Raw genomic sequence first — 277,440 nt, 5'->3', positions numbered from 1 at the left:
GTTCGTGTTTTGGCAACATGACAGGTCTGTCTGTCCACCGGGATGCCTGAGGATTCCTGCTCGCTGCCTTTTCCCGGCCAGCCTGAGAGATCACTGGAAAGGGAGGATTTCTTGACTCCAGAATCCATCACCGCAGACCCGTTTCACTCAGGCCTAGAGATCTGCTCTTTGGACAAGCCTGCTTGGATCATGGGGATCACCAATGGATCATATGAATCATCACTAGATCATCCATGATGTCATACCCGTCTCACGGAGGGGGGGGCTCAGGATGAATCTCCTGCCACGTGACTGGGGGAGTCTGGGGGCTGACGGGGGTCAGACAGGGCTGCTGTTTTGCTCTCCTTACTATTTCAGCTCAGGTTTTACTGAAATGGGTGGATTCATTGAGGAAACGGGGCTACGTTGCAAAGAGGCCAATGTGTGTACTTTGTTACCACCCAGTGAGTTGTGTTGCAAAGGCCATTGGCAGAAAGGCTCCTGTTGTATCACCTGCGGCTACATGCCGGAGTCTGGGTGTTTTGTGGAAATGTGTCTCTATAAATGCACTTATCCCCGTGCATTTATAATGGCAAGACATTAAATCCCATGAGATGTGCAAACTGGCTTCTCTTGGAAGCACCACTCTGCAGCCCTGCCTGATGCACGCTTACTTAGGAGTAACCCCTACACCGTTCCATCTGATGCACACTTACTCAGAAGTAAGTCCCCATAGTAACCTTTGGCTGGACTTGACCATCCAGGGGTCCTTTACCTTGGGTAACAGGGGCCAGGAGGGGCCAGCCCCAGCCCCTGCTGGCTGGTCACATCTTCCACGCCAAGAAACTGGGCAGAGCCTTTAGGAGCCTCTGGCTGAACCTGCTGCTCTTCTCCCTGGCACCGCCATCTCCACGCAGGTGCCCCCTAGGCAGATGGGCCTGCAGTTCCCCTCAGTGCCAGCCAGCACGATGCCTGCACTCAGAACACCTGGAGGGCACTGGCTGAAGTCTGGGAGCCCTCGGTGCCAATGCGCAGCTGCTTTGCTTTTCCTTAGCCTGGCGGACATCAGCACAGCACCCTACAGGGGGGTGGTCTCTTGTTCAGATGCCCTCCCTGGGGAAGAGTCGTTGGCCACAGGAAAGTGTGCCAGGAGGGGCCATTGAGAGGTCAGTCTGGCACAGCCAGTGGGGAGAGTGCCTTCCTTGGGTGGGGTGGGGGGAGCTTGGATGGCCCCCTGCCTGTGATGCTTAGCTGAGATTCCTGCTATGCTGGGGGGTTCAACTAGATGACTCAGGAGGGCCCTCCCTACTATACAGTTCGAAGCCCCCGCACTGCCCCCTCCACACCACCCAGATGGGACTCTCTTGTCCAACCCCACAAGGCCATTCCTCTGTCTGGACGGGGAGGGGGAGATCAGGTTCGCCAGCACTGCAGCCCCTAACTTTCAAGCTGGGGCAGAGATGCAGATGCTCCAGGGTCTGGGCTGGCCACAGGCCCCCATGGGCGTGGATGTTGAGCCTTTCTTTGGGAGGGGGGGTGTTACAGAAAAATCTAGGTGCGAGGCTGCTCAGTCCCCCAGCTCGTCGGGCTGACCCTGCGGCTCCCTGCGGAATAAAGGGAGGAGTCCAGCCAACTGGAGCAAATAAAGAGAGATTGCAAGGAGAGAGATTGCAAGGAGCTCCAAAGGGACTTCTCCAAACGGGCTGAATGGGCCGAAAATACAGTTCATTGTCAATGAGATTAAAGTGATGCATGTTGGGACAAAAAAAACCCTACACCCATTAATATCATGTACAGGCTCATGGGTCTGAACTGGATTTCTCTGTGTGCTCTGGGGGACCTGGGGAGAGGGGAGCTGGTCAAAGCAGGAGGGGGAGTCTTCCTGGATGCTTCAGCAGCCGGCCTCCTCTGGGTCTCCTGGCCCCCTCCTCTCCTCCTCTGAGTCTGAACTGCTTTCTGCCCCAGCCTCTTCCTGCTCACCAAACCCTGTTTCCTCCTCAGCTTGCAACACCTCCCCTCCCGGTCTGCTCCCTTTCCTCCCTCTTTCTGCTCACTGCCATCCCCCCACCAGTCCCCAGGATCTAAGCCTTCTTCCCTTGTAGGTCCCCCAACTGGTGCCTCCCCCCCCCTGCACCCAGCGGTTCCATGACAGAAAAAGCAGAAACAACAGTAAAATCAGTATGATAGCAGTATGAACTGTGGGCCTCTAGTAGGAAAACTCCCTAGCAGCATGACTGAATAAAAACTTCTGGGACTATGGAAAAATACTACCTTCCCCAAACCCCAGAATAAGCAGGAGCTCTGGGGTTGCCCCATGGGGTTCAAGAGTGAAGATGGGCCCATCAGGAGACTTCCCTGGTCCCTGCAGCCCCTCCGTTCCCCTCTTGCAATTAGGCTTGGGGGGAAATCACCCATTAACTTACAGTATTATCAGTTTTCTTCAGAATGCTTAGGAGGCAGGGATGAAGTTTGGGTGAAGAAGCAGTGCTTGGAGATCATGGGGTGGGGGGATGACAGAGTTTGGTTCAAAAACCGTCTTGCATGCTTGAGTAGAGCAACTCCAGGGCATGGGCCAAGTAGCAGCAGGGTAGGGGCCACGTGCAGAGCAAGTCCCACACTGAGGTCAAAAACACACACAGAGGCAGCAGGACTTCTTCAGTAATAGTTTACTGAGCTTTCAAAGCATACAGTTCTCACTGGGTCCCCAGTGAGGCACAAAACGTAGCTCCTGAGAGCAAATCCAGTTTCAGCAGTAAAATAAATACAGCATGCAGGATATCCAAGTCAGGCACACAAACCGGCAAAAGGGAGCAAGGGAGGAAAGAGGCTTGGAAGGACACAGGGCAATGGATGTGCGACTTTCGCTTCCTGTCGTCTGGGAGTGAAGTCAGCAACTCGAAATCTGTAGGGGCTTCACAAAGAAAAGCTTTCTGCCGGGTGCTTCCATGCAAATGAGCATCCCAGAAATCCAGATTCACCAACTCCCCCTCACTATCAAAAGGTACCTTACATCTAAAATTATACTCACTAGAGTGAGACGTTACCTTCATTATTTCATTACTATACAGTTTTACATATAAAGAGCAGAACCTCAAATACATGACATGCTTTTAAGATGGATTTCCTGCTGAGTTCATTGCTGTGAACAAAAGAGTGGACTCTGAAAGGAACACTTTCCTCACTCCATACATCTAAATGGGTTCTCCCCTCTGAGTCCTTAGATGTTCCTTAAACACTCCATTATACCTAAAGCACTTTCTGCAATCTTTCCCTTTAAACAGCTTCTCCTCTTTGAGGGTTGATGGGTTTGTAGGGTGTCAACTGTTTAAGTTCTTCCTGTCTATGAGTCTGTTGATGTAGGACTTCCACTAGGACTGAACCTCTGTCTACTTGACATTTAAAGAGTTTCTCTCATGTGGGAGTTTGTTGATGTAAATCAAGGGTTCCACTCGGACTGAAGCTCCTTCCAAACTCCATAGATTTAAATGGTTTCTCCCCTGTGTGAGTCCGATGATGTCTTCTAAGGCTTGCATTGAAACTGAAGCTCTTTGTATTGATGGAAGAGATTCATAAAGACCAAGCGGGCTTTCTCCCGGGAAGACACTTGTCTGATAATTTGAGGAACATAATTGATATTTTGGAAAAACTAGAAGTGAATATAAACACTAAAGCAGTTCTGATATTTGTGGATGCGGAGAAAGCTTTTGACAACATCTCTTGGAGTTTCATGAAGAAGAACCTACAGGGGATGGGGGTAGGCCAAGGTTTGAAAATGGTATAGGTGCAATATACTCTGAACAAAAGGCTAAATTAATTGTAAATAATGTGGTGACGGAAGAATTTAAGATAGAAAAAGGGACACGACAGGGGTGCCCAATCTCCCCACTGCTTTTCGTATCGGTCCTGGAGGTTCTGCTGAATATGATTAGAAGGGACCGGTTGGTTAAAGGTATACAGGTCGGAGCCAAACAGTACAAACTGAGAGCATTTGCAGATGACTTAGTATTGACGTTCCAGGAGCCAGAATCTAGTACTAAAAGGGTTTTAGAATTAATTCAAGAATTTGGTCAAGTGGCAGGATTTAAACTGAACAAGCTAAAAACTAAGGTTTTAGAGAAAAATTTAACACCAATTGAAAGAGAGAGGTTTCAGAATGAGACAGGCCTGACTGTGGTTAAGAAAGTGAAATACTTGGGGATTAATATGACAGCCAAAAATGGTAACTTATTTAAAGATAATTATGAAACATGTTGGACAGAAGTGAAAAAAGATTTAGAAATTTTGTCAAATTTGAAGCTTTCACTGTTGCGTCGTATTGCTGTGATAAAAATGAATGTATTGCCTAGAATGTTGTTTTTGTTTCAGACATTGCAAATTGTGGACAAGATGGACTGTTTCAAGAAGTGGCAGAGAGATATCTCTAGATTTGTCTGGCAGGGCAAGAAGCCCAGAATAAAATTTAAGATATTAACTGATGCAAAGGAAAGAGGTGGATTTGCCCTGCCAGACTTTAAACTTTACTATGAATCAGCAGCTTTTTGCTGGTTGAAAGAATGGCTACTTCTTGAAAATACTGACATTTTGGATCCAGAAGGCTTTAACAACGTATTTGGATGGCATGCATATTTATGGTATGATAAGGTCAAAGCACATAAAGCATTCAAAAATCATATTGTCAGGAAAGCATTGTTTAATGTTTGGATAAGATACAAGGATTTATTGGAAAATAAAACCCCAAGGTGGTTGTCACCGATGGAAGCGAAAGCTCTGAAAAGGCAATGGACAATGGTTCTGGGATCGAAACCGGGGAAGGGAGGGTGGCGTTTGGAAATCCAAAGGCTGTTTGATTTTTTTTAATTTTGTGTTGTTATTAGTATGAAAATGGGGAATCCGTGGAAGGGAAACTGGGTTGACCTTAGAAAAAAAATTTTTTAAGTATAAATGATTGATGTATATAAGTTAAAAGTTGATATGTAAACTGAATTAAATATGATAACAAATTAAGGCTAAAAATTTAGGGATAAGAACTTGTTGGATAAATATTTGGACATGGAATACAAGAAGGGGAGGTGAGGGGAAGTTCTGGAAGAAAGTTATTGAAAATTTGGATTATAAAGGGGGAAATTTTCTTTTTTGTTCTTTTTTCTTTTTATCTTTTGTACTACTTGAAACTTTAATAAATATTATTTAAGGGGAAAAAAGAACATTGGCTTCCAGGTGGAAAAATCAAAATTAGAAACAGAACTGTTAGAACCCAAAACTAAGATTTTGTCAAAGATGTATAACTTGCTGTTGAAATGGAATACTCAGGATGAAATGGTGAAATCTGCTATGATTAAATGGGCACAAGATGTTGGACATAATATTATGTTTGCTGACTGGGAACAGTTATGGACCACAGGTATGACGTTTACGGCATGTAATAACCTAAGAGAGAATATTATGAAAATGATTTATAGGTGGTACATGACCCCAGTCAAGCTTGCAAAAATTTATCATTTGCCCGATAATAAATGCTGGAAATGTAAAGAAACTGAAGGTACATTCTTTCACCTTTGGTGGACGTGCCCAAGGATTTATTTATTTTTTAAAGATATTTATTGAAATTTTAAATAATAAAACTAACTTTATAATCAACCAGAAAAAAAGAAAACATTATCACATTCAAACAGAAACAGAAAAATACAGCAAAAAAACATACAAAAAGTAAATAAAAGAAAAACAGAAAAACAGAAAAAAAGAAACATGAAAATCCAATTTTTTACTTATTATTTTTATAACCTTCTTTCCTGACTTCCTCACACCTCCCTTTTCTGTGTTCCCTTTTACACACTCATATTCAGCAGTACCTTACCTTCTTTCAAATCTTATTCTATATTTATACTTTCCAACCTATTATGTCTCCAATTTTCCTTTCCTTGTAAGTCCATTTTTACCTGTTCTTTATAACTTAATCCCTTTGTGCCATTTAGTTTAAATTTGACATAATATTATTCAATTCTTTTTCACCCTTATTCTTTTAAAACATTTTTTACATATTCCTTTCAAATATGTCACTAATGCCATATTATCTTTATAGCCTGAACATCATTTTAACATTCAAACACTTTGCAATGTTTTTGCAGGTAGTCTTTAAATTTCTTCCAGTCCTCTTCCACTAACTCTTCTCCCAGGTCTCGGATTCTGCCAGTCATTTCTGCCAATTCCATGTAGTCTATCACTTGCATCTGCCATTCTTCCAGAGTGGGTAAATCTTGTGTCTTCCAGTACTTTGCGATGAGTATTCTTGCTGCTGTTGTTGCATACATAAAAAAAGTTCTGTCCTTCTTTGGCACCAATCGGCCGACAATGCCCAAAAGGAAGGCCTCTGGTTTCTTAAGAAAGGTATATTTAAATACCTTTTTCAGTTCATTGTAGATCATTTCCCAGAAAGCCTTGACCTTTGGGCAGTGGCGTAGCGTGGGTTGTCAGCACCCGGGGCAAGGCAAGTAATTTGCGCCCCCTAACCCGTGGATTTAGGTAGGGGCAGAGAGCTGCAAGTGCGAGCGCACCTCCCCCCAGATGTTGCGCCCAGTGCGGCCGGCTCCCCCTGCACCCACGCTACGCCACTGTGTGGAGTCACTACTGAGAAGGCCCATTGATACGTGTGTGTGAACAGACACCACAGTGATGCATTTGAGGCGCCACCAAGTTGCATTTGAGGCACCACAAAAGTGTGCCTTACTGGGGTTTTTTGGTTTTTTTGTGGTGTTAGAGCTATGATGGCACATTCAAGATGTACCATAAGTAAGCAACTGTCTTGATGCTGCCATCATTGAGTGAGGACGTGGCTGCCCCAGCTTTTTTCCACAGAACCACAGAATTGTAGAATTGGAAAGGACCGTGAGGGTCAGCTAGTTTAAAGCCTTGCAATGCAGGAATATTTTGCCCAATGTGGGGCTCAAACCCACCACCCAACATTGCCCAGCACATCGTCTTTCCACCACCATTCTCCTTACCCAAACCTTTTTTGCATCCAACATAAAACAGGAATTTTAAATGAACTTCAGTATGATTAATTTGGAAATACTGTAAGTCTGAAGGTGAGAGTATGTCATCATCTTCAGGGGCTGAATCAGGGGCTGAATCTAGCCCCTTCCTTATACCACCGCATGCCACATTTTAAGGTTCAGTGTTGAGACATTTTTGTTTCACATTCCACTCTGAGAATTTTCTCCAAATGGAATTTGAAATCTATGTTTCCAGAAACAGCCACAAAATGCAAAGTGCTGAAAGATTCAAAAGCCTCGCCTATAATTCAGTATCCACCTGGGGTTCCTTCTTAGCATACAGACCCTGTGCATGGTATAAAAATAATAATAACCAGATGACGCTGAAACAATTTCACCTTTGACAGTGGCTTGCTGCATCAACAGGGAAAGAAACACACACACACACACACTCCACTCTAGTATCAGCAGGACTGTCAAGGAGCTGAATTAGTAACACAAGATTTGCCAAAGCTACAGCTCAGGCATTTGCTTCAAAGAAGCCTCTGGTCGGGCAGCGCCAGCAGGAGGAAGGCGGCCAGCAGCTCGGTGTGGCTCAGGCACTGCACCACGGCGTTCAGGAAGCACGTGTTGCCGTGGTTCTTCAGCCCCTGCGCGCCCGGCATGAGCGGCCGAGGGTCCCCGGGAACGGCCGCCGGCAGGGGACTCTACGCGCCCCACGACAGCCGGGCGCTGCCGCCGCCGCCGCCACCGGCTTGGCCTCTCTCGCGCTCGGGCCCGGGCGGGCGCTTGAAGCCGCCCTCGTCGTCCTTGGGCTCAGCGCCTTCTCGCCGCCGCGCCTGCTGCTGCTGCTGCCGGGCGCCGCGCAAAGTTTGCAAGAGGCGCCGCACCAGCCTGCTCAGGGCACACACGGCTCCTCGGCATCGCCGCCCGGCCCCGGCGTGGGGGCGCACTCCGCCGGCCACCCCGTCCGGGGGACCGGGCACGCCGGGCCCGGGCTTCTCGCCCGCCTCTTGCTCGCCCATCGGCGCCAGGAGGCTACGGCCACCCGCTCCGCCGCCGCCTGACGGCGCTTGCTGCCTTCTACTCCCCGTTGTTGTCGGCGGCTACCTGCGCGCTCCGAGCCTCTCCGCCCTCCCTCTGCGCTTGCCGGCTGGGCAGGGCAGAGAGGCGGGGAAGGCGAGCGGGCCGGGCTCATGGCCGGGGGCAGGCGGGCATCTTGCTGCGCCCCTCCGCCCAAGGCACGACGCTTTCCCCGCCTCCTCGGGTCGCCGCCCGCGGATCGGCAGAGCCTGGGGAACAGGGGAAGTAAACTCAGCGGAGGGGAGTGGATCGTGCGCGCTGAGTTTGGAGGTTTGGAGGGATCTCGGAGGAGGAGGGAGGACGGGGGGAGCTAGGGGGCAGGGTACGACGCGGCTGGGCCCTCTGGACTCGCGCCCCCCCAGATGTTGCGCCCGGTGCGGCCGGCACCCCTGGCACCCCCCACGCTACGCCACTGCCTTTGGGCACGTCCACCAAAGGTGAAAGAATGTTCCCTCATTTTCTCTACATTTCCAACATTTATTATCAGGCAAATGATATACTTTTGCAAGCTTGACTGGTGTCATGTACCACCTATATATCGGTTTCATAATATTTTCTTTTAAGGCATTACATGCCGTAAATTTCACACCGGTGGTCCATAACTGTTCTCAGTCAGCAACATAATGTTATAACCAATGTCTTGCGCCCACTTAATCATAGCTGATTTGACCGTTTCATCCTGAGTGTTCCATTTTAACAGCAAGTTATACATTCTTGAAAGTACCTTAGTTTTAGGTTCTAACAATTCTGTTTCTAATTTCGATTTTTCCACCTGGAAGCCTATTTTTTTATCCATATAAAAAACCTCTCTAATTTGATAATAATGTAGCCAATCTTGCACTTTATCTTTTAATTTCTCAAAACTCTGCAATCTCAATGTGTCTCCATTTTGTTCTAATATCTCCAAATATTTCGGCCACTTGGCCTCCATATTGAGTCTTTTCAGAGCCTTAGCTTCCATGGGTGATAGCCACCTTGGGGTCTTGTTTTCTAATAAATCTTTATATCTTATCCAGACATTAAACACTGCTTTCCTGACAATATGGTTCTTGAATGCTCTATGAATTTTAACCTTGTCGTACCACAGATATGCATGCCACCCAAACGCATTGTTAAACCCTTCCAAATCCAAAATGTCAGTGTTCTCCAGAAGTAGCCAGTCTTTCAACCAGCAGAATGCTGCTGATTCATAATACAACTTCATGTCAACTTCTCGGTAGTGGCGCCCGTCCTGTGGAACGCCCTCCCATCAGATGTCAAAGCGATAAACAACTACCTGACATTCAGGAGACATCTGAAGGCAGCCCTGTTCAGGGAAGTTTTTAATATGTGACATTTTAGTGTATTTTTTATCTTTGTTGGAAGCCGCCCAGAGTGGCTGGGGAAACTCAGCCAGATGGGCGGGGTACAAATAATTTATTATTATTATTATTATTATTATTATTATTATTATTATTATTATTATTATTATTATTATTATGTCTGGCAGGGCAAACCCCCCTCTTTCTTTAGCATCAGTCAATATTTTAAATTTTATTCTGGGCTTTTTGCCCTGCCAGACAAACTTAGAAATGTCTCTCTGCCACCCCTTGAAACAGTCCATCCTGTCCACAATCTGCAAAGTTTGAAACAAAAACAGCATTTTTGGCAGTACATTCATCTTTATGGCAGCAATTCAACCCAACAAGGAAAGCTTCAATTTTGACCAAATTTCTAAATCTTTTTTAACCTCTGACCAACATTTTTCATAATTATCTTTAAATAAATTCAAATTTTTGGCCGTCATATTAATCCCTAGATATTTCACTTTCTTCACCACATTTAAATCTGTCTCCTTCTGAAACCTTTCTTTTTCCATTGTTGTCAATTTTTTCTCCAAAACCTTCGTTTTTTGCTTGTTTAATTTAAATCCTGCCACCTGACCAAATTCTTGAATCAGTTCTAAAACTCTTTTCGTACTAGATTCTGGCTCCTGTAATGTCAAAACCAGGTCATCTGCAAAGGCCCTGAGTTTATATTGTTTAGCTCCGACCTGGATTCCTTTAATCAACCGGTCCCTCCTAATCATGTTCAAGAGCACCTCCAGGACCGAAATAAATAGCAATGGAGAGATAGGGCAACCCTGTCGTGTTCCTTTTTCAATTTTAAACTCTTCTGACACCACGTTATTAACTATCAATTTTGCTTTTTGTTCTGAATAGATTGCGTCTATACCATTTTCAAACCCCCGTCCCATTCCCTTAAGATTCTTCTTCATAAAATTCCAAGAGATATTGTCAAAGGCCTTCTCCGCATCAATAAAAATCAAAACTGCTCTTGTGTTAGTGTTCGTTTGCAATAACTCCAAAATATCAATAATGTTCCTTGTATTGTCAGACAAATGTCTGCCTGGGAGGAAGCCTGCTTGGTCTTTATGGATCACTTCATTTAACACTCTTTTTAATCTGTTAGCTAAAATATGTGCAAAAATTTTATAATCCACATTTAAAAGGGAAATGGGACGGTAGTTCTTGAGTTGTGTCTTTTCAGCTTCAGATTTTGGTATAAGTGTGATGAAAGCTTCTTTCCATGACTCCGGTGCCTTCTTCCCCTCCATAATCTCGTTGCACACCTCCTTTAATGGTTGAATTAAATAGTCTTACAAAGTCTTATAATACTTGGAGGTTAACCCATCCGGCCCTGGAGACTTGCCCAGTTGCATGTTCTGAATGGCACCTTCAATCTCCTGTTCCGTTATCTTATGGTTCAATATTGTCTTGTTTTCTTGAGATAGTTTTTGTAATCCATTAGTTCTTAAAAATTGGTCTATATCCGTCTCTTTCTGCGGCCCCTGGGTATAAAGTTGTTTGAAGTATCTCTGGAAGCATTTTCTAATCTCCACAGGATTTGGATATTTCTCCCCTCAATCTCAAGATTGGTAACCGTGTTCAACTTCTGTCTTTTTTCAACTGCCATGCTAGCAGTTTTCCACATTTATTAGCTGATTCAAAGGTCTTTTGTCTCATTTATTTGATTTTCCATTCGACTTCCTGATTTATCAATTTCATATATTGTACTTGATATAATTTAATTTCTCTCAGAATCTCCTGTGACTTTGGTTTCAATCTTAATTTTTTCTCTCCTTTTATTTTCTCAAAAATTCTGTCTTTTTTCTCATTTTGGGTTCTCTTTTTTATTGCATTCTGTTGTATCAGAAACCCCCTCATCACCGCTTTACTTGCACCCCAGATTATTCTTTTTTCCACTGTGGTTTTCAAGTTTACTTCAAAGTAGTCCCACAGGTTCTTTTGGGCCTTCTTGACAATCTCTTGGTCTCTTAATAAGGTGTCATTCATCTTCCATCTGAAGGAGCCAGTTAAATTTAATCTCATTTCCATCTTGACTGCATTATGGTCGGAGCAGGTTTTTGGGCAGATTTCCACCTTTCTAGTCTTGGGAGCCAATCCTCTAGTTATCCATATTTGGTCTGTTCTTGTCCGTGTCATTTTGGCTTCAGAGAAGAATGTCCCTTCTCTTCCTAAGGGGTTTTTTGTTCTCCAAATGTCAATCAGATCCATGTTGTCAGTTAGTTCAAAAAAAGTTTTTGGTAGCCTGCCCTCTTTTGTTATGCTTTGACTTTGCGCTTTGTCCATATTCGTAGATACCACCCCATTCATGTCACCCATCATAATGATGTTATTATAGTCCACATAATCCAGCATTGTCTCATGCAACTTCTTGTAAAATTCCGACTTCCCCTCATTTGGTGCATAAATTCCCAAAATCAAAAGAATTTCTCCTTGTATTTGAATTTCAATTGCCAAAATTCTTCCTTGCTCATCTTTAAAAAGAAATTTTGGTGATAGGCTTTCTTTTGCATAGATAGCAACTCCTCTCTTCTTCACTCTATCAGATGAAATAAATTCTTGACCCAGTCTCTTATTGATTAAAACTTTCCTATGGAGCCTAATCACATGTGTTTCCTGTAGGCAAATTAAGTCTAATTGTTCCTTTTTTAATAAATGAAAAATCTTCTTCCTTTTCTCAGGGGAATTAAAACCATGAATGTTCCAACTTAGTAGTTGCAGAGACATGTTGAGATAGTTCTATTCTCCCTTTGGCGGTGGTATCACTTTCTCAGGCTCATCAGAACCCAAAGGTGTAGGTATAAAACTTAGTGGTCCAGATCCTGAGGCTCTTGATTCTCCTTCAGTCCCTTTCTGAAGGTCTTCTCCGTAGTCAAAACAAAAAAAATTCCTTCCAGTAGCACCTTAAAGACCAACTAAGTTAGTTCTTGGTATGAGCTTTCGTGTGCATGCACACTTCTTCAGATACACTGAAACAGAAGTTGCCAGATCCTTCTATATAGTGAGAAGGTGGGGAGGGGTATTACTCAGAAGGGTGGTGGGAATGGGTGATTGGCAGATAGCTGTGATGAGCCTGTTGACGACTCTAAACGACTGCAATAGGTCTTACAGGAAAAAGCAAGGGGTGAGAAGGTGAAAAATGGCTTTGTCATGTATAGTGAGATAAGAATCCAATGTCTCTGTTCAGACCAGGTCTCTCCATGGTTTTAAGTTTGGTAATGAGTTGCAATTCAGCAGCTTCTCTTTCCAGTCTATTTCTGAAATTCCTTTGTAGTAAAACAGCTACTTTGAGATCTTGTATAGAATGTCCTGGGAGATTGAAGTGTTCTCCTACAGGTTTCTCTGTCTTGTGATTCTTGATGTCAGATTTATGTCCGTTTATTCTTTGGCGTAAGGTTTGGCCTGTTTGTCCAATATAGAGAGCTGAAGGACACTGTTGGCATTTGATGGCATATACAATGTTAGACGATGAGCAATTAAATAGTCCTGAGACGGTATGTGTGATGTTGTTGGGGCCAGTAATGGTGTTGTCCGGGTGTATGTGGCAGCAAAGTTGGCATCTGGGTTTATTGCAGGCTCTGGTGCCAGTGTCCGTGTTAAGTCTGGTTGTAGTATTATTGTGGGTTAGGAGTTGTTTAAGATTGGGTGGCTGTCTGTAGGCAATGAAAGGTCTTCCTCCCAGAGCTTGAGAAAGAGAACTGTCATTGTCCAGGAGAGGTTGTAGATCTCTGATGATGTGTTGTACTGTTTTAACTTGGGAGCTGTATGTGATGACTAGAGGTGTTCTGTTATTTTCTTTTTTGGGTCTGTCTTGCAGCAAGTTCTCTCTGGGTATCAGTCTGGCTCTGTTGATCTGTTGTCTAACTTCATCTGCTGGGTATTTTAGTTCTAAAAAGGTTTGCTGTAGATCTCTTAGGTGAGAGTCTCTGTCTGTAGAATTGGAACAGATACGGCTGTAACGTAGTGCCTGGCTATATACAATGGACTGTTTGGTATGTTTGGGATGGTAGCTAGAGGCATGTAGATATGTTTGTCGGTCAGTTGGTTTACGGTATAAGGTGGTGTCTATGCGCCCATCCTGTATTTTTATAGTAGTGTCAAAAAAATGTATTTCTTGCATAGATTGATTCATTGTTAGGTTGATTGTGGGGTGAAATCATTGAATTTCTGGTGGAAGGTGTCCAGGGTCTGTTGACCATGTGTCCAGATGATAAAAATATCATCAATGTATCGCAGGTACAAGAGAGGTTTGAGTGGGTAGGAGTTTAGGAAACATTGTTCTAAATCTGCCATGAAGATGTTGGAATACTGTGGGGCCATGCGGGTGCCCATTGCTGTGCCGCTGATCTGAAGGAACAGGTCATCACCGAATTTGAAGTTGTTGTGGGTAAGGACAAATTGGCAGAGTTTGGTGGCAAAGTCCGCTGTGGTTTTATCTGAAATGGTGTTCTGAAATGGTGGGAACACACTACAGCACGTCTTGTGGTCTGTTAAGTCTTATAGAGTGAAAAATACGGTTATATGGTTTGTCTTTTGTGTGAGGCTGTTGACATAAATCAAGGGTTCCACTCTGACTGAAGCTCCTTCTACAGTCCATACCCTTAAATGGTTTCTCCCGTGTGTGAGTCCGTTGATGTGTTCTAAGGCTTCCATTTTCACTAAAGCTCTTTCCACACTCAATACATTTAAATGGTTTCTCCCCTGTGAGAGTCGTTGATGATTTCTAAGGCTTCCACTATAACTAAAGCTCTTTCCACACTCAATAAATTTACCGTATTTTTCGCCCTATAGGACACATTTTTCCCCTCCAAAAATGAAGGGGAAATGTGCGTGCGTCCTATGGGGCGAATGCAGGCTTTCGCTGAAGCCTGGAGAGCGAGATGCATCTGTGTGCACCGACCCCTCTCGCTCTCCAGGCTTCAGGAAGCTATCCGCAAGCCTCGCGCGCCCAGCGGCAGCTCCCACCGGGTTCGCAAGGCTTGCAGGCGGCAGCCTGCAGCCCGAATCATGGGGCACGCTGCAGAGCCCGCCCCGTGCTTCGGGCAGATGTCCACAAGCCTTGCGCACCAGGTTCACAAGGCTTGCAGGCAGCAGCCTGTTCTGGGGGCTGGGGTCGGGGGAAGCCAGCCAGGAAAAAAATATTTTTTCTTTATTTCCCCCCCTCCCCCAAAAAAAACTAGGTGCGTCCTATGGGGCGAAAAATACGGTATCTGGTTTCTCCCCTGTGTGAGTCCGTTGATGTGTTCTAAGGCATCCTCTGTTACTAAAGCTCTTTCCACACTCCATACATTGAAATGGTTTCTCCCCTGTGTGAGTCCGTTGATGATTTCTAAGGTCTCCACTCTGACTGAAGCTCTTTCCACACTCCATGCATTTAAATGGTTTCTCCCCTGTGTGAGTCCGTTGATGATTTCTAAGGTCTCCACTCTGACTGAAGCTCTTTCCACACTCCATGCATTTAAATGGTTTCTCCCCTGTGTGAGTCCGTTGATGTGTTCTAAGATCTCCACTCTGACTGAATTCCTTTCCACACTCGATACATTTATATGGTTTCTCCCCTGTGTGAGTCCGTTGATGATTTCTAAGGTCTCCACTCTGACTGAAGCTCTTTCCACATTCCATGCATTTAAATGGTTTCTCCCCTGTGTGAGTCCGTTGATGTCTTCTAAGACATCCACTATCACTGAAGCTCTTTCCGCACTCTATACATTTATATGGTTTCTCCCCTGTGTGAGTCCATTGATGGTTCCTAAGCTTTCCATTTTCACTAAAGCTCTTTCCACACTCGATACATTTAAATGGTTTCTCCCCTGTGTGAGTCCGTTGATGTGATCTAAGGTTTCCACTTTTACTAAAGCTCTTTCCACACTCTATGCATTCAAATGGTTTCTCCCCGGTGTGAGTCCGTTCATGTCTTCTAAGGCTTCCACTATTATTAAAGTTCTTTCCACACTCCATGCATTTAAATGGTTTCTCCCCTGTGTGAGTCCGTTGATGTCTTCTAAGATCTCCACTCCGACTGAAGCTATTTCCACACTCCAGACATTTATATGGTTTCTCCCCTGTGTGAGTCCGTTGATGTGATCTAAGTTGTGCACTCTGACTGAATTCCTTTCCACACTCCATGCATTTAAATGGTTTCTCCCCTGTGTGAGTCCGTTGATGTGTTCTAAGGCTTCCAATATCACTAAAGCTCTTTCCACACTCCATGCATTCAAATGGTTTCTCCCCTGTGTGAGTCCGTTGATGTGTTCTAAGATCTCCACTCCGACTGAAGCTATTTCCACACTCCAGACATTTATATGGTTTCGCCCCTGTGTGAGTCTGTTGATGATTTCTAAGGTTTCCACTCTGACTGAAGCTCTTTCCACACTCCATGCATTTAAATGGTTTCTCCCCTGTGTGAGTCAGTTGATGTGTTCTAAGGGTTCCACTCCGACTGAAGCTCTTTCCACACGCGATACATTTAAATGGTTTCTCCCCTGTGTGAGTCCATTGATGTGTTCTAAGGTTTCCACTTTTACTAAAGCTCTTTCCACACTCGATACATTTAAATGGTTTCTCCCCTGTGTGAGTCTGTTGATGTGTTCTAAGGTTTCCACTCAGACTGAAGCTCTTTCCACGCTCCATACATTTATATGGTTTCTCCCCTGTGTGAGTCCATTGATGTTTCCTAAGGCTTCCATTTTCACTAAAGCTCTTTCCACACTCGATACATTTAAATGGTTTCTCCCCTGTGTGAGTCCGTTGATGTCTTCTAAGCTTTCCATTTTCACTAAAGCTCTTTCCACACTCGATACATTTAAATGGTTTCTCCCCTGTGTGAGTCCATTGATGTGATCTAAGGCTTCCACGATCACTAAAACTCTTTCCACACTCCAGACATTTATATGGTTTCTCCCCTGTGTGAGTCCATTGATGGTTCCTAAGGCTTCCACGATCACTAAAACTCTTTCCACACTCCAGACATTTATATGGTTTCTCCCCTGTGTGAGTCCATTGATGGTTCCTAAGGCTTCCATTTTCACTAAAGCTCTTTCCACACTCGATACATTTAAATGGTTTCTCCCCTGTGTGAGTCCGTTGATGTTTTCTAAGGTTTCCACTCCGACTGAAGCTCTTTCCACACTCCAGACATTTATATGGTTTCTCCCCTGTGTGAGTCCGTTGATGGTTCCTAAGAACTCCACTCTGACTGAATTCCTTTCCACACTCCATGCATTTAAATGGTTTCTCCCCTGTGTGAGTCCGTTGATGTCTTCTAAGGCTTCCACGATCAGTAAAACTCTTTCCACACTCCAGACATTTATATGGTTTCTCCCCTGTGTGAGTCCGTTGATGTATATTGAGGTGTCCACTCCGATTGAAGCTCTTTCCACACTCCAGACATTTATATGGTTTCTCCACTGTGTGAGTCCGTTGATGGTTCCTAAGGCTTCCATTTTCACTAAAGCTCTTTCCACACTCCATGCATTCAAATGGTTTCTCCCCTGTGTGAGTCTGTTGATGATTTCTAAGGTTTCCACTCCGACTGAAGCTCTTTCCACACTCGATACATTTATATGGTTTCTCCCCTGTGTGAGTCCATTGATGTGATCTAAGTTGTGCACTCTGACTGAAGCTCTTTCCACACTCCATGCATTTAAACGGTTTCTCCCCTGTGTGAGTCCGTTGATATCTTCTAAGGCTTCCACTATTATTAATGTTCTTTCCACACACCATACATTCATATGGTTTTCCCCCTGTGTGAGTCCCTTTGTGCAATTTAAGGTTTCCACTCTGACTGAAATTCTTCCCACACTCCCTGCACTTAAAACGTTTTCTCTCTGTGTGAGTCCGCTGGTGTGTTCTAAGTTTTGAGTTGAAAGAGAAGCTCTTTCCGCACTACATACCTTTGAATGGCTTCTTTCCTTTTTGTGTTCGTTGATGTGAACTATGTGTGCTCATTCAGTGATGCATATTCCACATTTCACACATTTTAATGGCTATTCCTAATGAAACGAAAGGTGCCCTGTCCCCCGCAATTCTGTCTTCTCCATCACCTTTTTCAGAGTGGGCAGAAAGCAAATCCTGTTTGGGTTTCAAGGAAGAGAACAAAGGGAAAGAGAACACATCAACCGCCATTAGCACCTTCTCTTATTTCAACATCTCTTACATTCTCCCATGTCCTACCTATGTTCCCAATTTTTAGGAAATTAAAATGGTATGATGTCAAATGGTAGTAATGCATCAGGAACCTTTCAAGATCCTCAATCATCTTTAATAACACAGCATGATCTTGGAATACTGTTGTCCTCTGGGACTGCCTTTCAAATCAAGTGGTTGCCCCGTTTACACCTCTAGATCTTCATGAATCACCTGCACAGTCCCACTGACCTCAGGAGGTCCATATGGATTATTTTGGGAGACCCAGGCCTACATCTCTTCCAGGGACTGTGGTCTGGGTCAGTCAGAGAACTAGTGACAAGGCTTGGTGCTTGGGGTCAGCTGAATGGGTGCTCAGGGAAGCTCCTGTTCTTGGAGATGGACCTCCGTCTACATGCCTCAAATTGCATGGAGAGAGCAGAAGAAGCAGAAGGAAAGCAGATGGCACATGGGAATCCCAGACGGAAACACCCACCCCAAAGGTTCTTTATAATGATGATGTGCTGCCTGATCCTGTGCTTGTCTTCTGACAGAGGACTATCCTAATCTGAAAGGCAGGATATTCAAGGCAAGGAGATAACTGTTCTTCATGGTAGGTAGACATATTGGTCTGACACAGTTGAAGTAAAAAAGTAAAAAAATAGTCCAGTTGCACCTTAGGTTCTAGATATAAGCTTTTGTGTGCATTCACAGTTCTTCATATAGTGGGAGATGGTAGTAGGAGTACCCTTCTGAGAAAAACCCCACCCCACCCTCCCACGATATACAAGGGTCTGGTGACATCTGTGTCAGTGTATCTGAAGAATTGTGCATGCACACAAAAGCTTATACCTAGAACAATCTTAGTTGGTCTCTAAGGTGCTACTGGACTATTTTTAAATGTTTTATTTCAACTGCGTCAGACCAACACGGCTACCTACCTGAATCTAGATCTCATGGGGTGTTGGGGATAAGTAGTTCCTTTGGTGGGGAACATGTCCTGCAGCTTCTGGGGTCATTTTTCCACCCTTGGTGCCCACCCTGCACTCAGCTCTCACCTGTGGCTTCCAGAAGCTGTCAGCATGCAACAGGGGTTCAAGCAAAGGCTTCTACCAGCCGGCTAAACCAGGTGAGGAAAGCTGATGGGTCTCAAATCGTTGATGGGCTGGGTGGGGAATTCTGCTGCACCTGAAGTCAAGCCCTGGTGGATGGAGTGGAGGAGAACAACCGTGAATCCCACAGTCCTGAAGGCAGATTCTGCCCGTGCGGAAGAGGAAAGAGAAGGGCAGGTGGGGCACGTCCACCTGGAGGCTTGTTATCTAGTCCCAGGATTACTCTGACTTTGAATTATATATAAATTGCAGTATTGAAATGCGCCTGCTCCCACTTCATATTCTGATATTACTCTACTCTGCTTGTCTGTTTCTTACTTGAGTGATGTTTTGGTTTGCTAAGTCAGGGTTTTACTGTGAGTTACATTTTTGCTATTTTTTGGGTCCTGTCATGCTTATCTGTCTTCAGTAATAAATTTCTCAGCTGATTTTTTTTTCTGCCTCTGAGTGTTTTCTCCTACTCTGCTACCTATACATCAATCATTATGGAGGAGCAAGATCTGCAACCTAAAGCCCTCCTCAGCATCGGCCCTGTGGACCTGAAGGAGCATCTTCACCCCCATCGTTCAGTCCGGACAGGGAGGTCCGCCTCCGAGAGTCTTCTGCTGGTTCCCTTGCAGTTAGAAGTGAAGTTCCAGGGAACCAGGCAGAGGGCTTCCTGCCCCATGGAATGCCCTCCCTTCAGAGGGCTAGGAAACAGGCAACTATCTGACATTTAGAAGACAGCTGTATCAGGAGGCTTTTAATTTTTGGATGTTTTACTGTCTTGTATATGTACTGTAGGGACGCGGGTAGCGTTGTGGGTTAAACCCCAGAACTTAGGACTTGCTGATCAGAAGGTCGGCGGTTCAAATCCCTGCGACAGGGTGAGCTCCCGTTGCTTGGTCCCTGCTCCTGCCAACCTAGCAGTTCGAAAGCACATCAAAGAGCAAGTAGATAAATAGGTACTGCTCTGGCGGGAAGGTAAACGGCGTTTCCGTGCTCTGCTCTGATTCGCCAGAAGCGCTTAGTTCTGCTGGCCACACGACCCGGAAGCTGTACGCCGGCTCCCTCGGCCAATAAAGCGAGATGAGTGCCGCAACCCCAGAGTTTCCCGCAACTGGACCTTCCGGTCAGGGGTCCCTTTACCTTTACCTATATGTACTGTAAGCTGCCCAGAGTGGCTTGGGGAAGATACTAATAGTATAACATCTAGAGTGGTGCCTCGGGTTACAGGCGCTTCAGGTTACAGACTCTGCTAACCCAGAAATAGTACCTTGGGTTAAGAACTTTGCTTCAGGATGAGAACAGAAATCCTGCTCTGGTGTGTAGGGATATTGCGGAGTGGACAGTGGGGTCCGGAGGGAGACACTTTCCACCAGCAGGCAGCCACAATCTGCCTGCACGCGTGACCTTGGGGTGCAGGGCAACCCCCCCCGACAAGCCACAGCTGTCTGTACATCATTCCACCTCTGCCTGACCTTTTGCGATCTCAGCAGTTTGCGGTGTCCTGTCTGTAACCCTTTTCCATGAGACGTTTGTCTCCATTCATCATACATTGAGCAAGGGGGAAATGACGCTGTGGAACAGGTGCCAAAATAACTTTGTACCTGATACGGAAGGAACGGGGGGGTACCCATCCTTCCCCACCGCTCCCTGAAGGGGTTCGAGGCCGGTTGGGCACTGCAGGGGCCCCCGCACCATTGCATAGGCACCACACTGTACCCCTGCCTTGTAAATAAAAGGCTCTCTTTCCTGTCTTCACGCGGGCGGAATAATGTGTGTTGTCTGTTCCTTCTGTCTTTGACAGACTACCTTTCTTAAGTGTGCATAGTTTAAACTGCAAGCTTGCTTCAAAATTTTAAATCTAAGGAAGCTATGCTGGACCTTATCAGTCCTAAATAATACAAAATGAGAATGAGGGGTGCAAATGTTTACCCCACCTCTTGCTTTGCCGCAACTTTTGAGATTGTGAGTCTACAGTCTATTTTGGAATGTGAAGTTAACCTAATGTTTCTGCTGCAAAAGCCTAGTTGAGCACAATTGCTCTCAAGCTAAAATGCAGTATTTCATTAAGCATATGACTGACAATATGGTGTTCCTTCTAAGAAATATCTGAGTCCAGTTTTAACTTTGATTTGGTTGGACATAAGAGTTGGACAGAAGAGTTATTGTAAGGCTCCTGATATCAGTCTCTATAAGATTTCCTAGCCTCTTTTCTTAGAAAATGCCCCCCCCCTTGTTTCATTCTGTCTCTTTCAGGTTTTTTCTTCTTCTTTTCTTCTCCTTCTTACTTCTGTGCCAGGTAAATTTACTCCCGAGTAAGCTTCCTTTAAAGGAAACTGCAATGGGGGGGGGCATAGATTAGTCTTACTATCCCTCTGCAAGTTCAGGAAAAATTGTTCCCTTTGTATTCCTTTTAAATCAAATCTATGGCTGTTTTAATTATTTGTGAGTGGTTATATCAATTGAATTAACTTTGCTTTATAAAAGATCCTCTCCCTATCTTAGGAAAAAAACTGTTCGCTTCAATCTTCCTTTAAATATCATTTCACTAGGAACTTGCATTCTTTAGTCTAAGGAAGTAAACTCTCACTCAAACTAGCTTCAAGATCTGCAAAAAGGGTTCTGTATAAAGCTGGGTACTTTATTTTCCTCTTCCATAGTACATGATAGGAGCATTGATTGTGCTCTCTTCCCCAGTAGTGCCTGTGTACATAAGTATGTGTGTGTCTCTTTGGTAGTACAAATCTTGCTGTGAAATCTTGCTGTGAACCCTTTATTTTGGAGGGTTGGACTAGATGACCCCAGGGTCCCATTCAACTCTCCCAATTTGTGGCTGTGTGGAAGGACATGTGTCTGCAAGTATTGCAGGGTAATTCTTAAATTCTGGTGTGGTGATGGAGTTGAAATTCAGCCTAGCTTTGCTCTTTAGTTTTAAAAAGGTGAGAGGTGAAGCTGTGATGTTTTGAAGCACAACTGGTAGTACCAAGCATTTGAGTGATTACAGTGTTTATCATTTTGTTTATCATTTTGTCTACTATTTGAAAATCAGACAAATACATATGGGCCTTGACCAATCCTGTAAATAAAGGGGCAGGAAAATTTTTGTCTGCAAATGGTAAGGCCGAAAAACTTAGAATGTTAAAAAAATAAAAATTAAAAAATTTAAAAATCCTATGAATTCTGACTCTCTGGCCATTTTTTTCCCCATCTATAAGGGCGCGGCATTGTTCCACGAATGGCCAGAGGGATATTAGCCCTTTCCTGTACATAAAGGAAGCAGTCGCTTTGCTTGGGCTGAAATTGCTAGCTTTTGTTGGTGAATACTTCAATTGCTGAGTTTCTCTCTTTTGTTTTAAATCTAACCCTCTTTTAAAATCTACTCCTTACCCTTCCCTTATTCAAATTCTAATTTTGCCAAAAGATGCAACATTTCAATAGTATAAAAGGTTTGCTGAGACATGAACTCCACACATGCACAGAGACTAGATCAGCAAAAAAAAAAAAAAAAGGATAGGAAAAGAAATGAGAGAGAGAGAGAGAGAGAGAGAGGAAGGAGGGGGAACTGGGGGGGGGGAGGAGGTTTATGTAAAACTTGGAGCCATTGAGAGAAATCACCCTTAATGTGTCCCAAGTTTGAAATCTTAACATGCCAAATTCTTTTCACAGGTAAATATCAAAGAATTCCACCCCTCAATGGGATTTAAATCACAGACTTTGTTTGTGTGCATTTTAGGAACAGCATTTCCTGACAGGCTTCTCACATGAAATAATTTTCCCTTTTAACAGGATATGTGAACCCCGATAACAAAGTGTTTGAAAGAGCTAGGGTGCCACAAGTAATTTTATTCGTCCGTGTTGTTCCCTCTTTTGCTGCCCACCCACCTCCTTTTCCATTAGAGCCTATTCCCACTCACAGGGCACCCCTACATTCACCGAGATTTAGGGTGCGGAGAAAAGATTTGCAAGTTCTTGCAGAACTTTAATGCAAATCTATCTCCGAATGGGGGACTGATACGGAAGGAACAGGGGGGGGGGTACCCATCCTTCCCCACCGCTCCCTGAAGGGGTTCGAGGCCGGTTGGGCACTGCAGGGGCCCCCGCACCATTGCATAGGCACCACACTGTACCCCTGCCTTGTAAATAAAAGGCTCTCTTTCCTGTCTTCACGCGGGCGGAATAAGCCCCATCTTTCCTATGCCTTTCTCCCGCCCTATTCCTAACGTGAGTGTATCCATTCTTGCTACAATGTGTCCATTTTGTTTCCGCTTTTGATCACCAATACGGAATAGGTCAGAAAGCATAGAAAACCTTTGGAAATTGGTATAAAATCAACCATAACTCCGATTTCCTAGCTCTTGGTGTCATTCAACTCAGCTCCCTTTGGACTCCATGATGGCACCCCGACCTCCATAATCCCTGAAGCGGTAGGGCACGTACACAGGAACTTCCTAATCCTGTCAGATCGTTTCGCCTAACCCTTCCTCCGGGCAATACCAGGTGGCAGACGATGCATATCTCTGGCCCTTTGTCCTGCCACCACCGGTACTTGATAAATGTTTATCTATGTGTATCTCTCGCTCTACATATTTCCCCCTCCCTTATCTCAAATGTTAATTAGTGTAACCCCACCTTTTTCTGAGATATTCATGACGTGTGTAATATATTCATGATGTAATCCATGAAACCCAACCTTCCCATAATGTATTCATGACGTTTCGTGCACTGTATGCTGGGACTTGGAGGGAACTTTTAAAAGTTTATGTCGCCCCATTCTCGGGGTTCAATCTCGCCTTGAACCTGTTGCGCAATAAACTTGGATCTTCTGCAGTTTGCTCCTGTCCGGCTGAGCTCATTTTCTTCCGCAGGGACCCGCGGACTTACTTAGTCCGACGAGCTGGGTGGCAGAATAGCCCTGCACCTAGATTTTTCCGTAACAGATGGCGCCCGAACAGGGACTTGCGGTTCTCCCGAGCTGCTGACTGGGGGCCCCGAAATCTTCAGCCGGCTCCGGGCCATTTTGCCTGGGAAGATCCTTTTGGACCCCCAGCCATCTCCCGGGCGGTAATCGAAAGCCCTAGGAGTTCAGCCGGGGAGCAAAGAGGGATCCAGCCGGCTTATTCATCGATCCCGGGATCATCATAGAAGACACGTGAGTATAAGGAAAAGGAAAATCCAGTGCACTGGTGGGAAGGGGGTGGAAGTCTCCTGGCAACTGAATTCTCTGCCCTCCTCTCTATCGCTCCTTCTCGCCTGTCTCTTGGTCCAATTGGTGAGAGAGACCGTGGACTGCTGCTCGACCCAAAAGGGGGGTTCTGAGCTCTATCTCTTTCTCCTCTCAAACCCTCCAGTCAGCCGCACCAATTGAGAGTCCAAAAGTAAGACGGAGAGACCCGGCTTGGAAAGACAGCCGACTCTCCGCAACGGGCATCTCAGTTGAAAGCAAGGGGTTGGAGTTCTCTTTCCGAACTTCCCGAGCGCCCTTACGGAGGGGGCAGGAAGGGGTCTGGCTTTCTGTCCCAATCCCAGCCGCACTGGTCGGAGCCACGTAACATGTGTATCGTGCGTGAGCCCGCTTCCAAAAGCAAGGGGGATTTTCCGTTCAAAATTCTATCCAGGGATCACCTGATCTGGCACCGCATGACACGGGCGTCCAGTAGGGCCCCTTTTCCTGAGATTGTGACTATAGATAGGAGGTTGCCAGGAGGGATAGCCCATGAGGAATTGGGCAGGATTTGGCAGAGTGGAAAGGAACCCCAGGATTTGGAATAGGAAATAAGGAAAGGAATAGAGGAAACTAGATAGATAGAGCTCGCTAAAACCCATTAGGAAGTTGCCAAGCAACAAGAGATAGGAAACCCTAAATAAACCCCTGTACAAGTTACCCAAATCCAAATCAACCCCTCTCTTCCTCCCTTCTCTATCCCCCCCCCAAAAAGCAACAACAACGCATGCATATATAAAGGGGTACCCAGTCAACTAAGCATTGTGAGCCCTGCCAGTTTGGTTAACTGGTTGTGTTTGAAGAGGCAAGGAGGCTCATAAAACCATGTGGGACCTTCCTACTAATTTCACTTAATGAAGCCAAAGGAAGCGGCCCAACTCCTTGCAATAACCAACTAAAGGATGAGAATATATATGTTTACATGTTGTCTGTTATGTGTGTTGTCTGTTAATACATATATGTAGAATATGTATGTTGTCTGTTATGTGTGTTGTCTGTTCCTTCTGTCTTTGACAGACTACCTTTCTTAAGTGTGCATAGTTTAAACTGCAAGCTTGCTTCAAAATTTTAAATCTAAGGAAGCTATGCTGGACCTTATCAGTCCTAAATAATACAAAATGAGAATGAGGGGTGCAAATGTTTACCCCACCTCTTGCTTTGCCGCAACTTTTGAGATTTGGTTGGACATAAGAGTTGGACAGAAGAGTTATTGTAAGGTTATTGTAGTTATTTTGGAATTCGTACTGCTATATCAGCTCACAAAATCTTATGGGTGGAGAAAATCACAGGGTTGCTGTAAAATATAATCCCACCCACTTCTCATTTATATACAGTCTGTAAATTTGGGGAGGTCACACACCTCACCTGTGCTAATACTGGCAGTCTTTGGCCTGCACAGGCACACCCGGTGTGTAGAGCCTCCAGCCCCAGGCACTGTCTATCATGAAAATGGGTCCTTTGACTGGGAAGATTCATGCAGTCGCTGTCATCGGATGATGATGGGTTGTATCTCAGCTTGTCAGTCACTCTGACATTGGCTACAAAGAATGAGAGGAACAGAAATGCTTTTGAGGTGCAATTTCCATTTCATGGACTCTGCACCCCTGTTTCTGAGGACAGGTGTACATTATCCTCATCCTCAGTGGAAAAGACAATAAAGATGGAAGCCTGAGAGAGAGGAAAAGGTTTCTGGCTGCTTCCTGGGTGGGATTGCGGAAACAGAGAACGGCTTCTGAGAAGGCCTCCCCCCTCCCCTCTTCTTCTCGGGATCTCCTCTCCTCTCCAGGGGACCAGTGGTTGGACTGGGCAGAATCGCTGTGTCTGGACAGGGCAGGGGCTTATGGGGTGGGAAGAGGATGGAGATTGCAGGAAAATAGGGGTGGGGGGACAGGACCCCCACTTTCCAGGGATCCCTCTCTGGTCGCCTTGAAGGGGGCATTCCTGGGCGGGAGGGAGAAGCCAAGGCGGCCCCTCCGGAGATTCCCCAAGGAAGGCACGATAGAGACCCCCCCCCAAGAGTGGTCTTCCTATCTCCCCCCCCTGCCAATGCTGCCCTTCCTCCCCCCCCAAGTCCTTGACCCCCTCCCTCTCTCCCGGAGTCTCCCCTGCATCCGGAGGCTTCCTTGGCACCACTCCCCCCACGTCCTGCGCCCCCATCTCTCCAGCCGGAGGGGCCCCCCAAGACGAGCCAGGAAGGGACAGGGGGGGTCTCTATCCCTCGTGCCCGTTAACCCTTTCGTGGCCCACCTCTCTCTAGGAGCCCCTAGCGCTCCGGTTATTCCCAGCGGGCGCCACGATGGAGACTTCTCCCCAAAGACTGGTCTTCCTATCTCCCCCCCCCCCGCTGCCCTTCTCTGACCCAGGGATGCTCCCCTCCCCCCCCATTCCTCGACCCCCTCCCTCTCTCCCGGAGTCTCCCCTGCACCCAAAGGCCCCCTTGGCTCGGGTCACCCCTCGCCCTGCGCGCCACACCTCTCCATTCCCGCCCCCCCCGACAGGAGCAAGGGAGGGACAGGGGGGTCTCTATCCAGGCGCCTCCCGCACCCCTTAACCCTTTCCTGACCCGTTTCTCCGCGCCCCAGGGAGTCCTCGTGGGTGGGCGCCCCATCTCCGCCCCTTCGCAGCACGCGTGCCGGGATCCAGGCCCCACGGAAGGCGCTTGGGGAGCTGGAGGGGTCTCTGGGTCCTTTTCTCCCCTCTCCCCCCCCCGGACCCCTTTACCTCTTTGTCCTGTCGCCGGAAATCACCCCCCCCTTCAGTAACACGTACTGCACAAGCACCACACTCACATGTACACGTGTCCCCCTTTCTGACTTAAGAGGTGCCCCTTTTAGAGAGCCACCTCTTGAAAGCCTTCCGTAAATAAGGAAGCGCTGGTTTGACAGCTCTCTCTTTCAGCGCTCCACGCTGTCCTATCTTTATCGAGAGTAGACCGGACGACTGAACTCTAGGTCAACCAGCAACCGCGTTAACCAATCAGCGTTACCGAACAGCGCCCCTTGTGGCGGCCACGCTGGTACTGCAGGCTGCAAGCGTCTGCTCCCTCGCCTTTTGACAGCTCCCAATTGATTGTTTCCGAGTTCACTGAACCGTGACTGATCTAATCAAAATGTTGCAAGTTGTTTCCGAAAGGGAAAGTGCTTTGAACTTCAGTGACTGTGTTCTTCATAAATTCACCAAAAATCAGCCGTACTATGGATTTTCACCGGACCACTTTTATTACGCTGCATATTACAAGGACTATCAAAGGGGGGCGGACTGGGGTTGGCCGGCCATAATCCCTAAACCGTGCAGTCACGTACCAAGCTGCCCTTCTCCGGATGGCGGGGCAGCCTTGATGGCCCTCGGGAGGGCCCAGACGGTATGCCATCAGAAACACAATAAACTGCTTATGGGAGTGTATTCCACCCGACTCTGAATAAGGGACTCTGGCCGGATCCCCCTCAGGGGGTAGGAAGACTTCGCCCTTTCCTTTGTTCCTGTAAATGACTTGTGAGGAGGGGGCAGAGGAGGTCACTGCCAGGTGACAGGCTGCTCAGATTACCTAGGAAACTCCTCCTCGACTCCTCCTGTTCATTAATAAAATCATGATGTAGATATGATGTAATTCTGTGGGTGTAGTCAAGGGGATTAGTGGTTAATAAAAGTTAGGGTCTTCCATTGTTCGGGGCTTCCATCTTGCTTCACTTCGTGGACGGTGGGAGCCCTGTCGCGACAGTCTTTTCCAATAAAGACCAGGCCTACAGGCTGCTGTTTTGCTCTGACTTGCTCTGGTTGGTGTCTTCGTTTGTCCAAGGGAGCCCTCGGATTTTTCCTGTAACAGTTTTTGGCGACCACGAAGGGACTCTTGGTTCTCCTGTAAAGGTGAGAGGGGAGATAGAGGGGATCAGGCGCCACTGGGCAACCTTAGCCCAGGGATCCTTTTCCTCTCCCTGCCTCCTCTTTGCGGGCGGTAATCAACCGTCACCAAAGACCTAACCAGAGAGAGCAAAGGCGAGGTAAAGCCGGCTAAAGGGAAAGGATCCCGGGATCGACGGGGGACAACAACGGACGTGAGTATAATTGTGAAGTAAATACATTGGGAGGGGGGTGGAAGTAACGTCTCCACAACAGCCAGACTTTTCTCCTTTATTTCCAACGTTATTCTTATAAATCGCTCTCCCTTTCTTTCTCCGTTTTCCCCTCGGAGCGTGGCCAGGAAAACGTGGTGCTTGCTGTATTTCTGACGTCCTTTCTCGGAGTCGGCCAAAGGCGTCCTCTACAATCTCTCCTTTTCTCTCCCCGTTTTCCCTTCGGAGCGTGGCCAGGAAAACGTGGTGCTTGCTGTATTTCTGACGTCCTTTCTCGGAGTCGGCCAAAGGCGTCCTCTACAAAAACTCTCTCCTTTTCTCCCCCGTTCATCCTCTCGGAGTGTGGCCAGGAGAACGTGGTGCTTATTGCTTCTCTGACGTCCCTTTTCGGAGTCGTCCAAGGGCGTCCTTACCAACTTCCCTCTGCTTTCCCTGTTTACGCAAATGAAGCCGCCCCTCCTGCTCGGCGACCTTTGTTAGGGATGACCCGAGTACGTGAGAACGCAAGGTCATTTGTTTTCCTTTCACCACTTTGTTTTCTCGGGTCCTGATCTGGCACTGCACTGCGCAGGCGTTCAGTAAGGAGTCCGAACTTAGTCCGAAGACTAGACAGGAGGCTGTTGTGGAAGATAGAGGGGAGGTTCACTATTGGGGCCCCACACTAGGGTTAGTGTCAAACTGTGCTGTGGTTAAGGTTCCGGGCAGAGACCCGTGGTTAAGGTTCCGGGCAGAGACCCGTGGTTAAGGTTCCGGGCAGAGACCCGTGGTTAAGGTTCCGGGCAGAGACCCGTGGTTAAGGTTCCGGGCAGAGACCCGTGGTTTAGTTTCCGGGCAGAGACCCGTGGTTTAGTTTCCGGGCAGAGACCCGTGGTTTAGTTTCCGGGCAGGGACCCGTGGTTTAGGTTTAAGAATACTAGTAGGTAGGGATTGTGTTAGGTCAAGGATACTCAGAATACTGAAAGACTCTTTCTTTTACCCCTTTTTTTTCTTCCTTCCCTTTACCCTCGTCCCTTGTGTGTGTACTCTTGTTCTTCTCCGTCTTTAGTGTACTTCGTTAGTGAGAGCATTAGTCTAAGAGGAAAAAGAGGATGGGGGCCCAGACTTCCAAGCATTCAGATTGGACTCCTCCCGGCGACAAGGCTTCCGCGGAGCCTTTCCGCCTCAGGGAGGACTCTGACACCCCTCTTCAATTTGTCCTTCTGAATTGGAAAGAACTGAAAGGGAGGAAGGGACTCTCAAAGTCCCAGCTAAGGGACCTTTGCAACACCTCGTGGGTCGCCTTTACCCACCACCTGGAGCCAGCTTCCAGATGGCCACCCCATGGTTCTTTCAATCTCCAAAAGATGCAAGCACTTAAATCTTACCTGGCTGACGAGAGGCCCCGACAACTATATTACCTAAACACCTTTGCCGAAGCCCGCGAGTTATTTCAACGGCAGCAAGCCCAGGTAGTCCGACAAATGGCTGTTTTAAAAGCGAATGGACCCCCCCCCCATATGATGAGATCCGGGCCCAAGAGGAACAGTTGGATAGGACTCTCGTCCCCTTCTATTACCCCGAGCCTCAAGCACCCCGACGACCGGGACCCGGAGCAGGAGAGAGAGCCGGAGCGGGAGGGGGGGGGCGCGGGACCTAGGGAAGACAGAATAAGCCCGCCAGCCACAGCCCCCTCCCAGAGCGCATCGAACCCACTGCCACTCGATTCTTCCTCAACCGCATCTAACCCAGGGGGAGACCAAGTAGACTTGGACCTCGGGCCCTTACTCAATGGGCAGCTTCTAACCGAAGGAAGAGAGGGACCTGTCTCCAGTAGAACTAGAACTAGGGATAATCTGCAAAATGGGGAAATAGAGGGCGCCTTTCCACTGCGCGCCTTGCCTATACCCCCCGCCAGGGCAGGAGATCCTCCCCGCATGGTTTTCACTCACCAGCCCTTCCTCACTTCAGACCTGATGAACTGGTCCGATAAGATGCCCTCCCTACGGGACGACCCGGACAAATGCCACCGCCAGGTAGCCACCATCTTCTCCACCCACAACCCCACGTGGGCGGACGTCCATATGCTACTTGGAGCCCTTTTTAATGAGGCAGAGAAGAGGGAGATACTAGTAAAAGCCGGGGAGGCCCTCGCTCGAGAAGGTTACCAACCAAATCGTCCCGCCACGATGACCCCACTGACCGCTCAAACGTTACTTAACGACCCTGACTGGGACTATAATACTGATAATGGCATATGGGGTTTAAAGATTTTCAAGAAGGCCATCCTAGATGGCATCAAAGCTGCAGGACAGCGAACTGTAAATTGGACCAAGGTCCAGGCAGTCCTTCAAGGACCTGATGAGCATCCCTCTGACTATTACTCACGGCTAGTCTCCGCTATTAAGACCTGGGGTGGAATAGACCCGGAAAGCCCACAACATGAAGTAATAGTCAAAGGATTTTTCAAAGACCAAGCCACGGCAGACATTCGAAAGGCATTAAATTCACACCTCGGGTACGATGGGAAAACCATAAATGAGATCCTTTCCATCGCAAAGTCTGTCTTTAACTCGAGAGATGAAAGGAAGAAGAAAGACCAAAAACCCGATCCATTTAAGATATTAGCTTATGCAGCCGGAGTTCCTACTTTCAAAGAAAGGTTTAAATCAGGCGGACCGGAACTACCGGACGACCGTATCTGCTTTCACTGTGAAGGAGTCGGCCACATAAAAAGATACTGCCCCCTTTTGACAGGAGCCAAAAGGTCTGAAAATAGGGGTTCAAAGCCGTATAGAACAGAGTACAAGGAAACTGCTTTCCCTAAAGAAAGGGAACCTACCCATCCTTATGAGTCAAACCGATCCCCAGCTCAAATGCAGCCTCACGCGGGACCTCCGCAACCACGGCCCCGAAACCCACCTTACGATGCCTCCAACCCCTTTAGACCAGGAAACCGTCCAGCAAACCCAACCCACGAAATGGTGATGGAAGAATATCAGGAACATTGACAATTAAAAGCAGATCCCGCCTCCTTCCCCTTTCTTTGCCCAGTCCTACATCTGTCCTCATCTGACCCTATATGCACTATGCAAGTTGATGGACAGCTCTACGACTGTCTCCTAGACACTGGGGCCACTTACTCCACCCTTACCAATAGCCATCTGACCCCAGGGGAGGAAACCAAGACTGTAATGGGACTTGACGGAATTCCCCGCAATTGCCCCCTTTCCAAACCAGCAAAGGTCTCTGTAGGACCCCTATCCGTTAAACATACCTTCCTATTAACTTCCAGTCCAGTCAACCTTCTGGGGAGGGATCTGCTTTGTAAGCTGAATGCTACTATCCAATGCGGCCAAGAAGGAATTTATTTACACATGCCAAACGACTCTTTATTCAACTTCCAAGGGATCCTTCAAGAGGCTAATAACAAGTCTATTGATCTTCCTCCTGAACTTCTCAATAGTGTTCCCCCTTGGCTATGGGGAACTGAATCGACCTCTGTTGGACTCCTAAAGTCTGCAACCCCAGTAAAAGTTAACTATAGAAAGGACCTACCCTTTCCCTGTACGAAACAATATCCCCTACCTCCCGATGCGGTCGAGGGACTCACTCCAATGATTGAAGAGTTTCTAAAAATGGGAGTTCTAGTTCCCTGTGCCTCACCCTGCAATACCCCCTTACTTCCAGTCAAGAAGCCAAATACCAATCCAGTGAAATGGCGCTTAGTACAGGACCTCCGATTAGTCAATTCCTTCGTCATCCCTAGACACACAGTGGTAGCGAACCCCCACCACCTTTTGAGCACCATCCCGGAGGGAACTGTAGTTTACTCCGTCATAGACCTGTGTTCTGCTTTCTTTAGTATCCCTGTGGATCCAGAAAGCCAGTTTCTTTTTGCCTTTACCTGGCAAACCGGCCAATTAACGTGGACTCGGTTGCCCCAGGGATACGTAGAGTCCCCTGCAATTTTCTCTTCCATCTTACACCAAGACCTTCTTGATGTGAACCTCCCGGGGGGCTCCACCCTCAGGCTCTACGTAGATGACATCCTGCTCTGTGGGAGGGATTTGGAATCCTGCAAATCGGACACTATAACTCTCTTGACGATACTAGCTCATAAGGGGCACAAGGTGTCCCCAAAGAAAATACAGTACTGCCAAAAGGAGGTGAAATATCTTGGGCACATTCTTGGAGAAGGTACCCGTGCCCTCACCACAGATAGGATCGAGGCCATAACAAGACTACCCCTTCCCAAGACCAAAAGGCAGCTTAGGGGCTTCATTGGAATGAGTGGATTTTGCAGAGCATGGATACCCCGTTATGGAGAATTCACCCGCCCCCTCACTGAGATGACACATGATAGCGCCCCAGACCAACTAAAATGGACCGCTGAAGGGCTTGAAGCTTTCGAAGCCATCAAACGCGAACTGAGGTCCTCGCCCGCCCTCGGACTTCCTGACTATAGGCTACCCTTCTCTCTGTTCGTCCACGAAAATAAAGGGGTAGCCTCTGGTGTCCTTACCCAACCCTTCCAGGGAAGGAACAGACCCGTTGCATATTACAGCCTCCAGCTAGACACAACTGTGCTGGGGAACGTGGGCTGCCTTAGAGCAGTGGCAGCTGCAGCACTACTCCTAGAGAAGGCTCAAGAAACTGTTTTAGGACATGAACTGACCGTAAACGTGCCCCATGCCGTGGCCACTCTACTTAGCTTACAAGGTTGCCAACGGTTCACGATACAAAGGTTGAATAGGTATGAAGCCATCCTCTTAAGCCCGTCAAATGTCACCATAAAAAGGGTAAATTCCCTCAATCCGGCTACTCTTTTGCACCTTCCCGACGATGGCACGCCACATCATGATTGTTCACAAGTAGTCCGCCATACCGAAAGACCGCGGGAGGACCTTGACTACCTACCCCTGACTAGTCCTGATCTTATACTGTACACAGACGGGAGCTCGAAAATGGTGGGAGGTGAACGAAGAAGCGGATATGCAGTGGTTAGTGACACTGACACCCTGGAAGCACGCCCAATACATGCCAAATACAGTGCCCAAGCGGCCGAACTCATCGCTTTAATCCGGGCATGTGAACTGGCAGCAGGAAAGAGGGTCACCATTTACACAGACTCCAAATACTGTTTCGGTCTAGTTCACGCTACCGGACAAATCTGGTTGCAGAGGGGTTTTCTCACCGCAGCAGGCACCAAAATCGCCCATGCACCCCTAGTACAACGCCTTATGAATGCAATACATCTTCCCGAGGAAATAGCAGTGGTCCACTGTAAAGCCCACACCAAGGGAAAAGACCCAGTATCCGTGGGGAACCGCTGTGCTGACCACATGGCGCAGGAGGCAGCCCTCCAACCGCCGTCCCCTGAAAACGAATTCCAGGGCCCCCAAGTTCCGTCTGACGTAGACTTTGACCTAATGTACAAAACGGCCACCCCCGAGGAGAAGAAAGGGTGGGAAGAACATGGAGCCGTTCTGAAGGACGGCATCTGGTACCTCCCCGACAAGAGACTCATAATGCCTAGACTATGGGTGCCCAAGCACGTGAGAGTCCTACATCAGTTCACCCACTGGGGGAGGGACAAGCTTATAGACTCAGTTCAACGCTGCTGGTATGCCCCAGGACTAGCCCTTGCCGCAAAGACAGCAGTCAAAAACTGCCACACCTGCCAAACCTTTAATCCAAAGCATACCGCCAGATGTCCGCCAGGGGCTCGACCGTGGGCTTTTGTTCCTTTCGAGAGTCTTCAAGTTGACTTTATAGATCTGCCCCCTTGCCAGGGCTACAAGCATGCCCTCGTCATCATTGATCAGTTGACCGGATGGGTGGAATGCCTCCCAGCTCGGCGGGCTAATGCCCAAATGGTCGCAAAAGCCCTACTACAAGACATCATACCACGTTTTGGGGTCCCACGGCACCTAGACAGTGACAGGGGCTCCCACTTCACCTCTGAGATAGTACAGCAAGTCGCCAGAGCCCTAGGGATAAAATGGAAACTACACACTCCGTACCATCCCCCATCGTCAGGCCAAGTTGAGAGAATGAATCAACAGTTAAAATCACAGCTAGGAAAACTCTGTAAAGACTCTGGAATCAAGTGGATCAATGCTCTCCCCTTGGTCTTACATAATCTCAGAGCATGCCCCCGAGGGAACCTGAATCTGTCCCCCTATGAATTGCTCTTTGGGAGACCCTCCCCCGTATATAACACCCAGTTCCCAACGTCTGGGTTAGAAGTAGGTGAGTCAGAATTAACACAATACGTGATACAGCTCCAGAGACAACTCATTCGCCTCCACAGATATGCTGCCTCAAGCCAAAACATTCCCCTAGATGAAAACATTCACTCGTACCAACCGGGGGACTGGATACTAGCTAAAACCTATCACAAGGTACCCCTACAGCCCACCTGGGAGGGCCCCTACCAAGTACTCTTAACCACTCCAACTTCTGTTAAGGTAGCGGAAAAGACAGCCTGGTTGCATCACACCCGCTGCAAGCCGGCCTCGCCACCCGAACCCACTCCGGACGGGACACCCTACCACATCCCAGGCCGACCAGCAGACGACGACGACACCCCTGAGGAGGCCCAACAGACCGGACCAGATCGGGGCACGAATCGAGCCCAACAGACCGGACCAGATCGGGGCACGAATCGAGCCCAACAGACCGGACCAGATCGGGGCACGAATCGAGCCCAACAGACCGGACCAGATCGGGGCACGAATCGAGCCCAACAGACCGGACCAGATCGGGGCGCGAATCGAGCCCAAAAGACCGGACCTGACACGCCCCACGCATCTGCACGTTGGACTTCTGAGATCGTCACAACAACCGACCAGGACGACCAACCCCCAATACGCCTCAAACTTCGCAAAACATACCCAGCTTGACAGCTCCGCAGTTTGACAGCTCGCAGTTTGACAGCTCCGCCGTTTGACAGCTCCGCAGTTTGACAGCTCGCAGTTTGACAGCTCGCAGTTTGACAGCTCGCAGTTTGACAGCTCCGCCGTTTGACAGCTCGCAGTTTGACAGCTCGCAGTTTGACAGCTCCGCCGTTTGACAGCTCCGCCGTTTGACAGCTCTACTGTTTGACAGCTCCACATCTGAGCCCCTCATCTTGACAACCGCGCTTCACACCACCCCAAAAGATGACAACTACTATACCCACCTTACTTCTCTACTCCATCACCATAACCTCCGCCTTTTCTATACACCCCATAACAACACACGAGTCTTGCCCTGGATTACAAATGGAATACAAATATCTGGACTTTGGAATCGTTGACATGGTAAAAAGGGGAACACCAGACCGCCTAGGGGATTTTGACTTCTGCTTGCCCGAATCCCGTGTTCTCCTTCGACATGCCATACTACCGATCCTCCACACCCACCAAACTTGGGAACTGTTTATTCGCTCGCCCACCTACAACCCCCTCGGCAGACTCACTCTTACCAAGGACGGACCCTGGAATCGAGCCCACTGCCACAATGGGTCCTACGTACTTTTCTCTGATGGCACACCCGAACAGGCTCTAAACTGGACACTTATAGACAATGGAGGCGGTGACTCAGTTTATACAGACCGAAATCACCCCACGGACCACCTAATTTATGGGTTTTACTGCCAACGGGTGGACACTACTCCACGCAAAACCATCCTACAAGGAGTTTGCCTGCGAAGGTACTGCTGCGTCTGGGACATCGGACTTGCCTCCGATTGGGACGGGAAAGCGTACCTCGAGGGCTGGCATCACTCCGTTACACCACCAACAGAATGGGACACTACTGGACCCCAAAGGTGCGGGGGCCTCACCACAAACCTCACCTACCTGCTCCGCCAAGACCCCCTTCACCCCCCGGGCACCGCACCTCGACAAAGGGGGGAACTGTCGATATCCGAGGACTCCCAAAATAATGACTTTTTGTCCACTTGGCATTCCAACACCTACGTGAAACTGATCTCCCAAATTGCAAAGCAGACAACCACCTCAGAGTGTTGGATCTGCGCCAACGCCCCCTCGCACCTCCACAGTGGCATACCCTTTCTGGGAGTACCCCTCACCCTACAACAACATCTCTCCGCTAACGTGCAATCCTGGAACCTGACCGCAGTGAATCTGACTCACCAGTACATCTACCTAACTGGACCCACAACAGGCGACCTCTGCCGGAAATTCAGCGGGAACGACAAGGTCATAGGCGAGAGTACCTGTAAGTACACCATTGATATTTCTTTGAGCGGGAAGATTACCCTATGGCACCGAGGCAACCCCTTCACCCAGCCCAGCCTCACGTCTGCATGGAAACGCGTCATGACCCTACCCGACTCCTGGACACCCTCCCCTGTCTCCCAGTGTTTTTTCCGTACTTTCCTCACTGGGCGCATAGACTCATGCCTACAGGGTTTGTTTTGGGTTTGTGGCCACCGCGGCTATGTATGGGCCAGCCCCCACTCCCGCGGCACCTGTTATCTCGGTCTGATTTTACCTGGAGTCCGGGTCACCCAAAGTCTACCCTCTGGAAGGAGACGCAATAAAAGGACAAAGGACTTATCACAACTCTCCGACGTAGCAGCGAATAGTGAAACGTATGGCCGGGCTCTTTTCCCCGCGTATGGAGCCGGCTCCAACCACGTAGACATCCTTAAACTAACGGACATCCTGTTAAATTTCATGGAGGAGTCCAATGCGGCTACCCAGGCTATCCTCACAGAGTTAACGGAGGTCAGGCAGACTTCAATTCAGAACCGCCTTGCTTTGGACTACGTTCTCGCCTCGACCGGAGGCGTTTGTGCCCTCGTCGGAACCGAGTGCTGCACGCACGTGTCCGACCAAACCCTCAACATTACCGGACACCTTAACAACATCCACAAACTAGCGGACGGACTCAAAGACATCCAACATGAAGGACTCTCGGACATCCAGTTGTGGAACTGGCTGCCTGGGTCTGGCTGGCTAAAACAACTCCTAGGAAACGGACTTCTGATCCTCGTTACTGTAATCATCTGCATTGCTGTCTTCTGCTGTGCGGTCCACTGTTTCCCAATGTGTTGTCAAACTTGCGACTCTTGTTTTCCGACCCTTCGCCCGAGACCGGCCACCATCTACAGACCACCGGCATCAGGGACCCAACCGAATTCCGTGGAGATGGGACCCCTAGAGGACTTCCAGACTCTAAACCCTAGGTATGACTTTTACTAGCTTGTGCGGAGAAAAGGATTGCGCGGTCTCCCTACCTTCGCAATCTTATCTCCGAAGGGGGGAACTGTCGCCGGAAATCACCCCCCCCCTTCAGTAACACGTACTGCACAAGCACCACACTCACATGTACACGTGTCCCCCTTTCTGACTTAAGAGGTGCCCCTTTTAGAGAGCCACCTCTTGAAAGCCTTCCGTAAATAAGGAAGCGCTGGTTTGACAGCTCTCTCTTTCAGCGCTCCACGCTGTCCTATCTTTATCGAGAGTAGACCGGACGACTGAACTCTAGGTCAACCAGCAACCGCGTTAACCAATCAGCGTTACTGAACAGCGCCCCTTGTGGCGGCCACGCTGGTACTGCAGGCTGCAAGCGTCTGCTCCCTCGCCTTTTGACAGCTCCCAATTGATTGTTTCCGAGTTCACTGAACCGTGACTGATCTAATCAAAATGTTGCAAGTTGTTTCCGAAAGGGAAAGTGCTTTGAACTTCAGTGACTGTGTTCTTCATAAATTCACCAAAAATCAGCCGTACTATGGATTTTCACCGGACCACTTTTATTACGCTGCATATTACAAGGACTATCAAAGGGGGGCGGACTGGGGTTGGCCGGCCATAATCCCTAAACCGTGCAGTCACGTACCAAGCTGCCCTTCTCCGGATGGCGGGGCAGCCTTGATGGCCCTCGGGAGGGCCCAGACGGTATGCCATCAGAAACACAATAAACTGCTTATGGGAGTGTATTCCACCCGACTCTGAATAAGGGACTCTGGCCGGATCCCCCTCAGGGGGTAGGAAGACTTCGCCCTTTCCTTTGTTCCTGTAAATGACTTGTGAGGAGGGGGCAGAGGAGGTCACTGCCAGGTGACAGGCTGCTCAGATTACCTAGGAAACTCCTCCTCGACTCCTCCTGTTCATTAATAAAATCATGATGTAGATATGATGTAATTCTGTGGGTGTAGTCAAGGGGATTAGTGGTTAATAAAAGTTAGGGTCTTCCATTGTTCGGGGCTTCCATCTTGCTTCACTTCGTGGACGGTGGGAGCCCTGTCGCGACAGTCTTTTCCAATAAAGACCAGGCCTACAGGCTGCTGTTTTGCTCTGACTTGCTCTGGTTGGTGTCTTCGTTTGTCCAAGGGAGCCCTCGGATTTTTCCTGTAACAGTCCTCGCTCCGATTCTCATTTCCTTTCCTGCAACATCCACGTTGGGCGGGGATCCTCCTCTTCCCGTCCTCCCCCCCCCCCCCAGATACGCCGCAGAGCAGCAATCCGGAGTGGACGCTCCACTTGCGGGAGAAGCAGGCAGGTTGGGAGGGGGGCTCCCCCCTCATTTCCGGAGCGAAGCAGGATTGGAGGAGGAGGAGGAGGAGGAGGAGGAGCAATGTATTAGGGGTGTGATTTGGGATTGTGTGGGCGGGATGAGAGAAGGATGTGCCGGGAGGGGAGGGAAAGTGTGGAGCGGGTGGGGGGGGAGGAGGAGAGGAAATCCCCCCCCCCCGGTCTTCCTTCTGGGATCAGGAGAGGGGGGAGGGGCTGATCCCGACAATCCAACAGCGAAGTCACAAAATGAGTTCTGCATGGAAATCAGATCAGACTCCGAGTTCGTGTTTTGGCAACATGACAGGTCTGTCCGTCGGGATGCCTGAGGATTCCTGCTCGCTGCCTTTTCCCGGCCAGCCTGAGAGATCACTGGAAAGGGAGGATTTCTTGACTCCAGAATCCATCACCGCAGACCCGTTTCATCCAGGCCTAGAGATCTGCTCTTTGGACAAGTCTGTTTGGATCATGTGGATCATCAATGGATCATATCGATCATCCAGGATGCCGTACCCATCTCAGGGGGGGGGGGGCTCAGGATGACTCTCCTGCCACGTGACTGGGGGAGTCTGGGGGCTGACGGGGGTCAGATAGGGCTGCTGTTTTGCTCTCCTTACTATTTCAGCTCAGGTTTTACTGCAGTGGGTGGATTCATTGAGGAAACGGGGCTACGTTGCAAAGAGGCCAATGTGTGTATTTTGTTACCACCCAGTGAGTTGTGTTGCAAAGGCCATTTGCAGAAAGGCTCCTATTGTATCACCTGCGGCTACATGCTGGAGTTTGGGTGTTTTGTGGAAATGTGTCTCTATAAATGCACTTATCCCCGTGCATTTATAAAGACATTAAATCCCATGAGATGTGCAAACTGGCTGCTTTTGGAAGCACCACTCTGCAGCCCGGCCTGATGCATGCTTACTTAGGAGTAACCCCTACGCGGTTCAAAGGGATTTGCCGTTCCATCTGATGCACGCTTACTCAGAAGTAAGTCCCCATAGTCGCCTTTGGCTGGGCTTGACCAGGGGTCCTTTACCTTGGGTAACAGGGGCCAGGAGGGGCCAGCCCCAGCCCCTGCTGGCTGGTCACATCTTCCACGCCAAGAAACTGGGCAGAGCCTTTAGGAGCCTCTGGCTGAACCCGCGGCTCTTCTCCCTGGCACCGCCATCTCCACGCAGGTGCCCCCTAGGCAGATGGGCCTGCAGTTCCCCTCAGTGCCAGCCAGCACGATGCCTGCACTCAGAACACCTGGAGGGCACTGGCTGAAGTCTGGGAGCCATCGGTGCCAATGCGCAGCTGCTTTGCTTTTCCTTAGCCTGGCGGACATCAACACAGCACCCTACAGCGGGGGGTCTCTTGTTCAGATGCCCTCCCTGGGGAAGAGTCGTTGGCCACAGGAAAGTGTGCCAGGAGGGGCCATTGAGAGGGCAGTACAGCACAGCCAGTGGGGAGAGTGCCTTCCTTGGGTGGGGTGGGGGGAGCTTGGATGGCCCCCTGCCTGTGATGCTTAGCTGAGATTCCTGCTATGCTGGGGGTTCAACTAGATGACTCAGGAGGGCCCTCCCTACTTTACAGTTAGAAGCCCCCGCACTGCCCACTCCACACCACCCAGATGGGACTCTCTTGTCCAACCCCACAAGGCCATTCCTCTGTCTGGACGGGGAGGGGGAGATAAGGTTCGCCAGCACTGCAGCCCCTAACTTTCAAGCTGGGGCAGAGATGCAGATGCTCCAGGGTCTGGGCTGGCCACAGGCCCCCATGGGCGTTGATGTTGAGCCTTTCCTTGGGATGGGGGGGGGGGTGTTATAGAAAAATCTAGGTGCGAGGCTGCTCAGTCCCCCAGCTCGTCGGGCTGACCCTGCGGGTCCCTGTGGAATAAAGGGAGGAGTCCAGCCAACTGGAGCAAATAAAGAGGGATTGCAAGGAGAGAGATTGCAAGGAGCTCCAAAGGGACTTCTCCAAATGGGGTGAATGGGCCGAAAATACGGTTCATTGTCAATGAGATTAAAGTGATGCATGTTGGGACAAAAAAACCCTACGCCCATTAATATCATGTACAGGCTCATGGGTCTGAATTGGATTTCTCTGTGTGCTCTGGGAGACCAGGGGGGAGGGGAGCTGGTCACAGCAGGAGGGGGAGTCTCCCTGGATGCTTCAGCAGCCGGCCTCCTCTGGGTCTCCTGGCCCCCTCCTCTCCTCCCTCTGAGTCTGAACTGCTCTCTGCCCCAGCCTCTTCCTGCTCACCAAACCCTGTTTCCTCCTCAGCTTGCAACACCTCCCCTCCCGTTCTGCTCCCTTTCCTCCCTCTTTCTGCTCACTGCCATCCCCCCACCAGTCCCCAGGATCTAAGCCTTCTTCCCTTGTAGGTCCCCCAACTGGTGCCTCCCCCCCTGCACCCAGCTGTTCCATGACAGCAAAAGCAGAAACAACAGTAAAATCAGTATGATAGCAATATGCACTGTGGGCCTCTGGTAGGAAAACTCCCTAGCAGCATGACTGAATAAAAACTTCTGGGACTATGGAAAAATACTACCTTCCCCAAACCCCAGAATAAGGAGGAGCTCTGGGGTTGCCCCATGGGGTTCAAGAGTGAAGATGGGCCCATCAGGAGACTTCCCTGGTCCCTGCAGCCCCTCCGTTCCCCTCTTGCAATTCGGCTTGGGGGGAAATCTCCCATTCAATTTCAGTATTTCAAGTTTTCTTCAGAATGCTTAGGAGGCAGGGATGAAGTTTGGGTGAAGAAGCAGTGCTTGGAGATCATGGGGTGGGGGGATGACAGAGTTTGGTGCAAAAACCGTCTTGCATGCTTGAGTAGAGCAACTCCAGGGCATGAGCCAAGTAGCAGCAGGGTAGGGGCCACGTGCAGAGCAAGTCCCACACTGAGGTCAAAAACACACACAGAGGCAGCAGGACTTCTTCAGGAATAGTTTACTGAGCTTTCAAAGCATACAGTTCTCACTGGGTCCCCAGTGAGGCACAAAACGTAGCTCCTTAGAGCAAATCCAGTTTCAGCAATAGAAAAATACAGCACACAGGATATCCAAGTCAGGCACACAAACCGGCAGAAGGGAGCAAGGGAGGAAAGGGGCTGGAAGGACACAGGGCAATGGAGGTGTGTCTTTCGCTTCCTGTCGTCTGGGAGTGAAGTCAGCAACTCAGCATCTGCAGGGGCTTCAGGAAGAAAAGCTTTCTGCCAGCTGCCTCCAGGCAAATTAGCATCCCAGAAATCCAGTGGTGAAGGAAGAATTTAAGATAGAAAAAGGGACACGACAGGGGTGCCCAATCTCCCCACTGCTTTTCATATCGGTCCTGGAGGTTCTGCTGAATATGATTAGAAGGGACCGGTTGGTTAAAGGTATACAGGTCGGAGCCAAACAGTACAAACTGAGAGCATTTGCAGATGATTGACGTTACAGGAGCCAGAATCTAGTACTAAAAGGGTTTTAGAATTAATTCAAGAATTTGGTCAAGTGGCAGGATTTAAACTGAACAAGCTAAAAACTAAGGTTTTAGAGAAAAATTTAACACCAATTGAAAGAGAGAGGTTTCAGAATGAGACAGGCCTGACTGTGGTTAAGAAAGTGAAATACTTGGGGATTAATATGACAGCCAAAAATGGTAACTTATTTAAAGATAATTATGAAACATGTTGGACAGAAGTGAAAAAAGATTTAGAAATTTTGTCAAATTTGAAGCTTTCACTGTTGCGTCGTATTGCTGTGATAAAAATGAATGTATTGCCTAGAATGTTGTTTTTGTTTCAGACATTGCAAATTGTGGACAAGATGGACTGTTTCAAGAAGTGGCAGAGAGATATCTCTAGATTTGTCTGGCAGGGCAAGAAGCCCAGAATAAAATTTAAGATATTAACTGATGCAAAGGAAAGAGGTGGATTTGCCCTGCCAGGCTTTAAACTTTACTATGAATCAGCAGCTTTTTGCTGGTTGAAAGAATGGCTACTTCTTGAAAATACTGACATTTTGGATCTAGAAGGCTTTAACAACGTATTTGGATGGCATGCATATTTATGGTATGATAAGGTCAAAGCACATAAAGCATTCAAAAATCATATTGTCAGGACAGCATTGTTTAATGTTTGGATAAGATACAAGGATTTATTGGAAAATAAAACCCCAAGGTGGTTGTCACCGATGGAAGCGAAAGCTCTGAAAAGGCAATGGACAATGGTTCTGGGATCGAAACCGGGGAAGGGAGGGTGGCGTTTGGAAATCCAAAGGCTGTTTGATTTTTTTTAATTTTGTGTTGTTATTAGTATGAAAATGGGGAATCCGTGGAAGGGAAACTGGGTTGACCTTAGAAAAAAAAATTTTTAAGTATAAATGATTGATGTATATAAGTTAAAAGTTGATATGTAAACTGAATTAAATATGATAACAAATTAAGGCTAAAAATTTAGGGATAAGAACTTGTTGGATAAATATTTGGACATGGAATACAAGAAGGGGAGGTGAGGGGAAGTTCTGGAAGAAAGTTATTGAAAATTTGGATTATAAAGGGGGAAATTTTCTTTTTTGTTCTTTTTTCTTTTTATCTTTTGTACTACTTGAAACTTTAATAAATATTATTTAAGGGGAAAAAAGAACATTGGCTTCCAGGTGGAAAAATCAAAATTAGAAACAGAACTGTTAGAACCCAAAACTAAGATTTTGTCAAAGATGTATAACTTGCTGTTGAAATGGAATACTCAGGATGAAATGGTGAAATCTGCTATGATTAAATGGGCACAAGATGTTGGACATAATATTATGTTTGCTGACTGGGAACAGTTATGGACCACAGGTATGACGTTTACGGCATGTAATAACCTAAGAGAGAATATTATGAAAATGATTTATAGGTGGTACATGACCCCAGTCAAGCTTGCAAAAATTTATCATTTGCCCGATAATAAATGCTGGAAATGTAAAGAAACTGAAGGTACATTCTTTCACCTTTGGTGGACGTGCCCAAGGATTTATTTATTTTTTAAAGATATTTATTGAAATTTTAAATAATAAAACTAACTTTATAATCAACCAGAAAAAAAGAAAACATTATCACATTCAAACAGAAACAGAAAAATACAGCAAAAAAACATACAAAAAGTAAATAAAAGAAAAACAGAAAAACAGAAAAAAAGAAACATGAAAATCCAATTTTTTACTTATTATTTTTATAACCTTCTTTCCTGACTTCCTCACACCTCCCTTTTCTGTGTTCCCTTTTACACACTCATATTCAGCAGTACCTTACCTTCTTTCAAATCTTATTCTATATTTATACTTTCCAACCTATTATGTCTCCAATTTTCCTTTCCTTGTAAGTCCATTTTTACCTGTTCTTTATAACTTAATCCCTTTGTGCCATTTAGTTTAAATTTGACATAATATTATTCAATTCTTTTTCACCCTTATTCTTTTAAAACATTTTTTACATATTCCTTTCAAATATGTCACTAATGCCATATTATCTTTATAGCCTGAACATCATTTTAACATTCAAACACTTTGCAATGTTTTTGCAGGTAGTCTTTAAATTTCTTCCAGTCCTCTTCCACTAACTCTTCTCCCAGGTCTCGGATTCTGCCAGTCATTTCTGCCAATTCCATGTAGTCTATCACTTGCATCTGCCATTCTTCCAGAGTGGGTAAATCTTGTGTCTTCCAGTACTTTGCGATGAGTATTCTTGCTGCTGTTGTTGCATACATAAAAAAAGTTCTGTCCTTCTTTGGCACCAATCGGCCGACAATGCCCAAAAGGAAGGCCTCTGGTTTCTTAAGAAAGGTATATTTAAATACCTTTTTCAGTTCATTGTAGATCATTTCCCAGAAAGCCTTGACCTTTGGGCAGTGGCGTAGCGTGGGTTGTCAGCACCCGGGGCAAGGCAAGTAATTTGCGCCCCCTAACCCGTGGATTTAGGTAGGGGCAGAGAGCTGCAAGTGCGAGCGCACCTCCCCCCAGATGTTGCGCCCAGTGCGGCCGGCTCCCCCTGTACCCACGCTACGCCACTGTGTGGAGTCACTACTGAGAAGGCCCATTGATACGTGTGTGTGAACAGACACCACAGTGATGCATTTGAGGCGCCACCAAGTTGCATTTGAGGCACCACAAAAGTGTGCCTTACTGGGGTTTTTTGGTTTTTTTGTGGTGTTAGAGCTATGATGGCACATTCAAGATGTACCATAAGTAAGCAACTGTCTTGATGCTGCCATCATTGAGTGAGGACGTGGCTGCCCCAGCTTTTTTCCACAGAACCACAGAATTGTAGAATTGGAAAGGACCGTGAGGGTCAGCTAGTCTAAAGCCTTGCAATGCAGGAATATTTTGCCCAATGTGGGGCTCAAACCCACCACCCAACATTGCCCAGCACATCGTCTTTCCACCACCATTCTCCTTACCCAAACCTTTTTTGCATCCAACATAAAACAGGAATTTTAAATGAACTTCAGTATGATTAATTTGGAAATACTGTAAGTCTGAAGGTGAGAGTATGTCATCATCTTCAGGGGCTGAATCAGGGGCTGAATCTAGCCCCTTCCTTATACCACCGCATGCCACATTTTAAGGTTCAGTGTTGAGACATTTTTGTTTCACATTCCACTCTGAGAATTTTCTCCAAATGGAATTTGAAATCTGTGTTTCCAGAAACAGCCACAAAATGCAAAGTGCTGAAAGATTCAAAAGCCTCGCCTATAATTCAGTATCCACCTGGGGTTCCTTCTTAGCATACAGACCCTGTGCATGGTATAAAAATAATAATAACCAGATGACGCTGAAACAATTTCACCTTTGACAGTGGCTTGCTGCATCAACAGGGAAAGAAACACACACACACACACACACTCCACTCTAGTATCAGCAGGACTGTCAAGGAGCTGAATTAGTAACACAAGATTTGCCAAAGCTACAGCTCAGGCATTTGCTTCAAAGAAGCCTCTGGTCGGGCAGCGCCAGCAGGAGGAAGGCGGCCAGCAGCTCGGTGTGGCTCAGGCACTGCACCACGGCGTTCAGGAAGCACGTGTTGCCGTGGTTCTTCAGCCCCTGCGCGCCCGGCGTGAGCGGCCGAGGGTCCCCGGGAACGGCCGCCGGCAGGGGACTCTACGCGCCCCACGACAGCCGGGCGCTGCCGCCGCCGCCGCCACCGGCTTGGCCTCTCTCGCGCTCGGGCCCGGGCGGGCGCTTGAAGCCGCCCTCGTCGTCCTTGGGCTCAGCGCCTTCTCGCCGCCGCGCCTGCTGCTGCTGCTGCCGGGCGCCGCGCAAAGTTTGCAAGAGGCGCCGCACCAGCCTGCTCAGGGCACACACGGCTCCTCGGCATCGCCGCCCGGCCCCGGCGTGGGGGCGCTCTCCGCCGGCCACCCCGTCCGGGGGACCGGGCACGCCGGGCCCGGGCTTCTCGCCCGCCTCTTGCTCGTCCATCGGCGCCAGGAGGCTACGGCCACCCGCTCCGCTGCCGCCTGACGGCGCTTGCTGCCTTCTACTCCCCGTTGTTGTCGGCGGCTACCTGCGCGCTCCGAGCCTCTCCGCCCTCCCTCTGCGCTTGCCGGCTGGGCAGGGCAGAGAGGCGGGGAAGGCGAGCGGGCCGGGCTCATGGCCGGGGGCAGGCGGGCATCTTGCTGCGCCCCTCCGCCCAAGGCACGACGCTTTCCCCGCCTCCTCGGGTCGCCGCCCGCGGATCGGCAGAGCCTGGGGAACAGGGGAAGTAAACTCAGCGGAGGGGAGTGGATCGTGCGCGCTGAGTTTGGAGGTTTGGAGGGATCTCGGAGGAGGAGGGAGGACGGGGGGAGCTAGGGGGCAGGGTACGACGCGGCTGGGCCCTCTGGACTCGCGCCCCCCCCAGATGTTGCGCCCGGTGCGGCCGGCACCCCTGGCACCCCCCACGCTACGCCACTGCCTTTGGGCACGTCCACCAAAGGTGAAAGAATGTTCCCTCATTTTCTCTACATTTCCAACATTTATTATCAGGCAAATGATATACTTTTGCAAGCTTGACTGGTGTCATGTACCACCTATATATCATTTTCATAATATTTTCTTTTAAGGCATTACATGCCGTAAATTTCACACCGGTGGTCCATAACTGTTCCCAGTCAGCAACATAATGTTATAACCAATATCTTGCGCCCACTTAATCATAGCTGATTTGACCGTTTCATCCTGAGTGTTCCATTTTAACAGCAAGTTATACATTCTTGAAAGTACCTTAGTTTTAGGTTCTAACAATTCTGTTTCTAATTTCGATTTTTCCACCTGGAAGCCTATTTTTTTATCCATATTAAAAACCTCTCTAATTTGATAATAATGTAGCCAATCTTGCACTTTATCTTTTAATTTCTCAAAACTCTGCAATCTCAATGTGTCTCCATTTTGTTCTAATATCTCCAAATATTTCGGCCACTTGGCCTCCATATTGAATCTTTTCAGAGCCTTAGCTTCCATGGGTGATAGCCACCTTGGGGTCTTGTTTTCTAATAAATCTTTATATCTTATCCAGACATTAAACACTGCTTTCCTGACAATATGGTTCTTGAATGCTCTATGAATTTTAACCTTGTCGTACCACAGATATGCATGCCACCCAAACGCATTGTTAAACCCTTCCAAATCCAAAATGTCAGTGTTCTCCAGAAGTAGCCAGTCTTTCAACCAGCAGAATGCTGCTGATTCATAATACAACTTCATGTCAACTTCTCGGTAGTGGCGCCCGTCCTGTGGAACGCCCTCCCATCAGATGTCAAAGCGATAAACAACTACCTGACATTCAGGAGACATCTGAAGGCAGCCCTGTTCAGGGAAGTTTTTAATATGTGACATTTTAGTGTATTTTTTATCTTTGTTGGAAGCCGCCCAGAGTGGCTGGGGAAACCCAGCCAGATGGGCGGGGTACAAATAATATATTATTATTATTATTATTATTATTATTATTATTATTATTATTATTATTATTATTATGTCTGGCAGGGCAAACCCCCCTCTTTCTTTAGCATCAGTCAATATTTTAAATTTTATTCTGGGCTTTTTGCCCTGCCAGACAAACTTAGAAATGTCTCTCTGCCACCCCTTGAAACAGTCCATCCTGTCCACAATCTGCAAAGTTTGAAACAAAAACAGCATTTTTGGCAGTACATTCATCTTTATGGCAGCAATTCAACCCAACAAGGAAAGCTTCAATTTTGACCAAATTTCTAAATCTTTTTAACCTCTGACCAACATTTTTCATAATTATCTTTAAATAAATTCAAATTTTTGGCCGTCATATTAATCCCTAGATATTTCACTTTCTTCACCACATTTAAATCTGTCTCCTTCTGAAACCTTTCTTTTTCCATTGTTGTCAATTTTTTCTCCAAAACCTTCGTTTTTTGCTTGTTTAATTTAAATCCTGCCACCTGACCAAATTCTTGAATCAGTTCTAAAACTCTTTTCGTACTAGATTCTGCCTCCTGTAATGTCAAAACCAGGTCATCTGCAAAGGCCCTGAGTTTATATTGTTTAGCTCCGACCTGGATTCCTTTAATCAACCGGTCCCTCCTAATCATGTTCAAGAGCACCTCCAGGACCGAAATAAATAGCAATGGAGAGATAGGGCAACCCTGTCGTGTTCCTTTTTCAATTTTAAACTCTTCTGACACCACGTTATTAACTATCAATTTTGCTTTTTGTTCTGAATAGATTGCGTCTATACCATTTTCAAACCCCCGTCCCACTCCCATTCCCTTAAGATTTTTCTTCATAAAATTCCAAGAGATATTGTCAAAGGCCTTCTCCGCATCAATAAAAATCAAAACTGCTCTTGTGTTAGTGTTTGTTTGCAATAACTCCAAAATATCAATAATGTTCCTTGTATTGTCAGACAAATGTCTGCCTGGGAGGAAGCCTGCCTGGTCTTTATGGATCACTTCATTTAACACTCTTTTTAATCTGTTAGCTAAAATATCTGCAAAAATTTTATAATCCACATTTAAAAGGGAAATGGGACGGTAGTTCTTGAGTTGTGTCTTTTCAGCTTCAGATTTTGGTATAAGTGTGATGAAAGCTTCTTTCCATCACTCCGGTGCCTTCTTCCCCTCCATAATCTCGTTGCACACCTCCTTTAATGGTTGAATTAAATAGTCTTTCAAAGTCTTATAATACTTGGAGGTTAACCCATCCGGCCCTGGAGACTTGCCCAGTTGCATGTTCTGAATGGCACCTTCAATCTCCTGTTCCGTTATCTTATGGTTCAATATTGTCTTGTTTTCTGGAGATAGTTTTTGTAATCCATTAGTTCTTAAAAATTGGTCTATATCCGTCTCTTTCTGCGGCCCCTGGGTATAAAGTTGTTTGAAGTATCTCTGGAAGCATTTTCTAATCTCCACAGGATTTGGATATTTCTCCCCTCAATCTCAAGATTGGTAACCGTGTTCAACTTCTGTCTTTTTTTCAACTGCCATGCTAGCAGTTTTCCACATTTATTAGCCGATTCAAAGGTCTTTTGTCTCATTTGTTTGATTTTCCATTCGACTTCCTGATTTATCAATTTCATATATTGTACTTGATATAATTTAATTTCTCTCAGAATCTCCTGTGACTTTGGTTTCAATCTTAATTTTTTCTCTCCTTCTTTTATTTTCTCAAATATTCTGTCTTTTTTCTCATTTTGGGTTCTCTTTTTTATTGCATTCTGTTGTATCAGAAACCCCCTCATCACCGCTTTACTTGCATCCCAGATTATTCTTTTTTCCACTGTGGTTTTCAAGTTTACTTCAAAGTAGTCCCACACGTTCTTTTGGGCCTTCTTGACAATCTCTTGGTCTCTTAATAAGGTGTCATTCATCTTCCATCTGAAGGAGCCAGTTAAATTTAATCTCATTTCCATCTTTACTGCATTATGGTCGGAGCAGGTTTTGATGGGTTTGGAACTTAACAGGTTAAGTTGTTCCCATGATTCCTCACATTCTGACGTCAGCTTTAGAAGCTGGGAGGAGCTGGGAGGAGTTTCTGTTCTGTTCCTCCCGGTCTTTGAGGGAGAAGGATGCAGTTTGTCATGGCTGCGGTGAGCCCAGGAGATCCCTGGGGAATGTCGGAATAAAGAACTGAAATGGAAGTGTGCCGGGCGGCCATAAAGAGCTAATTGAGGATCGCAAATCAATTAGCGGGGGTCACGGTAATCAATCATTCCACAGGTTATGGGTGCTTAATCACCGATTGTAAAACTGTCACTGGAGGTCTGCCAAAAAAGCTTTGAAGTCTGCGGTTTATAGCAGAGAAGTACGACAGGAGGTGCTGAGTTTTTGCCTGGTGTTAAGAGGCAAAGGAGTAGCTGCGGAGCTGAGAAAAAAGACGCAAAGGCTGCCTGTGCTGTGTTGCTGAGTGCTGGGACCAGCTGGAGCTCTGGAGCTGAGAGCTGAGGGCAGCAGGAAATCATTTCTCCACGGAGAAGGGAGAGCCAGAGAAGCTGAAACTGATTGTAAGTAAGCTTGGGCCCCTTGGGAGAACGGAAGAAGATGGCAGACTGCCAGGTCTTGGAGGACATTCCATGCTCACTTTAAGAAGTTGGGCAACCTGGCTGCTGATCTGAAGCCTATTGTTCTGGGTGCCAGGACGCCAGAGGCCGCTTGCCTAACGCTCCAGGGAGCTTGTGAGGCTGGAGGCGAAAGCAAGGGCTGGGAGATGGCTGCTTCAGAGCAAGGAAGGCAAGATGGCGCTGACCACCTTCGTGAGAGCCGGTGCACAGCTGGGAAGGGCTGTGGGGCCCCAGAGGGGGGGCGAAGGGACTATTTCCACTGCTGCGTGTGCTGTGAAGCTTCAGCAGGAGGCCAGAGCCCTGGAGAAGTACAACAAAAGCCTAGAAATGGCTGGAGCCCCTGTCCCTGATGCTTTAGCCTCAAGGAGTGCTGGTGAGCAGGTCGGGGGGGGGCGGACAATTCCAAAGGCACGTTTGAAAGTTTTCCACTGTACGTGCTGGAATGAAGTGGCGGTTCAAAGGGGGCGGAGCTGGCAAGGAGTGCTTTTCCGGAAGAAGGCCAGCTGGGAGGAGCCCCGAGCAGTGTTTCTCCACTGGAGTTCGTCGATGCTACGTGTGCAATGCAACGGGACACTTGCGACGCTGCTGCCCATGGAGAGCGGAGACAGCTGGGCAGGAAGTTTGCCAAGGTCAACCAGCTGGGTTTCCAAGGCAACCAGTCTGGGAGAGGAGGCCAGCGTGGGAACGCAAGGGAAGGACGTGTCTCAGACGCTGGGGGTTGTTTTCTTATCACTGCTTCTATGGCAACTGTGAAGAACAACTCCAGCCAGGACACGGTGATGCGCTGGGTGTTGGATGCTACTATTGGTCAGCACCTGATAAGCAACCCTACTGGCGGGCTGCGGAACTGCAGGGCTGTTTCAACTGGAACAACTGTGATGTTAGCAGACGGAATGAGAAAATCAGTCCCTAGGGTGCAGGGCATGCAAAGGTGCAAAGGTACATGGTTTACCCGGGTTTGGGAGGGTAGCCAAAGAAGCTTTTGAGCTTGTTCACACAGATCTGTCAGGACCCATGAGGTGTGAGAGTCTGGGTGGAGCCAAGTGTGTGCTATCGTTGACAGATGACTACAGCCAAGTTGGCTGGTGTTTCTCTCTCAAATCACAGGGGGAGGCGGCGCAACTGATCAAGGATTGGGTTGCGGAGGTGGAACTAAGGTTTTCCACCTGGGTGCAAGGGTTCAAGAGCGACCGAGGGTCACAGTTTACTGGGTCTGCTCTGGAGGAGTTTTTCAAGGAAAAGGAAATACGTCACCAGGTGACGGGTGCAAAGTCTTCTCAAGGGAGAAGGGAGGCAGAGGCTGAACCCGGTGATGGGGATCAGGTCCAGGATCAGGGTTCAGAACCCGGTGATGGGGACCAAGTCCAGGGTCAGGGTTCAGGCCAGGTTTGGGCATCTCCAAGGGTTGTGAAAGGAGTGTCCAGGTGTGAGGCTTCATCTCCGGTTAGCGTAATGGAGAAAGCTCACAAACAGGTTGTCAAATCAGAGGGGGAAGAGTCTGACAGAGAAGACACAACTGCTGGCCCAAATGGGTCAGTAGGGTATCAGGTCACAGGTGCGTGGAAAAGTGTCGCACAGTGTGATTCTGGGAGTGTTGAAGGGGTTCAACAGGTGCCTGGGAAAGATGCCGGGAAGTGGCACAAGGCAAAGGTAAAGGTGTTGAACTCAAAAAGGTCTTGTCAGAATTTTTGGCAAGAGGGGGTGATGGGTTTGGAACTTAACAGGTTAAGTTGTTCCCATGATGCCTCACATTCTGACGTCAGCTTTAGAAGCTGGGAGGAGCTGGGAGGAGTTTCTGTTCTGTTCCTCCCGGTCTTTGAGGGAGAAGGATGCAGTTTGTCATGGCTGCGGTGAGCCCAGGAGATCCCTGGGGAATGTCGGAATAAAGAACTGAAATGGACAAACCTGGACTCTGTGTGTGTTTGCCTGGAAGCTAGTGAAGCTACGTGACAGTTTTTCACCGCTGTGTTATCTCTGCTACGGCGTGACTGGAGCTGCTGAGAGCGTGCGCAGGGGAAGTGTGCCGGGCGGCCATAAAGAGCTAATTGAGGATCGCAAATCAATTAGCGGGGGTCACGGTAATCAATCATTCCACAGGTTTTTGGGCAGATTTCCACCTTTCTAGTCTTGGGAGCCAATCCTCTAGTTATCCATATTTGGTCTGTTCTTGTCCGTGTCATTTTGGCTTCAGAGAAGAATGTCCCTTCTCTTCCTAAGGGGTTTTTTGTTCTCCAAATGTCAATCAGATCCATGTTGTCAGTTAGTTCAAAAAAAGTTTTGGGTAGCCTGCCCTCTTTTGTTATGCTTTGACTTTGCGCTTTATCCATATTCGTAGATACCACCCCATTCATGTCACCCATCATAATGATGTTATTATAGTCCACATAATCCAGCATTGTCTCATGCAACTTCTTGCAAAATTCCGACTTCCCCTCATTTGGTGCATAAATTCCCAAAATCAAAAATTTTTCTCCTTGTATTTGAATTTCAATTGCCAAAATTCTTCCTTGCTCATCTTTAAAAAGAAATTTTGGTGATAGGCTTTCTCTTGCATAGATAGCAACTCCTCTCTTCTTCACTCTATCAGATGAAATAAATTCTTGACCCAGTCTCTTATTGATTAAAACTTTCCTATGGAGCCTAATCACATGTGTTTCCTGTAGGCAAATTAAGTCTAATTGTTCCTTTTTTAATAAATGAAAAATCTTCTTCCTTTTCTCAGGGGAATTAAAACCATGAATGTTCCAACTTAGTAGTTGCAGAGACATGTTGAGATAGTTCTATTCTCCCTTTGGCGGTGGTATCACTTTCTCAGGCTCATCAGAACCCAAAGGTGTAGGTATAAAACTTAGTGGTCCAGATCCTGAGGCTCTTGATTCTCCTTCAGTCCCTTTCTGAAGGTCTTCTCCGTAGTCAAAACAAAAAAAAATTCCTTCCAGTAGCACCTTAAAGACCAACTAAGTTAGTTCTTGGTATGAGCTTTCGTGTGCATGCACACTTCTTCAGATACACTGAAACAGAAGTTGCCAGATCCTTCTATATAGTGAGAAGGTGGGGAGGGGTATTACTCAGAAGGGTGGTGGGAATGGGTGATTGGCAGATAGCTGTGATGAGCCTGTTGACGACTCTAAACGACTGCAATAGGTCTTACAGGAAAAAGCAAGGGGTGAGAAGGTGAAAAATGGCTTTGTCATGTATAGTGAGATAAGAATCCAATGTCTCTGTTCAGACCAGGTCTCTCCATGGTTTTAAGTTTGGTAATGAGTTGCAATTCAGCAGCTTCTCTTTCCAGTCTATTTCTGAAATTCCTTTGTAGTAAAACAGCTACTTTGAGATCTTGTATAGAATGTCCTGGGAGATTGAAGTGTTCTCCTACAGGTTTCTCTGTCTTGTGATTCTTGATGTCAGATTTATGTCCGTTTATTCTTTGGCGTAAGGTTTGGCCTGTTTGTCCAATATAGAGAGCTGAAGGACACTGTTGGCATTTGATGGCATATACAATGTTAGACGATGAGCAATTAAATAGTCCTGAGACGGTATGTGTGATGTTGTTGGGGCCAGTAATGGTGTTGTCCGGGTGTATGTGGCAGCAAAGTTGGCATCTGGGTTTATTGCAGGCTCTGGTGCCAGTGTCCGTGTTAAGTCTGGTTGTAGTATTATTGTGGGTTAGGAGTTGTTTAAGATTGGGTGGCTGTCTGTAGGCAATGAAAGGTCTTCCTCCCAGAGCTTGAGAAAGAGAACTGTCATTGTCCAGGAGAGGTTGTAGATCTCTGATGATGCGTTGTACTGTTTTAACTTGGGAGCTGTATGTGATGACTAGAGGTGTTCTGTTATTTTCTTTTTTGGGTCTGTCTTGCAGCAAGTTCTCTCTGGGTCTGGCTCTGTTGATCTGTTGTCTAACTTCATCTGCTGGGTATTTTAGTTCAAAAAAGGTTTGCTGTAGATCTCTTAGGTGAGAGTCTCTGTCTGTAGAATTGGAACAGATACGGCTGTAACGTAGTGCCTGGCTATATACAATGGACTGTTTGGTATGTTTGGGATGGTAGCTAGAGGCATGTAGATATGTTTGTCGGTCAGTTGGTTTACGGTATAAGGTGGTGTCTATGCGCCCATCCTGTATTTTTATAGTAGTGTCAAAAAAATGTATTTCTTGCATAGATTGATTCATTGTTAGGTTGATTGTGGGGTGAAATCATTGAATTTCTGGTGGAAGGTGTCCAGGGTCTGTTGACCATGTGTCCAGATGATAAAAATATCATCAATGTATCGCAGGTACAAGAGAGGTTTGAGTGGGTAGGAGTTTAGGAAACATTGTTCTAAATCTGCCATGAAGATGTTGGAATACTGTGGGGCCATGCAGGTGCCCATTGCTGTGCCGCTGATCTGAAGGAACAGGTCATCACCGAATTTGAAGTTGTTGTGGGTAAGGACAAATTGGCAGAGTTTGGTGGCAAAGTCCGCTGTGGTTTTATCTGAAATGGTGTTCTGAAATGGTGGGAACACACTACAGCACTGTGGTCCTCTGGTGGGAAAACTCCTGAGAAGCATGACTGAATCAAAAATTCTGGGACTATGGAAAAATACTATCTTCCTCAAACCCCAGAATGAGCAGGAGCTCTGGGGTTGCCCCATGGGTTTCATGAGCGAAGATGGGGCCCCCAGGAGACTTCTCTGATACCTGCAGCCCCTCCTTCCCCCTCTTGAAATTAGGCTGGGGGGGAAAATCCCGCATTCAATTTCAGTATTTCAAGTTTTCTTCAGAACGCGCAGGGCAGGAGGCAGCGAAAAAGTTCTGGTGAAGAAGCAGTGCTGGGAGATCATGCGGTGGCAGAATGAGAGAGTATGGTGCAAAAACCAAAGGTACTTTCATCTAAAATTATACTCACCATTGTGAGATGTTGCCTGATTTCATTATTATAGTTTTACATATAAACACCAGTTACAGATAGGTAGCCGTGTTGGTCTGCCATAGTCAAAACAAAAAAAAAATCCTTCCAGTAGCACCTTAAAGACCAACTAGGTTAGTTCTTGGTATGACCTTTCGTGTGCATGCACACTTCTTCTTCAGAAGAAGTGTATCTGAAGAAGTGTGCATGCACACGAAAGCTCATACCAAGAACTAACCTAGTTGGTCTTTAAGGTGCTACTGGAAGGAATTTTTTATATATAAACACTAGAACTTCACATATACCTCATGCTTGTAGGAATGATTTCCTGCTGAGTTCATTGCTCAGAGTGGACTCTGAGAGGAAGACGTCCCACACTCCATACATCTAAATGGGTTCTCCCATGTGAGAGTCCCTAGATGTTCCTTAAATAAAGGTAAAGGTAAAGGGACCCCTGACCATTAGGTCCAGTCAAAGACGACTCTGGGGTTGCGGTGCTCATCTCACTTTATTGGCCGAGGGAGCCGGGCTACAGTTTCTGGGTCATGTGGCCAGCAGGACTAAGCCGCTTCTGGCGAACCAGAGCAGCGCATAGAAGCGCCGTTTACCTTCCCATCAGAGCGGTACCTATTTATCTACTTGCAATTTGACATGATTTCAAACTGCTAGGTCAGCAGGAACAGTGACCGAGCAACGGGAGCTCACCACGTTGTGGGGATTCGAACCACCGACCTTCTGATCGGCAAGTCCTAGGCTCTGTGGTTTAACCCACAGTGCCACCCGTGTCCCTGTTCCTTAAATACTCCATTATAAAGAAAGCACTTTTTGCAGTCTTTTCATTTAAACTGCTTCTCTTCTGAGTTTGTTGATGGTCTGAAGGGTTTCAACTCTTAAAGTTCTTCCTGTCCATAAGTCTGTTGAATTTGAACTTCCACTAAGAGTACTTTCCTGATTTTACCGTATTTTTTGCTCTATAAGACTCACTTTTTCCCTCCTAAAAAGTAAGGGGAAATGTGTGTGCGTCTTATGGAGCGAATGCAGGCTGTGCAGCTATCCCAGAAGCCAGAACAGCAAGAGGGATTGCTACTTTTGCTGCGCAGCAATCCCTCTTGCTTCTGGGATGCAGAATATTTTTTTTCTTGTTTTCGTCCTCCAAAAACTAGGTACGTCTTGTGGTCTGTTAAGTCTTATAGAGTGAAAAATACGGTTATATGGTTTGTCTTTTGTGTGAGGCTGTTGACATAAATCAAGGGTTCCACTCTGACTGAAGCTCCTTCTACAGTCCATACCCTTAAATGGTTTCTCCCGCGTGTGAGTCCGTTGATGTGTTCTAAGGCTTCCATTTTCACTAAAGCTCTTTCCACACTCAATACATTTAAATGGTTTCTCCCCTGTGTGAGTCGTTGATGATTTCTAAGGCTTCCACTATAACTAAAGCTCTTTCCACACTCAATAAATTTACCGTATTTTTCGCCCTATAGGACACATTTTTCCCCTCCAAAAATGAAGGGGAAATGTGCGTGCGTCCTATGGGGCGAATGCAGGCTTTCGCTGAAGCCTGGAGAGCGAGATGCATCTGTGTGCACCGACCCCTCTCGCTCTCCAGGCTTCAGGAAGCTATCCGCAAGCCTCGCGCGCCCAGCGGCAGCTCCCACCGGGTTCGCAAGGCTTGCAGGCGGCAGCCTGCAGCCCGAATCATGGGGCACGCTGCAGAGCCCGCCCCGTGCTTCGGGCAGATGTCCACAAGCCTTGCGCACCAGGTTCGCAAGGCTTGCAGGCAGCAGCCTGTTCTGGGGGCTGGGGTCGGGGGAAGCCAGCCAGGAAAAAAATATTTTTTCTTTATTTCCCCCCCCCCAAAAAAAAACTAGGTGCGTCCTATGGGGCGAAAAATACGGTATCTGGTTTCTCCCCTGTGTGAGTCCGTTGATGTGTTCTAAGGCATCCTCTGTTACTAAAGCTCTTTCCACACTCCATGCATTTAAATGGTTTCTCCCCTGTGTGAGTCCGTTGATGTCTTCTAAGACATCCACTATCACTGAAGCTCTTTCCGCACTCTATACATTTATATGGTTTCTCCCCTGTGTGAGTCCATTGATGGTTCCTAAGCTTTCCATTTTCACTAAAGCTCTTTCCACACTCGATACATTTAAATGGTTTCTCCCCTGTGTGAGTCCGTTGATGATTTCTAAGGTTTCCACTCTGACTGAAGCTCTTTCCACACTCCATGCATTTAAATGGTTTCTCCCCTGTGTGAGTCCGTTGATGCGATCTAAGGCTTCCACGATCACTAAAACTCTTTCCACACTCCAGACATTTATATGGTTTCTCCCCTGTGTGAGTCCGTTGATGGTTCCTAAGATCTCCACTCTGACTGAATTCCTTTCCACACTCCATGCATTTAAATGGTTTCTCCCCTGTGTGAGTCCGTTGATGTCTTCTAAGATCTCCACTCTGACTGAATTCCTTTCCACACTCCATGCATTTAAATGGTTTCTCCCCTGTGTGAGTCCGTTGATGTGTTCTAAGGCTTCCAATATCACTAAAGCTCTTTCCACACTCGATACATTTAAATGGTTTCTCCCCTGTGTGAGTCCGTTGATGTGTTCTAAGGCATCCTCTGTTACTAAAGCTCTTTCCACACTCGATACATTTAAATGTTTTCTCCCCTGTGTGAGTCTGTTGATGTGTTCTAAGATCTCCACTCCGACTGAAGCTCTTTCCACACTCCATGCATTCAAATGGTTTCTCCCCTGTGTGAGTCCGTTGATGTGTTCTAAGATCTCCACTCCGACTGAAGCTCTTTCCACACTCCATGCATTCAAATGGTTTCTCCCCTGTGTGAGTCTGTTGATGTGTTCTAAGGTTTCCACTCAGACTGAAGCTCTTTCCACACTCCATACATTTATATGGTTTCTCCCCTGTGTGAGTCCATTGATGTTTCCTAAGGCTTCCATTTTCACTAAAGCTCTTTCCACACTCGATACATTTAAATGGTTTCTCCCCTGTGTGAGTCCGTTGATGATTTCTAAGCTTCCCATTTACACTAAAGCTCTTTCCACACTCCATGCATTCAAATGGTTTCTCCCCTGTGTGAGTCTGTTGATGATTTCTAAGGTTTCCACTCCGACTGAAGCTCTTTCCACACTCGATACATTTAAATGGTTTCTCCCCTGTGTGAGTCCGTTGATGTGTTCTAAGGCATCCTCTGTTACTAAAGCTCTTTCCACACTCGATACATTTAAATGGTTTCTCCCCTGTGTGAGTCCGTTGATGTGTTCTAAGGCATCCTCTGTTACTAAAGCTCTTTCCACACTCCAGACATTTATATGGTTTCTCCCCTGTGTGAGTCCATTGATGGTTCCTAAGGTCTCCACTCTGACTGAAGCTCTTTCCACACTCCATGCATTTAAATGGTTTCTCCCCTGTGTGAGTCCGTTGATGTGTTCTAAGGGTTCCACTCCGACTGAAGCTCTTTCCACACGCGATACATTTAAATGGTTTCTCCCCTGTGTGAGTCCGTTGATGTAGTCTAAGTTCTCCACTCTGACTGAATTCCTTTCCACACTCCATGCATTTAAATGGTTTCTCCCCTGTGTGAGTCCGTTGATGTCTTCTAAGAGCTCCACTCTGACTGAATTCCTTTCCACACTCCATGCATTTAAATGGTTTCTCGCCTGTGTGAGTCCATTGATGTGATCTAAGGCTTCCACGATCACTAAAACTCTTTCCACACTCCATACATTTATATGGTTTCTCCCCTGTGTGAGTCCGTTGATGTATATTGAACTGTCCACTCTGACTGAAGCTCTTTCCACACTCCAGACATTTATATGGTTTCTCCCCTGTGTGAGTCCGTTGATGGTTCCTAAGGCTTCCATTTTCACTAAAGCTCTTTCCACACTCCATGCATTTAAATGGTTTCTCCCCTGTGTGAGTCCGTTGATGTTTTCTAAGGCTTCCAATATCACTAAAGCTCTTTCCACACTCGATACATTTATATGGTTTCTCCCCTGTGTGAGTCCATTGATGTGATCTAAGTTGTGCACTCTGACTGAAGCTCTTTCCACACTCCATGCATTTAAACGGTTTCTCCTCTGTGTGAGTCCGTTGATATCTTCTAAGGCTTCCACTATTATTAATGTTCTTTCCACACACCATACATTCATATGGTTTTCCCCCTGTGTGAGTCCCTTTGTGCAATTTAAGGTTTCCACTCTGACTGAAATTCTTCCCACACTCCCTGCACTTAAAACGTTTTCTCTCTGTGTGAGTCCGCTGGTGTGTTCTAAGTTTTGAGTTGAAAGAGAAGCTCTTTCCGCACTACATACCTTTGAATGGCTTCTTTCCTTTTTGTGTTCGTTGATGTGAACTATGTGTGCTCATTCAGTGATGCATATTCCACATTTCACACATTTTAATGGCTATTCCTAATGAAACGAAAGGTGCCCTGTCCCCCGCAATTCTGTCTTCTCCATCACCCTTTTCAGAGTGGACAGAAAGCAAATCCTGTTTGGGTTTCAAGGAAGAGAACAAAGGGAAAGAGAACACATCAACCGCCATTAGCACCTTCTCTTATTTCAACATCTCTTACATTCTCCCATGTGCTACCCATGTTCCCAATTTTTAGGAAATGAAAATGGTATGATGTCAAATGGTAGTAATGCATCAGGAACCTTTCAAGATCCTCAATCATCTTTAATAACACAGCATGATCTTGGAATACTGTTGTCCTGTGGGACTGCCTTTCAAATCAAGTGGTTGCCCCGTTTACACCTCTAGATGTTCATGAATCACCTGCACAGTCCCACTGACCTCAGGAGGTCCATATGGATTATTTTGGGAGACCCAGGCCTACATCTCTTCCAGGGACTGTGGTCTGGGTCAGTCAGAGAACTAGTGACAAGGCTTGGTGCTTGGGGGTCAGCTGAATGGGTGTTCAGGGACACTCCTGCTCTTGGAGATGGACCTCCATCTACATGCCTCACATTGCATGGAGAGAGCAGGAGAAGCAGAAGGAAAGCAGATGGCACATGGGAATCCCAGACGGAAACACCCACCCCAAAGGTTCTTTATAATGATGATGTGCTGCCTGATCCTGTGCTTGTCTTCTGACAGAGGACTATCCTAATCTGAAAGGCAGGATATTCAAGGCAAGGAGATAACTGTTCTTCATGGTAGGTAGACATATTGGTCTGACACAGTTGAAGTAAAAAAGTAAAAAAATAGTCCAGTTGCACCTTAGGTTCTAGATATAAGCTTTTGTGTGCATTCACAGTTCTTCATATAGTGGGAGATGGTAGTAGGAGTACCCTTCTGAGAAAAACCCCACCCCACCCTCCCACGATATACAAGGGTCTGGTGACATCTGTGTCAGTGTATCTGAAGAATTGTGCATGCACACAAAAGCTTATACCTAGAACAATCTTAGTTGGTCTCTAAGGTGCTACTGGACTATTTTTAAATGTTTTATTTCAACTGTGTCAGACCAACACGGCTACCTACCTGAATCTAGATCTCATGGGGTGTTGGGGATAAGTAGTTCCTTTGGTGGGGAACATGTCCTGCACCTCCTGGGGTCATTTTTCCACCCTTGGTGCCCACCCTGCACTCAGCTCTCACCTGTGGCTTCCAGAAGCTGTCAGCATGCAACAGGGGTTCAAGCAAAGGCTTCTACCAGCCGGCTAAACCAGGTGGGGAAAGCTGATGGGTCTCAAATCGTTGATGGGCTGGGTGGGGAATTCTGCTGCACCTGAAGTCAAGCCCTGGTGGATGGAGTGGAGGAGAACAACCGTGAATCCCACAGTCCTGAAGGCAGATTCTGCCCGTGCGGAAGAGGAAAGAGAAGGGCAGGTGGGGCACGTCCACCTGGAGGCTTGTTATCTAGTCCCAGGATTACTCTGACTTTGAATTATATATAAATTGCAGTATTGAAATGTGCCTGCTCCCACTTCATAGTCTGATATTACTCTACTCTGCTTGTCTGTTTCTTACTTGAGTGCTGTTTTGGTTTGCTAAGTCAGGGTTTTACTGTGAGTTACATTTTTGCTATTTTTTGGGTCCTGTCATGCTTATCTGTCTTCAGTAATAAATTTCTCAGCTGATTTTTTTTTCTGCCTCTGAGTGTTTTCTCCTACTCTGCTACCTATACATCAATCATTATGGAGGAGCAAGATCTGCAACCTAAAGCCCTCCTCAGCCTCGGCCCTGTGAACCTGACGGAGCATCTTTACCCCAATCGTTCAGTCCGGACAGGGAGGTCCGCCTCCGAGAGTCTTCTGCTGGTTCCCTTGCAGTTAGAAGTGAAGTTCCAGGGAACCAGGCAGAGGGCTTCCTGCCCCATGGAATGCCCTCCCTTCAGAGGGCTAGGAAACAGGCAACTATCTGACATTTAGAAGACAGCTGTATCAGGAGGCTTTTAATTTTTGGATGTTTTACTGTCTTGTATATGTACTGTAGGGACGCGGGTAGCGTTGTGGGTTAAACCCCAGAACTTAGGACTTGCTGATCAGAAGGTCGGCGGTTCAAATCCCTGCGACAGGGTGAGCTCCCGTTGCTTGGTCCCTGCTCCTGCCAACCTAGCAGTTCGAAAGCACATCAAAGAGCAAGTAGATAAATAGGTACCGGTCTGGCGGGAAGGTAAACGGCGTTTCCGTGCTCTGCTCTGATTCGCCAGAAGCGCTTAGTTCTGCTGGCCACACGACCCGGAAGCTGTACGCCGGCTCCCTCGGCCAATAAAGCGAGATGAGTGCCGCAACCCCAGAGTTTCCCGCAACTGGACCTTCCGGTCAGGGGTCCCTTTACCTTTACCTATATGTACTGTAAGCTGCCCAGAGTGGCTTGGGGAAGATACTAATAGTATAACATCTAGAGTGGTGCCTCGGGTTACAGGCGCTTCAGGTTACAGACTCTGCTAACACAGAAATAGTACCTTGGGTTAAGAACTTTGCTTCAGGATGAGAACAGAAATCCTGCTCTGGTGTGTAGGGATATTGCGGAGTGGACAGTGGGGTCCGGAGGGAGACACTTTCCACCAGCAGGCAGCCACAATCTGCCTGCACGCGTGACCTTGGGGTGCAGGGCACCCCCCCCCCGACAAGCCACAGCTGTCTGTACATCGTTCCACCTCTGCCTGACCTTTTGCGATCTCAGCAGTTTGCGGTGTCCTGTCTGTAACCCTTTTCCATGAGACGTTTTTCTCCATTCATCATACATTGAGCAAGGGGGAAATGACGCTGTGGAACAGGTGCCAAAATAACTTTGTACCACCCCACGATTTTGGGACGGAAGATGTAAAGGTCACAGCCCAAAAATGTATTTGCCTGGCTTGCATACTTGTGTCAATAAAAGGAGGCTCCACAGGAATGGCAGCAGCTCGCTTCAGCCCACCTGTGCCCAGCTCACATGATGATCAACACCTGTCTTGGGCAGCAGGAGGCCCCATTAGCTAAAGTGGTGCTTCAGGTTAAGAACAGTTTCAGATTAAGAACAGAGCTGCAGAACGAATTCAGTTCTTAACCCGAGGTACCAGTGTACTATTATTATCATCTTGTGATTTTTTGTAGTTATTTTGGAATTCGTACTGCAATATTAGCTTAAGAAATGTTATGGGTGGAGAAAATCACAGGGTTGCCGTAAACTATAATCCCACCCACAAACTCTCATTCACACACAGTCTGTAAATTTGGGAATGACACACACCTCACCTGTACTAATACTGGCAGTCTTTGGCCTGCACAGGCACACCCGGTGTGTAGAGCCTCCAGCCCCAGGCACTGTCTATCAAGAAAAGGGGTCCTTTGACTGTGAAGATTCATGCAGTCACTGTCATCGGATGATGATGGGTTGTATCTCAGCTTGTCAGTCACTCTGACATTGGCTACAAAGAATGAGAGGAACAGAAATGCTTTTGAGGTGCAACTTCTGTATCAATCCTGAGAGCCATTCCATGGACTCTGCACCCCTGTTTCTGATGACAGGTGTACATTATCCTCATCCTCAGTGGAAAAGACAATAAAGATGGCAGCCTGAGAGAGAGGAAAAGGTTTCTGGCTGCTTCCTGGGTGGGATTGTGGAAACCAAGAGCTGCTTCTGAGAAGACCTCTCCCCTCCCCTCTTCCTCGCGGGATTTCCTCTCCTCTCCAGGGGACCAGTGGTTGGACTGGGCAGAATCGCTGTGTCTGGACAGGGCAGGGGCTTATGGGGTGGGAAGAGGATGGAGATTGCAGGAAAATAGGGGTGGGGGGACAGAACCCCCACTTTCCAGGGATCCCTCTCTGGTCGCCTTGAAGGGGGGGCATTCCTGGGCGGGAGGGAGAAGCCAAGGCGGCCCCTCCGGAGATTCCCCAAGGAAGGCACGATGGAGACCCCCCCAAGAGTGGTCTTCCTATCTCCCCCCCTGCCAATGCTGCCTTCCCTCCTCCCCCCACTTCCTCGACCCCCTCCCTCTCTCCCGGAGTCTCCCCTGCATCCGGAGGCTTCCTTGGCACCACTCCCCCCACGTCCTGCGCCCCCATCTCTCCAGCCGGAGGGGCCCCCCAAGACGAGCCGGGGAGGGACAGGGGGGTCTCTATCCCTCGTGCCCGTTAACCCTTTCGTGGCCCACCTCTCTCTGCGCGGAGCCCCTAGCGCTCCGGTTATTCCCAGCGGGCGCCACGATGGAGAACTCCCCCCCCCCCGCTGCCCTTCTCTGACCCAGGGATGCTCCCCTCCCCCCCCCCATTCCTCGACCCCCTCCCTCTCTCCCGGAGTCTCCCCTGCACCCAAAGGCCCCCTTGGCTCGGGTCACCCCTCGCCCTGCGCGCCACACCTCTCCATTCCCGGCCCCCCCGACAGGAGCAAGGGAGGGACAGGGGGGTCTCTATCCCGGCGCCTCCCGCACCCCTTAACCCTTTCCTGACCCGTTTCTCCGCGCCCCAGGGAGTCCTCGTGGGTGGGCGCCCCATCTCCGCCCCTTCGCAGCACGCGTGCCGGGATCCAGGCCCCACGGAAGGCGCTTTGGGGGAGCTGGCGGGGGTCTCTGGGTCCTTACCCCCTCCCTCTCCGCCCCCCGCGACCCCTTTACCTCTTTCTCCTCGCTCCGATTCTCATTTCTTTCCTGCAACATCCACGTTGGGCGGGGATCCTCCTCTTCCCGTCCTCCTCCCCCCCCCCCCCCAGATACGCCGCAGAGCAGCAATCCGGAGTGGACGCTCCACTTGCGGGAGAAGCAGGCAGGTTGGGAGGGGGGCTCCCCCCTCATTTCCGGAGCGAAGCAGGATTGGAGGAGGAGGAGGAGGAGGAGGAGGAGGAGGAGCAGCAATGTATTGGGGGTGTGATTTGGGATTGTGTGGGCGGGATGAGAGAAGGATGTGCCGGGAGGGGAGGGAAAGTGTTGAGCGGGTGGGGGGGGGGGGAGGAGAGGAAATCCCCCCCCCCCCGTCTTCCTTCTGGGGATCAGGAGAGGGGGGAGGGGCTGATCCCGACAATCCAACAGCGAAGTCACAAAATGAATTTAAATCAGATCAGACTCCGAGTTCGTGTTTTGGCAACATGACAGGTCTGTCCGTCGGGATGCCTGAGAATTCCTGCTCGCTGCCTTTTCCTGGCCAGCCTGAGAGATCACTGGAAAGGGAGGATTTCTTGACTCCAGAATCCATCATCGCAGACCCCTTTCATTCAGGCCTAGAGATCTGTTCTTTGGACCAGTCTGCTTGGATCATGTGGATCATCAATGGTTCATATGGATCATCCATGATGTCATACCCATCTCACGGAAGGGGGGGGGGCTCAGGATGAATCTCCTGCCACGTGACTGGGGGAGTCTGGGGGCTGACGGGGGTCAGACAGGGCTGCTGTTTTGCTCTCCTTACTATTTCAGCTCAGGTTTTACTGAAATGGGTGGATTCATTGAGGAAACGGGGCTACGTTGCAAAGAGGCCAATGTGTGTACTTTGTTACCACCCAGTGAGTTGTGTTGCAAAGGCCATTGGCAGAAAGGCTCCTATTGTGTCACCTGCGGCTACATGCTGGAGTTTGGGTGTTTTGTGGAAATGTGTCTCTATAAATGCACTTATCCCCTTGCGTTTATAAAGACATTAAATCCCATGAGATGTGCAAACTGGCTGCTTTTGGAAGCACCACTCTGCAGCCCTGCCTGATGCACGCTTACTTAGGAGTAACCCCTACGCCGTTCCATCTGATGCACACTTACTCAGAAGTAAGTCCCCATAGTCGCCTTTGGCTGGACTTGACCATCCAGGGGTCCTTTACCTTGGGTAACAGGGGCCAGGAGGGGCCAGCCCCAGCCCCTGCTGGCTGGTCACATCTTCCACGCCAAGAAACTGGGCAGAGCCTTTAGGAGCCTCTGGCTGAACCTGCTGCTCTTCTCCCTGGCACCGCCATCTCCACGCAGGTGCCCCCTAGGCAGATGGGCCTGCAGTTCCCCTCAGTGCCAGCCAGCACGATGCCTGCACTCAGAAAACCTGGAGGGCACCGGCTGAAGTCTGGGAGCCCTCAGTGCCAATGCGCAGCTGCTTTGCTTTTACTCAGCCTGGCAGACATCAACACAGCACCCTACAGGGGGGTGGTCTCTTCTTCAGATGCCCTCCCTGGGGAAGAGTTGTTGGCCACAGGAAAGTGTGCCAGGAGGGGCCATTGAGAGGGCAGTACAGCACAGCCAGTGGGGAGAGTGCCTTCCTTGGGTGGGGTGGGGGGAGCTTGGATGGCCCCCTGCCTGTGATGCTTAGCTGAGATTACTACTATGCTGGGGGTTCAACTAGATGACTCAGGAGGGCCCTCCCTACTTTACAGTTAGAAGCCCCCGCACTGCCCCCTCCACACCACCCAGATGGGACTCTCTTGTCCAACCCCACAAGGCCATTCCTCTGTCTGGACGGGGAGGGGGAGATAAGGTTTGCCAGAACTGCAGCCCCTTACTTCCCCTCCTCACGTTTCAAGCTGGGGCAGAGATGCAGAAGCTCCAGGGTCTGGGCTGGCCACAGGCCCCCATGGGCGTGGATGTTGAGCCTTTCTTTGGGAGGGGGGGTGTTACAGAAAAATCTAGGTGCGAGGCTGCTCAGTCCCCCAGCTCGTCGGGCTGAGCCTGCGGGTCCCTGTGCAATAAAGGGAGGAGTCCAGCCAACCGGAGCAAATAAAGAGAGATTGCAAGGAGAGAGATTGCAAGGAGCTATAAAGGGACTTCTCCAAACGGGGTGAATGGGCCGAAAATACGGTTCATTGTCAATGAGATTAAAGTGATGCATGTTGGGACAAAAAAACCCTACGCCCATTAATATAATGTTACGGCTAAATCTGGGTGCAGGGCTATTCTGCCACCCAGCTCGTCGGACTAAGTAAGTCCGCGGGTCCCTGCGGAAGAAAATGAGCTCAGCCGGACAGGAGCAAACTGCAGAAGATCCAAGTTTATTGCGCAACAGGTTCAAGGCGAGATTGAACAGCGAAAAAGGGGTGACATGAACTTTTGAAACTCCCTCCATGTCCCAGAATACAGTGCAAAATACATCCCAGTTACATCATGAATACATTAAGGAAAGGTTGGGTTACACAGATTACATCATGCATACATTAAGGAGAGGTTGGGTTACACCGGATTAACATATGGAGGAGGGAGGGGGGAATATGCAGAGAGCTGGAGATATGGAGGAGGGAGGGGGGAATATGCAGAGCTGGAGATATGCGCAGATAAGCGCTTCCTGAGAAGACAATGGTCCATGTATGCGTAGTCTGTCACCTGGCATTGCCCGGAGGAAAGGTTTGGCAGAGTGATTTTGACAGGATTAGGGTCTTGACACCTTGAGGCATTATGGAGGACAGGGGAGGGGTGATGGAGTCCTAGAGAAATTGAGCAAATATTTGTAGTGAAGAAGACATGCCCCCCCCTTTCCGTAACATTCCCCCATTCGGAGATAGATTTGCATTAAAGTTCTGCAAGAACTTGCAAATCTTTTCTCCGCACCCTAAATCTCGGTGAATGTGGGGGTGCCCTGTGAGTGGGAATAGGCTCTAATGGAAAAGGAGGTGGGTGGGCAGCAAAAGAGGGAGCAACACGGACGAATAAAATTACTTGTGGCACCCTAGCTCTTTCAAACACTTTCAATAGTGGTGTATGCTTTACATTTAGCAGGAAGGTCCACTACTGACTGAAAAAAAAATGCAGTTTGCTTTTTTAGCCCCACCGTTTTTGTGTTTTCAGGTGCCAAGCTAGCTCTTCTGTGGTCTCACACCGGCATAGTGGTACAGTAACACATCCTGCTGAATCCCCTCAGGGCTTTCATTTAACCATGTCGCCTGGCACCCACCATAGCTGGCACAGGCTTGGGCACATCATGAGAGATATGTCTTCGCCTTGGTCTTTCTATGGGGTTTTTTCATTATTGCAGGCTCTGGTCTCACACTCATGGAAAGTTGTCCGCTCGCTCGTAAAGGACCAAGAGCTAGTTGCAGCCTGGATACACGTGCCCAATTCCAGTAGAGTCCAGTTTGAATTTATCTTGCCCCGTGGTTCTCAACTTTTCAAAACCAATATGTTAAAACCAAAGCCATTCCTAAGGGGGCATTTGTCCAAATGAGTCAATTTAACTCTATAAGGGACCATTCTTGCTACATCAAGGCATATACACGTTTCTTGTTATCAATAATAATATTACGTATGGTAGTCGTGTCCTCAAATAAATAATTAAAATTTGGGACATGATCTACACCCAATTTCATCTGGCATCCTAATCAAACATCTCAAATAATAATAAGGAGTGTTGCTTCAAATCTATCTGATAAAATATGGTTCCGATAATAATACTTGGTTGTGGTAGATTAATTTCGCAGCTATACGGGAAAACCAAGATTAATAAGTAAATAAATGCAGAACAATTGCTACTGGAAGACAGTACTGAATCTGCAAGAGATGCAGAGAAATCATAGAAAAGATTTTAAATAGTTTTCTGGAACAGAAAGAAAGAAATAGTAAAATCTGGGAACTTCATATATAGGAAAACATTGAATGCATAAATAAATAGGTAGGGAAGGTTGGCAATCTTCAGAGTGCCAGGTGGGACAAGGAAATATGATCATCAGTTGACTTAATCTAAGTATAGTCTGCTCTATTGGAAAGCATTGTAATATATGGGAGTCCTCCATGAAGACTTGGGGTGTAAGCCATATCCTTCTGCTGTTCATAGTTATGTATGTTACATTACACAGAAATTTTTCCTTTGTGGAGATAACACATAATCAGACACACTTCAACATTCCTACATAATAACACATAATACACAAAACAAACTAATTAAATATCAGTTGCATATTGACACAATTGTGATCTTTTACGCATGTATCTTTTGAATCCCTGGAGCACCGAGGCTTGAGGTTCAAGTGAAAAAATGTCCTCGCTATTCAACTCCTCCCCGTCAGTCTATATCCTTTGAAAGAGATAGCTGTGGGCACTCTGGCGTCTGTTGTGCAGGTCTTGTGATCGCGAAGAACCGAGCTGAGGGAGGGGTTGTTGCCGCTTTTCATCATTGCACATCTGTATCAGTGATATCCTGTAAGGGGGCAGGGTTTTGGGGACTTAAAACACGGTTAGTCTAGAAAGAGAACTGTAAAAAATACAAAGGTTAAAAAAATAAAATAAAAAAATAAAAGGAAAGGAAAAAATTAGATTACCAGCCAGATGAAACCAGGCTTGACACAAAGACATCAGACTTAGAAAGGAATTATTATTAAATAATACAAAGATAGAAGTCACTAATATAACAAGGATTCAGGCTTGTTTCACGGAATAGAAAGAAAGTCGCTGTGGGAGGAAAAAAGGGACAAACACTTTGTTATCGGGGTTCACATATCCTGTTAAAAGGGAAAATTATTTCATGTGAGAAGCCTGTCAGGAAATGCTGTTCCTAAAATGCACACAAACAAAGTCTGTGATTTAAATCCCATTGAGGGGGGAATGCTTTGATATTTACCTGTGAAAAGAATTTGGCATGTTAAGATTTGAAACTTGGCAACCGCTTGACTTTTGATGGTCCAGTACTTAACCTTTTTTTTTTTGTAGCCCCTGGAGCAAGACACATTAATGGTTCCAAGTTTTTACATAAGGAAATTTGGATAAGTTTTCTCCCTGCAGTACACACCCTCCAAACCTCCTTCCTCTCTCTCTCTCTCTCTCTCTCTCTCTCTTTTTTTTTGACTGATCTAGCCTTTTTTTTTTTTTGACTGATCTAGCCTCTGTGCGTGTGCAGAGTTCATGTCTCAGCGAACCTTTTATACTATTGAAATGTTGCATCCTTTGGCTAAATTACTATTTGAATAAAGGAAATGAAGGGTAGGGAATAGATTTTAAAATAGGGTTAGATTTTAAACAAAACAAGAAATTCAGCAATTCAAGTATTTTTCTTTTCTTTTCTCTTCTTTAAGGGATCATGTTCTTGCAGCTCAAGCAAAGGGAAGTCTGATTTTTAAATAGTAGACAAAATGATAAACACTGTAATCACTCAAATGCTTGATATTACCAGTTGTGCTTCAAAACATCACAGCTTCACCTCTCACCTTTTAAAACTAAAGAGCAAAGCTAGGCTGAATTTCAACTCCATCACCACACCAGAATTTAAGAATTACCCTCCAAGCCACAAATTGGGAGAGTTGAATGGGACCCTGGGGTCATCTAGTCCAACCCTCCAAAATATAGGGTTCACAGCAAGATTTCACAGCAAGATTTGTACTACCAAAGAGACACACACATACTTATGTACACAGGCACTACTGGGGAAGAGAGCACAATCAATGCTCCTATCATGTACTAAGGAAGAGGAAAATAAAGTACCCAGCTTTATACAGAACCCGTTTTGCAGATCTTGAAGCTAGTTTGAGTGAGAGTTTACTTCCTTAGACTAAAGAATGGAAGTTCCTAGTGAAATGATATTTAAAGGAGGATTGAAATGATATTTAAAGGAAGATTGAAGAAGAAGAAGAAGAAGAGTTTGGATTTGATATCCCGCCTTTCACTCCCTTTCAGGAGTCTCAAAGCGGCTAACATTCTCCTTTCCCTTCCTCCCCCACAACAAACACTCTGTGAGGTGAGTGGGGCTGAGAGACTTCAAGGAAGTGTGACTGGCCCAAGGTCACCCAGCAGCTGCAAGTGGAGGAGTGGAGACACGAACCCGGTTCACCAGATTAGGAGACTACCGCTCTTAACCACTACACCACACTGGCTCTCAACTGTTGAAGCGAACAGTTTTCTTTTTCTAAGATAGGGAGAGGATCCTTTGATAAAGCAAAGTTAATTCAATTGATATAGCCCCTCACAAATAATTAAAACAGCCATAGATTTGATTTAAAAGGAATACAAAGGGAACAATTTTTCCTGAACTTGCAGAGGAATAGTAAGAAGGAAAAGAGAAGAAGAAAAAAAACCTGAAAGACATTGGACTGATAAGGTCCCGCATGGCTTCCTTAGATTTGAAATTTCGAAGCAAGCTTGCAGTTTAAACTATGCACACTGATACGGACCGGAAGGGGGGGTACCTCTTTCCCCCCTCTCCCTTGGACAACCGAGGCGATGACCTCGTGGGTACCCACGATACACCCATCCAGTCCCCTCACCGTTGCACAAGCACCACACTTCTCCCACAACCCCCTTTCTTCTTCCTTTCACGAGCGAAATAAGCTCATATATATATATATTCCCCTATCTCTCCCTATGCCTATTTGCGCTCTATACTTAGAACGAGTGGACCGGGTGTCCCTGTATCCCCGCTTATTCCTATGCCTGCACTTTAGCCAATCACAGCCATGCATTCATCCTGCAGAGGCTAGCTCAGGGAGCTACTGCACGCCTCATTACCCTCCTGACAAGCTGCTGACGGCCCCCCACTGCGAGAACAATGGATCCAAAACCAGAGACCTCGTAAAACTGTCAAAATCCTGTTACAATGTATCCATTCTTGCAACAATATATCCGTTCTGTTTCTGATCTTGATCAACGGTACAGAATGGGTCGGAAAGCATAGAAACCTTTGGAAATTGATATAAAATCAACCATAACTCCGATTTCCTAGCTCTTGGTGTCATTCAACTCAGCTCCCTTTGGACTCCATGATGCTACCCCGACCTCCATAATACCTGAAGCGGCAGGGCACGTACACAGGAACTTCCTAATCCTGTCAGATCGTTTCGCCTAACCCTTCCTCCGGGCAATATTAGGTGGCAGACGATGCATATCTCTGGCCCATTGTCTTGCCACCACCGGTATTCAATAAATGTTTACCCATGTATATCTCTCACTCTGCATATTCCCCCCTCCCTTATCTCGAATGTTAATTAGTGTAACCCCACCTTTCCTCTGAGATATTCATGACGTGTGTAATATATTCATGATGTAATCCATGAAACCCAACCTTCCCAAAATGTATTCATGACGTTTCGTGCACTGTATTCTGGGACTTGGAGGGAACTTTTAAAAGTCTATGTCGCCCCATTCTCGGGGTTCAATCTCGTCTTGAACCTGTTGCGCAATAAACTCGGATCTTCGTACTTTGCTCCTGCGTCCGGCTGAGCTTCCTTTCCTCCGCAAAGACCCACGGACTCTGTCCGATTGGCTGGGTGGCAGGGTAAATACGCACCCAGATTTCCGTAACAGTTTGGCGCCCCACGTGGGGCTTTCAGCGGTTCTCCCGAGTTGCTGACCGGGGGCCCCGAGATCTTCAGCCGGCTCCGGGCCACTTTGCCTGGGAAGACCCTTTTGGACCTCCGGCCATCTTCCGGGCGGTAATCGAAAGCCCCAGGAGTTCAGCCGGGGAGCAAAAGGGATCCAGCCGGCTTGTTCATCGATCCCGGGATCGGATCAACAGAGAAGACTCGTGAGTATAGGAAAGAAACCCAGTGCACTGGTGGGCAAGGGGGTGGAATTCTCCTGGCAACCGAATTCTCTGCCCTCCTCTCTATCGCTTCTTCTCACCTTTCTCTTGGTCTGGTTAGTGAGAGAGACCGTGGACCGCTGCTCGACCCGAATGGGGGTTCTGAGCTCTATCCCTTTCTCTAAACTCTCCAGCCAGCCGCACCAATTGGGAGCCCGAAGGGTAAGACAGAGAGACCCGACTTGAAAGATAGCCGACTCTCCGCAACGGGCATCCCAGTTGAAAGCAAGGGGTTGGAGCTCTTTTTCCGATCTTCCCGAGCGTCCTTTCTAGGGGGCAGGAAGTGGTCTTGCTTTCTATCCTAATCCCAGCCGCACCGGTCGGGCTACGTACCCCGTGTATCGTAAGCCCGCTTCCGAAAGCAAGGGGGATTTTCGACCCGAAATTCTATCCAGGGACCACCCGATCTGGCACCGCACGGCGCGGGCGTTCAGTAGGGCCCCTTTTCCTGAGAGTGATCGATAGGTAGGAGGTTGCCAGGGGGGGAATAGCCAATGAGGAATTGGGCGGGACCGGCAGAGTGGGAAAAGGGACCCCAGGTAAATGGTTAAGAAAAAGAAGGAAGGAAATACCGGATAGCTAGAGCTCTTTAAAACCTCCCTAGGAAGTTGCCAAGCGACTAAAGACCTTTCCTTTTTACAAGTCCTTTGTCGAACAGCCCTAGACCCACAAATCCTTATCGACCCCCTCCTCTCTCTCCTCTTTCCTATCTAGACACGCGTGAAATATACTATGGGTACCCAGGCTTCCAAACACGAGCGGACTCACTCTGGGAGGAAGGCTTCCAGGAAGCCATCCCGTTCCCAGAAGGATCCCGACTCTCCTCTCCAATTCGTCATCACGTATTGGAAGTCGATTCCTGGCCACAAATTGTTATCTAAGGAGAAATTAGAGGACCTCTGCTCCGAAACCTGGCCCGCCAGTACTGCCTCCGCCAAACCCGAACTGCGGTGGCCACCGGGGGGTTCGTTTAATGAAGAACGCTTGAACCACTTAAGGAAAGCCTTGATGGAAGAAAAACCCCGCCAGTTGGAATACCTGGCCACCTTTGAGGCAGTAAGGAGAATGCTCCAATCCCCAAAGGGAACAACTTCTTATCAACTACCTATATTAAATCCCGGGCGACAGCCAATGCCCCCCCCTTACGAAGATGACGACGTACAACAGACCCTGGTCCCCTTTTACTATCAAGGACCGCCGCCGCGAGCCCCGACACCCAGCGACAGCAACTCTAGTAGTGGAGAGGAAACGGGGGAAGATGAGGCACAAGGCACTGAGAATAGAAGGGTCACACGACTACAAGCAAAAAGGGACAAGGGGGACACCAAACACGTTAAACACCCCGGGCAAGCTAGAACTAAAATCCCCTCCTCTACGCTCCACAACACCATTGAGGACTCTACCCAAATCGGGAATAAACCCGCCTCCACGGAACCTCATGGCTCCGCAACGGGGACCCTGGGCTACGACAAAGAGGCCCCAGGGACTTCTGACCAAGTGAGCTCCACCGTGAGTTCTACTGTGGTCCAGATGCCCTTAAGGGCCCTGCCCATTCCTCCTCTCGTACCTGATGGGCCCCCGCGGATGGTTTACACGCATCAACCCTTCTATACCTCAGACCTGGTAACTTGGTCAAATCAGATGCCCTCACTGAGGGACGACCCGGACAAATGCCACCGCCAGGTCAGCGCTATCTTCTCCACTCACAATCCCACCTGGCCAGATGTCCACGTCCTTCTGAATGCTCTCTTCAACGAGGCGGAGAAAGCGGACATTCTAGCTAAAGCCGGGGAAGCCATAGAACTACCCGACTACCAAAGGGGACGGCCTCAGGGATTGGAGGCGCTCACAGCACAATGCCTCAGAGTAGAACCAGCATGGGATTATAACACCACCAACGGGATTTGGTGCTTAAACCTATTTAAGAAGGCAATTTTGGACGGAGTAAAGGCTGCCGGACAACGCACCGTTAATTGGACCAAAGTCCAGTCGGTCATGCAGGGGCCAAACGAACACCCGTCCGACTATTACACTAGATTGGTCTCTGCCATTAAAACATGGGGAGGAATAGACCCCGAAAACCCACAGCATGAAGTAATCGTTAAAGGGTTCTTTAAGGATCAGGCTTGCCCAGATATTAGAAAAGCCCTGAATCTCCAAATTGGATACGATGGAAAGAGCGTAAGTGAAATCTTCTCCATCGCGAAATCTGTTTACAACTCTCGGGATGAAAGAAAGAAAAAGGAAACAAAACCCGAGGTTGAACAAATATTAGCCTTAAGTATGGAAACTGCCTATGGTCCTAATCGAGGCAGGGGACTCCCTCGAGGAAAGGGGATCCGGGGAGGAGGACCCCCAAATCCCTATAGGCAATGGGGACCGGGGACGGGAGGATGCTACTACTGCCAGGAAGAGGGACACATAAAAAGATTCTGCCCCTACCTAAATACGCCATCCTACGGGGGACAGGAGCCCAAGCCTTTCCCTGTTCGGACCACCCACTCTCCTTTCTCCCCGCAAGCCAACGTAACTCCAGGCTACCGCAACCACAACCCAGCGGCTTATACCCCACCAACGGCCTCGAACCCGATACCTCAAATCCGGCCCCAACCGGGACCCCGGACCCAAATGCCAGCCATAGACCAGCCTGCCCACCCTTGGGCGAATGCTACTGCTCCTCCCTTACACCCTCCAAACCAACCACCGCCCGACGACCACGACACTTATTGACAATTAAAAGGGGATCCCAGTCAGACCCAAACCATCTGCCCTGTCCTTGCGTTGTCGCCTGAGGACCCAGTCTGCACTATTGAGGTTGACGGCCACCCCTATCAATGTTTACTGGACACAGGGGCTACTTATTCGACCCTAACCGACAGCCACCTGGAACCAGGGACAGTGACCAAGAAAGTAATGGGACTGGATGGGATACCCCACACTTGCCCACTCTCGCGGCCGGCCAAGGTCACCCTCGGACCATTACTAGCGGAACACACTTTCCTTCTAACTAGCAGCCCCGTTAATCTTTTAGAAAGGGATCTCCTCTGCAAACTTAACGCCACCATAAAATGTTCCTCGGATGGTATCTACCTACATATGCCAGGGGACTCCATCCCCACGTTCCAAGGTATCGTTGAAGAAGCTAAATCGGACCGGCAGTTCCCCGAAATTCCCTTGGATCTGGAGAACGAATTGCCCCCCTCCCTATGGGGCACCGAATCAACCTCAGTCGGGCTCTTACTCTCCGCTACCCCGGTTAAAATCACCTACCGAACTGACCTACCCTTCCCATGCACCAAGCAATACCCTCTGCCCAAAGAAGCCGTAGACGGCCTAACACCCATGATTGAAGACTTCCTCGAAAAGGGGATCCTAGTTTCCTGCGCTTCACCATGTAATACCCCAGTTCTCCCGGTCAAGAAGCCCGCTAAGGAGGGAGCACCTATACGGTACCGATTCGTGCAGGACTTGAGATTAGTGAACCAATTCGTAATACCACGACACCCGGTAGTGGGTAACCCGAACTCCCTCCTAAACGCAATTCCGGCAGGGACGACCTGGTACTCCGCTGCGGATCTGTGCTCAGCCTTCTTTAGCATACCCCTGGATCTGACGAGCCAATTCCTTTTTGCATTTACTTGGGGACCCGGCCAACTAACCTGGACAAGACTGCCCCAAGGCTATGTTGAGTCACCCGCAATTTTCTCAGCCGTATTACATCAGGACTTAGAGGACATCCACCTACCAGCCAGCTCCGTTTTGCTTCTCTACGTGGATGATATTTTATTATGCTCCACCAGTGAAGAGGCGTGTAAGATAGATACTAAACACCTTCTAGCAGAGTTAGCAAAGAAAGGACATAAAGTGTCCCCAAAGAAACTCCAATACTGTAAACAGGAGGTCAAGTATTTGGGGCACATCTTGGGAGTAGGGACCCGGAGCCTGGCAACTGACAGGATCGAAGCAATCACTAAAATCCCTCTCCCAAAAACAAAACGACAGCTACGCGGCTTCCTGGGCATGGCCGGCTTCTGCCGAGCATGGATCGCTGGTTACAGCGAAATAACAAAGCCCTTAACTGTCATGACGCGTCAAGACCACCCAGACACCCTGGTCTGGGAGGAAGAAGCTTACAGTTCCTTTGAACGATTAAAACGAGAACTCAGGTCCGCTCCTGCCCTAGGGTTACCCGACTACCGGATTCCCTTTAATTTGTTCATCCACGAACAAATGGGGGTAGCCTCCGGTGTCCTAACCCAACCCTTCCGAGATCAAGAGAGACCAGTAGCGTACTACAGCCTGCAACTTGACAACACTGCTAAAGGGGCTGTCAGTTGCCTGAGAGCCATTGCAGCCGCTGCTGTCCTCCTCGAGAAAGCCCAAGAAACAGTTCTCGGCCACGAAATCACCCTTCACGTTCCCCACTCAGTCTCAACCCTCCTAACCCTGAAAGGATGCCACCATTTCTCAAACTCCCGCCTCAACCGGTATGAAGCCCTCCTACTAACCCCAACAAATGTCACCATTAAACGCGTCAACTCACTAAACCCAGCTACCCTGCTACCCCTTCCTGACGATGGCACCCCAAATCATGACTGTACCACTATAGTCAGGCAAGCCGAAAAGCCCCGGGAAGACTTAGATCATCTTCCCCTGGAGAACCCAGACTTGATACTATATACTGATGGCAGCTCCAAAGTAATCGACGGGGTTAGAAAAACTGGGTATGCAGTGGTCTCTGACTTCGAAGTACTGGAATCAAACCTGATCAACTCCCAGTACAGTGCCCAAGCCGCCGAGTTAATTGCGCTAGTGCGTGCCTGCGAGATTGGTGAAGGAAAGCGGATAACCATCTATACGGACAGCAAATACTGTTTCGGCCTGGTGCACACAACCGGCCAAATTTGGCTCCAGAGGGGCTTCCTTACAGCCGCCGGGTCTCAAATCTCGCACGCCGCCCTAGTTGAGCGACTTCTCACAGCGATCCATCTACCCGCCGCCATAGCCGTTGTCCACTGCAAAGTCCATACCAAAGGCAGGGACTCAGTCTCTAAAGGAAACAGACGAGCCGATAAAGCCGCACAGACGGCTGCCCTACGCATCCCCAACAACGAATCCGAATTCCAAGCCTTGCAACTACCAGCAGAATTAGACCTTACAGAAATGTACAAATCTGCCCCAGGAGATGAAAAGGCTATGTGGGAATCGATAGGTGCCACCCAACAGCAGGGCATCTGGGTCCTCCCCGATGGAAGAACCGTCCTTCCAAAGGCCTGGACTCCAAAACTAGTGAGAATTATCCATCAGCGTACACACTGGGGCAAAGGGAGATTAATGGAACATGTCATCAGATCTTGGTATGCACCAGGGATAGCCGCCGCAGCGGCGGCAGCATCAAAAAATTGCATTACCTGTCACCGCTTCAATCCCAAACGGGAACCCAGGAGACCACCAGGAGCTAGACCCTGGGCCTTTGTCCCCTTTGAGAACTTGCAACTTGATTTTATAGATCTACCCCAATGCCAAGGCTTTAAACATGCTCTGATTGTAGTGGACCAATTTTCCTCGTGGGTGGAGGGATTCCCTTGCCGGACAGCTACCGCATCTGTAGTTGCTAGGGCCCTCCTACAGGACATTATTCCCCGCTACGGCATACCCCGTCGCTTAGACAGTGACAGGGGAACTCACTTCACCGCCGAAATAGTGCAACTAGTAGCCAAGGCCCTCCGAATTAAATGGGACCTCCACACACCATACCATCCGCAATCTTCTGGCCAAGTAGAACGTATGAACCAGGAGATAAAGACGCAGTTAGGAAAACTTTGCAAGCTCACGGGTCTAAAGTGGGTTAATGCACTGCCACTAGTTCTCCACAATATACGCTGTGCCCCAACCGAACGCCTCAAGCTCTCTCCATTTGAACTTTTGTTTGGGAGACCTCCTCCCGTCTACCATACCCAATTCCCACTCTCAGAGCTTGAACTGGGAGAAGCAGAACTTACTAATTATGTTATCCAGCTCCAGACACACCTGCAACGTCTCCACCACTACGCGGCCATCGAGGGACAGAACCTTCCCATCGACGTCCATGCTCACTCCTTCCGCCCTGGTGACTGGATCCTCGTCAAGGTTTACCAGAAGGAACCCCTCCAACCCGCGTGGGAAGGTCCCTACCAAATACTCCTGACATCGCCAACTGCCGTGAAAATAGGTGAGAAGAATTCTTGGTTACACCACACTAGGTGCAAGTCCTCCCCTCCTCCCCAGGAGACCGAAGAAAATAACGGCGAGGACTTCACCTTTTCAACTCCACCCGCTCTACCGACCTCATACGTTGACGACGACGAACAACAGACCGGACCAGCAGATCGGGGCCAAGGTCGGGCTCAACAGACCGGACCAGCAGATCGGGGCCAAGGTCGGGCTCAACAGACCGGACCAGCAGATCGGGGCCAAGGTCGGGCTCAACAGACCGGACCTGCGGATCGGGGCCAAGGTCGGGCCCAACAGACCGGACTAGACACCGCGACATCCAACTGGACGTCTGAGATCATCCCAGACACAAACGACATCAAGCTACGTCTCAAACGCGTTGACAGCTCCGTTGACAGCTCCATCTGACAGCTCCATCTGACAGCTCCATTGACAGCTCCATCTGACAGCTCCGTTGACAGCTCCATCTGACAGCTCCATCTGACAGCTCCGTTGACAGCTCCATCTGACAGCTCCATCTGACAGCTCCATTGACAGCTCCATCTGACAGCTCCACCTGACAGCTCCATCTGACAGCTGCGTTGGCAGCTCACCCTGACAGTTCGTCTGACACCTACGCCTGACAACTTCGACTTCACCGCTACGCTCCTTCATTTGGCAACTTGCGCTCCCCTTACACACTTCCAAGCTATGGGCTTTGTCCACACTGCCTTCCTTCTCGCCACCCTACCCTGGGCCCTGTCCACTTCATCGGATCACTGCACAGGATTACAAACGGACTATCATTTTTTGGACTACCACGAGGTCGAGACGGGTAGGTCTAACCCTGATCGAATGGGGGACTTCGACTTCTGCCTTCCTGAGTCCCGGACCTTACTGCGCCATTCCCTAGTACCCCAACTCGCCGAAAACGAATATTGGGAACTTTTCATCTGAAACAAGGATTTACGCCGCATCGGCTCTGCGGCTCTCACTCTTGACCACTCCTCTTACCGGCTGACCTGCAGAAATGGGACTTATCTTCTTTACGAGAGTGGAGCGGTCTCGCAAACCCCAAACTGGACCGAAGTCGAGATAGGAGGGGCCACTCACGCTTATACGGACTCAAACCACCCCTCTGGAAACTTGATTTTCGGGTTCCAGTGCCTCCGCTCCACCCCAGAAACCCGGAAGCCCCAACTCCAAGGACTCTGCCTGCGACGGTTCTGCTGCTTATGGTACTTAGGGGTCACTTATGAGTGGAAAGGAGCTGAATATCTCGAAGGGTGGTGTCAGAGACTGCCTCCCGGTCCCAGCTCACAGAGGACCAACGCTAGCCAGCAGAACTGTACAAAAGTCTTTATTGAAGTTTAGTTTCCATTTTCAAGCCCTAGCGTGCGTCTCTACGTCTAGACCCTAGACCAGCGAAGCCTCGTCTGAGTCTCCGCCCCCTGTACACCAGTTTAAGACTCTAGCCTTACTCCACCTTCTTCGTTTCTCCTTCCGCCTCTGGGTCCTACTACCCCCCGGGGTGCCTTCCTTCCTGGACGCTTCGGAGGCGGACCCCTCGGACTCTTCCCCCTCTCTTCGGCGGGCTTTGGGACCTGGCTCCCTATCCGGGCTGCTCATTGCGCCACCCTCTCGCACATTTGAACTTGGCGCGCGCGCGCTGCCTCTGACCTTCCTTTTGACCGTTTCCTCGCTCTCTGATGCAGGCGTGGCTAACCCTGACTCATGTCCTTCCGCTGACGGAAAGCTGCCTGCTGCCGATGCTCGGGACTCCTCCCCCTTACTGCTCTCCGGTGGGGAAGCTGGTCCCGATTTCCAACTGCTGCTTTCTGAGTCCCCTCTGGCCCCTCCTTCCTGTGGTGTTCCCTCTGGCAACCCCCTAGCTCTGACCATGGGAGCCCCTTTCTGTGAATCCTCTGATTCGCTGGAGAGACTTAGAGACCTCGGACGGCTATCATCGCTGACCTCTCCCTCGGATTCCTCTCCCTCGGTCTCTAATTCCTCCCTTTCCTGTCCCTCTGCTCCTGAACCCCTGACATCCATCCCCCCCTCGAAGCCCCCCCTTCCCCCCTCCCCTCCTTCCGGTGTGGGTACTGGGTGCTCCGTCGTAGCGGGGGTGCGTGCAGGATACAGTTCATCCCCCATGTACTCGTCGACGTCGCTCTCCTCTGCTTCCATGTCTCTGCCTTCGTGTTCGAACCCCACGTCTTCCCCCAACACGTCTATGTCCGTCTTGCCTCCGTTCCCCTCTGCGGGTGATGCCTGCCAAGGACCCCCCAGCCACTTCCTGCGCCACCGCTCCTCTGGTCGATCGTCCCACCAATACGAGCGGTCTGAGGCAGACCCCGGTGGCGAACCCTCCGGGGAGCTTGTGACTGGTGCCTGTTCCTCGTCCAATGCGAACCCCTGGAATGTGCTGGCTGAAAGTGTGGGTGTGAAGAGCCAGTCGTCGAAATACTCGGCTGGCATGGGCCTGTGTGGGAAGAGGGCATGAAACTCCTCTTTGAGCAGAGGCTCCTCCAAAGCATAGTCCGGTACCCAGCTGTTGGCACTGGCCGGGGTACCCTCTTTGGCTAGGAGATATTCTACTCCCTCTTCCCCCCATCTCGAGTCTAAAATCTCTGTGACCTCGTTGATGTGCCCCCTTCTTGGCGAACCCCCCTTTCTGGGCCCTTCTCTGAGCGGGTCTGGTGCTGTGTCTGGCTCCTGAAATCTATGAGGTGCTTTGTAGGGCGTGAGCACCGATCTATGGAACACCGGATGCATTCTGGAACCTTCCGGAAGAGCCAACCGGAAGGCCACTGGATTGACCTGTGCCTGGACTTGGTAAGGTCCTAGCTGCTTATGCCCTAGCTTCTTCTTCGCTAACGATCTGGTCGGCACTGCTTGCGCTGCTAACCAGACCCAGTCTCCCACCTGTATGTCTTCCCCAACTCTTCTGTGTCTGTCGGCCTGCACTTTGTATGCGTGCTTTGCTAGTTCTAACTGCCTCCTAAGCTGTTCGTGAACCTCCTGCAACTCCGACGCTAAGGCTTCCGCTGCCTGTGGCTCCCCCTCCCCCACTCTCTCTAAACCCGGGAAGGTTCTGGGATGCCTCCCGTTGTTGGCGAAGAACGGCGTCACCCCCGTCGACACGTGCTTCGTATTGTTGTAAGCGAACTCGGCGAGTGGCAGGTAGTCCACCCATGTCGTGGGCTGCTGATTGGCGTAGCATCTCAGGTACTGCTGCATGGTGGCGTTGACCCTCTCCGCTTGTCCGTTGGTCTGTGGGTGTCTCGCCGACGCTAAATTGACTTTGACGTTCAGAATGCCCATCAGCTTCTGCCAGAAGTTCGAGGTGAACTGTCGCCCCCGGTCGGACAGGATAGACCGTGGTAGACCGTGGACTTTGAACACGTGGTCTATGAACAGTTTGGCGGTCTGCTCTGCCGTGGCTACCTTCGCACACGGAATGAAGTGTGCCATTTTGGTAAACATGTCCACCACCACTAGCACTGCTGTCTTTCCCCTCGAACTGGGCAGATCCGTGACGAAGTCCAGGGCCACCCTCTCCCACGGTTCAGACGGTGTCTGCAGCGGTTCCAGCAGTCCCGCCGGCGGTTTGTGAACTGACTTGGCCCTTTGGCAGGTGTCACATCTCGAGACGTAATCTGCTACTTCCCCCCGCATCTTGGGCCACCAAAAGTCTCTGGCTACTAGTTCGACAGTCTTTTCTTTGCCAAAGTGCCCGGCGGTGGGAGCGTCGTGTAGCTGCTGCAGTACCCTTGCGCGGAGGTCGTCTCCCGGCACGTAGAGTGCTCCCTTGTGGAGGAGCAACCCATCGCGTATCTGGAACTCGTCGGCCTTCGCTGTGCCCCTGTGCACCTCCTCCATCTTGGCCTGTGCGAAGGGGTCTTCCCGCAGCGCGCGACGTACGGCGTCCAGGTCCACGGTTGCTGGCGCGCATGCCCACGCTTCCGGTGCGAAAATGTGCTTGGCCGCCGACGGTGCCGCCTCCTCAAGGTATTGCGGCTTTCTGGACAATGCATCCGCCATCACATTGTTGTCACCTGGAATGTACTCTATCTTGAAGTCGAAGTCCGCGAAGAACTCTGCCCATCTAATGTGTCTCTGGTTGAGGAACCTCGCCGTGCGCCAGTACTCCAGATTCTTGTGGTCCGTGTGGACCTGCACTGTGTGTCTGGCTCCGATAAGGAAGTGCCGCCATGCCTTGAACGCTGCATGGATGGCTAGCAACTCCCTGTCCCAGATGGTATAATTCTGCTCCGACTTGCTGAGCTTCCTCGAGTAGAAGGCGCACGGCCTCCAGTCCCCCTGCTGGTCTTGTTGCAACAGGACGGCTCCCACGGCTCTGTCTGAGGCGTCTGTCTCCACCCTCATGGGTCTGCTGGGATTCACATGCAGCAGCTGCTCTTCGGACGCGAAGAGGCGCTTGAGTTTCTGAAAGGACTGCTCCGCTTGCTCCGTCCAGATGAATTTCTTCTTCTTGGAGCTGAGCGTGTCGGTGATGGCCGCTGTCTGCATGGCAAATCCCTTGATGAACTTGCGGTAAAAGTTGGCAAAGCCGACAAACCGCTGGACTTCCTTCCGATTGCGTGGGCTTTTCCAGTCTAAAACTGCGCGAACCTTGGCGCTGTCCATGGCGAGCCCCTTGTCCGACAACTTGTAGCCCAGGAAATCCACCTCCGTCATGTCGAACTGGCACTTCTCCAGCTTGGCGTACAGCCTGTGCTCCTTCAGTCTCTGCAGAACTTCCCTGACATCCCTCTCGTGCGCCTCTCGCGATTCTGAAAAAATCAGGATGTCGTCCAGGAAGCATACACACTTCTTGTAAAGGAGTCCCGCCAGCACATGATGCATAAAGGCTTGAAAACAGTGAGAGCCATTTTGTAATCCGAAGGGCATAACTCTGTATTCGTAGGTGCCCAGTGGCGTGAACATGGCCGTCTTTCACTCGTCGCCTTCGCGCATGCGAATCAGGTTGTACGCCCCTCGTAGATCCAACTTGGTGAAAACGCGTCCTTTCCTCACCGTCGCGAGCAGGTCGTCTATCTTGGGCATGGGGAAGGCTGAGGGCTTGGTTTTCGAGTTTAAAATTCGATAGTCCACCACCAGCCTCTTTTGGGGCGTGTCCCGCTTCTTCACAAAGAATACTGGACTGCCTCCCACAGCTTTTGACTCCCGGATGAACCCGCGCTTCAAATTGTGATCTATGAACTCCCTGAGTTCCTGCAGTTCATCCTCAGACATGGAATACAGTTTCCCAGTTGGCAGCGTCGCCCCCGGCAGGAGGTCAATCTTGCAGTCATAGGGTCTGTGAGGAGGTAGCTTGTCCGCCTCCTTCTCGCAGAATACCTCCAAAAACTCCGCATACTTGAGGGGTACTGCTTGCAGCGTGCCCAACTGTAACTGCGGGTCTTCCTCTTCCCCTTCTGGGCTAGGTATAATGCAATGTTCCGCACAGTAGGAGGAGCCAAAAGTCAGTTGGCGCTGGTACCAAGCCAATGCTGGGCTGTGCCTGTGCAGCCAACTCATGCCTAATACTACAGGCGTGTCCGACAGTTGGGTGACATTGAAGCTGATGACTTCCCGGTGATTCCCAATTTGCATCACCATCGGCGGCGTCTGCTGTACCACCTGCCCCCCCAGCAGTTCCCTGCCATCCACCGTGACAACCTTCAGGGGCAGCGTGGCTGGCAGTAGCGCTATGTTGTGTTGTTGAATGAACTCCAGTCCTATAAAGTCTGCATTACTGCCAGAGTCAATCGTAATAGGCACTTCTAAGGTGAGTCCATTGGGCAGCTGGAGCGATGCGGTGAGCTGCACCACTGGTTTGGGCGGGAGGGGGTCTGTGGGCTGCAAAATCTCTGGGGACTTCTTCACTGACTCGTCTGGCTGGGCCCCAGTGCCTCCGTTTCCAGCCAGACTCCGTCGTTTCCCTGCTGTGGTTCTCTCTGCTGAGTTGTTTCCATTACTGTCACTGAAGCTGCAGTGTGCTTGTGGAGCCTCTGGGGACACTCTTTCGCCATGTGCTGTCCACTATCACATATATAGCACTTCCTGTTCCCTCTAGGCAGCTTCGGTTTGACTGCTCCCGGTGTTAAGGCTCTGGTAGCTGAGTGAGCCCTAGCACCGCCAATTTCCATCGGCTCTTCGCCCCCTCCCTGTGGAGGCGTGGACTGCGCACGCGCTGCATCCCTGGGCAAGAGGGGGGGCCCTCTCGCTGGTGTGCGTCCCCAACGCCCTTCTTCTTTGCTCCATGGGCGTTCTTCCTGCCTCACCCCAATCGTTAGCGCTCTTTCAACCACTTGCTGAGTGGTTTTGGGTCTCTCTCCCCGTGCCATCTCATCCTTGATCTGTGGGCTCAATCCCTCCCAAAAAAGGTCTCTAACTGGCGGAGAATCCTTATCCCAATTCAGCGCGTTGACCAATGCAAAAAACCGGGAATGATACTGCCTTACACTTGCTTTCCCCTGTCGTAGCCCATGTATGTCCTTCCGGGCAATGTCAATGTCTATGTTTGATAAGAAACAGGAATCCATTGCCTTAATGAATGCATTTGCGCTTTGGAGCGCTGGATCCTTATCCCTCCACAGATTGCGCAGCCATGCTTTCGCGTCCCCATGCAAATGGGACAAGATAAACCCCACTTTCTCTTGCTCATCTCTAAAGTCTTTATCCAGCAGCTGCAGCGCAAACAGCACGTCTGCTCGGAAATTGGGGTACTGCTGTAAATTCCCATCAAAATGAGATACAATGCTGCCTCCTCTCTTCCCCAACCCAATCCCCTCGGATCTGGGTCCCGGTAGCCCCTGCTTCACAAGCCCTTCCAACCTGGCTTGAAGATCTTTGCAGGCAGCCGCCGCTTCTTCTTCTCTCTTCCTGGATGCGATTATTTCAGCGCTGAGTTGTGTCACCGCTTCTTGCAGGGAAGCTATTTGCTGTTCTGTAGTCATCTCGCCTGACTTTTGTGAGCTCGCAAGGCACCAGTCTTCTTCCCTCCCTGCCTCGCTCCCGTAGCGATGCTTGAGGCGAAGAAAACCGATGAAATGTGAGACGAGGCTTACTGTCAGAGACTGCCTCCCGGTCCCAGCTCACAGAGGACCAACGCTAGCCAGCAGAACTGTACAAAAGTCTTTATTGAAGTTTAGTTTCCATTTTCAAGCCCTAGCGTGCGTCTCTACGTCTAGACCCTAGACCAGCGAAGCCTCGTCTGAGTCTCCGCCCCCTGTACAGCAGTTTAAGACTCTAGCCTTACTCCACCTTCTTCGTTTCTCCTTCCGCCTCTGGGTCCTACTACCCCCCGGGGTGCCTTCCTTCCTGGACGCCTCGGAGGCGGACCCCTCGGACTCTTCCCCCTCTCTTCGGCGGGCTTTGGGACCTGGCTCCCTATCCGGGCTGCTCATTGCGCCACCCTCTTGCACATTTGAACTTGGCGCGCGCGTGCTGCCTCTGACCTTCCTTTTGACCGTTTCCTCGCTCTCTGATGCAGGCGTGGCTAACCCTGACTCATGTCCTTCCGCTGACGGAAAGCTGCCTGCTGCCGATGCTCGGGACTCCTCCCCCTTACTGCTCTCCGGTGGGGAAGCTGGTCCCGATTTCCAACTGCTGCTTTCTGAGTCCCCTCTGGCCCCTCCTTCCTGTGGTGTTCCCTCTGGCAACCCCCTAGCTCTGACCACGGGAGCCCCTTTCTGTGAATCCTCTGATTCGCTGAAGAGACTTAGAGACCTCGGACGGCTATCATCGCTGACCTCTCCCTCGGATTCCTCTCCCTCGGTCTCTAATTCCTCCCTTTCCTGTCCCTCTGCTCCTGAACCCCTGACAGGTGGCACCATCCTATACACCCCTCGCGCTCCCCCTCATGGGACCACGTCGGACCCCTGCGATGCGGCGGTATCGCCAGGGATAGGCGACTACTGAACACCACCGATCCCCTCCATCCGGTCGGCACGGCACCCCGACAATTCTGCACTGACTCTGCACTCCCGGGAGAAGACCTCCTGTCATCCTGGGAACAAAACTCCTACATTAAGCTTCTCAGCCAGGTGGCAAAGGAGGCACCCTACCCGGACTGCTGGATTTGTGCTCACGCACCCAGCCATCTCCAACAGAGCCTTCCACTGGTCCCAGTGCCGGTGACCCTAGAACAGTTCCGTTCTGGAAACGTCACCTCCTGGAACTTGACCGCACTCAACTTGACACACCAATACCTCTACCTCACCGGCCCTACAAAGGGACCCCTTTGCCGCAGCTTCTCAGGGGAAGGAACCTTCATCGGGTCCAGTACATGCACCAACACTCTGGAGATCCTACCAACTGGACTGGTCACTGTCTCCAACACAAGGGACTCCCGGACTTTTCCTAACCTTACTGTTGCCTGGGCCACTGCCGTCGGACACCCCTTCGACTGGAAGCCACAACCCACAGACACCATGCTGCTGCAAACCTTTGCCTCAGGCAGAATGGAGTCTTACCTTTGCGGCCTATTCTGGGTGTGTGGACACCGCGCTTATACATGGGTGAGCCCACACATGTCCGGATCCTGCTTCATTGGCTACATTGTTCCCGGAATTAGAATAATCCCACACCTACCCCCTGGAAGACAACGGAACAAAAGGGAGCAAAGGGAACTGTCAGACCTGTCAGACGTTGCCGCGAATGGAGAGACCGTAGGCCGAGCACTCTTCCCTGCCTACGGTGCTGGATCAAACCACGTAGATATTCTCCGACTCACCGACATCCTCCTTAAATTTATGCAAGAGGCAACCCAGATCACAGATTCCCTCATGTCCGAACTATCCGAGGTAAGACAGTTGAGCCTACAGACGAGGATTGCGACCGACTTCCTCTTGTCCAGTCAAGGAGGCACCTGTGCCTTAATAGGCACAGAGTGTTGCACATATGTGACTGACCAGACTTTAAATATAACCGGACATTTAAACAACATTCACGAGTTAGCAGGGAGGCTACACAATATCCAGCATGAGGGGCTATCCGATGTGGACTTGTGGGGATGGTTACCCAAGCTAGGATGGCTCCGACAGTTATTGAAAGTCATGCTGCTCCTCGTCTTGACCGCTGTTTTTTGTGTCTCTATCTTATGTTGTACCGTGCACTGTATTAGCCCCTGCTGTTCCCTCCTCCGTCAGTCTACTTCTTCTACCTCATTCTCTCTTCGAGCCTATTCCCGTTCCCAACACACCCCTACCTTTCCAGACTACGTACAGATGAGGCATCTGGGGGAAGGGGAATACGAGATCACTTAAATTTAGCGTTTCTGTGGTGCGGAGAAAAGATTTGCAAGTTCCTACAGAACTTTAATGCAAATCTATCTCCGAATGGGGGACTGATACGGACCGGAAGGGGGGGGTACCTCTTTCCCCCCTCTCCCTTGGACAACCGAGGCGATGACCTCGTGGGTACCCACGATACACCCATCCAGTCCCCTCACCGTTGCACAAGCACCACACTTCTCCCACAACCCCCTTTCTTCTTCCTTTCACGAGCGAAATAAGCTCATATATATATATATATTCCCCTATCTCTCCCTATGCCTATTTGCGCTCTATACTTAGAACGAGTAGACCGGGTGTCCCTGTATCCCCGCTTATTCCTATGCCTGCGCTTTAGCCAATCACAGCCATGCATTCATCCTGCAGAGGCTAGCTCAGGGAGCTACTGCACGCCTCATTACCCTCCTGACAAGCTGCTGACGGCCCCCCACTGCGAGAACAATGGATCCAAAACCAGAGACCTCGTAAAACTGTCAAAATCCTGTTACAATGTATCCATTCTTGCAACAATATATCCGTTCTGTTTCCGATCTTGGTCAATGGTACGGAATGGGTCAGAAAGCATAGAAATCTTTGGAAATTGATATAAAATCAACCGTAACTCCGATTTCTTTGCTCTTGGTGTCATTCAACTCAGCTCCCTTTGGACTCCATGATGTGACCCCTACCTCCATAATCCCCGAAGCGACAGGACACGTACACAGGAACTTCTTAATCCTGTCAGATCGCTTCGCCTAACCCTTCCTCCGGGCAATATTAGGTGGCAGACGATGCATATCTCTGGCCCATTGTCTTGCCACCACCGGTATTCAATAAATGTTTACCCATGTATATCTCTCACTCTGCATATTCCCCCCTCCCTTATCTCGAATGTTAATTAGTGTAACCCCACCTTTCCTCTGAGATATTCATGACGTGTGTAATATATTCATGATGTAATCCATGAAACCCAACCTTCCTAAAATGTATTCATGACGTTTCGTGCACTGTATTCTGGGACTTGGAGGGAACTTTTAAAAGTCTATGTCGCCCCATTCTCGGGGTTCAATCTCGTCTTGAACCTGTTGCGCAATAAACTCGGACCTTCGTACTTTGCTCCTGCGTCCGGCTGAGCTTCCTTTCCTCCGCAAAGACCCACGGACTCTGTCCGATTGGCTGGGTGGCAGGGTAAATACGCACCCAGATTTCCGTAACAACACTTAAGAAAGGTAGTCTGTCAAAGACAGAAGGAACAGACAACACACATAACAGACAACATGTAAACATACATATTCTACATATATGTATTAACAGACAACACACATAACAGACAACATGTAAACATATATATTCTCATCCTTTAGTTGGTTATTGCATGGAGTTGGGCCGCTTCCTTTGGCTTCATCAAGTGAAATTAGTAGGAAGGTCCCACATGGTTTTATGAAACTCCTTGCCTCTTCAAACACACCACCAGTTAATCAAACTGGCAGGGCTCACAACGCTTGGTTGACGGGGTACCCCTTTATATATGCATGCTTTGCTGTTGTTGCTTTTTGTTTGTTTGTTTGTTTGTTTTATCCTAAGGGGGAACGAGAAGGGTTGATTAGGATCTGGGTAACTTGTAGTGCAGGGATATATAGTAAAGAAAGAGAAGGGGTCTCTAGTTGCTTGGCAACTTCCTTAGTGGGTTTTTAGAGAGCTCTAGCTATCCGGTTCCTTGTGTTCCTTTTCCTATTTCCTTAGTCAATAACCTGGGGTCCTTTCCACTCTGCCGATCCCGCCCAATTCCTCATGGGCTATCCCTCCTGGCAACCTCCTATCTATCGTCAAAATCTCAGGAAAAAGGGGCCCTACTGGACGCCCGTGCCGTGCGGTGCCAGATCGGGTGATCCCTGGATAGAACTTCGAACTGAAAATCCCCCTTGCTTTTGGAAGCGGGCTCACGCACGATACACGTGTTACGTGGCTCCGACCAGTGCGGCTGGGATTGGGATAGAAAGCAAGACCACTTCCTGCCCCCTCCGTAGGGGCGCTCGGGAAGTTCGGAAGAAGAACTCCAACCCCTTGCTTTCAACTGAGATGTCCGTTGCGGAGAGTCGGCTGTCTTTTCAAGCCGGGTCTCTCCGTCTTACTTTCGGGCTCCCAATTGGTGCGGCTGGCTGGAGGGTGTTAGAGAAAGAGATAGTGCTCAGAACCCCCCTTTCGGGTTGAGCAGCGGTCCATGGTCTCTCTCACCACTTGGACCAAGAGACAGGCGAGAAGGAGCGATAGAGAGGAGGGCATAGAATTCGGTTGCCAGGAGACTTCCACCCCCTTCCCACCAGTGCACTGGATTTTTTTCCTTTTCCTTATACTCACGCGTCTTCTGTGATGATCCCGGGATCGATGAATAAGCCGGCTGGATCCCTCTTTGCTCCCCGGCTGAACTCTTAGGGCTTTCGATTACCGCCCGGGAGATGGCTGGGGGTCCAAAAGGATCTTCCCAGGCAAAATGGCCCGGAGCCGGCTGAAGATTTCGGGGCCCCCAGTCAGCAGCTCGGGAGAACCGCAAGCCCCACGTTGGGGCGCCAACTGTTACGGCTAAATCTGGGTGCAGGGCTATTCTGCCACCCAGCTCGTCGGACTAAGTAAGTCCGCGGGTCCCTGCGGAAGAAAATGAGCTCAGCCGGACAGGAGCAAACTGCAGAAGATCCAAGTTTATTGCGCAACAGGTTCAAGGCGAGATTGAACAGCGAAAAAGGGGTGACATGAACTTTTGAAACTTCCCTCCATGTCCCAGAATACAGTGCAAAATACATCCCAGTTACATCATGAATACATTAAGGAAAGGTTGGGTTACACAGATTACATCATGCATACATTAAGGAGAGGTTGGGTTACACCGGATTAACATATGGAGGAGGGAGGGGGGAATATGTAGAGAGCTGGAGATATGGAGGAGGGAGGGGGGAATATGCAGAGCTGGAGATATGCGCAGATAAGCGCTTCCTGAGAAGACAATGGTCCATGTATGCGTAGTCTGTCACCTGGCATTGCCCGGAGGAAAGGTTTGGCAGAGTGATTTTGACAGGATTAGGGTCTTGACACCTTGAGGCATTATGGAGGACAGGGGAGGGGTGATGGAGTCCTAGAGAAATTGAGCAAATATTTGTAGTGAAGAAGACATGCCCCCCCCTTTCCGTAACAATAATGTACAGGCTCATGGGTCTGAACTGGATTTCTCTGTGTGCTCTGGGAAGACCAGGGGAGAGGGGAGCTGGTCACAGCAGGAGGGAGAGTCTCCATGGATGCTTCAGCAGCCGGCCTCCTCTGGGTCTCCTGGCCCCCTCCTCTCCTCCTCTGAGTCTGAACTGCTTTCTGCCCCAGCCTCTTCGTGCTCACCAAACCCTGTTTCCTCCTCAGCTTGCAACACCTCCCCTCCCGGTCTGCTCCCTTTCCTCCCTCTTTCTGCTCAATGCCATCCCACCACAAGTCCCCAGGATCTAAGCCTTCTTCCCTTGTAGGTCCCCCAACTGGTGCCTCCCCCCCCCCTGCACCCAGCTGTTCCATGACAGAAAAAGCAGAAACAACAGTAAAATCAGTATGAGAGCAGTATGAACTGTGGGCCTCTGGTAGGAAAACTCCCTAGCAGCATGACTGAATAAAAACTTCTGGGACTATGGGAAAGTACTATCTTCCCCAAACCCCAGAATAAGGAGGAGCTCTGGGGTTGCCCCATGGGGTTCAAGAGTGAAGATGGGCCCATCAGGAGACTTCCCTGGTCCCTGCAGCCCCTCCGTTCCCCTCTTGCAATTCGGCTTGGGGGGAAATCTCCCATTCAATTTCAGTATTTCAAGTTTTCTTCAGAATGCTTAGGAGGCAGGGATGAAGTTTGGGTGAAGAAGCAGTGCTTGGAGATCATGTGGTGGTGGGGGGATGACAGAGTTTGGTGCAAAAACCGTCTTGCATGCTTGAGTAGAGCAACTCCAGGGCATGAGCCAAGTAGCAGCAGGGTAGGGGCCACGTGCAGAGCAAGTCCCACACTGAGGTCAAAAACACACACAGAGGCAGCAGGACTTCTTCAGTAATAGTTTACTGAGCTTTCAAAGCATACAGTTCTCACTGGGTCCCCAGTGAGGCACAAAACGTAGCTCCTGAGAGCAAATCCAGTTTCAGCAATATTAAAATACAGCACACAGGATATCCAAGTCAGGCACACAAACCGGCAGAAGGGAGCAAGGGAGGAAAGAGGCTTGGAAGGACACAGGGCAATGGATGTGCGACTTTCGCTTCCTGTCGTCTGGGAGGGAAGTCAGGAACTCGGCATCTGCAGGGGCTTCACGAAGAAAAGCTTTCTGCCAGCTGCTTCCATGCAAATGAGCATCCCAGAAATCCAGATTCACCAACTCCCCCTCACTATCAAAAGGTACCTTACATCTAAAATTATACTCACTAGAGTGAGACGTTACCTTCATTATTTCATTACTATACAGTTTTACATATAAAGAGCAGAACCTCAAATACATGACATGCTTTTAAGATGGATTTCCGGCTGAGTTCATTGCTGTGAACAAAAGAGTGGACTCTGAAAGGAACACTTTCCTCACTCCATACATCTAAATGGGTTCTCCCCTCTGAGTCCTTAGATGTTCCTTAAACACTCCATTATACCTAAAGCACTTTCTGCAATCTTTCCCTTTAAACAGCTTCTCCTCTTTGAGGGTTGATGGGTTTGTAGGGTGTCAACTGTTAAAGTTCTTCCTGTCTATGAGTCTGTTGATGTAGGACTTCCACTAGGACTGAACCTCTGTCTACTTGACATTTATATGGTTTCTCTCATGTGGGAGTTTGTTGATGTAAATCAAGGGTTCCACTCGGACTGAAGCTCCTTCCAAACTCCATACATTTAAATGGTTTCTTCCCTGTGTGTCTGCTGAGGTTTTCTAAGATTTCCCCTTTGACTGAAGCTTTTTCCGCACTTCATGCATTTAAATGGTTTCTCCCCTGTGTGAGTCCGATGATGTCTTCTAAGGCTTGCATTGAAACTGAAGCTCTTTGTATTGATGGAAGAGATTCATAAAGACCAAGCGGGCTTTCTCCCGGGAAGACACTTGTCTGATAATTTGAGGAACATAATTGATATTTTGGAAAAACTAGAAGTGAATATAAACACTAAAGCAGTTCTGATATTTGTGGATGCGGAGAAAGCTTTTGACAACATCTCTTGGAGTTTCATGAAGAAGAACCTACAGGGGATGGGGGTAGGCCCAGGTTTTGAAAATGGTATAGGTGCAATATACTCTGAACAAAAGGCTAAATTAATTGTAAATAATGTGGTGATGGAAGAATTTAAGATAGAAAAAGGGACACGACGGGGCGCCCAATCTCCCCACTGCTTTTCATATCGGTCCTGGAGGTTCTGCTGAATATGATTAGAAGGGACAGGTTGGTTAAAGGTATACAGGTCGGAGCCAAACAGTACAAACTGAGAGCATTTGCAGATGACTTAGTATTGACGTTCCAGGAGCCAGAATCTAGTACTAAAAGGGTTTTAGAATTAATTCAAGAATTTGGTCAAGTGGCAGGATTTAAACTGAACAAGCTAAAAACTAAGGTTTTAGAGAAAAATTGAACACCGATTGAAAGAGAGAGGTTTCAGAATGAGACAGGCCTGACTGTGGTTAAGAAAGTGAAATACTTGGGGATTAATATGACAGCCAAAAATGGGAACTTATTTAAAGATAATTATGAAACATGTTGGACAGAAGTGAAAAAAGATTTAGAAATTTGGTCAAATTTGAAGCTTTCACTGTTGCGTCGTATTGCTGTGATAAAAATGAATGTATTGCCTAGAATGTTGTTTTTGTTTCAGACATTGCAAACTGTGGACAAGAGGGACTGTTTCAAGAAGTGGCAGAGAGATATCTCTAGATTTGTCTGGCAGGGCAAAAAGCCCAGAATAAAATTTAAGATATTAACTGATGCAAAGGAAAGAGGTGGATTTGCCCTGCCAGACTTTAAACTTTACTATGAATCAGCAGCTTTTTGCTGGTTGAAAGAATGGCTACTTCTTGAAAATACAGAAATTTTGGATCCAGAAGGCTTTAACAACGTATTTGGATGGCATGCATATTTATGGTATGATAAGGTCAAAGCACATAAAGCATTCAAAAATCATATTGTCAGGAGAGCATTGTTTAATGTCTGGATAAGATACAAGGATTTATTGGAAAATAAAACCCCAAGGTGGTTGTCACCGATGGAAGCGAAAGCTCTGAAAAGGCTCAATATGGAGGCCAAATGGCCGAAATATTGGGAAATTTTGTTTTTTTTTTTTTTTTTTATAAATTTTTTATTGCGTTTCTTTCCATAGTTTTATAGGTTGCAAACAAATAACATAATTGCAAGAAACAAATTTTCCCTTTTTTTTAACAACAAAAACAAACAAAAACAACTTGGACTTCCCCACCCCTTCCGATTCTGCGTTCTTTAAATTAACAATGTCAGCATTTTGTTACCTTATTTCATGCCTTATTGTAACTTTCAAATGTTATGTACCCAGATTCGATATATTGTATCTCAGTTTCAATACCTTTAAAATAAACATAACATGTTCGATTCAAATTGTCTCCTTTTCTCTTTTGTCACTTATTTTACAATTTACTTAATCATGGTTGCTAAAGCATAACTTTTCCTAATCATGCACTATCTTAAGATTCATACAGCTTGTAGTATTTTTGCAAATAGTCTTTAAATTTTTTCCAGTCCTCCTCAATTGTTTCTTTATCCAGATCTCGGATTCTGCCGGTCAGTTCAGCTATCTCCATGTAGTCCATCAACTGCTTCTGCCATTCCTCCAGCGTGGGCAAATCTTGTGTCTTCCAGCTCTTAGCAATGAGTATTCTTGCTGCTGTGCTGGCATACATAAACAAGGTTCTGTCTTTCTTTGGCATTTTCTGGTCCACCATGCCCAGCAGGAAGGCCTCTGGTTTCTTGGGAAAGGTATACCTAAATACCTTTTTTAATTCATTATAAATCATTTCCCAGAAGGTCTTCACTTTTGGGCAGGTCCACCAGAGATGGAAGAAAGTCCCCTCTGCTTCCTTACACTTCCAACATTTATTGTCAGACAGGTGATGTATCTTAGCTAACTTGACTGGGGTCATGTACCACCGGTATATCATTTTCATAATGTTTTCCTTCAAGGCACTACATGCCGTGAATTTCATTCCGGTGTTCCATAACCTCTCCCAGTCTTCAAACATAATATTATGTCCAACATCCTGTGCCCATTTTATCATAGCAGATTTAACTAACTCGTCCTGTGTGTTCCACATAAGCAGCAAGTTATACATTCTAGATAGAATCTTGGTCTTTGGTTCTAACAATTCTGTCTCTAGTTTCGATTTCTCCTCCTGGAAACCAACTTTTTTATCCATTTTAAAAACCTCTTGCATTTGAGCATAATGTAACCAATCTCGCACCTTGTTTTTTAGTTTATCCTGGCTCTGCAACTTCCAACTGTCTCCAATTTTTTCAATTAATTCCCAATATTTCGGCCAGTAGGCCTCCATATTGGGTCTTTTTTGAGCCTTGGCCTCCACCGGTGACAGCCACCTCGGTGTTTTACTCTCTAATAAGTCTTTGTATTTCGTCCAGACTGCAAAAATTGCTTTTCTGACAATATGGCTTTTAAACAATTTGTGAACTTTAACCTTGTCATACCATAGGTATGCGTGCCAACCAAAAGCATTATCAAAACCTTCCAGATCTAGGACATCGGTGTTTTCTAGCAAAAACCAATCTTTCAACCAACAGAAGGCTGCAGCTTCATAATACAACCTCAAATCCGGCAGGGCAAACCCCCCTCTTTCTTTTGAGTCTGTTAATATTTTATACTTTATTCGGGGCTTTTTGCCCTGCCAGACAAACCTAGATATATCCTTCTGCCATTTTCCAAAACACTCCACTCTGTCCACGATCTGTAGGGTTTGAAACAAAAATAACATTTTTGGCAACACATTCATTTTTATTGCTGCAATCCTTCCCAACAAGGAAAGTTTCAATCTTGACCAAATTTCTAGATCCTTCTTAACTTCCGACCAACATTTTTCATAGTTGTCCTTAAATAAATTCAAATTTTTGGAAGACAAATAGATCCCTAGGTACTTCACTTTTTTAACCACATTCAGTTCTGTTTCTCTCTGAAACCCCTCTGTTTCTGTAAGTGTCAAATTCTTGGTCAAAACCTTGGTTTTTTGTTTGTTCAACTTAAATCCCGCCACCCGACCAAACTCAGATATAAGTTCAAGAGCTCTTTTTGTACTGGATTCTGGCTCCTGCAGTGTCAAAACTAGATCATCTGCAAAAGCTTTCAATTTATATTGTTTCACTCCGACCTCTATCCCTTGTACCAACCGGTCCTTCCTTATCATATTCAATAGCACCTCCAGGACTGAAATGAATAAAAGAGGGGATAGAGGGCACCCTTGTCGTGTCCCTTTTTCAATTTTAAACTCCTCCGTCACCACATTGTTCACTATTAATTTAGCCTTTTGCTCTGAATAAATTGCTCGTAACCCATTTTCAAACCCCCGTCCCACTCCCATTCCCTTAAGATTTTTCTTCATAAAATTCCAAGAGATATTGGGAAATTTTGGAACAAGAAGGAGATAGACTGAAATTGCAGTGTTTTGAGAAATTAAAAAACAAAGTGCGAGACTGGCTTCATTATTATCAGATAATGGAGGCATATAATTTGGATAAGAAAATTGGCTTCCAGGTGGTAAAATCAAAATTAGAAACAGAACTGTTAGAACCCAAAACTAAGATTTTGTCAAAGATGTATAACTTGCTGTTGAAATGGAATACTCAGGATGAAACGGTGAAATCTGCTATGATTAAATGGGCACAAGATGTTGGACATAATATTATGTTTGCTGACTGGGAACAGTTATGGACCACAGGTATGAAGTTTACGGCATGTAATGCCCTAAGAGAGAATATTATGAAAATGATATACAGGTGGTACATGACCCCAGTCAAGCTTGCAAAAATTTATCATTTGCCCAATAATAAATGCTGGAAATGTAAAGAAACTGAAGGTATATTCTTTCACCTTTGGTGGACGTGCCCAAGGATTAAGGCCTTCTGGGAAATGATATATAATGAGCCAGTTGATGTCTTCTAAGGCTTGCATTGAAACGGAAGCTCTTTCCACATTCCATGCATTAAATGGATTCTCCCCTTTGTGAGTCTGCTGGTGTAATTTAAGGTCTCCTTTTTGACTGAAGCTCTTCCCGCATGCCATACATTCATATGGTTTTCCCCTGCCTGTGTGAGTCCGTTGATGATATCTAAGGACTCCACTATGACTGAAGCTCTTTCCACACTCCATGAATTTATATGGTTTCTCCCCTGTGTGAATCCGTTGATGTTTTCTAAGGTTTCCACTATCACTAAAGCTGTTTCCGCACTCCCTACATTTAAAAAGTTTCTCCCCTGTATGAGTCCGTTGATGATTTCTAAGGTGCCCACTCTGACTGTAGCTCTTTCCACACTCCATACATTTATATGGTTTTTCACCCGTGTGAGTCCGTTGATGTATTCTAAGTCTATCACTCTGACTGAAGCTCTTTCCACACTCCATACATTGAAATGGTTTCTCCCCTGTGTGAGTCTGGTGATGTTTATTGAGGTGTCCACTCTGACTGAAGCTCTTTCCACACTCCATACATTTAAATGGTTTCTCCCCTGTGTGAGTCTGGTGATGTTTTTTGAGGTGTCCACTCCGACTGAAGCTCTTTCCACACTCCATACATTGAAATGGTTTTTCACCCGTGTGAGTCCGTTGATGTGAACTTAAGTGTCCACTCCGACAGAAGCTTTTTCCACACTCCATACATTGAAATGGTTTCTCCCCTGTGTGAATCCGCTGATGTTTTCTAAGGTCTCCACTCTGACTGAAGCTCTTTCTGCACTCTATACATTTATATGGTTTCTCCCCTGTGTGAATCCGTTGATGTTTTCTAAGGTCTCCACTATCACTAAAGCTCTTTCCGCACTCTATACATTTATATGGTTTCTCCCCTGTGTGAATCCGTTGATGTTTCCTAAGGTCTCCACTATCACTAAAGCTCTTTCCGCACTCTATACATTTATATGGTTTCTCCCCTGTGTGAATCCGTTGATGTTTTCTAAGGTCTCCACTATCACTAAAGCTCTTTCCGCACTCTATACATTTATATGGTTTCTCCCCTGTGTGAGTCCGTTGATGCATATTGCACTGCCCACTGTGAATGAAGCTCTTTCCACACTCCATACATTTATACGGTTTTTCACCAGTGTGACTTCGCTGGTGTAATTTAACTTCTGCATTCTGCCTGAAGCTCTTCCCACACTCCATGCATTTAAAAGTTTTTTCACCCGTGTGTATCCGTAGGTGTGAACTTAACTGTCCACTCTGACAGAAGCTTTTTCCACACTCCATACATTGAAATGGTTTCTCCCCTGTGTGAGTCCGTTGATGATTTCTAAGGTCTCTACTATCACTAAAGTTCTTTCCGCACTCTATACATTTATATGGTTTCTCCCCTGTGTGAGTCCATAGATGTGAACTTAAGTGTCCACTCTGACGGAAGCTTTTCCCGCACTCCATGCATTTAAATGGTTTTTCCCCTGTGTGAGTCCGGTGATGTATATTGGGGAATCCTCTCTGACTGAAGTTCTTCCACACTCCCTGCATTGTAATCCTTTCTTGTCCATGTAAATCTGCTGATGTGTTCTAAGTTTTCCACTATCAGTGAAACTTTTCCCATACTCCATACCTTTAAATGGTTTCTCCTCTCAGAGTCATTGATGTGAGCTATGTGTCCTCATTCAATGAAGCATATCCCACATTTCACACATTTTAATTTCTATTCCTCATGAAACGAAAGGTGCCCCATTCCTTGGAATTCTGAATGTTTTCTCCATCACCTTCTTCAGAGTGGGAGGAAAGGAAATCCTGTTTGGGTTACAAGAAAGAGAACAAAGGGAAAGAGAACACATCAAGCGCCATTAGCACCTTCTCTTATTTCAACATCTCCTACATTCCCCCACCTCCTACCCATGTTCCCAAATTTTTGGAAATGAAAAAGCAATGTCATCAAATGATAGTAATCCATCACCACCTTTCATAATCCTCAATCATCGTTAATAAAGCAGCATGATCTTGGAATACAGCCTTTTCAAATCAATTGTTTCCTCACAGGAAAGGCAGCTGCTCTCTGTCCATGAACAGGCCCTCTCTTTCTCTGGTCCATCGTTCCTTTGGACATTCCCCATCCTCTACATCATAATCCTGCATCCACCTCTAGATCTTTATGAATCACCTGCACAGTCTCATTGGCCACAAGAGGTCCATGTGGACCATTTTGGGAGGCCCAGGTCTACATCTTCTCCAGGGACTGTGGTCTGGGTCAGTCAGAGAACTAGTGACAAGGCTTGGTGCTTGGGGCCAGCTGAATGGGTGCTCAGGGAAGCTCCTGTTCTTGGAGATGGACCTCCATCTACATGACTCACATTGCATGGAGAGAGCAGGAGAAGCAGAAGAAAAGCAGCTGGCACATCAGAATCCCAGACCCCCACTGTTCCTTATAATAATGATGGGCTGCCTGATCTCGAGCCCATCCTAAAGTGACACTGAAAAAGCTGCATATTAAAGGCAAATGGATAACTGTACTAGTGAAAACTTCAACCTTGAATATGTAGTGTTGAATTATTGATGGCCTGAAGTTGTGTTATTTCTAGAGACATGAATTCATTCCGCTTCTGTCTCAAACATAGCTATTATATGATGTCATGAGGTGTCATGGGAGCGGAAGTACCTTTGGTGGTCCCCACCCTGCACTCAGCTCTCACCTGTGCCTTACAGAAGCTGTCAGGATGAATCAGGGGCCACAATCCCAGGAATGGCTTCAACTGGCTGGCAAAACCAGGTGAGGATAGCTGATGGGTCTCAACCCTTGGGGGGCTGGGGAATTCTGCTGCACCTGAAGTCAAGCCCTGGTGGATGGAGAGGATGAGAAGAACAGTGAATCCCACAGTCTAGAAGGCAGATTCTGCCCATCCTGCAGTGGAAAGTGAAGGGCAGATGGGGCACGTCAAACCGGGAAGGAAGCCCATCTAGAAGGAAAACTCTGGTCCTAAACCTTCACTGCCTCGTGAGTTGTCTTCAGGAGAAGAAAAGGCTATGGAGGTAAACCCACACAAATCCGGAGTGGAGTCTCTAAGACGGTTGGATGGTGTCCTGCACACCTTCTTCATTCAACTCCTGCAGCCAAGCTGAGGCCAAAAGTACTGCTCTGCTTTCCTTGGTCCTTTTTCCTTGGTCTCAGCCGGGCTGAGAAGGGGGTCTTCTTGTCTAGGCAGCCCAGGACCCCCAAACCCACTGCCCAGGCTGGCAGTGCTACAAACACAGCAGTTTCAAGTGGGGAGATGGGCTCAGAGCTGTGAATCAAAGTCTCTCCGATGTGGAACAAGGGAAACAGAAACACAATTTACATTATAAAGGTAAAGGTAAAGAGACCCCTGACCATTAGGTCCACTCGTGACCAACTCTGGGGTTGCGGCGCTCATCTCGCTTTATTGGCCGAGGGAGCCGGCGTACAGCTTCCGGGTCATGTGGCCAGCATGACTGAGCCGCTTCTGGCGAACCAGAGCCGCGCATGGAAACGCCCCTTACCTTCCCGCCGGAGTGGTGCCTATTTATCTACCTGCACTTTGATGTGCTTTCGAACTGCTAGGTTGGCAGGAGCAGGGAACGAGCAATGGGAGCTCACCGCATCACGGGGATTCGAACCGCCGACCTTCTGATTGGCAAATCCTACGCTCTGTGGTTTAACCCACAGCGCCACCTGGATCCCATATTTACATCATACGGCACTGTAAAAGTATTCAATATTTGTTTTTCGAAGAAAAGACCACAATGTATCATGTGGGCCCTTGAAAGCTAATGAAAGTCTTGTGGCTGGAGCTTTTGGGGGTGCAGGACCAGGAAAGCTCCTGCCACCATGATCTTTCCAATGGGGATTCAGGCCTCATCATGGGACTGAAATTGCCCTGGTTGTGCTGGTTGATGATCTCCAACGGGCCAGAGGCTGAGGGGGAAGCTCTTTCCTGGTTCTCTCAGCGGCCTTGAAGACCTTTGGCCATGGTGTCCTTCTGGACCCTCTAGGGGAGCTGGGGGCCCTGCCATGCAGTGGTTCCCCTCCTTCCTCCTGGGCCATGTCCAGAAAGTGGTGTTCAGACCCCTGGATGCTTACTTGTGGGGTGCCTCAGGACTCCATTCTCTCCCCCATGCTTTTTACTATCTATATGCAGCCACTGGGAGAGATCATCAGGGGGTTTGGGCTGGGTGTTCACCAGTATGTGGATGATGCCCAGCTCTTCCTTTCTTGGAACTAGTGAAGATGGTGAATGCCCTGTGTGGCTGTCTGTAGGTGGTTGGAGGATGGATGGCGGGTAACACATTGAGGTTGAATCCTGACAAGTCAGAAATACTGTCCCTGGGGGAGGGTGGGGGCACTCCTGGTCCAGATGGGGTAACTGTGCCCCTGAAGGACCAGGTGTGCAGCCTGGGGGTCACCGCCTTCTGGGATCCATTTGTGAACAGAATGTGTGAGTCAACTCTTTTTATACTTTTATAGAAGACTGTGTCGTGTCTTATCTTTTTATGACGGAGTAAAGTGGAAATTACCAAGGAATCTTATTTTAGAGGCTTTAGCGAGCCTGAGCAAATGCATCCGCTGTAAGTTTAAAAGGGGGAATGTTACTCTGCTAAATTGTACAACTTGTTAACACAAGTTGGAAAGGATATAATCAAACAAAATATCCTCTCCTGCATTCCTGAACATTCCCAGTGTCATGGTTGCATTTCTCAGGCATAGAAAAGTACGGATCTAAGTACAGCGATAATTCCTAACCTATCGGTTCAAGAAGATTCTGGTAGTTTTACTCTGTATGATTCAAAGCTGGTGTTTTTTCTAGATCATGGGGAGGCAAACTAAGGCCTGGGGGTATAAATGTGATGATGATGATGATGATGATGATGATGATGATGATCTTGTGGGGGTTTTTAAAGTTATTTTGGAATTCGTACTGCTATATCAGCTCACAAAATCTTATGGGTGGAGAAAATCACAGGGTTGCTGTAAAATATAATCCCACCCACTTCTCATTTATATACAGTCTGTAAATTTGGGGAGGTCACACACCTCACCTGCTAATACTGGCAGTCTTTGGCCTGCACAGGCCCACCCGGTGTGTAGAGCCTCCAGCCACAGGCACTGTCTATCAAGAAAAGGGGTCCTTTGACTGGGAAGACAGACAGACTCTTGCTGAAATCTTACAGAGAGCACAAAGTGCAACTGGCTACTACGTCACATGTCAGAATGACTCCACAGTTAGCAGTTAAGCCTGAATAAATTGAGTAGACCCAAATGACTGTGCAATCCCTGCACTTCCCAGCCTGCTTGGCTGCTTCTGCTCTCATGTGTCTTTGTCACGTGACAAAAGATTCATGCAGTCGCTGTCATCGGATGCTGATGGATTGTATCTCAGCTTGTCAGTCACTCTGACATTGGCTACAAAGAATAAGAGGAACAGAAATGCTTTTGAGGTGCAGCTTCCGTATCAATCCTGAGAGCCATTCCATGGACTCTGCATCCCTGTTTCTGATGACAGGTGTACATTATCCTCATCCTCAAGAAAGGACAATTAAAGATGGAAGCCTGAGAGAGAGGAAAAGGCTTGTGGCTGCTTCCTGGGTGGGACTGCGGAAACCAAGAGCTGCTTCTGAGAAGGCCTCTCCCCTCCCCTCTTGTCACGGCTAACAATTGGCCGCTGTTTCTTTAATGCTTAAAAAGCTGCGGGTTGTATATATAGAGTGAGAAATGTTAGTTTGGTGTTGGGTTGGTTGGTTGGTGAAAGCTGGCAGTGTTGATGTGTGTACAGTTGGTCAGTCGCTTTTGCAGAAAGACTTTTGAGAAGACAGTGGTACCTCGGGTTAAGTACTTAATTTGTTCCGGAGTTCCATTCGTAACCTGAAACTGTTCTTAACCTGAAGCACCACTTTAGCTAATGGGGCCTCCTGCTGCCGCTGCACCACCACCACAATATTACTGTTTTCGTCCTGAAGCAAAGTTCTTAACCTGAGGTATTATTTCTCAGTTATCAGAGTCTGTAACCTGAAGCGTCTGTAACCCGAGGTACCACTGTAAAAGCAGAAAGTACTCTGCCAGGATGCTCTTCTCGTGGACTCTTTTATGCTGACAAGGGCCCAAGGACCAGGCTGAGGCGACACAGGGAGGCCAGAACCTTCTCTTTTCTTTTTACAAATACTGACATCTCTTCCTCTGGATCTCCTCTCCTCTCCAGGGGACCAATGGTTGGACTGGGCAGAATCGCTGTGTCTGGACAGGGCAGGGGCTTATGGGGCAGGAAGAGGATGGAGATTGCAGGAAGGAAGGGGTGGGGGGACAGGACCCCCACTTTCCAGGGATCCCTCCCTGGTCGCCTTGAAGGGGGGGGTCGATTACTGGGCGGGAGAGAGAGGCCAAGGCTGTTCCACCAGAGATCCCCCGCAGCTGCCACAATGGAGACGCGATATCTCCCCCCCCCGCCGCCAATGCTGCCCTTCCCTGCCCCATGGATGCTCCTCTCCCTCCCCCCCTTGACCCCCTCCCTCTCTCCCGGAGTCTCCCCTGCATCCAGAGGCTCCCTTGGCTCTGCTCACCCCACACCCTGAGCCCCCATCTCTCCAGCCGGAGGCGCCCCCCCCAAGAGAAGATGGGAGGGACAGGGTGGTCTCTATCCAGGCGTCTCTCGCGCCGCTTAACCCTTTCATGGGCCGCTTTTCTCCGCGCAGAGCCAGGGGAGACGGGTGAGGGGTCCGCCCTGCGAGGAAGGCCCCCTGGGGGCGCCTGGGGGAGCTGGCGGGGGTCTCTGGGTCCTTTCCCCCCCTCTCCGCCCCCCCGCGACCCCTTTACCTCTTTGTCCTCGCTCCCGATTCTCCTTTCCTGCAACATCCACGGGGGGGGGGGTCCCCTGTGATACGGAAGGAGCAAGGGGGGGTACCCATCCTTCCCCACCGCTTCCTGAAGGGGTCCGAGGCGATGGCCCCTGCAGTGCCCAGCCGGCCTCGAACCCTCAGCCCCCGCACCGTTGTATAGGCACCACACTGTTCCCCTGCCTTGTAAATAAAAGGCTCTCTTTCCTGTCTTCATGCGGGCAGAATAAGCCCCATCTTTCCTATGCCTTTCTCTCGCCCTATTCCTAACGTGAGTCGACCGTATCATATTGTATCCCCCATTCATAAAACGAGCCGCGCTTTAGCCAATCACAGCCGTGCATTCGTCCTGCAGGAGCTAGCTCAGGGAGCTCTTGCACGCCTCATTTAACCTCCTGACAAGCTACTGACGGCCCCCCACGGCGAGAAGAATGGATCCGAAACCCCGGACCTCGTAAAACTGTCAAATTCTGGATACAATGTATCCATTCTATTTCCGCTCTTGATCAACAGTACGGAATAGGTTGGAAATCATCGGAACCTTTGGAAATTAATATAAAATCAGCCGTAACTCCGATTTCCTCGCTCTCGGTGCCATTCAACTCAGTTCCCCCCCGGACTCCATGATGTTACCCCTACTTCCATAATCCCCGAAACGGCAGGTCACGTACACAGGAACTTCCTAATCCTGTCAGATCGTTTCGCCTGACCTTTCCTCCGGGCAATATTAGGTGGCAGACGATGCATATCTCTGGCCCTTTGTCTTACCACCACCGGTACTTGATAAATGTTTATCTATGTATATCACTCGCTCTGCATATTTCCCCCTCCCTTATCTTAAATGTTAATTAATGTAACCCCACCTTTCCCTAATATATTCATGACGTGTGAAATATATTCATGATGTAACCTGTGAAACCCAACCTTCCCATAATGTATTCGTGACGTTTCGTGCACTGTATTCTGGGACTTGGAGGGAACTTTTAAAAGTTTATGTCGCCCCATTCTCGGGGTTCAATCTCGTCTTGAACCTGTTGTGCAATAAACTTGGATCTTCTGCAGTTTGCTCCTGTCTGGCTGAGCTCATTTTCTTCCGCAGGGACCCGCGGACTTACTTAGTCCGACGAGCTGGGTGGCAGAATAGCCCTGCACCCAGATTTTCCGTAACACCTGCATCCTCCCTCCCCTTTCCAAAAGCGCCCCCCCTCCCAGCTATGGGGCAGAGCAGCAATCCGGAGTGGAAGCTCCACTTCCGGGAGAAGCAGAAAGGTTGGGAGGGGGGCTCCCCGCCCCACATTTCTGGAGCAGAAACCGGATTGGAGGAGGAGGAGGGGGAGGAGCAATGTATTGGGGGTGTGATTTGGGATTGTGTGGGCGGGATGAGAGAAGGATGTGCCGGGAGGGGAGGAAAAGTATTGAGCGGGTGGGGGGGAGGAGGAGTAGAACCCCCCCCCCCGGTCTTCCTTCTGGGGATCAGGAGAGGGGGGAGGGGCTGATCCCGACAATCCAACAGCGAAGTCACAAAATGAGTTCTGCATGGAAATCAGATCAGACTCCAAGTTCGTGTTTTGGCAACATGACAGGTCTGTCTGTCCGTCGGGATGCCTGAGGATTCCTGCTCGCTGCCTTTTCCTGGCCAGCCTGAGAGATCACTGGAAAGGGAGGATTTCTTGACTCCAGAATCCAGCATCGCAGACCCCTTTCATTCAGGCCTAGAGATCTGCTCTTTGGACAAGTCTGTTTGGATCATGTGGATCACCAATTGATCATATGAATCATCACTGGATCATCCATGATGTTATACTCGTCTCACGGAGGGGGGGGGCCTCAGGATGAATCTCCTGCCACGTGACTGGGGGAGTCTGGGGGCTGACGGGGGTCAGACAGGGCTGCTGTTTTGCTCTTCTTACTATTTCAGCTCAGGTTTTACTGAAATGGGTGGATTCATTGAGGAAACGGGGCTACGTTGCAAAGAGGCCAATGTGTCTACTTTCTTACCACCCAGTGAGTTGTGTTGCAAAGGCCATTTGCAGAAAGGCTCCTATTGTACCACCTGCGACTACATGCTGGAGTTTGGGTGTTTTGTGGAAATGTGTCTCTATAAATGCACTTATCCCCGTGCATTTATAAAGACATTAAATCCCATGAGATGTGCAAACTGGCTGCTTTTGGAAGCACCACTCTGCAGCCCTGCCTGATGCACGCTTACTTAGGAGTAACCCCTACGCGGTTCAAAGGGATTTGCCGTTCCATCTGATGCACGCTTACTCAGAAGTAAGTCCCCATAGTCGCCTTTGGCTGGACTTGACCAGGGGTCCTTTACCTTGGGTAACAAGGGCCAGGAGGGGCCAGCCCCAGCCCCTGCTGGCTGGTCACATCTTCCACGCCAAGAAACTGGGCAGAGCCTTTAGGAGCCTCTGGCTGAACCCGCTGCTCTTCTCCCTGGCACCGCCATCTCCACGCAGCTGCCCCCTAGGCAGATTGGCCTGCAGTTCCCCTCAGTGCCAGCCAGCACGATGCCTGCACTCAGGAAACCTGGAGGGCACTGGCTGAAGTCTGGGAGCCCTCGGTGCCAATGCGCAGCTGCTTTGCTTTTCCTTAGCCTGGCGGACATCAACACAGCACCCTACAGGGGGGTGGTCTCTTCTTCAGATGCCCTCCCTGGGGAAGAGTCGTTGGCCACAGGAAAGTGGATTGCAAGGAGAGATTGGCCACAGGAAAGTGGATTGCAAGGAGCTCCAAAGGGACTTCTCCAAACGGGGTGAATGGGCCGAAAATACAGTTCATTGTCAATGAGATTAAAGTGATGCATGTTGGGGGGAAAAAACCCTACGCCCATTAATATAATGTACAGGCTCATGGGTCTGAACTGGATTTCTCTGTGTGCTCTGGGCCACCTCATGAGAAGAGAAGACTCCCTGGAAAAGACCCTGATGTTGGGAAAGATGGAGGGCACAAGGAGAAGGGGACGACAGAGAATGAGATGGTTGGATGGTGTTCTTGAGGCTAGCGGCATGTCCATGGGGTCACGAAGAGTCGGATACAACTAAACGACAAGTGTGCTCTGGGAGACCTGGGGAGAGGGGAGCTGGTCACAGCAGGAGGGGGAGTCTTCCTGGATGCTTCAGCAGCCGGCCTCCTCTGGGTCTCCTGGCCCCCTCCTCTCCTCCTCTGAGTCTGAACTGCTTTCTGCCCCAGCCTCTTCCTGCTCACCAAACCCTGTTTCCTCCTCAGCTTGCAACACCTCCCCTCCCGGTCTGCTCCCTTTCCTCCCTCTTTCTGCTCACTGCCATCCCCCCACCAGTCCCCAGGATCTAAGCCTTCTCCCCTTGTAGGTCCCCCAACTGGTGCCTTCCCCCCCCCCTGCACCCAGCTGTTCCATGACAGCAAAAGCAGAAACAACAGTAAAATCAGTATGATAGCAGTATGAACTGTGGGCCTCTGGTAGGAAAACTCTCTTGCAGCATGTCTGAATAAAAACTTCTGGGACTATGGAAAAATACTACCTTCCCCAAACCCCAGAATAAGGAGGAGCTCTGGGGTTGCCCCATGGGGTTCAAGAGTGAAGATGGGCCCATCAGGAGACTTCCCTGGTCCCTGCAGCCCCTCCTTTCCCCTCTTGCAATTAGGCTTGGGGGGAAATCACCCATTAACTTACAGTATTATCAGTTTTCTTCAGAATGCTTAGGAGGCAGGGATGAAGTTTGGGTGAAGAAGCAGTGCTTGGAGATCATGCGGTGGGGGGGGGGATGACAGAGTTTGGTTCAAAAACCGTCTTGCATGCTTGAGTAGAGCAACTCCAGGGCATGAGCCAAGTAGCAGCAGGGTAGGGGCCACGTGCAGAGCAAGTCCCACACTGAGGTCAAAAACACACACAGAGGCAGCAGGACTTCTTCAGTAATAGTTTACTGAGCTTTCAAAGCATACAGTTCTCACTGGGTCCCCAGTGAGGCACAAAACGTAGCTCCTGAGAGCAAATCCAGTTTCAGCAATAGAAAAATAGAGCACACAGGATATCTACCGTATTTTCCCCTCTATAACACACAGATTTTTTCTCCTAAAAAGGAAGGGGAAATGTCTGTGCGTGTTATTGATTGTGTGGTCCCTGGAGCCGAAAAATCAGGCAAAAATCAAATCGCGCTTCACGGAGAAGGGAAACCTGAAAAGAGGAAGCGGCTGCTTTCCTGCATTCTGCCTCAGGGTCTTACTGCCCACCCTCCTCTGTTTCCTTGCTGTGTTTGCTCAAACGGAACAAAGAGCAGGGAAAGCCCCTCCCCTCCAGGCAAGCAGAGGGGAAAGCAGAGTGTCGTTCCTTCTAATTCCTCTCTGTGCTCCGGTGCTGCTGGGGGAGAGGGAGAGAGAGAGGGGGAGAGAGAGGGGGGGCGGGAGAGAGAGAGAGAGAGAGAGAGAGAGAGAGAGAGAGAGAGATGGCTGGCTTGGGTGGGGAGAAACTTTTGCCTTTCTTTCCTCCCTCCCGTTAAATCCCTCTCCTGCATTCTTAGCCAGCTGCTTCCCTGCACACCCCTCTCATGTCCCTTCTTTGTTTTTCCTTCGCTTGTAACGTGGTTACAAAGCATGGATCCATATGGATCCTCAGGATCTTTGCATTGGGTCACCCCAAATTCACCATCAGATCACATAGCATGTCCATGGCTACAGCCTGCACCAAAAAAATCACGCACCCACTGTTGCCTGGGGCTGCAATGGTGCAAAAAATATGGTTACAAAGCATGGATCCATATGGATCCTCAGGATCTTTGCATTGGGTCACCCCAAATTCACCATCAGATCACATAGCATGTCCATGGCTACAGCCTGCACCAAAAAAATCACGCACCCACTGTTGCCTGGGGCTGCAATGGTGCAAAAAATGTGGTTACAAAGCATGGATCCACAGGAATTCTCAGGATCTTTGCATTGGGTCACCCCAAATTCGCCATCAGATCACATGTTTGTAGCCACAGCATGAAGCACAAAAATGATACATCCACTGTTTCATTCAGAATGTTTTTTCCCTTGTTTTCCTCCTCTAAAAACGATGTGCGTGTTATGGTCAGGTGCGTGTTATAGAGTGAAAAATACGGTAAGTCAGGCACACAAACCGGCAGAAGGGGAAGACACAAGATTTACCCACCCTGGAAGAATGGCAGGTGAAGGTGATGGACTATATGGAATTGGCGGAAATGACTGGCAGAATCCGGGACCAGGGAGAAGAGTCGGTGGAAGAAGATTGGAAGAAATTTAAAGATTATTTACAGAAATACTGTAAAATTAATGAATGTTAGAATGATGTCAGAATGAAATTAAGTGATTCTAGCAGCAATGTTATAAAGGTGTATGTAAAAATGGATTGTTAATAGGTGAGAATCCAAAGCTATAATATATTAAGTTAAAGGATTAAGATAAAAACAAAGAGGGAAAGGAATTGCTGAATTAACCAATTAAACTGGAATACAAAGAAGGGAGGTGAGAGGAGGTCAGGGAAGCAAGGAAATGAAATGTAAGGTACGGAAAGATTGATTTGTTTTTATGTGTTTTTTTATTTTTTCCCTGTATTTTGTATTTTTTCTCTTTTTTATTCTTTCTCTTGTTTCCTTTCTTTTTATCTATGTAATCATTTGTTTCTGAAACTTCAATAAATATTATTTTTTTAAAAAAAACCCGGCAGAAGGGAGCAAGGGAGGAAAGAGGATGGAAGGACACAGGGCAATGGAGGTGTGTCTTTCGCTTCCTGTCGTCTGGGAGGGAAGTCAGCAACTCGGAATCTGCAGGGGCTTCACGAAGAAAAGCTTTCTGCCGGCTGCTTCCAGGCAAATGAGCATCCCAGAAAAACACACTGTGACCTGTGGGGTGTTGCCATATCAATTGTTTTTGAAAAGTTACCACAATGTGGTCTAGAAACCGGTATAGGATGAGATTAATAGATCGCCCAGCCCTAATCCTCATTCACCACCAGAAATCCAGATTCACCAACTCCACCTCACTTTCAAAAGGTACCTTACATCTAAAATTATACTCACTATTGTGAGACGTTACCTTCATTATTTCATTACTATACAGTTTTACATATAAACAGCAGAACCTCAAATACATGACATGCTTTTAAAATGGATTTCCTGCTGAGTTGAGTTCATTGCTGTGAAGAAAAGAGTGGACTCTGAAAGGAACACGTTCCTCACTCCATACATCTAAATGGGTTCTCCCCTCTGAGTCCTTAGATGTTCCTTCAACACTCCATTATAACTAAAGCACTTTCTGCAATCTTTCCCTTTAAACAGCTTCTCCTCTTTGAGGGTTGATGGGTTTGTAGGGTGTCAACTGTTAAAGTTCTTCCTGTCCATGAGTCTGTGGATGTAGGATTCCACTAGGACTGAAATTCTGTCTTTTTGACATTTATAGGGTTTCTCTCATGTGGGAGTTTGTTGATGTAAATCAAGGGTTCCACTCGGACTGAAGCTCCTTCCAAACTCCATACATTTAAATGGTTTCCTCCCTGTGTGTCCGTTGATGTTTTCTAAGGTTTCCAATCTGAATGAAGCTCTTTCCACAGTCCACACATTTATATGGTTTCTCCCCTGTGTAAATCCATTGATGTGTTTTAAGGTCTCCATTCTGACTGAAGCTCTTTCCGCACTCAATGCATTTAAATGGTTTTCCCCCGTTTGTGAGCCAGTTGATGTTTTCTAAGGTTTGCATTGAAAATGAAGCTCTTTCCACATTCCATGCATTTATATGGTTTTTCACCCGTGTGAGTCCGTTGATGTATTCTAAGTACATCACTCCGACTGAAGCTCTTTCCACACTCCCTGCATTTATATGGTTTCTCCCCTGTGTGAGTCTGGTGATGTTTATTGAGGTGTCCACTCTGACTGAAGCTCTTTCCACACTCCATAGATTTATATGGTTTCTCCCCTGTGTGAGTCTGGTGATGTTTATTGAGGTGTCCACTCCAACTGAAGCTCTTTCCACACTCCATACATTTATATGGTTTTTCACCAGTGTGACTTCGCTGGTGTAATTTAAGTTCTTCATTCCGCCTGAAGCTCTTCCCACACTCCATGCATTTAAAAGGTTTTTCACCCGTGTGAATCCGTAGGTGTGAACTTAACTGTCCACTCTGACAGAAGCTTTTTCCACACTCCATGCATTTAAATGGTTTCTCCCCTTTGTGAGTCTGTTGATGTTTCCTAAGTTGTCCACTATCACTAAAGCTCTTTCCGCACTCTATACATTTATATGGTTTCTCCCCTGTGTGAGTCCGTTGATGTTTCCTAAGGTGTCCACTATCACTAAAGCTCTTTTCGCACTCTATACATTTATATGATTTCTCCCCTGTGTGAATCCGTTGATGTATTCTAAGGTCTCCACTCTGACTGAAGCTCTTTCCGCACTCTTTACATTTATATGGTTTCTCCCCTGTGTGAATCCGTTGATGTATTCTAAGGTATCCACTCTGACTGAAGCTCTTTCCGCACTCTATACATTTATATGGTTTCTCCCCTGTGTGAATCCGTTGATGTCTTCTAAGACATCCACTATCACTAAAGCTCTTTCCGCACTCTATACATTTATACGGTTTCTCCCCTGTGTGAGTCCGTTGATGTTTCCTAAGGTGTCCACTATCACTAAAGCTCTTTCCGCACTCTATACATTTATATGGTTTCTCCCCTGTGTGAATCCGTTGATGTATTCTAAGGTGTCCACTATCACTAAAGCTCTTTTCGCACTCTATACATTTATATGGTTTCTCCCCTGTGTGAATCCGTTGATGTATTCTAAGGTCTCCACTATCACTAAAGCTCTTTCCGCACTCTATACATTTATACGGTTTCTCCCCTGTGTGAGTCCGTTGATGTTTCCTAAGGTGTCCACTATCACTAAAGCTCTTTCCGCACTCTATACATTTATATGGTTTCTCCCCTGTGTGAGTCCGTTGATGCATATTGAGGTGCCCACTCTGAATGAAGCTCTTTCCACACTCCATACATTTATATGGTTTTTCACCAGTGTGACTTCGCTGGTGTAATTTAAGTTCTCCATTCTGCCTGAAGCTCTTCCCACACTCCATGCATTTAAAAGGTTTGTCACCTGTGTGAATACGTAGATGTGAACTTAAGTGTCCACTCTGACGGAAGCTTTTCCCGCACTCCATGCATTTAAATGGTTTTTCCCCTGTGTAGTCCGCTGGTGTATATTGAGGAATCCTCTCTGACTGAAGTTCTTCCACACTCCCTGCATTGTAATCCTTTCTTGTCCATGTAAATCCGCTGATGTGTTCTAAGTTTTCCACTATCAGTGAAACTTTTCCCACACTCCATACCTTTAAATGGTTTCTCCTCTCGGAGTCATTGATGTGAGCTATGTGTCCTCATTCAATGAAGCATATCCCACATTTCACACATTTTAATTTCTATTCCTCATGAAACGAAAGGTGCCCCATTCCTTGGAATTCTGAATGTCTTCTCCATCACCTTCTTCAGAGTGCGAGGAAAGGAAATCCTGTTTGGGTTTCAAGGAAGAGAACATTAGCCCCTTCTCTTATTTTAACATCTCCTACATTCTCCCATGTCCTACCCATGTTCCCAATATTTTGGAAATGAAAATGATAGGTCAGCTGAATGGGTGCTCAGGGAAGCTCCTGTTCTTGGAGATGGACCTCCATCTACATGCCTCACATTGCATGGAGAGAGCAGGAGAAGCAGAAGGAAAGCAGCTGGCACATCGGAATCCCAGACCCCCACTGTTCCTTATAATAATGATGGGCTGCCTGATCTCGAGCCCATCCTAAAGTGACACTGAAAAAGCTGCATATTAAAGGCAAATGGATAACTGTACTAGTGAAAACTTCAACCTTGAATATGTAGTGTTGAATTATTGATGGCCTGAAGTTGTGTTATTTCTAGAGACAGGAATTCATTCCGGTTCTGTCTCAAATATAGCTATTACCGTATTTTTCGCTCTATAGGACGCACTTTTTCCCCTTCAAAAATGAAGGGGAAATGTGTGTGCGTCCTATGGAGCGAAGAAGCCATAGCCCCGTGACCCTCTCCTGGCTGGAGAGGTGGCGCGCGGCTATGGCAGGAGCCTCTTTAGCCGCACACCACTTCTCCAGCCGGGAGAGGGTCGTGGGGGGCTTCTTTAGCTAATCAAGCCCCCCGAGACCCTCTCCCGGCTGGAGAGATGACGGGCAGTTTTGGCAGGAGCCTCTATAGCCGCGCGTCACCTCTCCAGCCGGGAGAGCGCGCACGCGGCTAAAACAGCCCCCCCCCCCCGAGACCCTCTCCCAGCTGGAGAGGTGACGCGCGACTATGGCAGGAGCCTCTATAGCTGCGTGTCACCTCTCCAGCCAGGAGAGCGCGCCCGCGGCTAAACAAGCCCCCCGGGACCCTCTCCCGGCTGGAGAGGTGACGCGCGACTACGGCAGGAGCCTCTCCGCGTGTCAACTATCCAGCCTGGAGAGCGCGGGGGGCTATGGCAGGAGCCTCTCCGCTGCACGCCTTTTCCCGCTCCCCGACCTGCTCTTTGGGGCTGGTGGTGGGCTTCCCCCTGCCAGGCCCAAAGAGCAGGTTGAAAGGAACCTGAAGACTGGAGAGCGAGAGGGGTCAGTGCGCACCGACCCCTCTCGCTCTCCAGGCTTCCAAGATAGCCACCTGAAGGCCACCGAACGCACCTTAAACGGCACCTTGTTTTAGAGGGGGAAAACAAGAGGGGGAAAATTCTCCCCCTCTCTGCGCAGCGCCTCCTGCCGCTTCGCTGAAGGGGTGCTGGGCAGAGAGGGGGAGAATTTTTTTCCCTTGTTTCCCCCCCCCCTAAAACAAGGTGCGTCCTATTGTCCGGTGCGTCCTATAGAGCGAAAAATACGGTATATGATGTCATGAGGTGTCATGGGAGCAGTAGTACCTTTGGTGGTCCCCACCCTCAACTCAGCTCTCACCTGTCCCTTCCAGAAGCTGTCAGGATGAATCAGGGGCCACAATCCCAGGAATGGCTTCAACCGGCTGGCAAAACCAGGTGAGGATAGCTGATGGGTCTCAAATCCTTGGGGGGCTGGGGAATTCTGCTGCACCTGAAGTCAAGCCCTGGTGGATGGAGAGGATGAGAAGAACAGTGAATCCCACAGTCTAGAAGGCAGATTCTGCCCATCCTGCAGAGGAAAGTGAAGGGCAGGTGGGATCGTCAACCGGGGAAGGGAGCCCATTGAGAAGGAAAGCTCTGGTGCTAAACCTTCACTGCCTCGTGAGTTATGTTCAGGAGAAGAAAAGGCTATGGAGGGAAACCCACACAAATCCGGAGTGGAGTCTCTAAGACGGTTGGATGGTGTCCTGCACACCTTCTTCATTCAACTCCTGCAGCCAAGCTGGTGCCTAACGTACTGCTCTGCTTTCCTTGGGACCATATCAGCCGGGCTGAGAAGGGGGTCTGGTTGGCTAGGCAGCCCAGGACCCCCAAACCCCCTGCCCAGGCTGGCAGTGCTACAAACACAGCAGTTTCAAGTGGGGAGATGGGCTCAGAGCTGTGTATCAAAGTCTCTCCGATGTGGAACAAGGGAAACAGAAACAAAATTTACATCATAAAGGTAAAGGTAAAGGGACCACTGACTATTAGGGAGCCAGCGGCATACAGCTTCCGGGTCATGTGGCCAGCATGACTGAGCCGCTTCTGGCGAACCAGAGCAGCGCATGGAAACACCATTTACCTTCCCGCCGGAGTGGTACCTATTTATCTACCTGCACTTTGATGTGCTTTCGAACTGCTAGGTTGGCAGGAGCAGGGAACGAGCAATGGGAGCTCACCGCATCACGGGGATTCGAACCGCCGACCTTCTGATTGGCAAGTCCTACGCTCTGTGGTTTAACCCACAGCGCCACCCGGATCCCATATTTACATCATACGGCACTGTAAAAGTATTCAAAATATTTGTTTTTCGAAGAAAAGACCACAATGTATCATGTGGCCCCTTCAAAGCTAATGAAAGTCTTGTGGCTGGAGCTTTTGGGGGTGCAGGACCAGGAAAGCTCCTGCCGCCATGATCCTTCCAATTCGGATTCAGGCCTCATCGTGGGACTGAAATTGCCCTGGTTGTGCTGGTTGATGATCTCCAACGGGCCAGAGGCTGAGGGGGAAACTGTTTCCTGGTTCTGCTGGATCTCTCAGCGGCCTTGAAGACCTTTGGCCATGGTGTCCTTCTGGACCCTCTAGGGGAGCTGGGGGCCCTGCCATGCAGTGGTTCCCCTCCTTCCTCCTGGGCCATGTCCAGAAAGTGGTGTTCAGACCCCTGGATGCTTACTTGTGGGGTGCCTCAGGACTCCATTCTCTCCCCCATGCTTTTTACTATCTATATGCAGCCACTGGGAGAGATCATCAGGGGGGTTGGGCTGGGTGTTCACCAGTATGTGGATGATGCCCAGCTCTTCCTTTCTTTTAAATGGGAACTAGTGAAGATGGTGAATGCCCTGTGTGTCTGTTTGGAGGTGGTTGGAGGATGGATGGTGGCTAACACATTGAGGTTGAATCCTGACAAGACAGAAATACTGTCCCTGGGGGAGGGTGGGGGCACTCCTGGTCCAGATGGGGTAACTGTGCCCCTGAAGGACCAGGTGTGCAGCCTGGGGGTCACCGCCTTCTGGGATCCATTTGTGAACAGAATGTGTGAGTCAACTCTTTTTATACTTTTATAGAAGACTGTGTCGTGTCTTATCTTTTTATGACGGAGTAAAGTGGAAATTACCAAGGAATCTTATTTTAGAGGCTTTAGCGAGCCTGAGCAAATGCATCCGCTGTAAGTTTAAAAGGGGGAATGTTACTCTGCTAAATTGTACAACTTGTTAACACAAGTTGGAAAGGATATAATCAAACAAAATATCCTCTCCTGCATTCCTGAACATTCCCAGTGTCATGGTTGCATTTCTCAGGCATAGAAAAGTACGGATCTAAGTACAGCGATAATTCCTAACCTATCGGTTCAAGAAGGTTCTGGTAGTTTTACTCTGTATGATTCAAAGCTGGTGTTTTTTCTAGATCATGGGGAGGCAAACTAAGGCCTGGGGGTATAAATGTGATGATGATGATGATGATGATGATGATGATGATGATCTTGTGGGGGTTTTTAAAGTTATTTTGGAATTCGTACTGCTATATCAGCTCACAAAATCTTATGGGTGGAGAAAATCACAGGGTTGCTGTAAAATATAATCCCACCCACTTCTCATTTATATACAGTCTGTAAATTTGGGGAGGTCACACACCTCACCTGCTAATACTGGCAGTCTTTGGCCTGCACAGGCCCACCCGGTGTGTAGAGCCTCCAGCCACAGGCACTGTCTATCAAGAAAAGGGGTCCTTTGACTGGGAAGACAGACAGAGTCTTGCTGAAATCTTACAGAGAGCACAAAGTGCAACTGGCTACTACGTCACATGTCAGAATGACTCCACAGTTAGCAGTTAAGCCTGAATAAATTGAGTAGACCCAAATGACTGTGCAGTCCCTGCACTTCCCAGCCTGCTTGGCTGCTTCTGCTCTCATGTGTCTTTGTCACGTGACAAAAGATTCATGCAGTCGCTGTCATCGGATGCTGATGGATTGTATCTCAGCTTGTCAGTCACTCTGACATTGCCTACAAAGAATAAGAGGAACAGAAATGCTTTCGAGGTGCAGCTTCTCTATCAGCCCTGAGAGCCGTTCCATGGACTCTGCACCCCTGTTTCTGAGGACAGGTGTACATTATCCTCATCCTCAAGAAAGGACAATTAAAGATGGAAGCCTGAGAGAGAGGAAAAGGCTTGTGGCTGCTTCCTGGGTGGGACTGCGGAAACCAAGAGCCGCTTCTGAGAAGGCCTCTCCCCTCCCCTCTTGTCACGGCTAACAATTGGCCGCTGTTTCTTTACTGCTTAAAAAGCTGCGGGTTGTATATATAGAGTGAGAAATGTTAGTTTGGTGTTGGGTTGGTTGGTTGGTGAAAGCTGGCAGTGTTGATGTGTGTACAGTTGGTCAGTCGCTTTTGCAGAAAGACTTTTGAGAAGACAGTGGTACCTCGGGTTAAGTACTTAATTTGTTCCGGAATTCCATTCGTAACCTGAAACTGTTCTTAACCTGAAGCACCACTTTAGCTAATGGGGCCTCCTGCTGCCGCTGCACCACCACCACAATATTACTGTTTTCGTCCTGAAGCAAAGTTCTTAACCTGAGGTATTATTTCTCAGTTATCAGAGTCTGTAACCTGAAGCGTCTGTAACCCGAGGTACCACTGTAAAAGCAGAAAGTACTCTGCCAGGATGCTCTTCTCGTGGACTCTTTTATGCTGACAAGGGTCCAAGGACCAGGCTGAGGCGACCAAGGGAGGCCAGAACCTTCTCTTTTCTTTTCACAAATACTGACATCTCTTCCTCTGGACTTCCTCTCCTCTCCAGGGGACCAGTGGTTGGACTGGGCAGAATCGCTGTGTCTGGACAGGGCAGGGGATTATGGGGCAGGAAGAGGATGGAGATTGCAGGAAGGAAGGGGTGGGGGGACAGGACCCCCACTTTCCAGGGATCCCTCCCTGGTCGCCTTGAAGGGGGGGGGTCGATTACTGGGCGGGAGAGAGAGGCCAAGGCTGTTCCACCAGAGATCCCCCGCAGCTGCCACAATGGAGACGCGATATCTCCCCCCCCCCGCCGCCAATGCTGCCCTTCCCTGCCCCATGGATGCTCCTCTCCCTCCCCCCCTTGACCCCCTCCCTCTCTCCTGGAGTCTCCCCTGCATCCAGAGGCTCCCTTGGCTCTGCTCACCCCACACCCTGCGCCCCCATCTCTCCAGCCGGAGGCGCCCCCCCCAGAGAAGATGGGAGGGACAGGGGGGTCTCTATCCAGGCGTCTCTCGCGCCGCTTAACCCTTTCATGGGCCGCTTTTCTCCGCGCAGAGCCAGGGGAGACGGGTGAGGGGTCCGCCCTGCGAGGAAAGCCCCCTGGGGGCGCTTGGGGGAGCTGGCGGGGGTCTCTGGGTCCTTTCCCCCCTCTCCGCCCCCCCCCCGCGACCCCTTTACCTCTTTCTCCTCGCTCCCGATTCTCCTTTCCTGCAACATCCACGAGGGGGGTCCCCTGCCTCCTCCCTCCCCTTTCCGAAAGCGCCCCCCTCCCAGCTTTGGGGCAGAGCAGCAATCCGGAGTGGAAGCTCCACTTCCGGGAGAAGCAGAAAGGTTGGGGGGGGGCTCCCCGCCCCACATTTCTGGAGCAGAAACCGGATTGGAGGAGGAGGAGGGGGAGGAGGAGCAATGTATTGGGGGTGTGATTTGGGATTGTGTGGACGGGATGAGAGAGGGATGTGCCGAGAGGGGAGGAAAAGTGTGGAGCGGGTGGGGGGGGGAGGAGAGGAAATTCCCCCCCCTCCCGTCTTCCTTCTGGGGATCAGGAGAGGGGGGAGGGGCTGATCCCGACAATCCAACAGCGAAGTCACAAAATGAGTTTAAATCAGATCAGACTCCGAGTTCGTGTTTTGGCAACATGACAGGTCTGTCTGTCCGTCGGGATGCCTGAGGATTCCTGCTCGCTGCCTTTTCCTGGCCAGCCTGAGAGATCACTGGAAAGGGTGGATTTCTTGACTCCAGAATCCATCACCGCAGACCCGTTTCACTCAGGCCTAGAGATCTGCTCTTTGGACCAGTCTGCTTGGATCATGGGGATCACCAATGGATCATATGGATCATCCATGATGTCATAGCCATCTCACGGAGGGGGGGGGGCTCAGGATGAATCTCCTGCCACGTGACTGGGGGAGTCTGGGGGCTGACGGGGGTCAGACAGGGCTGCTGTTTTGCTCTCCTTACTATTTCAGCTCTGGTTTTACTGAAATGGGTGGATTCATTGAGGAAACGGGGCTACGTTGCAAAGAGGCCAATGTGTCTACTTTGTTACCACCCAGTGAGTTGTGTTGCAAAGGCCATTTGCAGAAAGGCTCCTATTGTACCACCTGCGGCTACATGCTGGAGTTTGGGTGTTTTGTGGAAATGTGTCTCTATAAATGCACTTATCCCCGTGCATTTATAATGGCAAGACATTAAATCCCATGAGATGTGCAAACTGGCTGCTTTTGGAAGCACCACTCTGCAGCCCTGCCTGTTGCACGCTTACTTAGGAGTAACCCCTACGCGGTTCAAAGGGATTTGCCGTTCCATCTGATGCACGCTTACTCAGAAGTAAGTCCCCATAGTCGCCTTTGGCTGGACTTGACCAGGGGTCCTTTACCTTGGGTAACAGGGGCCAGGAGGGGCCAGCCCCAGCCCCTGCTGGCTGGTCACATCTTCCACGCCAAGAAACTGGGCAGAGCCTTTAGGAGCCTCTGGCTGAACCTGCTGCTCTTCTCCCTGGCACCGCCATCTCCACGCAGGTGCCCCCTAGGCAGATGGGCCTGCAGTTCCCCTCAGTACCAGCCAGCACGATGCCTGCACTCAGAAAACCTGGAGGGCACTGGCTGAAGTCTGGGAGCCCTCAGTGCCAATGCGCAGCTGCTTTGCTTTTCCTTAGCCTGGCGGACATCAACACAGCACCCTACAGGGGGGTGGTCTCTTCTTCAGATGCCCTCCCTGGGGAAGAGTCGTTGGCCACAGGAAAGTGTGCCAGGAGGGGCCATTGAGAGGGCAGTACAGCACAGCCAGTGGGGAGAGTGCCTTCCTTGGGTGGGGTGGGGGGAGCTTGGATGGCCCCCTGCCTGTGATGCTTAGCTGAGATTCCTGCTATGCTGGGGGTTCAACTAGATGACTCAGGAGGGCCCTCCCTACTTTACAGTTGGAAGCCCCCACACTGCCCACTCCACACCACCCAGATGGGACTCTCTTGTCCAACCCCACAAGGCCATTCCTCTGTCTGGACGGGGAGGGGGAGATAAGGTTCGCCAGAACTGCAGCCCCTAACTTTCAAGCTGGGGCAGAGATGCAGATGCTCCAGGGTCTGGGCTGGCCACAGGCCCCCATGGGCGTGGATGTTGAGCCTTTCTTTGGGAGGGGGGGTGTTACAGAAAAATCTAGGTGCGTGCGAGGCTGCTCAGTCCCCCAGCTTGTCGGGCTGGCCCTGCGGCTCCCTGCGGAATAAAGGAAGGAGTCCAGCCAACCGGAGCAAATAAAGAGGGATTGCAAGGAGCTCCAAAGGGACTTCTCCAAATGGGGTGAATGGGCCGAAAATACGGTTCATTGTCAATGATATTAAAGTGATGCATGTTGGGACAAAAAAACCCTACGCCCATTAATATCATGTACAGGCTCATGGGTCTGAACTGGATTTCTCTGTGTGCTCTGGGAGACCAGGGGAGAGGGGAGCTGGTCACAGCAGGAGGGGGAGTCTCCCTGGATGCTTCAGCAGCCGGCCTCCTCTGGGTCTCCTGGACCCCTCCTCTCCCCTCTCTGAGCCTAAACTGCTCTCTGCCCCAGCCTCTTCCTGCTCACCAAACCCTGTTTCCTCCTCAGCTTGCAACACCTCCCCTCCCGGTCTGCTCCCTTTCCTCCCTCTTTCTGCTCACTGCCATCCCCCCACCAGTCCCCAGGATCTAAGCCTTCTTCCCTTGTAGGTCCCCCAACTGGTGCCCCCCCCTGCACCCAGCGGTTCCATGACAGCAAAAGCAGAAACAACAGTAAAATCAGTATGATAGCAGTATGAACTGTGGGCCTCTGGTAGGAAAACTCTCTAGCAGCATGACTGAATAAAAACTTCTGGGACTATGGAAAAATACTACCTTCCCCAAACCCCAGAATAAGGAGGAGCTCTGGGGTTGCCCCATGGGGTTCATGAGTGAAGATGGGCCCCCCAGGAGACTTCCCTGGTCCCTGCAGCCCCTCCGTTCCCCTCTTGCAATTAGGCTTGGGGGGAAATCACCCATTAACTTACAGTATTATCAGTTTTCTTCAGAATGCTTAGGAGGCAGGGATGAAGTTTGGGTGAAGAATCAGTGCTTGGAGATCATGCGGTGGGGGGGGGTGACAGAGTTTGGTGCAAAAACCGTCTTGCATGCTTGAGTAGAGCAACTCCAGGGCATGAGCCAAGTAGCAGCAGGGTAGGGGCCACGTGCAGAGCAAGTCCCACACTGAGGTCAAAAACACACACAGAGGCAGCAGGACTTCTTCAGTAATAGTTTACTGAGCTTTCAAAGCATACAGTTCTCACTGGGTCCCCAGTGAGGCACAAAACTTAGCTCCTGAGAGCAAATCCAGTTTCAGCAGTAAAATCATACAGCACACAAGATATCTAAGTCAGGCACACAAACCGGCAGAAGGGAGCAAGGGAGGAAAGAGGCTGGAAGGACACAGGGCAATGGATGTGTGTCTTTCACTTCCTGTCGTCTGGGAGGGAAGTCAGCAACTCGAAATCTGCAGGGGCTTCACGAAGAAAAGCTTTCTGCTGGCAGGTTCCAGGCAAATGAGAATCCCAGAAACACACACTGGGATTCTTGGTGTGTTGCCATATCCATTGTTTTTGGAAGGTTATCACAATGTAGTCTAGAAACCAGTATAGGATGAGATCAATATATCGCCCAGCCCTAATCCTCATTCACCACCAGAAATCCAGATTCACCCTCTCCCCCTCACTATCAAAAGGTACCTTACATCTAAAATTATAATCACTATTGTGAGATGTTACCTTCATTATTTCATTACTATGTTGTTGTTTAGTCGTTTATTCGTGTCCGACTCTTCGTGACCCAAGGGACCAGAGCATACCAGGCACTCCTGTCTTCCACGGCCTCCCGCAGTTTGGTCAAACTCATGCTGGTAGCTTCAAGAACACTGTCCCACCATCTTGTCCTCTGTCGTCCCCTTCTCCTTGTGCCCTCCATCTTTCCCATCAGGGTCTTTTTCAGGGAGTCTTCTCTTCTCATGAGGTGGCCAAAGTATTGGAGCCTCAGCTTCACGATCTGTCCTTCCAGTGAGCACTCAGGGCTGATTTCCTTCAGAATGGATACGTTTGATCTTCTTGCAGTCCATGGGACTCTCAAGAGTCTCCTCCAGCACCATAATTCAAAAGCATCAATTCTTCGGCGATCAGCCTTCTTTATGGTCCAGCTCTCACTTCCATACATCACTACTGGGAAAACCATGGCTTTAACTATACGGACCTTTGTTGGTAAGGTGATGTCTCTGCTTTTTAAGATGCTGTCTAGGTTTGCCATCGCCTTTCTCCCAAGGAGCAGGTGTCTTTTAATTTTGTGACTGCTGTCACCATCTGCAGTGATCATGGAGCCCAAGAAAGTAAAATCTCTCACTGCCTCCATTTCTTCCCCTTCTATTTGCCAGGTGATGGGACCAGTGGCCATGATCTTCGTTTTTTTGATGTTGAGCTTCAGACCATATTTTGCGCTCTCCTCTTTCACCCTCATTAAAAGGTTCTTTATAGAATCATAGAAGAATCATAGAATCAAAGAGTTGGAATAGACCACAAGGGCCATCGAGTCCAACCCCCTGCCAAGCAGGGGTTAATTCCTCCTCACTTTCTGCCATCAAGGTTGTGTCATCTGCATATCTGAGGTTGTTGATATTTCTTCCGGTGATCTTAATTCCGGCTTGGGATTCAACCAGCCCAGCCTTTCGCGTGATGAATTCTGCATATAAGTTAAATAAGCAGGGAGACAATATACAGCCTTGCCGTACTCCTTTCCCAATTTTGAACCAATCAGTTGTTCCATATCCAGTTCTAACTGTAGCTTCTTGTCCCACATAGAGATTTCTCAGGAGACAGATGCACTCCCATTTCTTTAAGAACTTGCCATAGTTTGCTGTGGTCAACATAGTCAAAGGCTTTTGCATAGTCAATGAAGCAGAAGTAGATGTCTTTCTGGAACTCTCTAGCTTTCTCCATAATCCAGCGCATGTTTGCAATTTGGTCTCTGGTTCCTCTGCCCCTTCAAAATCCAGCTTGCACTTCTGGGAGTTCTCGGTCCACATACTGCTTGAGCCTTCCTTGTAGAATTTTAAGCATAACCTTGCTAGCGTGTGAAATGAGTGCAATTGTGCGGTAGTTGGAGCATTCTTTGGCACTGCCCTTCTTTGGGATTGGGATGTAGACTGATCTTCTCCAATCTTCTGGCCACTGCTGAGTTTTCCAAATTTGCTGGCATATTGAGTGTAGCACCTTAACAGCAGCATCTTTTAAAATTTTAAATAGTTCAGCTGGAATACCATCACTTCCACTGGCCTTGTTATTAGCAGTGCTTTCTAAGGCCCATTTGACTTCACTTTCCAGGATGTCTGGCTCAAGGTCAGCAACCACACTACCTGGGGTATACGAGACACCCATTTCTTTCTGGTATAGTTCCTCTGTGTATTCTTGCCACCTCTTCTTGATGTCTTCTGCTTCTGTTAGGTCCTTTCCACTTTTGTCCTTTATTATGGAAATCTTTGTACGAAATGTTCCTTTCATATCTCCAATTTTCTTGAACAGATCTCTGGCTCTTCCCATTCTGTTGTTTTCCTCTATTTGTTTGCATTGCTCGTTTAGGAAGGCCTTTTTGTCGACGGCCGACACGTTGACTACTTCTTTCTTTACCTTGGAAAAGGCGGACTTCCGGTTTGGGATCGCAAGCAGCAGGGAGCGCGGAAAAGCCGCTGTGAGCTTTTCCGAACTTCACGGGGGCTTGGGGGCGACGCAAAGGCACTGCGACCCCAGAAAAGCTCAAGGTGGGCGTCCTTGAGGGATAAGCTACCAAGCAGCGTCGGCAGAGTCCCGAAGTTTTCAGGGCTTTTTCAAGAAGGGCTTGAAGACGACGGGACTGAGAAACGCGAATGGTAAGCCCTGCGGACCTCGTGAAGTGATGCCTCTAGCTCCTACTGATTAAAGCGACAAATCTCCGTAACTCCAGAGCCGAATCCCCTACGTCTGCGGAATATAGGAGCATAACAATTAAACTAAATAACTCCAAAGGGGATTCGGGAGGTAAAAGAACTAAATAAGGAACCCGACCTGTCTCTCGGGGCAAAATGGTGCAGGACATTCAGTCGCAAGAGCGAGAGAGGAAATGAGTAATTGCCTGCTGTAGAGCGGAGAAAGGAGAAAGACCTCGGTAACTATTTTTTTTCTCTTTTGAAAACGAGGCAAAGGAAAACTGAATAATAGAAGGGATTTTATTGACTTTTAGAGACTTTGTATCTTCTTTTGGGGGGGGAAAGACCTTCCACAACAAAGAAGGAAACAAAGTAAGAAACGGAACGGAGGGAATATGAAAGTAACTTCCTAGAAGCTAAAAGTAGCAATGATGGAGTATTAAGGGGAAGAGAACAAAGAGGAAGAAACTTCATAATATAATATAGAAGCCCTCAATTGAGCTATAACCATCAACTATTCAACTATTCGGCTCCTCTTCCCTGTCTTTCTTCCTTTTTGAATGAAGGTGGAAAAAGATACATCTACAGAGTGCTTTATACCGAAAGAAGCTTTAAGAATTATTGGACTGGAATGAAGCCGTACTCTCACTTTAAGGGAAGCTTCTAGAATACTAACCATTCCTTTCTCTTCTCTTGAATTAAGAAATGGAAAATTAAACTAAGATATGGACTGAACTTAGAAGGACACCCTGGAATTGTAGAAGGACAATTTGAATTTATAAGGACAACTTGGAACTGGTTTTCGATATTTACTTAGTTGTTTAAAGTTGCTGATTTTCAGGATTGGGACTTGAGTACATTGCGACCCTGAAGGACAATTCTAATTGGTAGTTTACTAAAGGAGGTGGGAGTAATTAGACTCTCTCTCCTCACGCGTTTAACCACACCTAAGACTGGATTGAGCCAACAAGTGGCGGAAGAACAAAGAACTTAAGAGGTTAAGTATAATGCCTCTTTTATGTGGAAGTGGTGATTATAGTGGAATATAATAAACTATATATTAGAGTTGGGGCCTAATTTGGCCCAACTAATATTACTTAGTAGGATAATCACGTCCACTTATACCTAGTGAGTACCTATCTCTGAACTACAACGGTTTAATTTTGGCTTACTTCCTTGGAGAGACATTAAGATTGAACTAAGTTGATTGAGTTAACTAAGCTAATTACTCTGCTGTTTGTTGGCTATACCATTTGTTAAGATTTATTTTACCATTCGTCAAGATCTATTTTATAGGTCCTATGCCTGGATTGAACATCGTTTGATAATAATGTTTGATATCATCAAACTGTTTGATAAGTGAGGTGACTTAGAATTTAGAATATAGAATTTGACTTGCAACGGAAAATAAGAAGCAGGGCAAAATAACCTGGCTGAACAAGTGAAAATAATTAAGATAAGGCCCAGATTGTGCGCCCCCTAGGGGAGAGGAAAATATAGTGAAAGTCCTAATTTACTATTATAGAAAGACATAATGTCAGGGAAAGACGGGAAAAAAATAGGTGGAACACCTTCAGAAAGGAAAGTTTCCCGACAGGAAGAGATTAAAGATCTAGACATTTTATGGTTGAAAATAAAAGAAAAATTTAAACAAAGGGAAATACATATGGAGAGAAAGTTGGAAGAGATAACTCAATCAATAGATAAAAAAATAGAAGGAGTTGTAGGAGAATTGACAAATAAAATCAAAGATCTCTCAGTGCGGTCGAAAACCTTGGAAGAAGCAAATAAAAGAATGCAGAAAGAAATGAAAGACCATAGGAAAGAGACAGATAGGATAAAAGATGAGATAGGTGAAATGAATAGAAATCAAGACCAAGTCATGGACAATATAGCGATGATTGAAATGAAACAAAAACAGCTAAATCTCAAGTTTAGAGGAGTGGGGGAAGAAATAAATGAAAACATTAAAGAAAAGATGATAATAGAAATTGCGAAATGGCTAAATTTGAAAGAAGAAGAGGTTGCATACACGGTGGACAATGCCTTTAGAATAAAAACAAAGAACAAACAACTAAGAACAAAGAAGGTCACAGGAGATTGTTTAGTTATATTTAATTCGATAGAGATGAGAAATGTGATATTAAAAACCAGTTACCAGAAAAGACTAATTATTGATGGTAAGCCAATTATCATATTTAAAGAAATTCCAACTAGATTTTTACACAAGAGGGAAAGTTACAGACAGTTGGCAAGTACACTAAAAAAGAATAACATACAATACAGGTGGGAGTTCCCTGAAGGGATCTCCTTTTATTATAAGGACAAAAGATTTAGGATTGCCGAGACCCAAGAAATGAGAAAGTTCTTGCGTAGATATGAAAAAGAGCTAGGGAAAGTAGAAGAAAGATATGAAAGTGCAGAAGAGAAAAGAAAGAAAAACGATCCAGAGAAAAGGAAGGAGGACAGGGTCAGAGAAGAGGAGGTAGTTGAAGAAGAAGAAGAAGAGTTAGTAGAGGAAGAGGAAGAAGAAGAGGGGGAAGGGTACGAAGAAAATAAAACTACTCAAAATTAAACCTCTAATTGTTGATAAACGGGATTGGCAAACACAATGAATCTGAAAGTTTTATCGTGGAATGTAAATGGTTTGAACGAAAAATCCAAAAGGAATAAAATAGTAAATGTATTGAAAAGAAGGGACCTAGATCTAATTTGTTTACAGGAGACACACATAACTAAAAAACACAAACATATTTTGGTACAAAACAAACTAGGGGTTGAATTCACGAATTGCACAAACGAAAAGAAAAAAGGGGTAGTGATATATGTGAAAGAAAAATGGGAACCCAAATTGATTTGTAAGGATGAGGAAGGAAGGAAGGAATACAAATTAACTTCCAGGGAGAAAAACTTAATGTGATAAATGTATACGCCCCGAATTCGAACAAACTGGAATTCTTTAGGAAATTAGAACAAATATTATTAGAATTAGAATGCAATAAGATGATATTACTAGGGGATCTTAATGGGGTAAGGAAACCAGAATTAGACAGACACTCAGATGGGAAGAAAATAAACCAAGGAAAACTGCCAAGCTCATTTAACAAACTAGAGGAATGTTTGGACTTAATAGACATATGGAGACACAAACATGCTCTAGAGAAACAATTCACTTATTTTTCGGAGCCACATAAGAGCTGGGGCAGAATTGATCAAATCTGGATATCAAGGGAACTTTCAGTGAGAACTTTAAAATGCGAAATTCAACCCAGAATACTCTCAGATCACAATTCAATAGTTCTGGTAATAAAAGGCAAGTCACAGGGCGGGTTTAGGTGGAGATTGAATGAATACTTACTGGATAATGATGAAGTAGTGGAGAAAGCTAAATCCGCTTTAAAAGACTATTTTGACCTAAATCTCAATACTGAAATAGGTATAGATATGGTGTGGGATGCCTGCAAGGCGGTGTTAAGAGGGTTCTTTATCCAACAAAACAGCTATAGGAGGAAGGTAAGAGAACAAAAGAAAGAGGAAATCGTAACACAGATTGGAGAGTGTGAAAAAAAATTGATAAGAAATCCAAAAGATGAAGAAAACACACAAAAAATAAAAATGTTACAATCTCAGTACTCATTGCTGACAAACCAAGAAATTGAATGGAAGATCAGATTAATGAAACAAAAATATTTTGAGTCAGCTAATAAAACGGGCAAACTATTGGCTTGGCAACTCCGAAAAAGGCAAAAACAAAATGTGATAAACAAAATAAAGATAGGGGAGCAGCTGATAGAAGACCCAAAAGAAATAAAGGAAAACTTCCTCAAATTCTATGAGAACCTATATAAAAAAGAGAAGGAAGATATAACTCAAATAGAAAAATACTTGGAAAACTATAGTGGGAGAAATATAATGGAGGATGAAAGAACCCGATTAAACAAACCCATCAGAATAGAGGAGATCCAATGTGCAATAAGGAAAATGAAAATAGGGAAAGCCCCAGGGCCTGACGGATTGTCGGCTAAATATTATAAAGTATTAGAAAGTCAATTAACACCAGTGCTAGGGGATGTCATGAATAACATCTTAAGAGGAGGAAAGGCTCCCGAAACATGGAAAGAGGCCCACATTACAATGATCCCTAAACCAGACACGGATAAATTGAACATCAAAAATTACAGGCCAATATCACTTTTAAACAATGATTATAAAATATTTGCGGAGGTGATGGCAAATAGGCTTAAAAAATGTCTAGTAAACATAATACACGAAGATCAGGCAGGATTTCTTCCAAATAGGTTCCTAAAAGACAACATAAGACACACGGTTAACATTATTGAATATCTGGAGAGCAAAAATGAGATACCCGCGGCATTAATTTTTATAGACGCCGAAAAGGCATTTGACAACGTCTCGTGGAGGTTCCTATTGAAAAGTATGGAGAGAATAGGGATAAAAGGTGAGTTCATGGATGGAATAAAAGCAATATATACAAACCAATCTGCAAAACTGATTATAAATAATAATTTGACAAATTCTTTTAGGATTGAGAAAGGAACAAGACAGGGATGTCCCCTGTCACCACTCTTATTTATCATGGCCTTAGAGGTAATTCTAAATAAAATAAGAGCAACACCAGAGATCCGAGGGATCAAAATAGGAACAAAAGAATTTAAATTAAAAGCATATGCGGACGACCTAATGCTCTCCTTAGAAAACCCGCAAAGAAGTGTTGGGACAGCGTTGGAAATGCTAGAGAAATTTGGTGAGGTATCTGGCTTTAAACTAAATAAAATAAAGACAAAAATGTTGACTAAGAACATAAGAAAAGAAGAAAACGAAAAACTGGAAATAGAATATGGAATTAGGGTTGCAAAAAAAATAAGATATTTGGGAATTTGGCTAACCGCAAAAAATATAAATCTGATCCAAGACAATTATCTCGTAACATGGAAGGAAATCAAGAAAGACCTAGAAACGTGGAATAGAGTGAAGCTTTCGTGGAGGGGAAGAATGGCAGCGATAAAAATGAACCTACTCCCGAGAATGTTATTTTTATTTCAAAATATTCCTGTAATTAGAGGTACTAAATTATTTAAGGAGTGGCAAAGAACCATCTCAAAATTTATATGGCAGGGCAAAAGACCTAGAATTAACTTTAAAATTCTCACAGACAAGAAAGAGAGGGGAGGTTTTTCAGTACCCAACCTAAAACTTTATTATGAAGCTGCCAGTCTTTGCTGGATTAGGGACTGGATCATCTTAAAAAATACTGATTTGTTGGACCTGGAAGGGTTCGACAATCGGTTCGGTTGGCACTCTTATTTATGGCAAAATAAAGAAAGAATACATAAAGGATTCTCAAACCATATTATTAGGGGGCCTCTTTTGGAAGTTTGGGAGAGAAATAAAAAACTTTTAGAAGGGAAAACACCTTGGTGGCTATCCCCATTGGAAATACTAACAATAAAAAAGATCAATATGGAGGGAGAAAGGCTAACATACGAGGACTTATTGACAAGATCGGAAAGTGGATGGAAAATGAAAACGTTCGAAGAACTGAAACACAAATTATCCGGCTGGTTACAATTCCATCAAATAAATGCGATATGGACAGCCGATAAGAAACTAGGAATGAATGAGAAGAAATCTAGGTTTCAGATAGAGATAATTGAGGGCAAAAATAAATTATTATCCAAAATGTATGACATATTACTGGAATGGGACACCAAAGATGAGGAAATTAAAGGGGTAATGACAAGATGGGCAATGGACCTGGAGTACAACATAGAGTACGATAAATGGTTTAAACTATGGACTAGTGGAATGAAGTTCACCGCATGTGTAACACTCAGGGAGAATTTAGAAAAGATGATGTACAGGTGGTACATCACGCCAGCAAAGTTGGGGAAAATGTATAAAACAGGGAATAAGAACTGCTGGAAGTGTAAGACCAAAGAAGGTAATTTCTTCCACATGTGGTGGACTTGTGACGAAATGAAGAAATATTGGGAACTTATTTATAATGAATTGAAAAAGATATTCAAATATACATTCCCTAAAAGACCGGAAGCATTCCTACTAGGAATAGTCGGGGACGAAATCAAAAAAGAGGATAAAGTACTATTCCAGTACGCCATGGCCGCCGCCAGACTGTTAATTGCCCAGAATTGGAAAAATCAAAATACCCCGTCAATTGGAGATTGGCAAACCAAATTATTCGAATTTGTTAGCCTAGCAAAAATGACACAAAAAATCAGAAACCAAAAGAATACAAAGTTTATGAAAGATTGGAATAAATTTATGATATATATAGAAGGAAACCACAGAAGTTTAAAAACTATAGCCGGTTTGATTTAAATCTCGCGATGAGTAAACCATTTACAAACATAAGCTGCAAGAGAGATAAATTATAGATATTAAGAAACCTGAAAGCAGGAGGGATGGAGGTCAGTAGGGGGATAAAAAGATGAAAAACTGTTTAAAAAAATAGAGAAACAAAGATGGAGACAAATAACTGAAACGGAAATTGTTTATTCTGTTTGTAATTCCTTTGTTTATTCTCTTTTGGTGGTAACGATTGACTTGGGGTGGGGTTTTGTGATTGTATGTCTTATGTGTGTGAAATATAATAAAAAGAATTTTTTTTAAAAAAAGGAAGGCCTTCTTGTCTCTCCTTGCTATTCTTTGGAAATCTGCATTCAATTTCCTGTATCTTTCACTATCTCCCTCGCATTTTGCTTGCCTTCTCTCCCCCGCTATTTGTAAGGCCTCACTGGACAGCCACTTTGCTTTCTTGCATTTCCTTTTCATTGGGATGGTTTTAGTTGCTGCCTCTTGTATAATGTTACGAGCCTCCACCCATAGTTCTTCAGGCACTCTGTCCATTACTATACACTTTTACATATAAACAGCAGAACCTCAAATACACAACATGCTTTTAAGATGGATTTTCTGCTGAGTTCATTGCTGTGAAGAAGAGTAAACTCTGAAAGGAACATGTTCCTCACTCCATACATCTAAATGGGTTCTCCCCTCTGAGTCCTTAGATGTTCCTTAAACACTTCATTATAACTAAAGCACTTTCTGCAATCTTTCCCTTTAATCAGCTTCTCCTCTTTGAGGGTTGATGGGTTTGTAGGGTGTCAACTGTTAAATTTCTTCCTGTCCATGAGTCTGTTGATGTAGGACTTCCACTAGGACTGAGCCTCAAAATACTTTCCTGACGTTTATACGGTTTGTCTCTTGTGGGAGTTTGATGATGTAAATCAAGGGTTCCACTCGGACTGAAGCTCCTTCCGAACTCCATACATTTAAATGGTTTCTTCCCTGTGTGTCTGCTGAGGTTTTCTAAGATTTCCACTTTGACTGAAGCTTTTTCCGCACTTCATGCATTTAAATGGTTTCTCCCCTGTGTGAGTCCGTTGATGTATATTGAGGTGTCCACTCTTACTGAAGGTCTTTCCACACTCCATACATTTATATGGTTTCTCCCCTGTGTGAATCCGTTGATGTGTTTTAAGGTCTCCATTCTGACTGAAGCTCTTTCCGCACTCAGTGCATTAAAATGGATTCTTCCCTGTGTGAGTCTGCTGGTGTAATTTAAGGTCTCCTTTTTGACTGAAGCTCTTCCCGCATGCCATACATTCATATGGTTTTCCCCTGCCTGTGTGAGTCCGTTGATGTGATCTAAGGCCTGAATCGTAACTGAAGCTCTTTCCACATTCCATACATTTATATGGTTTCTCCCCTGTGTGAGTCCGTTGATGTGTTCTAAGGTATCCATTTCGACTGAAGCTCTTTCCGCACTCAATGCATTTAAATGGTTTTTCCCCTGTGTGAGTCCGTTGATGTATTCTAAGTGTTCCAATCTGATGGAAGCTCTTTCCACACTCCATACATCCATATGGTTTCTCCCCTGTGTGAGTCTGTTGATGTGATCTAAGGCCTGCATCGAAACTGAAGCTCTTTCCACATTCCATACATTTATATGGTTTCTCCCCTGTGTGAATCCGTTGATGTTTTTTAAGGTCTGCATTCTGACTGAAGCTCTTTCCACATTCCATACATTTAAATGGTTTTTCCCCTGTGTGAGTCCGTTGATGTATTCTAAGGGCTCCATTTTCACTAAAGCTCTTTCCGCACTCTATACATTTATATGGTTTCTCCCCTGTGTGAGTCCGTTGATGCATATTGCGGTGTCCACTCTGACTGAAGCTCTTTCCACACTCCATACATTTATATGGTTTTTCACCAGTGTGAGTTCGCTGGTGTAATTTAAGGTCTGCATTCTGACTGAAGCTCTTCCCACACTCCCTGCATTCATATGGTTTCTCCCCTGTGTGAGTCTGGTGATGTTTACTGAGGTGTCCACTCTTACTGAAGCTCTTTCCACACTCCATACATTTATATGGTTTTTCACCCGTGTGAGTCCGTAGGTGTGAACTTAAATGTCCACTCCGACTGAAGCTTTTTCCACATTCCATGCATTTAAAAGGTTTTTCACCCGTGTGAGTCCGTAGATGTGCACTTATGTGTCCACTCTGACGGAAGCTTTTTCCGCACTCCATGCATTTAAATGGTTTTTCCCCTGTGTGAGTCCGCAGGTGTATATTGAGGAGTCCTCTCTGACTGAAGTTCTTCCCACACTCCCTGCATTGGAATCCTTTCTTGTCCATGTGAGTCCGCTGATGTGTTCTAAGTTTTCGACTATCAGTGAAATGTTTCCCACTCTCCATACCTTTAAATGGCTTCTCCTCTCGGAGTCATTGATGTGAGCTATGTGTCCTCATTCAATGAAGCATATTCCACATTTCACACATTTTAATTTCTATTCCTAATGAAATGAAAGGTGCCCCATCCCCTGGATTTCTGAATGTTTTCTCCATCACCTTCTTCAGAGTGGGAGGAAAGGAAATCCTGTTTGGGTTTCAAGGAAGAGAACAAAGGGAAAGAGAACACATCAAGCTCCATTAGTCCCTTCTCTTATATCAACATCTCCTACATTCTCCACTGTCCTACCCATGTTCCCAATTTTTTGGAAATGAAAATACAATGTCATCAAATGATAGTAATGCACCACCACCTTTCATAATCCTCAAACATTGTTAATAGCACAGCATGATCTTGGAATACAGCCTTTTCAAATCAATTGTTTCCTCACAGGAAAGGCAGCTGCTCTCTGTCCGTGAACAGGCCCTCTCTTTCTCTGGTCCATCGTTCCTTTGGACATTCCCCATCCTCTGCATCATAATCCTGCATCCACCTCTAGATCTTCCTGAATCACCTGCACAGTCCCATTGGCCTCAAGAGGTCCATGTGGGCCATTATGTGAGGCCCAGGTCTATGTCTTTTCCAGGGACTGTGGTCTGGGTCAGTCAGAGAACTACTGACAAGGCTTGGTGCTTGGGGTCAGCTGAATGGGTGCTCAGGGAAGCTCCTGTTCTTGGAGATGGACCTCCATCTACATGCCTTGCATTGCATGGAGAGAGCAGGAGAAGCAGAAGGAAAGCAGCTGGCAAATGGGAATCCCAGACGGAAACACCCACCCCCATTGCCCCTTATCATAATGATGTGCTGCCTGATCTCGTGCCTGTCTTCTGACTATCTTAAAGTGACACTGAAAAAGCTGCATTTTAAAGGCAAATGGATAACTGTACTAGTGAAAACTTCAACCTTGAATATGTAGTGTTCATTTATTGATGGCCTGAAGTTGTGTTATTTCTAGAGACATGAATTTATTCCTGTTCTGTCTCAAATATAGCTATTATCTGATGTCATGGGGTGTTATGGGAGCGGTAGTACCTTTGGTGGTCCCCACCCTGCACTCAGCTCTCACCTGTGCCTTCCAGAAGCTGTCAGGATGAATCAGGGGCCACAATCCCAGGAATGGCTTCAACCGGCCGGCAAAACGAGGTGAGGATAGCTGATAGGTCTCAAATCCTTGGGGGGCTGGGGAATTCTGCTGCACCTGAAGTCAAGCCCTGGTGGATGGAGAGGAGGAGAAGAACAGTGAATCCTACAGTCCAGAAGGCAGATTCTGCCCATCCTGTAGAGGAAAATGAAGGGCCTATGGGATCGTCAACTGGGGAAGGGAGCCCATCGAGAAGGAAAACTCTGGTCCTAAACCTTCACTGCCTCGTGAGTTATGTTCAGGAGAAGAAAAGGATCTGGAGGAAAACCTACACAAATCCAGAGTGGAGTCTCTAAGACAGTTGGATGGTGTCCTGCACACCTTCTTCATTCAACTCCTGCAGCCAAGCTGGTGCCAAACAGGCTTCAGGAGAGCCGCAGCGCCAGCCCCACAAGGTCGGGGGACAGCGGGGAGGGGGAACGCCGCCATCCCGCTGTCTCCCAATGTGGTTTGGAGGCTGACGGCGGGGAGACGCGTGCTTCTCCCCGCCGCCAGCCCCGCAAGCTCCGGGCACAGTGGGGAGGTGCAGCTTGTCTTCCCGCTGTCCCCGGACCTGGTCTGCAGGCGGGCGACGGGGAGAATAACACTTCTCACTGCTGCCTGTCCCGCAAGCGCCTGGGGGGGGAAATAATTTTTTTTCTTTATTCCCCCCCCAAAAAAACTTGTTGCATCCTATGGGGCGAAAAGTACGGTATTCAAAATATTTGTTTTTCGAAGAAAAGACCACAGTGTATCAGGTGGGCCCTTGAAAGCTAATAAACGTATTGTGGCTGGAAGTTTTGGGGGTGCAGGACCAGGAAAGCTTCTGCCACCATGATCTTTCCAATTGGGATTCAGGCCTCATCATGGGACTGAAATTGCCCTGGTTGTGCTGGTTGATGATCTCCAACGGGCCAGAGGCTGAGGGGGAAGCTCTTTCCTGGTTCTCTCAGCGGCTTTGGAGACCTTTGGCCATGGTGTCCTTCTGGACAATCTTGGGAAGCTGGGGGCCCTGTTATGCAGTGGTTCCCCTCCTTCTGTTGGGATTCGCAGGATGTTGAGTAAGTCTGCAGGCTTCAAGAGGCTGATGCAATACTCTGTGAAGTGCTGGGTCAGAGTGACTCAGCAGGGATGTGATTGGCTATCCCCTGTTTTAAAAGGAAAGCCTGTTCAACAGTAAGTTGTGGTGGTTGTGCTGAGGTGTGGTGCTGCTGTGGTGGAGAGTATTCGTTTGCCAAAAGGAGCAGGTACTCTGTATGGACTGCTCTTGTAAATACTTGTATATAGCTCACATTAAAAAGACTGCACTGAAAAGAAACCTGGGACTCTGAGCGTTTCGCTAAAAAGCGCCGCGAGGAATTCGCGACACCTTCCTCCTGGGCCATGTCCAGAAAGTGGTGTTCAGACCCCTGGATGCTTACTTGTGGGGTGCCTCAGGGCTCCATCCTCTCCCCCATGCTTTTTACTATCTATATGCAGCCACTGGGAGAGATCATCAGGGGGTTTGGGCTGGGTGTTCACCAGTATGTGGATGATGCCCAGCTCTTCCTCTCTTTTAAATTGGAACTAGTGAAGATGGTGAATGCCCTGTGTGGCTGTCTGTAGGTGGTTGGAGGATGGATGGCGGGTAACACATTGAGGCTGAATCCTGACAAGACAGAAATACTGTCCCTGGGGGAGGGTGGGGGCACTCCTGGTCCAGATGGGGTAACTGTGCCCCTGAAGGACCAGGTGTGCAGCCTGGGGGTCATTCTGGACTCCCAGCTGTCCATGGAGGCGCAGATCAATTCTGTGTCCAGGGCAGCTGTCTGGCAGCTCCATCTGGTACACAGGATGAGACCCAACTAGCCTGCAGACTGTCTGGCCAGAGTGGTGCGTGCTCTGGTTATCTCCTGCTTGGAGTACTGCCAGCTGCTCTACATGGGGCTACCTTTGAAGGTGACTCTGAAACTGCTACTAATCCAGAATGGGGGAGCTAGACTAGTTACTGGGAGCAGCCACTGAGACCACATAACACTATTTCTAAAGTATCTTCCCTGGCTCCCAGCACATTTCCGAGCACAATTCAAACTGTTGGTGCTGACTTTTAAAATGTCTGTGGGATGTGAAACACAAGAGCAGTCAAGTACAACATCCCTAGAGTGGAAATAAAAGGGGATGTCCTGACCAGCCAGTCGGAACTTCCGGTTTCTCCTAGGCTGGGACAGACTTCTTCTGCATGTGACTAGAAGTGGGTGAGACCTCACCTGCCGAGGTAACAAAAGAGCAGGACTGGTCAGGCATCTCTCTCTGACTACATTCGTCGAAGAAGCAACATCTGCTTAGCCTAAGATGCTCATTTGGGCTGTCTCCTTATGGGATAGTTTCAAGGTGTATGTAACTTTTGTAACCTAAGTCCGCCTTCTGGGATCCATTTGTGAACAGAATGTGTGAGTAAACTCTTTTTATACTTTTATAGAAGACTGTGTCGTGTCTTATCTTTTTATGAGGGACTAAAGGGGAAATTACGAAGGAAACTTATTTTAGAGGCTTTAGCGAGCCTGAGCAAATGCATCCGCTGTAAGTTTAAAAGGGGGAATGTTACTCTGCTAAATTGTACAACTTGTTAGCACAAGTTGGAAAGGATATAATCAAACAATATATCCTCTCCTGCATCCCTGAACATTCCCAGTGTCATGGCTGCATTTCTCAGGCATAGAAAAGTACAGACCTAATGTATAGTGATAATTCCTAACCTATCGGTTCAAGAAGGTTCTGGTAGTTTTACTCTATGATTCAAAGCTGGTATTTTCTCTAGATCATGGGGAGGCAAACTAAGGCCTGGGGGTATAAATACGACGACGACGATGATGATGATCTTGTGGGTTTTTTAAAAGTTATTTTGGAGCTCGTATTAATATATCAGCTCATAAAATGTTATGGGTGGAGAAAATCACAGGGTTGCCATAAACTAAAATCCCACCCAGGAAATCTCATTCATATACATTCTGTAAATTTGGGAAGGTCACAAACCTCACCTGTGCTAATACTGGCAGTCTTTGGCCTGCACAGGCAAACCCTGTGTGTAGAGCCTCCAGCCACAGGCACTGTCTATCATGAAAATGGGTCCTTTGACTGGGATGATTCATGCAGTCGCTGTCATCGGATGATGATGGGTTGTATCTCAGCTCGTCAGTCACTCTGACATTGGCTACAAAGAATAAGAGGAACAGAAATGCTTTTGAGGTGCAACTTCCATATCAACCCTGAGAGCCATTTCATGGACTCTGCACCCGTTTCTGATGGCAGGTGTACATTATCGTCATCCTCAGTGAACCAGGCAGTGGAAAAGACAATAAAGATGGAAGCCTGAGAGAGAGGAAAAGGTTTCTGGCTGCTTCCTGGGTGGGATTGCGGAAACCAAGAGCTGCTTCTGAGAAGGCCTCCCCCCTCCCCTCTTCTTCTCGGGATTTCCTCTCCTCTCCAGGGGACCAGAGGTTGGACTGGGCAGAAGCGCTGTGGCTGGACAGGGCAGGGGCTTATGGGGTGGGAAGAGGATGGAGCTTACAGGAAGGAAGGGTGGGGGGACAGGACCCCCCCACTTTCCAGGGATCCCTCTGGTTGCCTTGAAGTGGGGGGGTCAATTCCCGGGCGGGAGGGAGAAGCCAAGGCGGTCCTACCAGAGATCCCCCGCGGCTGCCACGATGGAGACGCCCCCCCCATAGACTGTCCTTCCTATCTCTCCCCCCGCCCATGCTGCCCTTCCCTGCCCCAGGGATGCTCCCCTCCCTCCCCCCACTTCCTTGACCCCCTCCCTCTCTCCTGAGTCTACCCTGCATCCAGAGGCTCCCTTGGCTCTGCTCACCCCACACCCTGCGCCCCCATCTCTCCAGCCGGAGTCGCCCCCCCCCCAAGAGAAGCAGGGGAGGGGCAGGGGCGTCTCTATTCCTCCTGCCCGTTAACCCGTTCGTGGCCCACCTCTCTCTGCACGGAGCCCCCAGCGCTCCGGGGATGCCTGCGCGGGAGACACGGGGCGATGGGGTCCTCATGGGGACTCCCTGGGTGGGGATCCCATGCCCGCCCCCGCCAAGGCGCCTAAGGGGCCGAGAAAAGCCCCCTTCGCATCACTGCCGACGGGGCCCACGAAAGGCGCTTTGGGGAGCTGTCAGGGGTCTCTGGGTACTTTTCTCCCCTCTCCTCTCCCCCCCCCCCCCGCGACCCCTTTACCTCCATCGGGATTTTCATTTACTTTCCTGCAACATCCACGGGGCGGGGGAGGCGTTTCAGGCGTCTAGGGAGGTCGTATGATGGTTTATCTCCTTGACATCTGGTGGGAGGGCGTTCCACAGGGCAGTCACGACAACCGAGAAGTAAGCTCACTTCTCGCAATGAGGGACCTGCCAGAAGGCCCTCGAAGCTGGACCTCAGTGTCCGGGCTGTGCGATAGACGTGGAGTGTCCGGGCTGCGCGATAGCCCTTCTACTGGGCTGAGACCATTTGGGGCTGTCAAGGTCAGCGGACCGGGAGCCAGGGAAGATTTCTTAGGACCCGTGTTCAGGGGCCAGCTGTTAGGGGGCCAAAACTGAATGTATCCCTTGCCGGAAGTAATCCATAAACCTCTCCTCCTCCGCCTTCTCGGGATGCCATTGGTGCGCGATGCTCCGGCTCTCGAGAGAGGGAGAGGCGTGAGTTGGGTGCGCTCGGCTTGCCAAGGGTTAAACGGAAACGAGCTAGATTCCTAGACAGGAAAGTAAGACGGGGGGGGGGGGCAGGGTCCTCCAGAGCGAAAGCCCAATCCCCCCCTTTCCTGCAAGACGTCGGGCGTGCGGGGGTCCCCTTGGTTCGGCTCTGCAGAGGCTGCCTGGGGGCGCCTGCTGGGATCCGGTGAGTCTCCTCTCTCCCAGGATAGGGCCCATGGGGAGAGCGGGGGTCCCAGCGCTGCATGGCGAGAGGGGGGCAAGTCAGGGCGCGGAGGGTCGCAGGAGGGCGGCAGCTCTGCTCTTCCTTTGCATGAATGCGCTGCTGACTCCTTGGGTCCAGGAGTGGGGAAATGCATGCAGAGAAACCCCATTCGGATGTATGGATCAGTCCCCTTGTATAACAGAGGTTGTCCGCAGATGGAAACAATCGGACATGAAATATACCCTGGTCCCTAAAATCTCACCTGTGAAAGAAGAAGGAAGGAAGGCAGAGAAGAGAAAGCGCTTCCTCTTGCAGGGCAGAATAAAACCTGTGGAACTCCCTCCCACAAGAGGCAGGGAGGCCACCAATCAAGGTGGCGTTAAAAGAGGAGGCCAATCCGTGGAGGAGGAGAGGGCGATGGGGGGCTTCTCTGCTCTGTCTCCCTCATAGGAGGCAGAGAAAGTGGCTCTGGTGCTCCAGTCCTGCTGGTGGGCTTCCCACGAGGGGCCCCTGGATTCAAGAGGGGCCCCTCTGGCCTGATCCTGCAGGGCTCATTTTCTCCTCCAGTGCTCAGTTCCTCCAGATGCAAGTTTGCCCTCTGAGATTGCTGGGGGTGGACTAGATGATCCTTGGGGTGCCATCCACCTCTACAGTTCCATGAAAGCACCACTGGAGGTCTCACAAGCCAAGGCATTGAGAGCAGGAGAGGTCCTGCTGGAAAGGAAACAACCAGTGCAACTGTTTTAAAAGAGGAATCCAATGTGTTTGTTGTGGGGGGACTCAGTGGGGAGGGGCAGACCCCTGGATGCCACCTTGATCTCCTTGGACAAGGAGGTGGGAGAGAAATGCCATTCATAAAGAGAGGCAGCCCAGCCAATCATCTGGCTGCTGTGTTTTGGACCAGTTCCTGAGTCGCCTTCAAGGCAGTTCCACACAGAGAGCGTTGCAACCATCCCATCTGATACAGAGCAGGAAGGACCAGGGCCATGTCCTCTCTGTCCCAAAACGTCTGTGGGGTGGGGAAGTAGCCCGAGCTGGACATGGGCACCTGAGCAGAAGATCCTGGGTGAGGAGGACACTCTCCGCTCAGAGGCTCAGAGCCAGCAGTTCAGGCAGTTCTGCTACCAGGAGGCCAAAGGACCTCGAGAGGTTTGCAGCCGACTCCACCACCTTTACCATCAATGGCTGAAGCCAGAAAGGCACACAAAAGCTGAGATGCTGGACCTGGTGATCTTGGAGCAGTTCCTGGCTGTCCTTCCCCCGGAGATGGAGAGCTGGGTGAGGGACTGTGGAGCAGAGACCAGTTCCCAGGCGGTGGCCCTGGCCGAAGGTTTCCTCCTGAGTCAGGCAGAGGAGAGGAAGCAGGCAGAGCAGCAGGTGAGAGAGACTTTCCTCTGGATACTCCAAAGGGGCTCCGAACGTGAGTGAGGGTATCTGAAAACTCTCCATCCTTTTTTGGAAAGCAGCCATTGAATGTTATCAGATTGCCCTTCAGTTTTTGCCTCTGTCATTCCTTTTCTAACTCTTCTTCATATTCTCTGTTTTGAATCTTCGTTGCTATTTTAGAGACAGGATCTGTTTGCAGAAATGGGCCCAGATTCCTCTGAGACCAAAAGGACTCCGCTGGACACCAGAGAGAGGCTGCTGGGTAAGGAAGGAGTCCGTTCTCCATTTGGTCCCTTTCTGTGGATATCAAAACAAATCCATGGGTTCTTTTCCTCTCTTTTTTTTTTTTTTGGGGGGGGGGAGACACTTGGGGCCAGGAGCACCAAGGAGGGAGATGTATTTTTTAACCCAACTAAATTATGAAATGGGTCCAAATGTCCAGATGCACTCAGAAGGTGAGACTTTTTGGAGAGCAGCTGCACTCCTGGCTTCCCACTTACTTCTGTCTCTTGCAGGTGACCAGATGATGCCAGCAAGACCTCCTCTTCCATCTATTCCTGGTGGTGAAGGAGAAGCAACGGCTGTGGAAGCAGCTCAGGTAGAGGGAGGGAGCCCTGTGGGGAAGGGGGCTGAGGGGTGGGGCAGCCAGGGTGCCTCTGGCCCCCGAGGAATGTCTCTCCTCCTCTTGGCTTCTGTCCAAGCTTCTCTGAAGGCATCTTTGTCAAGGGCAGCCTAGACAGAAGCCAAGAGGCTGGGAATGCCATTCGAGAAGCTTAATGGGCTGAGCATAAGGAACAGTATATACCCAAAGTATCAAATGTGGTGACAGTAATAATAATACAACAAAACACCACCACGAACTGGCTTATAAGTATAAAACCAAATTTACTAGAATAATAGCTACAATAGAGATAGACTTGTAACCATTCAAACATCAAACATGCTAAGGTGCCACGTGCAAAACAAAGCCTGGAGATACTGTAAACATGGAGTGGATAAATGCACAACTGTATCTTAAGAAGATACATGTGCAATAAACGTTATACAGACTGGATGGATGAACCGTTCAACAAGTAGTGTAAGTCCAATCGCAGAACGGCAACCCCATGACGCCACGACGGCAAGGGTAGCACACCGGAGAATCTGAAAAAGTTTTTCAAAGATGTTTTTCAAAGGTTGAACTGGACGAGATGTTCTTCAATGGGTCTTGAGTTGGAAACCCAAAGCCGTGTGCATGGATCAGTTACGGGAAGGCAAATCAAAGCCACTGCCCTGGTGAGAATAACGCAAGTGGGCAAAAGGAGACCTGTTGTTCTCCAGATATATTACAGGTTTTGCCACACGCTTCACCAGTCCGAAAAGCCAGTCGTACAAAACGGTTTGCTCAGGATAAAGAAGGTATTCTCGGGCACTTAACGAAACAGCAACTAAAGAGCCAGTGTGGTGTAGTGGTTAAGAGCGGTAGTCTCATAATCTGGGGAACCGGGTTCGCGTCTCCGCTCCTCCACCTGCAGCTGCTGGGTGACCTTGGGCCAGTCACACTTCTCTGAAGTCTCTCAGCCCCACTCACCTCACAGAGTGTTTGTTGTGGGGGAGGAAGGGAAAGGAGAATGTTAGCCACTTTGAGACTCCTTAAAGGGAGTGAAAGGCGGGATATCAAATCCAAACTCTTCTTCTTCTTCTTCTTCTAAAAAATAAGCTAAACCTCACAATTATGGCAAGTCGTGTGATTAACAAATCAGTGCAGCATTTAGAATCTGTAAGGTAAAGGTAAAGGTACCCCTGCCCGTACGGGCCAGTCTTGCCAGACTCTAGGGTTGTGCGCTCATCTCACTCTATAGGCCGGGAGCCAGCGCTGTCCGCAGACACTTCCGGGTCACGTGGCCAGCGTGACAAGCTGCATCTGGCAAGCCAGCGCACACGGAACACCGTTTACCTTCCCGCTAGTAAGCAGTCCCTATTTATCTACTTGCACCCGAAGGTGCTTTCGAACTGCTAGGTTGGCAGGCGCTGGGACCGAACGATGGGCGCGCACCCCGCCGCGGGGATTCGAACCGCCAACCTTTCGATCGGCAAGCCCTAGGCACTGAGGTTTTACCCACAGCGCCACCCACGTCCCATTAAAAACATTAACAAAATAGCAATTAAAATAGAAGCTAAGCTCATTCACACAGTCTCTGCACCCCCAGGACTCAGAGCCTTTTGCTCTGTTCAGTTCATTAAAGCTCCGGCTGAGTTGCACCCCCTTCCCCTCAGGCCTGGCTGGGAGGCTGCATGCAGAGGCATAGCAACGTCAGGTGGTACCCGGTGCGGAAAATTTCTTGTCACTCCCCCCCCCCCAAAATGATTTATTTATTTATTTATTTGGTTTTACGTTATTTCATATTTTCTTACAAAGGAATGTGGATTCTGGGCCTCTGATAACAAGTAGGCGACTATGGACAGATACTTAAATCTACAGGATGGGTTGTGTTTTGGCTTGTGTTATTTCATTTATATTTATTGTTTGTTTGTTTGTTCAATAAAATTTATTTTTAAAAAACTTGCAAAGTGGTTTACCAAAACAAAAACACACCACAGCAGTAAAATCAAGAAAAATTAACAATTAACTTTAAAAAAATTAAAAATTTTAAAAATTAAAATTAACTTTAAAACATACAAAAGCTAAAATATTAAGATTAAAATTACTTCAGCTTCCTAAGCATCTAGGTATGCTTGCCTAAAGAAGAATGCTTTTAGCAGGTGCCTGAAAAGAGTCTAGCAAAGGCACGTGCTTTGTTGCAATAGGCGGGGAGTTCCAAAGTGCAGGTGCTGTCCCAGTAAACAATGCAGTGCAGATATTATGTGGAACCTGTAGCAGTGCTTGAAACTACTGAAGGGGAGGTTTTATTTATTGTGATTTCACCATGCTCTGTATTATCTACTCAGCTTAGTCTCATTTTCTTCACAAAAGCCGACTTTCCAGGGCCCGGGAAGCCCAGCGGAGGGTAGGGCAGTAGGGCAGTTCATAAATTTTTTTTCTTAAACAAATAAACAAATAAATGCTTACTCCAAAGGTCTTATCTTACTAAACTAGGGATTATATAGCTATATCTGACATTTCATGCATATCAGTTAATATCTTGACCCTGCTCCACTGAATTGAAATTTCAGCCTTCACGACAGAAAAACGGCCAAGTAAACATCTATTTTTGTGGAGGAGGGTCAAGATATTAACTGATATGCATGAAATTTCAGAGATCCCTAGTGTAGTAAGATAAGACCTTTGGAGCAGGCTTTTTTTTAAAAAAAGTTTTTTATGAACCGCCCTAGTAAGGCAGTAATTGGTCCTGAATGGGGTAACTGTGCCCCTGAAGAACCAGGTGCGCAACCTGGGAGTCATTTTGGACTCACAGCTGTCCATGGAGACACAGGTCCATTCTGTGTCCAGGGCAGCTGTTTATCAGCTCCATCTGGTACGCAGGATGAGACCCTCCCTGCTCACAAATTGTCTCTCCAGAGTGGTGCATGCTCTGGTTATCTCCCGCTTGGACTACTGCAATGCACTCTACGTGGGGCTACCTTTGAAGGTGACCCGGAAACTACAACTAATCCAGAATGCGGCAGCTAGACTGGTGACTGGGAGTGACCACCGAGACCATATAACACCGGTCTTGAAGGACCTACATTGGCTCCCAGTACGTTTCCGAGCACAATTCAAAGTGCTGGTGTTGACCTTTAAAGCCCTAAATGGCCTCGGCCCAGTATCCCTGAAGGAGTGTCTCCACCCCCATCATCTGGACACTGAGGTCCAGCGCTGAGGGCCTTCTGGCAGTTCCCTCGCTACAAGAAGCCAAGATACAAGGAACCAAGCAGAGGGCCTTCTCGGTGGTGGCTCCCTCCCTGTGGAATGCCCTCCCATCAGATGTCAAGGAAATAAACAACTATCTGACATTTAGAAGACATCTGTTCCCTGTTTAGGGAAGTTTTGAATGTCTGATGTTTTATTGTGTTTTTAATATTCTGCTGGAAGCTTCCCAAAGTGGCTGGGGAAACCTGGTTATCTCCCGCTTTGACTACTGCAATGCTCTCTATGTGGGGCCACCTTTGAAAGTGACCTGGAAAGTGCAACTAATCCAGAATGCGGCAGCTAGACTGGGGACTGGGAGCAGCCGCCGAGTCCACATGACACCAGTCCTGAGAGATATGCACTGGCTCCCAGTACGCTGCAAAAACACTGTACTGTTTTTAACACTTGATTGGGAGCCACCCAGAGTGGCTGGGGAAACTCAGCCAGATGGGCGGGGTATAAATAAATTATTATTATTATTATTATTATTATTATTATTATTATTATTATTCCAAGCACAATTCAAAGTGTTGGTGCTTTAAAGCCCTAAACGGCCTCAAAGGCCCAGTATACCCGAAGGAGCACCTCCACCCCTATCGTTCAGCCCAGACACTGAGGTCCAGCTCTGAGGACCTTCTGGCAGTTCCCTCCCTGCACAAAGTGAGGTTATAGGGAACCAGGCAGAGGGCCTTCTCCGTAGTGGCACCCGCCCTGTGGAACTCCCTCCCATCAGATGTCAAAGAAACTACCAGACTTTTTGAAGACATCTGAAGGCAGCTCTTTAATGTTTGATGGATTATCGTATTTTAATGTTTTGTTGGAAGCCGCCCAGAGTGGCTGGGGAAGCCCAGCCAGATGGGCGTGGTATAAATAATAAATTAGATTATTATTATTATATTCCTTGATAATTTGTCACCCCCCTCCATGATGGTACCCGGGTTGCCCCCCCCCCCCGCTCCCCCTTTCCTACGCCCCTGGCTGCATGCCTCTGGTTACCAGTTACTGGGAATCTCATTTGTGCAGAGTGGCTGCTTGCAGAACATGGAGGGTGCACTCTTCCCACCTTGGATCAAATCTATGCTGTCATGTGCCATAAGAAAGCTGCAGAGATGGCGCAGGACAGTGCACACCCCGGAAACGATCTCTTTCAGCTTCTGCCTTCTGGAAGAAGGTCCAGGGTTATAAAGACTAGGACTAGCCGCCTGAGAAACAGTTTCTATCCAAATCCAATTCTGGTTCTAAACGCAGTCTCTATAGTATATTGTATTATAAAATGGGGTTTAGGAGTTTTTAGGGGTTTTGGAATGCTTTATGTAGATCTTCCATTTCATTGTTCTGTATGGGACAATGACAATAAAGATATCGTATATCGAGGGTTGTCGCTTGTTCTGCTTCGTGCCGTGACTTGGCGATGAGGAGGAGCGTTGGGGGCTGAGCAGCTGCAGCGCCACCCAAAGCCACACGAGGGCAGCTGCTCACCAAAGCTCTGAACTGGTCTGGAACTGGGGAGACTGCGAAAGGAACTGCTAGGTGAGAAGTTCTGAAACCATCTGTAAAAATTCAGCTAAAGATCACACAGCATGCAGCGAATCACGTTACGGGCAGAAGAACAGGTTGGCTGCTGCCGCCGCGATAGTTGAGTCAGTAGAGCAGGAGACTCTCAATCTCAGGTCCTTGCCGCTCCAGCCTGCTCACACAGGGCCAGATTTCCATTTGATGAGGCCCTCAGATCCTGAAGGTAATGGGGCCCTTGATATGTGCAGCTGTCCTTTGTCAACAACAAACGGTCACTTTTTTTGTGTTGAATGTACCTACAAGACCGCCTCTCCTGGTATGCCCCGTGGAGGACCTTAAGGTCCACAAATGACAACATTTTGGAGGTCCCAAGTCACAAGGTGGTTAAATTGGTCTCAGCTAGGGCCAGGGCCTTTTCAGTAGTGGCCCCGACGTGGTGGAATGTTCTGTCACAGGAGACCAGGGCCCTGCGGGACTTGACATCTTTCCGCAGGGCCTGCAAGACAGAGCTGTTCCGCCTGGCCTTTGGTTTGGACTCAGTCTGACCCTTATGTTTCCCTCCCCTTATGCTTTCCTTGGGCTATTATTAAAACGAGGCTGCTTTTTAAATTGTATTTAAACCTGGTATTTTAAATTGGTTCCCCCCCCATTATGTCTTTATTGTAATTTTACTGGTGTTAGCCACCCTGAGCCTGGCTGTGGCCAGGAAGAGTGGGGTATAAATTATTATTATTATTATTATTATTATTATTATTATTATTATTATTAGTTAATTGATGGACCTAATAGGTATCTAAAGCCATTTGCACATCACAAAATATGTATTTTATCAAAGTAATTGTTGAACTGAAATACAATTACCGTATTTTTCGCCCTATAGGATGCACTTTCCCCCCTCCAAAATGAAGGGGAAATGTGTGTGCGTCCTATGGGGCAAATGCAGACTTTTGCTGAAGCCTGGGGAGCGAGAGGGGTTGGTGCGCACTGACCCCTCTCGCTCTCCAGGCTTCGCGGACCTCTCCGCAAGCAGCGGGAGCCCAGCGCTGGCCTCCCGCTGCTTGCGGAGAGTTGCCTGCATACTGAAGCCTGCCCGCGCTGAGCTCAGCATGTCCAGCCTTCGCGCACCTCTCCGCAAGCAGCGGGAGCCCGGCGCTGGGCTCCCATGGCTTGCAGAGAGCTGCCTGTTTGGGGGCTGGGGTTGGGGGAAGCTCGGGCTTCCCCCGCCCCAGCCCCACGCCTGGGGGGGAAAATATTTTTTTCCCTTTATTTCCCCCCCAAAAAAACTAGGTGCGCCTTATGGGACGGTGCGTCCTATAGGGCGAAAAATACGGTAACAGTTCCCCACCACCACCAAGAGAGTGGGGCCCTAGGCTATAGCTTGTTTAGCTTATATGTAAATCTGGCACTGCGCACACACAAAACAGATCAATATCCTGCCTTTGGACCCCACCCAGGCTCTCCTGGGAGGAAGGCAAAACAGCGCAATCCACCTAAACAAACAGCTGGACATAAGGCCAAGCCAAGCCCAGAGCCAAGTCTACCAAGGGTTAAATAAATAGGGAGGCTGAAAACATGAACGAAATACTGATCAAGAGCTGCCAAATGTTTGCAAAAAGACACGTGCTTTTAACTGGTGCCTAGACATTAACTGTGTAGTAGTCAGCACATGGCAAATTATTATTATTATTATTATTATTATTATTATTATTATTATTATTACTCCAAGGTGCTCCAGGGTCTGGCAGGTGCTCCAGCGGAACAAGACATCTCTGCAGCTACAAGACACCCAGGTCCCCCTCCCCTCCGTCATAACTGCAGGGGCACCAGGTGACCTGGGATCCCTGCGGACAGAGTCATCGAGAACTGGCACTCCTTCCGATATTACTGAATGCCCCCCCCCCTGCCAGTGTTCTTGGCCTGCAAGTGGCAGCAGGGGCTGAGCCCAGATTGCGGCTGCTAAGAGGCTTGGCCTGCCAGCCCTCTGCTGGCTCAGCGCTGGCGCTTCTCTCTAATCCCAGATCGGAGGACGCAGCAGCAGAACAACGGCGGCAGCAGCAGCACTCCTCTGGGCTCAGGCCGTTACTAGGTGCTGGGGCTCAGGGGGAAGGCAGGCGAGGAAGGCAGCGGCAAGGTCTCCGCAGGGGCTTAACTGGAACGGAGAAATGGAAGCAGAGACTGCTGGGTCAGGCCAAAGGGGCCCATTTAGTCCAGCACCTGCTTCTTCACACTGGCCATTATGGGAAACCAGAAATCAGGATTTGAGCGCAAGAGGCCTATCTGAAGGAGTGTCTCCACCCCCATCGTTCTGCCCAGACACTGAGGTCCAGCGCCGAGGGCCTTCTGGCGGTTCCCTCCCTGCGAGAAGCAAAGCTACAGAGAACCAGGCAGAGGGCCTTCTTGGTGGTGGCACCCGCCCTGTGGAACGCCCTCCCACCAGATGTCAAAGAGAACAACAACTACCAGACTTTTAGAAGACATCTGAAGGCAGCCCTGTTTAGGGAAGCTTTTAATGTTTGATGTATTACAGTATTTTAATATTTTTTTGGAAGCTGCCCAGAGTGGCTGGGGAGGCCCAGCCAGATGGGTGGGGTATAAATAATAAAATTATTATTATTATTATTATTATTATTATTATTATTATTATTATGAGAAGTTCTCCCTTCCTGCGGTTTCCAGCAGAGACAAGCCATAAGCATCCTGACTAGTAGCCACGGAAAGCCCTCCGTGATTTTTTCCATCATCTTTTAAAGCCACCCAGGTTGGTGGCTTCAAGTGGAAGGGAGTTCCAGAGTTTAACTCTGTGCTGTGTGAAAAAGTTCTTTGGTTTTATCTATCCCAAATCTTCAATGGATGTGCACGAGTTCTAGTGCTGGAATACTTTTATTGCATTGCCTATCAAATGCTTCCACCGCCAAGTCCTCTCTGCCTCCTCACTCACCTCGCAGGGTTGTCGTGAACGCGAGGACACGCCGGCCAGGGAACCCAGGGGCCTGACCCCGAGCTCCTTGGAGGCCAGGTGGAATAAAAATGTCAGGAATAAAATAAGGAGGTAATTGAAGGGATTACGATTTAATCCTCTCAAGAACGGAAGCTGTGTCCCGTTCATTTGAGAGGCTGCTTTGCGCTGGAAGGAAAGAAACGCCCTCACCTCTTGGCGTTTCATAGCAGTGCCTCATCTGCCTGCACACATGTCAAATGCTCCTCTTCTTCATGGGATGATACTTAGAACCATAAAACTCTAGAGTTGGAAGGGACCCAAGGCAGGAATCGCAGCTGATTTCTTTTTAAATGACAATATATAAGCAGCTTAAAATTTGCAAGTGTGGAACAAAAGTGTTCAGAAGCCCATAGAACATGGGTAGGCAAACTAAGGCCCGGGGGCCAAATCCGGCCCAATCGCCTTCTCAATCTGGCGCGCAGACGGTCCGGGAATCAGCGTGTTTTAACATGAGTAGAATGTCTCCTTTTATTTAAAATGCACCTCTGGGTTATTTGTGGGGCCTGCCTGGTGTTTTTACATGAGTAGAATGTGTCCTTTTATTTAAAATGCACCTCTGGGTTATTAGTGGTGCATAGGAATTTGTTCATTCCCCCCAAAAAATATAGTCTGGCCCCCCACAAGGTCTGAGGGACAGTGGAGTGGCCCCCTGCTGAAAAAGTTTGCTGACCCCTGCCATAGAACATGTTGCAGAAGAATACTGAGAGCAGCAATGCAACTTAGAAACCCTTCGTTATATGCAGTGTGGGCTGCATGCAATACTGAGAAGCACCCAGTTTGCAACAGCCAGGGTGAAAAGAGAGGTCTGAAACACAAAGCAGGTGATGGCTGTCCGTGGAACTGACCGCCACATTGCCAGGGGCAACCGCACAATGGCCAATGACCACTGGGAGCCAATGACGATTCAGGATTAATATATATGCAATGACAACTACCAGAATGCTTGTGGCCCAGAGATGGAAAGACGAAAAAGTCCCAATGGCAAGGAATGGCAAGTTAAACTGATGGACTGTGTTGAGATGGCGAAAATGAGTGGAAAAATAAGAAACCAGGAAGACCAGGTTTTAATAAAGACTGGGAGAAATTAATATCGTACTTGGAAGACCACTGTAAACAGCTGAGCTCTTTAACAGGACTTCAGTAACACTTGTGAGCTAACAGAGACTTAAGGTATACAGTGGTACCTCCGGTTAAGAACTTAATTCATTCCAGAGGTCCGTTCTTAACCTGAAACTGTTCTTAACCTGAAGCACCACTTTAGCTAATGGGGCCTCCTGCTGCTGCCGCGCCGCTGGAGCACGATTTCTGTTCTCATCCTGAAGCAAAGTTCTTAACCCGAGGTAATATTTCTGGGTGAGCGGAGTCTGTAACCTGAAGCATATGTAACCTGAAGCGTATGTAACCCGAGGTACCACTGCAAATGTTAAATGGAATAAACGGAGGGCATAAAATATGCAGCAGGAAATGTTAAATATGGAACCCATGGAAGGGGAGAGGGCGCTCCAAGGATGCAAGGGAGTCTTGTATCTGGGTTTTGTTGTTGTTAATTATATTGGATTGAGAATGTTGGAAGATCGATAAAATTTTGTTTAGAAAAGGAAAGAAACAGAAAGCAGGTGATGGCTGTCCATGGAACTGAGGGCCACATTGCACAATGGGCAATGTCCACTGGGAGCCAGTTACGATTCAGGCTTAATACACAAACTACTAATGGTAAAGGAGACCTGCTTGCGTTTCACAGAATCACAGAAGCACAGAAGCACAGAACTGTAGGGACCCCAGGGGGACATCTAGCTCAACCCCCCTGCAACGCAGGAATCACAACTAAAGCATCCTTGACAGATGGCCACCCAACCTCTGCTTAAAAGCCCCCAAGGAAGGGCAGTCCACCCCCTTCCCTTGTGCCTCCCCCGGCACCCACCATGCAACATAGCTAGGCTGCAACGAAGCCTAAATCCAATTGGCCACAGTTGCTGACACTCATGGTTGCTTGAGTTGAGATTTCTGCATGACAGGGGGTTGGACTAGATGACACTCGGGTTCCCTTCTGATTCTACGATTCATCCTGGGGTTCCACCCTGGCCCTGGCCTGCTGCCTCCAGGGTCTCCCCTCTCTCTGCTATTTCCCCATCTCTCCAAACGTCAGTTTGTAACCAGCCTCTTTCGCTCGGTCTGTGTTACTCTGTGCCACAATGAATACGAACAGCAACAGTAATAATAATTCGCGGAGAGGACCTGGATGGGTTTTCCGTGAGGCTGGCAGGATCCTGCGGCCCCACCTGGGGCTGGCCTTCTGCTTTTTCACCTCTCTTGGGAGACACTTGGCTCAAGGATCCCAAACAACACAGCTCTCCCTGAAGCCGCTCAGTTGAGGCATCAGCTGTCAAGACCCGCCGCCAAATGGGAGGGCTTCGAAAAAGGATTTGGGGAGGAGGAGGAGGAGGGGTTGAGGGCTATGGATGGCTCCGAGCCAGGATGAAGGCAGCCCCGCTTCTGAATACCGCAGGAGAGGAGAGTTGCTCTTGCGCTCGGATCCTGCTTTCGGGTTTCCCATTGGGGCATCTGGTTGGCCCAATGGACAGAACTGGAAAGGCCATGGACCGGATCTTGCGAAAAGGAAGCCCTGGCGCATCTGGGCCTGGGAATAATTGGGTGCCCTCTTCCCACCTTAGATCAAATCTATGCTGCCAGGTGCCATAAGCAAGCGGCAGAGATAGCTATGCAGGATAGTGCGCACCCCGGAAATGATCTCTTTCAGCTTCTGCCTTCTGGAAGAAAGTATAGGGTTATAAAGGCCAGGACTAGCCGTCTGAGAAACAGTTTCTACCCAAATGCAATTCTGGTTCTAAATGCAGCATAAGGGGTCTCTATAGTATTGTATATTTTAGAATGGGGCTTCAGAGTTTTTAGGAGTTTTTGAATGTTTTATGTAGTTTTTATGTAGTTTTATGTAGCTTTTATGTAGTTTTATGTAGTTTTCCAATTTCATTGTTCTGTGTGGGACAATGACAATAAAGATATCGTATATCGTAAAAGCGCACAGCACTTTAAAACCCATGAATTTTTATTTTGCTCAGCTCTGCTGCAACTAACTACTGAGTGCCCTGTTACAGGCACCCCAGACTGGGATGAATTCTGATTGCGTTATGCTATCCCAGAAGATTTGTTTATACTTGGTCACTTTATTCCTGGAGTCACAAAACTGTAGAGTTAGAAGGGACCCGGGGGGGGGTCATCTGGCCCAAGCCCCTGCAATTCAGGATTCACACCCAGACCCACAAATACAGTATATAAAATTTATTTATCACCAGCCCTTTGCCCTAAGGTCCCAGGGTGAGCTATGACATTAAAACACAATATTAAAAATAGTTTGCACCTTCCCGTCCCCAGAGATTCTGAATAACTGAAGGTAAAATAAGCATCGGAGTCTGGATTTAAAACCCAACGGTCAAATCTTACCTCAAAGCTGACAGTAATGTCACAAAAAAACCTGTTGCAGAAGAATAACATAATGGAGATGTGGTGATGAAAGATCACCACATTTCCATTTTTCTTCTTCTTGGGGTTGGGAAATATTGGTCCTCTTGAATGTCTGCTACCATGCAGCTGTTAAATGCACAGGAAACCTCTCAGGGAAATGAGGCTGCAAACTTATTTTTACAATGCTTTGAGGGGCGTACCAAAATATTTCCAAAACACCTGCTTGCGTGGCTCCACGGATGGCATAATCACCTTGGAGGGCCTCTTCTGAAGCTGTGTCTGTCCATCCTTCAGAGGCAAACCAGCTTCCTCTCTGCTTTATATGCCTGGTGGTCTCTTCACTTCATTGTGGATCTGATTATTGGGTTGTTTTTATTTTTATTAAAATGGAAAGCGTAATGCTGGCGGTCCACAAAAGAGGTTTAAAGACTGTCTCAAGGCAAATATTTAAAAATGTAGTGTAAACACAGAGCCAGTGTGGTGTAGCGGTTAAGAGCGGTGGACTCGTAATCTGGTGAACCGGGTTCGCGTCTCCGCTCCTCACATGCAGCTGGGTGACCTTGGTCCAGTCACACTTCTCTGAGGTCTCTCAGCCCCACTCACCTCACAGAGTGTTTGTGGTGGGGGAGGAAGGGAACGGAGAATGTTAGCTGCTTTGAGACTCCTTAAGGGGAGTGATAAAGTGGGATATCAAATCCAAACTCTTCTTCTTCTTCTAAACACCAACATTTGGGAAACACTGGCCTGTGAGCGCTCCAGTTGGAGAAAAGCCTTTACCAAAGGTGTCATGGACTTTGAAGACACTTGAACTCAGAACGCAAGGGAGAAACATGCTAAGAGGAAGGCACGTTTGGCAAATCCACACCATGATCAACTCCCACCAGGAAACCTATGTCCCCACCGTGGAAGGACGTGTGGATTCAGAATTAGCCTCCACAGTCACTTAGGGACTCATTGTTCAAACCTTGTTTATGGAAGACAATCTTACTCGGCTACGAGGGATTGTCTGAGAAGAAGAAGAAGGAGGAGGAGGAGGAGGAGGAGAAGTATTTGATGTTTTGTGATTTTATCTTGTGAACCCCCCTGAGACCTGCGGGCATAGGGCAGTATACAAATTTAATAATTAATAAGTAAGCACTGGGAACAATGCTACCACCACCATTATTATTATTATTATTATTATTATTATTATTATTATTATTATTATACCACCCTTCACAAGATCTCAGGGTGAGCCTTTCTGCCCACCAACCACCAGCCGCTCTCCCAAGCCAGATCTGGTGCTGGCTCATCCTGGTGCTTCTCCAGTCGGCCAAAGCCATTGCCTGGACAGAGGGATTGCCTTGGCAAGCTTTCTGTCTCTTTGCCGGCGCATGACAGGTCACAGCTGGGGAGCCCAGCCGGCTGCAGGCCAAGCAGGGAAAGCAAATATTAGCACTCAGTGACTCCTGGGATGGTCCACGTGGAAGGAGGAAGGTCAGGAGAGGTGCACTCGGATGCTCCTTGGACTTGGCTGTGGTTGTGCCTCCCTCCCTGGGTGCTTTCATGGGCACTAGAAGGGGCTGTCTGCCTGGGCCTGCACCACATGCTGAGGGTCCAGGAGTGTGGAGAGGAAGCTGGCAGAGCCATGGATCTAGAATGCAGGGGATCTAGAATATCGACTTGTAGAGGGTCATCTAGAGGGCTATCCCACAGAGGATGGAACAAGCTTGTTTTCCTCCTGCTCCGGAGGGTTAGGACTCAAACCCGTGGCTTCAAGTTACAAGGAAGCATATTCCGATTAAACATCAGGAAGAACTTTCTGACAGCAAGAGCTGTTTGCCAGTGGAACAGACTCCCACAAGAGGCTGTGGACTCTCCTTCCTTGGAGGTTTTAAAGCAGAGGTTGGATGGCCACCTGTCATGGATGCTTTAGCTGAGATTCCTGCATTTCTGGGGGCTGGACTGGATGACCCTTGGGGTTCCCTTCTTGCGACTGGGGATTGGTGATGCTCGTTGTTGGACGCGAGGGCCCTTTCCCACGCAGCGTGCAATGGCTGGACTTCTTGGCGTGGGTCACTGTGAGCCCGGTGTCCTGAAAGGCCCCTTCGTTGTGGTTCATCATGACCTGGCCGAGAATGTTAGAGGGGTGGGGCGGGCAGAGGCACTGCCACAGAGGTGCCCTCCCTTCCTCCCTCTTTGCCAGCTGGGGACTGGGCTCCATCGGTGGCCTTTGGATCTCTGGCGCAGGCCAAAGGAAACCCAGTGCTGCAGCGTGGGATCAGGACCGGGAAGCCCCTTCCCCCTTAACCCAGGGGCAGGGTGAGCTGCGAGGTGAGTGAAAACCACTCAGGGTATGCTCAGAGGTTCCCTCTCCGTAGTTAACTTTGTGGTGTCCTGTTTAGGTATGGGTTTAGGTGCGACCATCTCGGGGCATTTGTGCACAAATCTGCACAAAATCTTCATGTGGCAAATGGTACAACAACAACCATTTATACCCCACCCGTCTGGCAGGGTTCCCCCAGCCACTCTGGGCGGCTTCCAGCAAAATATTAAAATACAATAATTCATCAAATATCAATACCAGCCACCCTAGAAGCAGTGTGTGTGTGTGTGTGTGTGTGTGCGCGTGTTTGGAGGAAGATGGGTGATGGCAGCATCACAGCAAAACCCAAAAACCGTGCTGGTACATTGCCCACCCAAGCACCTTCCCTGCCCCCCCCCCCAATTCCAGGCTGGGGTCCCCAGCCAAGGAAAGCAGCTGCTCTGCCTGTCCAGACCACCACCCAATTTCTAAAGAGAAAAATGGGCATGTACATGCATAGAATTATAGAATGGTAGAGTTGGAAGGGCACCCCAGGGGTCATCTAGTCCAGCCCCCCTGCAATGCAGGGATCTCAGCTAAAGAGCTACTGCAGATGGTCATCCAAGCTCTGCTTAAAAACCTTCCCTGCCCCCTGGCTGACCCTAAACTCGCCGGGAGAGAACAGGAGAGGGTGCGGGGTTTGGAGGGATCTGGCTGAGCGGGGCGAGGCGGGGTCTCCAGGGTGCCCTGCCTCGGAAGGGCTCCCCAGGGGCGTCCCTCGAGGCCCCCCGGAGAGCGCCTGTGTCCACGGGAGGGCGTCCTCCGCTCCTCGGCGCGCGCGTCTCCGGGCACGGCTGTTGGCACGGAGCCTCGGCCGCTTCTGCCCGGCGGGGGTGGAGGCAGCGCGGGCAGGGCAGCGGCGGCGGCGGCAGAGGACGGGCGCGCAGGAGCCGGGAGCGCCTTGCCGGGGAGAGCCGCCCGCAAGGGCGCCGTCGAGGGCCATCCGCTCCGGGGACGCGGCTCGGACAGTGTCCGGAGCGCCGCAGCGCGCCGTGCGCCCCGTCGAGGCTGCTCGCCATGGACGGGCAGGCGGCGCTGTGCGGCATCGAGGCGGGCGAAGAGGCGTCGGGGGCGCCCCACTACGACTACAGCCGCATCGTGGGGCCGCTGCGCGAGCCCGCGGCACCTGGCCAGAGGACGCGGCGCCCCGGCGTGCCGGCCAACGGCTGCGCCCCCATCTACGCGGGACACGAGACGGCGGCGCAGAGGTACAACGCTCGTCTCCTGCAGGCCGGTTACGAGCCCGAGAGGTGAGCGGCGCCGGATTCGGGGAAGCCCCGGGGTGGGGTTGGGGGGGGGGAGCTAGTCTCTCCTTCCCCACGGCTGGTTTCCAAAGGGTCGCTCCCCACTAACTCGGGTTGACTAACTCCGGAGCCAATCGCGGTGCTTCTGAACTTCGGTTCTTGGCAAAAGGATCGTCTTAGTTTGGCAGACGGAACTCAGACGTGCTGCGCACTTGCTTATTCTGCACCTGGGCGCCAGGTGCGCGTCCACACGCGCGCTCAGCCCGGCTTTACCCCGCGAGGTGGGCTGGGTGCTGAGTGGGGGCGACTGGCCCCGGGTCGCCCTTGGAGAGCACCACCCCCCCCCCCGTCGCTGCGCTTGCCGTGCCAGAAGAGACGCTCCCAGCCTGGGGCTCCTCTGCTCCTCGGAGGCTCCTGACTGGCCCCACAGCCCTTGAGTGGCAGAGGTTAGGCGGGGATCGACTGGTGGACCTCTGGGTGACCCAAAGTAGATCAGCAAGGGTTTCTGACTTCCAGTGGCTCAAAACCATTTGACTGTGCCACAGGGGGTATATTTTTAGGGGCTGCACATTGGTTTTAATTGACGTTCATACTGTAATTTTGAGTTTAGCCATCCTGGGACATCCTGGGGAAGGGATTGTAAGGAACTGAATTAATAACATCAACAATAACAACAACAGTAGCAACAAGCTGGCTCTTCTGCCTCCCTACGTCAGCCAGCTGAAATGAATAAAGTTTGGTGGTGTGTGTTGAAAGGGACCCCCTTAGGTCATCTAGTCCAACCCCCTGCAATGCAGGAGTCTCAACTAGATCATCCATGACAGATGGCCACCCAACCTCCTTAAAAACCTCCAAGGAAGGAGAGCCCACAGCCTCCCGAGGGAGACCGTTCCACTGCCAAACAGCGCTTAGCATTGTAAAGTCTGTTCCATATGTTGAGTCAGAATCTCATTTCCTGTCCTTTGAATCCACCAGTTCAGATCCTTCCCTCTGGAGCAGAAGAAAACAAGTTTGCTCCATCCTGCGGTCTCACCTCTAGACCTTCCCTTCTCCAGGCCCAACCCCAAGTGGGAGCTCCCTTCAGTCCTGACCCTCAAAACAAATCCCTGGCCTTAGAGAGCTTTCAGTGTCTTTGGTTCAAAAAGAAACAGAGTAGATGCTGCTGCCGACCTGGAATCTGCCACTGGCTCCCAAAATGTTCCTGGAATCCTCCTGGAGGTCCCAAGACATTTGCAACACCCCCCCTCCACCACCAAGCCAAGTCAAGAGGTGACCTGGGGGCACCCAGAACCTGGGCAGGATCCTGAGACACCCCCCTGCCTTGCACAGAGGCAGAGCTCAGCCCACCCAGCTCAGTATTTTTGGCATCAGCCTCTCATGGTCCCTAGATGTTGCAGGACTACAAATCCCATCACCCCAGCATGGCCTGTGGTCAGGGGTGCCAGAACATCTGGGGACCCCAAGTTGAGAAAGGCTCCTCTCCACTCACTGTCGACAGCAGCTGTCTAGAATTTCAGGCAGGGGGCCATAACCAGCCCTGCCTGGAGACAGCAGCACTATTAGGCATTGAACCCAGGTCCATCTCAGTGCAAAGGAAAGAGACCCCTGACCTCCAGGGCCCCTGCCCAGTATCCTTGTGATGGCCCCTGGTCCCTGCTTCTCGCTTGCACAGCCAGCCCTGTAGGCTCCAGACGGGCCGGTCTTCGAAGGCTGCCCCATTTCTTGTCCCCTGATTCACCTCGGATACAACTGCAGGGGGAAGTCTTCATTGTGAAATGACCTGGTAAGCAGCTGACCTGTGGCCTGACCCAGCAGAGCCCTTCTTGTGGACTGGCACAAGCACACAGAGCTAGCCCTGCGAGGTAAAGGTAAAGGTGAAGGGAGCCCTGACCATTAGGTCCAGTCGTGGCCAACTCTGGGGTTGCGGCGCTCATCTCGCTTTATTGGCCGAGGGAGCCAGCGTACACTTCCAGGTCATGTGGCCAGCAGGACTAAGCCGCTTCTGGAGAACCAGAGCAGCGCACGGAAACGCCGTTTACCTTCCCGCTGGAGCAGTACCTATAAATCTACTTGCACTTTGACATGCTTTCAAACTGCTAGGTTGGCAGGAGCAGGGACCGAGCAACGGGAGCGCACCCTGTCGTGGGGATTTGAGCCACCGACCTTCTGGTCGGCAAGTCCTAGGCTCTCGCATCCCTAGCGCTGCGAGGTAGGCCACTGTTATTCCCAATGGAAGGTGAGCTGCCCACAGCAGCTACACAGGTGTGTGTGTGTGTGTGTGTGTGTGTCCTGCTGAAACGGGAATCATCATGGAAGGGAAAGCTCTGCATGTGGCGTGGAGTATGTGCTGGTCCCTGTGAGCGCATCTGGGCAATAGTAATAAAAATAAACAATATCGATATCCTGTGTTTTCCCCAGACCAGGAACGAAGGCAGCCTGCACAAATGTGGCCTAGGACCCACATACCTACAGGTCCGCCTCTCCTGGTCTGCCCCGCGGAGGACCTTAATGTCCATAAATGACAACATTTTGGAGGTCCCAAGTCACAAGGCGGTTAGATTGGTCTCAGCTAGTGCCAGGGCCTTTTCAGTAGTGGCCCTGACGTGGTGGAACACTCTGTCACAGGAGACTAGGGCCCTGCGGGACTTGACATCTTTCCGCAGGGCCTGCAAGACGGAACTGTTCCGCCTGGCCTTTGGTTTGGACTCAGTCTGACCCTTATGTTGCCCTCCCCTTATGGTCTTGATCTATGGGCTACTTTAAAATGAGGCTGCATTTTAAATTGCATTCTAACCTGTATTTTAAATTGGTCCCCCCCCCCCATTATGTTTTTACTGTGATTTTATTGGTGTTAGCCGCTCTGAGCCCAACTCTGGCCAGGGAGGGTGGGGTTTAAATAATAATATTAATTATTATTATTATTATTATTATTATTATTATTATTATTAATCAAAACAACACAGATCAAATGGGGAAGACTAAAGTCATAATTTGAAATACAGTGGTATCTCGGTTTATGAACTCAATCCGTTCTGGAAGTCCGTTCTTAAACCAAAACCGTTCTTAAATCGAGGCGCGCTTTGCCTAATGAGGCCTCTTCCTGTCGGTGCCCTTCGACCGCTCGGATTCCGTTTGTAGACCGAGGTAAAGTTCTCAGACTGGGACACTACATCCGGTTTTGTGGAGTTCGTAAACCGAATCGTTCGTAAACAGGACTGTTCTTAATCCGAGGTACCACTATAGATGCAATTAAACTATAATAGGATTCAAACATTAAAAAAACAGGTTGCTGACAGGAGAGAGGCCTTGTCCTGAAGAGGTCAAGAGGGCATTTGAGGGGTAAGGTGACCTCACAGGTAAACTGGTCCCCAGATGGGATGATGCCAAAGAGCAAATCACTGATCCAAACCGTTTACTGAAAGACCAGCTGGTCCACCAGGAGGCTAATAATAATAATAATAATAGTAATAATAATAATAATAATAATAATAATTTATTTATACCCTGCCCTCCCCAGCCAAGGCTGGGCTCAGCGCGGCTAACAAGCAATAATAAAAACAAGTTGAATGAATACAACTAAAAAACAAGATTAAAATACGACATTAAAACATTAAAATGCAGCCTCATCACAGGAGGAGAAAGGAAAAAAGAAAGAGGGGGAGGGAATCAATTGATTCCAAGCCAAAGGCCAGGTAGAACAATTGTGTCTTACAGGCCCTGCGGAAAGAGATCAGATCCTGCAGCGATCGTTCCACCAGGCTGGAGCCATCACTGAAAAGGCCCTGGCTCTGGTTGAGGCTAATCTGACTTCCTGAGGGCCCGGGACCACTAGGGTGTTGCTTAAGGTCCTCCGTGGGGCATACCGGGAGAGGCGGTCCCGTAGGTACGAGGATCCTAGGCCATGGCTTAAGAGAGCGCTGGCATAGATAGTGTGGTGGCACCAAAGGGAGAAGGTGTAGTGACCTGGGCTGCAGGAAGAATCTGAGCCCCTTTCCAGGGGTGAGGATCCCAACAGAAGGCTGGGGGCCCAAGCTCCTCAGCCAGGAACTGGGAGTGACCCCAAGGGGCTGGGGGCTGCCGCTCCGGAGCTGAGGCTCCATGGCGAATCCGAAGGCTGCCTAAGCTGGGTGGGTGACGATTATGATTTAATTTTCCCGCAAGTCTCCATCTGCTCAGCAGAGACCCTGGGTGACCCCGGGGTGGGAGCTCTTTTCGGACGGCTGCTCGGGGGCTAGTTATCTGCCTTTGGCCTAAAGTGTCTGAGCTCTTACGTAATGACTTTTAAAGGCTTAATATGAATTTGGCAGGTGCTCATCTGATCTGCGTAGCATCTGCTGGCGGTGGGGAGGGGGCAGGCGTTGGCCCACGGCCATTTCACCCAGGTCTGGATGGGGTTTTGCTGGAGGCACTTGTGTGCCGAATCAGAGGGGCTGAAAACCTACGCCATAAACTCGTGGAAGGCAGGGAGCCCCCTTGGGTCAAGTCCAGCTGAGCTGCCTGAATGATGGGTGCCCAGGGGCTTTCCAGAGCTCAGGAGGACCCGGAAGCGATGCGTGAGACCCAGCCTGTCCCCATACTGCCACTGCTGCAGAGAGTAGGACTATGAGAAAAGCCTGGCTGCTGGATCCAGCCGGTGGCTCAACACAGTTCTCACAGTAGCCAGTCAGATGTCTCTACTGGGAAACCTGCAATCAGAACCTGAGCAGAGAAGCACTATCCTGCCATTTCCAGCAGCTGTTATTCAGGTGCACTGCTGCCTCTTCAATGCGGAGGCAGAGTGTGGGCATCATGGGGAGGAGCCACCCAGAGACCCTCACCCCCTTGAAAGAGGGGGGCCTCTCTTCCACCTGCCCTGCCTGGTCAAACCTGCTTTGCGGGGTTCCTGAGCCCCACAAAGCACAGAGAATAGCAGGATGGGAGCAGGAGAATCGACTCTGGCAGTCTATAGCGCTCTGAGGTCCTCAGCTATTGTCTGTCGAAAGGTAGCTGAGGAGGAAAGCAGCTCAGCTGGGCTGGCCTTGGGCTTGACCTATCGAGGGCAGACAAGTGGATTGGGCCCCTGTGTGGGACCACAGCTAGCGCTCCAGGGCTTCATGCAGGGGGGTCTGCTCCTAGCCCTGCCATGCAGAACTGAACCTGGGACCTTATGCATACCTATTATTATTATTATTATTATTATTATTATTATTATTATTATTATTATTAAAAGGTAATGGTACCCCTGCCCGTACGGGCCAGTCTTGACAGACTCTGGGGTTGTGCGCCCACTTAAGAGGCCGGGGGCCAGCGCTGTCCGGAGACACTTTCCGGGTCACGTGGCCAGCGTGACATCGCTGCTCTGGCGAGCCAGAGCCGCACTCAGAAACGGCATTTACCTTCCCGCTAGTAAGCAGTCCCTGTTTATCTACTTGCACCTGGAGGTGCTTTCGAACTGCTAGGTTGGCAGGCGCTGGGACCGAACAACGGGAGCGCACCCCACTGCGGGGATTCGAACCGCCGACCATGCGATCGGCAAGTCCTAGGCACTGAGGTTTTACCCACAGCGCCACCCGTGTCTATTATTATTATTATTATTATTATTATTATTATTATTATTATTATTATTCTGCCTTTGACAATGGAAAACTAGGAGGGCGGCCAGGGGATGGAGTCCACCAGCGCCTGCAAGGATTAAGTTATCTATTCTCCATGAGGTCTGGCGACATGCCCAGCCCCAAAAGCATTCTAAGCAAGCATTTCCTTGTCCCTTTTTTTGGCACTTAAGGTGTCGAATGCACAGCGCACTTCAGTAACTTTGTAAAAAGCCCGGAATTTATTTGGAGCCGCGTAAATCGGTCAGGTCCAGTTCCTCAACGTCAGACGCTGCAAAGCTAACAAGGCCTGTTTCTGGGTAGATCAACAGGAGCCTATAGCTGCGTTAAGTGGGGAGGCAGAAAGAGAATATCTACTGCCCAGCGGAAGACTGTGAGGTGCACATGGACTTGCCAACGCACACAAACACACGCTTCTTCTGGCTCTGCTTTCCACACACATTAAGAGAAGCAGGGCAGGGCATTGGCTTCTGCGGACCCCTCCGGAAGCGCTGCCTACCTTTTTCTGGCGCACCCTTGCCCCGCAAAGCTGCTCCTGGCTATTTCTGCCGCAGGATAGAGGAGTGACGTTGGAGACCTTAATCTCCCAGGCAGCAAATGCTGCTAATTGTGTCCTGGCTGCGATGGGATGAGAAGAGCCAGCAGGGAAGAGGCATATCCAGGGCGGCCCCAGTTGCTGCTCCCCCTGGGCAAAGGTGGGGCGCCTCCCTCTTCCCATGCCCCCAGACCTCTGGGCTGCTTGGAGGGCTTCCGTTTCCTGCCCATACTTGGGAAAGTGATCACCAATCCCGGTTACTCCAGGACACAAGAGTCAAGGCTTTTTTTTGGTCTTGCTCCAGAAGGACGTGGCAACGTCCAATTCAGTCCCTTGATCTTGTGAACAAATTTCTCTCTTTTTAAGATACTGCATTGTATTGTATAGCTACATTAGTATATACCGTAAATCTTAGATTTCTAAATACAGCGGTACCTCGGGTTAAGAACTTCATTCATTCCGGAGGTCCGTTCTTAACCTGAAACTGTTCTTAACCTGAAGCACCACTTTAGCTAATGGGGCCTCCTGCTGCCGCCGCGCCCCCGGAGCACGATTTCTGTTCTTATCCTGAAGCTAAGTTCTTAACCTGAAGCACTATTTCTGGGTTTGCAGAGTTTGTAACCTGAAGTGTATGTAACCCGAGGTACCTGTAATTTTACTATATATAGGATAAGACCTATACCAGTTGAAGAACATTTATTGTAAGATTACTTTTTCTTTTCTTTTTCCATGTTCCTTTTTACGTATGCTTTTTCTGTTTTTTTTTCTCTGTATGTTATTTTGCTAATAGTAATAAAAAAAGAATGGGACGCGGGTGGCGCTGTGGATTAAACCACAGAGCCTAGGACTTGCTGATCTGAAGGCTGACGATTCGAATCCCCGCGATGGGGTGAGTTCCCGTTGCTCGGTCCCTGCTCCTGCCAACCTAGCAGTTCAAAAGCATGTTAAAGTGCAAGTAGATAAATAGGTACCACTCCGGCGGGAAGGTAAATGGCGTTTCCGTGCGCTGCTCTGGTTCGCCAGAAGCAGCTTAGTCCTGCTGGCCACATGACCCAGAAGCTGTACGCCGGCTCCCTCGGCTAATAAAGTGAGATGAGCGCCGCAACCCCAGAGTCAGCCATGACTGGACCTAGTGGTCAGGGGTCCCTTTACCTTTACCTTATTGTATAACTACATTAGTATATAAATCTTAGATTTCTAAATAATTTCACTATATATAAGATAAGATCTACTGGTATATCAGTCCAAGAACATTTATTGTAAGATTACTTTTTCTTTTTCCATTTTCCTTTTTCTGTTTGTTTGCTTTTTCTGTATGTACTTTGCTTATAGTAATAAAAAAAGGAATAGGGTGATCCTTGGAGATCAGGGAGCGTCTTGCTTCCCTTCTCCCAATTTGGACCAGACAGCTTCCAATCCCTTCAGATCCCAAGCAATTTACCCCCCAAAGTGGTGTCCCGTCAGGACTTGGGGCCCCACGGAGATCAGGTCAAAGGAGGGAACTAGTGGGATGAGCAGCCAGGTTGCCTCCATAGTAATAGGTCACCAAGAGCTTAGCTGCGGTCCCTGCATTGCAGGGGTTGGACTAGATGACCCCTGGGGCTCCCTCTGCGATTCTGTGAGCTGTCGTGCAAAAGTTTCCAGGGAGAACAGAAGCACCTTGAAGATTTGCCCGCATTTCAGATTTCTTCGCTTTGCATCTGATACCCGTCTCAGAATTTGAACAGTTTGGACTAGATTTGGTCCGGCTTTTGGGTAAGGTGGGTGGGCTCAGAAACTGTCAAATGCCATCAAATGCCGCTCACTGCCTGTCAGTTGTCAGTCAAAAGCAATAATCCCAAACGCCACCTAGTGTTAAATAACAGTGTGTCCACTGCACACACATTTGGCAAATACCGTATTTTTTGCTCCATAAGACGCACCTGACCATAAGACGCACCTAGTTTTTAGAGGAGGAAACAAGAAAAAAAAATATTCTGAATGAAACAGTGGATGTATGATTTTTGTGGTTCATGCTGTGGCCAAAGACATGTGATCTGATGGTGAATTTGGGGTGACCCAATGGAAAAATCCTGAGGATCCATGTGGATCCATGCGTTGTAACCACATTTTTGCACTATTGCAGCCCCAGGAAACAGTGGATGTGTGGTTTTTTTGGTGCAGGCTGTAGCCATGGACATGCTATGTGATCTGATTATGAATTTGGGGTGACCCAATGTAAAAATCCTGAGGATCCATGGGCTTTTACCTCCCCCCTCCCAGGTAGCCTCCTTTATCTCTAGCGTCCCTTATCTCTCTCCCCGATCGGCAAACGATCAGCGGCTTTGTTTCAACACCCCCTTCCCTCTTTTAAAAAAAGAAAGCATGATCTGCTTTTTGCCCCTGGGCTATTCGGCTCCAGGGACCACGCATTCGCTCCATAAGACGCACAGACATTTCCCCTTACCTTTTAGGAAGAAAAAAGTGTGTCTTATGGAGCGAAAAATACGGTATTTGGCAAATAAAATCAATGGAGCATCTGAGAGAGGAGGCCTTGTGGTAATGGGCACATAGATTGGCTCCCCCAGGAGGCAGCAATGATCCCCAATTGGGATGGCTATAAAACAGGATTAGGCCCATTCGCGGAGGAGAGGGATGTCAGTGGCTCCTGGCCAGAATGGCTCTGCTCTGACCTCCGAGGTCAGAGGCAGCCGGTGCTTCTGAACGCCAGTTGTGGGAAACCGCCAGAGGGGAGAGTGTGGCTCTTGTGCTCAGATCCTGCTTGTGGGTTTTCCATCATGGGCATCTGGTTGGCTCCTAGGTGACCCAGCAGCCTCTTCTCAAGCGCATGTCTGGGAACGAGGGCCGGCTAGCTGGCAGGCAGGCTCACCCGCCTCTGCTGCCATCAGAGAGGCTTCCTTCTCCGGCACAAAAACAAGGCGAGCTGCCATGGGGCTGTTTTCCTGCCTGCCTCTCCTGGGGCATAATTAACTGTGCCAGGCTGCTCTGGGCACTGGGGAGCTGCCTGCCTGCAGCTGTACACAAGCCTCAGCCGCGGGCGCAGGCTGGCAGGGGAGCCGGAACAGGGAAACTCTTTCTGCTCCTGGAGTGTGAGAGGAGGGCTGGAGAAGCTGATCAGGGCAAAGGGCTCTCATCTAGCCCAGCACACTGGGAAATCTGTATGGAAGATTTGAGCATAATAATAATAATAATAATAATAATAATAATAATAATAATTTATTTATAGCCTGCCCTCCCCAGCTGAAGCCGGGCTCAGAGTGGCTCACAACAGTAAAATAATACAGCATTCTAAAATCAATTCATTATAAAATCAGTTCAAATCAAATTGATGGCAACCATTGGGTTGGAGTTCTGTGAAAGATTACCAAAGGAGGGGGTCAGACTGTGCCCTGGCCAAAGGCCTAGTGGAACAACTCTGTCTTGCAGGCCCTGCGGAAAGATGTCAAGTCCCGCAAGGCTCTAGTCTCTTGGGACAGAGCGTTCCACCAGATCGGGGCCACAGCTGAAAAAGCCCTGGCTCTGGTTGAGGCCAGCCTAACCTCCCTGTGGCCCGGGATCTCCAAATGTTTTTATTTGAAGACCGTAAGGTCCTCCATGGGGCATACCAGGAGAGGCGGTCCCGTAGGTACAAGGGTCCTAGGCAGTATAGGGCTTTAAAGATTAAAACCAGCACCTTGAACCTGATCCTGTACTCCACCGGGAGCAAGACTCTCCCCTCCTGCCATCTCCAGCATTCAGTAGCACTGCTCAGTCTGACTGCGGAAGCAGAGCAGAGCCAACATGTCTAGGAGCCATCGATAGCCTCTCTCCTCCTCCCTGAATTTGTACAACCCTCCTTTGAAGCCACACAAGTTGGTGGCAGGCCCTGCCTCCGGTGGGAAGGAGTTCCACAGGTTAACTGTGCACGTGGTTTGTGCCATGCACAGGTCGACCCTGAATGACACCTCATTGGTACTTTGGGAGGAAAGGCAGCCTGGGGGCGGGAGCATAGATATAGCGTTGGCCACCTGGTTTGTGGATCCTGGCCATCATGGCTGGACTGGGCCTCCCCAGCAGGAGGAAGTGATGTTTCTGAATTCCAGTTGCTGGAAACGACGGGGTGTGTGTGTGTGTGTGTGTGTGTGTGTGTGTGTGTGTGTGTTACTCTTGTGCTCAAATCCTGCTTCTGGGCTTCCCATAACGGAAACATGGCTTGCCACTTTGGGAACAGAATGCTGGACTAGATGGGCCTGATCCTGCAGGGTTTTCCTTGTGTTCTTATGGAACCTCCAGGGCCAGAGGCAATCTATCTTGATCCCTAGGTTTCCTGGAGGTATTTCGCCCCTGTGATGACTGGATGGGCTGGTCAAGCAGCAAACTTTTCTCATATGTCCCAGCCAGAGGGTGGGACCTGGCCAGGTGGACTCACCCACTTTCCTCCTTCCTAAAAATTGCAGCCAGGGATTTGCGCCTAATGGGAAGTGGTGCCTAATGGGAAGTGGCCCACAACCAGATTCTGCTGCCTGTGAGCCTGCACCCAGGGCCTGAGAGGCTGGCTGCCTTTCCTCCTGGATCTCCTGGGCCTTTTAAGATCCGCCTGGCAAGAGGACTGGGATCCAGTTCCCATAATTCTTGAAGATTGAGGAGGTGAAGTGGCCACATGCGGGGTGAGGCGATCTCGTAGGCAATCTGGTCCCAGGGGCTTTGTATACTAACCTTGGCCCGGTAGCAAGTCAGCAGACAGATCTCTGAGCGCAGGTGTTACAGACTGACGAGGCCTCGCTGCTGTCAGCAATTGGGCTGCAGCAGCCTGCACTGGCTGCAACGAGGTGCGAGGGCAGCCCTACACAGAGAGCAAAGGAAAGAACCTCAGGCAGAGGCCTCATTCAGAAGACGCCTGGAAACGATGCCTTATGAGGAACGGCTAAGGGACCTGGGCATGTTTAGCCTGGAGAAGAGGAGGTGAAGGGGTGATATGATAGCCATGTTCAAATATATAAAAGGATGTCACATAGAGGAGGGAGAAAGGTTGTTTTCTGCTGCTCCAGAGAAGCGGACACGGAGCAATGGATCCAAACTACAAGAAAGAAGATTCCACCTAAACATTAGGAAGAACTTCCTGACAGTAAGAGCTGTTCGACAGTGGAATTTGCTGCCAAGGAGTGTGGTGGAGTCTCCTTCTTTGGAGGTCTTTAAGCAGAGGCTTGACAGCCATATGTCAGGAGTGCTCTGATGGTGTTTCCTGCTTGGCAGGGGGTTGGACTCGATGGCCCTTGTGGTCTCTTCCAACTCTATGATTCTATGATTCTACGCCGTGCGTGTCTTCTGGTGAAGCTGGATGCTGACTCCCAGGATACATTTGACGAAGGGGAGAGATGAGAGTCGAGGAAAGTTGATGCCGCAATAAATTGCGCTGTCCCAAGAGGGACGGCTTTGTTGTTCTTCCTGCCAAAGACTCAAAGACAGGCAGAGTCTCTGCAAACGGAAAGGATGCGTTTCTGCAGGCAAAGTGCTGCCCCCTGGAGCAGAGATCCCTGCCCAGCAAGCACGGATTCAACAAAAGGCTCCTGCGATCCCAGGGTCCTCAGAGGAGGCTGCCTGCTCTGTCTCTGTGTGATTCACCGTTCTATGTTGGCCTCCCCAGCCTGTCCTACCCAGATGGTTCTGCTGTTTCCCTGGAGCGGGTGAAACTGGCTCATTCGGCTGATCACTCCCCATGCAGAGGCACAGCCCAGTTATCTGAAGAAGCCACGTCCAGGTTGGGGATGCACACAGAGACACAACGGGGTGATGGTGAACTCCTCCGAGAGAAATTCTCAATGTAGCCTTTTTGCTGGGGTGCAAGCTGGGGGGATGGACACACAGCTTCACTTTAAATTCGGAATCAAAAGAAGCAAAAATTCAACCCTTGCTTGGGGCTTTTATTCATCCATCCATCCATCCATCCATCCATCCATCCATCCATCCATCCATCCATTCATTCCAGGATCTACCCAATCCTGTCTTTTACAAGTGTTTCAAGGCAGCTAAGAATAAGGAATTAAAACCACCTCACAGCACGATAATAAACATAAGGGAAGTAGCAGCAAGGCAGCGCCCTGGGAGGAGGGAACTGGCAGCCAGGAATACAATTCTCTAGCTTAAAAGTCGGGATGAACCTCATTAAAAGGAAACATTAGAAAAGATTTACCGTTGGGGGGGCAGCCCCCCCACACTCTGCACACTTAAACTGTGGGTCAAAATGGAGTCACCACAAGAGCTTCAATAAAGGGAGGTGCCCAGAGCAAAGCTGGAGGATATAAATGAGGAAACCATAAAAAATGGCCAGCGAAGCATTGCAAACTCTTCCCCATCCCACTTCCCCCCCTTTAAAGGAACTTTTTAGCCCAGAAAAAACAGCAGCTTGCTCTGTGGAAACCAAACAGGGAACATTTCTCCACCTTTCCATGCCCTGCTTATTTCAGGCTGCCAGCCAAGTCAGGCCAGTAAAGAACCATAAAATTGTAGAGTTGGATGGGACCCCTGAGGGTCATCTAGTCCAACCCCCGGCAATACCGAGATCACAACCAAAGCATTCCTGGCAGATGGCTACCCAACCTCTGCTTAAAATCCTCCAGCATCCCCTTCTGAAGCAGCAGCCCTGCAGAGACAACTCTTAATCCCAGGGACATGGGTTCGAGCCCCACTTCGGGCAAAGGATCCCTGCACTAATAATAATAATAATAATAATAATAATAATAATAATAATAATAATTTATATCCCACCCTCCCTGGCCAAGGCCAGATGATCCTTGGGTCCCTTCCCACTGTATACCTGGAGGAGTGTCTCCACCTCCATCGTTCTGCCCGGACACTGAGGTCCAGCGCCGAGGGCCTTCTGGCGGTTCCCTCATTGAGAGAAGCAAAGCTACAGGCAACCAGGCAGAGGGCCTTCTCGGTAGTGGCGCCCGCCCTGTGGAACCCCCTCCCATCAGATGTCAAAGAAATTAACAACTATCTGACATTTAGAAGACATCTGAAGGCAGCCCTGTTTAGGGAAGCTTTTAATGTTTAACAGACTATTGTATTTTAATACTTTGTTGGAAGCCACCCAGAGTGGTTGGGGAAACCCAGCCAGATGGGCAGGGTACAAATAATAAATTATTATTATTATTATTATTATTATTATTCCCCTCTCCAGTGACTGGGCAATTGCAATTGCACTGGGGAAACCGGCTGGTGGAAATCAGTGCAAGTTGGCCCGAGGTTGTTCCCCGTCTGGCCACTGGAGGGCAGCAGAGGCGTCCTCTTTCCCTTCTCCTGCTATGGACTTTGGGGTGGGTCCCTGGCATGGTCGGCATTCCTGGGGCACAGCACCCAAGGAGCTGTGAGGGGCAGCTTCTTGCCTCTTCAAGTCTTCAGGTGCCAGCTGCCCACTGCAGAGGCTGCAGAGCTGCTACCGGGCCAGTTTCAAGGAGTTACTTACTCCTGGTATAGGAAGTCCTTAACAACTCGGGGCCAGTTTAGCCCACCAGTGCCCGCTGGACCATCTGTAGAACTGGCCCTCTTACAGGGGCCACACAAAACCCCACTCCACATTTGTGAGAGCGCAAACCATTCGTGTCTACCCTTTGGAACTCCCTGCCTATGAATACCAGGCAGGCACAGTCAGAAGGTTCATGTATGCTGCCTACAAACCTGCTATGTTTTTAGTTTTTTGCTAAGGACAAAAACGAGAGAAACCCCACGATGAAAGCCTTCTCTTTGGAGCAGGAACTGTCCTGTAAATGAGGTACAATTCAGAGGTTGCCCATTGATGTGGCTGCAGCAATAAGGAGGGGAGACATTGCAAGGAGGAAGCTGTTAATCAACATTGCAGGAGACCCTGAGCAAACAGGCCAGGAGGGGAATGCGCTGCTGTTTCGTCCTCCCAGATGCAATCCTTCCAGGAAAGACAGGGTACCCCTCCATTCTGCCCTGGTCAGACTCCAGGTCTGGGCACCATGGTTGTAGGGAGGGGAATGCAGGAGGCCAGTTGCCCCCCATCAAGTACGGTAAATAAATAAAAAAGTACTTCACTAATTGACCAATTGCATCAAACTCGGTTATGCTCCTACAATAAAGCCTGCCCCCCTAAAATAAACCCCGGCTATAGGTAAAAAAGGGGACGTGGATGGAGCTGTGGGTTAAACCACAGAGCCAAGGACTTGGCAATCAGAAGGTCGGCGGTTCAAATCCCCGTGATGCGGTGAGCTCCCGTTGCTCGGTCCCTGCTCCTGCCAACCTAGCAGTTCGAAAGCACCTCAAAGTGCAAGTAGATAAATAGGTACCACTCCGGCGGGAAGGCAAACGGCATTTCCGTGCGCTGCTCTGGTTTGCCAGAAGTGGCTTAGTCATGCTGGCCACATGACCCGGAAGCTGTACGCCGGCTCCCTCGGCCAATAAAGCGAGATGAGCGCCACAACCCCAGAGTCGGCCACGACTGGACCTAATGGTCAGGGGTCCCTTTACCTTTTACCTTTATAGGTAAAAAGGCAAAGGACCCGTGGACGGTTAAGTCCAGCCAATGGCGACTATGGGGTTGTGGCGCTCATCTTGCTTTCAGGCCGAGGGAGCTGGCGTTTGTCCACAGACAGGACTAAACTGCTTCTAGCACAACAGAACACTGTGGCAGAAACCAGAGTGCACGGAAACACCGTTCACCTTCCCGCCAGAGTGGTACCTATTTATCTACTTGCACTTTGAGGTGCTTTTGAAATGCTAGGTTGGCAGGAGCTGGGACAGAGCAACAGGAGCTCACCCCGTCGCAGGGATTTAAACTGCCAACCTTCTGATTTGCAAGCCCAAGAGGCTCAGTGGTTTTAACCACAGTGGCACCCGCATCCCTAGGGAAGTCATAGTCCCACTCTATTCAGACCACACTGGGAATACTGCTTCCAGTTTGGGGCTCCCCAATTTAAGGAGGATGTTGACAAGCTGGAAGGTGTACAGAGGAGGGTGACCAAGAGGATCAAGGGTCTGGAAACCAAGCCTGATGAGGAACGGTTGAAGGAGTTGAGTATGTTTAACTTGGAAAAGAGGAGTCTGATAAGTGATATGACGGCCTTCTTCAAATATTTGTGGGGCTGCCCCACGGAAGATGGAGCAAGCTTGTTCTCTGATGCTGTGGAGGAGAGGACCCAAACCAACAGATCCAAATGAGGAACGAGATTCCAACCAACCCTGAGGAAGAACTTTCTGCTGGCGAGAGCTGTTTGACAGTAGAATGGATTCCCTTCGAAGGTGGTGGACGCTCCTTCCTTGGAGGTTTCTAAGCAGTAGTTGGATCCTGGAGCTGAGATTCCTGCATTGCAGGGGGCTGGACTAGGTGACCCTTGGGGTATTTCATGATTCTATGATGGCAGAAAGATTTTTCTTGGCTTGCAAACAGTATCCCTGAAGGAATGTCTCCACCTCCATCTTTCTGCCCGGATACTGAGGTCCAGCACTGAGGGCCTTCTGGCAGTTCCCTCCCTGCGAGAAGGGAGGTTACAGGGAACCAGGCAAAGGGCCTTCTGGGTAGTGGTGCCTGCCCTGGGGAACACCCTCCCATCAGATATCAAGGAAATAAACAACTATCTGACTTTTAGAAACAAATAAAAAAATTGTCCTCTTCAGATACATGCACATGAAAGCTTATACTCAGAACAAACTTAGTTGGTCTCTAAGGTGCTACCAGACAATTTCTTAAATTTATTTCAACTGCGTCAGACCAACACGGCTACCTACCTGAATCTAGAATCATGACTTTTAGAAGACATCTGAAGGCAGCCCTGTTTAGGGAAGTTTTTAATGTTTGAAGTTTTATTTTGTTTTTAATGTTTTGTTGGAAGCCACCCAGAGTGGCTAGGGAAACCCAGCCAGATGAGGATAATAATAATAATAATAATAATAATAATAATAATAATAATAATAATAATTTCCCCCAAGCAGAGCCTGGCGTTCAAGACAGAAGTCGAGGCAAGGCCCTGGAGCAGAAGGAGCCCAAATCACTCTCTCTCTGTATCGATTCCGCTGCCTCCTTTTGGCCACAGTGACCCATGAACCCCAAAATGTAGTTGGACGCGGTTCTGCTGAACTGGCAAATGGACTCCTGGGGCCTTTGCTCTCGGGGGGACGGCAGAGCACATCAGCCTTAGGCAGGGAGGCCAAATCTCACATTCCTGGGCAAGAGACCCCTCAGGTGTCTCTAGGGCTTCCCTTTGAGCATCAGTCCCACTCCAAAAGCGGCTTTCAGTGCCAGGGCTCACCCCAAGAAGGAAAGAAAGAGAACAGCCTCTGAGGATGAGCAGAGTGCATTGGTGTCACTGCTGAGTACACACAGCCAGGGTGCACACACTGAAAGTTGTGGCTGCATTAAGAAGCAGTGCCTCCCCTTGCAGGATCAAGCCCCTTTGACAAGGGGTGCTGAGCCCAGGAGCGGCTGGCCTGAGCACCAGGCACGCAATCTGCCTGCCTCGACTTCTCCCTCGAACTCGGGACTCTCCTCGGGGGACATAAATGAAAATCCTGTTTGCAAGCCAAGAAAAACCTTGTGCTTTGGACCTGAACAGCTTTTCCTGCCTGGAAAAAAAGGAAGAAGTGTGTGATGGCAGTTTGGTAGGGGAAGGTCAGGGCAGCCCAGGAAGCCTCTCCCAAAAAGAACCATCGTGGTTTGCAAGAGTTTGAAATGGAAATTAAATGCAAACCACACGGGCAGAATTTGCTTGGCAGATTTATTACACTTCCTCTGATATTTTCATACAGCTGGAAAGGAGTCAGGGGAAGAGCTGGCGTGAGTCACGGGTTCGAGATCCGGGTCCCAAGGTTTTTCTCTGTCCCCCGTGGTTTCCTCTGCTCCTTGCTTTGCAGTCAGGTTCAGGCTGGTTTCCTTGACCACAGGAGCAGAGCTGCCTTCTGCTATCAGTGTTTGGCTGCAGTGAGTGCAGAATGCTGCAGCAAAAGTGCTGGCAGGCAAGGCCTTGCCAGCACAGAACACCTGGGCTGCTCAGATGGGCTGCCAATTTGCTGCCCCAGATGTGCCCACGCGGCTGCTAGAATCGGTGTAACTGGCATTGCTACAGGTGACCCATAATCCCCTGTCCGCATTTGGAAGAACTCAGTCGCCTCCCCTTTGGAACTCCTCGCCTATTGAGATCAAGCATCGTTCGCCTTTTGGCACCTGCTGAAAGCATTCTTGCTTAGACAAACCTGCCAGATGTTTAGAAACTCGATGTGTGGTTTAATCTAAAGGTAAAGGTAAAGGCACCCCTGACCGTTAGGTCCAGCCATGGCTGACTCTGGGGTTGCAGCGCTCATCTCGCTTTACTGGCCGAGGGAGCCGGCGTACAGCTTCTGGCTCATGTGGCCAGCATGACTGAGCCGCTTCTGGCAAACCAGAGCAGCGCACGGAAACGCCGTTTACCTTCCCACCGGAGCGGTACCTATTTATCTACTTGCACTTTGATGTGCTTTTGAACTGCTAGGTTGGCAGGAGCTGGGATAGAGCAACGGGAGCTCACCCCGTCACTGCGGGGATTCGAACCGCCGACCTTCTGATCGGCAAGCCCTAGGCTCTGTGGTTTGACCCACAGCGCCACCCACGTCTGTGGTTTAGTCTACTTTTAGCCTATTATTAGTTCCACTTTTGGAAAGTTTTAAAATAACTGCTGTGAACTTTTCTTACGGACACTTTTATTATTGTTTTCGGAAGCCGCTTGAGTCCCCGCCTCCCCCCCCCCCCCCGGCTCCACCTTAAAGTGGAGAGGTGTATAATTTTATGGAACGAGTAATAAATTGATCCATCCAGTTCAGTAGTGCCTACTCTGACTGACAGTGAATTTTCCCAGCAGGGAATTTCCCCCAGTCCTGCCTGCAGATGCTGCCGCTGGGAGTTGCAGCTGGGGCCCTTCTGCATGTGGGGCAGGTGTCCTCTCCCTGAGCCACGGCCCTTTGGAAAGGGCGGCCCGGATCCTGCTTGTGGGTCTCCCAGAATGGGCATCTGTTTGGTGACTTCTGAGAACAGGATGTTGCGCAAGAGGGGCCACTGGCAGGATCCAGCCTGGGGCTCTTCTGACGTCCGTAAATGAAATTAAAGGGATTCTTGAATGGCGGCAAGTTCTGAAATCATGTGAGGAAGGAATTTAGCTGCAGAGGAAGCGAGTCTGGAATAATTCAGCACCTCGTGGTCCATTAGGCCAATTAACTGCGCGGAGATCCTGGCCTCTCCACAAGCGCATGACTTGAGCGCAGGAAAGCATAATAATAATCACAAGAACCCTCATGGAACCATGAAATTGTAGAGTTGGACGGGACCCCCAAGGGTCATCCAGCCCAATCCTGGATTTAGTGGGAATCTCCTTTCTTGTAACTTGAAGCCATGGGTTCGAGTCTTACCCTCTGCAGCAGGAGAGAACAAGTTTGCTCCGTCCTCCACCCGATATTAGGTGATGGCTACCATGTCGCTTGGGACGCGGGTGGCGCTGTAGTCTAAACCACAGAGCCTAGGACTTGCTGATCAGAAGGTCGGCGGTTCAAATCCCCGTGACGGAGTGAGCTCCCGTTGCTCAGTCCCTGCTCCTGCCAACCTACCAGTTCAAAAGCACGTCAAAGTGCAAGTAGATAAATAGGTCCTGCTCCGGCAGGAAGGTAAACAGTGTTTCCATGCGCTGCTCTGTTTTGCCAGAAGCGGCTTAGTCATGCTGGCCACATGACCCGGAAGCTGGACACCGGCTCCCTTGGCCAATAAAGCGACATGAGCGCCGCAACCCCAGAGTCGGTCACGACTGGACCTAATGGTCAGGGGTCCCTTTACCCTTTACCATGTCGCTTCTCAATAATATTAAAGAGACTCTCCCGGCAGTTGTCATGGCTTCTGAGGAATGAAGGTCAACCCTATTATCGGGGGGGGGGGGGGGGGCGCAGCCATGCAAATCCGTTGCAGCAAAACAACAAAGACTATTTCCAGCACCTGAAACCCTTTTATCACGGCTGAAGATGCAGCCCACTTCATCGAGGGGGGATCAATTGCCCCAAAATGCAAATTGTAGCTCTGCCTAACAACAGTATGTGTGTTTTTTTAAATTTAAAAAGCATTTCTAACCTTGATTATTGATTTATTTGATCCTTAAGATTTACATCCCACTTGTTTTTAAAAAGGCCCAACAACCTCAAAGCGCTTTTCCAAATGAATAAAGCAATAAAATTATCAGCAGAAGGGTTTTTAAAAAAATATAAAAACCCAACTATTTAAAGCATTCCAAAGATTAAAATACGCAAGGCTGAGTCCTAAGATATGGTTACCAGATTTTTTTCAAGGAATCCGGGGACACTTTCTTTTTCTCTTTCCTTTTTCCCCTGAATTCCATGCTTTATTGTTTTAGAAAAGGGTTGCCCAAAGTTCTTGACCTATTATTTTTTTTTGGGGGGGGGGGGAATCCCCAAAGTTGTGGAGCGCACACCTCAACACAAGGCAGGCGGAGAAGCCCATCTACAAACACACAAATGCAAATTTTTAAAAAAGGTGGCGGGTTGTGTGTGGAGAGAGATTGAATAGAGGTGCTCGCTGGTCTTGGGAAAACACGCATTAAAACACACACACAAGGCATGTTAAGTTGTGGGTGAACATATCAGACGACACAGCGATTCTTCAAACAGCTCTTCTTTATTCACAGGCCAGAACAGAACTGAACTGAAGGGTTCAGCCAGCCTGCTTATATAGAGCTCCACTAGAACGCAACAGTAACCATTTTCTGTAACTATCCAATCACTGAACGTCACTTTCGATCCCTTATTTGCATATGTGGACCTGAACTATCTACAGTATCCCCCTGCTGGCCCAGGGTGAGAACTTCAGTACATAACAAGGCAGCCGTTGGAGCGCCACAGGCTCTTCTGCTGCGGGCGGCTCTGCGCGAGTTTAGGGTGAGCGTTGATCAAGGAAGTGAGCCAGAACGAAGCTCTCTGGCTTGCGCCTCGGTTTAAATAGCCCCAACACCAGCCAGCGGATTGGCTGGCTGGAACTTTGATGTGGCCGGGACCTCCAGTGCTACTCACTGCCATGGCGCCCGCCATGTTGCCTTGCCGGAAGTTCCCAGGCATAAATCCGAGGACATTAATTAAAATCCGGGGGCAGATTTTGTCCAGGGACAGATTGGTGAATCTGGGAATTGTCCCCGGGAACCGGGGACGTCTGGTAACCCTAGCCTAGGATTCTGTAAGATGGCTCCTGGGTTTGAGTCCCACGTTGGACAAAAGACTCCTGCCTTGGACTAGATCAGGGGTAGGCAACCTAAGGCCCGGGGCCGGATCCAGCCCAATCGCCTTCTGAATCCGGCCCACGGATGGTCCAGGAATCAGCGTGTTTTTACATGAGTAGAATGTGTCCTTTTATTTAAAATGCATCTCTGGGTTATTTGTGGGGTATAGGAATTCGTTCTCTCTTTCCCCCAAAAAAATATTGTCCGGCTCCCCACAAGGTCTGAGGGACAGTGGACCGGCCCCCTGCTGAAAAAGTTTGCTGATCCCTGGACTAGATGATCCTCACAGTCCCTTCCAGCTCCCCAATCCTAGGATTCACCGGGGAGCTGCCTGCCCATTGAACCCAGTTAAAAGCAGCGTCGCTCCGACGTTCCGACCAGGGTTCTCAGATCCTTAAGTCCTTTGCTGGTTCCCCACATCTGGATGCCAAAGAGCTTTCCTTTGCTTGTCAGCCTGTCTGCTTTTGCCCAAAGAGCAGCGCCTGCCTGGCCCAAAACCTGCACTTCCTCTTGGGGGAGGGGGAGCACAATTGTGGCCGGAGGATGGATGGGGGTTCCTTCTGAGGCCTCCTTGGGCACCAGGAAGCGGGAACCCCCTTCCTTCCTTCTTTCCTTTCCCTTTCTCCTTCCTTCCTTTCCTTCCTTCCTCCTTCTGCTTCCTTCCTTTTCCTTCCATCCTTCCTCTCCTCTTTCTCTCCTTCCTTCCTTCCTCCCATCTCCTTTTCCTCTTTCTCTCCTTCCTCCCTTTCTCACCATCCTCCTTCCTACCCATTCTCCTCCCTTCCTCCTTTTCCTCCCTCCCTTCCAATCCTCCCCCCTTTTCCTTCCTTCCTTCCCACCCTCCTTCCTTTTCCTTTTTCCTTCCTTTTCCTTCCTTCCTTCCTTCCTCCCTTCCTCCCCATCCTTCTTCCCTCTACTCCCTTCCTTCTCCTCCCTCTCTCCCTTCTCTTTCTTTCCTTTTCCTTCCTCCCTTCCAATCCTCCCCCCTTTTCCTCCCTCCCCGCCCTCCTTCCTTCTTTCCTCCCTCCCCATTCTTCTTCTTCCTCCTTCCTCTTTCCTTTTCCTCCCCTCCTCCTTTTCCTCTCTCCCTCCGCATCCTCCTTCCTTCCTTCCTCCCCATCCTCCTTCCTTCTCCTCCTCCTTCCCTCCCTCCTTCGCCGGAGGGAGGAGCCGCCCTCCCGGGCTGTCCTCGCCCCGCGCTCCTCCTCCTCTTCCTCTTGGGCGCCGCTTGGTGGCTCCGCTGCGCGGCGGCGCAGAGAGCGCGGGGCGGGCGCCGAGCGCAGCCAACGGCGGACCGAGGAAGCCGCCCGCCCGCCTGCCTGCCTGCCTGCTCGCCCGCCCGCCGGACGACGACGACGAGGAAGCGGCGACGGCGGAGGCGAGCCCGGCCCGGCGGCTGCGGCGGCGGCGCCATGGGCGAAGGCGAGGCGCTCAGGTAGGCGCGCCAGGGGGAGCGCACGGCCGGGGAGGAGGCGAGGCAGGAAGCGGGCCGGGCCGGGCCGGGGCGGCGGCTGCTGCTGGTGACATCAGCGGCCCCTGGGCGCCCCGGGTGCCCGAGCACCCACCCAACTCCCCGGGCAGGCGCCGTGCGCCCTCGTCCGTGCGCCACGCTGGACCAGCCCCGCCGCCTGGCACGCACGGCTCCTGCTCCGGCCCGCGCCTGCTTGGCGGCCCCTGAGCATGTGCAGAGCGTGCAGGCGGCCCCTGAGCATGTGCAGAGCGCTGACGGCCTCTCTTCTCTCTCCCTTGCCTCCGCAGCATGGCCGACTACCTGATCAGCGGCGGCACCGGCTACGTCCCCGAAGACGGCCTGACGGCGCAGCAGCTCTTCGCCATCGCCGACGGACTCACCTACAAGTAAGGGGGGGCAAAGGGGGGCGGGGCCTCCCCCCACGTGCTCCCAGCTGGGTCCCTCCGCATGCACCCTGCCTGGGGGCCCCCCAGCAGATGGCACCCCAAGGAAAAGGGTCCCCGGCTAGGAAGGGCGTCTCCGCACCACCTGTCCAAGCGCCAGGGGCGGATGGAGACGGCTGGCATCGCCCCATGGCAAGGAGCCCCCTCCCACAGAATGGATGGCAGGGGTCCTCCTCCTCCTGTCCCCAAGGAGGCCCTACCCTACACCGTCCGCTGTGTCCCTCTCACCCCCCAAGTAGCCAACCCCAACCTAGTGCCCAACCTGAATCTCGGGATCAGAATCTCTGGCCAGGCCCTGCAAAGAGCAGATGGCGCACGGCAGAAATGTTACTGGGGGACCCCTTGGTTGGCTCTGCTGAACAGTTTGGCCAGTGGACCTCTGCAATTGCCAACAGGGCCTGCCTTGCTTTTCCTGCCCGGAAATCTGTGAAATGGGCTGCTGGTCACTCTCTGCGCTTCCAGGAGACCCCGCTGTTTGTTCCAATTTGGGTGCAGGGACGTTAGGCAGCGTTGGCCGTTCTATGCATTTTCATTCCAGTCCGTTTGTGGGGAGGTTACTTGGAGTTGCGTCAACGCAAGCGTCATCCCTCCCTGCCTTTCCAAAGTGTTTTTTTCCTTATCGCTTTCCTTTTTTGCAAAAAGAGCGAATCTTCGGGGGAAGCAGGTTTGTTGCGCAAAACCTCCTAGTCATCTCTTAATTGAGGAACCTGGTGACAGCCTTGGGAGGAGGAATTTGCTGAGCCTTTGGGGTTGGCAGGGAGGTGGGTAGAGGGCAAAAATATTCCGAATGGGCCGCCTCTACCACCTCCTCTTTCTGGGTCTAGCTGGGTGCATCTTCCCCCTCCATCACGGTCTGGGTCTTGGAGTGAATTTGAGTGGAAAGGGTTTCTCTTATCCAAATTTCGGGTTACAACCTCCAGAGCCCGATACTGTCAGGCCTGGGCTGTCTGAACCACCGTCTTCTCCCTGGCAAACCTGCCGGGCTCTGAGGTCTTCAGGGGCGGCCCTTCCCTCAGGCCGACCGCCCTCACAATCCCGCTGGGTGGGGACGCAGGAGAGGGCCTTCTCGGTGGTGGCTTCTCCCAGGAAACTTTGGAACTCCCTGCCAAGGGAAGCCAGACTGGCTCCCTCCTTTCTGTCCTTCCGCTGGCTGGTGAAGATTTTCCAACAGGCCTTTGGGAACTGACTGCGTTTTGTTTTGTTTGGAAAGAAAAGGGTTTCTGATAGTCCTGCGCTGTTTTCACCATCTGCGTTTTAAACAGATCTGTGGTTTTAATTCTACATTTCATTGCATTTTTAAATCGTTCACCTTCGATGTGCGTTTAGCTTTTTGGGTTGTAACCTGTGCTGTTTTAAGTTGCAGTAGCTGCTTTGAGTCCTGGCCTGGGTGGGGAAAGGCGATCTACCGTATTTTTCGCCCTATAGGACGCACTTTTTCCCCTCCAAAAATGAAGGGGAAATGTGTGTGCGTCCTATGGGGCGAATGCAGGCTTTCGCTGAAGCCTGGAGAGCGAGAGGCATCGGTGCGCACCGACCCCTCTCGCTCTCCAGGCTTCAGGAAGCTCTGCGCAACCCTCGGGAGACCGGCTCCGAGGGTTGCGCAGAGCTGCCTGCAGTCCCGGGCTCAGCACACCTCTGCGCGGCCACCGGGAGCCGGGCACGAAGTCCCGCCCCGCTCCCGGTGGCTGCGCAGAGCTGCCTGCAGTCCCGGGATCAGCGCACTTCTCCCCATCGCCAGCCCCACAAGCTCGGGGGACAGCGGGGAGGCAGAGCGCGCCTTCCCGCTGTTCCCCGACCTGGTTCTTCCAGCCCCGCACCTGGGGGGGAAAATAATTTTTCCCCTTTATTTCCCCTCCAAAAACCTAGGTGCGTCCTATGGGCCAGAGCGTCCTATGGGGCGCAAGATACGGTATTTAATAAGGAGAATAGCAGCTTTCAGGTTTGAGTCTGCTTTTTGGGATTCAATGGCAGGGAAAGATTCCTGTGCCCTTAATATTGTATCCAGCCTGGCTTTTGGGATCCTCAGTTTTGCTGCAATCCAGCCGCCTCCCAGGCCCCGAACGCTCCCTTGCTGCCTGGCGTTTTCCGTCACTCAGATAGCGGAGGCTGCATTTCTGCCAGCAATGGGCTCACAACCAAGAATGGACTTTCCCCTAGGATACTCATTTCGTTTTATTTTAAGAAAAGCAAGTCGTGCCGGTGTTCATGACCACATCCTGCGGCTGTGAGTTCCAAACTGGCAGCTTCTGGTCCGGAGAAGTAATCCTCAAGGAGGAGGGGGCTCTCAGAGGCCCCCAGCCAAGATGGCTCTGCATCCCAGTTGCTGAAAATCTCAGGCGCAGAGAGATGCCCTGGTGCTCAGATCCTGCTTGCATCTGGTCGGCCGCTGCGAGAACAGGATGCTGGACTCCGTGGGCCTCTGGCCTGACCCAGCAGCCTCTCCCTAAGTTCTTGTCCTTTTTATCAGAAGAGTAGTAGCTTCAGCAGATATCTCCCAAACGTTGCGTTTATGGGGAGAAAGTAAATAATGCATACTCTGTAGATTGATAGAATTGAAGAGTTAGAAGGGACCCCAAGGAGCAGTGAGTCCTAAACTTGGGTCTTTTCCAGCGGTTGTAGGACTACAGCTCCCAGCATCCCCAGCTAACAGAACCCGGGAATTGTAGTCTAAAAGCACCTGGCGACCCAAGCTCAGGAAACCTGATCTAGCCAATGAAGATCCTTTATGTGGTCCCAACTATACCGTGGTCCCTTGGTTCTCAAACCAAGGGTTCGCGTCTCCCCTCCTCCACATGCAGCTGCTGGGTGACCTTGGGCTAGTCACACTTCTCTGAAGTCTCTCAGCCTCACTCACCTTACAGAGTGCTTGTTGTGCGGGAGGAAGGGAAAGGAGAATGTTAGCCGCTTGGAGACTCCTGAAGGGAGTGAAAGGCGGGATATCAAGTCCAAACTCTTCTTCTTTTTCTTCTTCTTCTCAAACGGCTTAGTAGTCAAACAACTTGCAACCCGAAGGCTGCAAACCCAGAAGTCAGTGTTCTGGTTTGCGAACCTTTTTCAGAAGCCAAACGTGCTCCGTTTTGAGTGCCACGCTGAGGTCTGTCTGTTTTTGCTCTTCATTATGCGTTTTTGTTTAAGCTGCTTTTTCATTTTGTTTTTTGCGACTGCGTGGAACCCAGTTCAGCTCCTGATGGATTGATTGTGTGACTGCAGTACATTGTTTATTGCTTTCGTTTTATGGATCAATGGTCTTGTTGTTGTTTAGTCATTTAGTCGTGTCCAACTCTTCATGACCCCCTGGACCAAAGCACGCCAGGCACTCCTGTCTTCCACTGCCTCCCACAGTTTGGTCAAACTCAAGCTGGTAGCTTCGAAGACATTGTCCAACCATCTTGTCCTCTGCCGTCCCCTTCTCCTTGTGCCCTCCATCTTTCCCAACATCAGGGTCTTTTCCAGGGAGTCTTCTCTTCTCATGAGGTGGCCAAAGCCTTGGAGCCTCAGCTTCAGGATCTGTCCTTCCAGTGAGCACTCAGGGCTGGTTTCCTTCAAAATGGAGAGGTTTGATATTCTTGCGGTCCATGGGACTCTCAAGAGTCTCCTCTTCTTCTTCTTTGGTGATCCCTCGTAGCTGAGTAAGATTGTCTTCCACAAACACGGTTTTAACAGTGAGTCCGTAAGTAACTGTGGAGGCCAGTTCTGGATCCACACGTCCTTCCACAGTGGGGACATTGGTTTCTGGGTGGGAGTTGATCCCGGTGAGGGTTTGCCAAGCGTGCCTTCCTCTTAGCACGTTTCTCCCTTGCGTCCTGAGTTCGAGCATCTTCAAAGCCCATGACACCTTTGGTAAAGGCTGTTCTCCAACTGGAGCCCTCGCAGGCCAGTGTTTCCCAGTTGTTGGTGTTTATACTACATTTTTTTTAGATTTGCCTTGAGACAGCCTTTAAACCTCTTTTGTTGACCACCAGCATTACGCTTTCCATTTTTAATTGGAATAGAACTCTGCTCTCCTCCAGCACCAGAATTCAAAAGCATCAATTATTTGGCAATCGGCCTTCTTTGTGGTCCAGCTCTCACTTCCATTCATCACTACTGCAAAAACCATAGCTTGAACTATACGGACCTTTGTTGGCAAGGTGACGTCTCTAGGCCAGTGTTTCCCAACCTTGGGCCTCCAGCTGTTTTTGAACTACAATTCCCATCATCCCTGACCACTGGTCTTGCTAGCTAGGGATGATGGGAGTTGTAGGCCAAAAACAGCTGGAGGCCCAAGGTTGGGAAACACTGCTTTAGGCAGCTGTCTGTTACCTTCAGTCTTGCCATTATCAGCCCCACGCTCTAACCTACAGAACTATCCTAGAACGCCGTTGGTTTTCCTTGGGAATATAAGACGTGCCCCATAGCTGGATGAGGCCAATAAGGGCCCACGTAGTCTAGCATCTAATAATAATTGTAATAATAATGGCATCTTGCCCAACTGACTGGGTTGCCCCAGCCACTCTGGGCAGTTATCAATATATATAAAAACTCAATAAAACACCAGCCATTAAAAACTTCCCAATACAGGGCTGTCTTCAGATATTTGAGTTGTGTAGGTGTTCATTTCCTTGACATCTAAAGGAAGGCATTCCACAGGGCGGGCGCCACCACCGAGAAGGCCCCCTGCCTGGTTCCCTGTAACTTCACTTCTCTCAGGGAGGGAACCGCCAGAAGGCCCTAGGAGCTGGACCTCAGTGTCCAGGCTGAACGATGGGGGTGGAGACGCTCCTTCAGATCTACAGGGCAGAAGCAGCAGCCAACCCGAATCCCCCCCTAGAAAACCCACAAGCAGGCCATGATGGATGGTGTGACTTCTTAGTGAGCCGTTGCATAAAATCCTGCTGCCTCTTGATCCTTAGGGACCAGAGAGGGAGGGGAGAACGCAGGCTTCATGACCAGAAGCTTTTGGAATTGTCTGATCCAAGCTGGGACTGAATCTCGTGGTTTAGCTCTGCTCTGTGCACTCCTATAAATTGCATTCTTGCTCTGGCACAGTTGAGAGTTCCTCTGCTTACCCCGCCCACCAATACATAAAAGCCCAACAGTTTAAGCTTCTCCTCATATGATGGAAGATGATCCATTAATCAGATTACCACAGTCATCCTCCCCCACCCGGCGTTGCCTCCACATTATTATTTTTTTTAAAAAAAGGTGCATATCAGCAAGTGGATTGTGCTGCAAGGTCATGATCCTGTGCACACTTAGCTGGAAGTACGGCGGGACTTAATGTTCAAGTAATTGGGCTCAGGAGGACCGGCTACTTGCATACAATTTTTATACCAGATTATCTCCATCTCTCCATGGTTGCTGATCTCAGGAAACGAAAGAAGATTTCCTGCTGCAAAAGCCCTGCTGGTTTCCTCTCTTTGCCCAGGCTTGTTCTTCCCTATGTTCACTTATTCAGATTTTAACAATTGTTGTTTAGTCGTTTAGTGGTGTCCGACTCTTCGTGACCCCCTGGACCAGAGCACGCCAGGCACCCCTGTCCTCCACTACTTCCCACAGTTTGGTCAAACTCATGCTGGTAACCTCGAAAACACTATCCCACCATCTCGTCCTCTGTCGCCTCCTTCTCCTTGTGCCCTCCATCTTTCCCAACATCAGGGTCTTTTCCAGGGAGTCTTCTCTTCTCATGAGGTGGCCAAAGTCTTGGAGTCTCAGCTTCAGGACCTGTCCTTCCAGTGAGCACTCAGGGCTGATTTCCTTGAGAATGGATGCGTTTGATCTTCTTGCAGTCCATGGGACTCTCAAGAGTCTTCTCCAGCACCAGAATTCAAAAGCATCCATTCTTCGGCGATCAGCATTTTAACAATGCTGCCTGCAAATTTTCCAGAGAGAGGTAGTGGGATCGTGGATCTGTGATTCCCTCTTAATTCCTCCATTTAAAAACCGTCCGCCTTCCAGCCCCTCAAGAGGGAAATTGATTTTTAGCAACAAGCTGCACCTTTTTATTAGAAGATCAGCATTTCCACATTTCTGTTAGAACTGGGCGTCTTCCATCTGGACCCGACGACTTGTCCTTCGCTTGTCACTTGGCCCTAGACCTTCGTCTCTTGTCATTCCTGCTTGACTTAATTCTTCAGATGCCCCTCTTTAAAAAATAAAAATAAAAAATAACCACCACGACACACCTCAAAACTGGTTTGGGCACAGACGCCTGTCCAGCATCTTCTGCAGTGAAGACCAACACAAAGAATTCATTCCCCTTTTCTGCCGTCTCCCTCTGCTCCCTTTGGCACCCTTGCCACACCTCTGATTTCTGACATATTTAAAAATAGTGTATTAATGTTGGTCTTCATTCTTCTGGTAACTCCTTCCCCCAACCCTCCCTCTTCATTTGAATTTGTTCTCTCCTCATTTCGGGCAGACTTCCATTCTTTCAGTCACTGGTGCCCGAACTTTTTCTGACCATTCCCCATCTGGGTTCTATAAACTCATTTGCAGTCACTTAGAGAAGGCTCTGAAATATTGGCCCTGAGGCTTGAATTGGTTTTGTACAGGGTAGTTTTATTTGACGTTTTAATGTGTTCGTAAGCAGCTTTGAGGTTTTTTTCTTTAAAAGATAAAGTGGTATAGAAATAATAATAATAATAATAATAATAATAATAATAATAATAATAATAATAGTAAAAATAGTAAATCTCCCTAAGGGGGGGAAATGGTGCATAGACGTTCCATTGTGGTGACCGTGACCTTGGTTTAAGGTGCCATTTGGCAATTAGCTTATATATTAAGATTATATATATATATATATATATATCTTATATAGTTTCTTTATTTCCCTTTTCTTTTTTTCGAGTTTTATTTCTTCATTAACGTTCTAATGTTACATCGGTAATCGTGATCATATTACACCACAAGGCTTATTACAATATAATTTTCAGCACATATATACAAAGTTTATATACAAACTTTATATACCTAAAGAAAAGAAACAAGGACCAAAAACTATTCCAAAATCATAATATGTACCAACACTTTGGACTTCCTGCCTATCCCGTTGTATATTCCTCTTTTTACAAATGAATGTACTCTTCTTATTGTGTATTTCTTTACATTTTATCTAATACATTCCTATATCAATATATACCCTTGGTCTTATTTCTCAACTCAGTCTCTCTCCAACGCCAATCGAACGCTAGCATATATCTGAGTTTTTCGCACTGGCAGAGAGGCGCTTTGGAGATTCCTGTCCATGGAGAGGTTTCCCAGCTTTCCGGCCCTTTATTTCTGAACAGCACCCTTTCCCCATTTTGCGGGCGCACTGTGGCTTGGGGAGGTGGTCCCTTGTTTTTAAGTTGTATTCATTCAACTTGTTTTTATTATTGGTTGTTAGCCGCCCTGAGCCTGGCCTTGGCTGGGGAAGGCGGGGTATAAATAAATTTTAGTAGTAGTAGTTATTATTATTATTATTATTATTATTATTATTATTATTATTATTTGAATTTGACAGGGTGTCAGGTTGTTCCGGGTCCTTGTAGTGGAGATCTTTCTTCCTGCCCTCAAGCTCTGGGTGTAGGGGAAGCAAAACCACAGAAATTTAAGGAGATCAGAGGAAGGAAGGAAGGAGGGATGGAAAGATCCTTCTGGTTCTCCTTCCAGAGAACAGCGCCGCCTTTTCCTTGAAGCCAAGGATAGGAGGAGGGATGCAGGCTGTGGCTTTGGGGAAAGCATCTCTCTTCTTTCCCCCCAAACTGTGCAAATCTGGTGGGCGTGGAACGAGGAGCGGTGAATGAGTAAGCGCGTGGTTTAAGAAAACGTTGTCATCCTTTGACGCTAATAATTGAAGAAACGGCTTTTCATCTTGGCAGATCCCTGCCGCTGCCAAAAAAAGGATCTCTCTTGGATTTCTGCCACTGCCGTTCACGTCCGCCTTGAATTCGTGGAGTAGTCTTCCGCTCTGCACCCAGTTCAAATGCCACCCCTTGCGCCATCCTCCATCCTCTGAGAAGATCCAGGACAGAGAAAGAAAGTCCTTCATCATCATCATCATCATCATCAAATAATAATAATTTATTATTTATATTTCACCCATCTGACTAGGTTTCCCCAGCCACTTTGGGAAGCTTCCAGCAGAATATTAAAAACACAATAAAACATCAGACATTCAAAACTTCTCTAAACAGGGAACAGATGTCTTCTAAACGTCAGATAGTTGTTTATTTCCTTGACATCTGATGGGAGGGCATTCCACAGGGAGGGAGCCACCACCGAGAAGGCCCTCTGCTTGGTTCCTTGTATCTTGGCTTCTCATAGCGAGGGAACCGCCAGAAGGCCCTTGGTGCTGGACCTCAGTGTCCGGACAATGGGGGTGGAGACACTCCTTCAGGTCTACTGGGCCGAGGCTGTTTAGGGCTTGAAAGGTCAGCAGAAACACTTTGAATTGTGCTTGGAAACGTCCTGGGAGCCAATGTAGGTCTTTCAATGTAGGTTATGTGGTCTTGGCGGCCGCTCCCAGTCACCAGTCTGGCTGCCGCATTCTGGATTAATTGTAGTTTCCGGGTCACCTTCCAAGGTAGCCCCACGTAGAGCGCATTGCAGTAGTCCAAGCAGGAGATAACTAGAGCATGCACCACTCTGGCAAGAAAGGCCTCAGGGAGGTAGAGCCTCATCCTGCGTCCCAGATGCAGCTGGTGGACAGCTGCCCTGGACACAGAATTGACCTGTGCCTCCATGGACAGCTGTGAGTCCAAAATGACCCCCAGGCTGTGCACCTGGTCCTTCAGGGGCACAGTTACCCCATTCAGGACCAGGGAGTCCCACACACCTGCCCGCCCCCTGTCCCCCTCAAACCATCATTCCTTTAATGCTTCATGGTTCCCCACCCCCCATCCCTCTGTATTTTTGTCAGAAGCTGCCCAGAGTGGCTTGGGCATCGCAGTCAGATGGGCGGGCTATAAGAAATACGTTATTATTAATAATACAGTGGACACTCAGGTTGCGAATGTGATCCATGTGGGAGGCACGTTTGCAACCTGCAGTGCCGCATCTGTGAACGCGCAGGTTGTGATCTGGTGCTTCTGCGCACGCGCAAAGCGCGATTTAAAAGAAGATCGGACAAATTCACGGAGGAGGAGAGGCCTCTCGACGGCTCGCTCTTCCTCCACGGTCAGAGGAAGCCGTGCTTCTGAATCTCCTCTCCGCCCTCCACAAACGATTGCGCATGAAGCAACTGTCAATTGACCCGGATTGATTAGAGGAAGGACGTACACAGAATCCTGTCCCCTTTGGGTCTGGGTCCTGTTCAGGTCCACTGCGGCTGTCGGTGCCAAAGAGTCGTGAATCCTGGAGGTGCTGAGTTGTGGCGCTGGTTGCAGGGTCCCCAAGACCACCCAGCGCATGGCTGAGGGACCCCAGGAGGCTCCATTCTGCTGCATTCGGAGACGGTCTTGTCCAGGTTTGGCCCAGATAGTACTGATTGGCAGCTGTTCGATGTTAGCTCCGGGGTCAAATCACAGGACTGTGCCATTGTATGCCTTCCTTAGAGTGGGGTCACTGCAAGAGGCCTACTGCTTAAGGGACATAAAATAGGCAGGACACCCTAATTTTAACGGGGAGCTGGGCAGGGCAAGTGGCAAAGAGCAACAGATGCTTTGTGGACCTTTCAGGGTACAGAGGGGTGTGTAAATGTTTGCTGAGTTAGGTCCCTTTTTGTTTCCTGGTAAGAGAGCGTGTCTCTTGCAAAGCTCTGACTGCAGCAAGTCATTTAGCAGCCCCCCCACCCACTTTTTAATTTTAATTTTTATTCCTGTGAAGCATTTTGCTCGGTTTTTGGAGGAGCCTCATCTCTTCCCCCCTTTAATTTTTACGCAAAGGCGTGTGCCAGTTTGGATGCATTCCAAATGCAATTAATTTCCTTTTTTGCTCCTGCCTGGGAGTGGCTGAGCTCCCTCTGGATGGCCGACCGAGGTTTTTTTGATGGGTCTTGCGGTTGCAAATATCAATTATGCATGCGGGCTGACATTTCCGGATGGGAATCGCAAAGGGAGGCGTCTGGGTTTCTCTGCGCGGAGGCCGAGAGCGGAGCTGCTGCGTAAGGGATCTCTGATCCCTCCATTGCCACCGGATTCCCTTCCCAGTCCAGGGGGGTGTTTGGCCTTTGCTCTGCTTCCCCTCAAGCCAGCGGGCAGCATGGTGTGCTCTTCGTGCTTCAAAAGGTGCTTGTTTTTGATATCATTCATAGAAGTGAAGGGTTGGAAGGGACCTCCAGGGGCCATGTAGTCTAACCCCCTGCAATGCAGGAATCGCAGCTAAAGATTCTGACAAATCGCCAAGGAAGGAGAGTCCTCCACCTCCCAAGGAAGTCCCTTCAAACGGCTCTTACCGTCAGAAAGTTCTTCCTGATTTTGAGTCAGAATCTCCTCTCCTGTAACTTGAAGCCATGGGTTCGAGTCCTGCCCTCCAGAGCAGGAGAAAGCTCTTCCATGTGACAACCCTTGAGATATTTGAAGAGGGCTCTTCAAATATAGCATTTGGGAGTCTATCTCCTCTCAGCCTCCTGTTTTCCAGGCTAAACATACCCAGCTCCTTCAAGCGCTCCTCATCAGGCTTCGTGTCCAGACTCTTCATCATCTTCATCGCCTTCCTCTGCACACCTCCCAGCTTGTCAACATCCAACTCCTCGAAAGATTCCATCAACGGGGTCTCTGAAAATTTTTACATATCACTTGGGAAGACAGGCACACTAAAGCCAGTGTACTGGAAGAAGCAAAGATCACCAGAGTTGAAGCAATGATTCACCAACATCTTGAAAGACTTACATTGGCTCCCAGGACGTTTCTGAGCACAATTCAAAGTGTTGGTGCTGACCTTGAAAGCCCTAAAAGGCCTCGGTCCAGTAGACCTGAAGGAGCGTCTCCACCTCCATCGTTCTGCCTGGACACCGAGGTCCAGCTCTGAGGGCCTTCTGGCGGTTCCCTCCCTGCAAGAAGCCAAGTTACAGGGAACCAGGCAGAGGGCCTTCTTAGTAGTGGTGCCTGTCCTGTGGAATGCCCTCCCACCAGATGTCAAGGAAATAAATGACCATCGGACTTTCAGAAGACATCTGAAGGCAGCTCTGTTTAGGGAAGCTTTTAAATTTTGATAAATCCTTGTACAGTGGTGCCTCGCAAGACAAAATTAATTCGTTCCGCAAGTCTCTTCGTCTTGCGAGTTTTTCCATAGGAATGCATTGAAAATCAATTAATGCGTTCCTAGGGAAACCGCCTTCAGACCAGTTCCGGGGACAGTCTGTCCCCGGACCTCTTCTGAAGGCTGGGGGGGGGGACAAGGGCTTTTCTTCCCACCCCCAGCATTTTAAAAAACCCTGGGACAGCGGAGGACTTCTCCGCTGTCCGGGGCGATTTAAAAGCCCCTGGGAAGGCAGGCAGGGGGGACAAAGACTTTTGCCCCCTGCCTGCCTTCAGAAGAGGTCCTGGACCTCTTCTGAAGGCGGGCGGGGGGCGAAAGTCTTTGCTCCCCCCCGCCTGCCTTCAAAAGCCGTCCGGGACAGCGGAGAAACACGCTGTGTTTCTCCGCTCTCCCGGGAAGGCAGGCAGGGGGGAGCAAAGACTTTCGCCCCCCGCCCGCCTTCAGAAGGTGTTCCCGCCCCACCGCCCGGCTTCGGAGGAGCCTTCCGAAGCCCGGCGGCAGCGGGAGGAGGTGTTCCCGCCCCGCAGCCAGGCTTCGGAGGAGGTCCGAGGACAGCGGGGAAGACGCGCTGCGCTTCCCCGCTGTCCCGGAGATTTCCCTATGGGCTGTCGTCTTGCGAAGCAAGCCCATAGGGAAATTCGTCTTGCGAAGCGCCTCCAAAACGGAAAACCCTTTCGTCTAGCGGGTTTTCCGTCTTGCGAGGCGTTCGTCTTGCGAGGTACCACTGTATTTTAATATTATGCTGGAGGCTGGGGAAACCCGGCCAGATGGGTGGGGTATAAAAATAATCTATTATTATTACTACTACTACTATCATCTGAGTTTCTAATACCGCAACCCTGGTCTGGCCTTGGTTGAATTCTGTCCGTCGGGGGCAGAAAACGTTGACAGTGCTGGGGGGGGGGCGTGGAGCTCCTGTGCTCCAGTGTTCTGCCTCCTGTTCCTCTGACCCCTCCTTTCCCCCCCCCCAGCCAAAATAGGGCCGGCTGCCCTGGGCCTCCCTCTCTAAGCCCCATTACTCACGCTGGGTGCCCATCAATGGCTTTGCAGCGGTTGCCATGGGGCCCCTCCAGACCCTTTTGTTTTTTGGGGGGGGATGGGGGCAGGGGCTGCCGGGGAAAGAATCCCTGTCTGGCCCTAGGGTTTAGCATTTGGGAGTCAACCCGCCTTGGGGTCTCAAGTCCAAGCACCTCCCCCCCACCCCCGTTCTCTCCAGGAGTGGCTGCACTTCTAAGTGCCCCCTTCTTGCCCCCGGGGGTGTGCGATGCCCTTCCTGGGGTGCCCTTTTCCAATCCACAGCGGAGAGGGCTCTCGAAGGCTCCCAGCCGCAATGGCTCATCATCAACCCTATGTTTAATTTGTATACAGTGGTGCCTCGCAAGACGAAATTAATCCGTTCCGCGAGTCTCTTCGTCTTGCGGTTTTTTTGTCTTGCGAAGCACGGCTATTAGCGGCTTAGGGGCTATTAGCGGCTTAGCGGCTTTAAGAAAAAGGAAACAAACTCGCACGAACTCGCAAGACGTTTCGTCTTGCGAAGCAAGCCCATAGGGAAATTTGTCTTGCAGAACGACTCAAAAAATGGAAAACCCTTTCGTCTAGCGAGTTTTTCGTCTTGCGAGGCATTCGTCTTGCGGGGCACCACTGTACCGTCTTTCTATCTTACAATACTCAAGGTGGTTTACAAGCTGGAGAAACAAAAAATGTACGTCTTATAACAATCCAATGCAATACAAAAATGTGATAATAAAACATAACTTTAAAATAGGCAACCTACATCAAAAAGGAACATTCAGCAGCGGAGGGGCCTCTTGAAGGCTCTGCCCTCCGCGGTCGGAAGCAACGGACGCTGCGGGGGGCCAGAAAGTGTGGAAAGGGCAGGACCCCGGGGAGAGGGCTGCTCTCGCACTCGGATCCTTCTTGTGGGGTTCCCATGGCAGGCCCCTGGAGGGTCACGATGAGAAAAGGGTGCTGGGCCGGATAGGCCCCTTTGGGCCTGATCCTGCCCCAGTGCTTCCCATGCTCTTATGTCTTTTATTATTATTATTATTACATTTATTTTACAACACATACACAGTCATAAAACTAAACATAAAAGTAACAATACACAATCAAAAAACAAAACAAACAAACAAATGAATACAAATAAAACATAATGACATACGGAAACTTACACAGATCAAATAAAATGCGGTCTTGACTATGCTACCACTCAGTGGATTTGTAACTGGCTGACTGACCGAACCCAAAGGGTGCTCATCAATGGTTCCTCTTCATCCTGGAGAAGAGTGACTAGTGGGGTGCCACAGGGTTCTGTCTTGGGCCCGGTCTTATTCAACATCTTTATCAACGACTTGGATGATGGACTCAAGGGGATCCTGATCAAATTTGCAGATGACACCAAACTGGGAGGGGTGGCTAACACCCCAGAGGACAGGATCACACTTCAAAACGACCTTGACAGTTTAGAGAACTGGGCCAAAACAAACAAGATGAACTTTAACAGGGAGAAATGTAAAGTATTGCACTTGGGCAAAAAAAATGAGAGGCACAAATACAAGATGGGGGACACCTGGCTTGAGAGCAGTACATGTGAAAAGGATCTAGGAGTCTTGGTTGACCACAAACTTGACATGAGCCAACAGTGTGACGTGGCAGCTAAAAAAGCCAATGCAATTCTGGGCTGCATCAATAGGAGTATAGCATCTAGATCAAGGGAAGTAATAGTGCCACTGTATTCTGCTCTGGTCAGACCTCACCTGGAGTACTGTGTCCAGTTCTGGGCACCACAGTTCAAGAAGGACACTGACAAACTGGAACGTGTCCAGAGGAGGGCAACCAAAATGCTCAAAGGCCTGGAAACGATGCCTTATGAGGAACGGCTAAGGGAGCTGGGCATGTTTAGCCTGGAGAAGAGGAGGTTAAGGGGTGATATGATAGCCATGTTCAAATATATAAAAGGATGTCACATAGAGGAGGGAGAAAGGTTGTTTTCTGCTGCTCCAGAGAAGCGGACACGGAGCAATGGATCCAAACTACAAGAAAGAAGATTCCACCTAAACATTAGGAAGAACTTCCTGACAGTAAGAGCTGTTCGACAGTGGAATTTGCTGCCAAGGAGTGTGGTGGAGTCTCCTTCTTTGGAGGCCTTTAAGCAGAGGCTTGACAACCATATGTCAGGAGTGCTCTGATGGTGTTTCCTGCTTGGCAGGGGGTTGGACTCGATGGCCCTTGTGGTCTCTTCCAACTCTATGATTCTATGATTCTATTCTATGGAATAGGCAACAATATATATATATTATTTCACTTCTTCTTTTCTTCCAATTGACTTCCTTCATCCTCAACACGGTTCTCTTTTCGGTTTTGGTACACTGTTTCCTTCTCAGTTCATTATTACCCCATTTTCTTTCTGTTTTTCTTTCTGCTTTTAGCTTTTATACCAAAATACAGTGGTACCTCGGGTTACGTACTTAATTCGTTCCGGAGGTCCGTTCTTAACCTGAAACTTCTGTTCTTAACCTGAAGCACCACTTTAGCTAATGGGGCCTCCTGCTGCTGCCGCGCCACCGGAGCACGATTTCTGTTCTCATCCTGAAGCAAAGTTCTTAACCTGAAGCACTATTTCTGGGTTAGCGGACTCTGTAACCTGAAGCGAATGTAACCCGAGGTACCACTGCGTCCCAATTATAATGTACCATAATTGGGACACAGGTGGTGCTGTGGGTTAAATCACAGAGCCTAGGACTTGCTGATCAGAAGGTCGGCGGTTCAAATCCCCATGACAGGGTGAGCTCCCGTTGCTCGGTCCCTGCTCCTGCCCACCTAGCAGTTCAAAAGCAAGTCAAAGTGCAAGTAGATAAATAGGTACCCCTCTGGTGGGAAGGTAAACGGCGTTTCCGTGCGCTGCTCCGGTTCGCCAGAAGCGGCTTAGTCCTGCTGGCCACATGACCCGGAAGCTGTACGCCAGCTCCCTCGGCCAATAAAGCGAGATGAGCGCTGGCAATCCCAGAGTCGGCCACGACTGGACCTAATGCTCAGGGGTCCATTTACCTTTACCTAAAACATGCCATATTACTTATTACCGGGATTGATTAGAATAGAAATAGCATTTATGGGCAGTACATTCATCTTGTATTTGTATTTGGTTTGAGCAACAGTCTGGAGGCAGAATTAAAGAGAATCAGACCTTGAAGGCCAGCACATGGGAAGCCACACAAAATCTATAATTGGCGATGTAATTGATTTGTGTTTGAATTGGTATTGCTATTTGGTATTAATATAATATGGTGCATATTGGATTTTTGTACAGTCGTACCTCGGGTTACAGACGCTTTGGGTTGCACGATTTCAGGCTGCGCACTGCGCCGAACCCCAAAGTACCGGAACGGTTACTTCCGGGTTTCGGTGCATGCGCAGAAGCGCTAAATCACGTTTTGCGCATGTGCAGAAGCGCCGATTGCAACCCGCGCATGCACAGACGCGCAGGTCACGGGTTCTGAACGCTGTGGGTTGCGAACGTGCCTCCCGCACGGGTCACGTTCACAACCTGAGCGTCCACTGTAATTGAAAATAAATAAAAATTATTTAACAAAAAAAGAAAAGATTGGCAGAGCTGGATGGGGCCCCCGGAGGTCATGCATTCCAACCCGCCGTGATGCACGAATTGCCACTAACTGCCGTCCGTTCCTTTCTCCTCAGTGACTTCCTGATCCTCCCAGGCTTCATCGACTTCACGGCGGACGAGGTGGTGAGTTCGAGTTCCCCACGGGGCAGCGCCGTTTGCCGGGTGGGGCTGCCTGAGGGGTCCCAGGGGGCTGAGTCTTTCAGCTGCTCCCCTCTCCCCTTGGTGGGTGTTGCAGGGGGGCTTTTCCCCAGCTGGTCACCTGAGACCCCCCCCTTTATGAGCTGCAGAGCAGCAGAAATATACAAGCCATTCGCTCCCCCCTCTAAAGTCCCCGGCCATCCCTCTTCCCATGTGGGTCACGACGCCCCCTAACCTTTCCCTTCCTTCCCAAAGAAATGAGCCCCCTGGTGTAGGTGCTGGGAATTATTTTGCTCTTCACTCGTTTGCAATATTTTTATGGTTTTACTATATGGTTTTCATAGAACCGTAGAGTTGGACGGGGCCCTCCAAGGGTCAGCCATCCCAACCCCCTCCAATGCAGGAATCAGATGGCTCTTTTGTGATTAATAATAATAATAATAATATACCCTGTCCATCTGGCTGGGTTTCCCCAGCCACTCTGGGCGGCTCCCAACAGAATACTAAAAACTCGATAAAAATATTAAAAACTCAATAAAAACATTAAAAACTCGATAAAAACATTAAAGACTCGATAAAATTATTAAAAACACGATAAAATTATTAAAAACACGATAAAATTATTAAAAATACGATATTGTTGTACATTCTGTGATCCAGCGGTATATGTTATTTTTTTATATAAATAGGCAAACTTTCTTTTTCTAAAAAAAGCAGCAACAGGCTTCGAATACACCATAAAAGGGGGGTGGCTTACCTGGCCCCCGCAGGGTTTGCCTTGCCTTCTTGGGGACCCCGCCAGCCTCTCCCCACCTGACCAAAACATCTGGGAGGGGGCGCCGGTTTGGGGAGTGCTGGTGTGGCGCAGCCTATGTGGGGGGGGGGGGAGGCTGCCGGCCCTGCGAAGCTAATCTCGTCAAGGCTAATTAGGCCAAATGGAGTCGGCGCCTAATCGGCCGGTCAGGCGGCCGGCCGAGGCGAGAAATGCTGGGGGGGGGGTGACCCCGGGAAACTAGGATTCTTTGCAAGGGACAAAATGAGAGACGTCTCCAGTTGGGAATTCCTCAAGGAATATTTCAAAAGCAGTTGCTGCAATCTCAGTACAGCAGCCACCTTGGAATAACTTCGGTAGATACTATATGTTAAGAAAAATAGATAGGAACAGTCTTACTGAACAGGCAGCCCTGTTCAGGGAAGTTTTTAACGTGTGACATTTTCATGTATTTTTAGTCTTTGTTTGTTGGAAGCCGCTCAGAGTGGCTGGGGTACAAATAATAAATTATTATTATTATTATTATTATTATTATTATTATTATTACTCTTGTAATAATAAAACAGACAAGTTTAATCAATGAGTTTATTAATATGGGGGGAAATTGGATGAGATGGGAAGTCATATGTCTATGGAGAAAATTTATCGCTTGAAAACACGCACCCCTTTTTGTATGTGATAGTTTTTTTTGCGCGCGCCCCCAGCATGGCCAAACTCGGCCCTCCAGATGTTTTGGGACTACAACTCCCATCATCCCTGACCACTGGTCCTGCTAGGTAGGGATGATGGGAGTTGTAGTCCCAAAACTACATCTGGAGGGCCGAATTTGGCCATGCCTGTCCATAAACTCATCCCCAGCGCATTCAAAAAGCATTATTCAGATCAGCGGTTCACACGACCTACTAAGGGAGAATAACCACACAATTAAAAATAAAATAAAATGAGTTTCCCCTTTCTTCAGAGCCCAATGGAAACTATTTAGTGCAATGAATTTGACAGAACAGATGAACTTTAATGTGTGACATTTTGATGTATTTTTAATCTTTGTTGGAAGCCACCCAGAGTGGCTGGGGAAACCCAGCCAGATGGGCAGGGTACAAATAATAAATTATTATTATTATTATTATTATTATTATTATTATTATTGTCATTGACACCCCCTGAACCTCCCTGCCACCCCCCGCCCAGGTTCTTGCGCTGCCTTCCAGGGGGCGAGAGCGCCCGCTTGGAGAACCTCTGGAGCCGAGTGCCGCCTGGCCCTGTTGTTTCTCTTTGGGGTTTGGGGGCGCCCTGGGGGTTGGGCCGGATGACCCTTGGGGTCTCTTCCATCCCTCCACCCCCCTCTCCCTCCTCCGCAGGACCTGACCTCGGCCTTGACCCGCAAGATCACCCTCAAGACGCCTCTCATCTCCTCCCCGATGGACACGGTGACTGAGTCGGACATGGCCATTGCGATGGCGGTGAGTGGCCGTCCCCAGAGATGGAAGGGCCTCCCAGGGGGTGTAGGGTGGGTCCCCCGCTCTGTTTCCACATTCCCCCCCCCCCAGCAAGAGCCCCGGGGAGGCAGTTCTGTCTCTGGGTCTGGGGCAGCGGGGTCCAAACTTTTTCCAAAGAGGGTCAGATTTGATGAAGTGAAGGGCCGACCAAAGGATTGAAATTGGTGACCTTTGAAGGATTTTACCCCAAAGTTGATTGTTGAGCTTTTGTTAAGTTGGTGAGGTTTATTTTAAGATTTTACCCCAGGAAATAAACTGCCACGGGGGGGCTGGATTAGACTAACCGGTGGGCCAGATTAGGCCCCCGAAACGGACTTTGGACATGCCTGGGGGCATTCGTACAGATTTACTGGTATGACGCCGTTAAAAGGAGGCTCTGCATGGGGAGAAAACAGCATTCGGATCTCTGGAGTGGGGTGGGGATTCTGGGGGGCTGGGACCAGGGAGAATGCAGCCCCTGTGACTTTGCCCCCCCCCCCGCTTGTCTCTCCCCCCCCCCCACAGCTCATGGGCGGCATTGGGATTATCCATCACAACTGCACCCCGGAATTCCAGGCCAACGAGGTCCGGAAAGTCAAGGTGAGCGCCCAGATTTGGGGCTGGCGAAGGGCTCCGTATTGGGGTGGGGACAGAGCCGTGAGGCGGGCCCCGGGGTACTTGGGGGGAGCAGGACCTCTCCTCCCCCCAGGCTGGCCGAAAAAGCAAGGAAGGGTTTGTAAGATGATGCCTGGGAGGGAGGAAGTGGGCAGCAGGGGAAAGTTTTTCTCGCCCTCTCTTTTTAAAATTAGGTTTTATAATTTTATATTCAAGACAATCATCATAAACACAATTTAATAATTCACCAACCTCCTTTTCTGATTCTTTAAATATTTGCTCCTTCTGCTTATTTTGTTTACCTTGATTTTAAAAATCTTCCAACTAAATATTCTTATATTCTTACCATTTTTATACGATATCTTTCCAAATTACACCTTACGTTTTCTTGTTTTCCCAATCATTGCTCCTTAACTTACACACTTCCCCCCTTAATTGTGTTTACTCAAACCCCGCTAGTGAGTCCGTTTCTTTACAGTATTTCTGCAAGCACGTCTTAAACGCTTCCCAGTCTTCTAAAAAGTCTTTATTGTCCTTGTCTCTGAGTTTCCCCATAAGTTTCGCCATTTCGGCGCAGTCCATAAGTTCCGCTTGCCATTCTTCTTTTGCTGGCATCTTGCCATCCCCCCATTTCTGGGCTAGCAAAATCCCTAGCCGCTCTCTTAAAACATCAGAATTTGTGGGCCTCAGATGGATCTGAGCGCTGGAAGGTTCAGGGCAGGTAAAAGAAAGCCCTTTTTCGCGGAGCAGAGTTGATCTGCGGAATTCCTTGCTGAAGGATGGCTTTAAAAGAGGATTGGACACATTTATGGAGGATGTGAACTGTGTGTGAGACACATCCTGGAGGAAGGCAGGGTGGGCTTGCAGGTGTTTCCTGGTGCCACCCCAGTTTATCCCGGGGGGGGGGGCGTCCCTGGCCTTGGATTCTCCTGGCACAGGAATTGGCAAGGTTTACGATACGATCTGATAATCTTTATTGTCATTGTCCCATACAGAACAACGAAATGGGGGGGGGGGGGGAATCTACATAAGACATTCAAAACCAACAAGCCTGCTACCCCAGGTATCCCAACCTGGTTAGCCCCCTAAAAACTCTGATACCCCATTTTTAAATACAATATACTCACATAAAGACTACCTTAAAGTAAAGGTAAAGGGACCCCGAACCATTAGGTCCAGTCATGGCCGACTCTGGGGTTGCAGTGCTCATCTCGCTTTACTGGCCGAGGGAGCCAACTTACAGCTTCTGGGTCATGTGGCCAGCATGACTAAGCCGCTTCTGGCAAACCAGAGCAGCGCACGGAAACGGCATTTACCTTCCCGCTGGAGCGGTACCTATTTATCTACTTGCACTGGCGTACTTTCGAACTGCTAGGTTGGCAGAAGCAGGGACCGAGCAACGGGAGCTCACCCTGTCACGGGGATTCGAACCGCCGACCTTTTGATCAGCAAGTCCTAGGCTCTGTGGTTTAGAGCACAGCACCACCCGCGTCTAAAGACTACCTTACACTGCGTTTAAAACCAAGATTGCATTTGGATAGAAACTGTTTTTCAGGTGGCTAGTCTAGTTTTTATAACCCTGTACCTTCTTCCAGAAGGCAGAAGCTGAAAGAGATCATTTCCGGGCTGCGCACTATCCTGCGCTATCTCTGCAGCTTTCTTACGGCACCTGGAAGCGTAGATTTGATCCAAGGTGGGAAGAGGGCACCCAATTATTCTCTCCTCTCTCTGCAGAAATTTGAGCAGGGCTTCATCACGGACCCGGTGGTGCTGAGCCCTGCGCACACGGTGGGCGACGTCTTCGAGGCCAAGATCCGGCACGGCTTCTCAGGTATCCCGGTCACTGAGACGGGCAAGATGGGCAGCAAGCTGGTGGGCATCGTCACCTCCCGGGACATCGACTTCCTTTCCGAGAAGGATTACGGCACCACGCTCAGCGAGGTAGGACCCGGGGCGCCCGCCTCCCTTGGCAGCAGCCAAGATGAAAGGGAAGGAACGGGCGTAGAGCTGGGAGGGAACCGCAGGGGTCATTCAGTCCAACCCCCTGCAATGTGGGTCTGGGGGAAAGAGGGCACAGCTGCCGAAAAAAAGGCTCTTGAATTTCTGCCTCTGCCGTTCACGTCCGCCTTGAATTCGTGGGATAGAATCATAGAATCATAGAGTTGGAAGAGACCACAAGGGCCATCGCGTCCAACCCCCTGCCAAGCAGGAAACACCATCAGAGCACTACTGACATATGGTTGTCAAGCCTCTGCTTAAAGACCTCCAAAGAAGGAGACTCCACCACACTCCTTGGCAGCAAATTCCACTGTCGAACAGCTCTTACTGTCAGGAAGTTCTTCCTCATGTTTAGGTGGAATCTTCTTTCTTGTAGTTTGGATCCATTGCTCCGTGTCCGCTTCTCTGGAGCAGCAGAAAACAACCTTTCTCCCTCCTCTATATGACATCCTTTTATATATTTGAACATGGCAATCATATCACCCCTTAACCTCCTCTTCTCCAGGCTAAACATGCCCAGCTCCCTTAGCCGTTCCTCATAAGGCATCGTTTCCAGGCCTTTGACCATTTTGGTTGCCCTCCTCTGGACACGTTCCAGTTTGTCAGTGTCTCCCGTCTCCTGCCGAATTCAAATGCCACCCCTTGTGCCTTCCTCCATCCTCTGAGAAGATTCAGGAAAGAGAAAGAAAGTCTTTCTTCATAATATTAATATTAGAATAATAATTTATTATTTGTACCTCAGCTATCTGACTAGCCATTCTGGGTGGCTTCCCACAAAATATTAAAAACACAATAAAACATCAGGCATTAAAAACTTCCCTAAACAGGGCTGCCTTCAGATATCTTCTAAAAGTCAGATAGCTGTTTATTTCCTTGACATCTAGTGGGAGGGCGTTCCACAGGGCAAGTGCCACCACCGAGAAGGCCCTCTGCCTGGTTCCCTGTAGTTTCATGTTTCACAGTGAGGGAACCGCCAGAAGGCCCTCGGAGCTGGACCTCAGGATCCAGGCTGAGCGATGGGGGTGGAGACACTCCTTCAGGTCTACTGGGCCAGGTTTTGGGCCTTCAAGGTCAACACCAACCCTTTGAATTGTACTCAGAAACGGACTGGGAGCCAGTGTAGGTCTTTCAGGATGGGTGTTATGTGGTCCCGGTGAACGCTCCCAGTCCCCAGTCTGGCTGCCACATTCTGGATTAGTTGCAGTGTGTTGGGAGATGCATAGGGAAGTCTCTCAAATTACCTGGAATGGAGGCACGGCACGTAGTCCAACTGTGAAATTCCCTCCCACTTGAGGCCGTGAGGGCCACCAGCCGAGAGGCCTTGGGAGGAAGGTCAGGCATGATCACTTTGATGTGCTTTTGAACTGCTAAGTTGGCAGGAGCAGGGACCAAGCAACGGGAGCTCACCCCGTCATTGCGGGGATTTGAATCGCCAACCTTCGGAGCCCAAGAGGCTCAGTGGTTTAGATCACAGTGCCACCTGCATCCAGGAGGTCTAGAGGCACCCCCAAAATGCCCGCTCCCAGTTTTCCTGGGGTGGCCAAACTGGCTCTGTGTGTGTGTCTGTGTGTGTTTGGGGCCAGTTCACCCAAGTCTGCCCCCTTTCCTGCCCCCCACGCAGGTCATGACGAAGCGCAATGACCTGGTGGTGGCCCCTGCCGGAGTCACGCTGAAAGAAGCCAATGAGATCCTTCAGAGGAGCAAAAAAGGTATGCGGGGGGTGGGGTGGGTTACCCTTTCCCCCCATGGACCCCTAAGGCTGGCGTTGCTCTGCCCTCCTCAGTTGGAGCCGGTAATCTGGGCCGGTTCCGCTGCAGGAATTAGAGCAGAACCTCCACCCCCTAGGGCAGTCTACCTTTGGGTACCAGGCGGTGGGGAGCCAGAGTCAGGCCCACTTGCGGTTCTCCCCCCTGGTTGGCCCCTGCCAGAGCAGGGTGCTGGGCGGTTTTTTTATATATAATATTTTTTATTAATTTTAACATATAAATTATAAAATGTACCACAAAACTTATCACTTATACAATCTTTTTGGACTTCCATCAGCACCTCTGATGATCCACCGTTTTAACCACTTCTTATGCATTTCTTAACTTTATATTGCCTTTACATCTCTTAACAAATCATCCTCCCCCTTATCCATTTTTACTTCCAATAATACTCCTCACAAAACATCTTGCAACCCTACAGACGTTGTCTGTTCTTCACAATTACTTTTCAAATAATCCGTAAATTTACTCCAGTCTTCCGTGAATTTCTGGTCTTGCCAGTTTCAAATCCTTCCTTTTAGTTTACAGTGGTGCCCCGCAAGATGAATGCCTCGCAAGACGAAAAACTCGCTAGACGAAAGGGTTTTCCGTTTTTTGAGTCGTTCCGCAAGACGAATTTCCCTATGGGCTTGCTTCGCAAGACAAAACGTCTTGCGAGTTCTTGTGAGTTTCTTTCCTTTTTCTTAAAGCCACTAAGCCGTTAATAGCCACTAAGCCATTAATAGCCGCTAAGCCGCTAATTGCTGCTAAGCCGCTAATAGCCGTGCTTCGTAAGACGAAAAACCGCAAGACGAAGAGACTCGTGGAACGGATTAATTTCATCTTGCGAGGCACCACTGTATCTAATTCTGCATAGTCCATTAACTTCATCCTCCATTCTTCAATCGTCGGTAACTCTTCTTGGTTCCATTTTTGGGCCAATAATATTCTTGCTGCTGTTATTGCATATAAAAAGAGCTTACATTCCTTTCTATTTATGTCACTCCCCACAACGCCCAATAAAAATGCTTCTTTATACATGTATATTTCAACATTTTTTTCAACTCATTATATATCACCTCCCAGAAGCATTTCACCTTTTTACATTCCCACCACATGTGACAAAATGTTCCCTCTTTTTCTGGGCGCTGGGCGGTTTTGGGCTCTCTTGGGCCCGATCCGTCTGCCAGGCTCTCAGCCGCCCTGCCTCCCTCTGCCCTCCTCCGCGCAGGGAAGCTGCCGATCGTGAACGACGTGGACGAGTTGGTGGCCATCATCGCCCGCACGGACCTGAAGAAGAACCGCGACTACCCTCTGGCCTCCAAAGACTCCCGGAAGCAGCTGCTGTGCGGGGCGGCCATTGGCACCCGGGAAGACGACAAGTACCGCCTGGACCTCCTCATGCAGGCGGGCGTCGACGTGGTCGTGCTGGTGGGTGCCCGTCTCGTCTGGCCGGAGGGCTGAGGCTCCGGGGGCAAGGATGGTCCTCTGTGCTGAATTCGCAGAGGCGCTTTTTCGGAAGAGCCGGCTCCCCCCTCCGCCAGCACCCCGGTTTTGCACCTGGAAAATAAAACGAGTACAGTGGCGCCTTGGTTCTCAAACGCCTTGGAGCCCAAACACTGCAAACCCGGAAGTCAGTGTTCCAGTTTGCGAACTTTATTTGGAAGCTGAGCATGCTCCGTTTTGAGTGCCACACTTAGATTTTGAGTCGAAACAAAACAAAATAAATAAAATTAAATTTAAAAAATCCTTCCAACAGCACCTTAGAGACAAACTAAGTTAGTTTTTGGTATGAGCTTTCATGTGCATGCACACTTCTTCAGGTAATTTCCATTTTGAGTGTTATGCTGAGGTCTGGCTCTTTTTGCTATTTATTTTGCGTTTTTTGTCTTTGCGGCTCTGTTTTGTTTTCTTTTTGTGACTCCGTGGAACCCGGTTCAGCTCCTGACGGACTGATTGTGTGGCTGCAATACATTGTTTATTGCTTTCATTTTATGGATCAATGGTCTTGTTAGATAGTAAAATTCATGTTCAACGGCTGTTTCGGGTTTTTTTTTCTAAAAGTCTGGAACGGATTAATCCATTTTGCATTGCTTCCTATGGGAAAGCGCGCCTTGGTTTTGGAACCCTTTGGTTTTCGAAAGGACTTCCGGGACGGATTACCATATATACTCGAGTATAAGCCGACCCGAATATAAGCCGAGGCACCTAATTTTAGCACAAAAAAACGGGGGGAATTATTGACTCGAGTATAAGCCAGTTCACCACACCACAAACCTGGTGGCGGCGGCAAAGGTGGCGGAGGAGGAAGGAGCAGCTTGAAAGGGCTCCTTTTGGGCTGCTCGTCTTTCTGCCGCCGCCTCTGCCACTCACAAGAGCAGGCATAGGAGCACTGCGCCTCTCCCAACCGCGGCTCCCGTGCCTGCTGCCCTTGCGAGAGGCAGCTGGTGGGACCAGTGGCGAGAACAGGCTCCTTTCTCGTCGCTTGTCCCTCCGCCGCCCCCCGCCTCACTCGAGTACAAGCCGAGGGGGGCTTTTTCAGCCTAAAATATGCTGAAAAATTTGGCTTATACTCGAGTATATACAGTCATTTTGAGAACCAAGGTACTTCTGTAGCTGCCTTTGCAAATTGGTGTCAGCCTATGAAATGTTAATTATATGCACCCCCCAGGAGCTGGAGGGGGTGGGCCTGATTCTGTCCTCTCCCATTCAACCCCCACCACAACCCTGCGAGGTAGCCTGGGCGGAGGAAGGCAGTGTCTGGCCTCCGAGGCCCAGTGGGGATTCGAACCCTCGTAGAATCCTAGAACGGTAGAGTTTGGAGGGACCCCAAAGGCCATCTAGACCAACCCCCCTCCCGGCAATGCGGGAATGTTAACAGGCTCCTTTCTTCTCTTTCCCTCCCCTCCCCCCCAACTGCCCAAAAAAGGACTCATCTCAGGGAAACTCCGTCTATCAGATCGGCATGATCCACTACATCAAACACAAATACCCGGATCTCCAGGTCATTGGGGGCAATGGTGAGTATCTGGATGGCCTTGGCAGGGAGACACGCCCCCCCCCCACAAGAACATTGTTCTCCCCCGCCCTTGGGGTGGTTGGGTGGGGAGCTTCAGCCGAGGTAATGAAGCCTGTTTTGTTTTGCTCGTTGGGTCAAATTTCTGGAGGGGCGGGGGAAATAAAGGCGGAAATCGGTACGAAACAGAGAGGTTCAGCTGCGGCCCTGTTTACTCGCAAGTAAGCCCCAGGGACTTCAGTGTGGTTTGCTTCTGAAAATAAGGATAATAATTTTATTTTTATTTTTTTATGGTTATACATTCAGATACATATTTTTTTCCTTCCCCCCCTTTCCCCCCCCCAAAATCAGTAAAACTTTATTCTATTTCCATTCTTCGCCGTTAACAGAGAAATTGGAGAAAGCAGTGTTTGTTTTACAATGCATCTCCCAGAGAAGAAAAACCCTAAATTGAGAATAGAGGTAACATGGAGGGGAAAACCACAATACTGCCCTCTATTCAAAGAAAATAACTCCTGATCTTTTTGGTTACTTAGACCAATCATTATATTTTTTCATTCTTTACCATACCTTCCAAGTTATACAATATATAATACAGTGGTACCTCGCAAGACGAATGCCTCGCAAGACGGAAAACTCCTCGCAAGACGGAAAACTTTGGTTTTTTGAGTTGCTTCGCAAGACGATTTTCCCTATGGGCTTGCTTCGCAAGACGGAAACGTCTTGCAAGTTTGTTTCCTTTTTATTAAAACCGTTAATACAGTTGCGACTTGACTTCGAGGAGCAACTCATAGAACGTGCTGTGGTAGCCTTTTTTGAGGTTTTTGAAGACTTTGGTGATTTTTGAAGCTTTTCCAAAACTTTTCCGAAACCGTGCTTCGCAAGACGAAAAACTCGCAAGACGAAAAAACTCGTGGAACAAATTAATTTCGTCTTGCGAGGCACCACTGTATAAGCATCTCTTTTTAATTACATATTTTTACCTTATTCCTACCCCTGTGATTTCCCTCCACCTTAGCTCAGCTAAGGTATTATAAATATTGTTTGCATATCCCCCCTTAACCATCTTTCCATATTTTATCCTTAACTTTACAAACTTCAGTCAACACATATTGTTACTGTGGTTTCTGAACGACATTTCGTCATATATTTTTCCACACATTCCCATTCTTTCTTCAGTGTCAGGTCCGATTGGAATCTGATAGCTGCTAGAATACCAATAGCTAAAAATGGGAAAGGGGACATTGCCCCCTCAATAGCAGAGCAGCAAAACGAACCTTTTGAATTTATAGAGTTGGCCATATGTTTATTATTCCTATTCCCTAGCCGCTTCTGAGTAGACCTGCAAGCGTAGAGCTGGACAGGGACACCCCAAAGGCCATCTAGCCCAACCCCCCCCAGCCGGCCAGGTATTTCACAGGTGCCTTTGCTTTCCCCCCTATTGGATGCACAGTGGTGACAGCAGCGCAGGCCAAGAACCTCATCGACGCTGGCGTGGACGCCCTCCGGGTGGGCATGGGCTGTGGCTCCATCTGCATCACACAGGAAGGTGAGTCCCGGCCGGGAGCGGGTTCGAAGGTTACCAAGAGAGGGAGGGAAGCTCCCAAGCGCTGCGCCCTTTGAAAATATATATACTGTATTTTTTGCTCTATAAGACGCACCTTTTCCCTCCTAAACAGTAAGGGGAAATGTGTGTGCGTCTTATGGGGCGAAGGCAGGCTGCGCAGCTTTCTCAGAAGCCAGAACAGCAAGAGGGATCGCTGCGCAGCGATCCCTCTTGCTGTTCTGGCTTCTGGGATTAAGAATATTTTTTTTCTTCTTGTTTTCCTCCTCCAAAAACTAGGTGCGTCTTATGGTCTGGTGCGTCTTATAGAGCGAAAAATACTATCTTAGCTATCTATATTTACAATTTTGTCATCACCACAGCCATTTTAATTGTAATGTTTAATATTTAATATTAACATTTAATGCTGTACTGTTTTAACACTTGATTGGGAGCCGCCCAGAGGGGCTGGGGAAACTCAGCCAGATGGGCGGGGTATGAAAAATTTATTATTAGTATTATTATTATTATTATTATTATTATTATTATTATTATTATTTATATTGCTTCAAAGAAACCAAAATATAATATAGATCCCCAAGCCACCCCCCACCATGACTTCCTTTTCTGGTTTTGGGGCATATTATCTCTCCCTGCTTATTGGTTATTTCATATTCTTTAATTTTTTAAAAAAATATTATTCTCCTATCCTTTTAACGTGGTGTTTCTATTTCTGCATTTGTTTTGTTAATTGCAAGTGTTTAATCAAACCCCGCAAGCGAGTCCATTTCTTTACGTTGATTCTGCAGATAGGACATAAACGGTTCCCAGTCTTTCTTAAACTCTCTGTTGTCTTTGTCTGAAAGCCTTTCTGTTCATTTTGCCATTTCCGCGTATTATTCCATCGCTTTCCCCTGCCATTCCTCTTTGGTTGGTATTTCAGCGCTCTTCCATCTTTGTGCTGGCAAGATCCTAGCCACAGTTGTATCATATACCAGCTAGACCATATAACACCGGGCTTGAAAGACTTACATTGGCTCCCAGTACGTTTCCGAGCACAATTCAAAGTGTTGATGCTGACCTTGAAAGCCCTAAATGGCCTCAAGGACCCAGTAGACCTGAAGGAGAGTCTCCACTTCCATCGTTCAGCCCGGACACTGAGGTCCTCCTTAGGGGGCCTTCTGGCGGTTCCCTCCCTGCAAGGAACCAAGTTACAGGGAACCAGGCAGAGGGCCTTCTCGGTGGTGGCACCCACCCTGTGGAACACCCTCCCACCAGATGTCAAAGAGATGAACAACTATCAAACTTTTAGAAGACATCTGAAGGCAGCCCTGTTCAGGGAAGCTTTTAATGTTATTGTATTTTAGTGTTCTGTTGGAAACCCAGCCAGATGGACGGGGTATAAATAAATTATTATTATTATTATTATTATTATTATTACATGAGTGGTTTTTTCTCCAGCTGGACCCTTTCTTCATAGCTCCATCCTGTAAGCCCCAGATCCTATTTCCGTTCCCAGGGGTAAGGCAATAAAAAGAGGCCACCTCTGAGCATATGCAGAGGGCAGTTCCTTCAAGGCCAAGCAGCCTCCTGGGATTTGGGGAGTCTCAGATGTTTCCCTTCCTGCTTCTCCCTTCCGCATAACCTGAGCTTGCTTTTTCCTTCTCCCTCCCCGCCCCCTTCCCTTTCGTGTCGTGTCTCGGAAACAATACAACTAAATCACTATTTAAACCGCACACCCTGGCAGCTCAAAATTTCGGGGTTCTCCGGGAGGCTGGCCCCCTGGCAGTGACGGCCCCTCTTCCTTTTCTCTCTCCTGGCCAGTGATGGCGTGCGGCCGGCCCCAGGGGACAGCGGTCTATAAAGTGGCAGAGTACGCCCGCAGGTTCGGCGTACCGGTCATTGCCGACGGCGGGATCCAAACCGTGGGCCACGTGGTCAAGGCGCTTTCTTTGGGAGCCTCGACAGGTGAGCTGGGAATCCTGTCGCCATCACCATTAATAACATTATTATTATTATTATTAATAAAATGCATGCTGGTGGCCTCCTCCTCCTCTGGCTGAGCAGCTAAGCAGGGAAGGAGTTGACGCCTCGCTCTTTGTCTCCGTCGCTGATGCTTGTTGATTTTTTATTTTTAACAATTCATAATAGAAAACTTAATGTAAATGGGGAAAAGAGGCAAAAACCGCTACAGCAGAGAAAGGGAAAGAGAAGAGAAGGAAAAAGAAGCCGTTAAAAAGAGGACTTCTGATTTTCCATCTGCCGGTTGTTTAAGACATTCAGTCTATGACAACATTCATCTTCTCTGCTATCTGTTAATTGATTTTTCTTTTACGTCCAGGTGTCTCAAAGACATTCATTTCCTTTTCTCACAGAAAATCCAAGATGGGTTCCCAAGTTAGGTTTATTCTTGATAAATGTCAGACATGTTTTTTCTTTAATGTTCCCTTGGCCTCCAGTAATTCCTACGCCCAGGCCTCCAGATTGGGAATTTGTAAATTCTCCCGTCCGTGTTAAAGTCTCTCCACTGCGTATCCCCAGAATATTCCCTCGTTCTTTTCTTGTTCTGTATCCTTGAACCTGTGCCATAGCTGTCAATGTTTCCCCTTTTTTAAAGGGAAATTCCCTTATTCCAAATAGGATTCCTCGCAAGGAAGGGGAAAAGTTGACAGCTATGATCCGTGCCCTGCTCAGTCTCTTCCAGTCCTGGTCCCTGTTGCATTCCCATCTCCCCTGGAGGTTTTTGAGCATGGACGGCCATCTGTCATGGATGCACTAGCTGAGAAAGGGGTCAGACTGGATGACCCTTGGTGGTCCCTTCCAGCCGTAGGACAGCACTGCCCACCAGTTTGTCCAGTCCTCTTTCTGAGCTGTCCTGGTTGGTGTCCCCACCGCCTCCTGCAGTGGGGAGTCCCCCAGCTCCGCCCTGCGCTTGGGCTCCCCCCATGCGCTCTGGCCCTGACCCCCCTTTCTCCCTCTCCCCCAGTGATGATGGGCTCCCTGCTGGCCGCCACCACGGAGGCCCCCGGCGAATACTTCTTTTCGGACGGGGTCCGGCTGAAGAAGTACCGGGGGATGGGCTCCCTCGACGCCATGGAGAAGAACAGCAGCAGCCAGAAGCGGTACTTCAGGTACGGAGCGGGGGCACCTGGGACAAGGGGGGGCTTGGGGGCGCGCTCCTTCCTTTGCTTTTTGCAGGCCAGACGCGGATGCCTGCAAAGGGGCAGCAGCTTCCAGACAGGGGCAGAGCAAGGGGTCGTGCGGTGGGGACTGGCTGCACCAGGTGACATCCTTTTTTCTTTTGAATAATTTTGATTGAAAATTTCAACATAACAATTGATCAAAGGCATATCATCCTCATTGCCTAGCAATGTCTAGGCAACACAACGACCATGTCCATATGCAATAAACAATCTTTTTCTTTCTCTCTCTCTTTTCTCTCTTTTTCTTTTTTCTTTCTCTTTCTCCCCCTCCTTTTCTCTCTCTCTCTCTTCATTTATTCTCTGTAATGTTACCATATTTAAATTCATATTTATATAGTTCGCTTAGACCTCACGACAATTTTATTATGTGCATTGTAAACATTATTCCAATCTAAGAACATCCCATGTCAGACAAGCTCATTTTTTCTCTTTTGATTCCCACCCCCCTTGTATGTGTGGAAATTTTGCAATAAAATAAAAAAGGAATTTGGTACGTTAGCAGGTTTTCAGATTAGCCATCAGAAGGTTTGATGAATGGGAAGAGGAAATGTGGTTTGGCGGAGGCCAGGGGTGACCGGGGGCTCTGGAGACGGGGACAGGTGACCCACGCAGCGTCTCCTCCTTCCTTTTCAGCGAGGGAGACAAGGTCAAGGTGGCACAAGGCGTCTCCGGCTCCATCCAGGACAAGGGCTCCATCCAGAAGTTCGTGCCCTACCTGATCGCTGGCATCCAGCACGGCTGCCAAGATATTGGCGCAAAGAGCCTCTCCATCCTGCGGTGAGTCCCTGGGGTGCCCTCTCTCTCCTCGCAGGGGGGTGCGGGACCAGGGCCGGATTCAGGCTGGATGCGGCCCTCAGCTCCTGAAGGTCAGGGGGCCCTTTCTATGTCCAGCTGTCCTTTGTCCACAACAAATGGTCCCTGTTTTCTGTGTCGGATAAATGCTATACAGTATGTTCATTGATGGACCTCGTAGGTCTCTAAAGCCATTGGCACATCACAGAATAGGTATTTTATCAAAGTAATTGTTGAACTGAAATACAATTAAGAAGAAGTACAGTCATACCTCAGGTTGAATGTGCTTCAGGTTGAGTGCTTTTGGGTTGCGCTCTGCGGCAACCCAGAAGTAATGGAGCGCGTTACTTCCGGGTTTCGCCGCTCGCGCAGACGCTCAAAATGACGTCACGCACATGCGCAGACACGGCAAAACACAACCTGCGCACGCACCGACGCAGAGTCGCATCTTACGTTGTATTCAGGATGCGAACGGGGCTCCAGAACGGATCCCGTTCGCATCCCAAGGTACCACTGTATATTAATAGTGAAATACAATTAAGAAGAAGTATATTAATCATGAAATGATTATTAAGCTCAAACTTAAAATGATTCTTTATTCATAATGAACTTAACAATGCAAATGCATTGGCATTGGGCAATGACAAAAGCTCCTTCAGAAACACAATTTACAAAGACTCATAATCTAGTCTCTAGAAACTTGCTATAATGTGAAATAGTAATAGCAAAGCAGTGATATTTTAGGGAGCAGGCAGCGCCCATTCCTTAAATCATAAGAGCCGACACAACACGAAACACTGTCGCTCTATGTAGGTTTTATTTTATTAGCTTTTTTATCTTATATTTTGGAAATATACTTCCAGTTGTTTTTTCCCTTTAATTTTTTTGGGGGCCCCCAAGAGAGTGGGGCCCTAAGCTAGAGCTTGTTTAGCTTATAGGCAAATCCGGCACTGTGCGGGACACAGACTTTTGGGAGGGGGGCCCTGGCGCCGATTTGTCTCCCAGCAGCCCCCTGTGTTGCAGTTGCCGCTCCTTCAGAAGTGAGGGGATGTGCCAGTGGCCACTGATCGCCTTCGTACCCCATAAATTAGTCCAGTCTTCTTTTAAAGCCACCCAGGTTTCTGGCCGTCACTGCCTCCTGCAGCAGGGAGTTCCACAGATTAAGGGAAGAGATGGCCCCTCTCCCTGACTCTGGCACGGGAAACTTGGAGGCCAGGGTTGACCAGGAGGGTGAATGGGGGATCCCAGGCCCCTCGCTGTGGGGTGGCTGCTCAAGCGCCGTAGGGAGAGCGCCTTCTGCCTGCTGGCGGGCTTCCCTTGAAATCTCACAACGTTTTGGCAACGTTATTTTCCTTTCCGCGCAGAAGGTGGGCGGAAGGTGGGAATAAACGGCAGCTTTTTCTCAGCTGCCAACACCAACCCAGCTGTCGCCCGTGCGACTCAGAGGAAACTACGTCAAATGGTGTTCCACTGGAGAGGCAGCTTACCAGCCGCTTCTGCATTTTTAAAATCGCACCCGACTCCTAGTTATTTCGGTTTGGTTATTTATAGATGGTTACCCTTCCTTCCTTCCTTCCTTCCTTCCTTCCAACCGGATTTCCAAGAGAAGAAGAATCCCACAAAATATCCCTTAAGCCAGGCCTAGGCAAACTCCGGCCTTCCAGATGTTTTGAGACTACAATTCCCATCATCCCTGACCACTGGTCCTGTTAGCTAGGGATGATGGGAGTTGTAGTCCCAAAAACATATGGAGGGCCAGAGCTTGCCTATGCCAGCCTTAAGCCAACTCTGCCAAAAAGAGAACAACCATCCTGGAGACTTTAGCTGAGATTCGCGCATTGCAGGGGGTTCGACTAGATGACCCTTGGGTCCCTTTCGTCTGAGATTCTATGATTCTCTTAAGAATTGCATCAGTGAGCCCCCTGGGTGCTGGAGACTTTGCTGGATCAGGCCCGTCTCGTCCAGCATACTGTTCCCACGGCGGCTGACCGGATGCCGCAAATGGGAAACCCGCCAGCAGGATTCGAACACAAAGCCTCTGAGGGCTCATTCGGAGAAGGGTCAGAACGCAAGAGGGGTCTTCAAAAGTCTCCAGGGCCGGTGGCCGGTCTGTCACAGATGGACCAGGCTCTCTCTTTTTAGTTTTCCAAATTGTCTTGGGACCACCGTTCCCAGCATCCCTGACCCCTGGTCCTAGAGATGATGGGAGCTGTAGTCCAGCAACCGCTGGAGATCCGAGTTTCGGGTACCCTGGCTTGAAGGAAAAGCAAGCATAACAGCTGCTTCTAAAATGATGGAGGCCCTTCTCCGCGGAACTGCGGAACTCCCTGCCACTGGAGGAAAGGGTGATCGATGGCTTCTAGCCAAGCTGGCTCTGCCCTGCCTCTGTGGTTAAAGACGGGGTGGTTTAGCTGTCGGGGTTTGACCGGGTGGGTCCAGGGAGTGACTGTGGCTTCCTGTTGGTGGGGGGAGTGCCGCCCAATGGTTAGAGCTGTTGGACAGTAGAAGAGGGACTGAGCTGGAGCGGTTTGGGGGGGGTGCGCAGCAGCCTCCTCTTCACTGGGGCTGGCCGGGGACACCGTCGTCTCATCCTGAGCAGGGGTGGGGTGGACTAGATGCCCCCTGGAGACCCCCCCTTCCGCCTCAGACACTTAGCCGGCTGCATCTCCTTTGCAGGTCCATGATGTACTCCGGTGAACTGAAGTTTGAGAAGCGGACGATGTCGGCCCAGATCGAGGGGGGCGTCCACGGCCTGCACTCGTGAGTAGCCCCCCCTTCCGCCCCCCTGAAAATCCATCGCCATCTGGGCCTCCCCCCCCCTTTCTGCTTTCCCCGGTGCTGCCCTCGCCTCCGTTCCTGCTCTCAAACCTCCTTCCTGCCTGAGCACAGACCCCCCCAAAGGACTCCCCCGCCCCCCCTTTCAAGGGCTTGTCTAGGGAGAGAAGGGGGCCACCCCACTGCCTGCCCCTGTCTTCCTGGAGGGCAGCCTCGGAGAGAGAGGCAGCTGCTCCCCCAGCTTCTCGGAAGGTGGGGGTTCATTTTTTAAGGGGGGGTTTCATTTCCTTCCTCCAACCTCTTCCTGCGTTGCAGCGGGTTGGACCAGATGCCCTTCGGGTGTCCAGGGCCAAAGCCGTCTAGGGCTTTCAAGGTCAGCCCCCCCACATTGAATTGTGCTTGAAAACATACTGGGAGCCAATGAAGATCCATTATGTGGTCCCAGCTATACAGTGGTCCCTTGGTTCTCGGACGGCTTAGCAGTCAAACAACTTGGAACCCAAACACTGCAAACCCGGAAGTAAATGTTCTGGTTTACAAACCTTTTTCGGAAGCTGAACGTGCTCCGTTTTGAGTGCCACGCGGAGGTCTGTCTGTTTTTGCTCTGCAGTAGATTGTTTATGGCTTTCGTTTTTTTTTTTATTATTATTATTATTATTATTATTATTATTATTATTATTATTATTATTTATACCCTACCCTCCCCAGCCAAGACTGGACTCAGGGCGGCTAACACCAAAGATAAAAACAATTGATTGAACCACAGCTTAAAAAACAAGATTAAAATACAACATTAAAACATTTCAGTGCAAAAATCAAGGGAACGGCTATAGGCTAGTTAAAACCATGGATTCGAGCGGGAGAGCTCTAACGAGGCTGCTACTCCCGTCGCCATCTTGGAAGGGAAGTCAATGGATCAACAGTCTTGTTAGATAGTAAAATTCATGTTAAATTGCTGTTTTGGATTAATTCATTTTGCATTGCTTTCTATGGGAAAGCACACCTCGGTTTTGGAACGCTTTGCTTTTGGAACTGACTTCCGGAACGGATTAAGTTTGAGAACCAAGGAACCACTGTATTGTAGAGCTGGAATGGATCGCAAGAGTTTTCTAGCCCAAAAAGCGCAGGGAGCCATCCTGCGGCCGTTTGAGCCAGGCTCCACCACTGAGAACCCAAAGGACGGCATCCTTTTCTCCCTGAGCAAGCAGGATCCGACCCCAAGAGCCCTTCTCCCCTTCGGTTTCCAGCAACTGGGACGCAGGAGCAGGGCTGCCTCTCATCCGTATATGGATTTGTCCAATACTTTAATGCCATCGCGGTCTCCTGTGGCAGGGAGTTCCGCAGGTCGCCTCTGCAGTGTGCGAAGGGTTTTCTGCGATCTGCCCTGAACCTTCCGACAAGATCGGGGAAAGGTTGGTTCCTTGGAGGTGTGGGGGCCCCCCAGGATCAAACTCTGCCCGCACAGGAGCGAATCTGGGGCCAAGGCCAACCCCATCTTTCAACCCCCCCCCTCACTGCAGGGATGAGGACAGGAGGCATCTTTTGGGGGGGCTCTCAGGCTAGGGAGGTGAGGCACCCACTTGCTTCATGGGGTTTAGCGTAAGGGTGGCAGCTGTTCATAGACCCCCCCCCAAAGTAGCCTTTTTCCTGGCGATTCCTGCAACCAGCTGCATAGCTGGGTCCCTCAATCGCGGAAGGAATCGCCCCAACCCAGCCTGACCCCCCCCCCAAAAGACCTGCTCTGTGTCTTTTTCTCTGCAAGAGTTGTCTTGCTGCTGTGCTATTCGCCCCGCAAACCCAAGAAGGCTGGGCCAGTTTAATATGGGCGGTGACTGAGCTGGGAATTTGGGGGGCGGGCCTCCCAAGTCTGGTTTTTTAAATGGGGTGAAATTTGCAGAGCCCTGGACGCATTGGCTTTCTGGTTTTGGGCTCCTCAGGTTTCTAGTCCTGGTGAGAAGTTTTGGGGCCAACCGAGGCCAGAATCACGGGGGAACTGGTGGCCGACCTTCCCCCTGCCCCTTGGACCCCACCCCCCCAGTTCCCCAGGCCCCCCCACCCCTCTCTTCTTCCAGTCCCACGGACCTTGCCAGCAACCCTGTAGGAAAGCACAGAACAAAGAGAGTCGTGCAACTTCATGGAATCATCCCTGAAAACAAGGCTGGCAGACCCCTATTTTTTTCGAGGGTGGGCCGGGGGTCATTTTGCTGGGCCCTGCCGCTGGTGGCCCCCTCGCCAGAGAGAGGCAAAGGTCTGAACCCGACTTGGAGTGTGGCAGCCTCTTGGTTACCAATCCAACTCTTGGCGCATCCCGGGCCGGGCACCCCACGCTCCATGCTCTCTAAAGCGCGGCACGGCCACATCTGATGTGAGAGGTTCAGTTTCTGGGGTTCCATGTGTACCCCAAAATTGCAGGGTGGGGGGAGAGAGAGAGAATTCCCCCGCACTCCCAGAGCCCACATGCCAAGGGGTCTTTGCCAGGCAAGCAGGGCGGGTACCCCAAGTCAGAACGAGCTTTTGCACGCTCTGCTGTGCTTTGGGCGCCAGTTCTGGGAGGCCAGGGGCGTTCGTGCGAGTCTCTGCCGGATTTCTGTGGCTCTGGGTTCGAGTTCCCGCGAGCGCCCCAGACCCGGCGCATTGAGCGGGCCGTGCCCTCACCCCCAAACGAGGCAGAGAGCTTAAAAGCTCTTTAGGTGCTGGGAAAACCCCGAGCGAACCTGGTGCCCCCCCCTAAAAAAAGAGCTTTTTCGCTCTCTGCTTTTTCTTGGATTTCACACGCGCAGTTTCAGCCTGCCGGCCTTGAACCATGTGCGGTTGAAACTGCGCATGTTAAATGCACATTGGATGGGAGAGCTTTGGCTCCTCGTTTCCCGGGGTGCAGCTCTATGTATTCCTGGGGTGCCTGTTTTGGAAGTTCTTCGCCTGCAAAGTTTGGATGGGTATGGGGGTGTCAGGGAAAGGGGGGCGATGTCCAGCAGTTCAGCCTTTGCAGCAGATTCCTGTAACTTGGATGGTTTGGACTCCTGACTCAGAAGATCAGAAGAGCCCGCAGGATCAGGCCCGTGGCCTCTTTACTCTGGCAAAATTGGGTGCCTGCTTGGGCAGGGGGCCCCTGGGGACATAGCAACATATTAGAAACCCCCAGGCTTCCCTCGCCTTCCCTTCCACCTCAACACCCCCCCAAAAAATTTCGGCTTTCCATTTTGATCTGAAATCAAAGGCTTCCGAAAGACGAGGCTGGATCAGGCCCCAGGGGGCCCATCTCGTCCAGCCTCCTGCCCTCACAGCGGCCATCCAGGTGCCCCTTGTGGGTAGCCAGCGAGCAGAATTCGAACACAAGAGCCATGGTCTCCCCTCCTTGTTTCCCAGAGCAGCCGGCATTCAGGAACATCGCTGCCTCCGACACGGGAGACAAGAGCCTGGTCATTGCGGCCGGGGGCCATTGATTTTGTCTCATCCTCTTTTTAAGCCGTTGTGGCTTGTCGCCACTGTGGCAGTGAGTTCCGCAGTTCCCCTTTGCACTGTTCCAGCTTTGGAGGGGCGAGAGGGGAATTCTGGGGTTCCGGCCAATACCACATCTCCCTCTTAGGGGGTGTTGGCTGGCAGGGGGCAGCCTCCGTCCGTTCTCTCTCTCCCGGGCCCCTGCCCCCCTGTCCTGCGTCCTCTGCGCGTGGGTTGGAAGGCGAGGGTCCGAAGCTTCGCTAGGGCCGTAGAGGGGCCTGGGAGCTCTTGCCTAGTGCTGGCTTGGGAGCGGGACCCCCGGCAGGCGCTGGGGGGGCGGTGACGGGCAGCTGTGGGACTCCAGGCTTGGTGGCGGCAGCTGTGCTGGTGTTTTGGGGGGAGGGGGCTGCGCGCCTGTGTGTGTCCTGGGCAGGAACACGTTGACCTTGTGACCTTCTCTCTCTCTCCTGCCCACGCCCATGGCCGCCTGCCTGTAGTTTTACGTTTCTGCCATGTAAGTAACTGGGGCGGGGAGTTCCGCAGGTCCGTCCCCAACCCGCGTGTCTTGGATGTGGGTCAGCTGCTGCATTCTCCCTCTCTGCTCTCCCCCGGGCACATCTGGGGGGGGGGTAGTTACAGCCGTGGGCCGGGTGGGACACATCCCCTCTCAACACACCCAACTCCCCCACTGCTTTTGCAAGCTTTCCCCCGCTCTCCCCACACCAAACCTCCCCCCCCCCCAAAAAAATATGGTGGATCTGCAATGAGCGTTGTGAGGCTGCTCTCCGCAGTCCCTGACCTCTCTGGGCTGTGGGGGATCGGGGCCGGGGGAGAGTCCGTGGGGCAGGAAGGAGGATTCCACTGGGAGAGTTGCCCTGACCCGAGTCCCGTCTTTGGACAACAACATGGCCCGAGGGTCCGCCCTGGCCAGGGCAATCCCGAGCAGAGGGGGGGGGGTCCCTGCCACGGATGCTTCAGCCAAAACTCCTGTGTCGCAGGGGCTTGGACTAGATGGCCTCTGGGGGTCCCTGCCAACCCTGCAACGCTACATCTCTATGGCGAGAACGACAAAATTCCCCATGGGATTCCCCACTTTGCACTGAGCATGAATGTCTGAAGCAAGACCTGGGAGTGGGGTCTCCTTTTAGGGCAAGGGGGACCAGGATTGGCCCCCTCTGCCTGCCAGCCTTTCCCTTTCCCCCAGGGGTGCTAAGATGACCCAGAGGAGGGTACCAAAGGTCTGTGGGGGGGGGCGCAGGTGCTGTCCTGGGCACATGCACCGCACGGAGGCCTCGGTTTCCCCCTGACACCGCTTGATGGCAAGGGGGGGAACTGAGCCCATGGGGGGGGGAGGTCAGGAGTGGGGAAAGGGTTAGGGTTAGCGCCCAGCTGTTGCCACCCGTCTTCAGCTGGGGGTTCCCTTCTGCAGTCCCCACAGCTGCCTTGCGGGGGGCTGGACTGAATGACCCGTGGGTCCCTTCCAGCTCTGTGGCCCCGAGGCATCTGGGGCTCCGAGAGTTCCGGCCCCCTTGCCTGCTTGGCTCCCAAGCTTCCCCCCCACACGCCCCCCTCCCCTCACCGCATTGCCTGGCTTCCTCCTCCCTCCTCCTCTCACGCACCTTTCATGCCTTGCTGCCTCCCCAGAGTCTATGAGTGGTCCTCCGTTTGGTGTTAGGGCGCTTGGGGGGGGGGCGTCCACTTCCAGTGGGGTGGAGGGGCTTTTGGGGAAGGGCGGGGTCTTCAGGAGAACAAGCAGACTCTGCCGGTCTCCATGCTCCCTCTCAGGGGTCCTTCTCCCCTGCCCCACCTTGAGAGGCCTGGCAGGGAAAGCAACCCTGGTGTGGGATGTGGGGCCACGCTCTCCAAGCGACCCCTGGTTTGGGGTCGTGCAGAATCTGGATGCCCGAACGCAGCCACCTGCCCTGCAGAGGGCGTTAGAGAGAACGGGGCCTGCCTCGCAGCGGGTTGGGCTAGATGACCGCAGGACCCCGTCCGACGCTACGATTCCTCCTTTCTGATTCCTCCTTTCCCCTCCCTCCGCAGTTACGAGAAGCGGCTGTACTGAGGACGGATTCCGGAGCAGCGGCGCCCAGCGAGCGGCCCCCACCGTCCCGGCCCCCGTCGCCCGCTGCCGGCGCACCTGAAGGGGCGGGCTCACCTGGCCGCCCCCCACCCTCCGGCCTCTCGGGCCGCGCTGACAGGCAAAGACTTGCACTACGAACCACCTGGCTGGCGCCAGAGCCGTGTGCCACCCTCCTCCTCTCTCTCTGTCTCGTTCTGTCCATCTCTTTCTTTCTGCCCCAGCGCTGGAGGGGGGGGTGACTGACTCTCCCCACCACGGCAGGACCTGCTGGCAGCCTCACGGATCTCTGCTGGAAGTCGGGGGGGCATGACACCCCCTCCATGCCCGCTCCCCTCCCCGGGGCACAGTTGAGGGGAGGAGGGGGCTAGTGGCTGGGCCCCCTGCTGTGGGAGCCAGAATCCTGGGACCAGGTGCCCCCCCTACACCACACCCCAAATGGGGCTCCCCAAATTCCCAGAGGCTGTTGGGGCTGAGGGGCTGCCCCCCTTCAGCCCCCTCCCCAGCCAGGCTTGCTGGAGCACCCGCTTTCCCCACTGATGTTAATTGGGGGGGGGGCAGAAATGGGGAGAGTCAGGGAAACGTCCCCAGGGGACTCTGCACCCCATCTCATCTCAGGACCCTCGGGAGGTTTGTGCAGCTGCACCTGGGGGGGCACTGAGGCAGTTGGTTTGGGGGTCACAGCCTCCCCCTTAAAGCCGATGGGGCCGCATCCTACCCCGTTTGGGTCTCGTCCCTGCCAAGCGACGGGGGCAGCAGACCCTTGCCCTCCTCTTGGCCGCTGGGGGTGGGTGGGGGGCAGCTGCTGCTGGCCAGAGCCCCGCTGGGTCTTGGGGGCTCCTTCAGAGTTGCCCCCCTCCCTCCCCCCCTCGCCTCAAGGCTGTAACTCTTGCGCATGCTCAAGGTCTCCTCTTGTGTCACTGTGTATTATTAAAGAATAATAAAGCTACGGAGCATTGTTTAATGGTCTGGCGTGAGGAACGCAAGGAAAACCTTGCTGGATCCGGCCCAAGGGGCCTCTGAGTAGCCCTGCCTCCTGTCCACACAGTGGTCAGCCTGGGGGGGGTGGAGCCCACCATCGGATCCGAGCAACAAGAGCAACGCCCCCTTCCCATAATTTCCAGCGTTCAGAAGCCATCCAGGTTGGCAGCCGTCCTGGCTTCCTGCAGCGGCAAGTTCCGCAGATCCTTCTCCATGGATCAGTCCAAGCCCCTTTTCCAGAAGCCATCGGGGTGGGGGGTCCCTCGGTTTAACCTGTGTGTGCGGTGTGCCCTCTGCTTGCCCCTCTCAATGACTCAAGATGCAGGGCATATTATTTTTTGGGGAGGGGGAGACTTTGCGTTGCCCACTTCCCCCCATTGCAATCCTGGCTTCCCAGCTTCCGCTGCTGACGTGTTTAGAAAGACCCCACAACCTTAGCAGGGTGGGGGGAACAGCCTTGCTGCCTGCCCTCCTTCTGCTGGTGCCAATTCAGCTCCATGCCACCCATCCATGGCACCTATTTCCTGGGCACTTCCATTGCAATAAGCTGCAGTGCTCAAAAGTATGTGGGTTTTTTGGGTGGGGAGAGTTGCTCCATTAGGACCCCCAAGTCCAGCCACTCATCCGGTTGCAGCCTCCTGGAGCGGCTCTGGCAAACGGGCCTTTCGCCTCCATGCCCGCCGCAGGGATGGCAGCGGCGATGTCTTCCTCCTCTGCCGAGCGTCCATTTCTGGTTCCTTCTCACACGCTAAAGTTTCGCCTGGAGTCCGGAGGCGGGCAGGAGGCCCAGCTGCTGCAGGAAAGCGCCCAGCGCCCGGGCGTACTCCTGGGGGTAGAGGCGCAGGTGTTGCGCGTGGCGAGAGACTGCCCACTCCTGCACCTGCACGCGAAGGCCCAGCGCCCGCCAGGCGCCCAGCAGCTGCTGCATGGTGTGGGCGTCGCTCAGCGGGTCGTTGTGGCAGAAGAAGACCAGCACAGGGCAGCGGAGGGGAGGGTGGTGGAAGGCACCCAGGGCAGCCTCGTAGTGTGCCACGGTGCACGGGCGGAAGAGGCGGAAGTACAGCAGGGCGCCTCCGCGGAGGAGAGGCCGGATGGCCGCAGAGGAGCTGGTCATCCTGGCCACGCCTGGGGGGCGGAGAGAGGAGAGAAAGAAGGCAGCTCAAGCACCCCAGGTTTTTTTGGGGGGGTAGAGATAGAGATGCGGGAAGGAATAATAATACCCCGCCCATCTGACTGGGTCTCCCTGGCCACTCTGGGTGGCTTCCAGGTAAAGGTAAAGGAACCCCTGACCATTAGGTCCAGTTGTGGCTGACTGGGGTTGTAGCGCTCATCTCACTTTATTGGCCGAGGGAGCCGGCGTACAGCTTCCGGGTCATGTGGCCAGCAGGACTAAGCCACTTCTGGCGAACCAGAGCAGCACACGGAAACGGCCTTTACCTTCCCGCCGGAATGGTACCTATTTATCTACATGCTTTCAAACTGCTAGGTTGTCAGGAGCAGGGACCGAGCAACGGGAGCTCACCCCGTTGCGGGGATTCGAACTGCCGACCTTCTGATTGGCGAGTCCTAGGCTCTGTGGTTTAACCCACAGCGCCACCCGCATCCCTTGTCGGGCAGCTTCCAACCAAATATCAAAAACAATACAGCGTCAGACATTAAAAACTTCCCTAAACAGGGCCGCCTTCAGGTGTCTTTTAAAAGTGAAATAGTTGTTTATTGCCTTGTCATCTGAAGGGAAGGCGCCACCACCGAGAAGGCCCTCTGCCTGGTTCCCTGTAACCTCACTTCTTGCAGGGAGGGAACCGCCAGAAGGCCCTCGGATCTTTACCTCAGTGTCCGGGCTGAATGATGGGGGTGGAGAACGACTTCCAGAACAGATTAAGTTTGAGGACCAAGGTACCACTGTATTCTGAATTCTGCGCTTTGATGTTTCGAATGCCGGCTGTGAGCCGCTTTGGGCACGGCCCGTGGCGAGCAAACCCGTCCCGCCAGCCCCTTCCTCCCCACCCCAGGAGGCCCACTGCTCACCCTGAGCCATATTCTCCAGGCTGCCTGCCACCAGGCTGTCGTAGACGCAGCCGCAGATGCGCTCTCCGATGCCGGTGTGCCGCTCGGGGTGTCTGGCGAGGTGCACCATCATCTGGGCAAAGGTGTACCCTCCGATGGAGAAGGCGTGGATGAGGAGGGGCTGGGTGCCCAGGGCCTTGCCCTCCCCCAGGAGCCCCAGGAGCTTTTCCGCGTACGCCAGGCCCCACCGCGGCCACAGGAAGTGTCCCAGGCTGCTCTCGGCCACCAGCACAGCCCAGCCGCGGCCCAGGTAGAGGGAGAGGTACTTGGCCAGGGCACCGGGCCGGGCGCCAAACCAGGGCAGCAGCAGGACGAGGGGCTGCGAGTCGGTAAAGGTGCCCGCAGGCCGGTATAGGCAGACGGTGCGCGAGATGGGCGTCACGGCCGTGCCAGGCAGCTGGGAGGCATGGCTCGCTTCTGGACTGCCCTCTGCCAAGGCGCCTTCGGGTCTGATGCCAGGAGGGGCCTCGGTTTCCATGGGAGGCATCGCAGGTGCCGCTCCTGCAAGGTCTGCCGCCCGCACTTCACCCAGGAGGCCAGGCAGCCCTGGAAAGTGTCAAAGGACCAGAAGGAACATTTTATCATATGTGGTGGGAATGTAAAAAAAGTAAAGAACTTATGGGAAATGATATATAATGAGATGAAAAAGATGTTGAAATACACATTTTTAAAAAAACCAGAAGCATTTTTACTTGGTATTATAGTTCAGGACATTAATAGGCAATATGTTAAATTGTTTTTATGTGCAACAACTGCGGCAAGAGTATTGTTAGCCCAGAAACGGAAACGAGAAGAAATTCCGACGAAAGAAGAATGGCAGACGAAATTAATGGACTGTGCAGAATTGGACAAAATGACAGGAAGGATTCGAAACCTGCGGGACCAGAGATTCACAGAAGATTGTGAGAAGTATATGAATTATTTGAAGAGCAACTGTAATCAACAAATTACGCTAGTAGGACTACAAGAAGTTTTGTAAGGAGAAATATACGAAGTGTTACAAAGTAGAAAAAGAGAGAGAGATTGGTTATGAGTTTGAAATGTAACAGGGAAGATAAGAAATGCATACTGAGAGATTAGATTGGAAAATTTTCAGACAGGATTGATGGAAGTCAAAAATTTGAATAAGATGCAAAAGTATGTTTAATTATTGTTGAAAATGATATGTTGAAAAACTAATAAAAATTATATACAAAAAAAGAGGAAAATGTCAAAGGGCCAGAGGCTTTTTTTACTAGGAATTTTAAGTGTAGACACAGCAAAGGAGCAGAAACAATCATTTATGTACGCGACGACAGCAGCGCTGATACTACTGGCCCAGAGATGGAAAGAAGATAAAGTCCCGACCAGAAACAAGAACATGATGGACTACGCCAAAATGGCGAAAATGACCAGGAAAATAAGAAACCAGGAAGAGAGCAACTTTGGCAGGATTTGAATGATGCTTGAAATGTACTAAAAGCGAAGGTAAAAATGGATTATTTAAGAAAAATAGAGAAAATATGTGAGGCAGTTGAAAAAGATTGAAAATGGAAACCAGGGAATCCTAAATGCTGATGATAATGGCTAATGTTTGAATTTAAATGTGTAGTGTAAAAAACTAAATAAAAAAGATTTTTATTTTTTATTTTAAAAAGGGAAATGTCCAAGGGGCACCTGAGAAGATTTTTGGACAAGGATTATACCATCGTCGTCCGCCACTGGGGACAACATCTTGGGCCGGCCCCCATGTTTTTATTGTAATTATCTGTAAGAATAGAAGAGCCTAAGGAGAGCCTGTACTGGATCAGGCCCATGGCCCACCTAGTCCAGCTTCCCCTTCTCATAGGCGCTGAATGGTTGCCTGTGGGAAACCTGCCATCAGGAGTCGAACTCAAGATACCTCTCCCTCCAGGGGTCTCCTGCTGCCTCTGATGGTGGAGGCAGAGCACGGATCCTGGCTCAAAGTCATCCATGGTCCTCTCCTCCTCCATGAACTGGTCTAAACCTCTTTAAAGCCATCCAAGTTGGGGGCCATCACTGCCTACTGTGGCAGGGAGTTCCACGGTTTAACCAGGTCCTTCATTTGATCTGTCCTGCATCTTTCAACCTTAAGCTTCATCCGATGTCTCCAAGTGCCAGTCTAGGACCTGGGAGAGACCAGGGTTCAAATGCCCACTCAGGCACGAAGCCAGTCCCTGCCTCTCAGCCTGGCCTGCCACACAGGGAGGTTGTGGAGATTAAATGAGGAGGTTGTGGAATCATGGATATAAATGCAATGCAATAATATATGACCCTGTCTGTATCTGACCAGATAGATAGATAGTGATAGTGATAGTGATCGATAGATGATAGATAGATGACAGAGATAGATGAAAGTGAAAGATAGATGATAGTGATAAATGATAGTGAAAGATAGATAGGTAGATGATAGCGATAGATATAGATAGATAGATGATAGAGATATAGAGATAGATAGATAGATGATATAGATAGATAGATAGATAGATGATAGATAGATAGATAGATAGATAGATAGATAGATAGATAGATAGATAGATAGATAGATAGATATAGATAGATGATAGAGAGATTGATAGATGATAGATAGATAGATAGATAGATAGATAGATAGATAGATAGATAGACAGACAAGCAGATAGATGATAGATAGATAGATAGATAGATAGATAGATAGATGATAGTGATAAATGATAGTGAGAGATAGATGGTAGTGATAGATATAGATAGATGATAGAGATAGATAGATAGATAGATAGATAGATAGATAGATAGATAGACAGACAGACAGACAGACAGACAGATGATAGTGATAGAATAGAATCATAGAATCATAGAGTTGGAATAGACCACAAGGGCCATTGAGTCCAACCCCCTGCCAAGCAGGAAACACCATCAGAGCACTCTAATAGATTATAGATAGATAGATGATAGTGATAGATGATAGCTAGATAGACAAGCAGACAGATAGATGATTAATAATAATAATAATAATAATAATAATAATAATAATTTATTTATACCCCGCCCATCTGGCTGGGCTTCCCCAGACATTAAAAGCTTATCATTAAAAGCTATCTATCTGATAGTGACAGATAGATAGATAGATGATAGCGAGATATATAGATAGATAGATAGATTGATCGATAGATACATAGCTGATAGATAGATGATAGTGATAGATGATAGATAGCTAGACAGACAGACAGACAGACAGATGAGAGAGAGAGAGAGAGAGAGAGAGAGAGAGAGAGAGAGAGAGAGAGAGAGAGAGATGCTTCAGGCTGTTTTATGAGGAACACAATTCCGAAAGGCAACAATCCATTCCTAGAAGAAGCAAGAGATCTAGCAAAGGAAACTCCAGAGGCCAGAAGAGGATTGGAAAGGGGCTCAGCTCAAAGATCACCCGGCTGGTTCTCTGGAACTGCAGGAAGTGCGCAATTGCGGAGGGAGGGATGGGGAAGAGAGGCCCCCTAGGGGAACTTCCTGGGGGGACAGGACACTCCGCCACCCCCCCACCTGATCCACTGTGTTTCCATGGGAACAGGGACCGGGACTAACCCCCCTCCCTGCCCCCTGCCTGACCTTAATGCTCTAAATCTCTCCAGAAAGCAGAAGGTGGCAGGGAGCCAACAGGAGCAGAGAGGGAGAGAATACGCCCCCCCTCTGTCTCCCCGTGCCCCATGAGTCCCCCCATCCATCGGGGACCACATGCATCTTTCTCCCCCCCCTCCTCTGCATCACGGGGCACCCCAAATTCTGCTCACCCCCCGTGCACACACAGAAGAGGGGGCAGGGAGCTTTAATCTGCAACCAAAGTTCGGTTGATTAATTAGACTAATTAACCGATTGATTGAAGCATGCAGCCCTAAATAGAAATGTTGCGCTTTTCCTCCCCTACCGGCATTCGCAAGCTCTAATTGCTCACTCCTCCTTGAAGGGCTGCCCTCTTTATCGCTCCCTAGAAAAGGATCTCGCCGCCGGTTTTGGGTGGAGGCGCATTCCGGCGAAGATCACTTCGTATGTCCGGTCGTCCTTGCACATTTCTCCAAAAAAATAAGGCAGCGTGAACTGGAAAAAAAAGAAGAAATACATGGATCATCCAGGCAAGGCACTCATAGAATTGTAGAGTCGAAGGGAACCCCAGGGGCCATCTAGTCTGCCCCCTGCGATGCAGGGATCTCAACTGAATAAGCGCTGGGTAGATCTGGCCTCTGCTGAAAAACCTTCGAGGAAGGAGAGTCTGCCACCTTCTCAGGGAGCCTGTTCCGCTCAGAATATAATGATGATGATGATGATAATAATAATAATAATAATAATAATAATAATAATAATAATAATTTGTATCCTGCCCTCCCCAGCCGAAGCCGGGCTCAGAGCGGCTAACAACAATAAAAGTAACACAGCATTCTAAAATCAATTCATTCTAAAATCAATTCAGAAACAAATTAATGGCAACCATTGGGCTGCAGTTCTGTGAGCATTACCGAAGGAGGGGGTCAGGCTGTGCCTTGGCCAAAGGCCTGGCAGAACAGCTCTGTCTTGAAAGCCCTTCGGAAAGATGTCAAGTCCCGCAGGGCCCTGGTCTCTTGTGACAGAGCGTTCCACCAGGTTGGGGCCAGGACCGAAAAAACCCTGGCTCTGGTTGAGGCCACTCTAACCTCCCTGTGGCCTGGGATCTCCAAGATTTGAAGACCATAAGGTCCTCCGTGGGACATACCAGGAGAGGCGGTCCCGTAGGTACGAGGGTCCTAGGCCTCATAGGGCTTCTATAAACATCAGGAAGAACATTCTGAGTCATGACACACAAAGTATGTCATGACAATCTGATTGACATACTAAGAAGCAGCCAGTTTCAAATTGGGTTAAGCACCTGTGGGACACGTTTATCTCTCTGGGCGCAAAGTCCACGGCAAGAATGAGGAAGGGCAGATCTGAGGGGCGGCCGCTCTATACACCAAAGGGGAGAGTCCAGAGAGTCCAACGAGCCAGAAATCCCCAAGAGGAGGGCAGAGCAGCCTTCCAGATCAGACCAGATCTAGCCCAGAATCCTGTTCTCACAATGGCTGACCTGTGCGAAACCAGCTATCAGGATCGGAACACAAGACCCCTCTCCTCTCCTGCGATTGCTGCCTCCAAGCGGGAAGCCGTTGTGGCTGGTAGCCCTCCATAGCCCCCTTCTCTTCCTTCTCTGTGAATTTGTCTGATCCTCTTTAAAAGCCATCCAAGTTGGTGACCACCCCTGCCCCCCCCCGCCTACCTCACACGGTTGTCACAAGGGCAATCCATCACAACAGAGCACTTTGTAGACCAAGCAGCAGCAGCAGCCGCTCCCCGAGCTGGCAAGAGCAATGCAGACTGGATCAAGGCACGCGGAGTCTGGGTCACAGAGGAATCTCCCAGTCGCTATGGAGACCCCCTGGCACTGTGCCCCCCTGCCTCTCCAGAGTCAGGCCAGACCTGGAGGTGCCAGGAGCTGACGCCCGTCCGAGCCAAAGCCCCGCTCAGGGGGAAAAGGAAGCGAGAATGGGCAGGGGGGGCTACTGGCCACAGATGAGCCCAGGATCACCCAGGCCTGGCATCAGTTGGCACCCTTTCACGCATTCCGTTTCTTTCCCTTTCATGAGATTTATACATCACTGGATTGCGTAAGAACCTCAAGGCAGGATGCAAAAAGATAACGAGGAGAAAAGCACATGGTTAAACTACTTGCACAGCTTAAAATTTGTATCGCCTTTTAAGTTTCTGGGTCAGGCTGGCCGAAACAGGAATGTTTTTAGCAGGTGCCAAAAAAAATACAGTGGTACCTTGGTTTATGAACTTAATCCATTCCGGAAATCCATTCTTAAACCAAAACCGTTCTTCAACCAAGGCATGCTTTCCCTAATGAAGCCTCCCGCCACTGGTGCCCTTCCACTGTTCGATTTCTGTTCTTAGACCAAGGTAAAGTTCTCAAACTAGGACACTATTTCCAGTTTTGCAGAGTTTGTAAACTGAATCGTTCTTAAACAGGACTGTTCTTAAACCGAGGTACCACTGTGCAGTGATCCTGCTTGATATCAATAGGCAGGGAGTTCCAAAGGAACGGGTCTCAGTTGGCCCCTGCAGTAGTGCAAATTCCTCCAATCGGAGCAGCCAAGTGGGCACAGCTGGGGCAAGGTGTTGAGGGCTTTCTGTACTAACAGCTTGAACTTGGCCCGGAGACAAATTGGCAACTGCTGCAGATCTCTGAGCGCCTGTGCTCAGTCAGTAGCGCTTGAGACTCTGACTCTCGTGAGTTCAATCCCCACGTTGGGCAAAAGATTCCTGCTCTGCAGGGCAGGGTTGGCCTAGATCAGGCTTTCTCAGCCTCGGCCCTCCAGATGTTTTTGGCCTACAACTCCCATGATCCCTAGCTAGCAGGACCAGTGGTCAGGGATGATGGGAACTGTAGTCTCAAAACATCTGGAGGGCCAAGGTTGAGGAAGCCTGGTCCCTTCCAACTCTGTTGTTGTTGTTGAGTGCTCAGTCGTGTCCGCCTCTTCATGACCCCTGGACCAGAGCACGCCAGGCCCTCCTGTCTTCCACTGCCTCCCGCAGTTTGGTCAAACTCATGCTGGTAGCTTCGAGAGCACTGTCCAACCATCTCGTCTTCCGTTGTCCCCTTCTCCTTGCGCCCTCCATCTTTCCCAGCATCAGGGTCTTTTCCAGGGAGTCTTCTCTTCTCATGAGGTGGCCAAAGTCTTGGAGCCTCAGCTTCAGGATCTGTCCTTCCAGCGAGCACTCAGGGCTGATTTCCCTCAGAATGGAGAGGTTTGATCTTCTTGCAGTCCATGGGACTCTCAAGAGTCTCCTCCAGCACCAGAATCCTTCCAACTCTACAAGTCCATTATTCTGCGCTGACAAGGCCTTGCTCTTGTCAGCAATCGCGCTGCAGCATTCTGCGAGGACTGAAGCTTTCAGATCAAGTGCCTTGCAGGTTTGACTGCCGCCTGTCATTCTAAGAAGGGGGTTTGCTGTGGATTTGCTGGTGGAATGTGTGCTACAAAGGCCTTCAGATAACTCGTATTTTCTCTCCCCTAATTGAAGCTCCTGAAGCTATCATTCCCCTGTTTATTGATTCTGGAGGAACAGAGCCGTTCTTCTCCTCCTCTCTCCAATGTCTACACGCATCGTATCAGTAACGCATAAGCCCAGCTCAGGTCCCAAAGGTGACCTCTGCTATTTTTAAGTAGGATAGTTCCTGTGGATGCTTTGCTCTGAGACGGTCCTTCAGTTCTTCAAATTACAAGAATGGAGATTCTGCCTCAAGAATCTCCTGATGGCGAGAGCTGCTCGCCAGTGGAGCAGTCTCTCCCTCTGAAGGTGGTGGGCTCTCCCTGGAGGTTTTTAAGCAGAGCTCAGGTGGCCACCTGTCCAGGATCCTTTAGCTGTGCTTCCTGCACTGCGTAGGGTTGGACTAGATGACTCTTGGGGTTCCCTTCCAGCTGCAGTTCTATGGTCCCCAGATCGCGCATGCCAGGCCAGCACCCCCCCCGGCCCCCAATTAAGTACAACCAATTTGCACCGCCAGGTAAGCACAGCCAGCCCCACCTCCTCCACCCCAACACACACCTGAGATCCGCTGGTAGGGCTCCGCGGGAGCGGGGGGGCGGGCTTGAGCTCTGAGCTTCCTCTCTGCAAAAACAGTGGGGGAGCGGGAGGGGGCAGGCTGTTGCACGTGACACGGAGCCAGCCCCCTGCCCCCACCGTGCCCCTCTCCAGACGGATAGGCCTTCCTTTCCCTCCCTCTGGGCCGCTCAAACATTCCTCCAGGAGCCTCTACACCGCGTTCCCCCCCCCCCCAAAAAAAATCTCCCTTAAGCTCCCCCGTCCAAGCAGCTCTAGGGAAACTGGGTGCACCCAAGAGACGGCTATGGGTCAGTGACGTCATCTGGGGGTACTGGGGAGAGGAGGGTGGGGTCGTCTTCCCCCCATATAGAAGCAGCCCCGGGCTTGTTCCCTGGGTGGAAGGAGCCGGGCTCTCCTGCTTTTACGCAAGGCGCGCCCTGGCGGAGAGCGGCCGGCCACCCCCGCGGAGCCACCCGAGCATCGGTGACCCACTTTCCGCGTGGCCCTGCAGCGCTGGCCGGGCTCCTGCCCCATCCCCGCCCCAAATACGAGCCCCTCCGCCCCTGCCGTGGATGGCGGTGCAACCGCCCGAGCGCATCTGTTCTCTGGCTCCCGGGAGGGGAACTGGGAGCAGAGCTTGCGGGGCTTCTCTGCCAGGGATGCCCGAGCGGCGATCGCAGCGGGTTGGACTGGATGACCCCTGGGGTCCCGTCCAACTCGACAATTCTTACCACTTCACATCCGCATGCCTCCCGGGGGTGCGGCTGTCCCGCGGGTCCTGCCTGGGGAGGGTTGAGCGAGGTGCCCGGCTCAGCCGCGTCTCCTCGGCGCGCACCTTCCTTCGCCCGGCTCCAGAGCGCCCCTGAGCGCGTGCAGAGTGCCTTGCAAGGAGCAGTGGGTCCCGAGCCAACGGGGAGGGAGACTCGTAAGAGAGAAAACACCCCCCTGCCCCCGGGGAAGGAGGGAATCTTCGGACGGGCCGCGCGTCTTTGGAGAGGGGGCGCAATGCGCGGAGAGGAGAAGCGGAGCGCCGCGCAGGGATTCCGCCGCCGACCCCTCGCCTTCCCCGGCCGCCTCGGACTCGCCGCCGCCTCCGGCCCGGAGCTCCGCTAGCCTCGCCCCGCCGAGCGGCCGCCTCCCCGCCTCGGTCCGGCTGGGCTCCGTGCGCCTCCGAAATAGGCTCGGGCGGCAGGCTGGGCAGCTTCCGCCTCGCCGCGGGCCGGCCCCCTACCCACCTCCCCGGGGATCGGCCACAGACCGAAATTCAACCGGTGCAGCGGCCGCCGCCTCTTCCCCTTTTGCTTGGCGCGGGAGCTGCTAGGGGGCAGACAGCCGCTGAGCCAGCTTAGGTCAGGAATTCGGTCAGGAATGCTCCTTTTGTTCTTACTTTTTACTATGTATTTTGTTTTTGTTTTCAAATATTTTGTAATGTTATGCAATGAACCGCCCTGAGATGTACGGGTGAAGGGCTGTATGCAAATTTAATAAACAAACAGACAAAAACAAACACTGCCCTAGGGCGGCCCACCCATGAAGCAAGGTGAGCGCCTCAGGCGGCAGGATCCACAGGGGCAGCAAATCCCGGTGCAGATCTTTTCCCCTTCGCCCCTCATGTGAATCTTCCTAAAGAGCGAGGAGCTGGAGGAGGCAGGGAGGCCACCAGTGGTTGCAGGAATTGATATAGGTGGGGGGGGGGGTTGCCCCTCCAGCAGATATCCTGCACATGCAGACCACTACCAAAACCAGCACAATCACTTTTGTGACTTGTCCTCACAAAACACTTGGTCAAAGTTTCTTCCTATCTATTCAAAGGGCCTTTGCTGCACAATACCAAATGTAAGAATTCAGGGATAAATGTCTCTGTGTACTGGCTCACAGGGGAAACTTCAGAAATCCTGGGCAGACATGTGAGCTCAGCTCCTCAGCAGCCCCTCTGCCTGAGTGATAATCCCTGGCATCCTGATACCTGAGTGCCAGACAGGTAGCCATGCCAGAAATAACAAACCCAGATGGAGACAAAAGGGTGTGATCAACTTGGCTAGGAAACAAGGAAATGTAAGTATCTCTTTTGTGACACTTGATGGGTGTTTGGTGGTGGGCAAGCGGAACCATGGGGCAGGGTCCAGGATGCTCAGATTACTGCCACCAGACCTCCCCTTTCATGATGTAACCATGTATTAGCAATGTAGTTTGGGTGGGTGGGAAAGCAGAATGTTAGCCGCTTTGAGACTCCTTCGGGTAGCGATAAAGCGGGATATCAAATCCAAACTCTTCTTCTTCATCATCCTGCCTTGGAGCCTTCATGTTGTGGTCATGGCCATGTTGTGTGGACACCTGATTATCATCTTCCAAAGCAACTACTCTATTCCAAACTTAAAAATGGAAAGTGTAATGCTGGTGGTCAACAAAAGAGGTTTAAAGACACTCTCAAGGCAAATTTTTTAAAATGTAGCATGAACACTGACAACTGGGAAGAACTAGCCTGCAAGTGCTCCAATTGGAGAACAGCCTTGACCAAAGGTGTCCTGGGCTTTGAAGACGTTTGAACTCAGGATGAAAGGGAGAAACGTGCTAAGAGGAAGTTACAGGGTAGGGAGCTGTGTTAGTCTGCCATAGTCAAAATAAAAAAAATCCTTCCAGTAGCACCTTAGAGACCAACTAAGTTTGTTATTGGTATGAGCTTTCATAGTACAGTGGTACCGCAGGTTAAGAACTTAATTCATTCTGGAGGTCTATTCTTAACCTGAAACTGTTCTTAACCTGAGGTACCACTTTAGCTAATGGGGCCTCCCGCTGCCGCCGTGCCACCGGAAGACGATTTCTGTTCTCACCCTGAAGCAAAGGTCTTAACCCGAGGTACTATTTCTGGGTTAGCAGAGTCTGTAACCTGAAGCATTTGTAACCTGAAGCATCTGTAACCTGAGGTACCACAGTATCTGAAGAAGTGTGCATGCACACAAAAGCTCATACCAGTAACAAACTTAGTTGGTCTCTAAGGTGCTACTGGAAGGAATGTTTTTATTTTGTTTCATGCTAAGAGGAAGGCACGTTTGGCAAATCCACACCGGGGTCAAGTCCCGCTTGGAAACCAACGTCCCCACTGTGGAAGGACGTGTGGGTCCAGAATTGGCCTCCACAGTCACTTATCGACTCATTGTTCAAACCGTGTTTATGGAAGACAATCTTACTCGGCTACAATTGATCGCCAAAGAAGAAGAAGGAGCCTTCAATAGCTGTAATCCTTCAGAAATGTGTCTAATCCTCTCTTAAGCCATCTCTGCCTTTGGAGCTGGGATTTATGGTCCTCTCTGTCTCCAAAACCAAAACATTTGCACCAAGCAGTGAGTGTGGTATGGAAGGAGAGCTTCTGTGGCAGCCCAAAGGCTCCGGGGAGGGCAAGTCCTGCACCGCCTTCACTGGTTCTGATTTGAAAGAGAGGTAGAGCTGGGTATCATCCGTATCATCCACATATGGTTGACGGGGCACAGCTGGCGGGCATGCAGGGAAAGGGGAGGCAGCCGGCAAAGCCGCGCAGCTTCCCCACTGGCTGGGGCGCCCCTGAGAGGCAGGCGCCCTGGTGCAAAGCGCCAGTAAGCCCTATGGGAAAGACGGCTCTGACTGGCAGGCCAGGGAGTCCATCACTCAGTGGGTAGAGCATTGCATGCAGAAGATTCTGGGTTCAATTTCCAGCACCTCCAGGCACGGCCAGGAGTTTCCCCTTCGTTAAACCCAAGCGAGCTGCTGCCAGTCAGTGCAGGCAGTCTTGAACTAGGTGATTTGAGCAAGTATGAGCAGTCACAAAATTAAAAGATGCCTGCTTCTTGGGAGAAAAGCAATGACAAACCTAGACAGCATCTTGAAAAGCAGAGACATCACCTTGCCAACAAAGGTCCCTATAGTTCAAGCTATGGTTTTCCGAGTGGTGATGTATGGAAGTGAGAGCTGGACCATAAAGAAGGCTGATTGCTGAAGAATTGATGCTTTTGAATTCTGGTGCTGGAGGAGAGCCAGTGTGGTGTAGTGGTTAAGAGCGGTAGTCTCGTAATCTGGGGAACCAGGTTCGCGGCCCCGCTCCTCCACATGCAGCTGCTGGGTGACCTTGGGCTAGTCACACTTCTCTGAAGTCTCTCAGCCCCACTCACCTCACAGAGTGTTTGTTGTGGGGGAGGAAGGGAAAGGAGAATGTTAGCCGCTTGGAGACTCCTTAAAGGGAGTGAAAGGTGGGATATCAAGTCCAAATTCTTCTTCTTGAGAGTCCCATGGACTGCAAGAAGATCCAACCTCTCCATTTTGAAGGAAACCATCCCTGAGTGCTCACTGGAAGGACAGATCCTGAAGCTGAGGCTCCAAGACTTTGGCCACCTCATGAGAAGAGAAGACTCCCTGGAAAAGACCCTGATGTTGGGAAAGATGAAGGGCACAAGGAGAAGGGGAAGACAGAGGACGAGATGGTGGGACAGTGTTCTCGAAGCTACCAGCATGAGTTTGACCAAACTGCGGGAGGCAGTGGGAGACAGGAGTGCCTGGCATGCTCTGGTCCAGGGGGTCACGAAGAAGCGGACACAACTAAACGACTAAACAACAACAAAGGCAGCTTCTGTTCTTCCTGCAAAAGGCCCTCTGCACATGCTCCCTCCCTTCTTCAGCAGGAGCTCTGCACTGCACTGAGCTTATCTGACCGTCCGGGCACAGTGTCAGGGTGAGGCCACATGGCTTGGCCCCAATTTCACTCGCCATTCGATGCAGGCAGGCAGAGCAACCCAGTTCTCTGCAGCCTGGAGAAAATAGGCCTTCCTTGCACCTGACTGACCCAGAGTGGAAAAGCCGGGTGTGCAGCGAGAGATCGATGGGCGCCAGTCACACCAGCTGGAGCCGTGTGTGTGCCCTGGACTGTGCAGAAATGGCGTGGCTGGCAGCGAAATGGAGAGATCAGAATGTACCGCTTTTGATAGAAGAAGGCCTTTTGTGGACTGCTTGAAAAAAACACTCTAGTCAAATGAAATTTCATGAACAGGATTCATGATGAAGGCAGGGGATGAAAAATGTTAAGATAACAGTAAATGGAGACACCTTTTGAACTGGATAAAGATAAAGTGCAGTAGAAAGAGTTTGGGTAGAATACACTGCGGAGGTCAATTTATGAAGCAATGTCGTTACAGTGGTGCCTCGCAAGACGAAATTAATTCGTTCCGCAAGTTTTGTCGTCTTGCGATTTTTTTCGTCTTGCAAAGCACGGTGTCGGGAAAGTTTTGGAAAGCTTCAAAAATCACCAAAGTCTTTAAAAACCTCAAAAAAGGCTACCACACCGCGTTCTATGAGTTGCTCCTCGAAGTCAAGTCGCAACTTTATTAACGGTGTTAAGAAAAAGGAAACAAACTTGCAATACGTTTCCGTCTTGCGAAGCAAGCCCATAGGGAAATTCGTCTTGCGAAGCAGCTCAAAAAAGAAAAAAACCCTTTCATCTTGCGAGTTTTTTGTCTTGCGAGGCATTTGTCTTGCGAGGTACCACTGTATTTGGGATGAAGACAACTGTGAAAAGGCTTGGAAGGATGTAATAAAAAATTATGTTGCGAAAAGGGAGAAAGAAAAAAGCTGGGTCTGCAGCGAGAGATCGATGGGTGTCAGTCATACTGTCTGGAGCCGTGTGTGCCCTGGAGGGAGGAGAGGCAGGCAAGGGGGAGCGAAGGGGGGTCTGTTTGCAGGGAGAAGGGCAGGGACCCCCAGAAAGGGTTTGGCACAGCTGAACTGCAGGAAGGGGCAGGCAGGCTGGGGAGCCACAGCTCAGAGAGGACGACTTTCCTTAGAATCAGAGAGCAGCAGCCTTGGAAGGGACCCCAGGGGTCATCTAGATCCTCCCTCTGCAATGCTTCCGAGTTCCACACAAGGGAGGCAGCGGTGGCAGAGAGACGGCGTCAGAGAGGCTGTGTTCTGTGCTAAAAGTCGTGGGTTCAATTCCCGTTGGCTCCTGGCAGAGGCATAACTAAGGGTCGACCAGGCTGTCCCCTGCTAATAATAATAATAATAATAATAATAATAATAATAATAATAATAATAAATTATTTATAGCCCGCCCATCTTTCCTTGAAAGATGCACATCCTATTTTCCTCTGTGGCATTTTTTGGGGTGGGGTGAGGCTAGGAGCCTGTCCATCTATCTGTGCGCTCCTTGGACGGCTCCTCTGCTGTCCTGGGCGGTTGCGAGAGGTGTGCAGGCTCCTCTGGGCACCTCTGTGGAAGAATCTAGTCACTGGTGTGGGCCGTCACAACAGCTCTGCAGGGCCCCCTCCCCAGTGGGGCCCTAAATGGCCTCGGTCCTGTATCCCTGAAGGAGCGTCTCCACCCCATCGTCCACCCTGGCCACTGAGGTCCAGCTCCAAGGGTCTTCTGGCAGTTCCCTCCCTACTAGAAGTGAGGCTATAGGGAACCAGGCACAGGGCCTTCTCTGTGGTGGCACCTGCCCTGTGGAACCCCCTCCCATCAGATGTCAAGGAAATAAACAACTATCTGACATTTAGAAGACATCTGAAGGCAGCCCTGTTTAGGGAAGTTTTTAATGTGTGACATTTTAAAGTATTTTTAGTCTTTGTTGGAAGCTACCCTGAGTGGCTGGGGTACAAATTAATAATAATAATAATAATAATAATAATAATAATAATAATAGGAAGAAAAAGGGAGAGGTTGTTGGGAGGGGAGGGACTTGCAAGAGGAGGGAAAAGGAAGGGAGACAGAACAGAAATCGGCTGGCAGACCGAGGGACCAGAGGAGGAGGAAGAAGAAGAGAAGAAGGAGCAGAGCCCATTTTGATGTCCATGGCTGAAGTGACAAATGTGGTGAAAACATTCTTTGAGAAACAGATAAAACTTCCTGGAAGCTTTCAAGAGGGTTCCAAGAGTTTTCTTTAGTGTGTAGGAGTGGCACTCGAGATTTGATTGGTTGTCAGCTGGAGGTGCAAATAAAGGAAGTTGCAGGCTGCAATTTCCCCACAAGGAAAGCACACACACACACACACACACACACACACACACACACACACACACACACTGTCAGCACACACGCTGACAACAAGGTTGGAAGTAAGACTGCTGATACTGTGAGTTTTGCTGTGTCAGGATTGTTAATTGCTGGACTGAGAGTATACCGTGCTGGAGAAATAGAGAAGGAATGTAAATAGCTTGTATATAATAGGTACAGAAATGCTTGTGCAGCCAGTCAAGCAATGAAGAAGCTCTTGACTGTGAATTTGAGTATGACTCCTGTTCTTGTCCTCTGCCTCTGGGGAAAACTCTGCTACAAGCAGTCAGAAGTGGTTTTGCCGAGGTGACACCACACAAGCAGAAAAGCGCAGTGGAAGTGTGTGGGCAGTCATAACAAAGGGGACGGAAAGCAAATTTTTTTGGGTTTCTGGTCCATGGTCTCTCCTGCCTCTGGAGGTGCTGACACAGCTCCTTCCCAAGGGGGCAAGGGAGCCTAGGTACGACTCTGGCTCCAAGCAGGGCTGGAGCAAAACCCTGGGCAGCCTCTGCCCGTCAGTGCGGGAAGAACCAAGCTAGGCCTCCAAAGGTCTGGCTCAGCAGAAGGCAGCTCTCTCTGTTTGCTTTCAGAGGGGTGGCAGTGGGGGACCAGGCGGCAGAGAACCACAGTCCTGTATGGGGTCCACAGGGTCATCCATCCCAACCCTTTGCAACGCAGAACTCGCAGGTGAATCTCCATTGCGCTTCCCAAAGAGGAAACCCAGACACGTGTCTCCATAAAACTCTTTTATTGATAAATAAAGGTTAAAACTCTCTTTCTCGCTTTCGCTGCTCCCTCCCCTAGCCCTGGTGAGGAGGGGGGGGTTCCTCACCTGCTTCCTTTGCTTCTTAGTCGACAACACCACGGAACAAGGCAAGACATCCTCTTTCATCGCTACTAAAGGGAACAAACTCTTGCTGGAGGGCAGCCCCCACCCTTAGGGGATGGGAAAGCAAGTCCGGAGAGGGGGGAATGTGGGGCAGGCTCTTCTCTAACACTGAGGCCTCAGCAGACCAGAGGAGGACACAGGTTGGGGGGAGCGGGGGGGGGGCATTGCATATGGCTGTGCCCCAGCAGGGATGTCCGTTTGTCTTTCCTTTCCCTTGGGGTTGGGGGGAGCAGAGCAGACAAGAGCAGCCCCCCCATGCTCAGCCGGACCACGATTCCTGACCCATGCAAAGTCGGCGACTGGGGGGGGGAGAGTGGCAAGGCACCTGCCCCACTGCAGCTCCCGCTGAGAATTGCACGTGCCTTTTTGGGGGGGTCAAAGGTCAGCCTCCCCTCCCTCCACCCAGGCACGCCTACAAGTCTATGGTGTCACTGCTGACGCTGAGGGCATCGATTTGGCGGCACACGTCCATGAACTCCTCCTGCAGGAGGGCTGCGTGTGGCCCCCGGGGCCCCGAAGACGACGACACCAGGGATTCTTGGGAGACGGGAGCCTGGGGCCAGCTCTGGCGGCCCGGAGGCGGGGGGCTCCCGCAGGCCGGCGAGACCCGCGGGGGGCTTTTCCCGGGGCTGGAGCTGAGCACGAGAGAGGTGTCGTCCGTGGAGTGTCTGTAGGGGCAGGTGGAGCAGGTGCTGCTGCCGCCCTCGCCACCCCCCCAAGGCTCCGGGGACGAGGAGGCGGCGGTGGTGGCTCCGCTGGCCCCCTCCCCGCTGGCCCCCCAGGACCGGGCAGGCACCAGCTCCAGGCAGGAGGCCGTGCGGTAGAGCTCGCTCTCTGCAGACCGATCCCGGGCCAGGCTGAGTGACAGGGTGCTGGAGGGGGCATAGGAAGAGCCCCCGTCCTGGAGGAAGAGCCCCTCGCTGCAGAGAGCTTCGTCGATGCTGCGCCGGAGGTCGATGGGCGAGGGGGGCTGGAAATCGGCCGTGGGGTCGCCAGCCTCCACAGCCACGCTGAGCACGGAGACGGCTTTGGTGTCATCGGCCTCCCCGGCTGGCAGGGCATAGAGCGGGAGGTAGTCGGACTCGCTGCGGGCGATGGTGTCGCAGACCACCAGCTTCTCGTGCTGCGACAATGCCCACTGGAAGTTGTTGGGCAGGAGCTGGGCCTTGGCAGCAGCGGGGTCCGCAGAGAGGCAGCAGCAGCGGGCGCAGCAGGGCGGCCCGCCGGCCGGAGAGGAGCAGAAGGTGGCATACAGCCCCAGGAAGGCCAAGGGCAGCCCCATGCCTGCCTCGCAGATGCGGCAGGCCAGCTGCAGCCCCCACCAGGGCCAGGGCCCAAAGAGCTGGGGGCGCAGGCCGTAGCCCAGGGCATGCAGGATGGCGTAGGTGTGCAGGCTGGCGCTCAGCAGCCCAAAGAAGGCGGCCGGGAGGGCGGTGTGGGCAGCCTGCCTCCACTGGCGGGTGTCGGCGAAGGGGCAGCGGCAGGCTGGCTGCGTGGCGCTCTTGAGGTCGTAGATCTGTGCGGCGTCGGCTCGCGCCCTGCAGTGGAAGATGAGGAAGGAGACGGAGAGCAGGGCAGCCAGGAGGGCGAAGGCGCCCCGCGAAGCCAGGAGCAGGAAGGGCAGCTGGTGGAGGAGGTCGGTGGCCAGAACGGCCCCCGTGGCCACTGAGAAGTGCAGCAGGACCAGGGCGGCCAGCAGGCAGGGGTGGCGCAGGCTGGAGGGCGAGGAGTGCTCCAGGCGGGCGCGGCGCGAAAGCAGCAGCAGGGTGGCAGCCAGGGCCGAGGTCAGGCAGGGCAGTGCCAGGTCGTGGAGCAGCCGGAGGGCAAAGGCGGGCAGCAGCTCGAGGTGCCCGCAGGCGTCGCCCAGGAGGAGGGCGGCTCGGCCGCCGCCAGCCCCCAGCAGCAGCAGCTGCAGCAGCGCCAGGGTCTTGCAGCCGGCAGGGCAGCGGCAAGGGAGGGCTAGCAGGCCCAGCAGGGACAGGAGGGCCAGGAGGGCAAAGAGGGAGCCTGCCCCATAGACATGAGCCTCCCAGGCCAGGCCCCACTCTGCCAGGGCCACATCCCAGTCGGCATGCAGCGGCACGAAGAGGGGCAGGGCCGGCGAGAGCAGCGAGGAGGCCGGGGGTGAGCCAGGGTCGGGCAGCGGTGAACCGCAGTCATTCAGGAGGTCAGGTGGGCAGCCTGGCAGAGCCACAAAAGCCCCTTCGCTGCCCGGAGATGCGGAGAGGCTGCTGGATTCGGAACCTATGGGGGGAGAAGGAGAAAAGGGGGCAGACTGAGAGGTTGGTTTTTTCACTGGGAGTGAGTCCCTGAAAGCCCCATCTTGGATCCCTCCCAAAGGATGGAAGGAAACTGCCACACCTGCAAATGTATTATGAGACAGCCTGTTTGTGTTAGTTAAAAGAGTGGATTATATTGGATAATGCAGACATCCTGGACTTAGAAGGTAATGATTTTAAATTCGGCTGGCATGAATGTCTTTGGTATGGGAAGCCAAAAGTTTATAAAAGGTTTTATGATCCATATTATTAGGAAGAATCTGTATAAAGTTTGGGAGAAATATAAAGATCTGCTGGAAAGGAAAAGACCTTTATGGCTATCTCCTATCGAGGCCATTACTATTAAGAGAGTTAATATGGATAGACTGTGGGCGACTTACAAGGAATTGCTGCATTTTATCGGGGGGGGGGGGGGACCCAAACTGAAATCAATGGAAAATGTAAGGAGCCATGTTATGGATTTGTTACAATCTCACCAGTTACATGAAATGTTTAAAATAGATAGGAAAAATGGTTTTTTGGACCAAAGCTTACAATTTGAAAAAGAGCTTCTGCAAAACAAATACAAACTTTTGTCTACAATGTACAATCTGTTATTAGGTTGGGAAGCAAAAGCCGAGCTTGTGAAAGCCTCAGTGACACACCGGGCAACAGATATAGGACACAATGCAGATTTTAACCTCTGGGGAAAACTCTGGAAAAGTGACTTGAAATTTACAGCATGTTATTCTTTGGAGGAGAACTACCTGAAAATGATTCATAGATGGTATTTAACTCCAAGTAGACTTGTTAAGATGTATAAGACAGAATCAGGTAAGTGCCGAAGGTGTAAAACTGCTGCCCAAGCCCCAGAGGAAGATTGTGCTCTCTGGGACTCCCTCCCTGCGCATCTCTGAAAAATATTGCCCCTCCTTGCTTTTCATGCCTCTCTTTCCAAGGGCACAGAGGCAGCTGGCAGCCTCTTCTTCTTCTTCTTCTTCTTCTTCTTCTTCTTCTTCTTCTTCTTCTTCTTCTTCTTCTTCTTCTTCTTCTTCTTCTTCTTCTTCTTCTTCTTCTTCTTCTTCTTCTTCTTCTTCTTCTTCTTCTTCTTCTTCTTCTTCCTCTTCTTCTTCTTCTTCTTCTTCTTCTTCTTCTTCTTCTTCTTCTTCTTCTTCTTCTTCTTCTTCCTCTTCTTCTTCTTCCTCTTCTCCTTCTCCTTCTGTGATCCCTTGTAGCCGAGGAAGATGGTCTTCCATGAACATGCTCTTAACCTATGGTTATGATGAATCTGGGGACACTTTATTTTATTTTTATTTTTTTTGAAGCTGAGTAGAAACAGGGAGTCAGTAGTGGGGATGGAGAGGCAAAAGACCCTGCGCCCAAGCACACATGCATATCCCAAGCTTTCCCCAATGATTTGCCCCTTTCCCCCCTTGTTTTGACAGATCGGGAGAGACTCGGGAGTCGTGGGCGGGCGCCCGTTGCCCAGGAAGGGCGCAAGGCATGCGGTCTCTCTGCCAGGCAAGGTGCAAAGCCCTTCTTTCGCACCCCTGTGAAACATAAATGTGCAGTTTTTTTAAAAAACTGGGCAACGGGCGGCTGGCTGCACCTCCTGCGCCTCCTATGATCAGTCAAAACAAAAGGGGAAGGGGGCAGGAGATCTGTACCCCCGGACGTCCCCAGGTCCCCTTCGGCAGCGGCGGTGGTAGCAGTGGCAGTCAGCAGTCCAGAGCCAGCCTGGTAGCACAGTTGGCTCTGGCTGCGTTCAAGAGCTGCTCACTGCCGTGGCGGCCACCATTTTTCCTTGCCAGACGTCCCCATATGATGTGTTGCACACAAGACACATCATATGGGCACTTTTGGTGAGGAAAAATGGCGGGCACCATGGCAGCGAGCAGCTCCTGGAGCCAGCCAGTGCCAACTGCGCTACCAGGCTGGCTCCAGGCTGCTGAGGCTGCTGCTGCCACGTTTCCTGGGGCCAGATTGTCCCTGGGAACTGGGAACGTCTGGTAACCCTATCTTAACAGTGAGTCCGTAAGTGACTATGGGGGCCAGTTCTGGATCCACATGTCCTTCCACAGTGGGGACAATGGTTTCCGGGTGGGAGTTGATCCCAGTGTGGATTTGCCAAGTGTGCCTTCCTCTTAGCACGTTTCTCCCTTGCGTCATGAGTTCGAGTGTCTTCAAAGCCCATGACACCTTTGTTGAAGGCTGCTCTCCAACTGGAGCGCTCGCAGGCCAGTCAGTGTTTATACATATATATTTTTAGATTTGCCTTGAGAGAGTCTTTGAACCTCTTTTGTTGACCACCAGCATTACGCTTTCCATTTTTAAGTTCGGAAGAGAGTAGTTTCTTTGGAAGACGATAATAAGGCATCCGCACAACATGACCAGTCCAGCAAAGTTGATGTTGAAGAATCATCGCTTCGACACTGGTCATCTTTGCTTCTTCCATACTGATGGCTTGTTTTGAAGATTTGCATTTGAAGAGACCCTTTAAGGGCTCAAAGGGAAGGATTATTGGGAAGGAATTCAGACAGGAAGAAAGGATTCCCATTTGGCCTGAAACATGGGAGGGGGGAGCATGGGGGGGGAGCTATTGCAGGTGGGCAAGGACAACTGGAGAATCAGCCCCTCTGCGGACTGAGTAAATCCACCCCAACAGACCTGGCAGAAGGGGACAGGGCTGACCCCCTGAATCAGTGGTCCTGGGATACTTCTGATATTTGCACAAAGTCTCCTGCAATGCAGCCCTTTTCAAGGGAGCTGAGATGGGAGGTCAGCCAGGAGGTGGGATGCCTCGCCTGGAGCAACAGAGTCCCCCTCCGGGTGCTGTTTGCAGAGGCCCTGGGCCTCTCCTAAGCACACAGGAAGCCAGAGCAAACACCCCGTTCTCAGTCCTGCTCACTGAGCTCCAGGCTCCTGCTCTTCCTGGACCAACAACAAATATCATCTCTTTAAAGCACATCCCTAATAATAATAATAATAATAATTTATTTAGATCCTGCCCTCCCCAGTCGAAGCCGGGCTCAGAGCGGCTAACAACAGTAAAGTAACAACATTCTAAAATCAATTTATTATAAAATCAGTTCAAATCAAATTAGTGGCAACCATTGGGCTAGATTTCTGTGAGGATTACCAAAGGAGGGGGTCAGACTGTGCCTTGGCCAAAGGCACGTGGAACAGCTCCATCTTGCAGGCCCTGCGGAAAGATGTCAAGTCCCGCAGGGCCCAAGTCTCTTGGGACAGAGCATTCCACCAGATCGGGGCCACGGCCGAAAAAGCCCTGGCTCTGGTTGAGGCCAGCCTAATCTCCCTGTGGCCTGGGACCTCCAAGATGTTTTTGTTTGAATACTGTAAGGTCCTCTGTGGGACATACCAGGAGAGGAGGTCCTGTAGGAACGAGGGTCCTAGGCTGTATAGGGCTTTAAAGGTCAAAACCAGCACCTTAAACCTGACCCTGTACTCCACCGGGAGCCAGTGCAGCTGGTATAGCACCGGGTGAATGTGATCTCGCAGCGAGGACCCCATAAGGAGTCTCGCCGCGGCATTCTGCACCCGCTGGAGTTTCTGGGTCAGTCTCAAGGGCAGCCCCATGTAGAGTGAGTTACAATAATGCAGTCTGGAGGTGACCGTCGCGTGGATGACAGTGGCTAGGTCAGGGCGAGAGAGGTAAGGAGCCAACTGCTTAGCTTGGCGGAGATGAAAAAATGCCGCCTTTGTTATAGCTTTGTTATATCCCAAGAATCATGGGAACTGTAGTCTATCCCTTGCAGGACTTCCAGTTCCCAGCAACCTTAGCAAACTACAGCTCCCGGGTTTCTTATTTTTTTAGAAGTCCTTCACACAGGTGTTCCATGGATGGCTATATGAAAAGACACCCTGAGCCAGCAGAGATAAAGTTGAGAAAGAAAGGACTGTGTAAAATTTGGAGTGAATTTAGTGAGGAAAGCTGTCAAGCCTCTGGAGCTTTTCTTGGAAACAGAATGGGAGAAGCGTTAATGGAAGAGCCTTTCCCTCCCAAAATCAAGATGGAAAACTGTGGCAAATACAACAGGAAATGGAAATGCAGAGAGTCTTGTGTGGACAAAGATGGAAATATTTATTACTGTTTAATATGGAGGAATGGTTGTTGAAGTTACTGGAGAGAAAAACTAGAGTGGACGCTCGGGTTGCGAACGTGATCCGTGTGGGATGCATGTTCGCAACCTGCAGTGTCCATAACCCGCAGTGGTGCGTCTGCACACGCGCGGGTTGCAATTCAGCACTTCTGCACATGCGCAAAGTGCAATTTAGTGTTTCTCCACATGCGTGAGTGCTGAAACCCGGAAGTAACCCGTTCTTCCAGGTTTTGACACGTCCGTATCCCAAAAACGTGTAACCTGAAGCGTCTGTAACCCGAGGTATGACTGTATTGCTGACATTCAACAACAACAACAACAACAACAACAACAACAACAACAACAACAACAACAACAACAGAACCCCTTTTGGACTTTTTGTGTAAAAAGGGAAATGAATCAATCCATTTGGGTAAATATTGCCTACTAGAAAATAGATCAGTTGGGTGCCATTCTAGAGTGAATATCTTGAACAATTTCTGTTGTGTAACTGACAGACGAAAAATCATTTTTATTTTTCTTATCTTCTTCTCTTTTGTCTTCTGCTATTTTGGGGGTTTTCCTTTGGTGTTTTCTCTTTCTCTCCTTGCTTTTGTTTTTACTTAGAGGAATTTCTCTTACTGTATTATGAAAAGACTTTAACAAAATCTTTTTAATGAAAACAACTCAGGGAATATCAGCAACTAAAAACTAAACAGGCATCTGTGCTCAGCAAGTATGATAAATTGCTACTCTGTTGTTGTTTAGTAGTTTAGTCGTGTCCGCCTCTTCGTGACCACCTGGACCAGAGCACGCCAGGCCCTCCTGTCTTCCACTGCCTCCCTCATGCTGGTAGCTTCAAGAACACTGTCCCACCATCTCGTCCTCTGAGGTCCCCTTCTCCTTGTGCCCTCCATCTTTCCCAACATCAGGGTCTTTTCCAGGGAGTCTTCTCTTCTCATGAGGTGGCCAAAGTCTTGGAGCCTCAGCTTCAGGATCTGTCCTTTCAGTGAGCACTCGGGGCTGATTTCCTTCAGAATGGATGTTTGTTCTTCTTGCAGTCCATGGGACTCTCAAGAGTCTCCTCCAGCACCAGAATTCAAAAGCATCCATTCTTCAGCGACCAGCCTTCCTTATAATCCAGCTCTCGCTTCCATACATCACTACTGGGAAAACCATAGCTTTAATTGCTACTTGGTCCTAATCAATAAAAACAGCGGCCAGGCTGAGCTCAGGATGGCTTTGCGCTCCGAGAGCTGTACGTCATTCCGTGTTCCGCTATTATGGATGGTGATGTCACCAGTCGCTGCTGGGCGACCTTGGAACACAACACCTGCTTGAGAACCTGGCTTTCTGCTCCAGTGGCGCCAGCAGGGAGAGATGGACGTCACGACCAAGCCCCACCAAGTCCCTCCGGCGATGGCCGTCTACGCCGAGAAACACAACATCTTCCAGCTCATGCAGAGCCTGATGGAGGACCTCCTGGTGTATCAGCCCGAGAACCCCATCGACTTCATGATCGCCCACCTGAAGAGGGACAACGACGAGGTGCCCAAGATCTTCGTTGTGGGGCCTCCTGCCTCTGGGAAGACAACCATCTCCCGCTGGATCTGCAAGCACCTGAGCGCCACCTACCTCTGTCCCCAGGACCTCATGCGCAGCAAGCTTCTCAAGAGATCCAGCGAGGCCATGGCCTTACGGGATCAAAAGAAGCAGATCCCCAATGATCTGTGGGCCGCCCTCCTGGAGGAGCGCTTGAACGACGTGGACTGCATCAAGCTGGGCTGGGTGCTGGACGGCTTCCCCGAGACGAGGAGCCAGGCTCTGGTGCTGCAGTCCACGGGCATCGCCCCCCGGCACATGGTGGTCCTCTCCGCTCCGGACACCGTTCTGATGGAGAGGAACCTGGGCAAGCTGCTGGACCCGCTCACCCAGGAGGTCTACCACACCACCTTCGACTGGCCGGTCGACTTCGCCGTCCAGAAGCGCCTGGTGAGGCCGGAGGGCGTTTCGGCACCAGCCACGGCCAGGCGCCTCCTGGAGAGCCACCGCAACCTGCCCGGCATCATCCAGGCGTACGAGGGGTGCCACAAGGCCATCAACGCCGACCAGCCCTGTGTGGACGTCTTTGCCCAGGTCCTGAATTTCGTGCAGAGCCGCCCGCACTCGGACGCCCCCTTCAGCCCCCGAGTGCTGCTCCTAGGTCCACCCGGCTGCGGCAAGAGCCTGCAGGCCGCTCTGCTGGCCCAGAAGTACGGGCTGGTCAACATCTTCTTTGGCGACTTGCTGCGGGAGAAGGTGGCGGCCAAGACGGCGGTGGGCGAGCTCATCAAGCCCTTCTTTGAGAGCGGCTACCCTGTGAGAGACAGCATCGCTCTCAGCGTCCTCAAGGACCGGCTGTCGGAGCGGGACTGCCTGACCAACGGCTGGGTGCTGCACGGCTTCCCCCGCGACGTGGACCAGGCGGACCTCTTCAAGCACACGGGTTTCGAGCCCAACCGGGTCTTCTTCCTCAACCTGCCCACCGAGGTGGCCTTGCAGCGCATCTGCCAGCGGGCCACCGACCCCGTCTCGGGGGAGAGGTACCACACCATCTTCAAGCCTCCGGCCGACGAGGACGTACACCAGCGCCTGCGGCGGAACCCCAGGGACGCTCCCAGCCTGGTGGAGAAGAAGGCAGACATCTACAACCGGCAGGTGACCGAGCTGGAGGACTACTACGAGGAAGCCATCTTCCTGAACGCGGACCAGGACCCCTACACCATTTTTGAGCACATTGAGAGCTTCCTGGTCAAGCCACTGCCTGTCCAGAGGAGGTGAGCGATGCCGGCAAGTCTTGCACCATGGGAGAGAGCAGCTGGGGAGGCTCAGCGGGGCAGCGGAGGAGAAGGGGAGAGATAGATATTTGTAGAGTTTAGAGAATAAAAGTATTTTGGCTTCAAGTTAGAAAGTGTTTATGTTTCATTTAAACGTGCGTCTGTGGCTTCCTGGGCTCCAGTGTGTTGTTATTGTTGCTGCTGCTGTTGCTGTTGTTGTTCTTCTTCTTCTTCTTCTTCGGCGATCCCTAGTAGCTGAGTAAGATTGTCTTCCACAAACACGGTTTTAACAGTGAGTCCGTAAGTAACTGTGGAGGCCAATTCTGGACCCACACGTCCTACCACAGTGGGGACCTTGGTTTCTGGACAGGAGTTGATCATGGTGAGGGTTTGCCAAGTGTGCCTTCCTCTTAGCACGTTTCTCCCTTGCATCCTGAGTTTGAGTGTCTTCAAAGCCAACGACACCTTTGGTCAAGGCTGTTCTCCAACTGGAGCGCTCACAGGCCAGTGTTTCCCAGTTCTCAGTGTGTATACCACATGTGCCTTGAGAGAGTCTTTAAACCTCTTTTGTTGACCGCCAGTGTTATGCTTTCCATTTTTAAGTTTGGAATAGAGTAGTTGCTTCGGAAGACGATCATCAGGCATCCGCACAACTTGACCAGTCCAGTGAAGTTGATGTTGAAGAATCATTGCTTCAACACCAGTGATCTTTGCTTCTTCCACTACACTGGTATTAGTTTGCCTGTCTTCTCTGGCATTAGTTCGCCTATCCTCCCAAGTGATGTGTAAAATTTTTCAGAGACACGTCTTGTAGTGATCTGCTCTAAAAGTTCACATCTGTTAAACTACTATGGAACTCCCTCCAGCAGGAGGCAGCGATGGCCACCAAACTGGATGGCTTGAAAGGGGGATTAGAAAGATTCTGGCTGTGAGTCAGATTTTGGCTCTGCTCTGCTCTCCACAGCCGGAGGGGGCAGTGCTTCTGAAAACCATTTCAGGAGGGGAGAGTTGCTCTCCTGCTCAGATCTTGCTGGTGGGTTTCCCACAGGCAACAATTCATCCACTGTGGGAAGAGGATGCTGGACTAGGTGGGCCATTGGCCTGATCCAGCAGGCTCTACGTAGGTTCTTAACCCCTGGGCCAGCCCTCATCCTGCAGCAATCCTGGCCACGGATCGCCAAGCTCCTGCGAGCCCCTCCATCCTTTGGAGCCTGGAGCTCAGGTGAGCATCTTGTTTTTTTTTTTAAAGAATTTTTATTAGGTTTTCAGTCATAAAAACATACAAAAGAAAAATAAAACACTCAAAAAGAAGAAAAAAAAACGAACAAAAAACAGAACAAGTATAATTTCATTTCCCTTCTTTTCTTAACCTTACTTTCCCGACCTCCTCATACCTTCCCTTACTGTATTCCATTTTCTATTAGTATTTTCAGCAAATCCCCTCCTTTAGCTTTGTTTAAATCTCCAAATTCCTTCCCTTTTCTTAATCATTACAGCTGACAACCACTTAAATTCCATATCAATATCATTCAACATTCATTAATTTTACAGTATTTCTTAAGATATTCTTTAAATTTCTTCCAGTCTTCTCTCGCCGTCTCTTTCCCCTGGTCTCGAATTCTGTCCGTCATTTCTGCCAGTGACATATAGTCTATTACCTTCATCTGCCATTCTTCCAGAGTGGGTAGGTCTTGTGTCTTCCAATACTTTGCGATGAGTATTCTTGCTGCTGTTGTTGCATACATAAAAAAAGTTCTGTCCTTCTTTAACACCAATTGGCCGACCATGCCCAAGAGAAAGGCCTCTGGTTTCTTCCGAAAGGTATACTTAAATACCTTTTTCAATTCGTTATATATCATATCCCAGAAAGCCTTAATCTTTGGGCACGTCCACCAAAGGTGAAAAAATGTTCCTTCAGTCTCCTTACATTTCCAACATTTATTATCGGGCAAATGATAAATTTTTGCAAGTTTGACTGGGGTTAGGTACCACCTATAAACCATTTTCATGATATTTTCCTTTAAGGCTGTACATGCCGTAAATTTCCTTCCGGTGGTCCACAACTGATCCCAGTCCACACTCATAATATTATGACCCACATCTTGAGCCCACTTAATCATTGCCGATTTAACCATCTCATCCTCAGTATTCCATCTTAACAGCAGATTATACATTTTAGACAAAGTTTTTGTATTGGATTCTAGCAGTTCTGTTTCTAGTTTAGATTTTTCCACCTGGAAGCCAATTTTCTTATCTTTATTAAATGTCTCCAAAATTTGATAGTAATGGAGCCAATCTCTCACTTTATCTTTCAACTTTTCAAAACTCTGTAGTTTCAATCTGTCACCTTCTTGTTCCAAGATTTCACAGTATTTAGGCCAAGTTCCTTCCATATTAAGTTTTTTCACAGCTCTGGCTTCCATAGGTGATAGCCACCTAGGTGTCTTATTCTCTAATAAATCTTTATACCTAGTCCAGACATTTAACAGTGTTTTTCTGACAATGTGGTTTTTAAATGCCTTATGGACCTTGACCTTGTCATACCATAAATAAGCATGCCATCCGAACGCATTGTTAAAACCTTCCAAATCCAAGATATCTGTGTTTTCAAGAAGTAACCAATCTTTCAGCCAGCAGAATGCTGCTGCTTCATAGTAAAGTTTAAAGTCTGGCAGGGCAAATCCCCCCCTTTCTTTTGCATCAGTTAATATCTTAAATTTTATTCTGGGCTTTTTGCCCTGCCAGACAAATTTGGATATATCTTTCTGCCACTTCTTAAAACATTCTACCTTGTCCACAATTTGTAATGTTTGAAACAAAAACAACATTTTAGGCAATACATTCATCTTTATCACTGCGATTCGGCCTGACAAGGAAAGTTTCAAATTTGACCAAATTTCTAAGTCTCTTTTCACTTCTGTCCACACTTTCTCGTAGTTGTCTTTAAACAGGTTCACATTTTTAGCTGTCATATTTATACCCAAATATTTCACTTTCTTAACCACATTTAAACCTGTCTCTTTCTGAAACCTCTCCCTCTCAAGGGGTGTTAAGTTCTTGTGCTCAGGTGAGCATCTTGGGACCAACTCTCCTTCCCTCCCATCTTCCCTCGCCTGCCTCTCTGACGCTCTCACCTTGCTCTGGGGTTGGGTAGGAGCCCCCAGGTTGCTCCCCGGCGCTGCCTGTGACGTTCCACTCGGGAGGCTCTGGCGGAAGCGTGGATCCAAATAGGCCTGAGGAGAGAAGTGGAGAATTGAGAGGGGCTCGGGGGCGCTGCTCCCCTCTCTCTGTCCCGCCGCGAGGCCATCAGGCACCTAGACCAATGCCAGACCCTCCCAGGCAGATTAGAACTGAAATAAAAAATTTAAGGTCTTATATATAAAAGATAAATGTTCACAACTGCATATATAAACCACATGTCTGAAACCCCACAGAAAAAGTCCTGAAACCATTTTGTCCCTCCCAAATTGACCCCAAATAATTTCTCTGCAAGGTTGAAGGAAAATGGAAAAGCCTCCCCATTGTCTTTTCCTTCACAAATCCTGCTTTAAGGGTATGTCTGTCTGTGTGTGAATACGGTGAGCCTGTGACCTAGCTCAGGAACTAAGTATTTGTCATTACAAAAGACTGGCCAGGCTCCCCAGGGTATCCAATCAAGTAAGCATTAACAGGTAACCTGCCAGACAGGAGGTAAACAGTGCACTCAGATTTGTTGTAGACCACCTTTTCTGTGATGTAAGTATGATGTATCTGGGGGTGGTCTTGGACTCCAGGGCAGGCAATTTAAAATGTCTATATAAGGGGGGGGCACACCTTTGTTCTGGGTCCTCCTCCTTTCCTGCGAGTGAGGGGAGCACCGTGTTGCAACAGTTCAATAAAGATCAGGCTTACTAGCTGCTTTGCTTCTCAATATTCTCTGCTTGGCCTCTGTTCTTTTCTCTGACTGATGGAGAACCTACAAAGGACTCTATACGGGCTCTTGTGTTCCCCATAAGGGAATAAGGCCAGATTTTTGTTTAATACAGAACTGTGGTGTTGGAAGGGACCCCCAAGACTCATCTAGTCCAACCCGCTACAATGCAGGAATCATGGCTGAAGAATCCCTAAGGAATCCCCTTTGTCCGGCCACGGAGGAGATGCTTCCCAACTCTGCCTGGCTCCATCGCGAGAGAGGCCTTGCTTCTTGCCCGCTGCGCCACGGCAGGCCTGGGCAAAGATGGCTGTGCCACACAGCCGAGCTGGAGAGGGAGCAGCGGCTTCAGGCAGAGCCTGGCATGGCCAACGACTGTCGAGGGCTCCTAGCCAGGATGGCCAAGCTGTGTCCTCCTCAGCTGAAGGCTGCAATGACCAGCTGCTGCAAACCACTGGAAGATGCCAGTCGATATGTGCCCTGCTTTTGTTTCCCTGGGATTTTCCAGGGTTCAGCGTCATTCTGTGCCAACTCAATGGAAGCTGCTCCATTAGAGTAACCGGGGAGCCGTCCTGCCAACCTCCCTCTTGGAATGCAGCCAGTCCCCACCTGCCCTGCCCCCTTGGCAGCCAGTCCAGAGGGTGGCACAGCCTGAGGAAGACGAAGTTATAATGGCTTGGCTCTGCTCTGGTGCCCCCTACTGTTGGCCTCCTGGCCTCCCGCCCTACCCCTCCCAAGGTGTAACAAAGGAAATCCCCTGGCTTGCAAAAACAGACAAACTCTAAACAATCACAGGGAACACACGGCTAATAAGAATATTAGTAAGAAGTCTATTTCACAATTTTTAAACAGAAATTTCAGTTGAAAGGCTTGTTTGACTCTGTGATATTATTTGACTACTTGTTTTAATTTGGCGCATGCAATTGATTGAATTGTACTATTTGTGACTCCATCATAGGGTCCCGGGCCCTAAGGAAGTCAGATTATCCTCCACCAGGACCAGGGCCTTCTCAGTGGTGGCTCCGACCTGGTGGACTGCTCTGTCCCATGAGACCAGGGCCCTGCAGGATTTAACCTCCTTCCGCAGGGCCTGTAAGACAGAGCTATTCCTCCTGGCTTTCAACTTGAACTTAGCCTGATCTTTTATTCCCCTTCCTTCCCTCCCCCTCCCCTTTTTGTGAAGATTACCCGCTCTGGGATCCCACAGCTAATTCTCCCCTGGTCTCCTCACTGGCCAAATAGGACTAATTTAGCCAGCTAGCCCTGGTGATCACCTCATGTTTATTGGATGGATTTCCCCCCCCCAATTGATTTTTGAATTCTGAATTTATTGTTATCCAGGTCTTATACTGTATTTTATGCTGTTTTTTGTTGCATCAATTAAGTGTTTTAAATTTGTTGTTAGCCGCCCTGAGCCCGGTTTTCTGAACCGGGAAGGGCGGGGTATAAGTACAATTTTATTATTATTATTAATCATAGATTTCCTGTTTAAAAATTGTGAAATATACTTGTTACTAGTATTCTTACTACCCCTCCCAAGGGGCACCAGCCACCCATAAGAAGAGCCTGCAGGATCAGGCCAAGGGCCCATCTAGTCCAGAGACCTGCTCTCCCAATGGGGAACCCACAAGCGGGATCCGAGCGGAGCAGCAACTCTCTCCAGCTCTGAGCGACTGAGAGGCAGAGCAGAGCTATTGCAAGCCTCTTTTCCCCCATGAATTTCTCCATCCCTCTCTTAAAGCCTTCCAAATGGGTTGGCCACCACTGTAGCGGTGAGTTCCATAGTTCAACCCTGGAGGAACTCAGTGGGGAGGAGGAAAATGGGGCGAAGCTAGGAGGAGGCACCTCTTCCTAGCCATGGGCTCCAGCGCCCCCTACTGTTGGCCTCCCTCCCTCCCCTTGCAACAGATACTCACCCGGCCCCCCCAGTTTGCTGGCAATCTCCGAGATCCCGACCCGGAGCCCAGGGAGCAGCGGGTACCGCCTGGCAGCGCCGCCACTGCTGCTGTTGGGCGCCAGGCCGCCCTCCTTGCCCAGCCCGGCCGTCAGGTCAATGTCGATCTTGAACTCCAGCTCCTTGCTGTCTTCGCCCACAGGAGCAGCCAAGACCTTCTCCGTCAGCCTGGGCCAGAGCGTCAGTGGGTGCTGAGGGGTGGGTCCGGGGCCCAGGAGGTCGGGGTCGGCGGGTGCCGGGGGGCCACCCCAAGCCCACCCGCCCGGCCCGGGGGGGAGCTCCTCAGCAGGGATGCTAGCCTGCCACCCGGAGCCCCCCAGGGCCTCTGCCCAGAAGCGACCGGCACCCGGCGGCTGGGAGTGGGTGGGGGCAGCTGGCTGGGCGGGGGGCTTCGTGCTGGTGGGCCCCTCGCCCGCCCGGCCCTTGCCCCGCACCTTGATCTTGAAGTTGAGCCCCAGGTTCAGGGACAAACCAGGGGCTTCGCTGTGGGTGGGCAGCAGGGTGGGGGTCACCGGTGGGGGGGTGGGGGACGTGCCGGGGGCCTGGAGCCCATGGCTGGAGCTGTTGTTGCTGAGCCCCGCTGGCAGGCGGGGGCCGGGAGGCGTCCCGGAGCCCAGAGGGGGCAGGCATAGGAGGAGCAGGAACCTCCACATTGGCCTCCGTCACAGGCTCTGTCCGACGGCCTCTGGCAGGTGGAACCTGGAGAATGGAGGGGAGAGAAAGAGGGTCAGCAGGACGGGGAGACGGAGGGAGGACGTCAAAAGAGGGGGCCGGATCTGGCCAACGAGGCTGGCATCACAGTGGGCAGCCACAGACAGGGGTGGAGCAAGGTGGGTGCGGTTTGCCCTGGGTGTCACCTCTGAGGGGGGTGGGAAAAATGCTGTGCGGCTCTTAACATCTGGAAGAGACACTGTGGCTTTGGCGTGCGCAAGTTTCCTGCTGCCAAAAGGTCCCCCTCAGTTGTAGGATGGCTGGCAGACTCCTCGTTGCAAGGCGCACGATCTCCACAAAAAAGCTCTATACAACCCCGGTTCCCCCCAAAATATGAAATAAAGTCAAACCATTTTTGCAGGCAAAAATAAAACAAAAATGTCAATGTGTGTGGGGGTGGCAAGAAATTTTCTGCTCCAGGTAGCAACTGACCTTGCTACGCCACTGGCCACAGAGGCAGGGTTAGGGGACAGTGACAGCTTTGCCCACTCTAGGCACCAAGTTAAGAGGAAGAAGCAATGATTGCGGGAAGCATTGTGCAGGGCGCTGCCGAAATCTGAAATCTGAAAGTCCACTACTGGCAACCGGTTCGCTTGCCTGGGTGCCAAGGCGAGCGGGGGACGGGGAGCAGGTGCTGCAGGGCTCCACAACGATGATTAATTAACTAACTCTTGCATACCACCCTCCATCCGTAGGCCTCAGGGCAGTTCGTGACATAAAATCATGATATAATAATAATAGTATTTATACCCCACCCACCTGGCTGGGTTTCTCCAGCCACTCTGGACAGCTCCCAACAGAATACAGTGGTACCTTGGGTTAAGTATTTAATTCATTCTGGAGGTCCGTTCTTAACCTGAAACTGTTCTTAACCTGAAGCTCCACTTTAGCTAATGGGGCCTCCTGCTGCTGCTGCGCCACCGAAGCACGATTTCTGTTCTCATCCTGAAGCAAAGTTCTTAACCCCAGGTACTATTTCTGGGTTAACGGATTCTGTAACCTGAAGTGTATGCAACCTGAAGCGTATGTAACCCGAGGTACCACTGTACATTGGTACCTGGGTTTATGAATTTAATCCATTCCGGAAGTTTGTTCTTAAACCAAAACCGTTCTTAAACCGAGGTGCACTTTCCCTAATGATGCCTCCCGCCACCAGTGCCCTTCCACCATTCGGATTCTGTTCTTAGACCGAGGTAAAGTTCTCAAACCGGGACACTACTTCCGGTTTTGCAGAGCTCGTAAACGGAATCGTTCATAAACAGGACTGTCCTTAAACCGAGGTACCACTGTATTAAAAACACGCTAAAACGCCAAACATTAAAAACTTCCCTAAACCGCAAAATTCATAATAGAAATAAAAACTAAAACAAACCGAGAGTCCCACACACACATCCAGCACATTTTAAAGGGCATCAGATATCCAACAGCCAGCGGCCTGGTTGGAGATGAAGGTGCCTAAAGGTGTTTGAGGAAGGCGCCAGGTGATCTTTCCTGGGGAGAGTCGGGAGGGGGAATCTCTCTAGAGCAGGGGTAGGGAAACTAAGGCCCAGGGGCCAGATCCTGCCCAATCGCCTTCTTAATCTGAGCTGCGGACAGTCTAGGAATCAGCATGTTTTTACATGAGTAGAATGTGTCATTTTATTTAAAATGCATCTCTGCGTTATTTGTGGGGCATAGGAATTCGTTCTACTTTTTTCAAAATATAATCCAGCCCACCACAAGGTCTGAGGGACAGTGGACCAGCCCCCTGCTGAAAAAGTTTTCTGACCCCTGCTCTAGAGCACCACAACTCCTCTCCCTGACCCTGGAGTCTGGTCTGATCCTTATCACCTCCCCACATCTACCTGCGCTCTCTTTGGCTGTTTCTACAGCATGATCATAGAATCATAGAGTTGGAAGAGACCACAAGGGCCATCGAGTCCAACCCCCTGCCAAGCAGGAAACACCATCAGAGCACTCCTGACAGATGGTTGTCAAGCCTCTGCTTAAAGACCTCCAAAGAAGGAGACTCCACCACACTCCTTGGCAGCAAATTCCACTGTCAAACAGCTCTTACTGTCAGGAAGTTCTTCCTAATGTTTAGGTGGAATCTTCTTTCTTGTAGTTTGGATCCATTGCTCCGTGTCCGCTTCTCTGGAGCAGCAGAAAACAACCTTTCTCCCTCCTCTACATGACATCCTTTTATATATTTGAACATGGCTATCATATCACCCCTTAACCTCCTCTTCTCCAGGCTAAACATGCCCAGCTCCCTTAGCCGTTCCTCATAAGGCATCATTTCCAGGCCTTTGACCATTTTGTTTGATCTGGGGGTTTCCCGTGCCCACGCCTGGCCAGCTCCCCCATTTGCCCTCCCGGCCACCCTCGGAGGCCACAGGCGGAGAGAAAAGCAACCCCCCCTCCGTCCCCCTTCGCCCCCAGTCCTTGGGCCAGATAATCCCTAGCAAGCAAAGCGAGTCCGGCAGAATCTGGGAGGAGGTCAGACTTGGCTTGCCTGCAATTAAGGGAAGGGTTGTGGGGAGATAAGAGCAAGCAATAAACAAACAGGGTCATTAGGCGCCCCCAGCTATTGCAGAAAAGGACTCCTTGACCCTCAGTAAACCTATGGAAAATTTCGGGCAGAATTCCCTATGGGGTGGGGCTATGGCTCCCCTTTTGGGAACTGGAGCTCTGCCATCACTTATCAGAGATATGCACATGAGGGCAGAAGGAAGAATCCCCCACTTTCTGGGCTTTTCTCCTAGATCCGTGTTTCCGAAAATTGGGTCTCCAGATGCTTTTGGACTGCAATTCCCATCACCCCGGCGCCTGGTCCTGCTAGCTAGAGATGGTGGGAGTTGTAGTCCGGAGAACAGCAGGAGACTTGGGTTTGGCAAAGCCTGTCCTAGAGGGACACACGGTATCAGACCTCCCCTCCCTGTGCATTTATTCCCCACGGGGCATAGAATCATAGAAGGGACCCCTGGGTGTCATCTAGTCAAACCCCCCTGCGATGCAGAGATCACAGCTCACAAATCCCAGATGGAGAGTCAAGAGGTCATCTCCTTTTCAAAAGACCTACATTGGCTCCCAGTATGTTTCCGGGCACAATTCAAAGTGTTTGTGCTGACCTTTAAAGCCCTAAACGGCCTCGGTCCAGGATACCTGAAGGAGCGTCTCCACCCCCATCGTCCAGCCCGGACACTGAGGTCCAGCTCCGAGGGCCTTCTGACAGTTCCCTCACTGCGAGAAGCAAAGTTTCAGGGAACCAGTCAGAGGGCCTTCTCGGTGGTGACACCTGCCCTATGGAACGCCCTCCCTCCAGATGTCAAAGAGAACAACAACTACCAGACTTTTAGAAGACATCTGAAGGCAGCCCTGTTTAGGGAAGCTTTTAATGTTTGATGCGTTGTTGTTGTTGTTTAGTCATTTAGTCGTGTTCGCCTCTTCGTGACCCCATGGACAAGAGCATGCCAGGCCCTCCTGTCTCCCACTGCCTCCCGCAGTTTGGTCAAACTCATGCTGGTAGCTTCGAGAACACTGTCCCACCATCTCGTCCTCTGTCGTCCCCTTCTCCTTGTGCCCTCCATCTTTCCCAGCATCAGGGTCTTTTCCAGGGAGTCTTCTCTTCTCATGAGGTGGCCAAAGTCCTGGAGCCTCAGCTTTGATGCATTACTGTATTTTAATATTTTGTTGTAAGCCACCCAGAGTGGCTGGGGAAGCCCAGCCAGATGGGCGGGGTTTAAATAATAAGTTGTTGTTGTTGTGTATAAATAATAAGTTGTTGTTGTTGTTGTGATGCTCCCCAGAGAGTTGGCCCTGAAACATCTCGCCCTAATTCAATGGGCAAAGTGGTTGGAACTTCCTGGATAGCTCAGTTGGTTGGAGTGTGATGCCGATAACAAGCAAGGTTGCAGGTCCTGTGACGCTCTTTTTACGAAGCTGGGTGGTCCACGACACACCCACACCCCTTGCCAACCCCTCCCAGGGAACCCCATCTCTTTGGGAACCCCTGACCTAGGGAATGGTGAGCTCCATTGGTCTAACTCAGAGTAAGGCAGCCTTTCTGTTTCCAACAAGCCAGAGTAGTGTCATTTGCTTCTGGGGCAGGTTGCACAGCACACACACCCCCCATCACCACACAGCCTGGTGACCAAGTTAGAAAGCGGATCCTGTCAGGCGCCCAGCTCCCTCCGAACTCAGTCGGGGAGAAGCGTCCCGTGCAATCAATGTGACAAGAGGACGAGGAGACGCAGGAGGTGACGGTTTCCTCTCCAGCGTCCCAGTTGGAGCAAGGACGTGAGGAGCGGTCCCTCCAGCGAGACGGGATCATGCACGAGCGCACAGCGCACGCAGCCAAGAAGAAACTACCCTCCTGCCACTCTCCGGCGAGAGCGGGACTGTGGCGGGTCGTCACTGTCACCCAGACTGAGCTGAGCTGGCGGTTGGAGTGCGCTGGGAGGGAAGCAGGAAGACAAGGCAAAGTCACCAAGTCGCGCCCCGTCTTGCACAGGCCGCTCCTCTGAGGCCGGCCAAACTGCCTTGCTTCTGTCCGGAAAACCCTGCCTTATAGTGAGCCAGACTGGTGGTCCATCTAGTTCAGTATTGCCTGCTCAGACTGGCAGCGACTCTCCTGGGTTTCACGCGGACACACAACCCCCGCCTTAACTGGAGGAGGAAGAGTGAGCTGCCTACGTCCAAAGAGGGGCTCTGCCTCTTCCCCAGGGGAACCTGGTGTTTAAAAATCCCAAAAGTCTGAGCAATGGCCCTGAACATTCCTCGACTATGGGCTTATCCACACTTACCTTCCTTCTGCACAGCCAGAGCTTTAAAACACTGTGCTCTTTCTTTTCTCTGCAGCCTTCCCTGCAGAAACCTGCTCTTTAAAGCAGAATTGGAACAAATGGCAATCCATGGGCAAAACAAATTGCCATTTATTTATTTTTATGCTTCTGCTTTAAAGAGCTGGGTTTTTGTCAAAAAAGAAAGAGGACATGGACACAGAGCTTTAAACCTCTTATTGAAGAAGCCATGCCTTTGGAGGAAAGTAGGGAACTTGCTCCCAAAGGTGGCAAGAGGAGGGGGAGGAGGAGAGGGCGATCGATGGCTCCCAGGCACCATGGCTCTGCTCTGCCTCCGTACTCAGAGGCAGTGAGGCTTCTGAGTGCCAGTTGCTGGAAGCCACAAAGAGGTGGATAAGGGAGCGCAACCAGTTTGAAACCCCAAGGTCTGCCACTGCCACAGGAGGGGACAGGGTTCTTGGGCTGGAATCCTGTTTGCGGATTTCCAACAACAACAACAGCAGCAACAACAACAACAACAACAACCCACCCATCTGGCTGGGTTTCCCTAGCCACCCTGGGTGGCTTACAGCATATAAAGGTAAAGGTAAAGGTACCCCTGCCGTACGGGCCAGTCTTGCCAGACTCTAGGGTTGTGCGCTCATCTCACTCTAGAGGCCGGGGGCCAGCGCCGTCTGCAGACACTTCCGGGTCACGTGGCCAGCGTGACAAAGCTGTATCTGGCGAGCCAGCGCAGCACACGGAACGCCGTTTACCTTCCCGCTGGTAAGCGGTCCCTATTTATCTACTTGCACCCGGGGGTGCTTTCGAACTGCTAGGTGGGCAGGTGCTGGGACCGAACGACGGGAGCGCATCCCGCCGCGGGGATTCGAACCGCTGACCATACAATCGGCAAGTCCTAGACGCTGAGGTTTTACCCACAGCGCCACAGCGCCACCCGCGTCCCTTTTACAGCATATATCTAAACATAATAAAACATCAAACATAAAAAACTTCCCGACACAGGGCTGCCTTCAGATGTCTTCTAAAAGTTATATACACTGGTACTTCTACTTATAGGGACGCGGGAGGCACTGTGGGTTAAACTTGCCGATCTGAAGGTCAGCGGTTCAAATCCCCGCAACGGGGTGAGTTCCCATTGCTCAGTCCCAGCTCCTGCCAACCTAGCAGTTCGAAAGCACGTCAAAGTGCAAGTAGATAAATAGGTACCGCTCCGGCGGGAAGGTAAATGGCGTTTCCGTGCGCTGCTCTGGTTTGCCAGAAGCGGCTTAGTCATCTGGCCACATGACCCGGAAGCTGTACGCCGGTTCCCTCAGCCAGTAAAGCGAGATAAGTGCCGCAACCCCAAAGTCGGCCACGACTGGACCTAGCTGTCAGGGGTCCCTTTACCTTTACCTCTACTTATGGATGTGATCTGTTCCGGGGTGCCATTTGCACCCCGAAAAGTCCGTAAATAGAGTGCCGCTTCTGCATGTTCGCATGACGCAATAGAGCGCTCCTGCGCATGTGTGAAGCACACAGAATGCTTATGTGCATGCACATGTGGCGAAACCCAGAAGTATCCACTTCTGGGTTTGCCGGGTTCGCAACCCAAAAATCTGCAGCATGAACCTAACGCAACTACAGGTATAACTGTAGGGGTTTTTTAATCTCCTTGGCATCTGGTGGGAGGGCGTTTCACAGGGAGGGAGCCACCACTGAGAAGGCCCTCTGCCTGGTTCCCTGGAACTTGGCTTCTCGTAGCGAGGGAAGCTCCAGAAGGCCCTCATCACTGGACCTCAGCATCCGGGCAGAACGATGGAGGTGGAGACGCTCCTTCAGAAGTGTCTTTTTGGCCGCCGTGAGAACAGAATGCTGGACTGGATGGGCCAATGGCCTGATCCAGCAGTCTCTTCTGAGGCTCTTTGGGGTATTCTGCTGCCAGCTGACCTGCCCATCCTTGCCTCCTTGAAGAAGCACGGCAGAGCTCAGCCCTGGGCACTTGTGCCCTGACAAGCTCTCTTTCCGCAGTGTCGCATCAGCGCAGCCACAACGCCCTTCCTGAAACCAGCTCGGCAGGGATGTGAAGAGACAGGGCCGAATGCAGGCTGGCACCTCGGCGGCACCCTTCCCCGAGGGGGCCGGTCGGCCGACAGGTGTAGAAGCAGGACGTCAATCGGGCTGACAGTCCTCTGCCGAGCGCAGCAGTTCCTTGCGGAGCGGGTGGAGGCCTCACGCGGACGGCACAGTCTGGACGTGCCGGTGGTGGGGGCTGGGGAGGAGGGGGACACACACGGCTGCTGTGGTGCTGGGTCTGGCAAGCACTGCAAGGACCCACCCTTCCCAATCGACGGCACCCATTCTGCAGCCCCTGTTTGACGCGCCATCAACCGGCACCCAGATAGCAACCCAACGCTTTTTGCTCAGGTGCCTGAATGACCCAAAGCTATGGGTATGGGGGCACACATGGGTGCAAGAGGGGGCGCAGAATGATCAGGGGCCAGTGCTGGATTTGTTGTTGTTTTTTAGTTGTTTAGCGGTGTCTGCCTCTTCGTGACCCCCTAGACCAGAGCAGGCCAGGCCTGCTCTTCCACTGCCTCCCGCAGTTTGGTCAAACTCATGCTGGTAGCTTCAAGAATACCACCCAACCATCTCATCCTCTGTCGTCCCCTTCTCCTTGTGCCCTCCATCTTTCCCAACATCAGGGTCTTTTCCAGGGAGTCTTCTCTTCTCATGAGGTGGCCAAAGTCTTGGAGCCTCAGTTTCAGGATCTGTCCTTCCAGGGCTGATTTCCTTAAGAATGGAGAGGTTTGATCTTCTTGCAGTCCATGGGACTCTCCAGAGTCTCCTCCAGCACCAGAATTCAAAAGCATCCATTCTTCAGCGATCAGCCTTCTTTATGGTCCAGCTCTCACTTCCATGCATCACTACTGGGGAATCCACAGCTTTAACTATACATACTTTTGTTGGCAAGGTGATGTCTCTGCTTTGTCTCTGCTTTTTAAGATGATGATTTAAGTGCTAGATTTACGTATAAGCTAAACAAGCTCTAGCTTAGGGCCCCACTCTCTTGGGGGCCCCCAAAAAATTTAAAGGGAAAAAACTGGATGTACACTTCCGAAATATAAGATAAAAAACAAATAAAATAAAACCTACATACAGCAACCGTGTTTTGTGTTGTGTTGGCTCCTCGGATGTAAGCCATGGCCCCCGCCTGCTAGCCTGCTCCCTAAAGTATCACCGGTTTGCTCCTTTCTATATATTGGGTGCCTACATTCTAAATGGACTGGGTGCATGACAACATATGCAAATAGCTTGAGATATGTACAGTGGTATCTTGGGTTACAGACGCTTCAGGTTTCAGACACTTCAGGTTACAGACTCCACTAACCCAGAAATAGTACCTCGGGTTAAGAACTTTGCTTCAGGATGAGAACAGAAATTGTGTTCCAGCAGCGCGGCAGCAGCAGGAGGCCCCATTAGCTAAAGTGGTGCTTCAGGTTAAGAACAGTTTCAGGTTAAGAACAGACGTCCAGAACGATTTAAGTTCTTAACCCGAGGTACCACTGTATTAGGTCCATCAATGACCCTATAGCATCTATTCAACACAAAAACCAGTGACAATTTGTTGTGGACAAAGGACAGCTGGACATATCAAGGGCCCCATGACCTTCAGCAGCTGAGGGCCGCATCAAATCCGGCCCTGATCAGGGGCAGTTACTTCCCAAGGAGGGGCCATGGGCCTGATCCAGGAGGCTCGTCTCATGTTCTTACGGCCGAAAGCGAGGGGGGGTCTTGCTAGCAGGATTACGCATTGCACCCCATCCGTGGGTGGGTAGTTGGGTACCCAAATGGATGACAGGCGGGTCATAAAGTGTTTTAAACAATGAAGAAATGATCCAATTAGCCCTCTAAAGGCTCACTAAAGATTTGCACATTTCTTCTCCATGCTTAGAAATGCTCGTATTGCGGGGGGTGGGTGGACGGACTAGATGGCATTTGGGTTTCCTCCCTGCTCGAGGATTCTCTGCTTCTAGGATTGAGGCATCAACAGGGCCCATTAGAAGCTGGGAGGCGCTGAGAGGCAAAGGGGGGGGGGGGGAGCCAACGCCCCTTTCAGATCTTTGTAGATCTTTGCAGGGCTCCTCTTATCTCTGGCATGCAGAGAAGCCGGGAAGTCAGGATTCTTTGCCTGAGCCCATGACCTATGGCTGACCCGGGGGGAGGGCAGGAAGGCTTCTCCCTGGAGCACCCCAAATCCCCCACCAGCCACACCTTTGAGGCACAGAGGGCTGCCAGAATGGGACGGCTGCTGCTGCTGCTTCTTCTTCTTCTTCTTCTTCTTCTTCTTCTTCTTCTTCTTCTTCTTCTTCTTCTTCGATCGCTCGTAGCCGAGTAAGATTGTCTTCCATAAACACGGTTTTAACAGTGACCTTGGAGGCCAATTCTGGATCCACATGTCCTTCCACAGTGGGGACATTGGTTTCCGGGTGGGAGTTGATCCCGGTGTGGATTTGCCAAGCGTGCCTTCCTCTTGGCACGTTTCTCCCTTGCGTCCTGAGTTCGAGTGTCTTCAAAGCTCATGACACTTTTGGTCAAGGCTGTTCTCCAACTGGAGCGCTCGCAGGCCAGTGTTTCCCAGTTTGTCGGTGCTTATACTACCTTTTTTTAGATTTGCCTTGAGAGAGTCTTTAAACCTCTTGTTGACCACCAGCATTACGCTTTCCATTTTTAAGTTCGGAATAGAGTAGCTGCTTTGGAAGACGATCACCCGGCATCCGCCCAACATGACCAGTCCAACGAAGTTGATGTTGAAGAACCATTGCTTCAACACTGGTGATCTTTGCTTCTTCCAGTACACTGGCATTAGTTCGTCTGTCTTCCCACAAGGGTCCTGAGCTCTGTGAGTGCGGCTTTCTCCTTATTGAAGTGCAGAGTGTTTGAGGACCTGGACATTCACAGGGAAACCAAAATGCTTCTTTACAAAGCTATTGTAGAACGGGACGGCAGGTTTGCCTCCGCTGCAATGCATCACCAGGTTGGCATTGCAGGGGTCCAGTGGCCAGGACAGGAAAGCCCCCTTTTCTGGCTTCTGCTCTCCAAAAGCTCAGGAACCAGCTGGGGAGCTGATGGTGGGGGTGGCTGGGACACCCTGCGAGCATCTAGCACATGGGTAGGCAGACTAGGGCCAGATCCGGCCCAATCACCTTCTAAATCTGGCTCATGGGTGGTCCAGGAATCAGCTTGTTTTAACATGAGTAGAATGTGGCCTTTTATTTAAAATGCATCTCTGGGTTATTTGTGGGGGATAGGAATTCATTCATATATTTTTTCCCAAAATATAGTCCGGCCCCCCACAAGATCTGAGGGACAGTGGACCGGCCTCCTGCTGAAAAAGTTTGCTGACCCCTGATCTAGCAAGATGCAGCGTCCCCTGGGAGCCTAGCCCACGATGGTGGCTTTGATGGCTGGGACAGCTCCACACCCCCAGCGTCTTCACGCTCCTCCTCCTCCGAAACTGCATCTCCGTGAGATTCAGGCCAGCTATACCTGCCCAGGGATGGTCGCAGCTCTACAGAAATCAAAAGATATTAGGAACCATACAGCCAGGGTTTAGCATCACATACCTTTTTGCCCCACTCTTTCCAGACACAAGTCTGCACTTAAAAGCATTTTCGTCTTTGCTCCAGGGCTTTCCCCACAAGCCCCCCTCCACTCTTTAGTGCTCAACTGGAGCAAACAGCAATTCAGGGTTTCCACGGATTGATGTTTGCTCCGACTGAGCGCTAAAGAGTGTGTTTTCATGGGGAAAGCTCTGCAGCAAAAAAAGAGGGGCTGCTCGGACACAGAGCTTTAAAGTGCTGGCCATGCCTGGAAAGAGTGGAGGAAAGGGAAGTGTGGCATAATGGTTAGAGTGTCAGACTAGGACCTGGGGGGGGGGCAGACACTGCCTGTCTCAGCCTAACCTACATTGCAGGGTTGTTGTGGGGACTAAATGAGGAGAAATATGGCAGTCCCCAGAGAGGCAGTGTGGTGTAGCGGTTAGAGTGTCAGATTAGAACCTGGGAGGGACCAGGATTCAAATCCCCACTCAGCCATGAAGCTTGCTGGGGGGCCTTGGGGGGGCAGTCACTGCCTCTTTCAACCCAGCCTACCTCACAGGACTGTTGTGATGATAAAACAGGGAAGACTATGCAAGCCACGTTGAGCTCTTTAAAGGGGAAAAACCAGAGAATTAAAATGCATTCGGTCCATCCATATGCAAACAAGGCTTAGAAAGGCCTCTAGCTTGTGGCTGCTTCTGAACAGCTTTGAGCACAGATGCGTTTCTGTGAAATGCGATATATAAATAAATAGGCTGCGACTTGTACGTTTTGCACCCAGTCGGGGCCCGTCTGCTGCCTCCAGTACAAACTTCACATGCCTGGCAGCATCGACGGAGAAGGGTGCCAGCATGGCTGAGGGAACGTCCCCCGCTCTGTGAAATAACCAAGGGTGCGAGCAGGGCCGGATTGAGGTTTGGTGAGGCCCTCAGCTCCTGAAAGTAATGGGGCCCTTTCTATGTCCAGCTGTCCTTTGTCCACAACAAATTGTCACAGGTTTTTTTGTGTGTCGAATATATGCTATATGGAAATTTATGGACCTAATAGGTATCTCAAGCCATTTGCACATAACAAAATATGTATTTTATCAAAGCAATTGTTGAAAAGTTCATGCAAAGTCCATGCAGAATGTAGGCACGCTATGTCTAGAAAGGAGCAAACCAGTGATATTTTAGGGAGCAGGCGGGGCCCGTGACTCACATCATAGGAACCTACACAACACAATGTAGGTTTTATTTTATTTGTTTTTTATCTTCTATTTTGGAAATGTACATCCTGTTTGTTTTTCCTTTAATTTTTTTGCAGGCCCCCAAGAGAGTGGGGCCCTAAGCTAGAGCTTATTTAGCTTATACGTAAATCCGGCACTGGGTGCGAGGCATCTTCCTCCACCTATTTTGCCAGGAAAACGGGCCATTTCCACCCGGATGGGCAGCATGCAAGTCGTTCTCAAAGGAGACGAGGGAATCCCATTCTGGAGTGAGGCTTGAAATATGGGAAGCTGCTCTGCACTGAGTCCCTCCAGCCCTGCCCGGAGACGTCAGGAATTGAACCTGGGGCATTCTGCATGCAAGGCAGATGTCCTGCGGCTGAGAAGCAGCCCTTCCCTGGCTGGAGGAGTCCTGGGAGGAGGCGTGCTGCTCAGAGGGGGCACCCTGAGCCCTGGGACAGAGTCACAGACTGGTAGGGCCCCCCTGATTGCCTGCAGAAGAACCCCGGTTCACTCCCTATCAAAACCAGGCAGGGCTGAGGGAAGCCCCCTGTCTGAAAGCCCCCACCAGGAGCTTATGGAAGTGTCAATGGACCAGTTTGGGAGGTGAGGGCATTGGTTTGTTCTGGTTTTCATTAGGTATGTTGCAGTTTCGTTCTGTGAACCTGCCCTGGGTTCTTTGGACGAAGGGTAGCATACAAATTATGCTTCCTCCGGTCCCATTTCATCGACCCGACCTGGGGCTCGGGAGAGAGGAGTTCCTCACTGCTCTGCAATGTACACCCAGCATGGGACACGGGTGGCGCTGTGGTCTAAACCACTGAGCCTCTTGGGCTTGTCAATCAGTTCCAATCCACACGACGGGGTGAGCTCCCATTGCTCTGTCCCAGCTCCTGCCAAATTAGCACTTTGAAAGCATGCCAGCGCAAGTAGATAAATAGGTACCGCTCCGGCGGGAAGGTAAACGGCATTTCCATGCGCTCTGGTTTCCGCCACAGTGTTCTGTTACACCAGAAGTGGTTTAGTCCTGCTGGCCACATGACCCAGAAAGCTGTCTGTGGACAAACGCCAGCTCCCTCGGCCTGAAAGCAAGATGAGTGCCACAACCCCATAGTTGCCTTTTTTTACCTTTTACCCAGGATGGGCCACCCAGAGGGCAGTCAAATGCCAGCACCCGAAGCCCCTCTCTTGCTCGACTAGATGCGGCCGGATCCAGGAGACTCTCCTAATGTTCTTATGATATGCATGCCCTCTGCCGGGTACATATGTGTGCATGTGGAATGGAGAGCACATGTGGGCTGCCCCGACTCCCCATTGTGCTTGTCTGGGGGGGGGGGACGGGACAGGACCCTCTGCTTCTTCGGTGGGGCCAGGCAAGAGGTGAGGGGTTGCAGAGAGAGAGGGCGGAAATATGAGAGACAGGAGCAGACCTGCCGAGGCATCTGGCTCTCGGAGCCGGCCTTGGCCCCAATGTCAGCAAGGCTCCTAAATCCCAGGGTAAGCACAGAAACAACCCCCTCTCCCCACCCCCTAAGCAGCTCGCAGCAAAACAGCCCCAGCCAAACCCTCAACAACAAGCCGCCTGAGTCACGGAGCTGGGTGGGTGGCGAACAACACAGCCCCGGCAAGAGGCGCATGGACAGCTCTGCACACCCACAACCCACAACAGTCACCATGGCAGAAAGTGAGCAGGAAGAGGAGGAGGAGGGTGGTTTTCAAAGAGGATTGAGCAAATTCATGGAGCAGGAGAGAGCTCTGCGTAGCTGCTAGCTGCTGTGCTCACCTATAGCCACCTATAGCTAGGGACGCGGGTGGTGCTGTGCTCTAAACCACAGAGCCTAGGACTTGCCGATCAGAAGGTCGGCGGTTCGAATCCCCGCGACAGGGTGAGCTCCCGTTGCTCGGTCCCTGCTCCTGCCATACTAGCAGTTCGAAAGCACGTCAAAGTGGAAGTAGATAAATAGGTACCACTCTGGCGGGAAGGTAAACGGTGTTTCCGTGCGTTGCTCTGGTTCGCCAGAACCGGCTCAGTCATGCTGGCCACATGACCCGGAAGCTGTATGCCGGCTCCCTCAGCCAATAAAGTGAGATGAGCGCCGCAATCCCACAGTCGGTCACGACTGGACCTAATGCTCAGGGGTCCCTTTACCTTTATAGCCAGTGGCGTAGCAGGGTCAGGTGGTACCCGGGGCAGAAAATTTATTGTCACCCACCCCCCACATTGATATCTTTTTGCTGAGCTTTTTTTGGGGGATTCCAGGGTTTGCCAAAGTTGTTCAGCTTTTTGCTCCAGAGTTCCCTCCCCCCTCTGCTTGTTCGCTCGCCTGCCTCCTTCGCATCCTCTCACTGAATGCCTCCTCCACCAGCCCGGGAGCGCGGGGCTGTATAAACGAAGGCGGAAGGGGGGGGGGACACCGCAGCTCCCGCCCTTCCCCAGATGGATCGGGGTAGGCGGGAGTCGGGGGCGGGTGATGCGCTGAATGTCAGCCCCCTCAATGACACCTGGGGCGGTTCGCCCCCTACCGCCCCCACCTTGCTCCGCCCCTGCACATAGCTTAGTTGCTAGGGCATGAAACTCTTCAGGGTTGTGGGTTCGAGTTCCACATTGGGCAAAAGAGTCCTGCTTTGCGGGGGGGGGGTTGGACCAGATGACCCTTGCGCCCCCTCCCATTCTACGATTCTGTGATGGCTACGCTTTGCTCTCCACAGTCAGAGGCCGTCGTGCTTCTGAATCCCAGTTGCTGGAATGTGCAGGAATGGAGAGCTGCTCTTGTGCTTGCTGGTTTCCCACAGGCACCAGTGAGAACAGGATGCTGGACTGGGTGAGCCATTGGCAAGGCGGGAGCTGGCTCTCACTGAACACACCAGGCAGGGCGTGTGAGGGGGGGGGACAGGGGCCCACCTGAGCCCAGAAGCATCTTCCTTTCAGCTCCAGGGTCCCGAAGGTATGAGAAGCTGCCCACCTTTCTGGTTTGGTTTTGGGCAAATGGTGGTGAAACTCTTCTCCCGAGTGAGACATGGGGCCAGGAGAAGTCAGAGCACCAAGAGCACTTCGGGGCATGGGCAGAATGCCTTCTGTCCTCAGAGCCTGCCCGGGGGGCCATGCTTGGTGATCCCAGGCCCCAATGCAAACCGTGGCACTTTGCTTTCCTGCCTTGTTTTAGTACCAGATGTTATTATCTGCTCACGTGCCCTTTCCCTTACGCAACCAGTTTAAATTGCAAAGGGGAAATTCACAACCTTCCGGCATGAAGCAGCAGGAGAAAAGCCGCATTTGCAGGACTGGGAAGCCTGGGGAAAGATTCCTAAGGAGTGAGAGTGTTGCAAAGTCACGGTGCCACCACCAAGAAGGCCCTTCTTCATCCCTCCAGCCACCCCTCAGAGGGCAGGAGACAGGATCCTGGTGCAATGTGGACAAGCACATGACATGGACCTCGGGGACCCTTTGGGGTCCCCTCTGGTCTCCCCCTTCTCAGCTGGGGAGGGATTTCAAGGTCAACAAGGAGCAGCGGTCCGAGTTGAGCCTGGAAAGAAACTGGGAGCCGCCATGCACAAAGAGACGCAGGCCCCAGGTCTGAGCAAATACTGTGGGTTGCACCTGCCCCCAAGCCCTACTCAGAGTACACCCATTGAAATCAAGGGGCATGGCAAAGTCCATCCATGTTAATGGCCCTGACTGTATTCAGGGCTAGCTGCAGGTTCCAAATTGCCTGCAAGAGCTTTGAACACCCAGGCAGAAAGGTGGCAGGTGGCTCAAGTAGGAAGGAAACCAGCCCCCAAGCCCCTCTGCCCCAGAGATGGGAGGGGGCCGCCTTCCTTACCTGCAGGTTGAAGGGAGAGACCTCCCTGCCATGTGGTTGTCAGATGCGTTTTTGGGCCCCAGTGAATCTTTGCATGTTTTAAATGCCCCTCTCTGGGCTGCTCTGCTACAGCCTCTCCCTCTGCCCTATGTGAGCTTGTGGGTGTGCAAATTGCCCCATGGAAAAGGCTGTCCTGCTCCTTCCAGAGGACAGCTGGTGCCCCCCCCCCTACGGCCGATCTGAAGCCCACTCCGTTCCTCTCCTCCTTCTCTGTCACAGCGTGTGGAAGGAGAACGTGGGAAGAACTTGCCGGGTCCGGCCAAGGGCTCATCTCCTCCAGCCTGCCTGTGGGAAACCAGCAAGCAGGGTCGGAGCCCAAGAGGAGCCAATCTCCCTCCTGCGGTTTCCAGCCACTGGCATTCAGAAGCGTCGCTGCCTCCGACTGGCGAGGCAGAGTCCGGCCATCCTTAATGCCTCGCAGTAACTCTTAAGACCCAGGCGAGGTGAAAAGGAGCACCTCAGAGCCTAAAAGCAACCCACATGCCGGGAAAGGAGGGGGGGGAGAAACTGAGGGCGTCCACACGTGCCCCAAAGCAGGCCAGACCCCTGGGCAAGGCGCCTGCGGAACCTCGGCGAGCCAGAGGGCTCTAGTCAGCCAGCCAAGCTGCATGCAAGAGAAGAGCAGCGCCCGCTTCTCAGAACGCAACCAGAATCATGAGAGGGGAGGCTAAGGCTACTCTGGCCGCCTCGAACCCAGTCAGAATCCAAACTGCCCTTGCACCGTCTCGTCTGAACGTTTGGCACTGCCAGATGAAGCCACGGGAGGGGGAGAGAGCGGAACGCCGAGAGGGCCTCTTGGGAAAAGAGCCCCCAGCACCACACCGCGCGCATCTTCCGCGCAGCGCAGCTGACCCGGAGAGAGAGAGAGAGCGGGCGCGTAAAAGCAGCGCGCACATCAGCCCCGGCCAGCCCGCCCCGTCGGCTCCCTTGCTCCGCGGACGGTCCCGGGCAGGCGGGCTTGCTGGGTGGGGGGGCGACGGAGAGCCCTGTCCCCAACCCAGGGCCCCGATCCTGGAGGGCTCCTGCCCTTCAGCAGGAGGAGGGATGGAGGGATGGATGTGCCCCCTGCTCCCCTCCTGCGAGGGCGCCTGCGGGCAACTCAGCCCCCCCCCTTCCAGCCTGCATTTAGGCAGCAGAGCCGGCCTTCCTCTCCCCCCCCCCTCCGCGCCCGCCCCCGGCACAGCCTGCACCCAACTCTGCCCCCCTCCCGCCCCACGGAAGGCGCCTCTGGCTCGCCGCGCCCGCCCGTCGGGGGGCTCTCCCGCCCCGGCCGCTCCTCGCCCCGCGCCGGAGCCGCTCACCTGGACGCGCTCTTGCCGCAGCCGCCTGGCTCGGGCTGGGCTCCTCGGCTGGCGCCGCGCACGACGAGGCGGAGGCGACGAGCAGCAGCAGCAGCAGCAGCGCCGGCCGCGGCTCCTCCTCTCTGCCGCCCGTCGGAGGGACGCGCGCAGCAGCAGCGCGCCGAGGAGGCAGGCGAGCGCCCGGGCCGCCCCCTCCCTGGCGGAGCCACTCCGGATTCCGTGCGCATCCACTGGCGCGCGCGCCGACGCTCATCCCCGCCCTCGCCGCAGCCGCAGGCTCGCCGGGCAGCCCAGGGCGGAGGCCGTTTGAGGGACCGAGGACCGTGGAAAGGGCTTCGGACTCAAGGAGAGAGGGTCTCCGAGCATGTGCAGAGGGCCGCCAAGCCACGGCAGCAGCGGCCACCAACCTCTGCTACCGCAGAAGGCAGAATGAGGATTCCAGAGGACATGATTGGACCAAAACTCCCGAAATGGATTTCAGTAGGAAGAAATCCAAGGTTCTACATGAGGTTTTTAAGCAGAGGTTGGGTGGTCATCTGCCATGGATGTTTTAGTTGAGATTCCTGCATTGCAGGGGGTTGGGCTGGATGATCTTCAGGATCCCTTCCAGCTCTACAATTCTTGTTGCCATTCGTCTGTCTCGGGTGTGAAGTCAAGCCGCTGTGTTAGCAGCACCCAAGTGACCTCCCTGGGGCGCAAGCCTGGACAAGCCTATGATTCTAGGAAAAATTAGATTAGGATGGGGGACGCCTGGATTACTAGCAGTACATGTGAAAAGGATCTGGGGGTTTTGGTGGAGCACAAGCTGAACGTGAGCCAAGCGTGTGATGCAGCAGCGAAAAAAGCTAAGCCTATTCTAGGCTGCATCAACAGAAGTCGTGTCCAGATCAAGGGAAGTCATAGTACTATTCTGCCTTGGTCAGACCACACCTGTAATACGGTGTCCAGTTCTGGGCACCACAATTTAAGAAGGATGTTGACAAGCTGGGATGTGTGCAGAGGAGGGCAGCCAAGATGATCAAGGGTCTGGGAACCAAGCCTGATGAGGAATGGTTGAAGGAGCTGGCTATGTACAAGTGACAATAAAGTACAGTGGTACCTCGGGTTACATACACTTCAGGTTACATACACTTCAGGTTACATACACTTCAGACTCCGCTGACCCAGAAATAGTACCATGGATTAAGAATTTTGCTTCAGGATGAGAACAGAAATCATGCAGCGGTGGCGCGGTGGCAGTGGGAAGCCCCGTTGGCTAAAGTGGTGCTTCAGGTTAAGAACAGTTTCAGGTTAAGAACGGACCTCCAGAACGAATTAAGTACGTAACCAGAGGTACCACTGTATTTCAATTATGTGTAGCCTGGGGAGGAGGAGACTGAGATGTGCTATGAGAGCTCTGAGGGGCTGTCACCATCTTTTATTCTGCTGCTCCAGAGGGTAGGACTAGATGACCCTTGGGAGTCCCTTCTAACTGTACAGTTCTACGAATGGGCAAGGCAGCATCCACACTGGAGCATGTGCAAGGTGCTGGGGGGGCATTTGGTCTGCCTCTGACCAGGGAGGCCTGTGGCTTTGGAGATGAACCTGTGAACTGGGTGATGCTCCACCCCTGAATTATGCCCCCCCCCCAAAAAAAAACCCCACCTTCCACTCAGCTGGACCTTTGGTCCATCTCACTCAATATTGCCTACACTGACTGGCAGCTTCTCCCTGGGGTTCTCAGGCAAGGGGGTCTTTCCGTTGCCCTACCTGGAGATGCTGTGGATTGGGACCTTGCCACGCTGCCACGCTCTGAACTCTCAAGATCCAGCTCTGCCGCCTCCTTCTCCTGGGAGCAATCTGTCCCTGGATAAACTCGTTTGCCCCCCGGGGAAGCTGGCATCGCCCCTGGCTGGCATGCAGCAGCACCTGCTGTGGTGGGAAGGGCAGCTGCCAGCGTGAGCAAGAGCCCCCTGGCGCCGGGGAATCTCCCAGCGGGGCTGCAGCCCTGGAATGAGCAGCCAAATGTCACCAGAGCCCACAAGGCATTGGGGAGTCTCCTGCCACCCCATGGGCATCCGGGCTTTTGCCTTGCCTCTTGTGGCTGGGGGGGGGGGCTTCACTGCACCCACCTCACCCTGAGGTCTCCCCAGTCCCATTGGGCAAGCTGACCCTCACGATCAGTGCCGGATTTGCGTATAAGCTAAACAAGCTATAGCTTAGGGCCCCACTCTCTTGGGGACCCCCCAAAAAATTTAAAGGGGAAAAAACTGGATGTACATTTCCAAAATATAAGATAAAAAACAAATACAGTGGTACCTCGGGTTACAGACGCTTCAGGTTACAGACTCCGCTAACCCAGAAATAGTACCTCAGGTTAAGAACTTTGCTTCTGGATGAGAACAGAAATCATGCAGCGGCAGCAGGAGGCCCCATTAGCTAAAGTGGTACCTCAGGTTAAGAACAGTTTCAGGTTAAGAATGGATCTCCAGAACAAATTAAGTTCTTAACTTGAGGTACCACTGTAAAACAAAACCTACGTACAGCAACCATGTTTTGTATTGTGTAGGCTCCTATGATGTAAGTCACGGGCCCCGCCTGCTAGCCTGTTCCCTAAAATATCACTGGTTTACTCATTTCTATATATAGAATACCTGCATTCTGCATGGACTGCTTACAAATGGCTTTAGATACCCATTAGGTCCATAAATCACCATATAGCATATATTCAACACAAAAAACGGGGACAATTTGTTGTTGACAAAGGACAGCTGGACACATCAAGGGCCCTGTTACGTTCAGGAGCTGAGGGTGTCATCAGACCTAAATCTGGCCCTGCTCATGATCCCTTCCAACTTTAATTCTGTGATTCAATTATTCACAGCACAGAGTTAACCTATGGAACTCCCTTCCCCATGACACATGACGGCTACCCACCCAGATGGCTTTAAAAGAGGGTTAGACTCATGGAAGAGGAAGGCAGGGCTATCATGGCTCCTGGCCAGGTTGGTTTTCCCAGTAGTGATGTATGGAAGTGAGAGCTGGACCTTTAAGAAGGCCGATCGCCGAAGAATTGATGCTTTTAAATTCTGGTGCTGGAGGAGACTCTGGAGAGTCCCATGGACTGCAAGAAGATCAAACCTCTCCATTCTTAAGGAAATCTGCCCTGAGTGCTCACTGGAAGGACAGATCCTGAAGCTGAGGCTCCAAGACTTTGGCCGCCTCATGAGAAGAGAAGACTCCCTGGAAAAGACCCTGATGTTGGGAAAGATGGAGGGCGCAAGGAGAAGGGGATGACGGAGGACGAGATGGTTGGATTGTGTTCTCGAAGAGACCAGCCTGAGTTTGACCAAACTGCGGGAGGCAGTGGAAGAGAGGAGTGCCTGGCGTGCTCTGGTCCAGGGGGCCACGAAGAGGCGGACACGACTAAACGACTAAACAACAACAGCCAGGATGGCTGGACTCTGACTCCACGATTTGAGGCAGCGATGCTTCTGAACACCAGTTGCTGCTTTGGGGCTTCCCAGTGGGGCATCTGGTCGGCCACTGTGAGGACAGGGCGGGGGCCAGGATGGGGCCTCCTTGGCCTGATCCATTGGCCTCTTCCCATATTCTTTTGCTCTTACTCCATCTCAACACAATTCCACATTCTGTGATGAGTAGCAGCAGCTGTTGCACCCGGTGCTGAGATTTTTCAGGGCTGCCTCTCCAGCCACCTTGGGAACAGGATGCTGGCTTGTCTGGGCCCCTGGCCTGATCCTGCCAGCTCTTCTGGAGTTCTTAAAAGGCAGCTGCTCAGTGGTCTCTTTCCAGGCGTCCCTTCTCGGCCTCTTGCCGGAGCAGCAGCAGCAGCCAATGAGCCGGGAGGGAGGCAGGAGAACGAGGAGGAAGGTGATGTAATTGTTGCCAGGCGCTTTCCCCTGCCAAGCGTTGCCAGGGAGACGCGTGCGGAGCGGGGCCTGGGGCAGGGGCAGAGGCTTGTACCCCAGAACGTACCAGCCAGCCCTGAGCAATCTGAGGGGGAGGAAAATTCAGAGGTCCTGTGTTTGCGCAGGGCTTAGTCTGAGCCAGGGCTTCATGCTACAGGAGGTTCTCTCTCTGCTTTGGGTCTGGCTGCCTGATCTCTGGGTACCAGGCAGGTGGGGGTTGAACTGGAGGTGGGGAAAAATATGGGGAGGAGCGGCACAGCCATCCTTTGGGAGCTGGATGCGTTGTGCCTCAGACATTCATTTTATTTTATTTTTATTTAATCGCCATTATATCCTGCCTTTTTCTCCAGAGAGCTCAAGGTGGTGTACATCGTTCTCTTTTAATCCCCACGACAAGTGGGGCTGCATGTAGAGCTCTTTTGACAGGCCTGGAAAAGTCTCCAGAGAGTCCAGGTGGGATGAGTTGTCTTCCAGGGACTTAGCCACTGCCTGTGCACTCTGCTCGTGCTCAGAGGCACTGCCTTCCTCCTTTTGTTGTTGTTTAGTCGTGTCCGACTCTTCGTGACTCCCTGGACCAGAGCACGCCAGGCCCTCCTGTCTTCCACTGCCTCCCTCATGCTGGTAGCTTTGAGAACACTGTCCCACCATCTCGTCCTCTGTCCTCCCCTTCTCCTTGTGCCCTCCATCTTTCCCAACATCAGGGACTTTTCCAGGGAGTCTTCTCTTCTCATGAGGTGGCCAAAGTACTGGAGCCTCAGCTTCACGATCTGTCCTTCCAGTGAGCACTCAGGGCTGATTTCCTTAAGGATGGAGAGGTTTGATCTTCTTGCAGTCCATGGGACTCTCAAGAGTCTCCTCCAGCACCAGAATTCAAAAGCATCCATTCTTTGGCAATCAGCCTTCTTTATGGTCCAGCTCTCACTTCCATACATCACTACTGGGAAAACCATAACTTTTACTATACGGACCTTTGTTGGCAAGGTGATGTCTCAGCTTTGTCTCTGCTTTTAAAGATGCTGATTTAAGTGCTAGATTTACTTATAAGGCGATCAGCCTTCCTCCTTATTGGAGCCTATATCCAGTGGCTGAGTCCTAGCATTCAGTAGAGGCCCTGCGCCTGGTTCAAACTACGACCTTCTGCTTCACTGGATGTTCCTGACTTCTCGTGTTGTGAGAGAGGGAGGAAAACCTTTCCTCCATCCACTTTCCCCTTGCCGTTAATAATTTTATAAATGTCTATCATGCCACCGCTGGCTTGCCTTTTCTCGAAACTAAAATGTCCCAAATTCTGCAGCCTTTCTTCATTGCAGCGTCGCTCCTTCCCCTTGATCATTCTGGGGTCTGGAAATCCTGGATGTCAAAACTAAACAGGGCAGAGTCTGGTGTTTGCCAGGAGGGAGACCACCTGGGACCCCCCCCCCCCCATAATGCATGATAACACATTGAGTTCCATAATGAGAAAAAAGAGAAGAGAGGGAATGAATTAAAAACAGCCACCGTTACGGCTACTGCCAGATCCTGCAGCAGGGAATTCCGCACATCCCCTTGCATCCTCTGACATTCTCAAGTTGGGGGGGGAGGCCTCCCTGTGTCCTGTGGCTACTGAAGCAGAGTCCATTGCTGGGCATTCATTCGTGGCTCCCTCCTGGGAGGGCGAGGGCTGCCAAGCGAGTGGCCGGCCTGCATTCTGTTTCAGGAAACAAAGGCATCCCCTGGGCAGCCTGTGGGGTGGACAGCCTGCAAATCCCAGGCCCTGAAATCACTTCCTGCTCCGCAGACAGGCTGGAGGCAGCCGGACAATGGAGGCTCAGGCATGAAAGGGCTGCTTAGCCAAGCTGCAGAAGAACCCCGTGAGAGAAAGCGGGGAGCGTGCAGCCTGGCAGGGCTGCCAAGGGGAATTAGCGGGGCTGGCAATTGAGGCCGGTGCAGGAACCGCCCTTGGCTGTGCAGAGGGGGGAGCAGCTGGCAGAGGGCTGCCACAAGAGCCCATGGACAAGGTGGAGGTCCCCTCTGCCACCCCAGAGTGCCCTCCTGCTGCATCTTCTGCACTCAGTTGAACTATGGACCTAGGGAGCTTTCAAGGGCATCCAACCAATTCACGGCTGGACCACCGTGGTCAGGTTGTTCCTGGCCAGGAACAGCCAAAGGTGGAGAACCAGATGAATCCGCACAGAAACACAGCGTTTTACTTCAACTCGCCTGTGGAAACAACTTAGAGGCAGTGGAAGAAGGAAAACAACAGGAAGATTTAAAGGAGCTATTCGAAATGACTCTCAAAAGCAGGAGAGACATGAGATGATCAGAAGCATGGGAAGCCCCAACATTCTTCCGATGGAATAGGGACATCCTGCTCTACATCAGTATCCCTGCTGGTTAGTTGCATTTATTGATTTGGGGTTTGCTTTTTCCCTCGGGCTTCCCTAAATGCAATAACATCAACTTCACTGGACTGTGAAATATACTTGGAGTTGAGCGTGGATTTCATGCTCTTTATTCAGCTCATAGTGATGAGGAGGAATGGAAGTTCCCCCAGAATGTCTGCTTTATATACATTATTTACACAATGGGCTCCACCTGATTGGCTGATTCCGGAATTCTCCTGTAGGCCAATCTGGTTGCGGATTCACTTCCATCTGGAGCTGGATTGGGTGGCTCCTGCGGACCAGTCATACTGCTGCATTGTTCTAGGACCAATCAGACTGCTGCAATTTGGATCCTATTGTTCTAGGACCAATCAGACTGCTGCATTCTGGATCCTATTGTTCTTGGACCAATCAGACTGCTGCAATTTGGATCCTATTGTTCTAGGACCAATCAGACTGCTGCATTCTGGATCCTATTGTTCTAGGACCAATCAGACTGCTGCATTCTGAATCCTATTGTTCTAGGACCAATCAGACTGCTGCATTTTGGATCCTATTGTTCTAGGACCAATCAGACTGCTGCATTCTGAATCCTATTGTTCTAGGACCAATCAGACTGCTGCATTCTGGATCCTATTGTTCTAGGACCAATCAGACTGCTGCATTCTGAATCCTATTGTTCTAGGACCAATCAGACTGCTGCATTCTGGATCCTATTGTTCTAGGACCAATCAGACTGCTGCATTCTGAATCCTATTGTTCTAGGACCAATCAGACTGCTGCATTCTGGATCCTATTGTTCTAGGACCAATCAGACTGCTGCATTCTGGATCCTATTGTTCTAGGACCAATCAGACTGCTGCATTCTGAATCCTATTGTTCTAGGACCAATCAGACTGCTGCATTTTGGATCCTATTCAACTCAGTACATAACAGGAGGCAGGGATAGAAGCACAACTTGGTTGGCTTTCAAGGGGATCCAACCGATTCACGGCTGGACCACCGTGGTCAGGTTGTTCCTGTCCAGGAACAGCCAAAGGTGGAGAACCAGATGAAACCGATAGGAGGCAGCCCTGGGCACAGAGTCAGGCCGCCCTGCCCATTAGCCTGGCTGACACACTCTCCTCAGGCGTTGACAGGGGGGTGCATGTGCCATTGGGGGAGTTTATTTTGATTCACTTTTGTTATGTACGAAGCTTGGATCCTAGAACAATAGGCAAGTAGGATCCTATTATGCAACAACTAATTGCAGGAAAAGACCAATCAGGCTCCAGGAGGGAAGCAGAATCAGCCAATCAGACGGGACTCCCTGTGTAAATAATGTACCGTATTTTTCGCTCTATAAGACGCACCAGACCATAAGACACACCTAGTTTTTGGAGGAGGAAAACAAGAAAAAAAATATTCTGGATCTCAGAAGCCAGAACAGCAAGAGGGATCGCTGCGCAGTGAAAGCAACAATCCCTCTTCCTGTTCTGGCTTCTGGGTTAGCTGCGCAGCCTGCATTCGCTCCATAAGACGCACACGCATTTCCCCTTACTTTTTAGGAGGGAAAAAGTGAGTCTTATAGAGCAAAAAATACGGTATATAAAAGCCTGAGGTTTGGGGGGCAATTCTATCACTGTTTTACAAGCTGCAATAAAGAGCATGAAATCACTACAGGACTCCAAGTATATTTCAACTTTCAAGAATAGCATCTAGTGACAGAATCACAAAAGCATCTTCGGCAGCAGAGATGTCATTTTGGGGCTGGGGCAGTTAGTTGTTAGAAAGGCTGATGAATGCAGCACGCCCAGAAGAAGAAGAAATAGGACAAATAACTGTTTACTCCTTCCCTCGAGACTCCCACACACAAAACATTATTATTATTTTTTGTTAACAGTCCACAGGCAGCGCAAAACTCTTTATCGCAAGTGGGAGGCAAAAATGGTAAACAAGGCCAGGAAAAACTGATTGCAAGATGCAATAGAAAAGGATGAGATTGTCACCAGTAAGGACACCAAAACAGAAATACTGGTGTCAATTTTTTTGTTTTCTGGTTTGCCGTTTTCTGGTTTGCCACAAGTGGCAACTTGCTCCTTGGGGGGGGGGGACTCCACCCAGGATGCTCCCTTCAGGGGCAGGAGAGATGTTTGCCCCTCGCCTCCCCCCCTTTCTTCCCCCTCTGCACCACAAATCTCCAGATAACCAGCTTCTCCTCCTTGCTTCTTCTTCTCTCCCCCCCAAAAATAATCTTTATTAGTTTTCTGGTTACATACTCCACATACACATAATGTGTTGCATTTTACATTTATACTTGCTCCTAAGCGCTGACTTCCCTCCTTCCTTCTGGTTTTTTATATCACATATAAAATCAAATCCACAAACATGGTTTTAACAGTGAGTCTGTAAGTGACTGTGGAGGCCAACTCTGGATCCACACATCCTTCCACAGTGGGGACATTGGTTTCCAGGCGGGAGTTGATCCCGGTGAGGGTTTGCCAAGCGTGCCTTCCTCTTAGCACGTTTCTCCCTTGTGTCCTGAGTTCAAGTGTCTTCAAAGCCCAGGACACCTTTGGTCAAGGCTGTTCTCCAACTGGAGCGCTCACAGGACAGTGTTTCCCAGGTGTCGGTGTTCATACTACATTTTTATAGATTTGCCTTGAGACAGTCTTTAAACCTCTTTTGTTGACCACCAGCATTACGCTTTCCATTTTTAAGTTTGGAATAGAGAAGTTGCTTTGGAAGACGATCATCAGGCATCCGCACAACATGACCAGCCTGTTATGTACTGAGTTGAATAGGATCCAAAAGGCAGCAGTCTGATTGGTCCTAGAACAATAGGGTCCAGAATGCAGCAGTCTGATTGGTCCGCAGGAGCCACCCAATCCAGCTCCAGGTGGAAGTGAATCCGCAACCTGATTGACCTACAGGTGAATCCCGGAATTAGCCAATCACGTGGGGCCCATTGTGTAAATAATGTATATAAAGCAGACATTCTGGGGGAACTTCCTTTCCTCCTCACCACTATGAGCTGCATAAAGAGCATGAAATCCACTCTCAACTCTGAGTAGATTTCACAGTCCAGTGAAGTTGATGTTATTGCATTTAGGGAAGCCCGAGGGAAAAAGCAAACCCCAAATCAATAAATGCAACTAACCAGCAGGGATACTGATGTAGAGCAGGATGTCCCTATTCCATTGGAGGATTGTTGGAGGGAATGCAGTCAGGATCCGAGCACAAGAGCAACTCTTCCCTCGTGTGGTTTCCAGCGACTGCCATCCAGGAGCATTGCAGGGCAGAGCCATTGTGGGTAGTAGCCACACTTGGGGGGGAATGAAGAAGAGGGGAAAGAGGGCAGGGAGAGTTCTCTCTTTCTCTTCCACCTCTTCTCTCTCCCCTACTTCTGTCAGAAACACAATGGGTGGCCCATTGCCAGTTCCAGGCCCCCCCAGCCCCTTTGTATGCACCCCTCCCCAAGATTTCTACTCTGCCGCAACTCCAGGTAATGTGCGAACATGAATTAATAGTTTCCGAGCAGAATTCAAAGTGTTGGTGCTGACCTTTAAAGCCCTAAACGGCCTCGGTCCTGTATACCTGAAGGAGCGTCTCAACCCCCATCGTTCTGCCCTGACCCTGAGGTCCAGCTCCGAGGGCCTTCTGGCAGTTCCCTCCCTGAGAGAAGTGAGATTACAGGGAACCAGGTAGAGGGCCTTCTTGGTAGTGGCACCTGCCCTGTGGAACGCCCTCCCTCCAGATGTCAAGGAAATAAACAACTATATGACATTTGGAAGACATCTGAAGGAAGCCCTGTTTAATAATAATAATAATAATAATAATAATAATAATAATAATAATAATAATTTATACCCCGCCCTTCCCGGTTCAAAAACTGGGCTCAGGGCGGCTAACAACAAATTTAAAACACTTAATTGTAAAAACAGCATAAAATACAGTATAAAAACATGAATAACAAT

General features: G+C 49.9%; 8 protein-coding genes, 2 long non-coding RNA genes and 1 pseudogene across 17 annotated transcripts; 3 read left to right on the top strand and 8 right to left on the bottom strand.

The window, feature by feature from the left end:
• Positions 1-14,579: 14,579 nt before the first annotated feature.
• LOC144329046 (uncharacterized) lies at positions 14,580-20,207 on the bottom strand. Its single transcript, XM_077935506.1, has 2 exons — positions 18,580-20,207; positions 14,580-17,467 (listed from the first exon to the last, which is right to left on the bottom strand). Exon 2 carries the CDS (start codon positions 17,117-17,119, stop codon positions 14,585-14,587), a length of 2,535 nt encoding a protein of 844 aa, XP_077791632.1. The 5' UTR covers positions 17,120-17,467; positions 18,580-20,207; the 3' UTR covers positions 14,580-14,584.
• A 34,768-nt stretch (positions 20,208-54,975) lies between these two features.
• On the bottom strand, positions 54,976-59,127 carry LOC144329047 (uncharacterized). Its single transcript, XM_077935507.1, has one exon. It carries the CDS (start codon positions 58,952-58,954, stop codon positions 56,672-56,674), a length of 2,283 nt encoding a protein of 760 aa, XP_077791633.1. The 5' UTR covers positions 58,955-59,127; the 3' UTR covers positions 54,976-56,671.
• A 1,364-nt stretch (positions 59,128-60,491) lies between these two features.
• Positions 60,492-64,079, bottom strand: LOC144329071 (uncharacterized). Its single transcript, XR_013394505.1, has 3 exons — positions 63,858-64,079; positions 62,495-62,672; positions 60,492-60,558 (listed from the first exon to the last, which is right to left on the bottom strand). It is a non-coding gene; the product is annotated as an uncharacterized LOC144329071 (long non-coding RNA).
• A 27,148-nt stretch (positions 64,080-91,227) lies between these two features.
• Positions 91,228-111,482, bottom strand: LOC114604881 (uncharacterized). The gene is made up of 3 exons (XM_077935567.1): positions 109,879-111,482; positions 96,486-97,847; positions 91,228-92,156 (listed from the first exon to the last, which is right to left on the bottom strand). The coding sequence occupies exons 1-3, from the start codon at positions 111,350-111,352 to the stop codon at positions 92,059-92,061; spliced, it is 2,934 nt and encodes a 977-aa protein (XP_077791693.1). The 5' UTR covers positions 111,353-111,482; the 3' UTR covers positions 91,228-92,058.
• A 106-nt stretch (positions 111,483-111,588) lies between these two features.
• LOC144329067 (uncharacterized) lies at positions 111,589-117,347 on the bottom strand. The gene is made up of 3 exons (XR_013394495.1): positions 117,222-117,347; positions 113,135-113,279; positions 111,589-111,699 (listed from the first exon to the last, which is right to left on the bottom strand). It is a non-coding gene; the product is annotated as an uncharacterized LOC144329067 (long non-coding RNA).
• A 2,932-nt stretch (positions 117,348-120,279) lies between these two features.
• Positions 120,280-137,456, bottom strand: LOC114605314 (uncharacterized; annotated as a pseudogene). The gene is made up of 5 exons (XR_013394489.1): positions 137,077-137,456; positions 135,883-136,060; positions 132,817-132,961; positions 129,642-131,897; positions 120,280-122,661 (listed from the first exon to the last, which is right to left on the bottom strand). The product of XR_013394489.1 is annotated as an uncharacterized LOC114605314 (transcript).
• A 140-nt stretch (positions 137,457-137,596) lies between these two features.
• LOC114605322 (zinc finger and SCAN domain-containing protein 32-like) lies at positions 137,597-140,820 on the top strand. Its single transcript, XM_077935565.1, has 4 exons — positions 137,597-137,733; positions 138,880-139,128; positions 139,318-139,399; positions 139,653-140,820. The coding sequence occupies exons 2-4, from the start codon at positions 138,967-138,969 to the stop codon at positions 139,871-139,873; spliced, it is 465 nt and encodes a 154-aa protein (XP_077791691.1). The 5' UTR covers positions 137,597-137,733; positions 138,880-138,966; the 3' UTR covers positions 139,874-140,820.
• Positions 140,821-153,235: 12,415 nt separating this feature from the next.
• On the top strand, positions 153,236-217,144 carry LOC114605320 (inosine-5'-monophosphate dehydrogenase 1). Of its 5 annotated transcripts, none has more exons than XM_077935527.1 (15): positions 153,236-153,272; positions 176,666-176,764; positions 192,680-192,728; positions 194,874-194,975; positions 195,516-195,590; positions 197,340-197,546; positions 199,225-199,312; positions 200,580-200,779; positions 202,278-202,369; positions 203,810-203,913; positions 205,732-205,875; positions 206,894-207,038; positions 207,744-207,887; positions 210,579-210,662; positions 216,159-217,144. In XM_077935527.1, the coding sequence occupies exons 2-15, from the start codon at positions 176,667-176,669 to the stop codon at positions 216,178-216,180; spliced, it is 1,554 nt and encodes a 517-aa protein (XP_077791653.1). In that variant the 5' UTR covers positions 153,236-153,272; position 176,666; the 3' UTR covers positions 216,181-217,144. The 5 variants fall into 5 exon arrangements, with proteins under 5 accessions (XP_077791653.1, XP_077791651.1, XP_077791652.1 ...); XM_077935525.1 differs by lacking the exon at positions 153,236-153,272 and adding an exon at positions 154,248-154,553; XM_077935526.1 differs by lacking the exon at positions 153,236-153,272 and adding an exon at positions 154,256-154,553 and having other exon boundaries at positions 202,278-202,368; positions 203,818-203,913.
• On the bottom strand, positions 217,143-228,094 carry LOC114605316 (transmembrane protein 53-A-like). Of its 3 annotated transcripts, none has more exons than XM_028746434.2 (4): positions 227,565-228,094; positions 223,145-223,314; positions 219,205-219,789; positions 217,143-218,301 (listed from the first exon to the last, which is right to left on the bottom strand). In XM_028746434.2, exons 3-4 carry the CDS (start codon positions 219,728-219,730, stop codon positions 217,925-217,927), a joined length of 903 nt encoding a protein of 300 aa, XP_028602267.2. In that variant the 5' UTR covers positions 219,731-219,789; positions 223,145-223,314; positions 227,565-228,094; the 3' UTR covers positions 217,143-217,924. The 3 variants fall into 3 exon arrangements, with proteins under 3 accessions (XP_028602267.2, XP_077791685.1, XP_077791686.1); XM_077935559.1 differs by lacking the exon at positions 227,565-228,094 and adding an exon at positions 226,837-227,022; XM_077935560.1 differs by lacking the exon at positions 227,565-228,094 and adding an exon at positions 224,504-225,270.
• Positions 228,095-234,575: 6,481 nt separating this feature from the next.
• On the bottom strand, positions 234,576-267,399 carry PRRT4 (proline rich transmembrane protein 4). The gene is made up of 4 exons (XM_028746426.2): positions 267,214-267,399; positions 249,734-250,470; positions 247,042-247,140; positions 234,576-236,977 (listed from the first exon to the last, which is right to left on the bottom strand). The coding sequence occupies exons 2-4, from the start codon at positions 250,422-250,424 to the stop codon at positions 235,146-235,148; spliced, it is 2,622 nt and encodes an 873-aa protein (XP_028602259.2). The 5' UTR covers positions 250,425-250,470; positions 267,214-267,399; the 3' UTR covers positions 234,576-235,145.
• LOC114605313 (adenylate kinase 8-like) lies at positions 241,698-243,956 on the top strand. The gene has a single exon (XM_028746428.2). It carries the CDS (start codon positions 242,472-242,474, stop codon positions 243,909-243,911), a length of 1,440 nt encoding a protein of 479 aa, XP_028602261.2. The 5' UTR covers positions 241,698-242,471; the 3' UTR covers positions 243,912-243,956.
• Positions 267,400-277,440: the final 10,041 nt, after the last annotated feature.

This window comes from Podarcis muralis, chromosome 10 (genome assembly GCF_964188315.1).
Source record: "Podarcis muralis chromosome 10, rPodMur119.hap1.1, whole genome shotgun sequence".
Taxonomy (NCBI): Eukaryota; Metazoa; Chordata; class Lepidosauria; order Squamata; family Lacertidae; genus Podarcis; species Podarcis muralis.
This window is presented reverse-complemented; position numbering and strand designations above follow the sequence as displayed.

Coding starts and splice junctions, on each gene's coding strand:
- LOC144329046 (XM_077935506.1), bottom strand. CDS start 17,119: ATGGTGTGTGGAAAGAACATTAATAATAGTGGAAGCCTTAGAAGATAT.
- LOC144329047 (XM_077935507.1), bottom strand. CDS start 58,954: ATGGTGTGTGGAAAGAACATTAATAATAGTGGAAGCCTTAGAAGATAT.
- LOC114604881 (XM_077935567.1), bottom strand. CDS start 111,352: ATGGAGTGCGGGAAAAGCTTCCGTCAGAGTGGACACTTAAGTTCACAT. Junction 97,848..109,878: donor CAATGCAAACCTTAGAAAAC/ATCAACTGGCTC, acceptor TCCCCAATATAC/ATCACCGGACTCACACAGGG. Junction 92,157..96,485: donor TCATCAACGGACTCACACAG/GCAGGGGAAAAC, acceptor GGACTCACACAG/GGGAGAAACCATTTAAATGC.
- LOC114605322 (XM_077935565.1), top strand. CDS start 138,967: ATGCTGGACCTGGTGATCTTGGAGCAGTTCCTGGCTGTCCTTCCCCCG. Junction 139,129..139,317: donor GGAAGCAGGCAGAGCAGCAG/GTGAGAGAGACT, acceptor TTGCTATTTTAG/AGACAGGATCTGTTTGCAGA. Junction 139,400..139,652: donor CACCAGAGAGAGGCTGCTGG/GTAAGGAAGGAG, acceptor TGTCTCTTGCAG/GTGACCAGATGATGCCAGCA.
- LOC114605320 (XM_077935525.1), top strand. CDS start 154,321: ATGGACGGGCAGGCGGCGCTGTGCGGCATCGAGGCGGGCGAAGAGGCG. Junction 197,547..199,224: donor ACGGCACCACGCTCAGCGAG/GTAGGACCCGGG, acceptor CCCCCCACGCAG/GTCATGACGAAGCGCAATGA. Junction 200,780..202,277: donor GCGTCGACGTGGTCGTGCTG/GTGGGTGCCCGT, acceptor TGCCCAAAAAAG/GACTCATCTCAGGGAAACTC.
- LOC114605316 (XM_028746434.2), bottom strand. CDS start 219,730: ATGCCTCCCATGGAAACCGAGGCCCCTCCTGGCATCAGACCCGAAGGC. Junction 218,302..219,204: donor CCTGGAGAATATGGCTCAGG/GTGAGCAGTGGG, acceptor TCCGCCCCCCAG/GCGTGGCCAGGATGACCAGC.
- LOC114605313 (XM_028746428.2), top strand. CDS start 242,472: ATGGACGTCACGACCAAGCCCCACCAAGTCCCTCCGGCGATGGCCGTC.
- PRRT4 (XM_028746426.2), bottom strand. CDS start 250,424: ATGTGGAGGTTCCTGCTCCTCCTATGCCTGCCCCCTCTGGGCTCCGGG. Junction 247,141..249,733: donor CAGCAAACTGGGGGGGCCGG/GTGAGTATCTGT, acceptor TTCTCTCCTCAG/GCCTATTTGGATCCACGCTT. Junction 236,978..247,041: donor CTACCCAACCCCAGAGCAAG/GTGAGAGCGTCA, acceptor CTCCCCCCATAG/GTTCCGAATCCAGCAGCCTC.